The sequence below is a fragment of the Cygnus olor genome, chromosome 18 (assembly GCF_009769625.2).
Source record: "Cygnus olor isolate bCygOlo1 chromosome 18, bCygOlo1.pri.v2, whole genome shotgun sequence".
Lineage (NCBI taxonomy): Eukaryota > Metazoa > Chordata > Aves > Anseriformes > Anatidae > Cygnus > Cygnus olor.
Genome location: NC_049186.1, coordinates 1,091,531 through 1,325,432, shown reverse-complemented (window position 1 = coordinate 1,325,432; position 233,902 = coordinate 1,091,531). Strand labels below are relative to the sequence as shown.

At 47.1% G+C, this 233,902-nt stretch overlaps 2 protein-coding genes across 3 annotated transcripts; both read right to left on the bottom strand.

The window, feature by feature from the left end:
• Positions 1–21,170: 21,170 nt before the first annotated feature.
• On the bottom strand, positions 21,171–217,659 carry DNAH9 (dynein axonemal heavy chain 9). The gene is given in 70 exon segments (XM_040530948.1): positions 21,171–21,990; positions 28,628–29,017; positions 35,841–36,023; positions 38,512–38,682; positions 39,466–39,657; positions 40,150–40,341; positions 43,927–44,154; positions 61,280–61,407; positions 64,612–64,760; positions 70,971–71,164; positions 84,154–84,276; positions 86,146–86,316; positions 90,118–90,258; positions 92,570–92,734; positions 100,486–100,690; positions 102,404–102,526; positions 104,394–104,629; positions 105,928–106,116; positions 114,930–115,049; positions 117,957–118,382; positions 121,729–121,989; positions 128,366–128,599; positions 129,574–129,735; positions 132,425–132,567; positions 134,604–134,727; positions 136,893–137,055; positions 137,770–137,966; positions 138,763–138,924; positions 145,917–146,156; positions 147,508–147,610; positions 148,652–148,817; positions 151,919–152,126; positions 152,890–153,063; positions 157,564–157,738; positions 159,387–159,534; positions 159,950–160,058; positions 160,567–160,694; positions 162,975–163,185; positions 163,660–163,947; positions 165,162–165,300; positions 167,796–167,953; positions 171,036–171,140; positions 172,013–172,169; positions 173,271–173,431; positions 174,491–174,730; positions 175,381–175,506; positions 176,496–176,648; positions 180,079–180,205; positions 181,336–181,466; positions 183,351–184,221; positions 184,570–184,736; positions 186,699–186,921; positions 188,787–189,211; positions 189,293–189,489; positions 190,750–190,885; positions 192,570–192,811; positions 193,867–194,122; positions 196,599–196,725; positions 197,968–198,036; positions 200,030–200,144; positions 201,163–201,313; positions 202,686–202,802; positions 205,145–205,312; positions 207,094–207,327; positions 207,520–207,731; positions 209,812–209,942; positions 211,307–211,465; positions 213,123–213,319; positions 215,968–216,093; positions 216,095–217,659. Coding segments are annotated over 70 exon segments (13,395 nt in total). The 5' UTR covers positions 216,320–217,659; the 3' UTR covers positions 21,171–21,762.
• Positions 217,660–217,893: 234 nt separating this feature from the next.
• On the bottom strand, positions 217,894–233,550 carry ELAC2 (elaC ribonuclease Z 2). Of its 2 annotated transcripts, XM_040530949.1 has the most exons (24): positions 233,297–233,550; positions 233,152–233,202; positions 233,008–233,078; positions 232,373–232,437; positions 231,670–231,727; positions 231,088–231,156; positions 230,413–230,568; positions 229,853–229,911; positions 229,130–229,188; positions 228,969–229,041; positions 226,662–226,774; positions 226,079–226,177; positions 225,738–225,876; positions 225,576–225,661; positions 223,827–223,936; positions 222,939–223,035; positions 222,361–222,499; positions 221,672–221,710; positions 221,400–221,509; positions 220,898–220,997; positions 220,695–220,815; positions 220,405–220,483; positions 219,520–219,664; positions 217,894–218,806 (listed from the first exon to the last, which is right to left on the bottom strand). In XM_040530949.1, the coding sequence occupies exons 1-24, from the start codon at positions 233,548–233,550 to the stop codon at positions 218,564–218,566; spliced, it is 2,535 nt and encodes an 844-aa protein (XP_040386883.1). In that variant the 3' UTR covers positions 217,894–218,563. The 2 variants fall into 2 exon arrangements, with proteins under 2 accessions (XP_040386883.1, XP_040386885.1); XM_040530951.1 differs by lacking the exons at positions 232,373–232,437; positions 233,297–233,550.
• Positions 233,551–233,902: the final 352 nt, after the last annotated feature.

The window sequence follows — 233,902 nt, the reverse complement described above, 5'->3', positions numbered from 1 at the left end:
CAGGATCCCTGTTGGTGGTCAGAGGGGCATCTCCAGGGGCATGGGCAACCTGGCAGCATCCCAGATGAGGTCTCTGCCAGACAGTTCCTGCCACACAGGGTCTGATTTCACATGTGTGACTGGAGGGACTCTGATGGATGGCATGGAGAGTGTCTGGCCTGCCCCAGTGCAGGCCATCGCAGCCTACCCTGTCCCGGGTCACTCAGCAGGGCCCTCCTGGGCTGTGTGGTGGGAGGCAGTGGTCCCTGCCCTCTGCGGGCACACACCCACGTACACAGCCAGGGTGTGGCACAATTCACTCCCACACTCTGTGGATGAAGGTGTGGTGATGAAGGCCCCACCTTGTCTCTCTGGAGATCAGTGCACAGAGGAGAGCTGGCAGGGCAGGGGCGTGCTGAGCAGGTGTCCTCACTGAGGACTGAGGCAGTGGAGAAAAGAAAGAGCAAGACCAGCCATGGGCAGAGAAACCATCAAACAAAAGGCCTTTACCTGGTAGGCCTTGTGGATGGGCATCATGGCATGGTTGTGGGGTTACCTGGGGAACAACAGGGTTGGATTTTGCCAGCAGTCTCTTCTGTGTGGTGGAGATGGCTTAGTCACAGGTCATTTCAACAGCAAGGCTGTGATGCCACCTCCTCGTGTGGCTCTTGGCACAGAGCACAGCCAGGGCTGCAGGGAGTTAAAACACTCAACAACAAAGCAGCAACCTGTCCCTCTGGGGAGGGTAAGATCCAGAGCCAGAACGGACAGGGCTCTGTCCTCTCCTTGAAGGGAAAAATACAGAAATGTTGCTGGGAACCCACAAAGGTGGTGTAGTCTGATGGAGGACAAGAGTCTGGGTGGGAGGAATGGCCAGCCCAATAAGCCTCATCTTCCCAGTAGCTATCCCACCACCCCTGGCTACAGCACAACAGATGTGGATGTTTCCCAAAACCTAAGGATTAGCCCTGCTCTCAGTTGCCTTGTAAAGACATTGAAAACGGATGACAAATTAAAGGACTGCAGGATAATTAACACCTGTCAGCATGGGTCTGAGAAAATAGATCTTGTCAAAGAAACTTGAAATCATTATCTCATATTATTAAAATTTGGTCTGTCAAGGATGCAATATGCTTAGTTTTTCCTACAGTATTGGATCATGTGCTATTTGACAATCTGATTAAGATTTTATCACTGCACATTATTGAGAAAGCTGATGTTAAATGGGTGCAGCAGCAGGGATCTGGCAGATCTCAGATTGGGTTTCAGTGGGTTTTACCCTCTGAAGAGCTGTTGCAAGTGGCATTTGGCAGAGCTTAGCATAAGACCATATACTGTTCAACACTGAGCTCAGCAACCCAGAAATAAAGATAAAATCATTGCTGCTAAAAGTTGCAAGACACACAGAGGGGTTTGGAAGCAAAGATCAACAAAAGAGGAAAGTTCTGATGCAAGGGTATTCTGAGTCCTTTGAACAAAAAGTGCCAGAATACAGTAAAAGAAATCAGCCCTCCAGGAACTGGAGCAGGGCTCCTGGGACGGATACAGATGTCTTAGTGGAGAAGCAGTCCAACTCAAAACTGAACAGGGGAAATGCTCTTCAGTGAGGTTTTTTACAAAGATCAGCATTTTACTTCATAGCAAGAGGCTGAGAGGTGACTTGATCACTAAGTGAAAGCATTTTTAGGGAGTGAAAATTGTAAGATATTAAGGAGCTTTTTAATCCAGCATCAGAAGAATCAGCTGGTGAGACCTGAAGCCAGATGGACTATCACTGGAGCAAATTAACAAGGAAAGTGAAGTTTCTAAGTATGGATGATTTCAAAAACTGAGTTTTTTGTTTTCTGAAAAGCAAGTCTGCTTCAGCAACCCCAAGTTCCTTGGTTGGGTGCTGGGTATAGTTGTTGATTATAAGGCATTGAGACCAGATGGGTGATGTTTCTTGATGTAATAAATGCTATGTGGCTGCTAAGACTTATTGCTTCAGTAATTCTTTGAACAAGATATCACCTTTCTCTCAGCTATTTTCATAGACAAAACCCACAATTTGGTGAGCACTTCTGTGAGTTGAACACTTCAAGCCTGGTTGTGCTTTCTGCCCACGAAGGAGGGATCTGTTTCCACAGGGCATTTCCTCCCAGGCACTAGCGCACTTACAGGCATTTAATAATGAATGGAGGTTTGCAAGAGCCTCCAGGAGCATTATCATTCTCTGCAGAGCAGAGAGGACATCAGAAGGAGAGACCTTCGGAAGTGACTCACCCCAGTCACACAGTGAGTCAGGAGCAGCCTGGGAATACGCCCCAGTGCCCCATCTCCCTCCTTGTCAAAATGCCAGGTAGCAGCTCTTCCCTTCCGCCTCGAGCTTTTGGGAAGCACTTTTTGTTTATTTTAATTTGAACTTCAGGCTGCTGACAGAGTTCTGCATCTGCCAAAAAAGCAGTGCTCTTCAGTTCAGTTCAGTTGCTGTAGGAGAGGGACATCCATCAGGAGACAGAGGACAGGTCTGGATGATTTGCAGCACATGTCCATTTCAATACCCAAGCATGGCCAGGAAGTCCTTTTTGCTCACCTTCTTGGTGTCTCTCTTTGCTTGCCACAAGACTGCATCGGGGTAGAAATCATCTCAGGGATGACTAAATTGTCTTTCAGAACATTTAGTGCCAAACTGCTGCCTCAGAACTCTTTAGGAGCCAGATCTGCTCAGAGATTTTGTAGGGTTTATACGTTGGACTGAGGTGTCTGCTGTGATCAAAACTGCTTGGCTGCAACAAAGCTCAGGAGCTACCTCAGTCTTTTCAGACCAGGATTCATCTAACCCTGATGCAGCAACTGATAGTTAGATGTCCTAGTGCAAGGTAAAAGAGTTGCCTAATACCAGTTGCCCTTTGGGCTGCCCAAAAAGGGATTACTTTGGATTGAAGAATTTATTTTCAGCTTATTTAAGAAGTGAGTGCCTGCTGCATTGCTCAGATTTCCACCAGCAAAGTTCCCCAGACAGCAGACTCTTGCTGAGTGCTTTACCCAGGCCCTCCAGATCCCAAAGAATCCCCCAGCAAGGTGTGGTTTTTCTCCTGCTTCTCATGCCACCTCTGTTCCATCGAACTGCCCTCAAACCACTGGGACTCAGGTTAGCTAACCCTTACCAGTGACTTCACCTATCTTCTGTGTTCGTGGCAGCATTAAGAGACCGAAGGAGCCTGGGAGAAGAGCTGTTGTAGGAACAGCACGGACTTATTTGGCCACCTTCAGTCTTTGCAACACCTGGCACCGCTGGCAGTGATCAAGCACATGGGAGCACTCAGCTCAGCCAGAACTTCGGGATTTTCAGGCTCAACTCTGTGCTGAGAAGTCAGGAGAATCTGTGCTGCCGCAGTATCTGTGCTGCCACAGCTAGCAGAGCTCCAGCTGGGGAGTCCCCCAAGGAGACATGTATTGCACAGAGGTTTCTATTCTGGGCTCTAGTGGGAAATGGAGGAAGAATAACTGGGCTGAGGACTTTGATAAATCAAGTCACTCAAGGAAAAAAAATGCAGATAGCTAGGAGAAGCTGCTTGCAGCACTCCTAAATCATCTTCCATGCCTGTTTTGTTCCTTGCATGCAACTAGAGACTGACTTAGCCCAACAGGGAGCTCACAGTGCAGCATGCAAGCAAGGAAACACACACTGCCGTGTTTATGAAGTGTTTGCTTTAGTGGTCAAGAGAGGAGGGAGAAACCTGTCCGTGCAGGGCAGGGCTGTCACTGGCCAAATACATGTGAGCAGGCACAGGGAGGAGATGCACTGCCAGCTGCTCAGTGTCCACACAGAACCACAGCAAACAGCACCGTGGCAAGATGCTACCTAGTGGAAAGAAATAATCCTTTTTACTCCTGCTCTGCTTTGAAAAAATAGTTGTGAAGACAAATCATGCTCCTTCTCTCTGCCATCAGAACCTGTCAGCACCAAAGAAAACTTTGCTCAAAGACTTTAAAGCTTCTGCTATTGGCCAAAGCCCCTTGTGATCAGCTGAGATTCTGGTGCCTGAACTGTCCCTCTGCCCCATAGCCACTGGTCAGAGATGTCTTCGTACTGGGTTTATGTGGCAAGGTTTTGGTAGCAGGGGCCTGCATGGGTGGCCTCTGTGGAGAAGAGTCCGGAAATTGCCCCATGTCAAATAAGAGGGCATAAATAATAATCGTTCATAGGACATAAATAATGTCCAGTCCAGGTCACAGGACATAAGTAATGTCAAGGTCCTGTGACTCTTTCTTTTACCACCAACCTGAACAGTGCTCTCTGATGGAAGAAATGCCATCCCTTGTTGTCTCCTTGCTCCCCGAGCAGCCTGGCGTTCACAGCAGACGAGACAAATTCCTAGTCCTGGTCCTGAGAGAGGGTGCCTTCTTCACTGCCCATGTTTCACATCCCCTACTCTCATTTCCAAGAGCCTTTTCAGTGGCATTCATCACCAGAATACATCAGGCTGTATAAAGGCAAGTTTATCTCCAGATACCCAGATGAAGGGCAATGTTTTCCTCATTGTACAACGACTTAAGGCTAGGAAAGGTAATAGTAATTGTGTTGGTGCATTCTCAAGGGCCGGGTTTATAAAAGGAACTTGTTTGGGAAGATTTACCATCATAGAGCATCTTTGGGAGATAAAGGAAGAGCCTCAGCTGCATTTATGAATTCCTGCGAATCAGGTACCATCGTGTCTGGAAAATGAGGCCCAAAATCAGTGTTGTCTTTTGTGCATGATTTCCCAGGCAGCACACGGAGACACAGGCACCAAACTTCCAGCCATCGACCTGCAACACTGCCCATGACCCCATCAGCCAGAAGCTCTTCCACACTCCATGCCCAAAACGCCTTCCAAATTTGATGTAGGGCTCTATGGGTAGTAGTGTCCCTTCAGCACCCAGCCCTGGCATGTCCCTGGAGAAGGTCTGTTCTGTGCAGTGCCTGAGATGGAACCACAAGAAAAAAGGAATCTGCAATCTGTAATGGAATGCACAGCTGTTTTTTGTTTGTTTTGTTTTGTTTTGTTTTTGGGGAGGGTGTGTTGGTATTTACTAATTGATTTAGGGTTTGACTTTGCATTTGGTGCTAGGACATCTCATGCAAACTTGTGGAATTGCCTCGGGTTAGATCTTTTTAATAAACAGTAAAATACAATTCCAGCTTCATCTCCCAGGCCTCCTCTATCTTTCTCATGTCATCTTCCAGACAGACACCCACCAACTCCTAGCAGCTTTGCCCAACTCATCCCAGTTCCTCTCCTGTCCCAGTCTGAACACACTTCACTGCTTCCCTGTAAGACATCTTTCAGACACTGCTGAGCAATGTTATTTTTTGTTTGTTTGTTTGTTTTTATGAAGGCATATAAAATCATCTGAATGTGAGTGAATTTTCATAGGAATAGGCACTCTTAAGCACTGGGGCTGTTTGGACAGACCCATTAGTTCCCACCCCACAAAGTTCGCACATCTAAACATTTTCAAATAGCTTTCAGAATTTTGTCCAGGATTTTTTCAGTTTGATGCAGAATCTTTCCTAAAAAAATGTCACCCTGAGTAAAGTTTACCAAAATTATAAACCTCTGGGAAGAGGGTCTCTTCCCCCCTGGGACATGCCGAGCAGCCAGAACCACATGCCGTCCACCAGCCTCGAATGCCATGACAGCATGCACACATTTTCACAGGGAGCGTGGCAGACAAAGCACTTACCAAAAGGAACTGAGGTAGTACCAAAACCTGTGATATCTCTGCCGCAAAATATAATCTAATTAGTAACAAAAAGTCCACATTACTTGCCCAGAAGCTATCCTTCTATCAAGAAGCCATTGCTCTGTTCCAATTACTGTGTTGTCAATTATGATAACTTCTGCAAGAAGCCTTCTTGTTATAACATCCCCCTTTGATATGTGGCTGCTCTGCTCCATCTCCTTTGAAGCTCATTTTTATTAAGATTAATTTAGGATTAATTCTGGCTGTAATTCTCTAAAAGGAAAAATACGAGGCAGGTGGGCTGGTGCTAACCTGTTTTATTGTGCTCATGTCTGATTTCAGGTCAAAGCTGAAGGCAAATTCACTCCTGGCTTTGCACACTATGCAGTACAACCAAGGACTTCAGAAAAAGAGAAGTACAGTTGTCACAAAATTTTAACTGTGCCCTTTTTGAGTGTAGAGAGCAGTAGAAAAATAGTACAAGCAGCAGGCTACCTAGAACAACCACTTTGGCATTATAGCCCCTTGTACAATCTGCAAAGAAGGATGCATGAAAATGTATATCCTGTATTTGTGACAGGAGGTTGGATAGAACTCCAGATGCTTTATTATTCACAAGTCTCTATTTTAATATTTTGAGTAGAATATTATTTTTGTTTAGGCAGACCTGTCCTTTAGATCAGCTGATGATGAGAATAGAAACACCTCTGAAATACACCCAGCATTCATTTCTGAGCATTTTTCTTTTTGCCTGAATGGCTGAAAACCCTGCTCAGCTCATCCCTGTACTCCCTAGGTGCTGCAATCCCCCAGTGCCTGTGGGAGGATTGAGAGGATGCCATACTGGACATGCAGAGAGACCAGTGAAAGCTCCTAAAAGCTCGCTAGCATTTCTTCAGGGACCTCTAGGCCATGGCTCAGCAGGAATTTGCAGCCTGTGTTCTTGGACAGATGGGCCCTGTGAGACCACGAACTGCAGACCTACCCCAGAGATCTGCTCTCAGCTCTGCCTGTTCAACCCGAAGCAGCCACAGCTCTCCCATTTTCTGCAGGCCACCTGCAGCCAGGCCTATTTATGCCTTCATCCCCTTCCCCTGAGGTGGCTACTACGTATGATTCATTGCCAGTATTGCAGGACATCGGGCAAAGAGAAGGAAATGCACCTGACTATGGGCAGAGGTCACCTTGCTTTCCATCTCCATGTCCCATCTCATCCTCAGCCAAAAAGTGAACTCACAGGCAGAATTTATGTCTTTTTGAGCCAAAAGACAAAGATGTCTTGCTGGAGATGTGCCCCATGGCCTCTGATCTAAGTGAGAGGTGTCTGCCCATAGTGCACTTCTGCAGACCCAGGTCTTTCAGTATGTAGGGCTAACACACAAAGGAGGAGAAGATCTCAGGGGCCAGCTCTTAAAATGGACCAGGACAAATTCCTCTGCTCCTACGTATGGATGGCCATTGGTTTCTCTTGCCAAAAACCAATGCCTCTTCACGAAAGCCCCGGACTGGCGGCAGCTCCCCACGCCCTGCTGTCCACCCGTGGGAACCACCAGAAGGTAAGAGCTGCCAGCAGCAGGTACCCCTGCACTCACCCTGCTGAAAAGCGCCCTCCTCCTGCAGCAGGAGATGCAGCAGCCCCCGTGCCTTGTCCTCGGTGTTCGTATGAAGCCATTGACTCACCTCTTCCTATGTGTTTGGTGGCCTTGTCACAGTGTCATTGATGTCACCGGGCGTGTTGCAGGTTGTTGGTGGTTATCCATGTTTTCTGTATGCAACTGGTGAGTCCGGGGTAATTGCTATGACTGATAGCTGGAGAGCATGTTAGTGCTCATTAGAGACAAATTGAGCTGCCTGCTGTGAGCAAAATAAAGAGGCATTTACCCAGGCTTTCTTAGTGACTGTGTTTACACAGAAACATCCCCCTGTCTGTGGGATTGAAGAGATGCTCTTACCTGAGCCTCCAAAGACCGGGTGGGAAAAGGAGGACTGCATGGGGAGGCTGAACATGGGTGGTGTGGTTATCCCTGTTCTGCCTGTGTTGGAGAAGCTCAGCCTGGGGACATGCATAGTGTTAAATATGAAAGAATCAGCCAACCGTGCTGGAAAAGCTTTACCACAAGGGGAATCTGGCAGCCAGCTTGGATTCTGGTTTAATCTCCTCCACTCCTCCCAGGCTGGTGCTTGCTGGAACCAGGTTATGGCAGCTTGGTCATGTCTGCTCACCCTGTCCCTCCAGGCTGGGCTGTTTCTCTGTCCACAAAGGACAGCCAGCTCAGTGCTACCTTTATCTGCAGGTGAGTGGATGGGAAGACATGACACCTTTTCTTCAAATGGAGGGGGAGAGGAACCAAACATCTCAGAACACGGCTGAGTTCAGCAGCTCATCAGGCTGGACGTTTCCCATCTGCTTCCAGGGCAGGCAGTTGCTGCGGACTTTGCAAGGCAGAGGCTGGGCAGAGCCAGGGTCCTGCTTTGCTGCTTTCTGCCCTGCACACCAGCAGAGCTCCCGTCCCTCCGGCATGTGCCTGACTACTTGAAGAACAGGGAGGTTTGGGGAGCTCCTGCAGCCTGCAGCGAGCTGGCTGGGACTTGCCATTGATGGACTACGGTCAGGAGTGGCAACCGCTCATCCCCAAGGCATGCCAGGCTGTGTTGGACCTGCTGCCCTCTTTACTGGCCCAGTTATGAGCACTGAGGGTGCCAAATCATGATTTTCACCCATCTCTGTTAAAGTTTGAAGATATTCTTCCAAGGCAGCTTGCGAGCAGGTAATTAGACAGATCAAAGAGCTCAAGAAATGGATTTAGTCAAATGTTGGATTATGTGATTTAATCCGCCTTCCACGTCACGTCTTATTTCAAAGGTAAATTCAAATTAGCACCTGCTGGACAGCCTATTAGTCAATGTCCTGGCTCTAGTACATTGGAATTCAAAGGATTTCCATTTAAAAGGAGACAATTTCTCATTGTCTCAGGAGCAGGCAGCCACCTCCTTTGCTGTTAATTAACAAACCCACTATACAGCAACAACACGCAGTCATACCTGATTCAGGCTGGGACATCCTTCCTGCTGGGGAAACTTGCTAAAAACTTGATCAGTTTTAGAAAATGTCAGTGCACGTTCATCTCTATGTGCACAAAGCCTACAGGAAAGAAGTGGGGAGGATGTGCTACGTGATCAGCTCCAAGTATCATGAGACATGGTGATGACCAAGGTGGGGAAAAAGCTCTGGGAAAGCCACTGTCTCACCTTCTTCCAGCCTGCACCCCCTCTCTGCTCTCCTTGTGGAATCAGATGCAAATCCCAGCTCAGGAACTGTACGGGTCAGTGGAGCTGGAAAAATGGTCCAGGAAAGGATCACATTCTCCATCCCTTGTCCTTTTCTCCAGCTGCTGCTGCTGCACCATGCCAGCTGGCTGTGGCTTGAGACGAGGAGGCCCTTTGTGCTGACATGCTGGGAGGTGATGGGGCACTGGGGGGGGACCACAGCGAGGGCTGTAGAGGTCTGCACATCCTCCTGCACAAAGGGCACACCACAGCAGGGGCTGGCAGCAGTGGCTGTCCTGCTCCTCTGCAGTCACAGCTGAGTGAGCCGCCAGCTCCTCCACTCTGCAAGACAAGGGCTGACAGCAGGCAGGATCAAACCCAAGCCACTGGTTTTAAAGCTGATCAACACAGCCAAGATACAGCCTCCGTTTCATATATAAACACACATATATATATACTTAAAGGTAAGCTGCCCGGTGTGACTGCAGAGAGCTCTGGCATGGCTTCACAGCTGATGCAGCCATGACCAAAGCTGATCCCAAAAGCCCCAGCACTGACCTGGATTTAGGGTTCAAAGTAGCACCGCAGCTCCACGTGGCTCAGCAGCAAGACAGCTAACACTGCTCTTAGATATAGGAACAGAGGAGAGGGCTGGGGCAGGGAGGTGACTTTGGCTTCTGGGGATGACTATGCTGAGGCCAGCCACACACATTAGAGGAATGATAAAAAGTGAGAGAGTGCAAAAAAAGAGACATAAAATGTTCTGAGGACAGGAGAGGACACTTTGAAGTGAAGGGTTTAAAAGCTTGATCTGTTTAGCTAATTGAAGAGAGACTTGAAAGGCAATGTGCTTGCAACAAATAAGTAACTTAATGAGGAAAATCATCAAGTTCTGAAAGGCTCTGCAATAAACTGGGAAAGACAACAGGACTGATATCTGGGAGCTGAAGCCAGGCATAGACCGACTGGAAATAAAAGGTGCAGATTTTACTGGAGACGATGATACAGGAGCAAGCACTGTCAGAAGTGGTGAACTCTCCCTGCCAGTTTTTTCAAGGTGCCACTTCTGGAAAACACTTCTCCTTGGCCTCGTGTGATTTCACCCACCGTACTGCTGTCCACAGGAGCCCTAGCTACAGCCTGCAGTGACAGCCGGTCCCTGCAGCACTGCAAAGGCATCACCAGTTCTTAAGTGGTCTTTGCAGAGAGACGTGTTTGCTCATCACCTCTTGCTAACTCACCGCCTGCTCTGGGAGTCCATCCACAAATTTTCCTGACTGATCTTTACAAGGAAAGGTTATAAGATGAGTTTATTTTCTGTGGTTCTTCAGTTCTCCAGGTTGAACTAATAAAACAATCTTCCAGGAAGACTGAAAGCGTTTGATTGCTATCTTCTTTGAAGACGAGCATGGGCAATGGTTTTCCTCGGGCTGTTCTCCATTGGGAAGGACTTGGTTGCCTTTTGATTTCCCAGACAACCCTTTTGGCTGCCATGATATCTTAAAAAAAAAAAAAACTGTATCATAAAAATATTTTGTACATATATATTTATGTATAACACAGCAAAAAGAAAGATTTAGCATAGATTTGAGGATGGGGCCATAAGAACTATTTGAAGGAACCCTTACCACTTGACATTACGATCAGCTTATCATAAGCCCATGGATGAGTGGGTGTGGATAGGTGATATGTGGTGGCCAGGGTAATAAGGAAGCTGTTTTCATGCCTCTCATATAACAGCAATCCTGGCTTATTCTTTAGACACAGATTTAACCTTAAACCAGACAATCCTCTGCATGCATGTGGAGACTGAAGGGGAAGAGATGGCTCCTGACAAAGCAATTCTCCACTCTCATCCCCTGTCAGTGTTAATAGAGCTTTTTTATTGTTATCCACCCATCAACCCATGCCAATTATTCTATTCTTCAGCCTACTGGCACTGCTCCCAGATGCAGAGGTCCTCTGAAGTCAAGTATATCCCAGCCAGCAATCAAATGTCTCGTTAATTTGCAGAGATGCCTTTCGTTCCTTCTCCCATGCACCATCACCTGTGCAGGCAGCCTGACACTTTGCCCCAGCAGTTCTCCGACACGTCCCCAGTCCCTGATCCTCGGTCCCACCAACCTGGCTGGGTTGACACCAGATGCTGTTGTTATCATAACCATCCCAGATGTTCCTAAATCAAACAGGCTGGGGACAAATGACTCCTAAGAGCAAACAGATAAGGCAGGTGGCCTGGCTGGTACAGAGAGGGGAGCAGGATCAGGCCTGCAGGCAGGCAAGGCAAGCGCATGGGCTGCTGACCACGAGGTGCTGCTGGCTCCAGTGCAATCTCCCAGCAGAGCCAGAACTGGTTCTTCTAAGGAGTGCTGAAACACCTTCCCTCAGGAGCCAATTCACCCTTAGGGTTAGTGCTAAGGCCACAGAGGACAGAGTGCAGTGTCCATGATCAAGAGAGAGATGGTTTCATCTCTGGAAAAAGCCCTGTGGTGACCTGTCTCCAGGGAAGGTGAGCAGAAAAGAAGACAATCACTTTGATCTCCTTACGCCTGCAGGGACAGGGACATCTCAGCTCTGTGCCTGGGGTTACTGCCGGGCTAGTAACCAAACACGTTGTAATGTAAAAGCATCAGCACTCAGGTATCCCCGTCCAAAACTGAGACACTCCCAGTTAACTGCTATGCTCTGGGCATCTTTTCCAATGCTGACATGTAGGTGTGCTGCAGCACTGACCTGCTCCCCTTCCGCAGTTAGGGCACGCTGGGATTGCAGTTCCTGGTGGAGTCCTTCCTCCCAAAACCCATCCCCTCACTCTGCATTTCCCAAACTGAAATTTTATTAGCATATTATACTTTAGTAAATGAAATGCCTCCTGTGGACTCAGTCTATTATGTCTGTGCAGATACCTTTGTCAGCCCAACCAGTAATTGCATCATTTGTTTGTTTGACAAGACCTATGCCCTATAAAGCCTCAGAGACTCGCAATAATCACATTGCTGGCATTTCATTCAGCATCAGAGGGACTGCATATGGCCTTTCATTCATGCTCCCTTCCTAAGCACCTCATCTAGCTGGGTCATCCCAGGTGGCCATTTCATTATGTTCACATATTGTGGGGCCTTTGGAAATTCCCATGTTTTCGAGGGCAGCTCGAATGTGAACGTTGCTGGGTGGGCGACAGCCCCAGCTCTTCTAGGGATAGCCACAGAAAAGCCAACTGAGTGCATTGATCCCAGAAGATACTAATACCTCTGCTTACTTCCCTTACTGATTTCTCATATCTCACAGTTTGGTTTGTGAAGGTTTGTTTTTCCTCTGTTTCATTGTTTTGCATTCAGATTTATTCGCAGTTGCTAATGCCATCCATTCACCATGATCTTACACCTGCCTTTCTGCTTGTGGATTTTTGCTTCCAAATACCTTTCCTTGAAGAATTTTTAGTTTTCTGACCATTTTCTTTTTCCCTTTACATTTTTCTGTTCATAATTACCCTCAACTTGGGGAACTCAGTCCTTCTGAAGAACAGTTAATTGATTTCCAGGCCTGACCGCTTTCCACACCATAATTAGCTCCATATCCATGTTCCCTCATGCCCCGTGCGATGCCTTTTGTGTTGGAAAGTGAAGGCCAGACCTCGCGGGGATTCCAGCTTGCTGCTCGTGGCCTCCCTCACATCTCCTGGGCAGGAAATGCCATGCAACCCCTCTCCTCTCCCCCTGCTCCGTCAGCATCAAGGAGCCCCGTGCAGGGGGATCTTGTGGGGCAGAGCACGACGCGCAGGTTGGGGCATGAGTGGTAGGAGAGGGGGGCTGCCTCACCCCATTTCAGGAACATACGGAAGGAATCTGCCAACAGCAAGATGGTTTTGTGATGAATATCTGGCAGATCCCATGCTCTCAGCCTGGTGCAGGCATGAGCTGAGCTTCTAATGGAGTGAAAGCAGCCACAGGTCGCTTATCAGAGCTGTTAAAGGGAGGTGCAGAGGGAAGGGCCCTCAGCTCTCCCCAGAAACGCGCCAGGTAAAAGCAGGCTCTGGAGCCTTGGGGACCCCCAGCTCTCCCAGGAGCAGTGCATGGAGAGCATCTTCCTCCTCAGCATCGTGCCCTGCTGTGGCAGGCACTGTCACGGGAAGGAGGACACCACACGCGGGGCAATGTTCTTGACGGGACGGTGTGCTGTGCTGAGCCCTGTGCCATGCACCGAGCTGCTCGGCGTGGGCCCTGAGCTCACACCGAGGGGACCTGGCGTGGCGGTGGGGCCTCTGCAGGTGCTCTCCGCTGTCCCAAGCTACCTCAGCAGCTTTTCATGAAAACTGCAGCTCAGAGCCCAGCAGGAGCAGCTCAAGGGGTGGACCTGTCACATCCATCACCCTGTACCGTCGGCACTGAGGGTGAGAAAGAGGCCATGGGCATCCTGTGTGACCCCATCTTACAGCCACAGGTACCTTTCTCTCATGGTGTGTGTGGGGGGTATCCCATGGGGCCACCCCCCTTCTCTGGTGCTCAGGATGGGATAGACCCCTGGAGAGCAGACTTGGACTGGGCGGGATCCTAGCCTGCATCGGGAGGAGTGCGGAAAGCAGGTGGAGAGAGGTGATCCTCCCCTCTACGCAGCCCTGGTGAGGCCACACCTGGAATACTGCGTGCAGTTCTGGGCTCCCCGGTACCAGAGGGATGTAGAGCTTCTAGAGAGGGTCCAGTGAAGAGCCACAAAGATGATTCAGGGATTGGAGCATCTGTCCTATAAGTGAGCTGGGCCTGTTTAGCCTGGAGGAGATTGAGAGGGGATCTCATCAATCCCTACAAATACCTGAGGGGACAACATAAAGAGGCTGGGGCCAAACTCTTCTCAGTGGTGGCCAGTGATAGGACAAGGGGTAACGGGTATAAATTGAACCACAGGAGGTTTCATCGCCATACGAGGGGGAACTTCTTTATGGTTTGGGTGACAGAGCACTGGGACGGGTTACCCAGAGAGGCTGTGGAGTCTCCTTCTTTGGAGATATTCAAAACCCACCTGGATGCCATCCTGTGTAACATGCTCTGGTGACCCTGCCTGAGCAGGGTGGTTGGACTAGATGGTCTGTGGAGGTCCCTTCCAACCTTACCCATTCCGTGATTCTGTGGATCTGTGTGAGCTGTCCCTGACTTCCCAGCACAGCATGGTAATAAAGCTGTATGAGCTGGCTGCAGAGAGCAGAGATGCTTGCATCATGGAAAATTAATGAGAGCTCAGTTGGCATCTCCTGTCGTTACTTTGGGGTATGCAAGTTAGTCCTGGCCTGAAAGCATCCCCCGGCCACTGCCCTGGGGCATCCCTGGTCCCTCTGGGGCAGGGACATGGGGAGCAGGGGACATGGCTGGAGATGCTTTCCCTGGCACTCCCTACCCCAGACCTTCCCTGGGGAGGGGAGTCCTCAGCTGGGAAGGGTCTGGGGAAAGGTCAGCTTCTGGCTGCACTCCTGCCATCCCAAAGCGTGGCTGCTTCAGGGCAATTAATTAATGCAAGCAGCAAACTCGAGTCTGCTGGCGGCCAGTCCGGACCAGTCCCTGGGCTACTGGGGACCAGCAGTGCAGCAGGCAGAGCTCTCCCCAGTGACACATGCCCTGACAGCCGACAGCCCTGGGGCTTGTGAACCCACCAGTATTTTTGTAGCTGGCGTCTCCGCCACCTTCCAGCCTCGCGTCTGGTGCAGAGGCTGGGAGTGGAGCCCTGCTGCGTCTGCTGCTCATCACGTGAATAGCCCCACTCAGATGCTGGAGGCCTGATCCGTACCAGCCTGGATGCTTCTGTAGGCTCCTTTACTTTCGCCTTATCCTTCCTTTCATTTCTGAGATGCTACAGTGCACACTGGGGAAAATGAGGCACGCGTACTGGTCATCACATTAATACACACTCCCACCTCCTGGCTGTAACAGCATGTGTGACCGAGGGGCAGGACGTCCCCCACAGCAATGTGCTCTGGCTGGGCAAGGATGCCCTGCCCCTACCCTGTCAGGGTGGGCTCTGGGAGGAGGTCAGCCCACCCCACTGCCCTGGGAGAGGAAAAGCCTGTTGTTCCTCCATGGTCCCTCATCCCCTCAAGGTCCCATGTCCCCACATGGTCCCTCATCCCCTCATGCTGTGCGGCCTCCTAGGAGGGGTGGGCGGTGCAGCCAGTCAGGCACCATGGGATGCCACCCCCATGTGGGGCACCGATGGGGACTCCTGACCAGGAGGCCAGCATGAGAGTGTGAACGTCCAGGTCTGCATGAGGAGGGACAAATCCTGTCCATGCTGTTCAAGTCATCCCAGCTTCCCGTGTAAATACTCCTATCAAGAGACTAATGACGTCGACTTGCACCAGGTTCCTTGGGTGGAGGCATCTCCACGTGCTTACCACCAGCATCTTCAGCCAGCCCCAGTCTGAGCAGACCTCCCTTCATCCACAGGCAGCCATCACATCCATCCATGTATCAAATACCTTTCAGAAGGAAGGCAAACTCACTCTGTGTTGTGAGTACCTCTGATACCTCCGATAGCAATTTATTTCTCATTATCTAATCATTTTCCTCCAATCTGTCGCTTCTTCCCAATAATAGCATTACAGTAATTAATTGAAATGCTTGTTAAGTCGACAGAGCACAGGCAACGTGTAGGCAATGTCATAACAATCCAGTTCCATAAATAGCACATGGCTACGGCAGAAGGGAAAGCGGTTTCCAAAAGGGCAGGGTTTCCAAAAGAAAAAGCTGGTTTTGTTCCGATTTATCCTGCCTCTGCTGTGAGAGAGTGAACGGCCACATCCAGCCAGCTAATCTGTCAGGCAGCAACTAACAAAACTTATTTCCCTTCAACAATTACGCATTCACTGTATAATTTGCTAAGGCCCTGTGAACTCTGCCTGTCTCTTACAATCATTTCCCTATTTATCCAGTCCCACATGTACCGTGTGTGTTGATGACTCTCCAGCATGAGGCTGCAGTGGAGATCTCTGCTAAGCACAGCCGACGGCACACCATGCGGCTCGGCTCTGCCTCCAGCAGAGACGTTGGGTGCCGCACTGTGGTCTGGAGCATCCCCCTGCTCGCTCAGCTCAGAGGTAAGCCCACATTTGCTGGCCTGGACCAAACTTCAATCATGGACATTTTTCCTTGTGAACCTTTCATCAAACCTTACACAATACTGCAAAGGTTCTGATTTCTACAAGTCAGCATTTTCAACAGTGAATCTAGGCACCCTGAAACAGCCCTTCCCTGGCACTGGAGGTGTTGCAGACGCCAGAGATACAAAAGCACTCAGTTCCCCCCATCCCAACTCCTGCCACACTCTTGGGAGCATTGAGCCAAGATATTGAATGCAGATTTGGGCTTTCTCCTCATGTTTTTTGACACCAGTCGGAATGAATGATGTAAGTGTCCTAAAGGAAAACTTGGTGAAGTCTGTGCATAGGTAAGCAGGCTGCAAAACTCTAACAAAGTATGTAAAGCCTTAAATAATCCTTCTGCACTAACAGGCACACTAGCACTCAAATTAGAAGGACTGCTCATGACTCCATGAATGTCTTCTGCAGTCTAAAAGCTTTTTAAATGAGATGCACAACCAATAACAAGGTAAATATATTTGTAGATTTGTTTGGGCAATTACAGTCATTTAAGAAACAATGCATAATAATGGACATGAATCTAATAAGCCATTGCTAATTAAATGTATTAACGCCACTTTATAAAATGAATGTGTCTAGCTGATACATTAAAGCTGGTTTTGTTCTGTAAATAATTGAGCAGTAATACGTGCAGAATTTGCATCACTGGGCATTGCCCGTGCCTGTTAATAGTTGCAATAAATTTGCCCCAGTGCAACCAATCTACTGACCACCAGCCAGGTTCTCCTTTCACATGTCGAGCCTACATTTTCCTTTGCTCTGCGTGAAATGGTTGCGGTAGAATTGAGTTGGTTAACCTCAACATTTCAGGCACCATTACAAAGCATTTGTGAAGACTTTACTTTGAAATGTGCTCTGCTGATTATAATTTGCAGCAGGTACAACACTCCCAGGCTATGGAAAAGCCTTTTCGCTGTCCCGGGAGAGCTCATTCAATTTTGGCTGATATGAAGTGTTCAATAGCACAATTTTCCTTCTTTTACTTTCATCCCCTTGGAAAATGTCAGCAGTCTGGAGTTAACTAATTGACCACAGACTCTTTGAGTAGCCAGCACCAAACCAGCCCCACAGGGCTCTGCAAGCTGCCAGCAGCTGCAGAAAGGCTCAGAAGAGGTGAGAGCTTTATAGGGCTGCCCTGGGCATCCAGTGCCACATGAAATCGTGGGATGCAGGATCTGGCTGAAATGGGACAGGGCAAAAGGGTGGGAGTTATGTGTTTGTCCTCAGGTGTAAGAAATCTCAGCATCTCCATCAGACCTGGCGTCTCTTGGGCATTTCAACAGACCTTGATCTCACCATGAGGTTGCAAAGATGGGTCAGACGTCTCACTACATGAGCCACTTTCTTTCTGCTGGCTGCAAAGGATGCCCAGAGACCAGCTCAGACTGAGACACTTACCTTTCAGGTGAGCAGCCCAGCACTCAAGGGGCAACAGTCCACATTGGGTTTGCATTCAGAGCTTCCTGCTGATGTAAAAGGGGTGAAATCTGGGAGAGTGCAAATAAAAGGACTTTTTTTTTTTTTTGTCTTGTTATCCCTTATTAAAAAATGAGGTGTGATTCCTGTGTCAGGAGAAGCCTTAGATGTGCACCAGTCTTATGGACTCCCCTTGATTTTCCCTCTTGCCCTTGTAGCAGCAGGATGAAGAACGGTGCCCACCCCAACGCCAATCCAGACACTGCCAAGGACAGTGTCATTTGTTGTCTCTGTGGATCAGCATGAAACACAAAGAGGTGATGAAAACTGCTTTAACACCAGGCAGGGTTTTAGTGCTGAACAGGAACTAGGACTATTGGACTTTGAGGCCACTAGCCATGGTGACGGGTGAAACTCTGCAGCCCCATGGTGATGGTCCTGCAGCCCCATGACGCTGGGGTGCATAAGTCTGTGTGCACCCAGGCTTTACCTTACACCCCCGATTCAGAGTTCAGAAGTGACCTGCCCTGATGGGGCCCTGTCTTTGGACCTTCTTCAGCAAGGGACAGCCCTGCAGGATGCCATGCTGAAGCCAAAGCAAAATCCTACTGCTCCAGGCTCTGCCCTGCTGCATGTCCCACAGAGACATGCAGCTTCCTCCAGCCAGACAGGTGGCACCATCTGAAATCCCCGCGTCCTGCCATGAGGGGCTGAGCGTTTGCTTCCCATGAGAAGGTGCCACCCCACCACACAGCCACCGGCTGATGACCATGGCTAGCTCACTGCATGGCTTCTGCTGGCACTCGGCAGCTCTGCCAAAGGCCAGGTCGTACCCTCATTTTGCTACGTGGGTGCTCTGGGAGGACATGAGCAGCAGCAGCCACAATCCAGCTGGTGAGGAGTGATGAGAGACATCATCTTGGTCTGAAAGAAAAGCCAGCCTGAAAAAACGCAACCACTTTCTGCATAAGGAGCCCTGACCCTCACTGCCCAGCCTCTTGCTACACCCCAGGCCTTCCAAGCAGCGATTTGCCATTCGGAGGGTGGTATGTGACCACTGCAGAGGCTGCAGGGCTCCTCTGCCTTCAGAAGCAAATCTCTGCACACAAGAGGGGCTGTGCCAGCCCTGGTGACAGGGTCCTTCACAGCTCAGCCCCTTCCACCTGACCACGGGTGGGCAGGAAGGCGCACGCTGGAACCGCCAAGCAGGCAGCTGTCTTGGAAGAGCTCACGGACAGAAAAAGCTCACCTTTGACTAATGCACTACTCCTAATGAATAGCTTGGCCAGCTGTATTTAATTGCCTGTTTTAGGCAGATATGGTTGGAAAATCTCATGCCTGTCAGATTTTTTTCTCCTCCCCTAAAGCACCAAATTATTCACTCTCCTGTTGTAGCATTTTGCAGCCAACTCTTTCCCGTGATGATTTTCAAAGGATGAAGAATGAGCACCCTGGTGACATTTCTAGTATCTATAAATATCTCCCCACTACCCTGCCTGCCCAACTGGTGAATTATGCAGGAAGATATATATAATAAAACAATCGGATCCATTTTGTTGTCAACATCCCATTCTTCTTCAGCTAGCAGGAGAACAGCCCGGCCTGTTGCTCTGGAAAGAGCAAGCAGTGCCTGGGGAATTGGTGAGCTTATCTTTCCCTGAAGGTATGGGGGCAACTGGAGGGCAAGACTGAGCAGAGAGAGGCTCTGGTATGCTGGAAAAAGGAAGGGGGGGGGGTTAAAAGAGAGGGAACATGAAATTTTTGACAGTAACAGACTCCGGAATGGAGGAAATCCTATGGAACAGTGAGAAGCCTGTGGTGGAAGGAGCTGTCAAGAAATATCAAAGAAGGACTAACCAAGCAACGTTATCTGGAGCACAATGCACTGTACGTTCTGCTCCTGCTTTTATGTGTTTAATTCAACAGTGCTCTGTGCATCTATACGTCCTGTATGGTCAAATACATGGAGAATTTAATGCACTCAACTTGCAAAGCTCTTGGTTTTAACTTAAATTAGCAGGAATTTGATTTAATTTAATAGCCCTCTCCCACTAACAGACCTCTTCTAGCAAGACAGTGGACATCTGGAATAGTCTACAGAACTGGCTACGTCATTTACAGGTTAAGAGCACTTTTAAAATAGGAAGCTTTGACAGCTCTCTCCCTTGTATTACATATCTGCAGATGTCTTTTGCTAAGCCGTAACTTGCTGCCTGACAACTAAACAAAGTTCTTGCCAGAAAGTGTCCTCATCTAACCTTGCCCTAGAAGGTCAGTGTTCTCCAGAAATGCAAAGACAAGGATTTTGCATCTCTGCATTCCCTCAGGAAGACATCTGCTACACTGCTCAGCCCAAGACAGTTACTGTGGAGCTCCCACTAAACCAGAGAACCTCACCCTCCTACATTACTTTGGGTAGAAAGCAGATGCCCTGGATAGGCATGGGATGTCCCCAGCAGTGTGAGCTGAGGCCACCTAAAAGATGAGTTTGATATGAGGCTGTGAGGAGCCCAGTGCTGCCCACCGAACATGGAGCCTGTGGCAGCCTCCACACATCCAGCCCTTGGCTGGCTCCACAACCACAGCAAGCCGTTTAGGAGTGGCAAGATGCAAGTAAGGAGGGTTGAAGACTACCAAACGTAGATCAGCTCCTTGGCAGCAAGTTGAATCATCCTTTTCTCCATCTCCCAGCGTAGGGCTCTCCACAAGACCCAGATGAACTGAAAGCTGGATGAGCCCTTGTGAGCATCCCCCTCTCCATAACTGACTGGCACACAGGCTGGCAGAGCTACCAAGGCCACGGGAGCACTTCCCAGCAGGCCAGGGAAGGTTGGCATTGTGTGGCACGTGGTGACAGCACAGGACCATGCAACACACGCCTGCTTCCCTGCACTGCAAAACGTGGTCAGCGGGGAACATCAGCACTGCTGCTTCCTGGCTTTCGGCATTCTGAACATTGGGGATTTCACACTTACCCACCTCTTTAGGATGCTCTGGCCGAGGAAGCTGTCTGATGAAACCTCTGATTTAGAGACCTCTCTGGAGACCTTTCACTGTAGAGTCCTCAGGTGATGCTGGTGAGATCCTGCTCACTGAGATGAAGCATTGGGCTCAGCCCAGGCTTTGGAGGAGCTTTTCACAGGATTCCTGAAATGCTCTTCAGGAAGGCATGATGCCATATGGCAGGTCAGAGTTGTCTCAGTAAGATACAGCAAACAATGCCAGATACCTTCAGCAAGCTCAGAGAGGGCAGTGACCCCACTAATAAAAAACCCATGGTTACAAGCATGGTGAGAGGCAGCAGGATACCACGTACCAGATGAGGAGGAGAAACAGCAAAGAGCAGAGGCAGGGTCCTGTGCCATGCCACAAAGCACTGCAGACTGCAGGGAGAGCACAGCACAGTTCCATGTCCCCAGGCAACCCTAACTCCACATGTCCCAGCTCCTGCAGACCGAAAAGCACCGTGTGCCTGGCTCACTGAGGTAATGTGCAGCCCACCATCCCTCTCTGGAACACATCAGCTCTTACCCACTCCATTCATATTTACAAGTGCAACTATCCAAACAGGTGCATTTGTCCCACCTGTCACTGCACGCACTCTCCACGCAATGAGTAAATGTGTCATACTGGTCTCCAGGCAGCACTAGGCCAGGAACAATGATTTTTATTAGTAATTTTCTATCATTATGAAATAGTCTTCTTAAATAAGCCCTGTGCTGTATTTTTACTGTTGATTACATTAATCACATTAGATATTAGTACTATTTTCAATGGTTCTAAAGTTTACAGGAATATTAGCAAGAACCAGAACACATCCACCACAGCTGCTGGGTTCAACATTGCACTTATGAGAAAGAAACATTCACATACAGAAAAGAACAAGAACTAAAGAATTTCACATGTCACTGAACTACCTATGATTCTGGAGAAACTACTTTTGAATCATGAAAGAGAAATGAACTTTAATTTCAGATTTGAGCTTAACACACTCTGTGTATGGAAAATCTGGGTGTGGGTTTGGATCTTCCAGCGCAGCAGTGCAGGAGCCAAGGGACATTGGTTTACAGCAGCCAAGAATCTGGTCCAAGTGTCTGTACCTCTCTCAACTCCTTGCAGGCTCTATTTAGGCCAAGAGGCCACTATGCAGAGAGATGGAGCTTAGGTTTAGCCTAAGAATATTGTTTTCAAAATTGTCTGAGAAAGAAATCGTTAGGGATTCTAAATGAGGCGTGCTGCTGGTGAGCCTAGATCTGTAGCAGCAACGCCACACCAGCGAGCACCCACTTGGAAGGATTTTCTCTAGTTTTAAGGTTAAAAGTCCACACATAAGTTGGCCCTCTTTGGCGTGTTTTGTAGACAGGACACGGGTACACACTACGGATATCTTGCTTGTCAGCTGGAATGGCTTTGATGAAAATGACAGGCATGGCCGGGGTTAGTTCCTTGAGCCTGGCATCTGTGATTATCCCGGCCTACAAAGGAAAGAAGAGGTCTTAGTTAGATTGCCAAAACCTCCATCTGCTGTACCCCGATACACATGATCACCTGTAATGTTTATACAGACTGGCCTTACAGGGCAAGTGCAAACATCTCCCCTGAGATCAAGGGGGTGGCTAATTCTATCTGAGGTAAGGAGGGCCTGGATCAAACACCTGCCTATTTCATCAGATGCCTCCCTCAAATGTAGCTTATTCCAATGGGACTGGTACAAACTGATACCTGCTGTCCCCAGGTGCCCAAACCCACAAATGCCTGAGCAGAAATTTGTGAGGGAACGATGCTCCTGTCCATGTCTTTGTCCAGCTCCTGATCTCCTGTCTACAGCTACATCTAGCCTAGAAGTCCTGCCTACGTCCAGGGCCATCACACTTGTTCTACACCCAGCTCTTACTCAGGGTTTTGCCAGACCAGAACCACTTCACAGGGAGTGAGGGCCACCTAAAGGGGTCCTACAAGAAAGCTGGAGAGGGACTCTGTGTCAGGGGGTGTAGTGACAGGACAAGGGGTAGTGCCTTTAAACTAAAAGAGGGTGGATTTAGATTAGACATAAGGAAGAAATTCTTTACTATGAGGGTGGTGAGGCCCTGGCGCAGGCTGCCCCAGGATCTGTGGGTGCCCCATCCCTGGCAGTGCCCTAGGCCAGGCTGGATGGGGCTGGGGGCAGCCTGGGCTGGGGGCAGGGGGCCCTGCCCATGGCAGGTGAATTGGAATAGAATGGTCTTTACGGTTCCTTCCGACACAAACCATTCTGTGATTCTGTGAACATTGCTTGTGCTAGAACCAACAGTGGACACCTGAGCAGGGCTCAGGCTGGAGAACAACATTCCCCTAAGAAGAGCCTAAAAGACATCAAGTGAGCGTCCCACCACAGCACCATGCTTTGAGCATGACCTGGAATAGCCTGTCTACTGTGTACTGACTGCAGAAAATGTTTTGCGGGGCCCCAAAAGGTACCATAGGCTTGTTTCCAGTCTCACAGTTGCTGTCATGAGCACAGGGGATTCAGGTGGCTTATGCCTGAGAGAATATAATCTTAAACTAACAAGCCCACATTATCCTCTCCAAAGCAATGCTCTCTCTCAGCAGGCTGCCTGACCTGGGAGAAAGACGGGATGCTTTCAGGGCAAGAAATCAACGGCTTGTTTCGCTAACTCAGGTCTCTCCAGCAACTTGTGTTTCTCTTTCTGACAATAAAATGCACTCCACATCAATCAACTTCCAGGAAAGCCTGCAAAATTGCTTAATGGAGGCTAGAGAGAGCAAATGAAAACAAATATGGAAAAGGAAATAAAACTTCTCAGTGCTAAAGAAATTGCTTCTCTCTGCAACTTAGCTTCACATATCATTATTATTTCAAATGCTCTTAGATCAGAGTTGGGGGATGAGATTCAACCTCTCTAATAGTTTGCTTAGTTCTGCAAATGAGTGAAGAAAAATAATCCCTCTTGCAATACATCTTGGTTTAATTGTACTAATACCATCTGTTACACTAAGCTAACGATAAACCCAACTCTGATTTAGGATTTTCTATTTCCAATGTGCTGAACAAACATTAAATAATTCTTACAATACCTTGCATAGGAGCTATTTATCAAACATTATGATGTTCTCTTTTTAAATCCATACCTTTCATCTCTGAGATCAGATTTTGATCAGATCTCTCTTTTTTTTTTAAACTGATAATAATTCAAATCAAATTTCCAAGATATATTTTACCTATTTCTAGGTTAACAAGATCTGATATCTCCTGGAGGTATATCTATGGGACACATCACTGTGTTATGTCTGGGCTGATTTGCATTTGCATTTTTTATCGCTCTCACAATCAAAATTAATTCCACTCTGAAACGAATTTTTTCTAACCACTTCCACGGCACACCTGGTAAAATGCCACTGTTCTGTGCTCAGAAAGCTCTAGGCCACAGATCCTAAAGGAGTCTTCACTTCTGCTCGTCTTGGCTTCTCAACAGGCACTTTGAAGAGCGGACGTAATACATTGCCACGTACCAAAGGACACAAAGCAGTTGTCACAAGCCAGAGATGATGACAGATGGGCCCAAGCGCACACGCAGTCGCACACGCAGTGAGCCAACATCCCTTTTCACTCAGCTGTATTTTGAGGTGTTACGAGCATGGGTGCATCTTATTTAGGGTCTGTTGGCTTAAGGCCCTTTTTGCGTGGCTTGGTTGCCTTTCAGATAGAGTTGGATCTGTTTGCAGGGCAGGGGGCTGATACTGCCAACTGGGTGTGCTGGGTCTGTCTGGGATGGAGTTAACTTTCCCAAGTAAAATCACCACAGTAAAACCACCACACTGGGGCTGGTGATCCGGCCAGCAGCACAGCCAGAACATCACTCCAAGGTGGTCCGGAGACATCTCCATCTTCAGCTGGAGATGGGGAATGAGAAGAAGAGCTGCCCGTGGTGTATGCAGTGGAGAAACCCTAATGGTGTTCTGTCCAGCAAAGCCAAATGAGAGATGAATTGTTAACTCTGACTAGTTTCAGAATTGAGGTACAGATGGAAAAGTATTTGCCAAATTATGCATTTTTCAAAAACAACTGTAAATGAGAGACTGGCTGCTTACAGCACAATTTGCAGGTGTCCCCTCCGTGGCTGCCTTGTATGTTTATCACTGGAGACCCCAGCTTCAGCCACATCCCACTCTGGCTCTCATAGCTCACAAATGCACGGCATTACTGACAGTTGACATCTGCAGGCAAAGGCTTCATGTGACATTCCATCTCACCCCCCCCACCCCCAGAAGAAATTTCAGTCTCTGATGCATGAGATTTGATGTACTGTAGCCTCAGCAGAAGGCTACGTGGCAAGCTGAGGTGGTCAGGGATCACAACACTGGGCTGTACCAGGGCTGGGCTGCACACTGATGCTGTTTTCATCTATACTAGCTTCTGGGAAGCACCTGAGATAAAAAAGTGAGTGATATGCAACTGTTCCCAAAGATACTGAGCTACCTGAACCACCAAATAAACACGTGCTCTTACTGTTCCTCGCCACACAGATCTGTCCCTTCTAAGCCTCTCCACTGGTTGAAGACTGGTGCTTTGCTTGGTGATTTGCTTTGGTGATTAGCTTTATAAAGCACATCGAAGCTCTAGCTGGTGTGCCATGAAAGATATAGACAGTATTTAGCCACCGCTCAGCACTCCACGCACGCCTTCCAAGGACAAGGCAGTGTGTTGTCTACACACTGCAAAGCTCTGTGTGGCACAAAACCCACCTCTCCCCTTGTCCTACCGTGCTCCAGTGCCCTTGGTGAGTAGCAGGGCACACGCCTGGCATCAAACACTCCAGCCCTGGGAGCAAGAGAGCCAGGAATCAGTCAGCAGTCTCCCAGTCTTGAGACAAAATGTCTCATAGTGTTACCAGTCAAACCGTGTCTTGCTGAGCTCCACTGACTTTAACAGTGCTACAGCAACAGATCATTTGGACCCAAAATAACCTGCTTGGTTTCATTTCATTTAATAGCAGCCTGCAGTTTTGTAATGAATGTTTTATAAATTTAAGACACCCAAGGGCAAACATAAATGTTTAAATAAATAGAAAAATGTGAGTAGGAGAACACAGGAGGAATTCTCTCCCTTTTGGAGGCAAAACCTAAATGTGAAATATTACTTTAAAAGTGGAGGTATTCCCCAGAGGAGTTCTTCTAAACATGACCTGCCATTCTTATCAGAGGTTTAACTGGAAGAAGTATACAACCCAAAATAACTGTGCAGCTGTTTTAATAATTCTTCATCCATTAATGTATACTGGTGCTCACTGGATTACAGGTAAAACGAATAGTTCCACCGGGTAGAAATGATATTTTGGTGTGAGCAGCAACATATGAAAATATTCTTTTTCTTTCTGAAATAAATTGAAGCACGATACCCAGAGATTATGAATGGTTCTATAAATGTAATTGCTCAGTATCTTTCAATCAAAAGGAAAATGTAACCAGAAAAACACATTTACCAAAGTCTAGGTTGTCTCTGAAAAGAAACTGCACTGCTGAATGCAGTCACCCATACAAGATATTGGAGGGAGCAGAGGAGAGAAGCCACATGTACCCCAAAAGATTTCTGTCTTCACACCACCAAAACCTCTCACTCTTTACTTCCATTACCACCTGGGAAAGGGCAAAACTAGGCAGAACTCAGCCATTTGCTAGTAATGGCGGCAATGATGGTAACAGAAAACATAACAGCAATCACTGGAATTTGTTTTTACTGGAACATTTGACACGCAAGACCAGTACTTTTTAAAAACCCTCTCTATTCTGCTGTGCCCAGCTGATTTGTATTAGCTTAAAATGTTCATTCTTGAGGGCAAGTGAAATCCAGGGTTCCCTGTAGCAGGGGTTTGTGACCTCTAAGTGCTGCAAGGGTGTTTTGTTTTTTTTTTTGTACGCAGCCACACCAAAGGCTTAGGAAAGGAACAGGCGGGGAACTGTAGGGGCTTGGTAAATGGATGGGGCTTGTCCTTGTTCTGCTGCAGTGACTTCTGCTGTCAGCAAAGACAAATCCAACATGGGAGGAGATTTGACCTTATAACCATGTGAGACCTTTACAGCAACCTTTTGACAAGGTCCTTGCCAATGTTTCTCACTGGCTGTGGCTCCCCAGACCCAGCATACACGTTGGATCCCAGAGAAGAAATGGCCTGGAGCTTTGCCTTTCCCAAGGGTTGCAATAAAATGTGCAGGTTGCATCAGGCAGTGAGTTCTACGCTTTGCCTAACTTTCTCTCCTTCATGGAAAACTACTGCAGAGAAAGAGATGAAAAATAAATGGAGTATTAGATTTGAATTGCAGGGTCAGGATGGGATATAGTATATAACAGGCATGGTCCCTCTAGTCAGCATCTTACCACCAAGCCCCACGACAGATAAAGGAGGCTCTTCAAGGTCAAGGCTCTGAAGAGCTACCTCTGAAAGAAAAGCCTCCTCCTTTGAGAGGACAAACTTGACACAGGTAAGTAAGTTCTGGGTGACTCACTTTGATCACCCTTCACTCCCTTGCAGATCAGTGGCAGCAGGAGCATTGCACTGGCTGCCCAGAGGAAGAGCTGCATGAATCACTGTCATTTAATTCTCACGTGCAGCACAAATTGGGATTCGTGGTACCAACAGACCAGGCAGCTCACAGGACCAAGCCCAGTGGGGATTTGTCAGACTAATGGCTCTCGCTCTGCAGACTGAACTCCTAACAGCTGACAACTGTCAGAAGGAATGACAGGGACAAGTGTGCTCCTCTGGGATGCTGCAGCACGAGGTGCTCTGTAAGAGGAGTGCTGACAGCTACACGGGCAGGAAATAGCAAGTGAGCAGGCTTCCCTTCATGTGCCTGGTTGGTAAGTGTGGCTCTCACCCTGGCTGCCCCGAGGCTGGCTGCTACGGCTGAAGGGCATTGGGCCACATCCAGAAAGGGGAAGAAGAGCAAGGGCCACCCACCCTTGCTGTCTGTTTGTCCAGGACTTGCCTCCCCCACACCACATTGGGCCATCAGCATAAGTCTGCCTTGGCCATACAGGTTAGACCTCCATGCAAGCTTTATTTGCCATCCTAAGGGGATGACTGAAGGATGTCATTCACTTTTGGTCACAAGCCCTGTCTATCCAGATGACAGCATGCACCACTCAGCTGCGGAGGGACAGTGGTCTGGTGTTGGCACATACCACCCATTTAGCTCTGGGGATATGAAGAGGTAGGATCAGGACCTTACAGTCAGCGTCCTCTCCTTTCTCCTCACTGCTGCTAAGCAGGGGACAGAGTAGTGACACTGTAAAAGTCTGTCATGTAACTTTCGAAGGCAGCAGTAGGGAACTGGGGTTGTTTTGTCTGGAGAAGAGAAGGCTCAGGGGAGACCTTATTGCTCTCTACAAGTACCTGAAAGGAAGGTGTGGGGAGCTGGGGGTCGGCCTCTTCTCGCAGGTAACTAGTGATAGGACTAGAGGGAAAGGCCTCAAGTTGTGCCAGGGGAGGTTTAGGTTGGAGATTAGAAGACATTTCTTCTCAGAAAGAGCAGTCAGGCATTGGAACAGGTTGCCCAGGGAGGTGGTGGCATCACCCTCCCTGGGGGTATTCAAGGAAAGGTTGGACGTGGTGCCTGGGGACATGGTTTAGTGGGTGACATTGGTAATAAGGGGACGGTTGGACCAGATGATCTTGGAGGTCTTTTCCAACCTTAACGATTCTGTGATTCACAACCATGCAAAGGTGCAGGGGCTTTACAATCCTGAGAGGACCCCACATTTTGTGTCTTTCCTAACACCGTGAGTACCAACAGCTGTTTATGTACTCTGTCAATGTCATTGAGGTTGAGATTCACCTTGCAGGAACCAAACATGTCAGTCCAAGTTGGCCAATTTGAAATCCCTTCATAGCCACAAAACAGGCCACTCCTAAGGGGTGATCCATCTGACAATCCTGGATACCTACCCAAGGCTGCAGAGAGACCCGGTTCTTTCCCACCCCTATAGAGGCAGCTCAAACGTCTGCTTTAGATGTGTGACTGTCTGGGCTGGGAAGTTTCCCGAAGCACAGTACCAAGTAATAAGGGCATAAAGTCTGTGATTCCTCTCGTAACACAACAGCCTTGGGAGCTCACCTGTGCATCCCAGCGCGCACCCTCCATGAACAATCCGTGGACATAAGCCCCTTCCCGAGGAGGACTGGCAAAATCTTCCCGGTTCTTCTTCGTCACATCACACTGCAAGGTCATCTTGTCCAAAGGCCACTCATTCTTTCGGGCTGTGGACTGCATGATGGCTGTCAGGAAAGACTGGGGATTGAAGAACCCAGCAAGCCACACAGCAGAGGGTAAGGAAAAGTCTCCCGTCCAGGTCTCCAGCTCCTTGATGCGAGTGAGCAGGTCAGCAAACCACATGCCCAGGCTGGCTGTGGAAGGATAGGCCTTCTTTATCCAGGACTCAGGCACCACGTCCAAGAAGAGGGCATTCTGTAAGTTCTCCATGTCACTTGTCATGGTCAACTCTCCCTGAGTAAGAGAGGGCACAGTTAGCAGCAGCAACTGTTTAACCTGAACAAAGCTGCTTGACAGCAGAGGCTGAGCAAGGAAGCGTAGAAGAGCATGGCACCCTACACTGTCACCAGTGTTCACGTACTGTGAATTTCTTCATGAGTTTTGGGTTTTCATGAATACCACCGACTGCAGCCTAATACTCCTACAGTCTTATCACTCCTACTGTAAAACTATTACTTGGAGGAAAAGCTATGTAGGAGTGACCGTGAGCATGACTGTCCTTCAGCTGCTCCAGTGTTGCTTCTGTTTTCTATCATTGACTGAAGAGCTTTATAGGGCAGATTTTCAGAGGCACAAAGCTGTTCCCACCAATGCTACCAGGGCAGGGCACTGGGGTCTCTGATAACCTACTCCAAATTGTCCAAATGTTTGTTACACCAAGTCCTTTCTGCTTCCTCTCCTCCACTTCCCCTCACTCCCCTCCTCCTTTAATACTCTGCAGTGCAAGTCTTTCTTTTTGATTTCACATGTTACCTGCAAATGTAATCACAGTTTCTTTCACAGCAGGGAAACACACAACAAATTAAGATATGATTCAGCCAAGTGGGATAGAGAGGCTTGGCTTTTCCTCTACCCAGCAGTTAATTATTAAAGCTTTTAGAAGCCTGCATCAGTTTGGCCCAAACAGGAGAAGAGTTGGAACATCAATTCATGGTCAAAAAAGGGGGTTCTGCATAACAGCATCCCCCTTGAACTTCTTGTTCTCTGCAGCAGGCCCCCAGTGTCTGCTAGTTGAAAATTAAGAAAATTCCTGCTGTATCCAGCTGAAATTACCTTATGTCTAAGCAAGAGATGCCTGAACGGCACTGATGCTGGAAGTGCAGCTGACAGAGGCTGATAAGAGATGCAGCAGCCTGTGCATCAGTTTGCACGGAGGGGCACACAGAGAGGGCTCACAAACTGCCGAGGGGGGCATACATTGGTGGTGACAGGCCAAGGAGGACGGTCCTCAGCACAGGAAATTCCACTGAAACACAAGTACAAACTTTTTTTACTGTGAGGGTGCTCAAACACGGGCACAGATTGCCCAGAGAGGTTGTGGAGTCTCCATCCTTGGAGGTACTGGTAACCCAACTGGGCATGGTCCTGGGCAACCTGCTCCAGCTGAGCCTACCTTGAGTGGGGCCAGGGGGGATTGGACTTAATCTCCAGAGCAACTAATCTGTGATTCTGTGACACTCAAACCAACCAGACTGCAAAAACAGAACTTGCAACTGCAGGCTCAGCTGCTACTGGCTCTCAGTGCCCTGCACAATTTAAAACTTTGCATGCCCCGTGCTGAGATGGCAGGGCACAACACACCGCAGCAGTTTGGAGACAATGTTGATCGCTGGTGTCCATTATAAATACCTACTTTTGTCCCCTTATCATTTTGCCAAAATTTATCTGACTTACAATTTCTCTTTCCCTCAGGCTGAGTGTTTTTGGAATGATTAACTGAACTCAGTTGTGCCATTGCTGAGAAGGAGGGCGAGGGAATTGGGTCAGTCTATTCACATTAACAAATTCCAACTGTTCTTTCACAGGACTTCAGTGCCTCCAGCCATGAGGTCAGCAGAGGTGCCCTTTGCAGGGGCAGGGAAATCTGTGAAGCTTCAGCAAAAGTTGAAATCCTTTTAAAGCAACCCCTGACATGTGTTTAGCAAAGTTTGTCAGAGTCCAGCAGTTAGAAAATCTTTGCAGCTTATTCCTACACTGACTGTGCTGCTTCCCCGCCGAGCTCTGATCTGCAGATTGCACTGACAGGCTTCAGCAGTCAAGATCACAGCTAAGACCCAGCCAGACCACAGCAGTGCAGTAACAAGCGTCCTTATTGATGGCCCATGTACCTGGCAGTCACAAATGGAAGCAGGCTTGGTGCTGGGTGATCAAGACTCAGGGCATGCTGGCACTCCCAGGTTAGCAAGCATTTTTTCTTAAAGTACGTATAGCATGAAGAGACCAGAGACACCCAAGCTTGTGACTGAACTTGTCATCCCCTGAGCTAATCACACTGCAAACATAACACACAGAGGTGCTGGATGACAGCTTAAACAAAGGACTGAGCTAACATCTGCACAGGCACTGTGCCTTGTCAATGGGAGGAAGGACGTCAGCTGAATTCAGGCACCAGGAATATCCATTTTGGCTTTTTAAACTAGACTTGGAATACTTATCTTTTGTATTCCCCGATATAAATTTCTAAATTTCAACTATAAAATTATTTTTTTTTTTGCAACGGGCAATAAGCGCTTCAGTTTGGGCACTATCAAAAGCAAGGGCAGTACGTCAGTGGGCCCCAGCACCCACCAACTCAAATCGGAGCTGAGAGTGCTTCTGCACCGCCTCCAGGCCTGGAAGCCACCACGGACCCAGGACCTCCCTTCAGAGTTGCCCCCCACAGATCTGTGGCTTCCCGTGCAGAAATCCCCTCACTGGGAATTGTGCACCTCTCAACAGGCTGGACTGACACAAAGGATTATTAAACCTCTGCTCTAAAGATGACTTGTTAAAAGCAAGCAACTCAACCTGCAGGGTTTCCCCATGGAGAACAGATTTCTAGTGGACAGAGAAAATCATATGTACAGAGGTTTTAAGATAGTCTTTTTTTTAATGCTTTCGAAGCCAGATGTGACAAATGAGGTTAAATGAACGGCTTGGTGGAAGCACGACAGTTTGCTAGTCCTAAACCGAGCGGAACAGCTCTAACTGCCTTTCAAAATGCACACCAGCCTCCCTGGTTTCATAAAGCCACTCAACAGCTTTGTGTGAGCAGGGAGCAGGTAAGTGTCTGCCAGTAACTCACCTCACCATTTCTATTCAATGATTTTATATTTGTAGGGAATCTCAAAATGGCAGGTTACCTGGTAAAAGGTCTTCAAAGCCCTGAGTAATTTCAAGCACAAAGGTTAAACACCCTTGAGAACGATCTCTCATTTTGGTATTTGCTATGCAGCCGCACAGAAATATAAAGGCAGTGCATGCTCCGTGCATTTCCCCTCAGGTACCTGAGTTTTTTCACTTTATAATACATTTGAAGAAAATTTAGTGACCTGCAATTAAAGGTTACACAACAGAAAAGCACGGCCATATCCAATCAGAGGAGCTGGTAGATTGTCAAAATGATTTGACCTCAGCAGGGAACAGTTATCATGGTTTTGTTATTTAACAACTTCTGTTGGCACACAAACGCTGAAGTCACATTTTGGTTCTTTCCTCATTCGTATCACATGGGTCATCATCACACATCTCAGGAGAACATAGTTCCCTATTCAGTAGGCTGGTGTCAGGTTAAAACCATGGCAGGACCACACAGAAATTGTCATCTGATGGGCAAAGTACCGCACTGGTCACAGGAGGACACTGAGAACCATGGGACCTTCTGGCACGGACAGTCAGAAGCATTATTCACTCCTGGAAAGGTTTTGAAGCTGGTAAAAATATTGTAAAATGTGTGCAGTCAGATAGATTGATTTAAAAACATAATCCTCGTGATCATATATCCTGTCTAGTTTTACTTTCAGGAAACAAATGAATTACCAAACGTAATTCTCAGGGAGGCTTGAGAAAAGCAATTTTTAAAGCCTGTGCATTCGAGCATACTTGCTGGAATCTCCTGCGAGGGTTCAAAGCATCTATAGCCCCTCTCTCATATAGTTGCCCAAACACAATTATGCATACATTTGCATTTCAGATGCTGAATACTGAAGTGCATCCAGAATGATTCAAGCTACCTTTTTTTTCCCCCCTCAAACACTGGGTGTAATTTTCGCTAAAGACACAGAAGGAAGTCCTAATCAGTCTGCGGACAATCCCTCAAGATGAGCAGACTATTGTTTTCTCAGTTAAGGTTATTTTCACTTGATACAGTGAAACACTCCCCCCAGTTAGCCTTATGAAATTTGGTCTTACTGTATCTTTTTACAATATTTATTATCCTTATTTTGGAGGCTTATCCTTCACTGAAGTTGCAAAATCTGCTCACAGAAATGATACTGGGTACAACATTAGCATGCAAGTGTTTCAGCCCAGCCACTGGTCTCACTGAAGTCATCCAGAACAAAGGGCTTTGAAATGCAACATGTCAGTTATTTTTGATGGCTACCAGTCTATTGCAATTTCTCTCCCTCTTAATGGGATGTCTCCTATTTTTGGACCAAACAATCGCTTTCCATTACATAAACACAATGAATTATTCAAAAATTCAAATTAGCTATGACATTTCCAAATTGCCTTCTTTTAGCAGTTAGTCAGTTAAAAACAATAGGACTTGCTTCCTCTGTGTTTTATTTATTCTCTTCTGAGATCCACGGCTCCTGTTATGTAAACTCTCCTCCTCTGAGTGCTGTCAGTCAAGATTCCCAATCCAGAAGATTAACGTGCATTAATGGCTCTCGTAGGAGCTGCTCTCAGAAGGAACAATTAAAGAATGATTTCTCTTCCAAACTGAGCATGAAAGCTAGCTGCCGAGCCGGGACAGCACCGCTGCCTACAGGAGGAGCCAGCAGCAGTGACCCTGGCCATTATGAGACACCCAAGGCACGGGAAGGGCACCTTGGGTGACGCTGGGCAGCAGCATGGGCCCTGCACGGCACTTGACTCAGTCTGCAGGGACCCACAGCAACCTCTGTGTACTGGCACAGAAGGATCACCTGCTGGCTGTATCTAAGACCCTTCAGTCTCTTCAGCACACACGAGATTAAGAAATGTTGACACGAATGTGTGTATCTACTCTGAGTAGTCCTGAAGTCCTGGCCTTTTGGTCTCTGAATCCCACTGTAGGCACTGAGGCTGTTGTAGTCATTAGAGGTGCCTTTTCTGATGATGCTATCTCAATTCCTTGCCATGACTTGTGGCAGGGCTTTGCGAAGAAATTTTCCCCTTCTATTATTGCCTGATTTCCATGGTACATATTGCCTGTGGTTTATTTAGGCCCCTGCTTCCACTCATTCTCCCTACCAACATTAAATAGCTTACTCTTCTCCATGTTAAATCTAATCACTACACTTTGTTCAAGTTACAATTATAGCTTGTTTGGGGCTCAAACACTGAAACATTAAATCACTTCTTTCCACCTGTCTCAGGAAACAGAATTTTCACCGCCTCACGCTAGAAAATAAAGGAAGTCTGTTTGTAACAACAGACTACACAAATATTAGCCTGTTTCAAAATGGACTGAACATACTGGGCCATCACAAAGCGGATATGATATGTCTGTCTCTTCAATCAAGACAAGAAGCGTCAGCAGTGAACGCAGTGCAGAAGTGCCTGCGCTAGCACTGGTCTGAGCTGCTGGGTTCTCAGTGCACAGCACAATGGGGCTGGGATTTAGGAGCAGCCTAATCCTCTCCCTGAGCTGCAGCTACCTAAAATCCCAGAGCCAACCCCTAGCACCTCTGTGTGCACACTGCAGATGTACCATTTGAAGATCTCTCTTCAAAGGTGCCCTCAGGAGACTGTTGGGACTGTCATTCAGTCTCAGGACAGGTCCTCCTTGCTCACCTGCCAGCCCTGTCTATGGTGTCAGGACAAAGTAGTTGCAGGTCCTTCAAGCATGGTGACTCCCATGCTATGCAGAGCACTTTTGTGAGCTGAATTTTGGCAGAATGGGAGGACAACCTGTCATTTGGAAAACAATGGAACAGGGAGTGCCCAGGGACTGATGTCCTTAATTGCTGCCTCACACCATGAAACTGCCCAGAGAGTAAGTTTGTGGCAATGACAAGGAGAAGGCATCAGGGTAGCACTGAAGCCACCAGCTTTGTACCATGACCTCCAGGCACGTCCCTTCCTTTCTAAGGGATGTGCAGCAAACGCAGTCACCGTGAAGAGTCTTTTGGGATGACAAAGTGAAGAAGGAAAGTTGCTTCAAGCTGGTAGGGCTGGCCAGGCAGGTCCTCACGCACTGGCAGTGCAGCCTGATCTATGCCCGTTTATTATTGAATATGAAGTCAACAGCCTTTTATATTTTGTGCCAACATCTGCCTGGGAGAGAATTCAGAAGATGACTTCCCCTACCATCAGATACAACCTCAAAGCACAACCCTCTTGTGCATCCTGTTGAACACAGAAGCTTGCATACAACCTGGCATGACCTGCCAGCCCCAGAGCCCTTCACTGTTCTCTGTAAGCAATGGCCAAAGCCACTGCCCAGAAGGACACAGACATCATTTTTCTGGATCAGAGTCTGGTTTCTTATCAGGGTGGAGAAGTAACTGTGCATGGAGCAATCATAGACAGTATCTCCACAGGGGAGGCCAGCTCCTGAATCTCCTCTATTTGCAATTGACTCGTACCCAGCAAGGGGAGTTTTAGCCTTTCCAAAGCTCTTGATTTTTATTTTTATTATTTTTGCCTTTTTGTCTCACAGCTCTGGATATTCTTGCATCCTTACACATGACCAATCTTTCCTTTGATTTCAGCCTTTAATGAGACCTTGCTACAAACTCCCCCCTATTAACTGGATGTTTTGTGAAAAGGTATGATATTTTGGCTAAGTTTTAAATAGGCTGCTTCTCAATTTCTGAGAGAACTATTGTTGCTGTGCTACAGTATCGGGTAGACTGAAGTGCCTGAAACCATCATTATTACATGTATCTTTAACCCCATCCAAAGCCTGTGCTCATGGCTTGGGGACAATGTGCTGTTTGAAATGCATCTGTGAATCTTTCCCCATGGAGTCAAGTTGGTTTTGTAGCTAGTAGTGCTGAATACAGACTGTGACCCCTTTTATTCCCTGAGCACCTTTTCATCATCAAGATTTTATGATGTTGTGGTTGCAGGTATATAGAGCTCCTACCTTCAGCCCCAGGTCCAGTTCCTTGAGAGAGCGCTTTATTTCACTGGTGAGGATGTTCATGCGTTCACATTCCTGGAAGGCAACCACAACATATGGTGTCCTCTCCTCCACTTTTGTCATCAGTTCTGCAATGTTAAACTCATCTATCAGCTTCTCTAGCATCTCATCCAGAAGAGCTTTCACCTGTGTGCCAGAGGGAGAAGAGAGAGGGATGTTAGTGAATGGCCCGTGGGGCTTTCTCAACTGACAGCTGCCTGAACATGGGATGAAAACTCCATCTGCCAGTTGCTGTCTCCAAAAACAATCAGTGTCAGCTGCCCTGGGCATTGCACCTTTCAAAGAGCTTGCCCCATCCTATTAAAATTCAAATGCTTACAAAGTTAATGTCAGATGAGAAGTTTTCAAAATGATGGCTTAAAAATGTCAGTGTGACATGTAACGTTCTCCTTCCTTCTCGAGTCTCAGGTCTGCACTTCTTCTAACGTCAGACTCAGTGCAGGCAGACTGAGGGGGCTATAGTCTCAGCTGAGCTGCGGGACACCCTGAGCTCATAAGCTGTTTTTCTGTGGTATATTGATAGAGAGGTGATTTTATTAAATTGAATTTTAAGCTGAATTTGGCACTCTGAACTAATAGACTATGGAAGAAAGGTGTAATAAAACAAAGTTATTTTGGGTTGGAAACGGTGTCTTATATCTCTAAATAGTAAACAGGGAAAACAATGCAACAAGATGCCTCTAGTACCTAAACACTAAATACAACAGGAAAGTCCTTTCTGGTTAACAGTAAGACATGAAGCCCCTAATCTTCATGGGACCATTGTTTATGTACAATATTTTACATTTTTACTTTTACATTACTCAGATACAAAGGTTCATGTGGACCACTGGACAACTCAGTATGGAAGTCTCTCACACTGTTTACTCAAGGACTTTTCAGGAGCGTGCTACACACAGTTACAGTTCCAACGGTTTTCACGTGCAAAAGCTGGCGTGTGGGTGACAATGACAGCTGCCAGCCAGTGGCAGAGGCAGCCCCTGGGTAATTTCATTGCCATGCCCTCTGGCATTCATATTTTGGACTCTGTACTCCCATTTCCTCCCATTGCTGCTCTCCAAACTCTCCACACATGTCAGACATTATGAAGAATTGGCAATGCGTAGGTTGTTATTGCAACGAGCAAGGTTGCTGAAGCTAAAGCTCAGCTGGAAAAGCTCTTGAGCTGCACCTGAGGTGCAGTATAGAAATACTCTGCAATTTGAAATTTCCCTGCGATTCTCTTTGGCTCTCACTTTTTCACAGCAATAATGGCTCGTTTTCTGTAACGTGGCCTCAGAAACTTGTGGGAGTAACTGGACTTCTCAGAGCTTTGGGAAAAAAAGACAGCTTTCCAGCCGTTTCACTGCAAGATCTCTAAAACTGTCTCAGCCAAACAAGGGGCTGAAAATCCTCAAAAGGATAAGCTAAGACACAACTCCTTCCTCACCCTCTTGGAAGGACTGAGTGAAAGGGGTATGGCCAGTGCCAGCTATACCTCAGGAAATGAGAGAGATCACCTCCAGGAGAACATTAGCTGTGGGAGGATCCCCGGGCACGAGGCAGTGCGGTGGGGCAAGACCCACCTTGCTTCCAGGCAACTTTTCTTCTGTGATCGTGAAGCCCCTGAGGGCAACTTTACTGTCTCAAGGGGACTGCAGCACAGCCATGCCCTGTGATATCCCCCACTCGCTGGATCACCCACTGATAATTCTGCTTCTCTGGCCAAGGACTCAAATTGTAATTAAATAGCAAAAAGGGTTGGGATAGGAGGAAAGGTATTCACATTTGCCATCTTTGAGCATCTCCTTTGACCTCGCTACCTCTGGATTATTCCCCTTACCTCAAACTCCTGCATGGTCTGAAAACTGAACATGCCCACCACTTCTGAGTAGCCCTTAGGCAAGGTCTGTAAGTTCCCCAGCAGCATACCAAGCCAAAGGAAACACGTGAAAACACAAACTTCACAAAAGCTTCCTATTAGCCATTCATTAATTTGCAGAGCTTGATACAGAAGTCTTAAGTCTGCAGAAATCAAAAACTGAGCAAGTGTTGGCTGGTTTCAGATCCTGTTATGAATGCTTGGGCCAGATTTTAATGTGCTGTGACTTTCAAGAGGAAGAGCTGAGATCAGTCTGATACATGGGCACAGTAAATGAGTTCAGCTAGAAATAAGGAATTACAAGGCCCCTGGGAGCTCGGGAGCTGGGTGGGACCTGGTGGCAGCAGTAAGTGGTGGGCTGAGCACTGGGTGGTACATTGCACCCATCAGACAGTGAGCACGGGAGCCCATCGGTATGCCAGTCACAGCCTGGTGCACAGGGACTGGTGGCTCAGAGACAGGGGAGGCCACAGAGGTTTATTTGCAACGTCGTCATGGGATGATAATGAAGGCACTGCAGTTCAGGGGGTAATTAAAAGCCACTGTCCTATTACTGACAATACTCCAATTACATCCCACCATGGTTATGTTCTGCATAATATAAGGCTGGCGGTTTTAGACACTTGGTTTGTCTCTGGTAAAAGCAGAACACGTTATAGTAAGCAGCTCTGAGTTCAGCCTGAGCTAGACAGGGCTGCTTAGGAGTGAGAACAGCTATCAAAATTCAACAGCCCCTTTCTCTACCGCTCTCACCGTTTCTTCCCTGGTCACCACTCCTCCTTCGCCCATGCTGCTGTCACGGGGCTGCATCTCTAACACGATGCGGAAGAGCTTCTCTGAGGTCTGGGTAAGGAAGCCGATCTCAGCATTGGGATGGAGGCCATACAGATAAGGAGACTCCGGTGGCAAGGTGTCATCTATGTACTGTACAGAGAAATGCAGGCTTAGGTTAGATATACAACCTGGGACGCTTTGCCTTCAGAGCTCTGGGTGCTGAAATTTATCACCCACCCAAGAAAGTAAGCCCAGGCTGATACAACACTGTGCACGGTTTGAACACCAGAGCACCGATGGGACAAAGGAGGGTACAACTGCTTACAGAAAAAAAGAACTGCTTTTACTCCTACTATGAGGATTTGGTAATTGCTAAAGTTTGGCTTGGCTACCTATCTCAGGCCTGGACCTTCTCTAGCAATTATCTGCTGTGTGTTTCAGCATCAATACTCCAAAATCCCTTGTGGGAATTTAGCTTCCCATAGTTAAGTTTCATGAACAAAACCAGCCTAATATGCCTGTCCCTGCTGCTGCATTTGTGTACAAAGAACAGATGAGATCAGTAAGTAGATCAACAAGACCCATCAGTGTTTCTCATCAAAACCGATGATAAAGGAGTTTGAAAGGGCCATTTTAGCAAACAGTATGTGGATGTAATTTTCCAGGAGCCCTGCTCAAGTCTCAAGAACCAATACAGTTGTTCTATTCATGCATGAACAGAATGGGCACATGATGAAGTAGCAAATTACCATTAGACTTGGTTCATCCAAGGGAATGCTGAAACATCTACAGAAACAGCACATAATGGGAAATAACAGGAGGTGTGCTGAAACACTGCAGTCCTATTCACTGCCTCCTAAGACAGATTATAGGGCAGTTATAGAAAACGTTACACTTATGTGTATAAATAACGACAGAAAACAAACAGCTTACCTGATGATAGCCATTATAGTCCATGCTCCCCGGGAGGGGGAATCCTGGAGCAAGGAAGAGCTCTCCCTCCAGCATTTCTGGCTTAATAAATTCTTCCAAATAGGTTTTGCAAAGTCGCCTGTCCCAGTCATCTGTAATGTGACCTCCGTACATAATCTCACCAAAGAGGTAGCGTAAATCATCATATGGGACCTGAAGAATAAAGCAGGAGGGCATGACAGAGTTCAGGCAGCCTGAGCTCCACCAGCAGCATCGCTGAGCTACAGGCTGCAGCTCTAAGTACCGATCTGCACAGTGAGTGCTCCCATTGCACTATTTCAGTTTTCTAAGTAAACAAACATTAGGCAGTAGTTAAATCCTGCCCAGGGAAAACTGGATCACAGCATGGACTTCATGCAGTTTCCCACTGAAATGCAAATTTATTCTAAATTCTGTTAAACCAAAGACCACTATGTATTTCCAGTGACTGAAGACTACAGGCACTATTTGATATGATTTATAAGCTGCTGCAGATGCGAGCAGCATTGTTTCCCACCTCACAGGCAAAGATATAGCAGACTGGGATGTTATAAAAACAAAGATATGAGGGAAAAGGCATTCATGGAAAATTCCCAGTAGTTTCAGCACAAGCCAGCCCATCACTGGCCGTAAAAGCCACCAAAGAGCCCCTGCTGATTCACCCACCTTTGAGCTGGCCTCCAGATAATTGTACAGCACGTTAACAGAGATAGTGAGGTCTCCAGTGTTGAAGGGGTAGGAACGGTTCCAGCCTTGGGGGCCAAATTTGCGCCTCTCTGCCACCACGGCATGGAAATAGCAGAGGGCAAACAGGATGCTCTTGAACTCATTCTCCCGGGTGCACATCTCCAGGGTGTCCTGCAATACAGGCAGGGAGGCAGGGCTGTGTCAATCTATGCCACCTCCCAAGTATCAGACTTCGGACAAGGGTGAATTGATTTGCCCCATCAGTTCATTTCTGCTTAACTACACATTCCCTAGCTCTCTGAGACAGTGGGTTTGCATTGCAAATTTATTGGCAAATTCCAATGCATCATTTCCAAATTCATGTTTTCCTTTCCACCTTTGTATGAGGAAGACACCAGACAGGCAGGAGGGGAAGGAAAGGTGCCCTCACTCAGCACCAGCACGTGCCCCACATTCCACGCAGGGAGATGGAGAGAGGCACCACAGATGGGAGCAGCAGCCCAAGGGAAGGCTCCTGCTGAGGAGGACTGCACCTGGAAGAACCAAGCTCCTTCCTGCCCCTTGGGTACAAAAGGTTTCCTCGGGGCAGCATTCCTCTGAGCCGCAAGGCTGAGGCAGCAGGGAACTCTCCCTGGAGGGCTGCACTCGACGCTCTGCACCAAGCTAGCCCGGCTGTACGCTGCGGCAGTGGATTTGCTGACAGCACGACCTCACGCAGCGCACCAAGGCAGGGATGGGAGGAACCACCAAAGATCCAAGCAGGGAGGATCAAATACTTGGGAAAAGAAAATAAACCACCACCACCCACAAAACCCACAAATGCAGCCCTTTAAAGTCAGCACAGCATCTGGTGCTTCCTTGCCCAACTTCCAGGCTACGCTTGAAGTCTGAATACCTACACGCACACAAAGGAGCGGGCACAATCGTGATGGCAGAGGTGGAGGGGAGGAAGCCTGAGTCATTTCATCAATGAAAATGCACAAAGGGAACCAGAGCTCTGAAGGGCGCTGGATAGTGGCGAGTGATGGTCCCAGCAGGCACTGATGGGGAGCCTGGGCAGCTGTGCCTCTCCCTAGTGCATGAGCATCACTGCCTTGGACAGCAGAGCAAAGGAATGAAGATCTGGAGGCGCACGCACAGCGTGAGGCTGAAGCTCTGCTCTCACAGATAGATCTACAAGCCCTTTCTGTGGCTGAAGCCTGGTGGAGGCTTGCACAGCTCCTGGCACTGGCAGGAGAAGCAGATCCCCTGCCCCACAGCAGGAGGGTGACGGGACATCCCACAGCCAGCAGCACAGATCTCCCCAGAACTGGGCGATGAATGTATTAGGAAGGACTTGCCTACACCTCCACCATGTTACTGCAAGCCCTCCCCAGGACCAGCGTGTCCAGGATGCGGTGGCCCTGACCTGCATGGCTGAGCCTGGGGCTGAGCAAGGAGGGAGCAGCTGCACCAGCCCCTCCATCCTTCCTGCCAGGGACAGCCCCTGTAGCTCCACTCATTTACATGACAAGGACCACAAAGGACACCTGTGTGACTTCTCTTCATTACCTTCACCTAAAAAAATCCGTGACATTAGACCTTTAACCAGCTGTTAGAGACCCTTGTTCAGGGTCTCTGCTGAACAGGGGGAAACAGTTGCTGCAAAACACGCAGGACGTTGGCTAACTGCATAAAAGGACCAAGAACAGCCCAAGCACTATTTTCCCCTTGAAGCTCCCGTAATTATTACCAACCCAATGAAGAACGGGTTCAAATATGCGCTGAGTGCCTCTCCCATTACGGAAAACACCTCTGGACTTCAAGGAGAGCTTGCTTGAATGAAAACCGAATATGAACCCATCTCAGGCTCATTTGGTCTCTATTTCGTTGTGCATTTTTATTTCAGCTACAAAGCAGAACAATATTCCCCACACACAATAATGGGCCTTCTTTGCGGCTTTCAGCTAAAAGTTAAATTTGAACATCTATTCTGTACAAAGCAGAGAAATGAGGTGTAAAGGGGCCCCACCTACTCACTCCAGGATTTGTGATAAAAGACATTTTATAATACTCCAGCAATTTAGAAAATGCTAATTACTATCTGATTGAAACGAGCAGAGGCAGGATGAAAACGTTACTTTGGGTGAAGGTTCTCCCCTCCCTTACTCTTCAGGATGTTTTGTGAAGTTCAGGATGATGAATTACAGTAGATAAAAATGGAATAATCTTCTCTGACTGTGGGCATCAATCCTTGTGCTGTGGCTTCCAGCCTCACCTCCTCAGAGAGGGCAGCTCCCGAACTCGAGATCCCCCTGTACCCATGTGCAAAAAAAGGTTGTCCCCATTTCCCTGCCCCATGGACCAGTGCCTGGGGTACAGCACAGGCTGTGGCTGCTTCAGCCTGGTCCCAAATAACATGGAGAGAAAGAATCATTCTGCAAGATGCGCCCTGCGTGCTTCTGGAGCAGCCATCTGCGGAATGGAGAGGTTGCAGTAAGTGCAGTGCTAGTGCCACAAAGAGGCAGTGTGAGGGGTGAGAATGCCTTCAGGCCCTTCTGGCAGCTGTGGGTTTAACAGACAGGGTCTTGCTGTGAGAACTCAGCGTGCCAACGCAGTGGTGATGTGCGAATGAGGGTAATGGGCAGTCAGGGCAGCTGAGTGCAATGGTCTGTGTCTTTAGTAAAGGTATCACCATAAAAGTGAGCAGTTAGCCCTTAGCCCTTTGGCTCATGCAGAAAATGGGGTGGGCAGAAGTGCAGCAGTGATGCATGACAGCTCCAGCACCGCCTGGCAGCCTGGGCTGCTCCTGGGGACGTACCACGCTGCACGTGCCTGGCTACTCCTGGGAGCGTTCCTGTGCCATCGTTATATACATTGATCCCTGCCCCTGCAGTCACCAAGAGAAGAATATTCACCCATCACTTTCACAAGCTTCATTTCTGTGTCCCCTGCACAGGAGACTGCTGCAGTCCAGCAGCAAAGAGCAGGGATGGTGGCTACTGCAATGGGAACGTGGGTATGTGATAACCGTGGGCTGCATGTGATAAAAGCAACAACCTACCATCGGCTACTCTCCTTGTGGGACACCAATACTCAAGACAGCCTACTTCATCCTCATCTGGAAAAGCAAGCCCTCCCTGCAGAGAGACTGCAGCACTAAATCACAATACTTGTGATGTCAGCGAGGTTTTGAGCTGAACGGGCCTTGAGACACACAAGGCAAAGTCCCCCTGAACTGCTCAGAAGAGTGACCTGGGATGCATCGCATCAGCGGTGCCGAATCTCTAACCCCAGTTAACCAGCAGGGCAAAATGCAAGGTTTAAGCTGCTCTCCTCTCCATGTCGCTGGGTGATAAACGATAGATGTAATACATCACTCAGCAGCCCAAAATGGAGTGACACAAATACAGAAGTCAAGTCAAATCATAACAAAAGTCTCTCTCAAATGCTGCATTCAGAAGTTTGCTTCTGTAAAAAAAAAAACACCCTTTTTAAGAATCATACATTGATGATAAAACGAGTGAATTGGACAGAAATCTGGCTGTGAACATCTGCGAGAATGTGACCATTCAGGATTACCTAAGTCCTCCCTTGGAAAATGAGTGCTGGGAAAGAGATCTGGAGAACAGAGAAGGGCTTGATGGACCTGGAGACTACTCGACGTGAAGGGACTCGCGCACTCGCAGCCTGGGACTGGCGAAGTCCCCACGCGTCATAGCTCCAGCAGCTCCAAGCTGACCCACCACCGATGGGACATCCCCGCTGCCCTCCTACCTGGGTGAAGTTGTCGAGGGCTTTGTGCAGGTTCGCGTGCATCCCGGTCGGGGGCTCATTGGTGATTTTGATTGAGTTCTCCAGGATGCCCTGGGGAATGATGTGGCTGTCCGGGGAGGGTGCTGGCTCCGCGCTAATGAAGACACGGAAATCTTGGTGGCTGCCCTCACTGTGCTGCTCCAGCTTCTTCTCCAGAGAACTCAGCCACTTGGCCACCAGGTGGATGTTCTGGCAGGGACAAAGGGGACACGGCTTCATCAGTCCCCCCTGCTGACACTCACATTAATCGGGCACCAAATCCGTCACACAAATGAATGGCACCCACCAGGCCTAAGCACTGCAAGTTGATACTTGCCCCAAGAATTACACCTGTGTGTAATTCACAGCCCCAAATATCCTGGCACACCACTTTTAAATTCACAATAGTCAATATAAATAACCAGCAATTAAGCAAGCCATTCATGGGTTGTTTGTGTTCTCGGGGCTGACAATCTCCTGTTCATTACAGTTACATACAGCTGATAAAGTAATGTTATTTCCCCAGACGTTTGTTCATTTTTAACAGAGTAACAGTAAGGACCATCAATACCAGTAAGTGCAAGTTAGTGGGAAAAAGTCAAGTTGGTGGTTTTGTAAAGAACTTTAACATAAAATATTTAATTATTCATGCAACTAGTTACACATATCTGTCAGAAAATTAAGCAGTATTATGCAGAGGTCATAAAATGAATGCAGACTTGCCTCACTTTTCCAGCTACAGTCCTATATCATTTTCTAAAATTCCAGGCAAGAAAACAGCTTTTCTTACATTAGGAACAGGGCAGATCACCCACAGCAGGGGTTCTTGGTCTAAAACCACCATAATTTTAAAGTTAGGTGTGTAATCCAAGCTGGCTCTGCTAACAGGCACTGTGGAAGGTGATTTATCCCATCCAAAGACAGGACAAGGAACTTCCTAAACTTAAATTAAAAGCAGATGCCAAAAAGATAAACTGCTTGCAGGTGGCAAGGAAATTACATTAAGGAACCATATTAGAGACTTAGAATAAATATATATCACCTATAACAAGGATCAGAAAGGAGCTCTCATGGTTAAATAGCAGAGTAATGGAGACTATTAAGAGTAAAATGACATTCTTCAGAAAAAGGAAATCATGTCCAAATGAGAAAAACAGAAAACAGCACAAAATCCAGTCATGGTAAGGCTGAAAATGATTTTAAAAAGCAATCTTCTGAAAACCATAAAAACCTATAATAAAACCTTCTCCAGGCGCAAGAAACTTACCACAGAGCCTATAAAACTAAAAGATGATCAAGGTGTATAGGGAGTGCCCAAGAAAGGCAAGGCCACCACAAAACAGCTCATATTAGGAGGAATATTCACTGCAGACCCCGGGGAGGGTCTCCTCCTGTTTTACAGCCTGTTTTACAGGGGCAGAATCACTCACATGCTGAGGCTGGAGGGCACCCATCCAACCCTCCTGCTCCGAGCAGGGTCAGACAGAGCTGGTTGCCCAGAACTGTGTACAGATAGGTCTTTGAATAACTCCAAGGACTGAGCCTCCACAACCTCTCTGGGCAACTTTTCAACCACCCTAACAGTAAAAATAAATATAAATTATTATATTTAAGGAAAATTTCCTCTCTTTCAATTTGTGCCCATTGCCTCTTGCTCTTTCATTGGGCACCACTATGAACAGCCTGGCTCCATCTTCTGTACTCCCCCTGGCACAAGGTATTTAAACCAACTGATAAACCCCTCTGAGCCACTTCTTTTTGAGGCTAAATAATCCCAGCTCTCTCAGACTTTCCTCATATGAAAGATGCTCCAGTCCCTTAATCACCAGAAAGACTCTTAAATTGAAGCAGCAGATGAAGAGTTTTTAGGACATATTAATAAACTAATAATAACAATTTACTAGGACCAGATGGTAGCCACCCTAAAGAAACTCAGATGTGGAAGTGGTCCATTACTGCTCGGTAGGCACTAGGCAAACTGGTAGGAGCCTTAATAAGCAGTGAATCAACACACAAGTGGTGTGAATTAGAGAAAACGAGAAACCTAAGATTTCCAACCCATTTTAGGTAGCTAACAGGGGGATGCCCAAATCTGAGTGTGTCACCATAAATAAACTCCCATTGCGGTTGCTGGAAAGGCAGAGGTATCTCCAGAAGGTCACCACACCAGCTTCAGGAATCACCCAGGAAGGTGGAAGAATTGCCTCCATGGGGCCAGTGTCTCTCCATGTTTGGACCTTAATCCAAATAGAATATTTATCTTTCACTTAACAATGCTATTGCAGCTGAGGGAGAAGGTCTCAGAGACAAGCAACCAATTAAGGCATAGGAAACAGGCTGGGAAGCTACTCACAGGGTTTGAACTGCTCACCATATTCAAAAACCACCTGAAAGAGTGAATGATTAGTGAGCTGACAAAATTAGTCATAAGACAAACTAATTCCAGGTAGTAAAAACCAAACCTGATGGCAAAGAAGTGCAAAAGTACGCCATCATTCTAAACAACTGGCTATGATATGGCAGACGAAATTCAGTGTTGATAGATGCAGTAATGCACGCAGAAAATCAACCCTAGCTATATATATGTGTAAACAATGATGGGTTCAGAATTAGCTATTACCACTCAGAGATCTCAGAGTCCTTATGGTTATTCTCTGCAAATAACAATTCAATGCTTAGCAGTGCGACAGCAATCAAACGTCAGCAAAGGAACAGCAAATAAACTGGAAACATTATTATGCCACTCCATAAATCCATGGCAGGTCTTCATCTTGGATGCAATACCCAGTTATTTCTCTGTCCCTGGAAAGATATAGCTTCCATTCAACAAGCCACAAAATTGACATGGACTTGCCAACTTGGAGAGAGAGATCAAGGCGGAGGTGATGAATGAAGGATAATAACATAGGCATGAACAGAGCAGTACATTCTTATACGATGCATAACTAAATTGAGAATTCATTGTATCAGGGTTTTGTGGAGGTTGAGCGAATCCGGAATGAACCTGAGCTTTGATTCACAGAGAGACACATCACTGCGTGCTTACCCTATTCATACATCCTTTCCCTCAGCATCTGGGCCTGCCTTCTGACAGGCAGGGAGTTGGGCTGTCTGCCCCAGCATGGTGCTTTTATGGACTGATGGCACAAAAGAGCACTGAGGGAGCTCCCTCGTGAAAACACAAAAACTTTTGTGCTGGAGGTTTCGGTTGCCTCTCACAGGCTGCTTCTGGAGAGGTTCCAGCCAGGACTGAGGAGGAGGACAAGCAGCTGCAGAGAAGGAAAGGCTGAGGTGCTTTGGGCATGGGTTGGGATGGGAGTGGTGGCCATGGTCACAGGCTGTTAGCAGGGATGGGTCAGCACTCAGAGCTGTTCTATGAGACACGAAGGACCAGATGGCGATGCATCTCTCCAGAGGAGCTGTGGGTGCCTCAGGAGAGAAGAAATCTGGCTAAAAACTCAGTCACATCTGGAATCGGCACCCCTTGCACATCAGTGACTGTCCTTGCATGTTCACCACGTCCTTGCCAAGTCTTGGGTGCAAAATCCAGTGTCACTTTTGCAGAGGCATCTTGTTAAGATTGATATATTTCCATTTGGTATCTCAACCATACTTTTTTTTCCCCCTATATATACATATATATATATATATATACATATGCAGTTATGGTGAAGGCCGACTTCTTGACCCCTAATAGTGACTACAGTGCACGTGGATGCTCATCCTGGCTGTGCACGCACCACAACAGTGCAGCCAGCGGGCTCCCCTACCTTCTGCACAGAGCAACTCCCCTCTCAGCTATCACAAAGCAAGAGCTCTGGTCTGTTCTTGGTGACACAGGCACATCTTCAGTACAAGCTGCTGCTTCACAGTGGCTTTCTGCTTCTGGATCTGTACCAATTTTCAAGGGTACTGGAAATGGACACGTCTGAGCACAGATGTCTGGAGCTGAACTAATCATCCCACTAGGGCATCATGGAGAAGGTGGGTCATCTTATCGTAACCCAGATGCAAGCACTAAATCATAAAGTAACAGAGCAAGTGTGGTTTCAAAACCACAATGTCTTCTAAAAATGTGCACTTAACTATTTCCATTTTCTTCCTCTCTATGGGGCTGGGTACAAAGTCCACCAAGATCTCAGGGAAAACTTATGCTGTCTCCTTGCCCAAGTCCTCCACGTTTTAGATGTTATAACCAACTCCCTGCCACTTGATAACTTCAGTTTTGTCCTTTTTGCACAAGATTTTATGAGGTTGTTTTGATACCTTATGTTAAATAAATTGCTATACAACTCCTGCCACAAGTCAGCCTCAGGCTCTGACGAGGCGACTGCTTCACACATGGACACCTTGCACACCCAGTCCTGCTGCCCCAAAGCTGATTCACGTGACTGGGAGCAACATTTCTTCTTTAGAACTGCACAAATTCAGTCTCCTTCCCTGAAACGATTTAGGGTTGTGCTGATGTTATATGGGTTAAATGGAGTCTGAGGCATGGGAGCAAATGAGGAGAAGATGCCTGAACAAAGAACCCTGTTCTGGGGAAGAGACACTCCACTGTAAACACCAACCATATGAAGAGCAGCAGACAAAATGCTATTATATCTGACTGTTAACACACCAGTGCTTGTCTGAGGTATTTAGGATTTCAAGAGATGAGGTAATTCCTAGGGTCCAGGCAACCAACTCAGTCTAGAAGTTCAAGAATAAAGCAGGAATGGACCAAAACACATAACCAAAGTGTTTTAAACAGCTACAGAGATTTAGTAATTTAAGGGAACAGCTCAACAGAAAAGCATACGAAAAACTGTTCATTAAGTATCAGTTTAATCACAGACTATATACCTGACCCTGCCTTCATCTTTAATTGGCGGTTTCTTCCTACATCTGCTTTTGTGGTATTAGATGGCTGAAAAATAATTGCTTTAGCTTGTGTTGACATGACACCAATGACCATTATTCGTCAGCATCACTGCCTTCAGTATCACAGACAACTTAAGAAACACTTCTAAAAATAATCAAAGCATTTATGTATTATCCTTTTGTGATAGAATGGATGGAAAATAATATATGCAGCAAAACATGAGTTGATACTAAGAATTCATGATTTGATCAAATGAATACTTATACAAGAAGTAGACATAAATAAACATACAGCTCAAAATTTTTTCTACTAAAAGGACAGAGATGCTGTGGAGGAGATTCACAGGTTTGAAGGAAACCTTGCAAATTAATTCTCAGCAGTCAGATAACACAACTTGACAGAACATGACTAACGACAACATATGCGGTCATAATAATTGAATGTTATGTCAATTATCAATAACGACACAACACAGACAATGCTTCCTTAATACCAATCACAGTTGAGCTACTGAAGAACCACCTCCCCTTGCTTGCTTTGAAACCTGCCTCCTGATGGTTTCATAGACTGCCTCTAGCTCTTCCTTGGGAGAAAGAGGAAATAATTAAGCCCTGTCCACTTTTCTATGGCTCAGGGCTTCATACACTGCCAATATTATCTCCCTAAAGCACACTGTGTAGTTTACACTGCAACAGTTTTTGTGTACTCCTGATTCTAGAAGACCTCCAGAAGACACATTTATGCAGGACAACACAAGTTAATTCATTGCTTTATTGATTTTTTTTCTTTTATTTTTTTTTCTTTTCTGTGTTTTGAGGTCTGTGAAAAGAGCTGTTGTGTAAAAGACAACTCTCCAGCATCTCCACTTTGTCACAGCTCGTGGCTCAGTCTTGGCTGCAGGTAAAACTGGGTTACAATGTCAAATTCATGGGCACATTACCTTTCTTTATGAATAGAGAGATAAAGGAGCAGGTGGGAGCCAAATCCTGCCAAAAGCAAACAGCTGATAAGAGGGTAAAAAAAGGAACCTGAAATATCTTCCTGTGCACATCGACCATTACCACTCTATCTCGCCCTCTGTTATTTCCCTACTTTGCATCACGGAGTATGAGACAGAGAGCAAGTACCAGAGAAAGAGGGTCCACAGGCAGGGCTGGGGGGTATGTGCAGGAAGACAGGAACACCAGAGGCTTTTCTTTGGGAATGCACTTCCAAGCACCTCTGTGTGCTTGTACTTCACAAGGCAGAACGTATATCACAGGACGCAAGTGTTGCTGTGGTAACCATCAGAAATAGCAGCACATTCATACAAACCACAGACACTCCACAGCACACTCCCTTTGCTGACAGTTGCTGGAGACCCTGCACGTTCCTGAGAGGGACTCTCTCCTTCACGCCTTATCTCCAATCACCTCCCTGGGCAGCGGGAATTAGTTGTGTTTACAATGCCTCACTCCCTTATGAGATGCTCTCAGAAAATTGTCACCGATTTAACAGTAAATCTGAAAGCTAGGCTTGGCAGTTCAGGGACAGCCCCAACACTTCCATCTCCCTGCTCATGGTGGGCTGTAAAACAGGACGGGGAGGGGGCACTGCAGGGCTGCTCCCCTAGACATGCTCACTCCCAGTGGTAGTGTGGGGTTCCACCACATGACAAGGTGCAGGAACAGCTCCATCCTTCTTCAGCCAGCCCTACGATCCTGTGAGTGCTGCTACAAGACTCAGAGACCAAAATGGATGAGCATGCACCCTCCATTTCTGAACCACCACCACCATCTGCTCACAGGTCTCTGAGGCTGAGCTATTTCTGAGCAACAAGCTGGGCTGTAGTTTGACAGAGAGGCCACCCCAGAGCTCCAGAAGAAGCTTCTCTCACCAGAAGAGTTTTGCTCTGTCTCTGGTATGTGTTTTATCAGCTGAGAAATTACGGCAGAGTTCCTGCCTATGCAAAGTGCTTGGATTTCAGCAGCAGCCACCTGAGGCTTCTCAAGACCTCACTCCACAGGTAATGCTCACCAGTGAAGAACACATTTGATCCCTGCAGAGCCAGCACTCTTAGCTCTCCCTGAAGTCTTCAACCTTTATTGATCCCCTCTACACACAGCTCCAAGGTGGACTGCAGCCCGTAACAGCAAGTCCAATTACTTTGCTGCCGTTTAGCCCCACCTCTGAGCATGCTGTCCATGGTGTCACTGTGGGCCCTACGATGATCCTCATCATTTTACTCGGGCTGGGCAAACTAAGTAGCTTGATATCATCTACAAAGAGTGACTTCTTGATCCTTGTGGGTCCCTTCCAACTCAGGCTATTCTATGATTCAATGGTTTCAGCGTTTTGGTCCCTATGATCCTCTGCTCACCATCTTAGCCACTAAGCAATGATGAGCATGATGGCACCACTCAGACTTGTGCTGCACTGGAAAATATAAAGCTATTCCCACCTTTTGTTTATGGATGCATCTTCTCTACAATTTGTGGTGTGATTTCACCAGTACAGACACAAAAGCGATACTGGCCTAGCTATAAAGGGACTGGCAATGTTGAGTCAAGCCAGTCCAGGTATCAGAGGGGTCTTTACAACTCTGCTAACACTCAGGATCTTGGTTGGGCCAACACTGGCCATACTAAAGCTGTGTTGCAGTAACCTTACTGCTCTCATATTTGTGTAAGCCTCACCTGCTGTGGCAGCAGCTCCAAATGAGAACCTGGCCCTTTTCTGCTAGAAGTTGAGTAAAAATACGCTGATCTGTGACCCTTCCACTAAACACGGTACAGAGAAGGCAAATGCAAGTGGGAAAAAGGAACAGAAGGAAAAAAAAAAAAAAAAAAAAAAAAGAGGGACTGGCCTGAAAATTTAGAGCACTTCCAGGATACCTGCAAGCACCTGAGTGTTGTTAGACCAGTTTTGGAATGAAGCATAATGCATTCTGCAGGTTCTTTTAGCACAGACATGCCTGAATGTTGAAGATAGTAAATGAAATGTGCATAGGACCATTCCTGGGCCTAATGTCAACACAACTGCCCCTTTCTACACTATTGACCCATTTTACACTCCAAAACAGGCTGGGTTATATCTGAGATGTCTACTGGGAATGATCCCTGGCCTATCCTTACTCCTGAACTGTCAGGGAGAGACCCAGCCATTTTCATCCACAACCAGGAGCAGAACCTGTGCTGACAATGAGACAGGAGAGACAGCTGAGGTCCAGCCCGGCAAACGTCTCCTGGCACTGCTGAACTGACAAGTACAGACATCACCTAGGGGTGACGGCAGATAGGACTGAAAAATTCATGTACAAAGGCAAATACAAGAAGGGAGTAAATGGTGACTGAATGAGTGAACGGAGCATAACAGGGGATCTAAAGAGAGGATGGTAGGACCCAGGAGAGACACAGGGCCATCTGGACTCAGCAGTCCATGGTCAGACCAGAGAGCTTGTTCAAGGGAGAGATGATGGCAGGGCACTACACTTCTGAAGAGCTGCATTGAAACCATTTCTGCAATGGCAGCTGCCAGCTTGGGTCTTTTCTGGCCCCTGTTCAGAATGTTTCTTTTTTTTGATCAGCAGCAGAAAAATAGGGATAACATGGATCCACTTGTATTTTGAAAGAATGTGGCACAATTTAAGGCTTGAGAAGGCATTTGAGTTTGTCCTCACCTCTCTTCCAACCACTCCAATGCTTCAGTCTTTGTTTGAACCCCACAGTCCAGAACTCAGGTCTGGACCTCAACCCAAATACAGGCATTAGTGGCAGGAGAGACTTCTGGGATTTGCCAAGCCTGGGAGCAAATGAGCATGAACTACAGAAAATCTGGACTGATCTCCATTCCCCAAAGTTTTAAAGACAGTGCTGGAGGTTATGTCACCAAAATTCATTTGATAAGATAAAAGATTTAAAGATAGGTAGTGATGAGCAGGTGGAATGCACAGCAAAGAAAAATGGGTATTTCTCCTTTCATGTACACCTAGGAATGAAAAGATACTGTGGCTGGAAGGAAAAGTAGTCTTTTTCTTTACTGAAGCAGAGGCTTAGTGCCAAATGCTTTCGTGAGCCTAGAATGGACAATATGTCTCTTATAGGACAGTATATCTCTCTTGCTTGCAGCTAAGTTTGGTGGTGAAGTGCACAGAAAAAGGTTCCATTGTGTTTATGATGCAGTAAGGAGTGCTCTGCCAACGTCTGGATCTCATACGATTTTGCCCTAGGAGCTCACTATTATTCAATTTAGTACATGAAGCTGACTCAGTGAAGCAACAACCTATGAAAATGGAAAGATGCTCAAGAATTAAATTAACATGATTGCAAAGAGACGGAAATGACATTTTGGCTAACGGATGAAGACTACAATTAAATTGGGAATATCTAATGTCTGAATTCTTCCCTGCATCATTTCATTCAGATCTACAGCTGTAAACATGTAAACAAATTTACTGGTTCTTTGCCATTAGGCTGAAAAACATCATTTGGTGATTTTGGTGGTCACTGCCCTAGCAAAAAGCTTCAGAATAGGGCTAGAGATGGAAACCCAGCAGACACAGCTCATGCCAGCACATACTTAGTGCTCCTTGATGTGCAAAGCTCTTTTCTCCCTACACAAATGAGACTGCACGCACCAGAGACCTGACCTTCACAACCCCAAACACTTTTCCTTGTCTGTGACCATCAGGTCCAACAGAGAACCTCCCTTCAACAGCACCTCAGTCACCTCCGTGAGGATATTTTCACCAAAGCCCTCCATAATCCTCCTGGTTTGCCTGTGCCTGCTGTGTGGCCCCTCCAGCAGTTATTAGGGTGGCTGAAACCCCCCATGAGGAGCATCTCAGCTTCCTAAAGTGTTCTCTTCCACCCTAGAGAGAAGAACAGAAGATACTTCCTACCTAGGACTGGCGTGGAAGGCAGGTTAGAATAATCGCTCCTCAGGTGCCCACAACTATTGACAGGAACTCTGCTTACAACAGGCTCATCATATAGAAACAGGCTTATTATGCCCCCACCTGCAGGAGTGTGGCCATGGGGGTCGACAAGCCCCATGGTTGGTGATAACATCAGACTCTTAACGATGAGGCCATCAGGAATGTAAAGAGTTTAGAGGGAACAAAGAAGGGTGATTCAGGAAACGCCATCTCGGGTTGCTTGTTCTCCAGCCTTTAAGGCATGGAAGTTGCTGAGTGTTTGCGGCTGCCGGGCAAAGTTGTTGACCAATGAACAGTTAGTGGGAAAGGACTGCTGTGGGGCGAATGGTATAAGAAGGGAGCCTGTCCTCAAGATGGGGATGCAACAAGGAAGAATGAAGATATGCCCTCAATATGAGGGATGAAGTTAGGCCTCAGTAAGAGAGAGCTGATGTTATGTCATCAGTAAAGAAGTAGCAGTTACTGACCCTGAAAGAACCCTGGTGTCCGAGTGGTCATTATGCCACACCCACCTAGTGGGGGCATAATAAATTCATGACCTGCCATGAATTCCCTCCCTGGTATCGCCTACCTTCATCAGTCACTAGGATGAGCAGTGACACTACGATGTTAAGGGCCTACCACATCAGGACAGCAGGGAAGACAGGAAATCAGACATACAACATCCATGCCAAGACCCCACCAGTAAACTTACTAAACACCCTCTTGAGAACAGTTAAGGCTTTGCTACCACACCTGTGGGGAGACTGCAGGGGCCTTCACTGCTCAGACAGCAGCAGAAGTTTCCACTTCCAGTTCCTACCTGCTGTTTTCACGGCAGGGATTTCTCCTACCTGAAGCAGCTCTTTTTCCCTTTGCTATTAGTCCTGAGCACACAACTTTGCTCTGTTCTGCTAAATTTCACCCTATTTGGACTACTCCAGGCCTGTAGTCTGTCCCAGTTGTCCTGTATCACATTTCAATCTTTATTTGTATTGACAATACTTCTCTTAATAATATACCAGTGCAAAGCCATTAACACATATTCTTTGTTTTTTTTTTGAGCCAAGGCAATGTCTTAAGTGAGACTAGTCCCTTGACTATTCTTTAGGAGTTCTGCTGGCAATATTTAACTTCTACAGCTTCACTGACACACTCCTGTGTGGCACCTGCAGCCTTACTACAGCTCTCATTAATTAGAGCTGCTGCATTTCAGAGAATCACAGAACAAGGTTGGAAGGGACCTCTGGAGGTAATCTGGTCCAACCTTCCTGGCTCAAGGAGGGCCAGCACGTTTATTTCCTCTAAAACGTCGGTAACCTTTGCAGTGCAAACTATCTGATAGGCCTGACCTATCTTCAGCAAATTCCTAATAAAATTGCTACTGTTACTTACATTTCTTACTTATTTTGCCCTTCAAAGTTTGTTCTGAAATTTTGCATATTACTGAGTTAAGACCAGTCTGCTCCAATAATTTCTCCCTGTTTTAGAAATATATACTAAATAATCCGTTGTTTTCTAGTCAGATGGCAGCCTCTGATTTGACAGATTCATTACAAAAGCTTGCAATGGATTCATAGTTTCTTCCACCACTGTTTAAATATTCTGGGATACAGATTATCCAGCCCTCTGAGTTGAACACATTATTCTCTTTGATCTGATTTTCCTCCTACTTTTAATAAATCTTGTTTTCAAGAAAAGTACGTTTGCGTGGGTGTTTTGAACAGCCAGCCCTCAAGGACACAAAGTCTTTTAACCCTGGAAGAGAGCTGTCACCGAGACTCCCTCCAAGCAGGGACCAGAGAGTCACAACAAGCGACTTGGGAAGACGCCGTTAGAGGAATGGCATGGATCTGCATGCTGGGCCTGCTGGCAGCAGGGCTCATCTTCCACACAGCTGCACCATGGGAGATAGGAGACTGTTCAGCTGTGTATGGGGTTTTCCACAAGGTGGAAAGATGTCAGCTGCAGAGGGCAGAGCCCTGCTGGACCTTGGTCTATCTCCTAGCAGTGGTACCTGGCTGCTGCCTACCTCCAAGGTCACAGAACTTACCATAAGGAACAAACTGACAATTAGCTCTATCTCCCCTTTAAAACTGAATGCTACCCCTCTTCCAATGCATGGAAGGCTTTGGAGAGGAAGGTGGTACCTGGTGTATGTGTAAAACTGTGCATGTAACACCAAACTGCTACAGGCCTGTGCTCCCCCACCATCCTTTCCAAGGATAATGCCCTACTGTGGGCCGCTTTCCCATCAGTCCAGCCCTAAAGACATAGCTGGGAAGGTAGGAAACATGAAGGAACCAAGGGATTGATGCACATGAAGAATGCCCAAGAGGTGACAACCCGCTGCCCAGAAGACCAGGTCTCTGCACAATCTGCAAGAGATGTTCTGTGTAAGCACATCCACCTCTCAGAAAAGTCCTGTGTGAACCTGCAGGCGGGGAGGTGCTTTTCTCTGGCCGAGCTGGCTATTCCCTTCCAAATGACACACCACAAGCCTTTGTGAAATGAGCTGGTTTCCATCACCTGAACGTTTGCATGCAACTCCATCTCACATCTTAAAAAGTAAGAAAAAAAGAGAGTTTCTTTTTCCTCAGGGCAAAAGAAATATATAGCATTTGGTAACTCTTGAAAAGAAAACCTGTTTTCTCAGTAAATGACATGCAAGAGTATCCCACAGCTTGTAACATGACAGAACCTGCATTTCTCACAACCTTATTAATAAGAATCCAAACACTATTTACATTTTATTTCAACCCAAGAGAAACATTAAGGTGGTGGTGGAGGGGTAAGATACTAATATGCGCATTTATTCACATTTACCTGTTTTTTTCCTGATATTCTTTATGGATTTTCAGCATGCCAAAGCAGTGGGATTTCATGCTTGACAAAATCTGCTTTAAAAGCTTTTTGTTTTGTTGTTTGTTTGGTCTGTTTCTTATGCATGGAGATGAAGACCATTTGAACTGCTGTTAACAGACTTTAGCGACCTAACAAGAGACCAAACCTTTGCTGGCTACTGCCTGCTGGGCACTACCAGAGAGCTATGGCCCAAGTAGAGCACAATAAAGCTGGCCAGGACGCTTCTGGTAGATTTTTCTTAGAAGATGATGTCAATTTGTCAAAACTGAAACTTAGAGGCCAAGGGCTAGCTTTGGTTTCTTTACTTTTTTTTTTTTTTTTTTTAAGATGTTCTGGAATGGTCACTAAGTCTGCACTGGGGATATTTAGTGCACGTGATTTCCACTAATGGGAATTAAACACCTTCAGGAGTGGGGTGAGTCAACAGATGTGCACCCTCCTCAGGTTCCCTTCTGCACCTCAGCTCTCCCACCCATACAGCCACAACTCTTGCCACACAGTCTGAATACAGACTTAAAAACTGCTCTTGCTGCTTCGGGATCAACTTCTGCTGCTGCCTCTACCTTGTAACGATCAAGCAACACGTTAACCAGGTATGGTGTAGCTGCTTGACAGCCCCAGAGATCAGTTCTGTAGTGAAACTTGCTGCAGAAGGTCACCAGATGAAAAAGCCCCCATTTTACATGCTCTGTAAGCTCTGTTACAGCCACCACCAGGCGTTCAGAAAGCTTCTCAGCTAAGACACTTTTTCCTTAAATCTTCTACTACAGACTGACACAGTGTGGTTACAAAAAGGGCTTGCCTAAAAGGCAGGTCCAAAATTCTTATGGCAACAAAAAGTCTTGAGAAAAATGTGATTTTGTGCAAAAATCTAAATGAATAAGAAAAATCTAAGACTTTCTTCAGTTTTTCAGGTGTAGTTTCATTGTTGTCCCACCTCCACAGCAAACTGCTTTCCACCAATTTTTATGAACACTTCAAATTGTATTTGACAGACAACATTGGAAGCTCAATGCCACGCTATGGTTAGATGGTGTACCTGCCTAAGGTGAAAGTCCCAGATCAAAATCCTGTGTTCTTATTATGGCCAGAAAAATATGTTTTAAACCCCTACAAATCTATGAACTGTTTCTAAGGAGACCCAGATGCTAAACCTGATATTAAATGGATTTCAGAGGAGCTCAAAGATCTTCCTTGATTCTTCCATGCCAACAAACAACTCAGAAAAGAGTAGCTGCTGGGCTTGTGCTGGGGTTCTTCTCTGTGCCCCTCAGGTAACATGTCCTATGTCCTCCTGCAGCAGCTGCACTTTTGCCGTAGATAGTCTCCTATTCTGCAGTTGGACCATCTGTGTTTTTAGCAAACAGTTTTATCCATGGACTTGATTCTCTCATCATCTGTGCCACCCAATAATACTGGTGTAGGCACCGTGACAACAAGGGGCTGCAGCTCAGGGGGGGCAGGGGCAGTGCTGGTACTAGAGAATCAGGAAGCCCCACTGGTCAGGCCCTGCAGCAGGAGAACACTCTTCTTTCCATGAGAATGAATGACTGGTGCTTTCTGATGTTCTGCCTTGTCAAATGACTCATTCCTGGAAACCTCCATTTTTAGGGTGAGCTGAAAAAGTTTCAGGTTCCCAGGAGAAACACAGATGCTGCTTTCCTTAATTTGCCTCCTACGATGCTGGTTTCCTTTCAGCGGGTAACACTGGCCAGTCATTACAATTCAGAAAGAATCAGTCCCACATCAGCAGCCCTTCCTGATGTAAGAACAGTGATCCTGCTGCTGCAAAACAGTAAGGCCTTCCCAACTGTTTCAATGTCCCTTAACAACTGATTCCCACAAACATAATTCCCCGACTCTTTATTACTCATAGTACTTGACTATCATTATTTCTGGTTCCAGTCAAAGACCGGTAATGAACTACATGCGTAAAAGCCATTTAGGTGACCATATCAAGCATTTGTCTTGGAAAGCGTGTGTATGGGTTTATATGAGTCAGCAAGTTCAGTGGTTATCAGGGGAGCTTTACTCCATGTTACCTGAAGAGTTGATCAGTGGACAATAAAATGCAGAAGTGAACCTAACAGCTGTTTTTTGTCTGCTCAACAGCAAATGGGAAGCCTGCATGTAGCTGTCCCATGGGTGGCATACAGCCTCCAAACAATGAGTTTGATTAACATGGGTAGAATTACCCTGACTGCCTCTTGAAATCTGCTCTGTTCCACTCTCCTATTATTATTGTGATGATTTATAAATTCTGGGGCATTTTTGCATATTGAGTTGTCTGTGTCGTTCCAGGTCCTGTGTAACTGATCTACAAACACTCCTGAAGCTGTCTGTAAGGTATCTGTCATCAAAAGCCTTGAAGGAAAGACCTCGTCAAATAAACTGCCATATGGCAAATATTTGCCATGATCCACCTATGACTGAAATGACAGGAGACTCCTTTGTGGGATTCTCATTCATTCCTGCTGTGATGAGTTTGGATACTGATTTATCAATATCTGGAGTGGTGAGCATTTCAGCCTCAAAAAAACATTTGTTCAACCTTGCAAAAAAGTTTGCCCAGAGGGCCATCTGATTTCAGATGGATTTCTGCTGACCACAAAAGAGTTGAGACCAACTCGCCCAATTTAGGGGATACCTACTTAGCACCTCAGGCTGCTCTCCCTTCCCTTTTCCTCATTTTACATAAAGATCAAAGCCTTGGAAAGAAATGGGGACATGAAGTAAAATACAGTGGCACAGTCTGGAGTGGAGCAGTTTGGCCCTTCTGTGTGACAGGTAAGATCCATTGCCCTGTTGTCACTCCACATGCCTAACCAACACATCAAAGGCAGAAACTGGAGAGGAATGGCACTGCCTGCCTCAAACACCCACTTGATGTTCCCAAGTCTGTCCTGAGAGTGAACCAACGCATGACACCCACCTCCCCGTGGGGCCCTGCCTGGATTGCTCAGAAGGTTGGTGACTATGAGAACACGAAGAAAGAGCTCTGATCTCTGTTTTGAATCAGTCTTGTCTACATTACTTTCTGCTAAACCAACCAAACATTGTACTAGGATGTCTATGTGTATGAAGTTTTATCAGTTTTGTGACCACAGCAGAGAAAATCCCAGGTGACTGACTGACCCCAGCGAGACCCAGCGCTGGCATCCAGCAGCCTGTCCTCGCCACCACTGCCATGCCCCCTGAGTTTGCCTCATGCAGTTTGCTTCAAAACCTGCCAGCAGCCAGCTGCATTAAACTCTTCTGTCAGCTCCCAGGGGAGCCTGTCTGCTCTGTGCCACTGGAGATAGTCACACTTGGCAGGTGTTGCTGGAAAGCCAGTTAGCTTGACCATCAAAATCCTTCTTTCATACAAATCTCATTTCTGCAGCTCTTCTGATTGAACATTCAGTGTCCACTGAGACCTTTTACTGATTGCTCTGCCTGCCAGAGATGTGAATGGGTGAAACAAAAACACTGAGGCCCACACTACTCATCTACTAGCACTGAATCAACAGACATGGTCACTGACTTTAAAAGAGATCCTATACAGCAACTACTCCCCATTAGAGGGGGAAAGGGAAAGGGAAAGGGAAAGGGAAAGGGAAAGGGAAAGGGAAAGGGAAAGGGAAAGGGAAAGGGAAAGGGAAAGGGAAAGGGAAAGGGAAAGGGAAAGGGAAAGGGAAAGGGAAAGGGAAAGGGAAAGGGAAAGGGAAAGGGAAAGGGAAAGGGAAAGGGAAAGGGAAAGGGAAAGGGAAAGGGAAAGGGAAAGGGAAAGGGAAAGGGAAAGGGAAAGGGTTCACTTTGCAGTACTGAATGGAAGACATTTTATAAAGCTGCTTAGTTTCACCACCATCTCAAAGGCGGAAGCTAGCATTGCAGCTGTCTATGTTAAGAGCTCTGGAGAAGCTCAGAGTTGTCTACCTTGGAGGAAGCTTGCAGCAAGAGCATGAAGAAAGATCAAAATATCAGTGACATTAATTTAAACCCAAAATCAGGCCCGTAGGCTCAGATCAGGACTCCAAGCATTGTCTTAACCTAAACCTTATACAAACAATTCAGTGATAATAAATGTTTATAAAATCCACATCAAGGAAATCAAAGGGATTCCCAAGACCTGCAAAGAAAGCTGGCATCACTGACTGCATATTAGCAAACCAAAGCACTCACAGAATAAGTGACTTCAGAGAGCACGTGGTGAAGACAGAACTCCCCTTGCACCCTAAAAGACTTGGCAACATTTTGCTGAGTTCTGAAGACAGCTTTAAGCATCTACCTGTTTTGGGATGCATAAAGGCAACAGCTCCACTGCAGACAGCCTCTGCCTTTCCTGCGGCAGAGCACACATTCTTTTTGCTCATTTAAATACATTGCAGGTTTTGAGTGGTCAAAAGAGAACTCATCTAACAGCTCTCAGGAACAGCTCTTAATGTATTAGTGGAGCAAATAAAACCACAGTCAGGTGTAGCACAACCTTCTCTCAGAGGACTCCCTGCAACTACACGCTCCATAGAGGGCTCAAGAGCAAGAGAACCAAGATGACAAAGTCTGATAAAAACAATAGATAACAGCAAGAAATAGGTGGAAACTGGCAGTTTTGAACATGCAGATAACGCCTTGTCCCATCTCCCACCAGACTGGCATGATAGCCAGCCCTTGTTAATGCGGTCAGTGCCAGGGAACCCGGGAGGATGGCAGAGCTGTTTTCAAAGACACCGTACCTGAAGGATGACCCAGTGACCCTCCTTTGCAGCCAGATCTAGAGTTTGTTCAGCAACTACCTCTTGACCTTGTCCAAGGGAGACATTGTGGAAATTCCTGTTGTTAAATGTATAACCAAGCTTTTTCCCTAAAAAAAAAAAAAAAAAAAAGCAATGTTCAGCACTTTTTAACTGGAATGGCATGCAGCACAGCCGAGCTCAGGCAGCAGCAGCCTGGCTGAGTTCAGCCTTATCAAAAACCCTCACAGAAGAGCTATCACACTTCTTACAAGAGTTATCTTGTCTCTCACACACTCCTTGCCAAAGCACTGAAAACAGCAGTGGCTTCTTCCAAACTACTTTTAATTGCAGAGCAGCATCAACACAAAGGTACATTATTACAAAGTGCCTCTTGTTTAAAGAACACTATTCCCCTGCAACCTTGTATAAAAACATATTTTACAGTGGTAGAAATTAAAATCATTTCCTGCTGATTAAATAGTCTTTGAGCAAGATATCGTTCAGTGGGGAAATGTGCCACGTGAATGCATGCTCAAACCAGCAGCGAGGTTAGGAACCCTTTTGGTTTTGAGCAGGCAGCAGAAACAAAATCTGTGTGAGAGTCTTGTGACCTAGACCAAGGCTCCCAGGTTTCTCAGATTTAGGAATCAGCCACCCTTCTGTTTTCATCTTGGATTTTGGCTGTGTGGAGATGCCACCAGTTGTACCACTATGCTTGTAGGAAGGCCCATGGCTGGCAGGCTGCAGCAGAGCCCATCAGAAAGGGTGCTCCAGGACCTGCAGGACCACTGCAGACCACCTCATGCACCGGGGCCCACACAGTGCATGGTGGTAACCCCAAAGACCATATATTTTAATATGCTGCTCTTCTGTAGGAAGGATTGCAGCTATTTAGTGTTTCTTCATTTTGTCCCTGATGCTCCTCTGGGCTCCTCCTTTGGAGGATGAGCACTGCGTTGTGCTCCTGCAGGGAAGCAACCCCACAAACATCCACGCTGGCACCACGCAGTGCGGCAGGATGCATTCAGCACAGCCAGGGAGACCCCATGTGCTGATCTCTTGGCGTTGCCTACACGTTGCCTACAGGCAGACAGCATACGCACCCTTAATTCCTGCTGAAAGCAGATAAGCTTTATAGTAAAACAAGGAAAAGATTTGTCTAACAAGACTGAGGATGCAGCTCTTGGTATAAGATTGGAAACAGATGGTGATATATAAACATCCAAACCCTTCCAGTTGCTCAGGTTTTCTGCTTAGCCTTACTACAGAAAAAACCCTAGGACACAGCATTACCCATATTTGAGAACTTCCACTTTTCTTTCTCACCATCTGTGGTTGCTACCAACTTTGAGAGCTGCTGATCCACTCCTCACAGAGTAACTCTGCCCTCAGGACTCATCCTCTCAAGAAGGGATGGGGCAAATTTACAGAAGGTAGGTACTGCCCTAAACCAGGTGGTTAATAATGTAAATAAAACACAGTTGTTATTTCCCCATCATGGATGGGAACGGACTGCAGAGGGACACACAGTGAGCCTTCACTGTCTGCCTCACGAAAGATGATGCCAGACTTCCTCCTTGCTGGTGGGGAGAGGAGAGGGCACAGTGCAGGTAGGCTGTCCTCAGCAGGGACATGGGAAGCTTTCCAAGACCAACAGTGTTTGCTTCAGGGTCCTCCCCATATTGCAAAGGAAAGGCCCCATGAGAGGGCAGCATCTGGAAGAAGTCATCCTCCATTCAAAAGGCTTATCAAGCCAGACATGCACTTCAATAAAACTTAATGAAGGGCAGAGAAAATACTGAATAATGAATCTGGACCAAACCCCAGCGAGGCAGACTTGAAGGCTAGTGGAGCTGCACTTAAGCAATTGTTTCAGTTTGTCTATTTTTTTCACTTACACTAGCTGTAACTTTTCTAGCTGACTAACCCCAGGTACTCAACTACACATATCTTTACAATTCCGATTAAACCACTTGTGGATGGATTTTAGTGCTCGATCTCCCATACAAGAAAATATCACAGGAGAGACCGGATCACCAATGTGGTTCCCACGGGAAGCCAGGCACAAGACAACACCTTCCTCATGGGGTCCCCTTCAATTCACAGTAATGAGACCTGATACCAGGGCAGAAAGAGACCAAAACACAGTGCAAAGCCCAGGAGCTGCCCATGACCAAATATCACCATCTAGCCTGGGACTGACTTGGACATTATTTGGGAGGACCCAGAATGTGCATCACGGAGAGGAAAATGAACTCACAGCTCAGGAAGGAAGTGGTCAGCCACCTCTCACCTGAATGATGGTTTAGTTCTGCATTACTGGTGACTCTGCTGGGGCTGCCAGCCCTGCTGAGGTTTAGTCTAGAGACCTGCCTGCTAAAAACTGGCCAACAGCTCTACTGATCATCTGATATGTAATTCATACAGTTTAGATGTACGTTAGCACTGGGGCTTGACCAGGAGCAATGGTCTTAGAGATGTGAGTATTGCATGACTGGTAAAGGAGAAAGGGAGAAAAGACATCTGATGAGCACAGTGGCAACCCAGAGCAGCCCTAAAGAAATACCCAAGGGTATCTGGCCCTCTGCTCCAGAAGGATGGAGCTCCTCTGCTGCAACAGTCTCAAAAGAAGTGACTGCAGTGACCTCAATTTGGCAGTGGTCCAGTGAGAAGCTGACCCCATTTCCTGATGTACTGTAATTGACATGTTCAGGCTGAAAACCGTAATGCATCCACAGTGGAGCTGAGACCTGAAGCAAAATTCTGTATGTTGGTAGCTTCAGAGCACAGGCACTGACTACAGCACTTGGTGTTCCACAGCAATCACTGGCTTCTCAAACAAGGCAACTCAGAGATGCCACTTAGGCTATGAAGCCAGCTGACAGCACTACATCATAACGTCCACACCAAAAACCACTCAGGAAGGATGGGATTAAAAACTGGAAACTCTGCCTCTAACCAGCACAATGTTACAGGGAGCTGTTGCTTATTTTTAGCTATCTGACAGCGTATTAGATATCTCTGATGTAAATTATAGGTTGTGTACAAGACCAACTCAGAGATCGTTGCTGTGTGAACCACACTGGGAACCTCAGCATTGCAGGAAAGAGACACGTTTAAATTAAACTTTAGATGAAAATCCAAAAGTCTTTATTTAAAAAAAAAAAAAAGAAAAAACAAAATCACATTGTCTCACAATTATCTGTTTTTACCAGATTACTCCATTATCTACAAACAGATGAGAAAAAAAAATAATAAAATGTCATGCCAAGATAATTATGGAGAAGATAGAACACAATTCTGTGGTATGCTTACAGACATGATTTATTTACCTTGTTTCTCCACATCCTTCAGTGGGTCAACTCCTGGAGACAGGATAAAAAACATTGGGGTTGCAGGTCCTGATTCCTCAAAGGATGTTGCAAAATCCAGGGATCTCCCTACCACATATTTACTGCCAAGCTTTTCTTCTACAAAATCTCTGCCGGAAAGAAAAAGAAATTTTGCTAGTCTACTATTGTTCAGGAAAGAAAGATTCCCCTGCAAATAATTAATTCATTTTAATTTTGCTGATTCAAACAAATTAGAAAATTCATGAAAAAATGGGTATAAAATCATTTTAGAGAGGGTCTGCAGAGTGGGCTGTGGGACCTCTCACTATCAACATTTGGTACTTTTAACAGGTGTAAAATGACACATGACACACAAGTATCTGACAAACGACAAAATTATAAGGACAAACAGTGGGACCTACCCACCCAGCACTGTATGCAGAAGTTCAATACAGTTCAGTACTGGCTTGGTTCTGACATAGATATCACAGGGGAGAAGAAATAGTTTGGTTAATGTATAGAAAACTGCAGCATACTTTGTAATCCACACAGCATTTGAGAGGCAACAGCATTACTTCGGATGTATCACCAAAAGCCACAAAAAGTCCGGGTGATTTAGAAAATTACTTTGTTCTGGAAGGATAAAAGGGAAGAGCTCTAAGAATATCCAGCGCATGCAGCTTAGCCTCTGCGCGAGAGTCGCAAGGAAAAATACAACTGAGCAAACAGGAGCTGCCTGAACAGTAGGCAGCGTATCGAGAACGTTCAGGGTGAATTTCCCTGGGGTGAGCTTACCAAAAATCACTGCTTTATAAAAAGATGACACAGTGAACATTGATTCAAAGGGAGAGGCATTATATTCAAACCCCAGGAAGGAGCAGTTGCTTTTATAGCAAAGGTGCATGACTAAGGCCTTTTGAAAACCTCGGTACGAGGGGAACAAAAACTTCGACCAGTTTTCAACTGGGGGATGATACCAGAATAAGGCAGCCAAATTCTTTCTAAGAGACCTGAGAGATTCCTTCAAGGACTAGTGAAAGGCAGTTGGAATAGAAATGCCAAAGGGATTGCAAAGAAAGAAATTCCAATTTGTTTGGTACCTCTTAAAAGTAGATTTCTCTGGTTTGGGCACAGATTTGCTAAAGAGCTGCTGGAGAGCATCAGTGCACAAAAATCTAATGAAGTCCATGAGATACAAAGTCACAACATTCTTGTTCTACATCAGGCCTTGGCTCCATGAAAGCCTTGATGTCTTTCAGATAATGTATTCATAGGGGTGGTCCACAGTATAAGCAGTAGGACTTGTGAAATGGTACCAGAAGAAAAGAAAAAGCATCCTGTTTAGACATATGAGTGGCTTGCAGCTTCTCTGCATTATATGAAGCCATGGCTGACAGAGATCCTTTAGCTGAGGAGTCCAGTTAAGTCCATAACCGTGGCAGCAGGTGCCAGTTGCCAGAGTCCATAGTCATACAACATTGTTTCAAAGGTCCATCCCTCAGGGCAGGACTTGAAGAGAGCTAACTTTGACCTCTTCAGGGACCTAATTGGAGGAATCCCCTGGGCCAGGGCCCTAGAGGGAAAGGGGGTCCAGGAGAGTTGGCTAGCATTCAAGCACCACTTCCTCCAAGCTCAGGATCAGTGCATTCCTACAAGAAAGAAGTCAAGCCAGGGGTGCAGGAGACCTGCATGGATGGGCAAGGAGCTCTTCGGAAAACTTAAACAGAAGAAAAAAGTGTACATGATGTGGAAGAAGAGACAGACTCCTTGGATGGAATATAGAAACATTGTCAGAGAACACAGGGATGCAATGAGGAAGGCCAAGGCCCAGTTACAATTAAATTTAGCAAGAGACATCAAGGATAACAAGAAGGGCTTCTTCAAATACATCAGCAGCAAAAGGAAGACTAAGAAAAATATGGGTGCACTGCTAAATGAGGCGGGTGTCTCAGTGATGGCAGATACAGAGAAGGCGGAGTCACTGAATGCCTTCTTTGCTTCAGTCTTCACTGCTAAGGCTAGCCCCCATGTACTACCAAGCCTGGAAACGAGAGAAAACCTGGAGAGAGGAAGACTTTCCCCTGGTTGAAGAGGATTGGGTTAGAGGTTATTTAGGCAAGCTAGACACCCACAGATCTATGGGCCCCAATGGGATGCACCTGAGGGTGCTGAGGGAACTGGTGAGCCTCTCTCTATCATCTTTAAAAGGTCTTGGAGAACAGAAGAGGCGCCTGAGGACTAGAAAAAAGCCAACATTAATCCAGTCTTCAAGAAGGAAGACCCAGGCAACTACAGGCCAGTCAGCCTTACCTCTGTCCCTGGAAAGGTAATGGAGCAGCTCATCCTTGAGGCCAACTCTAAGCATGTGGAGGAAAAGAAGGTGATCAGGTGCAGTCAACACGGATTCATCAAGGGGAAGTCAATATTTAACCAACCTGATAGCCTTCTGCAATGAGATGATTCGCTGGATGGATGAGGGGAGAACAGCTGATGTTGTCTACCTTGACTTCAGCAAGGCTTTCAACACTGTCTCCCATGACATCCTCCTGGGCAAGCTCCAGAAGTCTGGGATCCATGAGTGGACAGTGGGCTGGATTGAGAACTGGATGGGTGGCAGAGCTCAGAGGGTTGTGCTCACAGTGCCAAATCTAGTTGGAGGCCAGTGGCTATTGGTGCCCCCCAGGGGTCAGTACCGGGTCCAGTGTTGTTGAACTTATTCATCAACGACCTGGATGAAGGGACAGAGTGCACTCTCCACAAGTTTGCAGATGACACAAAGCTGGGAGGAGTGGCTGAGACACCAGAGGCCTGTGTGGCTGTTCAGAGGGACCTGGACAGGCTGGAGATTTGGGCAGAGAGGAACCTCATGAGGTTCAACATGGACAAGTACAGGGTCCTGCACCTTGGGGGGAACAACCCCAAACACCAGTACAGGCTGGGGGCTGACCTGCTGGAGAGCAGCTCTGAGGAGAGGGACCTGGGGGTAGTAGTGGACAGCAAGTTAACCATGAGCCAGCAGTGTGCCCTTGTGGCCAAGAAGGCCAATGGGATCCTAGCCTGCATTAGGAGGAGTGCGGAAAGCAGGTGGAGAGAGGTGATCCTCCCCTCTACGCAGCCCTGGTGAGGCCACACCTAGAATACTGCGTGCAGTTCTGGGCTCCCCGGTACCAGAGGGATGTAGAACATCTAGAGAGAGTACAGCGAAGAGCCACAAAGATGATTCAGGGATTGTAGCATCTGTCCTATAAGTGAGCTGGGCCTGTTTAGCCTGGAGAAGAGGAGATTGAGAGGGGAATCTCATCAATCCCTACAAATACCTGAGGGGACAACATAAAGAGGCTGGGGCCAAACTCTTCTCAGTGGTGGCCAGTGATAGGCCAAGGGGTAACGGGTATAAATTGAACCACAGGAGGTTTCATCACCATATGAGGGAGAACTTCTTTATGGTTTGGGTGACATAGCACTGGAACAGGCTGCCCAGAGAGGCTGTGGAATCTCCTTCTTTGGAGATATTCAAAACCCGCCTGGATGCCATCCTGCTCAATGTGCTCTAGGTGATCCTGCTTGAGCAGGGTGGTTGGACTAGGTGATCTCTGGAGGTCCCTTCCAACCTTACCCATTCCGTGATTCTGTGAAATTACACCCTGCCAGCTTCTGGACTGATCTAACCTCATCGTGCATGTGGAAGCACGGTAGCACAAGGTGTTGCAACAAGCCCCTTGCTGATGTTCTTCAGTAAGACTGAAGTGTGAAATAGGTCTTTACACTTGGAATTCCTTCTTGAGAAAGTTAAGGTTCTTGGTGATGGACAGTAGAGCATTGACCTCACCTACGCTCTGCAGAGTGAGTCAGGATAAAAGTGGTTTCTCCTGTTGGCTCCTTAAACCTAGAGAATAAAACACCCTATGCTAATATCCCCAAGGACCTACTAAGCAGAGTGACTGAAAAATCTAACTTTCAAGGCAGGTAAATGCAAGGTGTAGGGAGGATGGTAACCATCTCATTTTAGATACCAAAGAGCTTTCTAGACCATCTGCATGATGCTGGTACGTATGACATGAGACACAAAAGGTCTTACACCTTTCTGAACAGCAGTTGGAGATGAAGTAGGAATATTCTAGGGTATCTAAAATGACCCTAATCACCTATGTTTAGGCTACTGAATTCTTCCTTCACTCCTTAACAGCATTTAAGCTCTTGTCAAGCACCTAACTCAGAGAGATAGGAAGGTTACAACTATACTTGTAGTGAAGTTCATTGATCATCAGTAAGGAATTTAATGCAAATAGATTTACAGATATCCTAACTGATACATAGAAGGAAAAGATCTGCAAGTTGCGAACTGCAAAGCAACTAGTGGTATCCAACGACACTGCAGAAGAAACTCTCAAAAACTCAATGAATTTGTTAAGACACATGATGTTTAAGTGCTACTGGCTAAACCAGGAATGTTGAGGCTGAAGTCCTCGGGGTGAGAGTATGCAGCTCCCCAGGACATTGCTTGAAGGGTTCCCCATTCTTTGAAGAGTCACAGACTCAATACAGTTTTGAAGATGAATAGGAAAAAGGGATGCCAGATGACTATTAGCCTTCTGTGTGGTACCTATCAGGGATGCTGACTATTAAATTCAATCCGAAGACCTCTTTTCTTTCCTACATCAGACTACGAGCTGTTACTGACTGACATGAAAAGGACAGATGAATAGACGTGTGTTTTTTAGAGAGTTGAATCTCTTAGGAGCACCATATTTCCTCACTAATGGAACAATATCTGCTTTAGCCAGACTGCTGGCTGAAGAGAGGTTTGCGGAGTATGACACTTTTAAGAAGAAGTCAGGAAGTCAAAGGCATTTTGACTGTCATTATTACCACTAATAATTTTGCATTTGCTTTGGGGATACGAGGTTTGCTTGCCTAAACAAAAGCTCTTCCTAGGCCATTAGGGACTACTTTCTGACCATGTTGTATTTCAAGAAGAATTTTAGTCACAAACATCTACAAAGTCTTGGGGAAGGCACTGTAAACTGTTACTATTTGAAAGTGTTTATGTTCTACCCTACTTCTATGTAAGAAACAAACAAAAAACCCACCCCATATTTAAAAGTTCTTGTGCAAACAGAAAAGCTTGACATAACTCTAAAAATATCCAGCCAAGGTTTAGAATGTGGATTCTCTTACCTTTTCACAAAAGAGAAGTATGAAAGAAATTGAAACTTTATGTTCCAGTTATTTTTGAGCTATAAGAGTACCACTATTTTGACTGAAAGAAACGAATTAAGCTTGCTGAAACAAAATATGCACTTAAAAGCTCAGAAAGACAAAAGCTTATTCTACTCAAGATAAATAACAAAAGGAAAAGCAATGTTTTCAGCTGAGAGAACACATGGAGAGTCCAGCCCCAGAAGAGTAACTAATGAAAAAGAAGATGGTTTAGAATGGTATAATTATGATAAATTATAGCATTTGATTGAATAAAATATAATAAATTGACCATAATGAGACTTCACTCGAAGTCTTGACTGCATTTTTCTGTGCATTTTAAAGCACAAACAGAAATGTAGCTCATGCAGTGAGTAATACAATCTGCTACATGCACCTGTATATGCACACATGCCAGATGGTGGAGCAATATAAACTATTTGAGAGGCAGTGGCGTAAGAGGCTTTGTAGAAATGTCAGATCATAGACTACCAGGACAGAGAAGGAGAGAACAAGTCCTAATGGAGTGAAAGACCTTTAGTTTCTCCTGGAACAAGCATATTGCTTTTGCATATGTTCACAAAGTTTAGACTCGCCTAGTTACCTTTAATACATAATTTACACCTACAACTTTCAGAACTAGCATCACATAAATTTTGAATTTTATAGAAAAAAAAACAACAAAACACCTCTATGAGATTTCCCTTTACTTCTGCACTTTATTCTTGCACCTAAGGAACAAGAGCCATAAACAATCTAGTAACTAATATTGACCTTAACGAATTCTAGAAGTTGCACTGATTATGAAAAGACTCTAGTGCATGTGTAATGCCTGTATGATGATGCTCATTGCTGGCTTGGCATTTCTGCTCTTCACTCAGTGCTAGGTATACTGCTTCCCTCACCACTGGCAATATCACGGTTAGATCTCCTGAAGCAGGAAATTTCGATTAAATAAAGTGTTGGCTCTGACTCTTGCAGAGTTCAGAGACAACTCATTCAACGAAGACCCATTTATAGCAAACCATTTTGCAGAACTCATATTCCATAATAAATAAATCCAAACATATTCCTGAATTACTCCTGTTCCCTAGAAAACACTGACCCAATGTTGCCTGATAAGCAAGAGCATTACAGAGCCAGTGAAGAAGCGCCCCTACCTGACTGCGTAGGTCATGCGGTCGGGTCGGATGGCTCTCATTACGCACAGGCGCTGCAGAGCTGACTTGTTCTTCCATTCCTGGGGAAACTTCTCCTTTTCAGGACACTCAGATTCAACAAACTTCTTCCACCGTTTTGCAGAACCCTCAATATCCCGATCCAGGTTTCTGAATTCTTCCATAGATGAGAGAGCCTGGAAAATTCAAGGAAGGTCTTCAGAAAAACAATTCTACATGTCCTTGAACTTGAACTGTTTTTCTAACACTACTGGCTGCTCATGCTTTGCTCCATCAGAAAGCCCAAAGCTGGAGCCTGGGAACCACAACCAGAACCCCACCAAGATCAGATTTTGTCCGTTCTCCTTTTCCCAGCTCTATGGTCAGCACATTGTCACAACAACAGCTATCAACATGGGTGATTTGCAAGGCCACAGCAAGGGGGGACTAGGGACAGTTTCATACTTGTGGAAGGTACATGCTCTGAAGGTTTTTTTGCCACCTGCATCTTCTGAACTGAAACATGTCTCAAGGTCGCCCACAGAGCGTCAGCTCTAAAATCATGCTGCACCTAACACAGCTTCCCTGAGGCTCCCACCCACATCACTGCGAGGACCTTCCCCTGCCAATGAAGCCACAACTGCATCCAGGTCTTCTCCCCCGCAGCACAGGCACCGTGACACGGGAGTTTGGAAGGGACAACACAGGAAAATCTGGCATCATCCACAATGCAGCTTTCCATAACCCAAAGTGAGAGGAAATCTGCTCTCCTTGTTTCAAAACCAGAACTCAACAACCTCAGGTATAGCCAGCATGTGGTACTATGAGTTATCCCAGAAATGAGTGATTTGAATGTGGGCTGGAAACTGTGAGCCCACCTCTGACAGGAGAGCACACCACTGGCATTCCCATGAGCTGCAAGTCTGCAAACAGTCTCCCTGCTGCTTCAACAGAGGGGATTGCGCAGCAAAATCACAACTGATGGTAAAACCTGCCTTTGGGTCTGGGGTGCTGTCTGCATAGCTTGGTGCACGCACTGTGAGAAACCACAAAGCTGGGACTTCGCCATGCAGCTGAGGTGACCGTGGAGCCACAAATCTCATTAAATGCAAACTGTAAATCCAAGAATTATAGAATGTTTAGGTTGGAAAAGACCTCCAAGATATAGTCCAACCTTTAAATGGGCAGGTGATTCCTTTGTATAGACGTGCTTTGTATAAACACATGTAAGCTACTGTGCCAGTGTAAGATCACTGAGTTTTTTACGTGCTAAATACAAAGACTAGGTTCTTGGTGCTACAGGCCTGTAGCAGAAACAGGTAGCTGAGGTGATGTACAGCTGAGCAATGAAGTGCCTAAATGATAATTACAATGAAAATGTAGCTAGACTTTTTTTTTTTAAATGTTCCTGCCACTGTAAAGAAGTGGTGTCTATAAATATTACGCAGAAAAGTAAAGAATCCAAATTATCTTTCATACAAGTGGTATCAAAACATATTGCACTACTTCTAAGGTTCTTTTGGATTTCAAGCAAAATTCTCGCTGAAACAAACATCTTCAGCACATTTTGCATAATCTGAAGCTGCAAGCAGTTGAACATGAAAAGGAAAAGACAAGTGGTGTATAAAAGTGAATGAGCTATTTGCTATAGAAACAGAAGGACATGCTCAGAGCAAAGCAGAAGCTTCTTGATGGGCAGAGGTGTTCTGCACCATTAATGCTTCGGCTCACATCCCATACAGCTCTGCTACAGAAAGCAGCCGAGAAAGCGCCTTGAAAAATGCTGGTGTCATACCTTGTTCAGATCAACTGAAAAAATACACACTTGCCAAAGGGCTTTGAAAGTCATGCAAATGCCCTGACAGAACTGCTGAGAGATTGCCTTGGATATGATGCTGTTGCAAATAAGGCAGGAGACACTGCAGGCCACTCTGCTGGAATGGAAGGAAAGCCACACTGTCCCTCTGGAAAGGCTTCCCAATGAGAGTAGGAGAGCAGGGTAAAACTTTGATCTTTCTAACCGACTGAGTTTATTTAGAACCATACTTCAACCTGGAGAGTGAACCAGGGGAAAAAGCACGTCAAAGGGGCTCCTTATAACGAATGAGTTCGTGCTTTCAGCAGTGAGAACACCAGTAGATGATGGAGAGAAAGAGGTCACAAGGCTGATCCCCGTGGGTGCCATTGACACGGGACATTTGCTGAATATTACACTCATAGCATAGCAGATGCAATGGTTGGAAAAATCCTCAGAAGGTTTCCAGTCTAACTTCGTGCTGGGACTAGGTCAGCCATGGTACCAAAATGCTGAACTCTAAAATGGAGCCTCCTCAGCCCCTCTTGGTGCTCTGTTGTAGAGCTGCACTACCCTATTGGCAAAGATTACGTCAGATCTGAACCACCCTAGCTGCAATCTGTGACAGTTGAAACTTTTATTACATTCACTGCAACTAACAAGGAGAGCTTGGCTCAGTCATCCCACAGCTGTCCTACCAGGAGCTGTAGGCTGCTATGATGCTGCTGCGTGGTTGTCTCTTCTTCAGACTATACAAGACAAATCCCTCTACCTTTCTTCACAAGTCAAGTGCTCTAGGACCAGAGTCAGAGCTGTAGGCACAGATTTACTTGTAGATATTTCTATACATGCTTCTGGAACAAATCAAGCCTTGCCCAAAGTCACAATTTCATCAATAACTCCGCAAAAAAAGATCAGAGTAGGGCACATGCAATACCACTCAATAGCTGCAGAATGGACTGACTTCATCTCCATGCCAAACTGCCAGGGACACTGAGAACTGTGTGAAGAAGGGTGTGAGCAAAGTAGTGACTCAACAGATGTTGCTTCCAAGTGTGGATTATCTCTGATGTGGAGAAATTTCAGCAGCAGAAGCCATTGCTCTAAAATCAGAGCCACATCTTGCTTTCTGTGGAAAACTGGAAAGCAGTGTACAGAACATGAGAAACTGAAATTCACCAGAGCAACACCACACATTCTGATCTGCCAAGTGTCTTGTCCTTGCAGTGATAAATATAATTGATGCACCTCTCCTACCTGCACACAGAACAGTAGCAAATGCTGAATTCAGTGGATTCATCAGTGCAAGTGCTTATATAAAACATTTTAACATTGTTGACTTCTGAAGTGAGTTACTTAAAATATCACTTCAGAACTTTGGCTGCTGCTGCTGCTTCGAGAATTCTCTTAGTGATGTTAACAAGGGAGACTGAAAAACTGCTTTCTTCTTACAAAATGACAGACATGTAATCGAGATGATAGTCTCTCTCTCTCCCTGAACAACATGTTGCAGAATTAAGAAAGCTCTAATTGCAAGTATAAAGTCTCTATTATATAAATTAACACTAAAATTTTCATTAGTCAACAATTTTAATTGCATTTATTAGGACTGATGGTATTAATAAGATATGCTACTATTTAAAAGCTGCAGCAGTGAAAGCTATCTCAATCAGTAATCTTTCTGTGAATATTAATTGCTTTTCAATACCTGCTGAGATATTTTCCAAGAACCTTAGACCAACAATAATATATCACTGTTTCCAAGCAGCAGGAGGAAAAGCAGGAACATAGATAGGGACAGATCAACCTGTGTAGTAAGGCTATTTTTGTCAACATAATGAAGAATAAATTTGTCAATTAAAGTTGTCATGGAAATGGAGAGAGACAAAAAACACTGACCAAAATAAAATATGAGCAAAAGGACTGGAGGGCTCTAGTTCCTGTCTATGCAACCCACATTATAATCATCTCTGATGGCTGGAAACAGGAGGCTCTTGGGTTTATATCACAAAATAAGACTTTGCCAGCAAAACAGGGCTTCTCACACTATGTCAAAGCACGGATCGTTGTTTTCTCTGAGTGATTTTTCATTCACTGAATCACAGACAATTTGCTTTATCACTTCAGTTTGCTTTGACAGTTTCTCCTCTAAGTCAGTACCAACTTCAAATCGGAGCAGTGAAATGTCAGCAGTTCCATGAAGTTCACAAACTCATAAATGCAAAGCCCTCTCTTCCCCCCCATGCTTGTAGGGAATACAGTGAGTATCAGCCATCGTCTTGGAGAAGGAAACCCTAGTTGCCACAGCACAAGACCTGCTGATGTGCTTACACACACTCCTTGAGAGAGTCAGACAGAGGCCAAAAGGAAAAGGGAAAGAGCCTGAAGACAAGGACATGACAATGTCTCGGAGGGACAGGGAGAGGTCCCAGGCAGATGGGCACAATGAGGAGATGAGGTACTCATCTCCCCCTCACTGCTTGCTGCCTCCAGAGGATGGGATGAATCTCCAGTGGAAAGAACACCTTCAAAGGCCTGGTGTCATTGCTGCCACATGCAATTTATCTTCTATTGCCAGATACACAGCAACAAGCTTTTGTAAATCTATTAGAGAAAGCACATATACTCTTATCACAAAAAGACAGTTATTCTAAGGACACTACACAGCCAAAACTGGTCCCAAGTTTAGACATTGCTTCATAACATTTTATATAATCTAAATCAAAAAGAGATTATCTCTCTGTTTTCTTCCCACTGGCACTAAAAGAAAACATTTTTTAAGACTTTATATATATATATATTTCCATAATTTAAAATATCCTACCCCAGCATCATCTAGCTCTGTTCCTAACAGCTCTGGGGCAAGCCAAGCCAAAGCAGCTCCTCATTACCATGCTCTGCTCCACCATAACTAACATGGAAAGTAATACAGTGCAAGTAAAACCAGTGCTGCCAGAGGGAGCACCTAACACTTATTTACAAGTTCCCCAGCAATCATGAGACTGGTTTCTAAAAAAGACATAATAAAGTCATAATTAAAAAATTGAAGCTATTTTTTAAAAGCTATCCTTACTTTTTGAGTCTTCATGTTATAACTGATTCATACTTCAAGTCTGACCTCCTTATCTATCTTGCTTTCAGAAAAGAACCTCTACTTAAAAAGGGCTATAAGGAACACATCAAGCATCATGTGGCTCTCTATAAAAATCACACAGTTTGAGAACACTGGAAAGAAATATTTAATATTCTCACAATATTAATAATCTGTGAGATGATTAAATCATAGAATCGTAGAATCATTACGGTTGGAAAAGACCTCCAAGATCATCTGGTCCAACCATCCCCCTACCACCAATGTCACCCACTAAACCATGTCCCTAAGCACCACGTCCAACCTTTCCTTAAACATCCCCAGGGAGGGCGACTCCACCACCTCCCTGGGCAACCCGTTCCAATGCCTGACTACTGAGCAGGCTCCACAAAATGTCCACGGTGCTCAGCAGATGTGCAACCGACCCAGCAACTACTGCTTCTGGAAAGGCAATATCCTGACAATGGCATTTGCAGAAGCTCAAGGGCTGCCATATGCTGCAGTGGCCCCCAGCCCGGGCAATGATGTGCACATAGTGCAGGAAAGACAGGCTTTTAGGCTGGTGGTTAATAATGGTTGAAGGGGAATCTTTTCCGGATGCTAGGTTAGGTTTGCTATCCAGGTTAGGAGTGCTTCCAAAATGAGAACTAGGATTAGATTCAAAGCCTATTAACGCTGCAGTAATTTAAAGCATTCTAGCTGGGCAGCTGTCCCCACGGCTTGGCTGCGCATGTTGGAGCTGTGTTCCAGCAACCTGCCTGGGAGACACAGTGCTCCCAGGGAGGAACAGGGAAATCCCATCACAACTCAGCATCCTAGGCTATCTGTCTGTACATGGGATTGTATAGTTTGGAGAAGTTTGTGTGTGAAATTTGCAATGGGGTTAAAGCAGAGTGGCTGCATGAATGTCTGATACTTGGAAACAACCTCATGTGTTTTCAAAACATCCTCTGAAGGTCTTGCGTTGTCCACCCACACTCTAAGTTATGCTTATATAAGTAAATATTCATAATTTCCTTCCTTCATTTCCTGTGGGTGGCTCACATCTCCTTAGGAATACCAGCATCCTCACAGCTGGAGAAAGAGAGCTCCTGGAAGAATGGCAAAGTCAAACCTGCATCTGGCTCAAACTGATAGATTGGATCATTCAGGAAGGAGACATATAGGCAGATGAATTACTCCATCTGAATACTACTGTTAACTAGGAGAATTAATGTATATGATGATGGATTATTTCCATCTTTCCAAGACTAGGTTTTTGGTTGTATTATTCATTCACCGAAGGTGTTGTTCTCTGTTTAGCTGCACTACCTGCATTATTCAACTCATGACGAAATCTCTCCTGAAGGTAAAAATAAAGACATGATGGTTTTGTCAAACTTCAATCACAAGCTATCTATGCCAGTCTTTCACTGTCCTCTGTCACAGATTTTCCAAATGTCCAGCGTGAATCTTTTGTGCAGTACTTTGAGATGTCTCTTGCTCTATCTTTGACTGATTTATAAAACTGATTGCTCCCTTCCCTTCAGAGAAGCCTTTTTGAAGATTGTACCCTCAGTTTTCAGGCCAAAAGACATAACTCCTCCTTTTCTCCTCCTCAATCTCTCCTCACGGTCATGTTCTCATGACACTTCTCACTGCTCTCCTCTGTTTCCAGAATCTACACATCCTTCGGGAAATGCAATATGCAAAGATCAAACCAGACTTCGGCAGAGGCCTGGACAACTCTGAGTGAAGTGGTGAGTGTGTCCCCACGACTCTGTCAGACTATATTCATTGCACAAGGGCGTTCCTATTCAGGTACTGGTGATAGTGAGGTGCACTGTGGTGCGCACAGTGGAGATGGTTCTCAGATCATCAGTACCTCCACAGAAGGCCATCTTATGTTCTTCTTGGTGTTACTAGCAGGGTTCCAGAGATGGCTCTAGAGATGTCAGAGGTCAGTTGAACTATGCCTCAGACACTAAGTGCCTCAACACTGCCACGCAAAGGAAACAGTTATGAGCTCTACCATGTTACAGAAATAAGGAGCTCAAACAGGTCCTTTACAGAAGATGTAGATTTAAAGAGATGAACTTATAAAGACGAGCCAAATCCCAGCCATCTGCCTTCATTGCCCCTCTAAACACATCTTACATATCTAGGCACAATATATTGGGTCCAAAGTGGGATGACTGCTTGCACCCCCTTCATTGCTAGCAGAGCTCTGCTCTCTGCAGTCACTCTTGGGACCACAGCTTACTCGAATCTTTTCAGGAGCGCACTGCAACTGATTATATTTTTTTTCCTATCTTTCAAGCAAAGCAATATGACATTAAAAGATACATAATGTCTAAAAAAAAAAAGATATTTGATATCTAAAAGATATCTCTTCCATTCCATTTAGAGGGAGCAAGGACTTTAACATTCAAAATGACCAACTAATGGCAGGCTCCAAGTCATGGCAGGGTGCACTGCAAGTGAAGGACACGGCCATAGAGACATCCAGAAAAACTCAATTTCCACTCTGCAATCAAACCAACAAAGTACGTCTTTAAATATTTGATGAGATCAAAATCTCTGCTGTATCTCAGATAAATATCAGATCATTAGCCAGCAGGTTAAAAAAGAAAAGGAAACAAAAGACAGAAGGATCTCAAGTAGTATTCTGAGATGCTGTGAATATCTCTCCGAGACTTGAGTGCTGGTGAGGACAGATGAATGTCCTTAGGAAACTTATAGATGAGAGCAGATAAATGCACATTGGAGTGTCATAATCGATGTTTTCTATCAAAGATGCACTAAAAGGCTGTACATCTAAAGAACTGAGTTAACTGAGTTAATGGAAGAGATTTAATTAAGACTATGATTCTCTGGCATAATAATAATTTTGAACGTACATAGGAAGCCGTGAGCTGCAAGTCTTTCATATTTGACCAGCCTGATCAAAGGACCTTGCTTATGCGAAAAGAACACAATATATGCAGCAGATTGTATCACAATGAATCTTTGACGAGAATGAAAAATTTCAGTGCCTGAAAACTATATAAAGTGAAAGTTGGAAGAGTTTTCTGTTCTTTTGTCAGGAAAATCCAGTTTTCTTAAATGTAAAATATATGAGATGGTATTTTTTCTCATAAGCCACACACAAAATCTTATCAACCACATTCTGCAAAATTATAAATATGGAGTTAATACACTACTTTGTCTACTGCTGTTCTCCTCCTCGAAAGCTGAATTCAGTATTTAGAGCTCATTATTCAACATCACATTATTAAACAATGCCCTTTCAGTAGCGTTTTCATATCTACATAATGAAAATTCTTCCTCTTCAGAAAAAGATGAGGGAAATGATTGGGATGAAGTAGTAATCCAAGCTGCCCAGGTGTATTCTTGCTGTATATTAACTAGCTTCACTTATCCTATGGGACACATCTGCATTCAGCAATGAGGATGCGCTGCAGAAAATATCACAAAGAAAATCAGACTCGGGAAATGTTCATTTGCGTAAAGGAGATCCAGTGCTGCCTCTATCCAGCCTGAGGGAACAGGCTGCCGAGGCAGGAGCCAGATGCACACACAGTTAATCACAGGCAATGGTTCTGCAGGAGGCACAAGGCCATGGGGTCAATGCGGACATGGCTCCACAGGAAAGGAACTGCACAAAGGGAGCTGGAGCATGGGAGAAGTTTGCAGCGCAGAGCATCAGGGGACACAGAGAAATCCATTCACCAACACTGAGCTAGTCTCAGTGGCCTGAGACCCACCCCAATCTACTAAAAAGGGCTAGTTGCAGCCAAGGCAACCACAAAAGCAAGGGCCATGTGGACACACACAACCTGATGATGCCATTTCTGTATCCATGCTCAGAGCAGAACCATGGCATGAGCTGACTGCCCTCTGGACAAATAAAGAGCAGCTCTACATGCTGCTCTGGGTGGAAGGGACCCCAGTGCATCATTTCAGACAATCCTCATCTCCCATACAGGTAACAATACCTTCAGCTTCAGGTTGTACATAGAGGAAGTTGAGTTTCCCTCCTTGGAGATCTTCAAAAGCCACCTGGACATGGTTCTGGGCAGCCTGCTCTAGGTGGCTCTGCCTGTGCAGGGAGTTGGACCAGACGGCTTCCGGAAGTCCCTTCCATCCTCAATCATTCTGTGATTCCATGATCTTTTGGCACTGGAGATTTTCCAACAAAGGAAGGGAGAAAAAATGGGGAAAAACCTACAAAGGACCACCTCTACACTGATTCTAAGTTCAATCTTAAAAAAAAAAAAAAAAAAAAAAAAGTGGTCCCTTGCACACATTTCTGGCCTGATGTTCTATGCAGTTCAAGCAGTAGCAGCATTGTATTTTTGTGGTCTAATGTGTGGCCATGCATTTATGTGTAAAGGTGACCAACAGTCAGAAGAAACAGACAAGCTTGCATGCAGAGCAGAAAACTTCTTCAGAAGTACTAACAGAAACCACAACTTCCAAGCTAAGAACACGGAACACAGCAGGTGAAGCAATTATAATGTGTTGTAATAAAGGAAATTGAAAAAAGAGAGAAAACCTCAGTAAAAGAATACTTCTGACTTCTCAAGGGATCACTATTAAATACCTGCAATAGTGGTAACCGAAACGACCAACACTATGGAACACATAAGTCAGGGACTCAGCAAAGGTACTAGTTTCACTCAGTGGCGTAGTAGTCCCTATCCTGCTCTTAACTAACCCTTCCACAAGCCAGAGGCAGTATTTGCACCAAGGCTGACAACTGTGTCCTCTGCTAACCTCTCCCCTTGCTCCAGAGCTAACAAATGTGCCTCCACAAGGGCTCCACAGGAATTATCTTCTCCCATAAAGGCTGACTGAGGAACTGAATTGAGTTAAGCTCAGAGCAGCTTTTTCTCAACCTGTACTTAGTTTGAATTCAGTTCCTGTGCCAGGCTTAAGGAAGCACTAAAAAGCTTGCAACTTACCTATTTTTCCAAGTATATCAGCAGATCTAATAAAAGATATTACCTTTCCCTGAAAACTGAGCCCTTCTAGACAGGTACGTGGATTTCTTCGTTCAGTTGTAAATATTGAGCTTCCCTGGCACAAATGTTACAGCACAAAGCTCTGGGAAACTTTTTGCTGAACTTAAAAGAAGCTGGAAGATGAAACCGTAAATGTGTGTCAACTGAGCAAGTATTAACTGAAAACAGCTGCACAACTGCAGAGCACTATTAGCCTGTATATATTATTAATCAAACAACAATAAGAAATAATCAGCCAAGTTACACAAGGCTGTTTGTATGCCCAGAGTCCTCAACATTTAATGAGGTTTTCTTTGAGGTTAATGTGCCCAAAATTGGAGGCACAGAATGGGCCACAAATATCAATATTGATTTGTTTTGGCACAGCTATCTTGGCCTGATACCTCTGGCAAATGCAGTGTTTTGTGCAGGAGCATTTTCAATGTTCCTCTGAAAAAATTATACAGAATGCTAAATTCCACTTCAAATTTGAAATATGAATCTGAAATGTACTTTGCTCAAGCTTTGTTGAAGAAACAATTTATTACAGCACTTAATCTTTCTGATAAAAGAAAAGGAGATTCTAGCCTGCTAATAAGCTGTATAGAAGCCATGACTAATTAACCTAATTATAGCAGTCTGTGACAAAATGTGATTGTACTAAAACTATGCCTCAAGTAGCTGGAGTTGCCAAAAACTCAAAGGCTAATAAACCAACACACATTAATAGAACATAAACACTAATAAAGTTGACACCAGCTGTATTATTTATAGTAGAATCAATATTGCAAACAATCATCACAAAAGACAATCTGAAGAGTATTCAGTAGCCAATAATGAAGAATTCATTATCCAGAAATCCTGAAATACGTTAAATTAGGGCAGATCATTGACCAGTGGCTGCAGCTCCTCGAGATGTGCAGTTCATGGGGACAGCAGATGCACAGTGAGGCTGAAGACATCTCATTCTTGGAGCCCTCTTGGACGCATTCACATCCTGCCATCTCACAGCTCAGCAAAAGGGTGTGCAGAGCAGCTTCTTCTTGGTATCGCACAGTTTCTATCTCAACCACAAACCCCAAGAGACTCAAAAGGAGAGAGGAAGCTGAGTGGGAAGGGCTCACCTCAAAGAAAACCAGTTACTGCAATGCAGCTTCAGGCGGCAGTCCACTTTTATGCTCCCTCTCAATTTCTGCCTGTCTCAGGATAATTCTCCAGCAACCCCCCACACGCAGTGACTGAGTGATAGCTACCCAACACCACATCGGTTTTGGATGGATGGGTGAAAGATAGTGGAGTGCAGGCTGCTGCTGGCAACAAAGCTGGGGCATGCAGCTGATGGAAAAGAAGACGACCTTGTGCAGTGATGCACTGACACTGTTTGAGCTCTGATGAGTATGAGCTCCTTACCACTGGTCTCATGGCCAGCTCAGACACAGTATGCTATGCACTTTAACACTCTTTCTCCTGGATATGTCAAATACACAAGAATGGCAAGAATAAAGTCTGAAGAATGAATGATAGGGAGTTGATGTTCCTTCTGGTGTTTATAAGCCTGAGCTGACTGTACCAACGTCATCACAGTAGTGAGGCAGTTGCAGCAATCACGATGGAGCACAGGGGTACATGAAAGGCCATTCTACCCACGTGTGGAATGGAGCTGGCTGGCACAGAAAGGATCATCTCACAAAGCAGAAAACTCACTGCAAATAGAGGTGTCTGCCTGGAGAGTGTATCGCCTTCAGGCAGGGCTGGTAAAGGCATCCTTGTGCACTACAAGAGTATAATGTTTTCTACGATGCACAAAAGCATCTCCAAAAGGAGAATCAGAGCCTGAAACCCGTGCAATATATAGTGGAAGTAAGTTCACCTTCCAGAAGAAGCTTATAAGACTGAAGTAGAAAGAAGCTTTGCAGTGCAGAACCCTTTCAGCCAAGTAAAGAATTCCAACTCAGAAGGACTCGAGGAACTGGAATACAGACTTCATGCTTTATATCCCCATGCTGAACATGAGCAGGACAGAGCAGAGTTGAGAAAGCCTGACATTTCAAACAATAACATGTATGTGCAGGTACGATCTATAAACATCACACAGTCCAAAGAAAAAATACACTATTGCAAAGCATGGGCTTGGTGGCTGAGCTTCCCTAATTATGTGTGTTGACCCTAAGTGTTCATTTAATTTGTCTTCAAAGGGGTAACAAAAAGAAAGCTGCTGCAGTCTGAACAGCAAAACACCAATAGTAAACAAAAAGATGATTAAAGAAAGGGTGTAGATTTTTTTTTAAATTCTCCATTATTATGGAAGTACATCTTTGAGAGGATGAATAGGGCTGGTTTAGCAAGAAGTTACAAGTTTATTTTATGGCTGAAAATGTGATTGTGACATTTTCAAGATGAGCTAGGTTGCTTCTGTTTGCAGAATGAGGCAGAGGCTCCATCTTCACTGCTGGTGAAGAGGCAGAGACGGTAATTCCTGGTCAGAGCAGACATGTTTGGCATGAATATTTCCTCACCACCATTTGAGATCTCTGTGGGTGACCTGGACTAGCAACATCAGCTCCATTTGATTTCTGAACTGTTGCCTGAACTTAGAGCTCTGTCTCTGGGTCAGAGAATGATCAGATGTCACAATAAAACAAAGGTACAATCTCAGACAAGGTGTGAACAAACACACGTAACTTGAAGAATATTCCTATCCCTTCCATGAAACAAATCATACCCTGCTGAATCAGGTCCAAATCCAGCACAATTCACATTTGTTGAAAAATGGGTGCAAAGTTGGGATAACGCACATCTCTCTAGGATGCTCTTCCTCAGCTCTTCACATGGCAGTTGTTAGACTGCCTCACTGCCACGATAGCATTTTTTGTAGAGGGTCTATCACCTGGCACTGCTCTGTCCCAGGACATCTCTGCAGATGGTCATATATGCCTTTAAGTCTCACCTCCTCCCACATACAATGAAGATGTCAATGTCCTTTATAATCTGTAACCACAACACCCAGAGGACATTCTCATTCCTGTCTTACAGAGAGAAAAGCCTAAATCTCAATGGGAAAAATCACCTTCTCGGGGACACACATCAGGAGTAGGGTCACAAAGAGCCCACAAAATTGATCTTTTACCTAAAAGTATCTTTTACCTAACTGTAGGTACCTACAGAACTCTCCATTTCTGTGGCATTTTTGTGCTGCTTCTTATGTATGGTCAGAACTTTGCTCACCCGATGCTATAAGGTCTGATCTGATGGCTGCTGAAAGGCCCTCAGAAGAGGCAAGGGATGCTGATTTCACACAGCTCAGATGAAAGATACCTTGATTCCTCCCCAGGAGTAATTAGACAGGAACTCCACAGGGCTTGTGACTCTGGTCTGTGCTGGGTATCTTAGTAGGAAATCCAGTTCTACTGCGTTGATTTCTTTACTCATCAGTAGTATCTGTAATTTCAAACAAACAAGATATCCTTGAGCAGTCAGGATACAAAGCAGTGATGTACTCTATCAGATTAATAATTCAACTCATGGAGCTGTCAAATGCGCAGCTAAAAAGTACACAGTGCCCAATGTTGGAGGGGTGTGATGAAACAAACCCTACAGATGCTTTGGGTTTCCCCAAAAGAGAACCCAGAATAATCATAAAGACAGGCAACATAAGAAGGTCAATATATAGGAAAACTATGTGGCAAAGGCTGTAGTTTAGGTTCACACTGCTGGCAGAGACACAGGTTGGAGGATGTGCTGCAGTCCCTGTACTTGATATCTGCAGCTAAAGAACAGATAACTCCTGCAAGGAACCACAGCATGCATCCCTAGGGTATGATACCAAGGTCTTGCCCATCTCTCACCATCTTGTTCAATTTTGAAATTAACTGGAGACATACTCCAGTATGAGAGAGTGCTAACAAAAGCCTCACACTACGTGCACCAAGAGAATAAGCAGGTCCCTGAGGTCTCAGACAACAGAGAGCTGGAGAGCATCCGGCCATTCAGCTACTCCCAGTGTTTTTAGCACCAATGGTGTCTCTGGGGACCACGTGGAGTAAGACTGCCAGAAAAATGCCCAAGGTAATTCCGGAGAGCCCTGTGGGTTCACGATCCCAGCTGCAACCGCCATTCCAAGTGTACTGCCAGCCTGCCAAAATGTCAGAGACAAAGTCCAAAAATCCTTAACGCAATTTCTGGGAGTAAAAAGAGCAGTGCTGGTATGGTGAGTTTCTCATTTCCTTGTCACAAATGCTAGACTGTACCTCATTATTGCCTACAGGGCAACGGCTTCAGATGCATGCCTGGCATCTCCTCCACCAACGACGGTAATGAGCTACTCAGTTCAATAGCCAACTACTTTTTTATATGGGAGAATCCTGGGTCTCATCATCCAACTTCCTCCATGCACTGTAACTGTGAATGTTGGTTTTCCTGACATGCTGAAGTGATGTCTATTTTCAAAGCTATTTTCAAAGCATGATGTAGTGATGTGTGCTACTTATATAATATATATATAACACTTATTATATAAGTATTATATATATACACTTATACTTATTAATAAATTATTTAAATTTATTCAGAAAAATATATTTGAAAATGTAGGTGTCTTCTGGTTCAGAATTAAGCCCGACTGTAAAAAATAAGTTGACTTTTTACACACAGACAATTTATTAACTAAATATATTGTTAGATCCATTCATATATATATTTACTTTTCCTTTTACACACAGTATTTTGCTATGTAGAATTAAAAAAAAGATCATGGCAATCACTGGCAGACCTGTACAGTATTTGTGCAGCTCAAATTTGGTTCACGTCTGCATTCTACATGTCAGGGCATTTAAGTAGTCATTCACTGCACAAACTTAGTAACAACTTCATAACATAATGCCAAGAGCTGTTTACTGTCTGGAATTTGATTTCAGCATAGAGGTATACAAATGTCTCCTTGCTCAAATTGTAGACTAAAAATTATAGTATCACACTAGACAAAAAAAAAAATAGCAGCTACGTAGCATGCATTTATTTTGGAAAAAACAATCAGACTCGAAGACCAGCTTCCTTTTCTGTTCTTCAGGCTCTGCAAGCAGGTATGTCTCTCTCAAACAACCGTTTGTCAGTGTAATGCAAATCAAACACAGCATCTGTGACTGTTATCAGCAAGACAGGCAGAGAAGGAAATCAGTTCCACAACCCTTGTATTTGCTGCTCTGATGCTGAAGGCCATGGCTGTGACAGCGGGGGCCTTCTCCACATGCTGCTATCTTTGCCAGTAAAATAAATCATTGCATACGAATGGCATGCAACGTTGGCTTTTACCTGGAAGGTGACTTGAGCAGTGTAGGTCAATTTATCACACTCAAACAGCCCCCGGGTCGTGTACTGGAACACGGAGAAGGTAATGCTGTCAATGAGGTTCAGCACTCGCACTTTGAGGTTCTCATCTGGAGATGCCCTCTCCATGGCTTTCTGGAACACGATCCTGAATGCCTAGGTGAGGAGACAGAAAGACTGCGATGGCTTCCAGACGCTCTTTGTGTGGATCACCTGAAGTGCTGCAATAAGTGAAGCCACCTCAGACACTCAATCTCTGCAGCCACAACCAAAGCAATCCCACCTGCCCAGCAGTGTGGCCCACAGCCTCAGGAGGCAGGTGAAACATCCACAGACCAGTCTCTGTGTCTGCTTGTAGGTGCTTTTTCGTGAACAGACAGACATCGATGACAAACCCCATGACACTGTGATCACTTGGGCTTAATAAAGTAGTGTGGAGACAGGCAGACTGAAATAAGACACAATGAGTATAGAAAACATTTCTCAGACCAAGTATGTTCTCTCAGAGGGATTACACACCCCACTTGCTCTACAAACATTGAGCCAAAGATTCTGGTGTTCCCAGAGGAAAGCATACCTCTCGTTTCACAAACGTTGTTGGAACTTAGAAAAAGCAATTCCCATACATACAAAAATGTCCAAGGAGTATTTTACTGCCTGGATTCAACTAAGGACTGGGTGAGAAGGGCAGGCAGAGCTTCACCATATGGAAGTGGGATTAATCAACCAGTAAATTTCCCTTGGGAGTGGGTGCATGCATCAAGAAGGATGCTATTATATAAGATACTAAGGATTCTTGCAAAAACATTCTGATCTAAATTTATTTTTAAAAAATAACAAAATAAATAAACAATTAAAAAAAAGACTTAAAAACTTCCAGAACAGACTGAAGAAAACCCATTTGCAAATTATCAGGTGAAACTGGAAAAAAAAAAGCCTATGTCCTGATTAGCAATGCAAAGACTTGATACAATGGGACAAAGTTAATAGGAAATAACCAGGCCAATACAAATTAATAACACCAACCAGACGAGCCATGGCTATGTTGACAGCATTATGTTTAAGGCTCTACAAAGGGAGAATGATGCCTCAACAAATTAAAGTAACATTGATACCTACTGCATTATTAAGTAACTGCAGAATGGATTTTCCTGCTTACATTTCTTTAAATAGCGTTAAAACATGCTGTGGAGTCGCATATAAATCTTGTGTTCGCTATTTATAATGGGCTTTTAGCTGTGTTGTAAGTACTTTAAAATCATCTCTGTGTATCTTTACACAATGTTTTATGATCGGTCATCAAAATTTATTAGATGAAAACATTTCACCAAATAATTATCTATGTATTTATACACATTACTAATGTTAACTGGAAAACATAAAACAAACAAAATACAGATGAGGTAGATTAAAGGTGAAACTTCAGACATTCCTGTATCTACCATGTATATATAGGGAATTAATCTTTCAAATCTTGCATGAAAGATATCTGTACATTTTCCTGGTAAAATTATCTACGACTCATATGCTGAAATAACGAGAAGAAAAAGCTTCTTTGTGGATGTGGCTCAAAATATTGTATTCTCCTCTCAACTACTTTTTCCAGGTCATTTGGCAATGTAAGAAACCATTTAGAAGAAGTACTAGATTACAATGCCATCTCATTTAACCCTCCATTCCCCAAAACACCTTTCTCCTGTAACAAAAAATGTTTTCCATGCATTTAAACATTAAAAATGGAACTCTTCAATAAATAACCAGAGGCTCTGCTGGCCAGAACCATTTTTACTGCAGCAGGTCCTTAGAAGCTGTGCAGGGGCCAAGACAGCCCCACTGTCTTGGGCAGCACAAACAGGACACAGAAAGAGGGGTTCTGCCTAAGGAGCTTCCAGGATAAAGGAGATGGTTTGAGAGAAGCCCCCCTTCCCACCAGCCAAGGAGCAGAAAACAACTGATCACATGAAGCTCAAACATGAGCCAAAGACAGGAGCTATGAATTCACCACTGGGCATATATTTCACTCTAATGATCTCGCTCCTCCGTTGCGGCAAGTGGAGTCTCAGCCCACTCATACTTGCCATAAAGGGGAAAGCCAATATCTCAAAGCTAGCCAAGGAACTTGGAAACACGACCATTCCCACAAAAGCTGCTGTCTTCCTGCTGGGCTCTGCTGCCACGTGGCAGGTAGGACGTTCAGCCCCTTCACTAGGACCAGTGATAATTACATTGCCATCAACTTGTCATGTTGGAAATGTTCTCCAGGTGTTCTAGTAGAAGCAGCTCCAGGTTGGAATGTTCTCCAAAGGAGGGACACCATTTCCAGCTCTGTACGTAATGCGTCCATACACTACAGAGTGACACTTTGCTGAGCAGAGGATATTCTAGGTTGATAAGACAAAAAAAAAAAAACAAACAGCAAGGCCTTTGGAGCACAGCTCCTTTGGCTATGTCTGTTCTGCATTTATTTTAGGAGCACAGGGCAAGAAGTGGGCTCTTTCCCAACGTCATCCCCATTGGGCGCCCATACTGCCACCATGAGCATGCCTGCAGTTGAGCCTGCCAGCTGGTAAGATGCCCACAAATCCCATCTGGATTTCTAGTCTAAGACCCTTGTAGGAAAGGTTGGAGTCCCCCTGTTTTGTCTGATGACTGGATGACATTGTGAGAAGAGCAAGAACACAGCCCATGTGAGGGCTCCTCCAAACTGTAGCTAAGTGTGCGTGTGGGCTCACACTGACAGGCGGTGAGCATTCAGGTCACGTACATATTATCTATACCAACCATATGCAGATACCAAGTCTGGGGTCACACCATGCTGTTGACTATCTTAAAGGTTTTGGCAACTGTACTGTAGGAAGCATCTAGGCTCCTTAGCCCCAGCTGTTTGAGCTCTTCTTGTCTCAGACAGATCGAAGTGGGCATGATTTGCCTTTTGTACAAAAGGTGGCAATAAATCCCTGGTGTCGTGGTTGCAGCGGGACAGGACTGTGTTTAGAGAGCGATTTAATGTTTTAACACTGTGTAATTTGGGAAGTCAGGACTGTTTCAAGATCAAGATCTTGAATAATTGCTAAGGGTTGCAGCAATTCTCATTAACTTATGAAATACCTGCACAGACATTATGACCCTGATGACATCACAGATACAGAATTAAATGCAAATATAAAGCAAAGATTAACTGAGGGAGAAAGTGACTCCAAATGCTGTGCAAAATCTCTGTGCATAAATATATAAAATACACAGAAAAAAAGTACTTTATTGGCTCTTTCCCAAGATGATCTTTTTCAAATCCATTGCTCATCTTGATCTGCCAGGACAAAAAGGCTGTGCATATGGAGGAGATAACAAATGGCTTGTAGAGTTCTGCTTTGCAAAAAACTTCTTGAATTTTTAGTACTAAAGGCTGTTAATGCACCTCTAAGTCAGTGACTTTTCACTGTGACTGTGACTTCAGTTCACTTGCTTAGAAAGAAACCAAGGAAAAGAAAGAAAAGCTAATTAAGGCTGATCTAACCTGATCTCATTCTAACCACCTGAGGTGGAGATGACCAGCAAATGCAGAATCAAATACAGATGCCAGCCCACACACAATATGCAGCACAGATGGACCTTTTCCTTCAACATTCATGCTGCTCATCACTGGGTCTTGCGGGCTCACTGATAAAACACCATTCCTACCACCATGGGCAGAGATAAACGCGCTCTGCTCATCATTTGCAAGAAGTATCAGACAAATGTTTCCCAGTAATCACTAAACACTCTCACAACTCGTATTAATAATAATATAGGTAAAGTAGACAGAATTCTTTTTCATAAAGCCAAAGCAGCAGAAGGAATTGGATTAGATCACCTTCTTATTCAAATACCCTCAAATACCCTCTAGAGAAAACTTTTATGCTTGGTAAGAGAAGGAAGGAGCTCAGCTGCCTCCTGCTGCCATGGGAGCAGGGACAGTACCTTCAGAGAAAACTGGTACATGGGATGGATGGCATGGAGGTCATTCATGGTGAAGTACAACAGAGAGGCCCGCGCAGCTGCAGGCCTGTAGTGCTCCCTTGCCTCGTTAATCTTGGCTTCAGTCACCTTTGACTCCTGGACCTGGAAGGAAAACACAGAGCAAAACTAAGGTGAAAACATCCTTGCAAATTGAGTGAATCTGCAGCTCAGGGGAAGGTTGTTATCTGCCACAAAGACGCTAGGTCAAGAAGTGGGCAACTGGCATGTGGTCTCTGCTCTCCAGACCATGGTGCACCAGGCTCGAGCCATTTGCTCCTAGCAACCGCCTTCCTCTGGTATATTCTCCATTTAACTGCATTTATCCTCACGTTGTCCAGTCCTCTGCTTCCCCAAGCCCCCCCTCCTGAGTTCTCACTACAGTTCCTGCTCTTCACTAACTGGAATTATTTTCATCATCAGTGAGCTTCTCCTGCTAATTGCCCCCTCCTGTGCAAATCATTAATAACACGGGGCTGAACAGACAGTGCTTCTTTTGAGACAGCTTCCCCCAAGGCTGAGAACTGCTACTATTTAATGGCTATTTGCTGCCTTTCTTCTCCAGCATCTAATGCACCCCTGCCTGGATGGTCAGGTGTCAGCACAGTTGCTGTGATGGATATGGTGAAAATCCTTTTGGCAGATACATCACTCTAACTTCTCAGTCCTGTTCATTCTTTAATTCCACTTCAGCATCATAAAGTGACATCCTTGATTCTCTTGGGGATTATTTTAGGCTCAGACTACATACAGTCATAAGTGTCTTTCAGCGCTGATCCAACTAGCTCAGCGAACCATTCAGTGGGGACGTGGCAGAAAGGGGCTCAAGCATGTGTGGTACAAACCTGCAGAGCACAACACAGCCCCCAGCAAAATGCACACTGCTGGGCCTCTCTCTGCCATGACCTGAGCTGATGTGAGCACACCAAACCTTCCCAATGAAGCTTCAACTGAGCCTTAATCTGTTGTGTGCAACCAACACATGTTGGGATCCATGGGATTAGTCTGTTTGCACGTTCCTGAAAGCAATGATGGGCTGTAGAATCTCAAAAAAAAAAAAAAAAAAAAAGCATCTGCAAAGTTTCTTGCAGAAACAAACACCTGCATGGGCCATGAACAGACCTAATGCACCCATCCATGTCAGATGAGCTTTCCTCATCCCCATGCCCTCTCTGGTAGCACCTACATCTCTTCACTGACTACACAGGGAGGCCAGGGTCTAGCTTAGACTTAGACAACTTTCAGTTGTGCTACCCACAAAATGCTTACTAAATCTAATAGCATAAAAGCCAGAGGTGGGGAAGACAGTTGCTCTTTGTAAACATAGTGGGGAGAATTGGTATAGGAAAGAAAATACTGGCTGAACACTATTTTGTATAGACAAACCAAGAACAGAGTAGGGATTGACTTGAGAAGCAGAGTTCTAACATTGTCCTGAGATGCTTTCCATGTGGGTACCAAAATCATAAAAAACAAATCCAAAGTCCAACATTCATCCCCATTGCCACAGAGTTGGCAGTGACCAGCATTCCAGCCTCATCTTGTTCAGAAGCTGAAGCATCTCAAGAACACTTACTTCAATAGGGAGATGCCAACCTTGCCATGTCAAAACATCCCTTCAACATGCCCTTTGAGCTTACCATCCTTAGGAAGCTGGATGCATATGATGTCCCATAAAGAGCCAGCAGAAATCATTCAATTTTTTTCATGTGGAGGCAGTTCCAGCCTGACCTGAGCACATGGGTAACCTATCCAGGCAGCATGGACCCACGGGCTGGAGGACAAGTGCAGGCTGTGAAGATGAAAGGACTGGGGAGGGGAGCAGCTGAGGATGGTCTGACAGAGGTTCTATTGCAATCCTGTCATGACAACATTTCTCAAGTTCCCTTAGCATCAGGGCAAAACCACCATGCATTTAACTATCCCCATGTGGCCAGCTAGGTGACCCAGGTAAGCGACAATACTGACAGTGCACAGCCATTGCAACAGCTGATTTACACCTTAAGGAACGGATGGGTATGAAATACCCAAGTTCTTGCAGATTTACTTGAGATCACAAACTCTAGAGTCCCCTGTCAGTACTAAAACGCAACCTAATTGAAGAAGTGTGATGTATTCAGAATTATGCTGGAGCAGTTTAAAGCTGCCTTGCTACAGTGTGTAAATTTTATCATCTTTACATCAGGCACTGCCATTTTCTCTTGGTCTTAAATAGACCATTTAACATACAAAAGCTCCAAAGAATTAAATAGCTTGAAGCTGGCCAGAATGGAGAGCACTTCAATTTATACCACTTTCTATTTGCTACTCAGCAAAAGTCATAGAGACCAGCATAGCAAAGAAGCTATGTTTCACCCACAAACCCTTAAGGATAACATCATACACATTTTTCTCTGGGCTATCACTGTCTTTTTACCTTTTCTTCAATTTCTGCTGCTGTCTGTTTAGTGATCTCCAAGTTTTCCACCAATGCTGTGTCTCCCAGGAAGTTCCCAGATGCTGATGACAGTCGAGAGAGCAAGTTGTCCTCTAATGTTTTCAAGGTGATTTTGAATCCATTCTGTTGCTTCGTGAGATCTGACTGCAAATAACCAATGCAGAAAGTTTTAGCCACAAAACATGCAGTAAAGCAAGGATTAACCACCTTCACATAGGGATGGGCTTCTAAGTAACCATTGCCACAGCCCAATATTGATTATTACTGTTCTCTATGATTCTTGGATATGGGCAGAGCTCTGAGGATCACTCCACACCTAACATATTATTGATTCAGAGAAATCCTGAGCAGCACAGAAAGCATCAGGAGAACTGAGCCCTTCCACTAGAAAAGTATTAAACTGCTGGAAATGGAACAAGAGGAAAAGACATTCAGCCTCCATCTCAAACACACATCCTGCATCTCTTTCTTAAAAGGAGCTATTTGTTAGGCATAATTCAGCTTGGATAGTCCCTATGAAGCAAGCCTACATACTAACACAGCTGCTACTCACTCCCCTGTGAAGCTCTGCATAACCCACTTCAGGTCAACACCAGTCCCACCGGCAATGAGAGCTGAGGGGCTGAAAGCAGATGGTGAAACAAGGGCAGGATCACTAGGGCAGAGATGAGCACAACTCATCTCAGGCTCAGAACTGAGAGCAAAGTCACAGTCTCGCTCAGTGCTGCTCCCAGTTGGACCCTGGCCTCAAGACCTCACAGCCCATCAGCTAGCTGTGCAAGAAGCTGTACATGCCAGGAGAGGCCCCACAAAAAAGGGTTTGCAAAGTTAATGCGAAGATAGCCAGGCAGAAACAGACAATCAGCGATCATCTTGCCTCAAGGGCAGACCTTTTGAATTCTACCAAAAATTCCTCTTATTTCTGTGAAATAGTTCTCCCTTGGCTCTCCCCAGCCACTTGTTCCATTTCCCTCTTCTGCAGAAACACCAGCGATTAACACTGTTCATGGTGGAAATAAAAACTCATCTGGCTTCTTTTTGAAATGGTCCTCCAGAACAGAGTCTCTTCTACGAAACGTCACTGCACTATTCTACATGTTTGCTCAGGGAAACAGCATCTTTCCTGACCTTCAGGTGCATTATATTATTTCACTATGGGGTCCTATTGCAAACGCCTGTTTTTAGTGGCATGACAGAAAACATCTCATAGCAAAGCCATGCATCTGGTTTGGATGCTGCTAAGTTATAAGCCTGGTGACTATTCTCTACAAAAATAAAGTCAATCACTTACACGCTGTTATGTAAAACTCTGTCAAAGAGTAGTGTTTAAGTCCAGACACTGTATTTAAGTGACACAACCAAGTGATTCAAACAACTTGCAAAATTATGTTTTAAAGGCCTTCAGAAATCAGCCAGCTCCATGAAGTAGCAGAGATGGTGCATGTTCAGTGCATATGAAATGGGTCCTGGGCCACACCAACTGTCCCATGGCAGATTCAGTGGCACGAACCAAGAGATTTAATCCTCCAAAGACTCTTTCTGGAAAACCTACCCAACCTTCCAACCACTCACAGGGACTGAAAGATCCCCAGAAATGGGAGATGTATCCCCGTGCCTCTTCCAATCCCACAAAAGGGAGCCACTAGTATTTGCTCTGTTGTCAGAGGCTTTCAAAGAGATTAACTAACTCTTTCATTAATAAGTAATCTTTCAATATTTGGGCTGAAATTTCATATACTTGTTGCACACACTCATTCTATGTTAATGTCAAGCCAACTATTCAGCAGACTGTGCACTGAAGCATGCTGTTTATTGGTATTTCAGCTATAAATGGCTGTTCTTAAAGGCCTGTTCCGTAGGCATTACACACAGGAGTTTGAACATGGTGGTAAATATTTCACAAGTCTTGAAACAGAAAACTAACATGGCTAATTTTGTAAGTTCTGTCACTCAAGCATAGCATGCCTTGAAAAATGACATTTTGCAAGCTATTATTCCAGACCACAGACTGTAAGCCCTGCAGTTCTTAATGAGGACGTGTGTGACTTTTGCTCCAATAGCTTGTAATCACCATGCAATTTCTGAAAAGCACCCTTAGAAGGGTGCACAATGCTGTATTTCCCACAACAGCCTGCATCTGTTGCAGCTTTATCTTGCTATTGTTTTCAGCAGTAGCAAGGTCATCATTTCTTATTTCTGCAGTGGAGCTCATTATCTGTTATTTCACAGTTGATACATAACAGTGCTAGTTCAGGGAAACGGGTTATTCTAAAACCCTTTAAAATATTGCTTCATGAAAAATAACAAAAAAAGGCCCCCAGAGCTACTGGGCAGTTTGGCAGGACTCATTACCAGCACCATCCCAGGTCAGATATCAGACTGCAGTGAGCCTCAGCAGCCACCTGTCCTATCTGCTGGGTTTACTCTATTATCTTAACATCACAAACCAGAGAAAAACCAAACCATTCAACCAAAACCAAGCAAACAAAACCCCTGTATTTTCATTCCACTTGTAAAGAGCTCTTTTTCTTCCTGAATTTCCCAGCAAGCCATGTGACCAGGATGGTGGACTGCTGCAGTCCACCTGCGGACCTGACAGGGAAGGTCTCAGGACGTGGCATCGCTTGCCTTGGCCTGAACTGGTTTCAGTTCCTTTGAGCTGTGGTTGTCTCAAAGCCAGCTCTCTACTGCCTTAACCTCTTTTAGCCTGGCTTTAATTCAGAGTCACAGCATGCAGTTATTCTGCACAGCCTGAACCGCCTCTAGAACAAAAACATGGCAGAGTACAAATGTGGCACGGTATCTGAGGCTTCAGACTCTGCACACCCATCGTAGCAGGCGTGCAATGCTGTGGATGAGATAAAGCCAGTTCAAAGGTAAGAAGGAACAAAAAGACTAAATAATGAAGAAAGAGATTCCAAAAGCAGACTCTGTTGAGAAAACATGTATAAAGTGTTGGTGTTACTGTAATTGGACTAATAATAACCTTGGACGCGCTTTTGAGGGATCGGGCATGCTGACGCCGGATGGGGCACAGCTGTCCAGAAGGGGCAAGGGAGTTCTGGGCAGTAAGGTGGCTGGGCTTATCAGGAGGGCTTTAAACTAGATGTGGTGGGGGAAGGGGATGCAGCTCTGAGTGAAGAAAGCATACGTGAGAACACTATCACTCTAAGTAACGGCAGGGAAATACTTGTGAACTGTCCCAATGCAATCAGGGAGGGCTCTAGAAACGCAATACCACTGATTGCCCAGCTGAAATGCCTCTACACCAATGCACGCGGCATGGGAAACAAGCGAGAGGGATTGGAAACCATGGTGCAATTAGACAAATATGACCTGATTGCTATCACCAAAACATGGTGGGATGGATCACATAATTGGAACATTTGAATAGAGGGCTACAAACTCTTCAGAAGGGATAGACAGGGAAGGAAGGGAGGGGGTGTTGCCCTCTACACTAGGGAAGGAATTGATTGGGAAGAGTTGCCTTTGAGAAACAGCCACGGACAGGTTGAGAGCTTATGGGTGAGAGTTAAGGACCACACCAATAAAGGACAGCTTGTGGTTGGGGTCTACCACAGGCCGCCTGATCAACGGGAGCCTGTGGACGAGGCATTCTTGCTTCAACTACAAGAAGCATCACACTCGCATGCTCTCATCCTGATGGGGGACTTCAACCACCTGGATGTCTGCTGGGAAAACTACACAGCAGGCTGTGAGCAATCCAGAAGATTCCTGGAGTGCATTGAGGATAACTTCCAGGTCCAGGTACTAGACAAACCAACCAGAGGAGAAGCGTTACTTTACCTGGTGCTCACCAACATGGAAGAGCTCATTAAAGAGGTCAAGATTGGAGGCAGTCTGGGCCGCAGTGACCATGCCCTGGTTGAGTTTGCGATCTCGAGGAATACAGGCCTGGCAAAGAGCAAAGTCAGGGCCCTGAACTTCCGAAGAGCAAACTTCAAGCTATTTAAAGACCTAGTAGCTGAGATCCCCTGGAACACTGTCCTTAGGGACAAAGGAGCTGAGCAGAGCTGGAGACTCTTTAAGGATGTTTTCCTTAGAGCACAAGAATTCTCCATCCCCCTGCGTAAAAAAGCAGGCAGGGAGGGCAGACAACCAGGATGGCTGAGCAAGGACCTGCTGGTCAAACTGAGGTGCAAGAAGGAAATGCACAGGCAGTGGAAGCAGGGACACGTGGCCTGGGAAGAGAACAGGGATGTGGTCCGGATGTGCAGGGATGGGATCAGGAAAGCCAAGGCACAGATGGAACAGAGCTTGGCAAGGGATGCAGAGAATAACAGGAAGGGATTCTATAGGTACATTGCTCAGAAAAGAAAGGCCAAGGAGAGTGTACCCCCTCTGATGGATGAGAAGAGTGAACTGGTAATGACAGACATGGAGAAGGCTGAGGTACTCAACAACTTCTTTGTCTCAGTCTTCACTGTCAGTCAGGCTTCCCATGTCGTTCATTTTCCTGAACCCGTAGATGGAGGCTGGGGGAGCAGCGTCCCACCCACTGTAAGTGAAGAGCAGGTTGGAGACCACCTGATGAAAATTAACACGTGCAAGTCTATGGGGCCCGATGATATGCATTTCAGGGTCCTGAAGGAATTGGCTGATGTAGTTGCCAAGCCTCTCTCCAACCTATTTGAAAAGTCCTGGCAGTCAGATGAAGTCCCTGGTGACTGGAAAAAGAGAAACATCACTCTCTTTTTTAATAAGGGTAGAAAGGAGGACCTGAGGAACTACAGACCGGTGAGGTTCACCTCTGCCTGGAAAGATCATGGAAAAATTTCTCCTGGAAGCAGTGTTGAGGCATATGTAAGACAAAGAGGTGGTCTGAGACAGCCAGCATGGCTTCACCAAGGGTAAATATGCCTGACCAATCTGGTGGCTTTCTACGATGGAGTGACTGCATCAGTTGAGAAAGGAAGACCGATCAATGTGATCTACCTGGACTTCTGCAAGGCCTTTCACATGGTCTCTCATGACATCCTGGTCTCCAAAGTGCAGAGATGGATTTGAAGGGTGGACAATTCAGTGGATAAGGAGTTTGCTTGAAGGTCGCATCCAGAGAGTGCTGGTCAATGGCTCTATGTCCAGGTGGAGGCCAGTGATGAGTGGTGTCCTTCAGGGGTCTGTCCTGGGACCGGTACTGTTTAATATCTTCATCAATGACATAGACAGTGGGATCAAGTGCACCCTCAGCAAGTTTGCAGATGACACCAAGCTGAGTGGTGCAGTCGATACAGCAGAAGGAAGGAATGCCATCCAAAGGGACGTGGACAAGCTTGAGAAGTGGGCCCACATGAAACTAACGAGGTTCAGCAAGTCCAAGTGCAGGGTGCTGCACCTGGGCTGGGGCAATCCCAGGCATGAGCACAGACTGGGAGAAGAACTCACTGAGAGCGGCCCTGCAGAGAAGCACTTGGGGGTTCTGGTGGATGAAAGGCTTGACACGAGCTGGCAGTGCACGCTTGCAGCCCAGAAGGCCAACTGCATCCCGGGCTGCATCAACAGAGGGGTGGGCAGCAGGAGAGGGAATTGTCCCCCTCTGCTCTGCCCTGGTGAGGCCCCATCCGGAGTCCTGCATCCAGGTCTGGGGCTTCCAGCACAAGAAGGATGTGGGGCTGTTAGAGCGGGTCCAGAGTAGGCCATGAGGATGACTCGAGGGCTGGAGCACCTCTCTGTGAGGAAAGGCTGAGAGAGCTGGGGCTGTTCAGCCTGGAGAAGAGAAGGCTCCAGGGAGACCTTATTGCAGCTTTTCAATACTTAGAGGGGGCTTATAAAAAAGATGGAGAGTGACTCTTTGCTCGAGCAGACAGTGACAGGACAAGGGGGAATGGTTTTAAACTAAAAGAATGGAGATTTAGAATAGAGGTTAGAGGAAACTCTTTGGAACTAGGTGATCTTTAATGCCCTTTCCAACCCAAGCCATTCTATGATTCTATGATGATTCTATTAAGTTGTTCATTTTATTAACAATAAATTCTGGGCTCCATGTGTAAGGTTGCTCCATAAGGAGATTTTGAGAACAGCACCTACTGCACAGGTCTGTAAGAGCCACCTCCATCTGCCCATGTGCCAGAGCCTTCAACCTTCCCCAGCTGCCAAATCCATCCCTGTTGTCCCAGGGAATAAGGAACTGCTCAGAGCACACCTTGAGAAGTGGCCTCTACTTTAGGGAATCCAGCAATACAAACACATATTTTCAAGGAGCTCCCCACAGCTATCAGACAACAGCCCCAGTGGTTTTGTCCATGTTAGCAAATGAAATAGAGGCAGAAGAAGAGAATCAGAGGGGGTAAAAAAAAAAGTCTTAAATATTCCTACAGAAAAAGAAAATTGCATCCCACACTAATCTACATCTACTGTTCATGAAGCCCCAAATCCCCTGAAGCTGGAGGCATGGCTGACACCCAGGGATAGGTTTCCATGCTCTTGTGTCCAACCTTCCTCTTCCACAGCACACACGTCCTGAAGAAGCAAGGACTCCAAAAGATATGATCCCTATTTCACATCATTTTCACTGCTCCCTAACACACAGTTCTTTTATAGCATGGGAGGAAGTGCTGCAGATTACAAATTTTCAGAGCCTAATAGTGGATTTGATGACTGCACACGATATTGAATTTGTCTTTCTTATTGTGACAACAGCCATTAACAGCAGTGCTACTGAGGCTAAGAGGAATGGTCCTAAACGCACCAGCAGTTAATGACACCGCTGTGATCCCCGTGGTCAGCCCACACAACCCCCTTCTGTGCAAATCAGCAAAAGCAAGTGCCCGCACGCAGCCTGTGCATGCCGGCGATGAACGAGTGCCGGGGTGCCTGATGGAGATGCTCGGGGTCCCTCATGGTCCCAGCAAGATGACCACGGATTACACATTAAATCAGTTCATTACGTACTTTTTATGCCATCTTTTGGCTCGTTAGCACACGAGCCTGTTTAAAACGAAATGCATCATTAAGACTGCACAGCTAACGTGTTTTAGAATCTCATTAAATGAAAAGATTATTACAAAACTGGCCTGGCCTGGCTGAACGTGTGCAGTAAATTTATTCCCACTCTCAGTAAATATTTAGTATTATACATATCCATTACATTGCTAAATGTGCTGTTAGCAAAAAAGCTTTTCTTCAAAAAATTATATTGAAACTGAAGCCATACTTATTAAGGAAAGGAAAGGAAAGGAAAGGAAAGGAAAGGAAAGGAAAGGAAAGGAGAGGAGAGGAGAGGAGAGGAGAGGAGAGGAGAGGAGAGGAGAGGAGAGGAGAGGAGAGGAGAGGAGAGGAGAGGAGAGGAGAGGAGAGGAGAGGAGAGGAGAGGAGAGGAGAGGAGAGGAGAGGAGAGGAGAGGAGAGGAGAGGAGAGGAGAGGAGAGGAGAGGAGAGGAGAGGAGAGGAGAGGAGGAGAGGAAAAAGGGAAAGATAGAGAATATTTTGGCCAATTACAAGATAGTGGGAAGAAGAACCAGAACAGAAAAAAATAGTTACCAGCCTCACAATATTTACAGTGGGAATCTGATACCATAAAAGCATAAAATTAAGTGAGATTAATTCCAGAGATATTATTTTGGAAGTAAAGTCTAGAGAAAAATGACATAATGAGAATCTCAGTTTCCACTTACAAGAGGAATAGGACGAGAAATTTTTTACCCAAATTTTTGGAGGAAAAAAAAAAGACTTGAAATTCCAGTTTAAGTGTTCCCAAAATGCCAAGAAAACAAAAAGTTGAAGAAAAAAATCCTCATCTGAGGGAAATCTCCTGATTTTACAGAGAGCTCTGTGATCTCTACACCTTTGCACATGAAATGCTATTTGTTTTAAAATAGCTGTATTACTTAAAAAAAATATTTTACTGCCTCCTAGTGCAAACTCCCAGCTACTGACCTTGAGCTCCTCCAAGTCTGGCCTCTCCATGCTGACCACCGCTGCAAGCAGCTGGTCCTCCAAGCCATCCTGTGTGACGGTGAAGTTGATGAGGGTGCACTGTGCCTGCAGCTCGGGTTGGAAATGTGGGTTTGCCAGCTTTGTGTGGAGGATGAGACGGAAAGCAGGGTTGTATTCACATTCTTTGTCCCCGATCTTAATGTACCTGAAATTACAGCAGGAGAACGAGAGCACATCTCTTCCAGGATGTTTCACGCAAACACAAATGGTGGTATCAGCCAATGGAATCTACCAGCAATGGGACTTTGCACACAGCAATCACTTTTAAAGCAGAAAGTATTTGAAACTGGACACACTTGAAACACTCCTGATTTAGGATAAAAACCCCAGAGTCCTGCCCCTGAATTTTGGACTCTCTTTGAGAAGACTCACAGTTTCCAGCATTGGGGTGGTCAGTATGAGCCAGGAACCTTCCTTGCTTTGTATGGAGACTGTATTCTGCCTAAGGCTGGCGTTACATGGAAGAAAAGCCTCCCAGCATTGAAATTCTAACTGGCTACAGCTAAAATTGTCTGGTCTGTGGGCTTGAGCCAGGTTGGCTGATTGCACTGAGCTTGAGCAGCAAAGCTGGGTTCAGAGAGCAGCTTGGTGCCATTCCTGGGAGGTAACATCGCTTGGGAAAGCTCAGCTTTCTCTTGTTCCACCTAGTCTAAAACTCGGAGAGCGGGGAGGCTAAACCCCAGGAACTGAGGTGTTCTGAACCCAGGTTTGGCAACACACATGGGAAACAGAGGAAAAGGGAAACTGGACATGTATGAGGGCAACAGTGATGCTTTCAGAGATGCAGCTGGGCTGCAATGGAAACAGTGGTTCCATTTCCAACAGAATACACTTTCCTGTCAAACGTCAGCTGACGAGGTCTCTTCTTGACCACCTCTATTGCTTTTACAGCTGGGAAAATGAGGCGGAGAGAGATCACACAGCACAAGCAGTTCATGGCAGTGTCCAGGAGTGCCCTGATTCTAAGAAGCCTTCCTGTGCCAGGACTACCAGAGGCCATCTGTGAGTTCTACCACAAACTACTGGGACTTGAACTGGTCCTGTAAAACTTTAAACCCACAGTTAAGTAAGGAAATGATCCTTAAGGAACTTAAGGAATGGGAGATCCAGCACTTAGCCAGGATTTTGTTCTTTACTTCTGAAAGCCAGAAGCAGGGCTGCAGTTGGGGTACTGCAGGAGGCACGGACTTGGAGAAGCACAAGCAACGTGCATCCTTCTAAAGGCAGGCGACTCTGCTCTGCAAAAACTGGAGAAACAGCATCAAAAGAGTCCCAGATCCAACTTTAGCGCTGAGGACAAAGTTTTATTGGTTGCCTTTGAGCACATTCTAAAAATGTGCTCATTTTGCACAAAAATGTCAACCCCTTGCTGCCCCTCTCTCTGAACTCCTCCAGGCTGGAGGATGACCAGTGGCTGCCATGAAGAACTTGCCCTCATTAAGAAACACTTATATATTCCTAATGCTTACATCTGTAGCTGTAAACCTAAATGATTTAGTGTTTGCTAAAATCCAAGGTTAGTTTTTCTTCACAACAGCAATAGCTATTTTGGTAATAGTTCAGCACCAAGATAGCCCATTACAGACACCAAGGTAGTTATACAAAAGGTCTCACTTTTGCATGAGGTTTGAATGGCACTGTCCAGCTAAATGAAAAAGCCACGTTTACTTCAAAGCCATCCTTTGACTGAATTGCCTGTGACTGCCTGATTTAAAATACTCTCACTTCCGAAGGGAGGATGTTAGTGCTGCCATAGACGAGCACACAATTTGAGGTCAGAAAAGGAGAGCACAACAGCACAAAGATCCCAAACACCACGATGGAAGCACACATGCCATTAAGCCTTCCAGGAGCTCACCTTCCTTTCTTGATCGTTTCTCTCCCCAGTAATGGCCCCAGAACCGGATCCACAGATTCCTCCAGGTTTTCAATCAAAACCAGTTCTCCCGCAGCCAGGGCTCGTTCCATCGTGTCCAGATACCTGTGGGAGACAGTGGCGGCACCCGTCATGGCGAGGCTGGATGCGATGCTTCGCAACAAGGAGGCCGTGAAGGGGACAGAGGGGGGCTCTGCACTGCGAAGGCAGCTATGTGCACGTGCCAGAACTTGCTAGAGAGGAAGAGGGGCAGGATGGTGTCGACACGCAGTGTGGAAAGGGGCAAAGTCTTGGCTGTCCAACAGAGAGAATGGGATCTTAGATCTCCCAGGGATAAGCAGTAACAACTGCATCTTCTTTCTCAAGGAAAGAGCACGGGCAGCAGAGAACAGAAAAGGCTCAGACTGTTTGCTTTGTTTTTAATCAAACACTTTGTTTTCCCACAGAATCCACCGGTGCAGTTAACCTTGCATAACAGCTAGGAAGAAGAGCAGGTTGCAGCTCCGTTGTGCACAGGGTTTAAGGTCATGTTTAGGACAGTGTGACTATCATTTAATTCTTCCTTCCTCACAAGGAAATTGGACTCCTCTGCACAGCGCCTAACTGCTGGTCAGGGACACTGTGCACTGGGAAGGGCAGGGTCACACACTTGTGCTCGCTCCTTTGGGGTTGCTCTGCACTTCACGCAACTTACTTCTCTGCAAAGAGGAGAGCTGGACCCTGGGCAGGCGGGGAGGGTGCTCACCGACTGCTGCTACCCCATCAGAGGAACCACTCAGCTAATTCCACTGGCTAAAACATCAGTACCTCACACAAAACTCCCCTCTCAGAGTACCCTCTAGCTGGTATGCGGTCAGGAGGGGAAAAAGATGTTCTATGTTTGTACTGATGCCTGCAATGGCAGCATATGAATGTTACGGGGTCTATTTCTCCTGTTCCAACCTGGAGGTTTGTAGCTAGGTGTCTCCTCTGGCATCCTTACTTTTCCCCAAGCTCCTTTGAATAACTGCAAGGCATGGTGACCTGGTTGGCCAGGAAACAGAAATTTGCTTCTATGAAAAAATATAGAAGTTTCTAAATGTATTGTCAGCCCACATGAGAGCAAAGCTAATAACTTCTTGTTATTTTCTATGAGGAAAGCAGAGTAGGCACAGTGGAGCAACCTGGGCAACCCCAAGACATGGTGAGACACCAGATCAGACCCATGCTCCAATGCAAGCAGAGCCAAACATCCCCGAATCTGCATGAACCTGCAAGCACTGAGCTCTCAAGCCACTCTCACCTATTGCCAATGCTTTGTTCTGTATATAAATATATATGTAAAGTCTCAGGGCTCATGTCCAAGCAGGAATCTAACTGTGGGTCTGCTCCTTCCAGCTGGGAGTCCTTACTAGTGGGTAGAAATCAGTGTGACTTGATATAGCAGAAAACAGTGCTCTGACCAGAAATAAGAGCCAGGAGTGGAAAAGCCTTCCCACAAAAGATTTGGCCAGAACAAGGCAGAGGTGCCATGAAGAAAACCTCCTAGCTGCTGCCAACGTGGGAGCAGAGTTATCCCATCTGGGTCTCAGGGAACAGATAGCCTCAAGCCAGTTTCACCCTCTCCCTTCTTCCAACCTGTAGGAAGCTCCACTCATCTGCCTGGGTAAAAGAGTAAGGACACAACGCAGCACGAAGCTGCGGGAGGACGGCATAGTCTTACATGGAGCTCAGCCTCCAGCACGTCGCTCTTTTCATTCTCCGTTTCAGAGGAGTTTCTATGGTAACTTGGCCGAGCACTAAACAGCCCCTCTATTTAATGAGGAATCTCTATCATTTTGGTAATGAATAAGCAGCTCATGCACAAATACGTTTGAGGGTTTTCCTCAATGTAATTGGCTCTGATGGCTGCAGTTAAACATACTCTCTTCATCAAACACGACAGGCAGATAGCCATTAAAAGATACTGTGATGAGATAAAACTGATGTTTACCCCTTCTGCCCAATTCGGGTCACTCGGAGGTCTTCACCATACTTGTTTTTGATCCATTTGATACCCTGCAACTGGGGATCCACCATGAGGGGCCAGCGTTCGCAGCTGGTGAGGATGGTGGCATTTTCAGTGGACATGCGGTCAGCCGGCAACCCCTCGTTCTGCCAAGCCGCTACGTCAGCATCATCTGTCAACATGGTCAGAGGATCTAGGGATGGAGTTACAGGGATGGGCACCTGGCAGGAAAGGAGAAACGTGTCAGTACAAGGCGGTGAGTACAGCTTGCAACATACTCCAGAGATGAGCAAGCAAAACAATTCAAGCAAAGTTAGCCTAATTAAGAACTGAGAAGTCTTATTTATCAGTGGCTTGCCATTCTACAGGGTAGTTTTGATCTAGTATTAAGTGTTTTCCACTCCTGTTGTGAATGAACATAAATTATGCATGGATCCCAAAGATTTTGCCTGCGGAGTACTGAGAGCCCCAAACGGCTGCAGCCGCACCGAGCAAGATCAGACCACGCTCTGCTGTGTACAAGCTCTCTGAGATGACAGCTTGGAAGAATATAATTAACACCCTCGTCAGCCTGCTGTCGTGTTGCAAAATGGCATCAGCAGTTCCAGAAACACTTCTCTGACATGGGAGGCCACTTTTGGGTGTGACAACCAGAAAGTTATCTGTGCCAGTCATCTAAACAGAAAGGGTCTTTAATTTTCACATGGAAATACAGGCAACTTCTGTGAAATTTCTAAGCACCAAGAGAGGCCATTTTGGAACAACACTTCTTTTCGTAACCAAGCTTTTTTTTTTTTTTTTTTTTGTATTAAGAAAGCAGGATGATTTTTTTTTTCTCTCACATCCTGACTTGCTGATTTTCTCGGCTTTTTGATTTGGGCATCACTGCCAGTTGTGACCTTATTTAAAAGCCTGTTGGCATTTCACCAGGATTTATAACATCCAGTTAGGTAATGATGTACAAAAGCTCAATCCTGCAGGAGACAGAGCACTTGCATTTACTTATGTATGAAGTACCTGGTAGAAATTAGTGAAATATTAAGCAAACCTGAAGCATGATGGTTTCCATCTGGTCAAAACAGCAAGACATGTTTGAAACCAGCTGAGAGGCATGACCAGCATGAACAGAGCTCATGTCCTACACGAAGTACCATCTGGAGCCTTTCCAAGCCTACCAAAGAGCTGGCAGTGAGCTCTGCCTGCTCCAAGCAGTCTCTTTTCCATACTATGTCTCTCTTTCTGGGCTATCCCTGACTCCTGCACAAATTGGCAACTGGGCTCCATGTTTGAGATGCTGCACTGGGACTTCTCCTCTGTCCATGGGAGAATGGGGTCACTTACATGGATCAAGGAGACCACAATGTCTTTCCCAGAGAGGAGTGAATTAAGCATGGCTATGACTTGCTCCTCAGTGCAGCTTGGTGGGACCTCACTTAGGAGACCCCCTATGGACAACAGACTCCCCTTATGGCCATGTTATGCACAGTAACAACTGCTTTTCAGAGAAAGCAGGGCTTACTTTTAACTGGTGCAAATACGGCTTCCAGATTCGATCCAGGAGGTCTTGCCGGTATTTCTTGGTGAAGTATCCCAGGTAGGAGACAAAGGCCGTAATCAGTAAGACATCTCCACACAAGGTGTTCTGTTGCTGTTTGAAGTCCTTCACAACTTCAGCCCATCTCACGTTCTCAGAGGCAAGTCCTCCAACCTACAATTTGCCAGGTAAAATTGATCATTACAGTTGTTCTGTAAGCAATACCTAAGGATCTGGCCACAACCATACCTTGTCCCTGACTTCAAACATCATTTCCTAAAGTTTAAAACCTGGATGGGAAATACCCAACAATTATTTTGCTAAAACCCTCCTGTTCTGTGAAAGGCTGGTCCTGCTTGTGAGTCTCAGCTGCCTGCTCCAGACCTCCTCTAAAGTCATCGAGGGAAGATCCATTACTTCCTCAGAAGAAATTAATACAACAGTTTTTGTGGGAGCCCCTCAACTGTTAATTGCCTCAGCATTACACCCTCTCTCACTCAGAGGCTCCCCTCCAACAGCCACAACAGCTATTTCACACCGTTTATTATGACCCCTGCTAGGTGACATTTTGCCTTTACAATCACAAACCCCTTAGGTCTACATTTTCTTTTCCCTTAAGACCCCATACAGAAAACACTTGCTCATGGACACTTTTCATGAGCGTCCAATGGACAAGCCATCCAACTGGGGGCTTACCAGTATTGAGGAAGGTATGGTATCTCCCTGCAAAATGAGGCATCTCTACATGCACAGCCAATTTCTTTGGCCACTGGTACTTTTTGGGTCCCTTGTTCATCAAATCATGTGATTAGAAGAGATCCTGACCCTATTTTATATTTATTTTTTTAAAGAAGACTTCAGCTCTAGCAATTAAGAAACACAGCCTGAAAAAATGAATGTAATGCATCCTTCAGGTTCGCAAGCCATAAGAACCCAACAGAGTTTTAAGCTGGCATTATGGATTTTGAGATCAAGAATGCTGAAGCTTACGGCCAAACTCACAATCACCCTCTTGATGTCAGGATGATCTGGAAATACCCATCTAATTTAAATATTCCACCCTAATCACATGTCTCTGCCACCAGCCAGAGCCAGCCAGCATTTTCTATTTTTCTTCTTTGGTCTGTAGTCCACACAAGCTTAGGATTCTTTTTATTTCTTGTTTTTCTTAAAAACTCCTCTAGATCTTTGTCTTTGCAAACCACCCCATGTAAAGGGGTGGTTCTCTCCTCCTACCTCATTAATAAGACATTAAATAGGGCCAGCTCTAACACAAATCCCTATGATGTGTGTTATCACTTTGAATAATCTATTCCCCTAAATTGGATTGTTTCTGATATGCAGAACACAAGTCCCCAGGAGGGCTGACACCGCCATCATCTTTGCCTTAATAGCCACTGATGAGTTATTCCTTCATGACCTAGTCTAAGGTGCCATGGACGCCAACCAACCTTCAGGTACCTTCAGCATCTTGCAGCCAGGAGAACCACAGTTTAACTATGCTTTCTGTAAAAAAGTGCATCCTTTTATGCGCTGTCTGACCTTTTCAATTGCTAAAATCTGTTCTCACAGTGGAAAAACACTGAACAATCACGCCTGCTTCACCTTCTTCGTACCACTCATGATTTCAAGACCTTGATATCCCCTCTGCTGTCTCCTTTTGAGGTTGAAGAGCTTTAAGTCTATTCAATAATTCCTCATACAGAAGCCTTTTGATTGTCCTTGCAAAGATTGCAAGGATCTTTACTGAAAAGATCTTTACTGAATGATGTAATCTTTATCCTCCAGTTTCTTTTTATCGTTACCTTCTCCGCACCATTTCCAATTCTACTACATCCTTTGAGGTATGGCAGAGGGGGTGGAGGTACAGCTGCATGTTCAAGATTTATTTGGAATGGATTTATATAGCAAGATTGTGACTTTTTTTTTCCTGTTTTGTTCTCTTCTTTTCCTAATAAATGCTAACTTTCAATTTCAGCTTTGGTTTGGGGTTTGTTAATTTCTTCTTCCTCTGGGAGCACAGAGCTCACACACTCACAGAACTCTTAACTCCATCGTTTCATTCCTGAATGATAATAACTAGCTCAGCATCACTTACAGGGCATGCAAAGTAAAAACTAATTTTTCCAACATGCATTACTTTACATTTGTGTACTCTGCATTTCATACCTCCATCATGGGTATCATTTTTACAATTCTTCATAGTCTTCATCTCTACTGTATTCATATTATTGAGAAACTGTGCAACCTGCTTAGACACCACCTCTTCCAGATTGTTTAATCATAAACGATCTGATGAACAACAAGATCTAACAGAAACCTGCAAAAATGCCCCTGGTGGCCTTCCTGCCTTGACAAATCCATCCATCTCTGAGAACCCAGTGAAAACCGCCTTCTAAGCAGTCTTCTACCCTTTGAGGAGCAGAAGGAGAGGCTGCCAATTTTCTTTGTCCCATTATACTTCAGAGCCATCCCTATGCCTGCTCCAGCTGAGTTCCTCTTTCATCATCGTGAATTACCATCCCGCTCACAAAGACGAGGTTTCCCCAGTGCCTTTCACTATCTCAGTGCGTGCTGGTATCCCCTTAGACTTGACTAGTAAGCCTAGTCTTAATACATTTCCTAAATGTATTAAGACCATATTAGTTTTCCTTGGGGCTACTTGCAGGCCAAAGCCTGAACAAATAGATTCACTTGGTCCTTGTGGTTGCTGGCCAATGATCTTTTGGTTTAGAGACAAACGTGTTATAATTCCATAATTACAAATCTGTGTCATGTATTACTTGATTTCATCCTATTCCTACAGTTCCCATACCAAGGCCATCCAATTATTTCAACTATAATCATGCTTCTTCATCTGTGGGATTTTCCATTTCTATTTTCTCAGTCTTACTGTCTTACCACACGCAGCCATGTTCATTGAAGTGGGGCATACAAAAGCTGGAAAATACCAGGCATCAGGCAGCGTGGGATATGCCTGCCCTGCTCCTCCTCTGTGCTGGACATATGCTGGAATCCAGCTGAAGCTGAACAGACCTCAGTCTCAGCCCACTTAACATTTCTTATGTAATCCTACTTGTTGAAAAAGAAACAAAGCAGTACTTTTAAGGTAGAATCATAGCTAGATTATCCTTAATCTTAACTCCAGTTAAAAGTGCATAGAAGTCTACTTTCTCCGTCTTTCTTTTGCAGTTTTTTAAGGTGAAGTAACTCTAGATCCTTTCTCCAGTCTCCTTGAGGTAAATTCTCATACTCCCGTTGCTCTCCATTGCTAAGAAGACTAAGTCATTATTATTTGATCTTCTAACACTTGTAGACTCTCTATATACTCCTAATTATTTTCTTGAGGTGATTTTTTACCTGTTCATATCCTGGCCATCTTCATTAAGTCTCGGTCCTTGCTTAGATTACACCCTACTGCCAGTTTTAATCTCTTTAAGAAATCCCAGGTGTCTTCTATATCAGATCCTAGAAGTTATTTGAATTCTCTTTATCTCATTTGATGACCTTTAGCTCTTTAGTAATGAGGGATAGTGAACAATCATTCCCTATTCCACTTCCCCATACTGTTCATGATTTTATTGGCTTCTGTCACATCCATCACTACATGGTCTCTTTTCCAAACTGAAGAGTCCTAATCTATTTCCTCTCTTTGAATATGGAAGCAGCTACATACATCTCTGTACCATCTCTAGGTCACCTACTGTGTTCTGATGGGTTAACCTAATTGTGTTCAGCATGCCAGATGGAGGCACACCACAGATTTGGACTGATACAATAATTATTTAACTTTTACTTCCCAATTTTTCCTACCAATTTCTAACACTCAATCTGCCTTGCTGCCTCCAGACATGTACTGCACTGCTGTTTCTGAGAACTCTGCAAGAACTCCAAGAGCTCTTATGTGAGTGATAATAGTGCAATTAAGACCTATCAATGTAAATGCATGATTAGGGTTCATTTTCCCTGCATGCAATACTTTGCATTTATCACTAAATTTCATCTGCCACATTAGCATGTATCCAATTACAAACACCACCAGCAGCCATCCTCCCTTTTCTTATCCACAGGTCCCTAGACATTCCCTCGTCCCCGTCCCTTGGATCCTGGAGCATCTTCCCTAGATCATCTACAGTTCACAAAATGCAAAACTCAAATTAAGGCACTTTGAAAGTTCAGCTTGTCTTCATCTGCTTGGTTCATTTTTCAGTCCAAAGCAAATACTACCTGTGTTTAGTTAGGTGTATTCTTCATGCAGACTCAAATATGTTTGTTTCAAAGTCTGGGAGCTTAATTCCTGCCCAGTTACATAGTGATAAATCTAGGATGTCAAATAAATGGCACATCAGTAAGGGCTGTTGGGATCTATTCCAAGATCAGAGCCAGAGACGAGACAGTAGAAGGTATGCATTGCACGACAGTAAGCTGGGATGCAAGTTCCTTACATACACTGCAAAACTGATCCATTTTTGACAGCTGGAGTAGCAAGCTGTGCTTTCTAACCAGGTCTTTAAAAACAGTTAGTGGCATTGGCACCGACTTAACTTGTTCATCTGCACTTAGAGCTGTGTTCTGTGCTCCCTGGCTGCAACCCCTGCTAGCAGCTCCTCACAGAGCAGCTCCGTCCTGTAACCAGCAAAGGTGCCCGGCGCTTCAAGGAGCCCCAGGGAGTCTCTGCGGGAAGCACTGGCCTGGTGGCTCCTGCACCAACAAGAGGGCCATAAAGTCTTTCCATCTTTTCCAGCTTTTTTCTGGCTCAGTTGTGTTGGGTAAAGAGGGCTGGGAAGGAGGGGGCACAGAGAGATCATTTATGGGCCTTAGCTGCAGCATTAGGAGAGCATCACTCACACCTCTTTCCAAATCTTTGCATTTGGAGACATTGCAGCAGCACACACTGAACAGGACAAATGTCTGGTTTTGTTTTTTTTTTGCCATTGTTTGTTGTTGCATTCATTTTTAGGCAGTGCCTTCATCGGAGCAACAGGAGACTCTTCATGGTGGGGTATGTGCATGTGTGTGTGTGTGTGTGTCTGTATTCATCTTCTGGCATGCCATAAGCAAAACCATAATGCAAACAATCCAATCCCAGCCCATCTTTCTGTGCTTTATAAAAGCCCGGGGTTGACAGTGGCTTCTCCAGATTCTCAGTCTCTTATCGACGTTTGTGACTGTCAGAGTGAAAAAATTACCCAGCACTGCGAGGCTGATGTTTGCCACCTAGAGACCAACAGTAACCACGCTGTTTTCTCCAGCAGAACCGTGGGCATTGCCCAGCACTCATCTTCCTCAGCACTACAAAGACTGCCACTCACGTGATGCTCCGGTTTTATATGATCCTAGAGGCAGGAATAGAGATTTGCTTCCACCTGGCTCTGCTTTTTTGCTAATGATGAAAGGAAAAGGGAGTTTCAACCTGATGCTGGGGGAGGGAGAGCACGCCCTGGCACCGGCTGGGTGTGGAAGACAATGACATTAGCAAACTATGGAGAAAATGAAGTTTAGCTCATCGCAGCTATGCATGCAGCTTGACAAAGGTCTCCATGTTTCCAAATGCAGAGCAAAACCACTTTCCAAGTCCATTTCCCCAAGCATCACCTCTGTGAGCACAGGAGGACGTGACAAATTGTGGTCCCCGCAACAGCAATGTACTGCACTTGAGCAGAAGCCCAAATTCAATCTAAATGAAAATGGCTTAAAAACGTCAGCAGGGACTAGAAGGGCTGAAAAATAACAATCACATTTAAAAGTAGAAAGCCTAAATTCCAGCAATGTTCTCTATCTACCCCCAAATCAAAATATCCTCATCTACCCTGATGCACAGATCAAGCCCCACACTAATGAATCCTCATTTTTCCTTTCACTATTTTGTTTGCTTCTCTGGGAGTATCCTCAATGAAAGACCTGAAACCCAATCACCTAAACAGTCTTGTTTGGTAAATAAGAGACTGAAAGAACCACGGGAACGCTCAGTGTCACTTCCTGGTGACCAGATCGGGCCATGTGGTGGTTTTACCCATTCACACAACAACAAAGAGGAATGGGATGGGAAAAGAAGTTTGTGCTTAACTGTTTCCCAATTGATTTAACAATTTCAAGATCTTGAAGTTTGCAATTGCACGTTTCCCAAAGCCTTGACAGCAAAAGGATTCCTCCCAAAACCGGCCACCAGAGCAACCAGAGTCTTCCAAGGGGAAAGAAACAGGGAGGATTTGATGACACATTATTAAACTGTTATGTGAAATAAATCATCAAACCTGTACCTGAAGAACGACAGCCATGCTCCGTTATTTACCAATGAAGGACAGAGTCCAGCACCAGCAAAGCACTTGTACAAGCTCTGCTTTTATGCAGGTGCTGACCCTGAGCCTGTGAGCAGTCCCAGTTAATTAGTGAGGTAACGAACACACTCAAAGGCAAATACATTCCTACAGCTGTGGCTTCACTGAGACTATACTATCCATGCTACAAACCCCATGCTATCAGACCAGGGACAGACACGTACATCATAGCAAAAACCTTAACTGCAGCCACAGAAAGGTTGTCTAAAATTTGTTCCAATGTCTTATCTTGATTTCAGATCAAAAGCTTTCTTTTAAAGGAAATTATGAAACCTTACAAATCATAGAGCAACATACAGCACAAGTGACAATCTATCGTGTTAAAATATTTGCTCGTTTTGATTTTCAAGGACAATTTTACTAATATAGCTAAAGCCTCAAAAAGAAACACGCAGTTTTTCCTCATCAAAATATCACAGTTGCACCTCAATGAAGACTTGCATTTTAAGCCAAAAATTCACATGCTAAGCATGCACCTTTATGAAATCAGGCTCTGTTTGTTACAGTGGTACTAATCGAGGTGAAATTAAGCTGTATTCAGTGTAAAACATACACACATATGCATATATATTTATGTGAAAAGAACTGAAACCACTATTTCTGTTTCTTTTTCACAAAACATTTTCTTCTTGTACTTTGTGTTTAGCAACCCCCTACATGACTCAGAGCCACAATCTACCTCTGCATCACATTAAACAGGATTTTGTTAGGCTGTGGAAAGACACAGGGAAATACTCATCCTGCAAAATGCCCCCAGAAATATAAGCGTCTTTTTCAAATGGAAAAGCTACTTTCCTGTTTTAATTAAAGGTTCTGGAAGCATTCAGGGCGATTTAACCTGAAGAACATGAAAGCATAAAACTCCTTCTATGGTTGCATAAAAGAGATCTAAATCAGTGTAGGAAGGGACTTATCTGCTGTTTGTCTTTGACCCTTTATATCTGAGTACATCTCAGTCCTGACTATTTGTCTGCAAAGCAGCCAGCTGTGCTACAGCAGTGCTGCAATCCCACTTCCCAACGAGGCACATGCAGATTAAAGACAAAAGTTTTTTTTCTTATTTTGTTATTTTGTTTTTTAAAGTTTCCCAGTATCAGACCATGCAGGGAGGTGAGTTGTGCAGTTTCCTGGGAGCACTTGATGCCCCTAAATGCCCTAAATGCAGTATTTTTCACGTCCCCACAAAAAACCACTCAAAATCTAAACAGCTCTGAAAATCCAGGCTAAAGCAATTTGCTGAAGGTCACTTAAGAAGGTCTGAGAGCAGGAAATGGAGGACTGAGCACAGCTCTCCACGTCCAAGGCAAAAAGCTTAAACCATTTGGCTATCTTTTCTTCTTATCGCTGCATGCTGTGTCAGGACAGATGACTACAAGTTACAGCCTAGCACAGCCACGATCTGGTAAAACAAGCAGAGAAATCTGCATCCAGCAACACTTCTAGAAATACCTTTGTCTTCCAAGCTGCCACCAGCCCCACCAGCAGAGGCACCTTCTACAAGAGAGATTGAGAGCAACTTCCACCTTCCATCCCTGACCACGTGCTGATCAGGCAGGATGCTCTCCTGAAGGTGCAGGTGTAGTCTCTTGCAAGAGTGGTTTCAACGTAACATCTGCCCTGCTCCTGGGAGAAAGGACAAGCCCAGCATCTGCTCTTTCACCGCAGCTACAAGGGCCAGGCGGCACGGCCACCAGGACGGGGCCATGCACGGCAGGGACTCTGCCCGCACCCCAGGCACCGAGATGCATGGCAGCCGTGCGCACGCCACACACCGCGCCAGGCAGGCGCCTCACGTGCCAACGGCCGCAGCAGGGAGGAACTGCACCGAGTGAGGCTGTACTCACAGCAGTGCCTGCCTACCTGCAGCTTCCCTGCAGATCAGGTGAGTCAGATGCTTTAAAAGCATAAAAAGCACGGGGCCCTGCACTGAGATAATGTCAGTGGTGCCTTTGCGTGCCAGTTCTGGGCTTGAGTTGGCAGAGCCAGCTGCTCAAAGCAGCTCCAGCCCCTCTGCCCCCGGGAGTTTCCCACCACCCCATTTCATTGCACGTGGGAGAGTTGGCTTGCTCCAAACGGCTGCTGGGGAAGCCAAAATACAAAGCGCTATGGGCAGTTGCAGCAGGCATTATCTCTTATCTGTGAAACAGTGACAAGGGCATTGCCCCAGCAGAGGACCAGGAGGCTGCGTGTTCTGAAGATACAACAGACTGTGATGCACCCCGATAGACTGATAATGGAGACATGCATTTTTTTCAGAGCTTTTCACTATTTTCTTTTTGTCACTTTAAAACCTGCAAAGCTACTTGTATAGTAGCTTTAGATAAAGACAGCTTTGTCTTTATGATACGATCTTCCGGTCGTACAGTTTTGGTCCCATCAGTACTTGATCATGCAATTAAATAACAGAAAGGAGACGAGAGCTGTGAAGAGAGCATAGCCAGCCCCTTTAAACATATGCAGTGCCTACCCCTATGTATGAAAACAGCCAAAGCAAAATCATTTTCATTACTAAAAACTTGCTGCTCTGCAGGAAATGTAATGTATTCCATAAAAATTAGAGGATGTAACGTACTGTGCACATGGCTGGCATCTCAGCAGCACCTGACACCTCCCATTCATGCCATTACCATTCCATCTGCTGACACTCACCAGCCGATTTGCAAGAGCGATGGTACATGCTGTAGCTTCAGCTTCTTGCTGACATTTGAGTTTGTCTGAAGTGGCCTTCTCAAACTTGGCTGTGAGCTTTCCCAGGTTCTCATTGAGGCGCTGCATAGGAGGGAAAGGAGAAAACAACAGCACAGTTTTAAGGAAACCCCTTCTCAAGACCCGATTCACCCTGAAGGCAAGCTGAGCCAAGCTCCACCACGCTGCACGCTATATGGCACCTGGGATGAAGCTCTGAGCAGCGACATGCTGAGCAATTTCACGTGCTTGTAGCCCACCTCATCTGCAGGGGGCAGAGGCAAAGAACACAAAAAGGCGGTTTACTTGGGGCTCTGTCCTGGTGTGAATTTGAACTGGGAAAGATAGTCTGAGTGGTCCTGATGACCAAGTACTGATGGCCAACACTACAGATGAGAAACAAGTAGGGCAGCTAAGAAAACAGTTCTGTTTCCTGATGTTTCAGCCACCTTGGTCTCAGTCCAGGGCTCTGCTGATTCCTCAAGCTGTTGCTTAAAACCCCAAGGGGCTCCTTCAATAGCTGGCGATATGCTGGAGCCACCTCCAAGCTGCGCTTCCTGCACACTGTTTTGCTCTGACAGAGGAGCCCAAGCTGGGTCACAGCATTAGGTGGGACCTTCACACATGCAGGTGGGCTGCAAAGTGCTTCAGGGCTGGGATGGGGCAGAAAGAGCCCAAACCACTTGGAGTCCCTCCATGCTAGCAAAAGAGAGACTGTTGCTTGGACAGACCTGCTCACACTTTGGTCTTAAACAAGTCAACAGCTCCCGCAAGTACTTGGAGCATTCCACTTCTGATAAGAGAAGTAGAAGTAATAATTGATCTTATCTATAGCCAGTGCAAACTGTTTAAGGCTAACTGTCTGTAAATCACTTTAACACTGTCTGAGCTACGCACTAGAAACAAACTTGAAAATGAAAAGGATTATATTAGGGATATCTGCAGCTCTCCTGTATCTTGAAAAACACAAAGCAGCCTCTTCTCGAACTACCTTGGAATTCATAACACAAAACGTTTGTATCTTGACATTCATATGAATATATGTGCATACTTTTATATAGATACATTCAAATATATATATATATATATATATATATATATATATAGAGAAAACCCCATTACAGATGTATGATTTGATAAAGGAATACCTATGAGCCACAAAGACCAGAACCCACCTGCAGTACCCCACCCCAGTACACACTGATATATCAGTGATATATCTGATGTATCTCACACCACAGCTGCCAGCATACATCTTGCTCCTGCAACACCCCCCCCCCCACCCCGATTCATACCAACCTCATTTCCCAAGCAAACAAAGGAGAGAGGAAGGTACTTAGTGTTTTGGATGATCAGAACAGTTTCATTTAATACTAAAGGTGGGTATATTGGCATCTCCGTGTCTGTTTCTAAGCAGGTATGAATCAGCATCACGTCAGTGAAGCTACCCAAGATATCCCAGCTTGATATTCAAGCATATACCTCCATGTCCACCCCCACGCAATGAGCAGATTCTGCCCATTTGCAAACGGGAGAACTCACCTAAAAGATTCAGCTTTGCAAGTATGTGCCAGTGGAGTACCACTAAATCCCCTTAGATTGCCATTTTCTTTACCAAAATCCTACTTCTTTAAAGAAAAAAAAAAACAACTAGGCATTAAAAGCTTTGGAAACAAACAACATAATGGGATGTCATCAGTTCCCCAGCAGCATATTTCACATCTGAAATGGGAAAATGAGAGTCTAAAGACCTCTAAATCCATCCCTGCTCAGGTACTGCACATGCCCTTCTTTATCTGCAGCATGAAGGGACAACCAGAGAGCTCTGTAGATTTTAAAAAAATATTTTTAATTAAAAGGACAGTAAACATTTAAAGAATAAGTAGCCCTAGAAGGTATCAAGAAAGTCAGCTATGTTCTAACATGAAGATGTGCTGGGAGAAGAGGTGCATACTCAGTGAGCTCCAAGGGACCGTGCTGCCCCCGCCAGGTGGACATCGCAAGGTCACGTAACTTATTGTAAGACACAAATTTGGCAGCCGTGCCACGTCAGACAGCTGCTAACAAACCTTTGTTTCAAAAGGGGATTCTGCATGACCTGTGGTGCCAGTGTGAAAGCACAGCCCCAGAGGATCCATCAATCACCAAGAGCGATCCCAGACCCACGGCAACCTAAGAAGCCACGTTCTGGAGCACAAGTGAGGGCTGCTCGTGGCGGGAGGGAGATGGAGAGCAGCGAGTGATGGATGGATGCTGCTCCGCTGCTCAAGGGACGGGCTAGCAGGATGCCCTCGTGCTGGCTTCCACCCTTTGCTATTGGTAGGTATTGACCAAGAATGGGGGGGGGAAAAGGAGTATGTTTTTGAACATTTTATGAGGGAAGGGACGGAGGCTATTCTCCACAGAAATTCACTTTTAATCATGCAGTAATTTAATCTATTCAATGATTCCTTTTTTTTTTTTGTCCTTAAGTAGTAAAAATCTAAGTAAGAATAATACAAAGATATGCTGACAGAGAGCCATGCCGTGACAAATTATTAGACTCTACTGGAGCAGTCGTCATCCTGCAGAACGTGCCCGCCACCAGGGACTGTGCTGCCATGGGAGCCAGCCTCCAGTTCCTGTTTTCTGCCCCTGTGCAGCACACGGGGAACACATACTGGTTTGAGATAACTAGTTTTCTGAGGCCTCACAATTAGAGGCAAATTACATTTTAAAAATTAGGTAGGAATAATAAGAAGTAATAACTAGCCTTTCTGTTAAGGTACAAGCATGATTGGAGCAGAACAGATGAAACACAGAAAGCAGCAATAAAAGGGAGGTAAAAGACCTAAAATCTACCAAATCTTTGGATCCACCCTTTTAAAAATACATGAGTGTGGAGAAGCAGCTTTCTCCAGAGCAAAGGATTTCTCCCCAGAGCAGTGACTTGCATGGGTCCCACAAAGGGGTGAGCCTATGCCACAGCTTGCCTTGCTTTTCCAAACTTACGGCAATTTTGGCCTTGATGCTGGCCAGCTTGTCCTGGGCAGCCGCCAGCTCGGCGTTGGCTTTGCTCAGAGCCTGCCGCTTCGGCTCCACGTCGCAGTACACCTCGTGGAAGCGTACGATGTTCACCACCCAAGAGCAGAGGCCAGCTGCAGCGTAGGACTTGGTGGTCACAAATTCGGGTTTAAACTTGGGATCTTGTAAATAGGGCTGGATGGCTTTGAGGCAGTTCTCGTGGATGTTCTCCTTGTCAAACTTGATCAAAGAGTCCAGGAACCCATCCACCCTGGCCATGGCGGCTTTTGCTGCCTTCCAGCTCCTGTCCTTGGGAATCTTCCCTCCCGGGGCCATCAGCACCATCACAGCAGCAGTGACATTGCTGACAGCCGGAGGTGGTGACCCGAAGGACCTCAGCTCTGTCAGATTCTTCTGAAAAGGGAAAACAAGTTTGTTAGACAAAAACGAATGGGATTTCTTTTTTGTTTTGCTGCTAATAGAGTCAGGCTCCCAAGCTATCGATCTGATAGATTGGGTTTTGCTCGGCCTGAACGCCACTGTCTCTAAATCACCACCGTGCATGTTTATAGCACGTGCTCGTCTCCCACATCTAGCTCTTAGTATCTCACCCAAGACAAGCACAGCACAGTTTTCCTCCACAAAATCCCAACCTTTCCCTGGGTCCTGCCCCTCTGCCCAGAGCAGCTCAGCTAGGGCTCTAGAGAAAGGAGTTTTGTGCACTCTCAGTAGAGTGGGATCAGGAAAAGGAAAACCTTTCCAAATAACCTCTATATAACAGCCTCCAGCCCCTCTAAAACTGCCTCACAAAGCTTCCCCTCAGGCTCAGCTACTCCCCATGCCAGAGACACCCATGCAATGCAGTTTGCGTGCACCCATCATCATATGCATTACGTTTGCATGGATCCACTGGATCTATCATCCAGCCCGAATTTAGGCCCTTTAACCAAGCACCTTCACCAGGACAGCAGTCAGTGCCATGAACAGGCAGTGCCCCCAAAGAGAGAGCTGTTTGGCTCTCAAATGGGATCGGTTGATCCCTGGGGACACACTTGTGCAAGGGGGAGCTGCCACCTTCCCTGCTGCCAACACAGGCGGTTTTACCAAGTCCCTAATGTCAAGCAGGGCAGATCTTAACTTAAGCATAAAACTTGTCTGACACTTAAAATCCTCTCTGTGCATACACAAGTTAAATTTTCTGTAGGAAAAAGCAGTGCAGGTAAATCAGCTGCTCTCAGATGCCATGCTATATTGAAACAAGGATAAGGGCTGTGTCAACACCAGTTTAGGAAATATCTATCCATGAACTTCTGTAGTCCCTGTTTCTACCACTTCTCAATAGCTTTTGCTCAGTATTCTCTGTTCTGTATTTTCTGAAGTTCATCAGCTTCACTCTGAAGCAAGTTTGGTTTCTCTGAGCATCCATTTTTGGGATAAAGGTGTCTGCTAGGAAGCTGTTACCAAATGTGGTCTTTGCTTGCTGTTAGCTTTTGTTAATAATCAAGCTGATAGAGACAGACCCCTGGGAGCCATGTACATTTGCAGTATAAAATGTCCGTAATTAATGTGCTTAATGACACGGAGCTGACTGCGAGCACAGAGGAGCACATCTAAAAGCCCTTCTCCATCCCATCCCCTGCCCAGTTTGGCCAGGACCAGGGCCACAATGGGTTGTGCTGCTTGGGGTACCTGGGAGGGCTCTGACATCAGCCCTTGGTTCAACTACCTGTAGCTCACTGGAAGTGGGATGCTGTACTGGTATCGCTGCTTTTTCACTAAGAAGTGAGTGCTCTGTCACAGGACAATTCAATAAATTGCTCTGAATTCTTCTTCCACACATTGGAGCATCTCTGGGATAGGAACCAGACCTAGACTGTGAGGATGCTTGCACTGAGTGCTGCCTGCCTCAGAAACACCAACAGCTGTGGCATCCCTGAATGCCTCTGGATCATCTCAGGGAATATTCCTTGAAGGCAACCATGCAGGAGGGTCATTGCTTTAGATACCGTCACTGTCTTTGGCTCATTGTCTCCTGTGCAGTAACCGTACAGTGCTGGCCAAGCAGCATGGGCTGCCCACCTGCCTCTGCAGGACAGCTACTGCCTCCTCTTGGAGAATTGCTCCATGCCAAACACTGACCCACAGCAGGGGAAGGCAGTCCCCAGGTTGGTGTGCTGCGATCTCCTCCCCAAAAAGGAGAGTGAGATGCCAAAATGCCAGATCTGCGAAGTTCCATGTCCTGCGTTCCAGGGCCCAGGGGATGTGGATACTGAGAAAGAGCCCAGGCACCCTCATGGGGGGAGCAAACAGCACTCTGAGAAATAAAAGGGCATTTTTGTCTCTAAAACCTGTTTTCCCAAGCTTTCTAACGTAGTATATCTGGGTTTGCATTTTTGATTTTTTGATTACTGTCCAAATAAGATGGTTTAGATAATTGGGGAGAAACTATATATACACACATAAATATTGCTGATTATTCACGTCAGCAAGCAGGTCAAGCTCTCTGATGCATCTCAGATCAGCAGGTAAAGGAGTTCATGTCTTCCAGAGCCCTGCTAACACTGCTTTACAGGTCTCTAGAAAAATCCCAGCATCTCCCTAACCTGTGCCTAATGAGATATTCTACAGCTCCAACATGAAACCAAGACTAACGAGGAGGCAAACATTTTCCCTTTGTACAGTCCTTTCCCTTCCAGGAACAAGAGCCAAAACAACACATCTCCGCTGCAAAGCCACGTCTTTTTTGAAAGGTAATCACTTTGAAAACACACTCCTAATGACTTGCTTTCTTCTCCTCCAAAAAGGCTATGACTGAGCCATGATTTGAGGCGTGATTGAGCCATTATGATCTGATTTTTACATGGTGCATGGCCACTGCTCTGCCCTGTGTGCAGTGGGAGTTTGCTGCTCCAGATGCTGCACGCACCACAGACAGACGACAAATGGCAAGGACGTGTCTCAGGAGCACATCTCAGCATAGGGCTACAAACAGGCACTCCTGGAGCACTCTTGAAGTAAAAAACCTTCCAAGGTACCAAAAGCCTTCCTTACGTCACTGGCTTTGGGACCGCTCTGACTGCAGGGGACTACCTCCTGGTTAGTGATATCCCCAAGGGCTTCTTCCCTTGGAGTGGTTTAAGAAGCATTTGGACTGTGCACTTAGACACATGCTCTGAATTTTGGGTAGACCTGTGTGGTGCCAGGAGCTGGACTCGATGATCCTTGTGGGCCCCTTCCAATTCGGGACATTCTATGATTCTGTGGTCTTGCCTGCAGCAATGTCTGGCTCTACCGAGAGATCACCTGCCCAAGACAGTGTGCTGCCCTGCCCAAAGGCACTGCTGAACACCACAACATGTCTCTGCACCTCGGTGCTGGACATACCCGAACAGGGAATGAATGAAACTTCACTGCCAGCACTTCTTGTATCAAGCGAGATCAGCACTGTGGTTGTCAGCTCCCGCTGGGCTGGCTGTGCACTTGCACAGAAACACCCAGAGCGAACAGTGCCGATGCTCTCTCTCGCACCGAAACAAAACATCACAGACAACAACACCAGGCCTGCTCACACGCCAGCAGACAGACATGTTAGGTATGTGCAGGCCGTCCTGGCGATGCAGGGATGTGCAGGCTTCAGCACTGCTGGTCCTGACACCTCCGCCCTGACCAATGCGATGCCCCAAAACTTGGGCCAGAGGATGGCAGCCCCCACTGCAGAGGGGAGGGAGGTACTGGCTTTCCATGCGAGCCCTTGCCCTACCTTGTTGAGGGTGTTCAGAGCAGCCTGGGCAGCCTCCAGGGCAGGCTCAGCTTTGGCCAGGTCCTCTTCACAGTCCTTCTGTTTCTGCTCAACCTCTTGGGTGATGAGCGCCACTTTCTGCTCCTCCTCATCAGCGACTGCCTTCTCCCTGCTCACTTTCTCCGTCTCCATGCCCACCACATGGATCAGCTTGTCAGCATCATCGTTCTTCTGCTTCAGCTCTGCTTCTTGGGCTGCCAACTTGGCCTTCAGGTCATCCACCTGGAGAAAAGACGTGTACACAAATGCTCAGAATCTTGCTCCCCACTCTGCTCAGCAGCATGGGCTCACTCGAGTGGTGCTGAGCAATAGCCAACAGCACTGAGGGCCCACGTATAAAGCGAGCAATGCCCTGGGCACACAGAAAAGCAGTATTTCTAGCCATCAGCAGGATATTGCAGCTCTCCGTTGCTCCAGGTTGCTCAGGTAAGGGGCAGTGAGAAGCGTGCATGGTGCACACACTGCAGCAGCCTGCAAGCAGCGAGGAACCCAGTAAGGAAGAAAGCAGCACCGGCAGGATGAGCTGCTAAGGATGCTGACTGAGACTAGCTCATTGCCTCTGCTTGGGAACAGGACAGAGGTACATGGGCAAAGCAAACACTGCTTTTAGCAGGATCCCGAGGCAAGTGGAAGCCTTCAGGTTAGGTGTGCCTGGAATCATTTTTGCACAACGCAGGAGCTCCACCAGATACTTGCAGCAAGCTGTTCTCATTATCAAGCCAAACACACACAGTTTTCACCCATCTTTCAACACAAGATCTGATGTTACGTTGCATACCCCATAGAGGAGGCATTCCTTTGCAATGTTTTGCAATGAGATAACACATGCTACGATCCATCCACGTTTTCTTTTCTCAACCTCGACACCAGCGAACAGAGCAAGCAGTGTTTGCTGCGTGCTGGATTTGAGGAGCCGTGCACCAGGAGCCAGCGCTCCCCAAGCTCCCTGCTCACCCCACGGGCACCCTGCCCTGCACTCACCGAGTGGCTGCTCGCACCCTGCAGGGCAGCTGCCCCCTCCAGAGATGGCTGAAGTGCCTGCACAACGGGGATGCTCGCACTGGCTCTCATTTAAGGACAGAAGCTTTCTCTCTAAAACCAACTGTTTTCTCTCCAAAAGCAACTGTTTCAATGATTTTACAAAGCCTCTGTGCAGGCTGCGGAGTCTTTCACTGTCCTGCGGTTGAGCTCATAAAGGATTGTTTATAGCTCTTGGGTATGTCTTTACTATGTAAAAGCACTACAAGGAAAGTCAGACGCTTGCTTTTGTTGATAATTCCGTTTTTATGTAAGACGAGAGAGAACAATTCAACAGCCACATAAACTGAGGCTATTGACGTCCATCATCAGCTTCAAGTGGAGAGCGGTTTCTCAGGAATCTCATTGTGCTCCTGCACTGCACACTGCATTTCCATCTCCTGCTGCCCAGTGCTACAACGCTGTTTTAACCAGCACAAAGATGCGCCTGTAAATCCAAATGGCTCCAGGCTCCCAGGAGCACGTAATCCCTTCAGTCAGCAAACAGAGAGCAACCCCTTGTGCAGCTCTAAGTCTTCTGAGATGGCAGGAAATTGAAGCAGGAGGCTTTGCTGATTGTAGATCTGGCTTGTGACCTTCTGCCCCAAATCAGTCATCACATGCGGAATGCACATACGAACGGCAGCTCTATGGGTTTACACGACCAGGACAAGACAAACAAGGGATTAAAACCCACTAGCTCCCAACAGCTCTACAAAAGGAACAGATGTAAACTCAGCCCCCAGTGCAGCCTGTGAGAACAGGCTGACAAAACCTGCTTTCAGCCAAGCACGTATGTTGGGATTAAAAAAGAGCAGGAAATTCAGTTATGGCTCCGCCTGAAAGAAATCCTAATGTCTGGATGCACAGAAGTGTGTGCTACAGAGAAGGCACCTGCCCAGCTGGTTTGGGTTACATGTTAAATTCCCAGCAGAACAGTGCTGGTTGGAGCTGTGACATGGACGTGGGGCTCTGCTGAACCATTAGAGCTCACCACATCTAGGGGATGTTTGGTGACCTGAAGCCTTCCTTACCTACAGCAGGATTTGGGAATGTGTTAATTTTTTTTTAAATTTTTTTTTTTTTTTTTACCAGTGAGGCTAAAGCTCAAATGCAGTTGAGCAGGGACAATTTGAATGTTTGTGCAGTGGATAGAAAAACATCAGCAATACCTAAATAATCAAACTCACTGTCTTCAGTAGGTTCCTGGGGGGTAGTGCCAGGAACGCAAACTGATGACCTTACTCCTCCAGTTTCACCCCGTCAGCACAGCAGACAAGTTTCACTTCAAACTATACTTAAGCAAACACAGTCTGTCACATCCGTTTTTCCCTTTCTGCACATCCTACTGCCCACAAGTGGGCACTCTGCTGGGAGACCTCCTGCCGTTGCCTTTGGGAAGGCACAGGCACAGCAGAAGCCATAAATGCGCTCCTGTCGCTGGCACGTGGAGCCATCCCCAGCAGTGCTCTGTTAGGAACAGAGGCGTGAAAAGTTCTCCTCTGTCTACAGAGCTCCCAGTAACAGAAGGTACCAAACTTCCCACCTCTCACACCAAGAAGGACCTTCCATCCAAAAAGCTCTTGTACATAGAGCTAGTTTTTTTTTTTTTTTTTTTTTTTGGGGGGGGGGGTTGTTTGTTTGCGACAGAAAACCCAGAAGCCTGTCATATTTCCAGCTATTAAACTAGGTTTCCAAAACCCAGAGGTGGCCAAGCCTGACCATCACTAACATCAACTATCTAGGGATGTGCAGAAAACCTTCCCAGCATAGCTCCCATCTTCTGCCCTCTCACAGCCCAGAACTTCACCAGCAGTCACACAGCCTCGCTTCTTGCACTGACAACCCCATACCCCTAGTCCACTCCCCCCCAAAAATACAGAAATGTTATAAACCATTCAGATTTGGAGCAGGTCAGCCACAATCCTTTGAGCATATTTCTAGGTTGTTCTTCTCTGGTCATGCTGGAGTCAGCTCCGTGGTGCTCCTGCTTGGGGCTACCAGGAAAGCCCAGAAGGGAACAACGTGATGCACAAAACAGCACAATACAAACGGAGAACAGCATGGAAAATATTATCACGTCACTCAGTACCTCTTCTTTGGAACTGGTGCTCAGATGGAGAGGATGAAGACTGATGGAGACAAACAAGAGGTTTGTCACCAGGATAAAAGAGCCATTCTGGAGACTGAAGCCAAGAATCCCTATTCATCTGGTCTCAGCGCAAAGGAAACAGTAAATACTCAATGGGATGGGAAGGCTGAAAATCAGAAACCCATCAGTCTGTGAGACAGAGCCCAGGAAGGCACTAAAAGGCACAGGGGCAAGGGGGCACATGGCCAGGGCATCTGACATGTGGCCATAGGCATGTACAATGGGGCCTCTGGGGCCACAGGGAGAGAAGCAGCTCCACACAGAGGGGCAGGAAGAGACTATTTTATGTCCTGAACAGGAGCACAGGGCTGGGCATTCACACCTCTTCAAAGGCACAGGCCCTTACATCTAACAGTGGAGCAACCATACTTTATGAATAAAAACTCAGACACGTTGCAGAAGATTCATTGCCACATCCAGGGGAGGTGAGACAAACACCACTGACTTTTCCAGTGTCTACCACCCCTGGTGAAAGCAGAAGATTCCTTTTGAGTAACACATGGCTGGTAAGCAGGAGAAAGCAAGAATTACAAGAGAGTAACAGTACAAAGGGAGATGAAGGTGGCATGGAAAATCACATCAGACGATCATCCCAAAGCAAGGAGAGACCACTAGTACCCTCCTTCCCATAGGCAGCATCAGGATAATAACCAGATCAAGGTGTGAGCAGACAGATCCAGCATGTGCCTTAGCACACAGACAACCATCACTGGCCAGAAAAGGTCAGTATTCAGCCTCAAACTGTGGTAAGAAATGTGAAAAACCTGCGAGCAGCTTCCTGAGTCCTGGACAGTTGCAGATAAGCAATTAGTAATGTGAGGTAGAAAGGGGAAGAACAAAGCAAACGAGATATTCAAGGGTAATGTACTGTGACTCCAACAGGGAAGGAAGAAGTACTTGCCTACCACCAGGACAGAATAAGAGGAATTATTAAAGAACAGAAAACCTGGAGGGCAGACTCCCAGGAGATTCATTTTATCTGATTGTCCCTGCCTTGTTTCAAGAACACAAAATACATCACAGAGGTCAGCAATTAATTGATAGAGCAAGCAAGACTTGAATCTGGAATCCAGATTTGCAATATTAACTGAAGTCATTCTCAAAATTACTCAGCAATGGGCTCTGAGCAGAGCATTGACCTCTTCAGAGTGAACACCACTGAAAAACAAATGACTCATCACGTAAACCTTCCCAAGTCTATTATGTCCTAATAACTGGAAGCCATCTTCTGCTTTTCTGCGTACTGAGAAGGACAGCCACTATCTTCAGGGAAAGATGGTTAGGCTAACAAGCTAATGAAAAACATTTCCTTTGAAGAAAAGTTAGTCAAAAGAAGACGACCAAATGTCAAAAGGAAAAAAATGGAACTGGGGGGAAAAGAGTAAAAGGAAGAGGAGAGGTTATTCTGAAACTAGAATGGCTAAGTCAAAAAGTGTCCTGCAGCTATTTGCACGTGTCCCCATGCCGAGGCCACACTGAACAGTCTATAAAAATACAAACAACTCATAACTAGCTCCTCACTGGCACCCAAGCACCGGGAGCCTGGGGAACGCTGACAAGGGGACTGCTAGTCCTCCGGCCTGAGGCACAACCAGGTCACACCCAGATATCAAAACCCTCCTTCACTGCTTGGAAAACACAAACCCACAGCTTACCGCTTCCAAGCACCACCAGCACACCTGAGCACCAAGCCCAACCATGTCCATGTTTGAATGCTAAAATTCAGACACTTAAATCCACATTCAAGACCAAACTTTCTGGTAAGATTTCCAATAACATTAAATATCCACACTCTGGTTTCAAATCAACAGCAGTTTTGACTGTCACGCAGATCTGATAATTTAGGTGTTTAATTTTAGGCCCCCAGTGCTAATTTTAGATACAAATTTGACATATTTGTCCTGACTGCTCTGCATCTTAATCAACTTCACAAGCTGCCTTTCTCCTACCAGACACGAACTTTATGTTCTTTTACCATTTTTGCAACAGCAAAACCTCCAAGAGAGAGAAGCCCCACAGGTGCTGTGGCTTCCCGTCTCACCCCCCATCCACCACTGCTCATCGCCTGTGTTGTGACTTGTCAGGAAACCCTTGCCAATGCAACGTCCCCATGAAGGTAAGCCTGAAGAACACAGGAAGGTCCCCATATTCAGCCAACACTGCTGGGCCTTGTTCCCTCTCAAAAGGCCAGGATCCTATCAGGTGCTCTCAACAGAGAACAGACAGAACCCATCTTGCCCACCACTGCGCTATCATCAAAAACAGCAGCACCACACACGGCAGTGCAATTATTTGCCTCCAAGGGTAAGGTAGATGAAAGGTCTGCTTTGCAGGGAGGGCACGTGCTTTCAGCTCGGGCTGGCTTCACTAGATACAATGGGAGGTCTCCACTAATTAATAGAATGTTCAACCTCAGCTGCATTCTTTCAAAGGAGGTACTAAAACCTGCAAAGGGGACATGAAACATGCCTGCTGCCCTCCTGTGTCCTCAAAGACATGCCCTGCACCATGAAGAAAGCAACTGTTTGATGTGAGATATGGGCTATGGGAGTTGAGAGGTACTAATAAAGCCCCTACATCGATCTCCAGTAAGGCACCTATCCTGTTAAGCGTGACAGACTTGATTTATGCCACCAGAGCACATATGAAAGAAGTCAAACCTGCTAGTCCTTCATTCACACCAACCTCTGCATTTCTTTGAAGCAGCTTCAGGAGAGGCCCATTTGCCACAGTAGGAGCTTGTAAGTGAACATTTATAAGAGTTAATAGAATATGAAATGAAGAGAAAATGGGAGTTTAGCAACAGATGTAGACAGCAAAGCTCTGAAAGGCTGTTTGAGTCACTGAAGAGAGGTTGTGAAATACTCAGAACAACATCTAGTCGTTACCACAGAAGCGTGCCAGTGATGCTTTCAGCAGGGGATTTCAGGATGGCTAATCTACATTTCAGACATGCACTGGCTTTCCTTCAAGACAGATGACATAACACAAGGGAAAATGAATATTAGCTTTATTTTAAAAGGACGCTTTATTTAATATAAAATACAGGAATCTTACCAAAGTTATTTAGATTTCTTGGATGGAACTCCAAAATAAATGATCTTCCTGTATTTTACAAGCTATTTTGTCACTGCAGCTGAAACACAACCATTTAAAGAAGATGTATGCATCCAGCTGTATCCCTACCTCGTTTTATTTTCTGTGATCTTTTATTTAAGATTAGCACCACCCAAGTAGCAGATATGACACATACATCTCTTCCCTTCTTTCCCGTACAGGACAGAACTTCTCCTCCAGGAATCCAGTTCAAGCCAGTCGAGATCCAGATCTAGCACAAATTTTACATGCTGTACAGCTTCAGCCTGTAAAGCTCTCCTTTGAACCAAACAAGGAAAACCAGCAGTGTTTAACCCCAAAGGGTTTTCTCACCTGGGCAGATGTGCTGTTGAGCTTCTCCAGGCCATTCTCCAGTCGCTCCATTTTTGCTGTTAAATCCCTGCCCTTTTTCAGTAGCAAATTCTGATAGAGCTTGATTTGCTCAAGGAATGACTTGGGAGTGGTGTAGTTATATCGCCGTTCATTGCTCAGATATAATCGGGATATCTCATTGACAGTCGTGTGGACATAGGCCATGAATTTGCTTATTGAATCTTTCACTGAAGCCTGAAAGTAAGATGAGAAGACAAGGAGAAAATATTTTACACAGAACAACTGTACATAGTGCAGACCTGTGCCGTATATAAAGGAATTTATTAGCATTTTATACTGCTGCAGAAAAATCCAGGGCATAACAGATCTGAGTTGATCCCTTTTCATTTGTTATCTCTAAAATAACTTCAGCTACTCATTTACTTTATACCTCTTTTTGTATCTTTTTATCTCTTACTTTATCTTATACCAAGCAATTTTTCTAGCATTCAACTCTATAAAATAACATCCTTTTAAGTAGAAATTTGGGCTTTTCTTCTGTATAAATGGGTAAAGTGCACATATAAAAAGAAACACTGTAGACTTTATTCTTCCAAAGTTCTGTCCCAAAAAGCTAAACAAACAGAATTGCATCTCCATTAGTCCAGTAGCAGGTTCTCATCAATAAGAACTTGACATCTTTTTGCCCTTGAGAATTACAGACTCTCGGATACACATGTGGAGAGAAAAGCGTTTGTTCCCTGGAATAATCAGAAGCATTGGGTTATTTTCTGCACTGATTTGTAAGCTGCCTTTCTTGCTAGCAAGGCAATCATTTCACTGACAATACCATCAGTGTACAAATACACGTGAGCTTGGTGGATGTGGCCCTGCTTCTGCTAAGGTCCATGCTACTCTCTGAAACACCTGGCCCATATTTCACAAACTTTGTTCAATTAAATTTAACATAGTATGATGCTGCCAGCAATTCCTCTACAAAGTCATCCAGATGTCCTGGATAAGAGCCTGTGGGCAAGGAAGGCAAGCAGAGCATCCTTTGCAATACTCTCCTCATCTTACAGTGCACCGCCTGCACTGAACGGAGGGATGCGGCCACACCTGGCAGCCACCAGCACTGCACAGCCACGCCAACGCTTGCACCCTGCAGAGGAGCTCAAAGCCAGGCATGGCACGGGCACCTCTGGTTGAGGGCCAGGCGAGATGCTCACCTCCACAGCCTCTGTCTCGCGCAGGAAGCGGAGGCTGACAGACTCGAGGGCCTCCTGCGGCCACTCCTGGAACCAGTCTATCGCCGTGCAGCTCACGATGGCGGGGAACCTCCTGCTGCGCACTCGCAGCTTGCTGCCGACGGGCGAAAAACACAGTGCGACCTGAGGAGCCCGGAGAAGGGAGAAGCGAGAAGCTGAGAAGGCACGGCCGGGAGCAGAGGCCCAGCTCCAGGCACACAGCCCAGCCCAGGCTCCTCCAACCACTTCCAAAGGGAGACCTCACGCCAACACCTAAGGGTACAGTAACCTCGATCCTTGAGCCCTTGCACTTTATGCCAGTGAGCCTGGCCTGGAAAAGGCATAGCCTAGCAGTAAACACATTTTTTGTTCTCTGCAATAAAAACAAGCAGTGGCATTAAGCGCTGCTATGGTCAAAAGCAGCAGCCTGGCACACTTCCAAGGCTGCAGCCAGGGTTTCGTATAACCACTCTTCACCACCACAGCAGTGACACAAAGCTTCGCCCAGCAGGGAACAAGCATCCAGATTGAATTGGTGCAACAAGGAATTAAAGTGAATGGATCTAAATTCTCCTGGCAGGACCACGGTTTTGAGGCAGGTCTGCATGGATCATTTCCCCCACAGCCAGCTCTGAAAAGGGCTAATGTGGCTCAAACTCAAAGTCTGTTTTTATCAGGTTTATTTCTTTATTTATTTACCTTTTACTTTTTTTTTTTTTTTTTTAATAGGGAAAACTCAAAGTGGAATGGAAGTAAAACCATTTGGGAATGTGTTTTCCCTGCTCATTGCATTTCCACGCAGCAGGCCTTTTGTTTTCCAGCCTTTTTTTTTCAGCCCAAAGGCTGCTAAAAGTTTCTGTGTTGAAGTAAACTGCAGAGCCTTGGGGTCTCTGCAAAATGTCTTTTTCATTACTCTGGGGCCTGGCCAAGGGCCTGTTCCCTCCTCTACTCAGCACCCACCCAGCCCTGCGCTTTTTTCGGTCCTCTCAGTGTTCTGCATCCTTCCCTCTTCCACCTGCCTCTCCCTGCAGACTGGTCCTTCCTTCCCCTGCTGCCTTGATCCCAGGAAGGCACCACCTCTCCCTTTTCCAGAGGCAGCATCCTCATCTAGGGTGTGAAGTTAGGACAAGGCAACTTGCCTTTCCTCTCTGCTGCCCACCACCAGCTTTAACAGCAAAATAAGTCACAAGGACCAAAATCTGCCGCCACCATCCATCACGAGCCTTTTCCTGTAAGCCCCCTTTTGCTGGATTTATGAGCTCTGCTAAATAGGCACAAATAAGAACATGGGCAGGTTTACACCACACAGTGAAGTAGCAATATCTGAGCAAAAGCCAGTGTAGGAAGCAACATAACTCACTCAGTGAATCACCCCGCTCCAGCTCGTCAGCCCTGGCTGGTACCTGCACAGCCTCATGAGTGCCATGGGGCAGGCTGCCATCGACTTGGACATCTCTATAAGGTAGCACCACCTTCAACATGAGCCAAAACTACTTTTTAAGAAGCTATGAAAGCCAGCCTGTAACACGACCACTTTCACTTCCATCTCAGAAGGTGCAGCTGGACTCAGAAGTGCTGCTCCTCTGACAGAGTCACTGCGTGCTCCCACACAGGGGACACTCATGTAGAAAACCTTCCTACACCTTCAAGCATAAGCCTCAGGCACCTCTGTGTGGCTCTCTGAGGGCCAGGCAAGCTTCAGGAAGATACCCATGCACAAAAGCCCTCTTCTGCACCTGCACTGCTCTCCCAAGACACTGAGGCAGAAGGTTTACTGGTGCTAATGCTCCATCAGGCCAAGTCCCACTGCTGTGCTGCTCCCTGAGGATCAGCACACCCTGGGCCAGCAACGGTTCGATCAGCTTTCTGCACAGTGCATGATGCCATCATGAAATGCTGGAGACAATAAACAGCACTTCCCATCCATCTGCTCTAAATGCCATTAAGGAGAAGGGCAGACAAGGAAAACAGATCAGCCTAAAGGAAATCACATCCGCACTGTCCTTCCAGTGTACCAGCTGCAGGAAAGCTGAGGAAGGACTCTGTGTCAGGGGGTGTAGTGATAGGGTAAGGGGAAATGTCTTTAAACTAAAAGAGAGTAGGTTTAGATTAGACATAACGGAAACAATCTTTACTGTGAGGGTGGTGAGGCCCTGTCCCAGGCTACCCAGAGAAGCTGTGGGTGCCCCATCCCTGGAGGTGTTCAAGGCCAGGCTGGATGGGGCCTGGAGCAACCTGGTCTGGCAGGAGGTGGGTTTGGAACTAGATGATCCTTAAGGTCCGTTCTATGAACCATTCTCTGATTCTGAGAAAAGTCTCAAAACTGTCTTAGGATATTTGGACATATATATAAGGCCTTTATAAGGCTGGGAATATGGGCTGCAATCGAAGAAATCCTGCATGCATGTCATGCCCACTCAGTTCCCAGAGCCCCGGTTTTAAGATAATGTTTTTTAAATTATTCTGGCTATGGATTGTCAACAACTTGAAGATGGATCCCCTGTGCAACTTATCCAAGCAGCAAGACTCAGTGCTGATGCACCCCAGCTGAATCCCCAGTGCATTGCTTTGAAAACGGAAAGGCTGGTTCTGCTCAGCTCTTGAAAGAGAAAACTTGCAACTCCCATAGCGCTGTCTAAAGCCCAAAAAATGATGACTATAGACAGCGATTTTTATGCTTCAGTACTTGCTGAGAGAATCACAACACAAACAGGCAGAAAAGCCTTTAGGCTGCAGGCTGATGTCCCTACAACGTAGCCCAAAGGATTGCCAGCCCGTGCCCCTGCACTGAGGTCGATGGCAAGGATCCAAAGTCCCCCAGCCACTGTCTCACCTTCAGCTGTCGTCGAACACGCTCTATAAAGAACTTCCAGCAAGTGTCCCTGGAGTCCACCAGGCCCTGGCCTTTGACTTCATTCCTCACACTATTGATGATGTTTTCAACTTCATCGTCTGGGAAGAGGTCGGGGATTTCACCTAGGAGAAGAGGGCACGGTTTGGTTTGCTGGCCTGGATTTTGCTGCAGTCTTAGGGCAAAGTGGAACGGGTGCCTCACTTCCCACAGAAAAGCCATCGCAACAGGCACCCATGAGCCCCAGCAGCAGGAAGGTGGCACAGAAGGTCATTCTGCTAAAAAATAAATGTTTGTGAGAGCCAACTTTCTTATAAAAGCCCAGGGTAAGCAAACATAGAATAGAGTCAAACTATAGAAAGCTTTCTTTTTTTTTTTCTGATTTACAGTGCTAATTTGATTACAGAAAAATCAAATACCTAATATGCTTTACGTGATAATGAAATCATTTTAGTTTTGCAAATGCATTTGATACGTGTACAGTTTCTGCAGCTGTTCAATGCCATTTCCATAGCTTTCAAATAAGTCCCAGGGCAGTAAAACTTTCTAAAAGATGAACTTGTAGAAGTTTTTGAAAGATTTCTAAAAGTTAACTGTTATACAACTGATTGCCAAAAACATGCCCAACCAAGTTTTTTATTTTTTTATTTATTTTATTTTATTTTTCCCCTCAGGGTTCCTTAGTTTATCACCTATTTGCTTCCTTTCTGGCATCTGATTTGATTGTAATCATCATTATTGAATGAGGTACCATCAATATGAGCACAAATCAGCTAGGAAAATATACTAATAGAAATCTGCTGATTTATAATAAAAAAAAATATGTATTTTCTTCTGGTTTCTTAAAGGATGATAAGTGAAACAAGAAAGAAAAAACAAGCATGCAGATAAAGGAGAGCAGCAAGAAGCCAGCTCAGTCAGCGCACACTGTGTGGCTCCAGTTCATATCATCAAGAGGCAGGGTCCCTGCACGGCCACCTCCTCAGTCTGGCTCCAAGTCTGCACTGCTGCCTTGGACCCTGAACCTTCCAGCCTGTCCCCATTTCCCCACAAAGCAACCACAGAAAAACCATAATGCCTTTCAAAGGAGCTGTAAGATGACCTTGACATCCCAACGCAAGGCTGTCCTGCCCCTTGGCTGCAGAACACTGCAGAGCTTTACCTTGAGTCATGAGATGCTCGTGTCACCTACAGTAGGCAATGAAGACGGTGGGAGCTACTTGCCACCCTCCGCAGCATCCCATCGTTACACCTGGTTATGAATTCATCACAGTCAGGACTTGTTTGCTGCTCAAACCATCTGGCCAATTTATAGCCACATATGTCAACTCTGGAGTTACAAACTAACACTCTCCTGTGCTGTCGACTCTCCACCCTGTACCATCCATGGGGGTCACCTGAACCAGCTGGTATCTTCCCACTCCAGCTCATAAATAAGGCAACAAGTGGCACACAGTTATGGCAGTGATTTACCAGGGAATCTGGGGAATAATCCCTCTCTGGGTTACCTTGCACAATCACAGTGACACCTCTGCATGCTCCCCCGTGCATGGGGACTTCCCACATGCGCACACTCGTGCCATATTCTGCATGGAAACAAGGCGTTTGCATGGAGACAGACTGTTCTGCAATTGTTTGGGCAAGCAGCAACTGAAAAACTTAAATGCATCCAGAAAAAAATGAAGAGGAAAAGGACTGGAACGGGATAAGCAGCCATATGACACCCACAGACATGGTTATCTGGTGGCTCTGCATCATCCACTGACTCACAGATGCTCCAGTCAAATGTTCTAGCCAGAAGCAATCTTATTTTATCAGACAACTAGCGTGTGGATGCACAGTCAAACTTCTCTTCTGTTGATATGTTCCTTTGGCTCTGTCCTCAGTTGCCATATCACAATAGACATCACTTAACATCCACAGGCAGCATATCATAGAAGTACGGGAAAAACTAGGTATAAGACTACAGAGAAAGAAAAAAAATCAACCAGATAGAGCGCATCCTCACTAAGGAGACCCAAGCACTAATTCTACTCTAGAACTTGACTCAAAACTTGCTTCATATATTGCCCTTCAGCATATTCCAGAGCGCTAGATACTACCATGAGCAAATCCACATTGAAAAAGGGGAGAGGAGAAATAAAAGCAGCACAAGACATACCTGATGCCAAAAAGTCATTTACCAGCACCAAGAACTGCTCGTCAGCCACTTGCATGTCGGTCATTAGGAACACAGTGCCTATGTTCTTCACACCGGCTTTCAGGTACAGGCCCGCCAGGTCTGCCTGGAGGTTGAAAAGCAAGCGGACTTCGGGTTGCACCTACCTCCCGCAAAGCGTGGGCTAGGCACCACACCCTCAACAGGTCGGTTCAGAATCTTCCCATTACCCGCAAACAAAACAATTGCAATTAATTGTCATGAAAATGCATTTTGGACACCCTCTATCTTCAGGGCTGAGCCTTCCCAGGGACATGAGGGTGTCTATTGCTATCATCCCTGCAAGGCTCATTACCAAGTAAGGCTGGACACCGAGGCTAAAGCACCACAGGAACTGGAAGAGACAGCAGTGCTTGGAAATGTTGATCTTTGGTATCCCCATGCTGTAGATCTCTCTGGTTTCACAAGTACACTAATAAATTGACTTACATTTTTGCTGAAGTGTTGTAACATGTTTTTGTTCATTTGTGAGGAAGAGATGAAGGTTCCTTGTACAAGCAAGGATTTTTCCAGTTGTGAATTTCTCCCACTCAAGATACAGAGATGTTGGCACAGCCTGCTCACCTGTAAAAGCTGTTACATTTCTAAGGGGATAGTGCCCTGCTAATGAAGGACACTGAGTTTTTGAAATCCAGGTTGTTCGTGAAATTGCAAAAACCACCATCATTCAGCTCAAAGTCCATCCTTTCCTTCCTGCATCTCTAAGCAGGACACAAGACACACAGGGGTGCCTGAAATTGCACACCAACCACTGCCCCAGAAACTTTTAGAAATTCAGCACACAAGTATGCTTCTTCTAAAAGAGTCATTTGTTAACTTTCATCACTAAGAAATTTGGATTAGGTTAATTATAGCAGCAGGAGGGGCCAACAGCAGGGTGATCTGTCACCATCTTGCTTTGCTCTTCCATAGCTGAGGAAAAAAAAAACACACTCCATCTTTCATAAATTCTTTGAAAATGAATACAGAGAGACAGGAACACCAAATTACCTTCCACCTCCACTGACAGAGCGGCATTGAGGTGCTTTGAAAACATGTTTATTACTGTTGGGATTTATCTATATTTCTAGGTGGGAGTGCAGGTTTCCTAAATAAATAGGCAGGTAGGAGCTAAGAAATCCCATGAGTGGGCCTGAAAACACAGAAGAGAGCTGAGAATACCCAACAGATGGTGGGACAGGCTTGCGCAACATAAACAACTTGTGCACAACCACAGGTCATCAAAACAAAGATGATGACACTACAGACCCAGCCCTGCAATTGCTGTAGTATAAATACTGACTTTCCAACTGCTGCAGCTCATACCGAAGTCCCAGATTTAGAGTTAGTGATGTTTCAAAAACCTAATGCTGCTGACCATCAAACCAAGAGCTGGAAGCATGCAAGTAGAGGTGAGAGCCCCAGTCTGACAGCAGAAAAGGCCAGAACTGATCAGTTCCTATTTGCAGAACTGGGAAAAATGGTAAGCAACTGGGAAAGCCTGGGTTAGGACAGGAAGACACCAGCTGTGCTCCAGGCTTTGCCAATAGCACTCGCTACAATGAGACCTCCCTTCCTGGCTGTGATGGGGATGGAACCCAAGATCCTGTCTCCCAGACAGGATGGACTGGAGTTACTGTGATTTTAATTTTTACGTTTTTAAGGAGAGTTCTTTTGCCAGTAGACAATGTATTTCTAAACCATTTCAGTGATACTTTTAAATGTTGATTTATAACTCTTAAGCTCATTAGTCTGTGCATAAATATAAGCACATCACATATTCTCTATAGTGAACCACCCACTGCCTACTCAGTCCTTCCCTTACCTAAAATGCCAGATGAAGAACTGAGTATGATTTGTGATCTCTACCTCTCTCCTGCTCCTTTTTCACCTCCAAATCACTCCACAACAGACACGTATCAGCTAATTACTATGACTTGTTTTAATTATAATCAATAATCTGAACTTTTCTGCTGGGTTCTTAATATGGCCCACTGCCCACATGAAACCTTGGGCTGAAGCACTGTCAGTCCTGGTCAGCTCAGAGGAACGGCTGAGGACTTCAGGTCAGCCCGTGTGGACACATTTCAGTGAGATATTTTGCAAGGATCACTCCTCTCTGCAGTGCAATATCATGGCTGGAGTTTTTGCATCTTCACACCAGTGTTACTCAGTATTAAGCAGGACAAAGTTTTCAGGACAAATTCTGCTTTTTAATTCCTTTCCCCTACCTCAGCCTTAAAAGCCACCTACCTTTAGTTCAGGGATCCCGTAGCCTTTCCTCAAAGTGATCTGGAAAACCTCCAGAGAGCTGATGAAGGCTGCCAGCCTGGTCAGGCTCTGCTTGCCACTTCCACCCACACCAACCAAGAGCGCGTTTCCTCTGGGGGACTCCAGGATACGGTTGATGCGGCAACTAAATTGCAGCACACAAAATCTCTCATTAATATCAGTATATTTCTTTTTTCTCTGCCCAGTGCCTTTCTATACATATTTTATTCACTAAGAAATTGTATTCTGAATGGGATGAAAAATGTCACTCTAAGAGATATGTCAGCAATCAATCCTGATCTCCGCTGAGACCTATATAAAGGACACGGCTGATGAAAAAATAGTTTGGTGGCAATTTGGACTGTGTCCAATTCTTATTCCACCTGCCAAGTCCTACTGGACAGAAATCATTTAAGATGAAGGCCTGGCCATCTTTGCAATAAGGAAAGGAAAGGAGAAGGAAATAGTACATTACACAGATGTGCAAATGACCGAGAACAAAATTCAAGGATCTGATGCAACTCTCCACAGGTTTCTTTTCACAAAATGTTTGGGGTCCACGTTCAGATGAGGGGGGTCCTGCTATGCAATAAAACCTATTCGTATATGTCTAAAATAACCACCAGCATGCAATACCTGCATCTCACAGCCCCAGTCACCCTCACGGTTTCAGAAGTGCCCTCCAAACACCAGCTAGAGAAGTAGTGCAGTATTTGTGCAGGACATGTGACGTGGGGAGCTGAAGCTTCTGCACACCTCCAGCTCCATCAGCTATAACTACAAGTGCCTACAACTCTATGGAAGCAATCTATGCATATAAATGCTATGATGAGATTATAAAGCCAGAAAATCCCCTTACACATGGCACATGGCATCCTCAAATAGCACCAGGTTCATGGCAGCATTGACTTCATTGTAGTTGTCCATGGCTTCCACAAGGATCTGGTTCAGCTTTTCCCAGGTTGGAACAGGCCTATAGCTGGGTTCGCCAATGCCTTTAGCAAAATGGCAATAAACATTCATTTGCTTTGTCTGCTCTAAAGTCTCCTCAATGTCCTGTCAAAGAAACATATATATGCATATATAAATAAGCACCAGAAAAAACTCTGTAGCTCTTTGCCATCTTTCCAAGTAAAGTATCGGTGCTCCAGAAAATACCTTTATAGTTGTACCTGCACGTTGGAAGAGGTGGAAGAGAAGCAAGAGGGAAATGGGAGGAAAGAAAAAAGCCCTGATATTGACATCCTTTGCTCACAACCTTTTGTGAGGCATAAAAATGCAACCCATTGCCATAAGAGAATGTGGCCGCATGAAAATGCCTGCAGCAATAGCCATAGCATTAGGCTGTGCGTGGACGATGATAACATCTGGAGGAAAAAGAACTGTCTGCACTACTTATCACTTCAGTGATACCTGTGTAATTCCCATAGCAGCACTGCTGCACCAGTCTGAAGTAAAGTAGGTCTAGAGCTTTCATTTGAAAGGTTATTTTGGAGAGACGAAAAGCACGGAGGCCTGCATACCCATTTTGCTCCTGTTGAGAGAAAGGGAATCTGACCCTTCTCCTGCTTTTGCCATGAGAGACTCAAAGCACTTAAATAAAGCAATTAAATTAATTCACAGAGCCCAAATGTTCTCTTCCCAACACCCTTATGGAATGCATCATTTACTTATATCACAACATCAGCAGTCCAGCATATGGTGCAGAAAGTTTGCTCCTGGGCTCCCATCAAGAGCATTGCCCTCCAGGCAAGTGAGACCTGGGCAGGCCTCGAGTCAAGCTCTGTTCTCCCAAGGACCTTGACTGTGAGCGTGTTATGTTATTATCAGAGTCATGAACCTCAACACTTACATCATAGAATTTCTTCACCACCTCCAGCTGGATTTTATCAAAGGTACCGTAATCCTTTTCTTCAACCATCTTATCCCGGTACACCCGGTTTGACTCATGCAGGTAGAGCTTCACTAGGTCTTGGGGTTGCTTCAGACATTCAGGGGTAGAGAACAGAAGGCCCTGTGGGGAGCAGAAATAGTCAAAGAAACAACACAAAACAAATGGAACCCCCCCAAAACCTAAGGGACCAACCCCAGCATCCAGGCTACCACAGTAGAACGGGGTTGCAGAACTACAAACGCAGAGCTATTACAGCAAACTGCCATCGAACTTCTGAATAAGCCCCTACTTAACAGCCCCTAGAGAATGTGCACTTTATTACCCGAAATTTCCCAAAGCGGTTTATATTGGTTATATTCATTTTAATAATCCAGAACAGGATGCTCAGTGCAGCCTGGCTGTGTTGGTGATCCTGATCTCAGCATCAGCAAGGATGGAGAGCCAGCTGCCAGCCCAGACGTGGGTCCCTCTGCACCCCCACACCATGCTATGGGTGCTTTTTCAAGAGGAAAAATTCATTCAGAAATGTTAGTGGTGATGATTTTTTAAAAATCAATTAATTTTAATTAGGTGCATTCTGCCTACAGGAAATATTAGTTGCTGTCTGCTTATCACAGTATGTTTACCATGAACTCTATTAAAATGCATAAAAGAATTATATTTCAAAGAGGTGTCTCCTATAACTAAGCCTATTAACAGCACACAAGGCTTTCAACGGCATGATTTAAATAGACAGCTTTTATTTCTAACATCTAATTATTTATACATAAAATATAAAATGCATTAGAAGCAATGTAAAGCATTCTCTCTCATTCCCACTGGCCCATGTCTCAAATCATTTGGGTTTCATATTTGTCATTACAGCTGCCAAATTGTTATTTTATTTATTTCAGAAACAAAATGAGCGATAGAACAGCTGACAACTCGACAAGAGAAAGGGCTAAGGTGTAACCTCTCAGGTCCTAAACTGATTAAAATTAAGATTAAAACCACTCAGTCTCTCTAAAGACACTTCAAGCCACAAAAGATGTTGTGGTCTTTATGCTAGCACACATAAGGCTACTTAAGAGGAGAGAAAACCCACAGTTCACTAATCTTTAATGAATTTATTAACTTAATAGCCAAACATCTCCCCTTTCCTCACTTTGGAAACCAGTGCTGCCAGTCTCTTCCAGCAGCACGACCAGCTGCAACCCCAAACCGCGATGGGGATGCTCTGCGCACAAGGCTGAGCTTCCCCCAGGTGCCACAGAGCCTACAGCCGGGCCACGGCGGATGCGTGGTAGTGGGTCACTGTTTGTGTTGGATGTGGTGCCAACATGGCGTAAGAAAGGATAACTGCTCTTTGCCATGCCAATGTAAATTTTACCCATCTGACCGCTGAGTCCTCAGTCAAACCTTTCAGCTCCCGCTCCTGAACAGAACGGCCAGAAAGCGGTTAGGAAGTTCCTTCTGCCACGTGGAGATTTCTCTAGGCAACCATACCAAATATCCCAACATCTGAAACAAGACAGCAAAACAGCAGAACAGGCCTTTGCTCAGAGGACCAACTGTGCCATCATGGTCTAAGGGCTCGCCCAGCACCTTGCAGAGGAGCGCAGGGACAGGCTGCAGGGTAAGAGCCACCCTCCAGCCGAGACCAATCCCATCAGGATTTATTATGTGGTAATCCAGAATGACAGGCTCCTCACAAGCTTAATAATCACCCTGGGAGATGATGCGCATTTGGCACGGAAACAGGAAATATGCTAATGATCCCAGCACGACTCATCTGCCATGTTTCTGTCAGGCGTCACCGTGCCCACCGCAGCTGAGGAGACAGGCTGGCACGGCTCTGCAGGGCAGGGCCTGACCCCCACCGGTGACTCGTCTCCTTCCACAATCTCCACGAAAAGAAGAGCAAACATCATCCGTGATCCCGTCAGCCTGTCAGGGAACATGTCCTGTCCCTGGTGTGCTCTGCACCCATTGTGGCTGCGTTGAGAGAAGCGTTGAGGTATTTCTGCTACCCACGAGAGCTCTGCGAGCAGTGACAAGCATCGGTCAGCTCACGCTTCACAACATCAGCTCTTCTGGGCAGTTGGCCACCCAGGGCTGGGGCAGGACAATACCCACTGCAGCTCCACTAATGAGTGCAAGCATACATGCTCATCTCAAACCCAGTGTTATCACCACCTTCCATCCAGGAATGGTCTCCAGATACCATCTAGGACATTCACCCTCCAGCCACCCCTCGAGCTGTAACCCCCCACAAGCATGAGTTTACCCAAAACTTCAGAAGCCTTCCTTGCTCTCAGAGGTATGCATGTTTCATCTTTACATGGAAATAGATTGCACTTAGACAACCTAAACAGAAGCAAAAGAGGGCTCTGCACGTACAGGACAACCTTGGGTAAGTCAAAGCATTTGTTTGCATATTCCTATTTAGGACACAATAAAACCCACATGCATAGGGAATCTGAATGTTTGATTTAAAAAATAAAAATAAAAATATCAGCACCAGAGACATTTGAGCCATTCTTGCAAAACCCAGAAGACTACAACAGCTGTCCAGAAATCAGGGTGCTAATAAATGTAACATGAAGTCTGGACACTGGGCTTGCCAAGAAGTTAATTCTTTGCACTTCTTCAACTTTGCATCCTGTAATGCTCCTTGCCAGCATGGTGAATTGCTGCTAATGGAGCAACCCGCAACCAAGAGAGGGGAGAGAAGCACCGGGAAGTGCAGCTCAGCCTCTGCCCGCTGGGCTTGGAGCTGGAGGCAGGGAAAGCACAGAGGTGAGTGTGAAGAGAGAGCTAACACACTCCATGGATCAGAAGGTGACAAAGCACAAGTTCTCTCAGGTATGAAAAGGTAAAATAAATAAATAAATAAAAATTAAATTACTTTTTCCCTTTGCAACCTCAATACCATTTAAAATACCAACAACTTGTGCAGCACAGTTACCCCTTTCCAGCCATCCTGCCCTGTTGGGCTAAGCACCCTGCCCGCCTCCCTTCCTGCCGTTACTCTTGGGGCTCCTGGGGCAGCCTCAGCACTGTTGTGTCACAACTCTGACACGAAAACAGTGACGAACACGGCATTAAAGAGGATGTTAGCCAGCAATCCAGAGTCCTATTTAAAGGTACCAAACCAATTTCTAAGCATGTTAACCAGGGAGGACTGACAAACTCTAACCACCCCATTTGCACCTCATACTGTGATGCTGCATTTGATGGAGCAACCCATAAGCAGCCACTTGAGTCTGGATCTCTCCTAAGAATAGAAATGACAGAGGGCAAGACAGAAGCGGAGGGAAGCTCTGAAACCCGACCAGCTCAGAGCACACCAATAGACAAATGAGCATCTCAGATAGGTCAGCAAAGCAAAATTTTCAGCATCGCAAATGTGGGCCCAGATGACCAGATCCTGACCAAGCCCAAAGCTAAGTCAGGCCCACAGCTGTGCCAGCCTGAGGAACAACATGAAGGTGCCACCACCAACCCTGCGCTGGTCTCGCAGCGTCTGCTGTCTCCTCTCTCTGGCTACCACAGCATGCACCAGCAGACCATGTGTAAGGTGCCTTTTGGTGCTCGTGAGCCTGAAGCTTCAGCAAATTCAGCTATGGGTACGTATGAAGATCCCTCCCTCGTGCCGAGGAGAGCAAAGTCTGCCAGCCGCTAGGGCCCACGCAGAGGAGCAAGGCACGCTGAAGCCACCACTGTCATTGTGCTGCCAGGTTGGGAGATGCCATCTCTTCTCAACTGCCGTGAATCTTAACATGACATGCTCCTGGAAATCTTGTTATAAATGGGAATAAAAAGCAAAATACAACCCTGCTGAGTCTATGATTATTTAACAGAGATGACAGATATAATTTAGAGCACAATACCATGGTAACCCTTTCAGACGTAAAGAAAGACAGCAACAAGGCTTCCTTTGGTGTGAGCCAGCAGGGAATATATTTTTAAAAAGCATAATCCACCACTCTGTCACTGCATAGACCTGTCTTCTTTAATCAAGGGTAAATTGCCTCAAGCGTACCAATCAATTTAACTCTGCAGTGCAAGGTGGGACCCAGAGGCAAGAAAAGGCACCACAGAAAAGCAAGGCAAAGCTTCAACCACAGCCGGGACCTGCTACAGAGGGAAAGCAACAGATAATGATGATGAACCCAAAGACTCATCAGGTTAGAAAGGACTGAAAGGCAACTTTGCCCCTTCAACAATAACATCAGCAACAGCACGAGATATAGTCCAAGGACAAGGAGCCAGGGCTGCCATTCCTGCTGACTGCACCTAATCCCACTCTAGCCTCTATGCCCTTCACCCTGTACAGCGGTTTCCAGTCTCTCCTCACCCTGAACAGTTCGGGCAAGACATCCACATGGGCTTGGCAGATACAACACAGGAAGACACCCCAGAACCCAGATGGGATGCCCTGACATTTCAGAAAGCACCAGATACCCACACTGGGGCAATCAAGTGAAACCACACCTGTGCCCCTGGCTGGGGGAACTGGGCTGCATTCCCCAGCCTGGGATGAACTTAGTTATCCTCACAGCTCTGAAGCTGAGTGTCTCAATCTGGAGCCAGTTCCCTCCTTAGATCTGCACAGTGTCTATGTCTGACAGCAGGACAGTCACCTCAGACTCCTTTCACCACTGATGAAGAGGGTACTTCAGAAACAGAGTTCCTCTGAGCCCTTCCGTTCGTTTCTCCCAGGATGAGTCGAGTTTGAACACCACACAGAAATGCCCATTTCCCTCTGCTGACTAGCCAGGCAAAAAGGAATTCCACCTCAGAAATGGTCATTTCAGCTTAGTCAGGACAAACGTGAACTTTGCTTGGTGAAGTCAACCCACCACTCCCAGCCAAGCCTTCAACCCCTGGGTTTATAGGCAGCTCTTTTCCCTTTGGTTTCACCGAATTTTATTTGCCTAGCCAGACCCCTGTGATATTCTGCTGTCATTTGGAGTGAACACCTTCTAGAGACACCTACAGCTGAACCCTTGTACTGAGGAAAGCAGACATCGGCCTGATCAGAGCAGGCCAGATGGTGGTGGGTGAAAAAGGGCAAACATGAAAGCAACAAGTTCCTGTATCTGTCTGTCAGAAGGAATTACTGCTGACTGTTGCTTTTGGGTAGTCTTCCTTTTTTTTTGTGTAGCACTGAAATGCATACAAGGTTCAAACTCATTCATTCTTCATTAGCTGCAACAATTAAGGTACAGGTTCTTTAAGCATTTTGTAATGAGACAATTAGCACAGGACTCCTTGTCATAAGAGCTGTCAGGCAGTTTTGACAAAGGGAATCAAGCTGGGCTTGCAAGGCCCTACTTAAATGTTTAGGTACTGTATTAATATCTAATATGGTATGATAATGACAGAGCCATTGGATAGACTGTAAATGGAGCTGTTGCTAACGACCTGTGCAGAACCTTCAATAACACAGCATAGAGGCAGCACGTTCCAAGGGTTGACTCCTCCAGAGCTGCAATTTGCATATGTTTTGTGCCTTTAACAGTTATCATCGGCTGTGTGTATAATTACAGCATAGCTGGTATAACAGCAATCCCCGAACGCCTTTTATATATGCAACTATTACACATTCTGTGTTTGATTGTTTGTCTGGGATTAAAAGGAATTTGAAAAAGGCATTACACACTGACCTACAAACTTTACATTCACTGATTCTCTCTCTTCCCAAAGGGTAAGGAAACTCAGATGACCCTGTTTTTCTTTATTGGTGGTGAGTTTTTATTCTGTTTTCAGATGTCATCACATCAAGGATCCTATGAGAACACAGACCAGATGGGTAGACAGCAAGGCGGGTGGAGAACTGGCTCAAAGGTCAATGTTGTTAAGTCTAACTGGAGGCCAACTACCAGCAGTGTTCCTCAGGGGTTGGTATTGGGGCCAGAGTCCAGAGCTTCTTTCACACTCAGTTTCAGGAATAAAACCGTGTTCCAGCAGAGCTAAGCAGGAAATCAGTAGTTCTCAAAAACCTTAAAATACTTAAGGTAAGAAAATATCAAGAGCAAATACCATAATGAAGGACTTCAAGAAAAACAGAACTACCATCTAAATAAATATTACAAAACCAAGAAGCCAGATTCCCCTCCTCCAGCAGCTATGTGAGAAACTAAAAGCCACCTAAGCTTCTATCACTGCCCCTACCCCAGAGTCCTGGCATCTAGACATGACAGGACGTTTTCAAATATCCCACAACTTTAACACCTTTCAAACAGACCACAGTTAAAATTAAATTTTCCCATCTAAATGCTTCTTTTCTCTCTCTCTCTGCTTCTCAAAGCATAGGTTAACTAGAAGCCAGGATTTAAAATGACCCACACCAAAAGCCATAGGCTGGTGATGTTTAGCTGAGCAAGAGTGACAGGTCTGATTCCTCCTTCATACAATAGGGTTATTAACTTTTTCAAGTTCCTGTTCTTAGATTTCCTTTGCTTGTCATTGCTGCAACTCCTGCCTAACAGACCAGACCAGAAGGCACTGAGCCTTCATTACCCACTTTGTAAAACAAACATTAACAAGGACGGAACAAATTACAAACTGGGGTTGTACAACAGGTTGGGATGATTCGAACCTCTTAGTTTTGCTGCTGACAACTTTCTCCAACTTTATTAATCAACCTTAAGCTCCAAAAGGCTCTTTGAGCTTTCACACTGCTTCATAGTATGAGATTTCAGAGAAAAAAAATAATCTATCACTGTTAGAAGAAAACATTTCTGAAGCCAAACAACTGAGATTGGAAGCTTCTTGGTGGAGAACTGGCGCTGGTGGTAATTCAGTTTCAGTAACTGAGAGTTGACTTTCAACTGAGTTATTTATCATCTCTTTAAATGTCATCCATCATGCATGTGCTGAGTACCTGAACATTGAGAAAACGTAAGGATGTGCCAGTATAGACTCACATACGGTACCAGCCCCAGCCAGGGCAGCTGAGATAGTTACTGTTCCCCCGTCTGCATAGTCAGTAGCCCACTAAATATCCTCCACCTGCTTCAGTGCAATAAAAACACTTTCTGTAGCGGGGCAGGGCCATTAATGCCCCCACAAGTAGAACTGAGGCTTACAAAGGCAAGCCCAACTCCAGTGACAACTGCACTTACTTGGAAGATATTGGAGAAGTCTCTCAGGTTGAAAATGTAGTGGAACTTGATAGCCGTTGGCAGAAAAGTAGCAGCTACTCTCTGGTGCAGGCCCAGGGCCAGAGAGATCAGCTGCTGAGCTGACTTTTGCACAGCCCCTGAGAAATTCCCGCTCATCAGGTGCTGCATTAAGATGGTGCTGTAGATCCTGGACAAGGCATCCTGCCCGGGGATGGAGAGGGCGAAGACACAGAAGTGACGCTGAGGAAAAGAAAGGAAGAGATGGAAAAGTCAGAGAGCTGGGCAACCATCTCTTCATCAAAAGGCAGTCAGGGACTTCCTGTCCACCCAGAACAAGGCCATTTCCAATTTTCCAGCAGATGAAAACTGGCAAGTGACTTCTTTCTTGCCCTCTGAATGAGAGATTTTCAACTGCATTTCACGGCCAGTAGGTGAGAAGTTCAGTCCATCTGATGGTCTCACCATCTGCCAGTGGAGCCTAGTCACTTCTCAAACACTGTGTTTCAGTGCTTCAAATTCAATAGACTTAACCTGAACTTGTGTTACAGCCCTACAAACCTAGCAGTAAAAGTGGTTATATTTAGCAGCCCATTTGGATTCACCTCCTCACTCTGAGCCTGCTTCCATGAGCCTTGACTTTCCTGGCTTCATCTGATCTACCAAACACAGCCCCTGGCCTCTTCCCTGGCACTAAGGCTGCGGTCGCACTTGGCATCCCAGAAAACCTCTCCCCTCCCAAAACAGGCTGGCACAGCCATGCTGGCTGTTGGAAGGTGCCATCTCCCAGAATACCCCTTATTGATGTGGAACTCATTCTCCAGAGGAGGTGCCCATTTCCAGCCATGGGATGCTTCCTATTAACACCACAGAGCAGCTAAAAAGAACAATGGCTTGGGCTGACTCTGGTCATGAAGTTTCTCCAAGAAACTGTGATGCTGCTGGAAAGGACACTGTCCCTCTGCTTGCTGTTTGTGCCCCACAGAGGTCCACAGGAACCACTCAGTGTTTCATCTGCAGGCACAGGGCACAGTCAGGCTGCCTCCATCGGGCTCTGCCCCCTGCCACAGGCTGCCACTGACGCCTCCTGCCTCAGAGAGAGGGTTAAATAACTTCAGCACTGAATATTATCAATAAGGTCAAGTCTCTCAGCTCCCAAAAGTCAATACGCTTGGTCGTGTAACTTTTTTTCCATTTTTTTCTTTTCTTTTTAATGAGAATATACTGCCAGCTCCATCAGAAATTTTAGAAACCAAAAGGATTTAATGAGCTATGCTCCAGAGGTAAATACTAGCTAATGAAGGCAAAATCTGTATGAACCAGAACACTGTCCCGAAAGTAGGTGCTAAGCTGGCAGGCAACCTGTGACTGCTTCCTCTGGTGGAGCAGCAGAACGTGAGGAAAAACAAACAAGACAAAAAGGGAGCAAGTCTGCTCTCTTACCACTATGATTTATGGTCTCCCCACTGAAACATGCAATTTCTACTGATAAAACAAAAGCAGCACCTGCCACTGGTTTTCCTCTGGCTTCACGCTTAAATAACCCACTCTGAAATAAAATCAGCAACGTGCCTGACCCTGAACAGGGCTTTACCTGCAGACGTGGGTTGATAGTGAAGCTGCCAGCAGTCGGGTTCATGCACGATACATACTGCACATTTGTGATCTCCTTCAGCGACAGCTTGGTCCTGTCGTACCTTTGGGCAAAACAAAAGCAGCAACTGGGTGACCGCTGAAGTCTGGATTGGCTTCAGTGCCGCAATGAAGCTGGAGGTCCAACCCTGCACCTTGCCAAGGCAGTGTCCAGGCTTGTCCTGGGGCACACAGGAGTCCTGCTCTCTTGCTGGAAATCTTTCAGCTTCAACAACCTGTAGCTAATATTTATTAGCGGATAAGAAGCTCTGAGCAAAGCCCGCAAGTGTGTGACGCCCTATGGGCGCTGCTAAGAGCGTGGGCTGAAAACCCCGACATGCCCAGGAGGGGCCACACTGCATCCTGAGTGCCACCAGCACTCTGACCTGTGCAACCAGCAGAAATGTCTCTCTGCCCCACTCCTGCTTCACCCACACCCACAGCCCCAAACTTCTGCCTGTCTCTATACCCAGGAAGTCCTGCATTTCTGCCTGTCTTCATACCACGGAAGCTTTTGGCCAAGCTCAGGTGCACGCATGTCTAAGAAGCTGGATGCTGCTGCACCTCCCTGCCTGGTATTCCCCATGTAGGGAGATGAGAATATTCCTGTCCCTCACAGCGCTACCAGCTACCATGTAAAATGCACCCATCTCCTTCCCAAGCACCATTACTTCTTTTTCTTCAAATTACTTCTGCCTAGAAAACACTTGTTTGCTGCTGTCTGCCTGGAAACATCAGGCGTGCACAGCAGGGGCTCAGCAGGGAGGCTGCATCCCAGCAGAGGCCAGATCCACCGCCTTCCCCTGATCTCAGCGTTGCAGGGCACCGAAGCACAGCATCGCACTCCTCTTGCAGGCTCTGCATCAAGACCACAGCCCCAGAGCATGCCAGGAGCAGAGCAAAGCACCTCTCAACCAGGCTGGGAGCAAGTGAGTTGCTTTGCTGGGGAAGAGGAAATGCCCTGAGTGCGTGCCCATCAGCCTCCAACCCCAGAAAGATGCAATGGCAAAAGCAGGCCAGGAAGGGAGAACTGCACTTCAACTTCATCCTGAAGACTGGAACTGAACAAAAAGGTCTTGCATGATGCCGCCCAAGCAGCCTCCTACCAGTGACCATAGTCCAGGTGCTGCCTGATGAGTGTATGGGGCTGCACCGTCCCGTAAGCATCCACTTCTGGCATGTTCATGTCATCGATGAAATAGATGAGCTTCTTTGTACCCGGAGGGCCATAATTTCTGCCAGCCTTTTTATCCAGAGGCTTCTCAAGCACACCTGTATGGAGGCAGAGATGCAAAGTTAAACCAACAGGGGGTTCATGTCAGCACAACAAAAAAAAGGCTTCCCACCCCAGCTCCACATTGTGCTGCGTGCAGCTGTACCAGCCCCGAGGAGCCGAGCGGTGCACAGGACGGGCAGGACTGCTCTCACAGCACAGGGGAAAGCGCCAGGCCCCCTGCAGCTGGCACAAGGAGAGCTGGTTGCTGCTTTTTTGGGAGGAACAGTTGGTCTTGGCACAGGACGCTGTTCACCAGCAGGACAGTGGCTGCCCCCGAGCTGCATCTGGAGAGTGGCTGGGAGCCCTGCACAGGGCTGGCAGAGACCTTTGGGCAGCTTTTTGGTCCAAATTGACCCAAACCAGAAAGTTATATTCCTTATTTCAAACTAAATATGGCAAGCTAATAGCCTGCTGCAAAAGGGATCTACTTCAGACCACACAAACCCCCCCACACACACCCCGAAACACCCAAATCTCCAGATAATTTGACAAGACTAATTTCCAACATGAGCTGCCAAAATACCACCCAGTTGTCAGTAGGGTCATGCACGAGCAAGGAAAAGGATGCAAAGAAAAGTTTCTTGTTTTAAAGTTTTGGAAGATATTACTTTGTTTTAGCAGGAGGCTGAGGTTATATGTTGTAGATTATAAAACATAATGAATATTTACAACACCAGGCTGATATTTAATAAAAATCAACCGGTATTCCTGCACATAATGTTTCATAGCTATTGATTCCAGCCTGAGCAACCTTTACTGACTGAGTAAGCGGAAAAAACAAACAGAAGAAGTTATCTTCTGCTCAGATGGGATGGATTTTCTCCCATGAGCTGACTTCAAGAGCATCTTCAGTCTTGGGAGCTCACTGCTCTTCCAAAGATGGAGGCAGAATTTGTTTCATTTACACAGGGCTGGGTTGTCAACAGACACAGCAGCACGGTAAGTAGCATTTTTGGTAATTAGACAAGACGTGCAAATGTAAATGGGACTGGGAACTTTTATAAAACTCTCCTTGTTAAAGCTGTGTATTTAATCATGTGCAGAAGTTATTAAGGGAGATTTATATTCTGTTTTTTCAGACCATGAATTATATATATTTTAAATCACCACTTATTTTTTTTACTGCTTCAGTGCGTTTCAGAGAGCTTTTCTTTCCCACTACTCAAAATTCAGCTGATTTCTTGTCACAGACAGTTGCTGCACAAAGGAATGAATTGTGCTAAGAAAAATGATGAATCTTGCCTCAGTGGAGTATCTCTCCCCCTTCAATAAAACCATAATATTTGAGATTTCTGGTAGCAAGTTAAATTAAGTGTTTCAAATAAGCATTTAATTTAAATTTAATTAGTCCTTAATTAACATATAAAATCAGCCCTTTTTGAGGTTAAACAAGTATGCAGGAGATTCATCACACTGAAATGTAATTACTGTGGATCAAGTGACATGTTCGTGAAAGTTGCATTTTAATTCGAAGCCATATCTCACAATAATAACAAAGGGTCCATGTCTCTTCCTCGGAGATCCTGACATACTCAAATTATCACCTGAAAGAAACAGTCACTACAAACGGGGCTTTGCAAGTGTAATTCCTCCTGCCTGCTGCCTGTTAACTGGGTGGGGACGTTTCTTGCAATTTTCTCCAGGCAGATCTGGAGCGGAAAGTATCGGAATCCCAGAAGCAAGGGAGGAAGGGTGTATGGAAGACGGGGCTGCATCTCCAGGGGGAGCGGAGGTCCAAGAGCGCACAAAGCAGATGGAGGAGTAGACCAAGTCCAGGTAAAAGAGCTGAGAGTAGCAAACTTCAGGAGAACAACAAATGCAACAGAGTGGCTTTTGGTCAAAACACACCAAAAAATCCCCCACGCTGGCCCCAGACCATGGCAGAGGGGATGTCTGGCTCCATTTGTCCCTATGGACACGGCTGTTTTGTGAGCCACGGGGCCCATAAGGATGGTTTGAAGCATGTACCTGTGCTGTCCCTAAAAGACCCACACTCTGCTACATATAAATCTCTGCACCGACAGGCACCTTGTCTAAGAAATTGTTGTCTTTAAGGTTTACCTTTTTTAAAGAGGAGAAAAAAAAAACAACAAAACTGCTTTGTATCCATGTTTTTACAAATTTAAAGAGGTGCCTGCTGGGGGAAAAAAAAAAAAAAAAAGCAGCCAACTGCAAAAAAAGAACAAATTAACTCTAAAAAATGAGCAGTAGGGAAGCACGCCGAGCAGCATAAATCATGCTTCCCAATGCTAATCTCATAGCCACGTCTTCATCCCCAAGCAAGATGACTTGCTCCTCTCTACAGAGGACGAAAGTGCCCGTCTCAGACCATAGCTCATGGCCACAGTAAATAGGGACGCACTGCCAGGTCTGTCTGTATAAATCTCAGCACCTGCACAGGCTCGCACCATCCGTACAGCAATAAATGAGCACACATTCCCCCACAAAGGCAGTCAGGTGGACAGATAGACAGCACAACCCATTTACCTACTCAAGGGCATTTCATGGAGACCCCAGATCGGGAGAAAAGAAAAGAGGGGACCAGATAGGAGAAAAGGGAGGCTACTGCCATGTCCCTGCTCAGGGCTATGAGACTGGCTAAAAGGTGAGACAGCACCAGAAGCCAGCAGCCCCGGCTTACAGCCTTGCGCGTCTCCATTAGCACCATCCTCTCTGCTAATTGGGATGCAATTCCTGTCATCGCACCCTGAGGATAGTTTGGATCCTAGCCAAGAATCTCACCCTATTCTGCATGGGCTTAAATTCAAGCATCTTAAAGACACACCTCAAGTCAAGTATGAGCTGTGTTTTGCGAAATAGCAGCAGATTTAAGCACACACTTTGGCACAACCCTGAACCAGTCATTGGTGTTCAGAATTCAAATCCGCATGTTCAAAAGCATCATCTCCCACAAAACCAGGGGCCAGTGAGCTCAGGGTTTCACACCGTCAGCAGAGAGCACACAAACCACACAGGCAGCACACCTACGGGTTCCTCTTCAAGCGCCACAGTGAGTGCCCCACTTCAAACCCCACTAGAATCCCGGGAATTGGGTGCCCTGCCAGGCAGAAATCCCGTGTCCCAGCCGTTGCCTCACCTTGCAGCATGGCAGAGGTGGTGTAGTAGTTGAACGGGACCTTCTTTACCATGTACGCATCCGTGTCCAGAGAGGAGAGCTTGTCCCCCACCAGCACAGACTTCCCCGTGCCCGCGTTGCCCACCAGCATCACGGGGCGCTGGCGCTCCAGGAGCCTGTCCATGAAGTACCGCAGCCGGACCGTCTCAGTAGTGGGCACCAGGCAAGCCTGAGAGGGGAATAACAAGAAAGTGAGTGATTCCCTTCACTGCCACAATCCCACAGCCATGTTCTGGGGAGAAGAAAAATTGGGAAAGCCAGGAATGGGTGAGGAGACCCCTGTTTCTAGATCGCACTGGGAAGGGGAATGATAAGCTGCTGCCAGCCGTTACAATTAAACTGTCTGCAGAGATGAAACCTTGACAGCTGGATGCTGGCAGCAGCATCTGGATCTCCCCACAAACAGACATTTTGCTAAAATGGTAACAATTTTTTTCACGTCATCTGTTCCCATTGGCACTTCTAAAAGGAAGGAAAAGCGTAGCTGGCAAACACAATTCTCTACCTGCAGAAACTCTCTTTTTTCGGCCAAACCATAAAAAACATCCCTATTTTCAGGTTGGCACAGAATGACAACATGGTGTCTTGGGGGCTTTGTCACTACATTGTGTCACATCCCACTTCTTTCTGCGGGCCACACTCCTTGGCCAAGTCCACCCCTCTGCCTGCACCCTGGCACCCGCTCCTGGGTCATTGGGGTGGATCTGAGCCTGCCCCTGATGTACACTGGTCATAACTGAAAGGCCAGTGGAACACTACTCTTCACAGCCAAAGCACAGCAAAGAAAACTGGATAATTTAGTTGTACCTCATGCAGAAAGCCATCCTTATTAAGAAATGCTTGACCTTTCATCACACTTCATCAGAACGCCCGCTTACAATCACTAAAATGCATTAATTCCTCCCTGACAAAGCCACACACGGCTCACAAACCTGTAACGGCATTTCTGGATCAAATTCAAACTGGGGAATCAGTTTAGACCAAGGCTCAAACTTCTTCGTTTCGGGATCAACGTAAAAGTCGAAGACTGTTCCCTGAGAGGGAAACTTAATAGTCTTGAATTCTGCCACCCACCACTTGCTGAACTCCACTCTGTAGTCCACAAGCTGCAAAACAAGAGGGAAAGAAAATATGTTAATCTCAAGAAATTCATCAGTGATGGAGAATGTTATCTTGTCCGAGTCTACCAAAGGGGGACTGGTCCTTAAAATATATTCCACAGTATAACGATCTTACTCTTTTTCCTATTCTTAAGCCTAATTTTTCATTTTCTCCACTTCTTCTCATCACTCCTTTTTACTCACCCAAATAATTCATCCTCTGTGTTGATCACTCTTGGTATGTCTGAGATTAAATGGATGGATCAATTTGAAAAAGAGAAATACGTGCCTGTGACTAAACAGACCACTTGATTGATTCTTGGTGCCTGCTTCTTCCAACAGACAAGGACACAACATCCGTCTACATCTGTGGTCATGGTTAGTCAAAGCATGCATACTAAAGCCTTTCCTCATAAATCATGTCAGTCTGTTAATACTTAGTTGTTGTCTTCTGGCCTCTTTTCAAGCTATAGCGTTCTGGAGAAGCAGAATTGTACCACTATACAAAAACACCAGAGAGGGACCAGGCCCCTTCAGCCCTGCTGCATTTCTGCCACACTGCCCTGGAAACATCTGCTGTCTCGGCTTTCCCCACTACGTCTTTCTACACACGGAGATCTTGGAGCATCTGAAATTTTGCAAGAATTAGGATGATGCTTTTGCTTTTGACACTGGTTCAGGATTTGCAAGATGTGCTTAGCTTCCCCTTCTGTTACTGATCTCCTGTATGATACTGGGCAAGTCCCCACGCAAACAGTGGGTATTTCAGCATTCTGCCCTGGGGAGAAGCAGGCAGGGGAAGGAATGGAAAGTTACTGTTAAAACGATGTCTGTGAAATAAATGGATGTTTAATGGATGCAAAATTTAGTCAGTTTTAACAGTCGTCCTGGGGCATCTATGGGACTCTCCTCCCCACAGCCATGCGATGTGCTTTTCCAGGACAGAAACCCAGCTGGGACTGCCAACACGCTGCCTGTAGACTGATAAGCCTCCATCAGGAAACACAGGTTTGAAATGAGCTGAACATCCACTGTAAAGTCCCCTGAGCTACCATCCACCAAAAAAACCCAGAGGATTTTAAAAACAGGTTATTAGTATCCCCGATTTTGCAGCCTCGTGCTATTCAGAGAGGTAGAATAACTGTAATTCTCCCTTCTCCTGTTGTTCTAACTCCTCAGTGCCAGTTGCAGAGCAGCCTTCAGCAGAGGGATGTGCCTCAGTGCTAAAAGCCTTCTCACGAGGGAGCCCTTGCCCCTGCACATCCAAACTGCCTGCAGCTGCACTGAGCTGTGCTGCCTGCCTTCCCTCACCGAGCAGCTTGGTGGAGATGCTCCAGTCCCAGCTCCTTTGCCAGAACAGTCTTCAGATCAAACTGCTTCCTTAATAAAAACCCTATATGGATTTCCACTAATTCCAGAGCCTTGAAATGGCAAATCTATCATCTGTTTTTACACGGAGGCTCCGCTACCCACCAACAAGCGCGGAGTAGCGGGAAGCCTTCCAGACTCTTTATCCTGACATTTCAGCAGCAAAAGGTCAACACGAAGGGCACCTTCAATGGAGAGCAATAAACAGATTTTATATTGGATCATTTTTCATCAGGCTTCCCTTCATTCGGACTGCTGCAGCCTTACACTCTTAGCTCTGACATTTACAGAGCATCAAAAGCAGCGCTGCATAGCCCAACCTCCAAGCCAAATCTCCCAGAGGGATGCAGTGCCTGTGCACAGCTCCTCCTGCAACCCGCACAAAGGATGCAAGAACGTGCTGCTTGATGGCCCACCAGGCCCTGGCAGTGCAGAAACATCTGCAAACCATGCTGGGCCACACAGAGCGATGCCAGAGACCGACCCTGGGATGCAAAAGAGCTAGGCTGTGGGGAACATGGCACCCATCTGCCACACAACTGCGCTCCCACCAGCTTGCTGAAGGAACCTTAAGCTCCTATGATTAGGCAGCAGTTGCACTCTGCTGGAGCAAGCAAAAGCAGTGCTTCCAGGCTTTGCTGTTTTCTTTTTAATCACTCTGCACTGACAACACTGAGGCTGATTATTTCCCAGCCGGCACATGGGAAATGGAGGGGTCAAGTCCTCCACAAGGACTGGGAAAGCTGGGCTCTCACAGCCATCAAGAGAACTTGAAGGGTCCAGGTAGGCACCGAGTCTAGCTCGGGCTGTGCTGCTTTTCATTTTTGGAAGCGTCTGTTCCTTGCTATGAAACAAATGTGAGCAGTCCAGCATGTGTTTCTGGCCACTGGTGAGGCACGTGGAAAAAATACAAAGAGACCCTGTGAGAGCACTTGAGCAACATCTGCAAATGGCAAGGCCTCTGCCCAAGCTGGCGTACAAGCTTTGGTGTCAGGTCCTTCCAGGGACCTCCTGCATAGTCCAGGCAAAACAGGGGCCCGCTGAAGACCAGAACTGGACCTCTGAGCCCTCAGTAGCAGTCCCCCAGCACTGGGCAGACCCCCACATCAGGATAACGTGCTTTAGACGTGGGGATGAGGTGTTCTTTGATAAGGAGATGCAATCACTAGACAGATTCCCAGCAGGGACTGGACAGACCCACAGTGAGCAGCTCGAGCAGATGCCCAATATACCTCTAGACACAGGCTTTGCAACTGCTCACATTGACCCCTGTGCCACTTGCTGACAACCTGGCACTCAAAGTCCAGGACTTCAGGTACCATGTGCGCTCTTAGACCCTTCTTTAAGTGCCTCAGGTTTCTCCTGCCTGCCTCTGAACCAGTGACTTTCAAATTCTCCATCTTACAAAGCCATCCACCTGGAGGCAGCAAGGCCAGCAGGGGATGCAAAACCATCATTGAAGCATGGGCACAACACCGTGGAACAGAGCCAAAGGTGGCCCCAACACCAGCAGTGTCACAGTGGTGCTCGGACATGCAGCCCACCGTCATCTTGTCCATTATTACTGGTAACAGTGGGAAGCTGTAAAAAAACAGCAGCTTTTCCAATTCCTTGGAAATCAAGAGACAGCCAGGCTGCACCAAGCTGAGCCACGCAGCTGGGAAATGGGGCAGAACAGGGAGCCAGGGTGAAAATAAATCCCCCTTCATCCTTCCCTGCTTCCCCAGGGCAAGTCTACAGAGGATCTCATGGTGTTCCCATACGAAAGCCTCCACCAAAGCAGCTGTGCTCCAGGTCAGCAGGAAATGTCTGTGCTTGTCCCACTTTTTGAGCAACAGTGTCTGACGAGGGGCTGAAAATGTGCAATATTAAACACTGACCTTGAGAAAACTCAGTCTTATAACAATACCACCACTGAAGGGATCACACCCACCCCGTCTAAAGCAAGCTGATGGATTTGGAGGCTGACAGCTGTGATTAATCCATAGGATAGATGTACTGCGGGAAGCAGCATGGAGAGCAGTGCCCTGTCTTCCTCCGCCTCTCAGACACCAGTGTACTTTGAATGTCAAAGACTGGTGATCCATGACCTGATTAACCCTCCTGCCCCAGGGAGATCTTGGCCTCTAGGTTGTGTCCTCAAGCACTGTAATCCTGGGTGTGGACATCAGTCCCTCAGTAGCTTGACTGAGCCCAGCAGCTCACACCAGAACACACCAAACAGCCGGCTGCCCTGAGGGAGCTCACGGTGAGTGCCTGCCAACATCAACCCCAACCTCCACGAACTGGCTGTGCAGCTACTTTTCTGCATTAAAGTGGGACAAGGGAGACAAGAGGTCCTGACAAAGGTCAGAAGAGCCTTGGCCAGACCCTGAGGAACTCACACCCTCTAAAGAGGGACCCTTTTTCACTTTTCATGTATGATTTTCACAGATGCTCAACAGCCATGTAACACTTCTGGCCAGATTGAAGACTTCAGCACCCAAAGGGCACCAAACTTTTGAGCTTCTCTGACAGCCCTACAGGCTCTCCAGGATGCTCCAAGCAAAGAGTACCTCAAAGAGCAGAGCTACTGTCTACTTCCACTTAAATGGACACCTATAATCCCCATCCTGCCCCACTGACCACATCTCTTTCTTACATGCTTTTATCACAAATTGAGGACAACTGATTCCTGATGTAAACCTATTTTTAATAAAAGCCAGTGGTGGCAAAGCACCATCTGGTTTGTGTTGCACAATGAAATGCCTATCTGCACAATCTGATGATCAAGACTGCCCCACTGATATATTCATCTGATAAATCAGCCTTAATTTGATCACATTATACATATCCACATGCCTCTATAAATTAACTTCATGTTTCTCCCCAGTGAAACATGTCTGCATAAGCAAACAACGCTCCGCCTTTATCGCTTGACCCCTTGGCCTTTCTGCTCTGGTGCTACACCTCAGATAATGAGGTCTTTTGCAAACTGAACTGTTGCATTCAGGTTTCTAGTTGATTATCATCTACATGCAAGCCCCAGGAAACCAGCATTACTGATAAAGCACATTTTGGAAAGTACTAAAAAGAAAGAACGAAAAAAAAAAAAGAAGCCTGTTTAGAAGATTGCTGAAGCAGCAGCTTCCTTCTTACCTGGTCTTGAAACATTGATCCACCAAAGGCCCAGACAGCAGCAAAGACAAAGTAAAGTTCATACAGCTCCTTGGGACAGTCAGGAGGTGTGTTCTCCTCCGTCAGAAGACATTCAAGGAGGTAGCACAACATCTGAACCATGCTCTGCTCAGGAATGGGAATAATCTTCTTAAACCTAAAGGAAGGAAATTGAAAGCACAGGAAATGTAATTGGGTCCAGATATACAGTCACTTACAACACAGGAAGTCAAGTCTAGAAAATCTTTTTTGGAATATTAGCATTTTACTTTTCTTCAGTGTGTGTCTTATTCAGGGGTACAGAAATAAAGAGAACACCCATTCTCTTCCTTGGACCTGCTGGCACTGGCACATATACAAGTAATAACAGTAATCAGAAGTTTTAAGCATTTTAAAACTTTGATCCTCTTGAAAGAAGTAAAATGGAAGACTTGCTAAAGGCAATGATTTCCTGTGAACCCAACGAGTTCAAAAGCGGTCAAATAGAGGAGTAATAAAATAAACCCTTTCATCTTGCCATTTTACATTCATTTAAGCTACACTTACAGAATTCCAAACTAATATTGCAGCAGCACTGAAGTCTTCCATAAAGTAATTATAGCTATTTGAAAGGTTAGTTCTACAATTTCTGAATTAAGCAAGGTACCAAAATACTCGGCTCAGGGCTGTCTGCAGCTAATCCTACGGATTTCATGCTCTGACACAATGTTCAGCAACAGAGTGGGAAATGTCCAGTGGACTTGCTGCCAACAGCTACAACTAGCTTGGTCTCACAGGGAGCAGTTCCCTATTAAGATGCCCAATTCCTATTTCCAAGGCCACTGCTTTCACTACATCAGACCCTTCTGAAACGTCCTCATTGTGGTTGATAGCACCCATGTTCAACTGTATGCTGATTTTTTCTTTTTTTTTTTTTTTTTGGTGGTGGTGGCTTTTGGTTGTTGTTGTTTGTTTTTTTTTTTTAAACGAAGGTGGAAATTTAGGAAGCAGAGTATGGGAGAAGCTTCCTTACTCAGGTTTGTTGGGACTCTACTTTGGCCAGTCCTCATCACGTTATGATTAAGAGAGCTGTCTCCCACGATAACCAAGAACTGCATGACTTCTCTGTTGGCATCACCTTGAAGCTAACTTAAGCCAAGGAGCATTAGGGCCTTTCCAAAATTCCAAGCTCTTCATATGCATTGCACTGGTATCCGACAGGCTGGATGTCTGCAAATACTGACTTCCTTTTTTTCAAATGCATCAGGAAAAGAAACTCCAGAGACAACTGCTTCAAGAGCAATCCTACCCTCTCTCACAAACACCCATTTCTTTCTTATCACTGAAGGATGGGGAAAAAAAGTGGGAAGAAGGAAAAAGGAGACCTGCTCTCTCTCACCTTCCAAACAGCAGGCTGAAAACTTTACTTCAGCAATGGTCTAAAATCTCTTCTACTGAACAGTGACTTGTGGAGTGGACTTGGGTCCAGCCTGACACATCAGGAGACCAAGACAACTTCTCTTTAGGATCTCCTGGATTTACTTTCCAAGAGATGCAGCACTGACACAAGAAGTACAGGACCAATCAAAATCAGATGAAAACCAGACCCAGACGACAAAGGAAGGACAGAAGCGTTGGCACCCAGACCTCGCTTCACAGTTTCTCTGCAGTTAAGCCAGTGATGCTCAAGGCTCTCAGGGGCAATGAGGAAACTCTGCCACCAACGCCATGTGCCCCTCAGCCCCAGCACAGCACAGCTGGTCTGGAAGGCAACAGGTGTCCCCCTGCTTTTGCTGGTGGAGATACAATCACTCTGCAGAAGTTACCTTGTTCTGAGGGTGTCCAGACAAGGTGGCAGGTACTTATCAAACAAAATGGTCAGGTTGGCTCTTTCTGACTGGATCTCTCGCCTGTCAATCCAGCTGCTCACTGGAGGATTCCAGCCCAGATCTCCCGGGTTGATGTACAGGATCCCTTTCGGCCCAGGGTAAGAGAAAAAAATATCATGAGGACACAGCAGAGACCATTCCTTTCCTCCAGCAGAATTGCTCAGCAACTTTCGCACAACCAGCTACACCCCACCCTGTCCACACAGGGCCCTGCACAACAGGAGCACCCTCTCGGCACTGCTGAAGCTGTCCTCACCCATCAACAGTCAGAGAGCTCAGACTAAATCTCCAAGATGATCACAGCTCCATGTATGTATGAGAACAGGATCCTCAGTTTGTCCATGTGCTTCCGGGACATGCTCTGCCCACCAAAGGCAGGCGTGATCCCAGGTTGGGAACTTTCAACAGGGACCAAGTTGCCCAACAGAAGACTGCTTAATGGCACCAGACCCTGCTTTCTCCATGCAGCATCCCCGACTGAAGCTCAGCCCAGGACTCACCTGCTCTGGACACGGTTGCTGGCGTGGCTGTGCGCAGATGGCTGATCTCAAAGACCAGCCGCATCGTCGGGTTCAGAGGGATTCTCTCATTGCTTGCCAGGGTCAGCACCTGCACGTGGCAGACAGACTATCAGCTTAATCCTGAGATTAATGCATCCCGCGGGAAGAGGAATGAAAAGTGCTCAGTACTTTGCACTAAAGTTTGGTTGCTGTCAGCTCAGCTCCTCCAAGCAAAGCAACTAATTTCTAACAGGTAGTAGAATGATCCCTCTCTCTTCCACAGACCAGAATGAACAGCAGCGCTCCCTTAGGGTGGGAGAAAAGGTGCAGAATTATGACCCTATTTGCCATTTTTAAAGGGCCTGAACTTATGACCAGGACATCTGTGGTTACTCAAGATACCAGTTCTCCAGGAAAGGGAAATTCCCATAAAAGTATGCTTTGGGCTATTTTCCTCACGCACCATTTTCTTTATGCAATATTGCTTTGTATATCTGAAGAAACATCACCATAATTGCATTATTCTAGGAGGTGTAATTTTGGCATAGGCATTTCTCCTAGGCTGAACCGCACCATGCAGTCAAGGAACGTCCACTTCTTTAACTTATACTAATTACCTTATTATCATCCATCACTGTATTAAGAGACTCAATCCACATCGGATCAATATCCCCATCTAGTACCATCCACTTGGGACCATCATGTGTGATGTTGGCCAGCTCTCGCATGATTGATGAAAACAGTCCTGGGAAGATGACAAGAATATCATGATGAACAAATCTGCCACCTGCTCTAACATTTTTCTCTAGCATCCTACTAAAAACTATCATAATGAATGCTTTCCTCTTAAGCATTCAAAACTCTATGCACCTGTACATGTTTTAAGCAAGAAGTTTTTCTATATCATGATATGAGTCTAGTTTGCTTTGAAGAAATCGTTATGAAAATGACTGAAGACCTATACATGAGCTTCATTCCCGCCGAGAATAAGGGATATGAAAAGTGAAGAGTAGATACTCAGAGGCAAAAGAAGGTACGAATTACACAACACAGGGAAAGCCATCTGAATATGCCTTGGAATTTCTTCTAAGTGTTTTTTTGTGGCTCGAAGTATTTCAGGGAAATCAAGATGCATTAAATGCCGGGTCATGGCTTCAGTGAGACTGAGGGGAGAACAAGCATAGAATGACATTGAATGACAGAACAAAATGTCAGTAAAATCAAGGAGACAGAGAGGATACAGTGTCTCGAGGGGAGTAAATAATGAATGTTAAGAAGAGCAAGGATGCTGGGAATAGAACAGCAGTACTGCAGAGAAAATGAAAACTCCACAAAACTATCGCTCTCCTCTGCACATGAAAATACCTGGGGAGACGCTGGTCTTCATGAAAAAACATCAGGCAAACAAAAAAAAGAAAAAAAAGCACCTCTCTCCTGGTGAATTGTAACAAGCCCACTTCTTTTCTTCAGGACAAGCTATTTTTTTGTGATCCAGACCAGGAATGGCTAGTGGCATTATACGACCAAAGATAAAGCTTGCATAGAGCAAATGCAGAACAGCTCACCCGAAACAGGTATATGATTCTGAGATCAAGTCAAAAAAAAAAACCAAACATTTCACTGTCTCTGCCTCCACTCAGCTCCTCACATGTTGAGCACGTGCCTTGGAAACTGCCTCTGAATCTGCCCCAAGATCATTAGTATCAGAAACATCTACTGTCTCAGAGCATCAATGCTCCCCTCATATGCACCATGACAGCAGCCGAGAGAAAAGTGCCTCTCTTCTAACCTTGTGCATCCACACCACAAAGCTGTCTTGGGGCTTAAAAGAGGAGCTTGGTTCTACAAAGAACACTTTTAGGATTCCCTTGTGGGACCTTTTACCATCTAAGACGTACAGCTTTTTCAGCTTCCATTAATGAACAGAGTGATGGGATGACAGCATCATCTCTTGTTGGACTGTGGGAAAAATCTCCTTGCTGCTATTTGACAGAAAGAAACAAAATTTTAAGGACTAGTTAACACAAAAGATATTTGCCTTGAAACCTCAGGACAGAGCCATCTACACTCTGCTGCAGGCTAGAAAAGACTGGAAACCTGCCTTTAAAAGGTCCCTCCTGCTGTTCAGTACCTGCAGTCCTTGATCTGCTGCTGCAGCCACTCTGCATAGTTCAGGCTGTCCCCCACGCTCCCCTCTGTCATTTTTGATTTAGGGTCCCTAATTACAATTAAAATGAAATTAACCCTGACATTAGAACAAATCAGGGGGGTCAGGTCAGGTCCGCAGTGGGGGCCAGGAGAGGTGGGCGGCAGTTCATCTCCTGGTGAGATTCTGTCCAAGAATGATTTACGGCAATGTCTTCCCTCACCTCCCCCACACCTCCGAAACCTGCTGCCAACGTAAATCAAAGCTGCCTTTCCATATTAGACAGAACCAGAAGTTTCACTCTAGATCTCCGTGACCTTTCAGAAAGTTTTAAATGTGCAGCTTGTTTTCCTCAGGAGTGATCAGGATCAACAGATTGGCAAACGATGATGTACTGCAGAGACGGGAAAGCAATATTTGGTGGAAAATACTGTGGTGGAAAAGCGTCTTTTTAAAAGCTGGTTGTGTTTGCTACCAGTGACAGCGATGGCACACACTGGGGGACCCCAGCGTACACCCCAGGGCAGAGGGGAACCTAGCACCTACCTCTCTTCTGTCACTAGTCCAGCCCACTCCAAAAGACTGTCTGCCCCATTTAGGAGCTAGTAACTGTTGGTCTTAATGGACATGACATTTATCCTTAGGGCAATAGGATAAAGCAGGTTTATGCTACACTTCCCATTTGAAGATCAAATAGCTAAAACACCCTATAAATCCTTTCAACCACAAACTCTCACGTGGGTGTGAGCAGCAGAGAAGCACCCAGGCTTTGAGACCTGCATACAAAGAACCAGTCATCCGGCTGCTGCTCAGACAGTTCATTAAAAAAAAAATAATTCCTTCTTTTCCCTACAGATTCAGGGATGAAAATACACTCACCATCTTTCCATTCTCTTGTTGCTGGGTTAATGATCCCAAAAAGCTCATCGTTGGTGACCGCTTTAGGGTTGAGGTCTGTCCAGACAGGCCGTCGCTTCATTATCTGGTAAGTCCTGTGCAGAGATCTCATCACCTGGGACTTGCCCGTGCCTGCGTTACCCACCACAAAGACAGAGTGCCGAACTGTCAGCAGCTCCTCCAGCTGCACCACCTGAGAAAAACATGGCCAAATTTCATACAAAGATGCCATATTACAGATCAGCTCTACAAAGCAGATTCCATTGGGCTTTTTGTTTAGAAAGATGTGACCAAGATGCACAAATCAATTTGGTCTTTAGTTTGGTATAGCCACTCTGATCACAATGGGTGAAAACTTCAGTCTGCAGTCAAACCTCCACCAGTATTTTCATCTGTCAGCCATCAGCTGACAAGGCTCTGCTCTCCAGAGGCCATGCTGTCATGAAGCTACAAGGGTTAGCCTCTTTGTAAACTCAGGGAGTGAGTCAGTGCTGTCTTTTGGCAGGCATGACTGCATCAAAACCATCATAGTACACTGTGTCCTCCATCAAGGTCAGTCTGCAAGGAGAATATTGCACAGAGCCCTCTCTGTAGAAGCAAAGATGATTGAGAAAACCCATATGACCTGATGGAGATGTAGGTACGGCAGAAGATCGCTTGGTCTTACTTTGAGCACAAAGTTGTCCTCAGCCTGCAGTCGGAGGTCCAACACAGCCTGCCTCACAAAAGACTCAAAATTCAGGTCACGTTTCCGAGGCACATCCAACGCAGGGAAAAGATCCCCAATCAGCCCCATAAACACCGGTACATCATCAGTCACAATCTTAGGGATGTTGAAGTCACGAAGAGAGCGCATCAGAACTTGGTCTTCAGGTCGCTCTGGGTCATCTCGCTTGAGGGAGCCAGCGACAACTAGCACTGACTTGATAGCCCGCAAGCCCCAGTCATAGTGATCCTACACAGGAGAAAAAGGAGGGATGAATTTATGCTTAGACAGCACACCGCCATGCGGGGGCAAGACCCAGCAGCTCCAAATGGCCAGACAAGCTGGCAAGTGAAATACATCCAAATCTGTTATTTGCACTGCAGCCAGAGACCTCCTCCAGCCTGAGTAACCCGATTTCCATTTCAGTAGCTGAGATTCCTGTCAGGGGCAGTATTAAAGAATCAGACAGCTCAGCTGTTCCTACCACCACGTGGGCTCAGAGCTAGCAGTAAAAACAGCAGTAGGACACGCACTAAGCAAGAACTAAGCAATTTGTTTCACCTAAATGACAAGGCAGCTAAAGCAAGGCCAGCCAGACCCATGGTAGCCCAAGCTGGATCTGCACAAGCTACCCAGGTGAAAGGCTTGTTAGTGAATTATGAGGTCCCAGATACCCAGGTTTCTCCACAAGATTACCACGTTTGTCACATTAGGCTCCAGACGCAGCCCACTGAGTGGGGCCAGTGAGGGCACTGCTGAAAAAGGACCACAGAGAGGCATTAGAGGAGATCTCATGCCACCAAGCATCTCTTTATATCCCTGCTTTGTTAACACCCTTCAGAGCACAACGCGACACCTGACTGTTCCGAGTGACAGACCACGGCTTCCACCAAGGCCTCTGAGACACAGCACAAAGTTTCTGTGACCAGGCACGTCCCCGAGCCTCGTGCTGGCACAGCCATGGTCAGGTTTTCCACCTGGAGTCCTGATTCAGTTCTTCTCTGGACCCAGCTTCGATTTATACAAATGATGACAAAGAGCAATCTAATTAGAGCTTTGCACTGAAAGCAACCCTACTTGGTCAACATCTGACAAGACAGGGAACCATGAGGCTGAACTCAGAGAGGGAGAGACATCGTAAAACTCTTGCAGGACAGAGAATCAATAGGAACTAACAGATTGGAAAGCAAAGGGTCAATGAACCTACCCCAAACATGGTATCATTTGAACCCCCAGAAAAATCTCTCACAGTAACACAGCTGGTCAAGTACGTATGTCCCTGCAGATCTCCTAGTAAAACAATTTCATCACAAACCTTCTCCCAGCTGCCAGCACAACCGCAGCCATTAAAGAAAAACTGGGAAGCTTGAGCCACAGAGCTGAAATGGCAAAGCACCTTGTTCCTGGTGACTTTGGAGATCCAGATGCTTCATTGCACTGTCCAGACATGGAAGCGGGCTCACCTGCTTGGACAGGAGCTCTTTGCAGAGCTGGTACAGAGTAATGAACTTCCTGGCTAATGCGCGGGCCTCAATGAATCCCTCAGCCACCAACATAATTTCACAGATCAGCTCAAAGTCTGGCACAACCATCGCACACGGCCTGAAGAGACAGGAGAGAAAACAGTGCAGAACAAGTATTTCTTGACCGCAGGTCTTCTAAGGAACAGGAACGATCAGCTGCCAATATTAGCGAGGACTTGTGTGGGCTTGAATTCAGAGGATATACGCAAAATATAAAGCCTACACTACAGGGTGTCCCTGCCCATAGCAGGGGGATTGGAACTAGATGACATTAGTGTTCCTTCCAACCCAAACCACCCTATGATTCTCTAATTCTATACCGCTGCTTATGCCAATCCCTATGGCACAGGAGCGGCCTGTCCAGCTCTTGCTGCGTTTCTCTGAGCTCTGTTCTGAGCTGAAACATGAGCTTGCCTTTAAGTTCACCTGAAAACACCTATGCCTGCACGAATGAAGGAAAAACACAGCACTCAGAAGAAAATACAGTTGTTGAAGCCTCCTTCCCACAATGATTCAAGATTGCCTTTCCAGGCAATAGTCTTATCCTGCTGGATAGAATACCAAATGCTGGCAGCGCTGCCTGAATCAGCAACAGTGAATTATATGTGTGATACCTGGGAAAGGACAAAAACGGTGGCCTGGCCAAGGAATTTGTATACAGACTGACACAGACTGGGGCCTCTCCCCCACCTTACGCAAAGTCTTAGCACTGCTCCTAAAACAGGATGGGTCTCTCCCAGTACAGGTAGTGCTGGTGTGGGAGCTGGAGGGGAAGGGAGGTGGGGGTGAGAGCCCTGTGCATGCCCACCAACCACAAGTCCGAGAAACGTGCTGGTGGGGAAATGGTTGTGCAAGCTCACGGAGAGACTTGTGGTAACGAAGCGAGTGGGATAACGAATCCCAGAGCAAAGTACACAGAGGATGTGGCCATCTGGGAGTGCTGTTCCACAGTTAAGTGCAAGGGAAGCAGACAAACAATCATGCTCTGTCCAGATGAAGGACCAGGGCTGTGCTTTCACCATATTCAGGTACCGAGAAATGGGCCAAAAGGCAGCAACAGCCTTTGTTTACAGCAAACGAGGAGCTGGTTTGCAGACATAAGAGGGCAGTGAATGTACAGCGTTATCTTCCAGGACTACTCCTGTAAACCAGGTCATGCACTGACTTTACCATTGCAAGGGACACAGCTCAATTTCCCTGCCTCTGTATTCACAGACCCTGGCTTCTTGTGCAAGGCAGAAATCTGTGAATCCCCAATGCATTTCCCCACGGAAAAAAACTCAAGCCTGGATATTGCCCACGGAAACAAACTCAAGCCTACAGTATTGGTGGACAGGAAAAGAGCAACTGACATCATCTTCCTGGACTTGTGCAAAGCATTTGACACTGTCGCCCATGATATGCTTGTCTTTAAATTGGAGAGACATGAATGTGATGGATGGAGCACTTGGTGGGTAAGGAATTGGCTGGATGGTCTCACTCAAAGAGTTGCGGTCAACAGCTCAGTGTGTAGGTGGAGATCAGTAACGAGTGGTGTTCCTCAGGGGTCAGCACTGGGACCGGCACTGTTTAACATCTTTGTCACGGACGTGGACAGGGGAACTGAGCGCAGCCACAGCAAGTCTGCCGACGGCACCGAGCTGTGTGGTGCGGTCAATGTGCTGGAGGGAAGGGCTGCTGTCCTGAGGGGCCTGGGCAGGCTGAGAGGTGGGCCTGTGCAGCCCTCGTGAGGTTCAGCAAGGCCAAGGGCAAGGCCCTGGATCTGGGTCAGGGCAATCCCAAGCACAAACACAGGCTGGGTGGAGAATGGATTGAGAGCAGCCCTGAGGAGAGGGACCTGGGGGTGTTGGTGGATGAGAAGCTCCACATGAGCCGGCAATGTGCTCATGCAGCCCAGAAAGCCAACTGCACCCTGGGCTGCAACAAAAGCAGCACAGCCAGCATGGCAAAGGAAGGGATTGTCCTCCTCTGCTCTGCTCTCATCACACCCCACCTGGAGCCCTGCATTCAGCTCTGGGGCCCCCAGTATAAGAAGGACATGGAAGTATTAGAACAAGTCCAGAGGAGGCCCACAAAGATGATCAAGGGGCTGGAGCACCTTTCCTATGAAGACAGGCTGAGGGAATTGGGGTTGTTCAGCCTGAGAAAAGGCTTCTCTTTATGAGAAGAAAAGCCTCCGGGAAGACCTTATAGTGGCCTTCCAGTACCTAAAGGGTGCCTACAGGAAAGACGGAGAGGGACTTCTTGTCAGGAAGTGTGGTGATAGGACAAGGAGTAATGGCTTTAAACTAAAAGAGGGCAGGTTTAAATTAGATGTAAGGAAGAAACTTTTTACTCTGAGGCACTGGAACAGGTAGCCAAGAGAAGCTGTGGATGCCCCATCTCTGGAGGTGTTCAAGGCCAGGCTGGATGGGGCCTGGAGCAACCTGATCTAGTGGAAGGGGTCCCTGTCCATGGCAGGGGGTTGGAATTAGATGATCTTTAAGGTCCCTTCCATCCCAAACCATTCTATGACTCTACATCCCAAACACCAATTTTTGCCAGTCTTATACAGGTCATGAAACCCAGACTCACCTAAATAGAGCTTTTAAATTCTCAGGTAGCTCAGTTCGCCCTGCATAACCAGGGTTCATGGTGATGAAAATACCTACTGAAGGTACTAAGTTAATGTCTTCTCCAAGAAAATTGAAGGATTTCTTCTTCTCCCTTATTGCATCCTGCACACTCTTTACCTAGGAACCAAGGCAAAATTTTAGTATTGATTTTCAGGTATGAAAAAACACATCAGAAGACAGTACTGCTTTCCTGACACTTGGCCCCATAACAGACAGGGCTTATCGCTGTTCCCCATATCCCTTCCTCCCCCCCCCCCCTTTTTTTTTTTAACCAACTCTATAAATCTGGAGTAAATCTGTGTACCAGTATCAATCTCCCATCACAGTCAAAGCAGAGGAGAGAACTGAAGAGTCTGGGCAAAGTGCAAAGGAGCTGCAAGAATCTGCACCATTGCTCCAAAAGGCACTGGGGGACACGGGTCCACGTGAGGAGCCCAGGAGCATGAAATGCCCCCAAAGCCACCTGCACCTCACCCAGGCTTTTGACATCAGCCACGGGAGACTTCTCAGCACATCTCACAGCAAAAACCCTGCTAACAGCCAAGTCACGTCTTTCAACTTCCTCGCCTAGCAGGAGGCCAGACACCAAGAAAAGACGCGGGGCTGCCCGCACCTCCACAACACAGCCAACACCCCAGCGCAGTCCCAAGAGTCTGACACAACACGGGCTGGACTCCCTTCACCCTATTCCTCTCACCCCACACTCAGTTGTCTTCAGGACATCCCAAAACCCTCCTGTGCCTGTCCTGCCCCTTGACTAAAATACTAGGCCCAGAAAAGGAGCAGCATTTCCCAATGAACCTGGCCTCTTTATATCAAGCTTTATATCACTTGTTAAGATTTTGAAACATCAGATGCTTAATTTAAACCAAAACCACAAGGCAGAAGGCTTCCCCTGCCACCTTCGCCCACTAATATTACAGTCTTTTACATTTGCCTGATTGCAGTTTTGTTCTCATTCCTCACCTTCCAAAGAGATTGAGTTTATTAAAGCTAGATCATCTTTTTGCAAATAGAACTTTAGCAAGGGAGAAATCTATTTTCACCACTCTAACCTTACTAATGTTTGCTATCTTAAAGTTAAGCAATTAATAGATTTTTTTTTCTGTAAGGAACCATATCGACAGTAGCTGCATGACTAAGACAGCCAATTAAACATCGCCATGGTTACACTCCTAATAGCAGCCAGGAGACACGATGATGGAATGACAGCCGCGCTGCTTTCTTCAGATGTGGTGCTCCAGCCAGGAGCGAGAGAATCATTAGCAGTTGAGTCATATCTGGACTTCTTTTGTTCAGCTTCCCCTTTTATTTTAAGATCCTCAAAGACTTTCTTTCAATGACAACCTTAAACTAGAATCTGACGGAAGAGAAATTGAGGGAAAGACACACAAACTCCTGTACCCGCCTGGGGCTTCTTGGGCATGTCACATAAGGTACTAATTATGACTGAGAGGAAGATGAGAAGAGTGAAGAGTCCATAGAGGGGTTCAGAACGTCTCTGGCTGAAACACCTACAAGAGTATAGAAACTTCTGGGTTCTAGATCTTTCTTTCTGCAAAATTGAGTCCAAAAGGGGGTCTAGGAAGAATTCTGCACCCCAGTCAAACACTGGGATCCTAAAAACACTGCACTCAACTGACACTTGGGTCCAGAACTTAAATCTTTCATTATCCCAATTTTTCACAATGAAGTTCCCCGAGGTTCAAAATTTTCAGTGCTGCCCATATCAGAACTGTCTCATTCTGGACAGTGCAACCGAGCACCCACTCTCCTCCCAAACTCTTGTTGGAGTTTGGAAGCTACAGGTTATCCAGACAGCATTTCTGCATGCACATCCCTGGTGTTTTCAGAGGACATCAATGTGATTTAGGATCTGGACAACATCCAGACAGCTCTCACCTTCAAAGCAAGTGCCAGGAGAAGCAGCAGGGCCTGCTCTCACCCTGATGCCCAGTGGTTTCTGCCAGGCTGTCCCAGATTTCAGCCCCCTGCCAGAGGGGATTCACACCTGCTTCCCCTCGATGCTCCTTCACCACTCACCAGGCACAAATGAGCAGCGTGCAGAGAGCCTCTCCTCATGCCATCCTTCCCTCCGCATAAAATAATTCCAGATTTCCTCATTGGCCAGTAAGGGGAGGAGGAGGAGGCGGCAAAGTGCCAGAATACATATAAGCACAAGAGAACAGAACTCCCCAGCATGATGGGGAGGGCAGTCTCCTTTTCAGTTCCTCTCTCAGGGCTGCTGATGTGCTTTATATAGGACTCACCAATTAAATGAACTTAACAGTTAAACTAAGAAGGAGACAAGAAACCATACTTTAGGGAAAACACCTCTGTATAACCATGCATAGCTCAAGTAGCCCTCTCTGAATTTTAACTCCATGCTCTATGTGTATCTGAGGCAAGCACATCAAGCAAGGCTGCAGATCTGTCGGGGGTTCCAGTTCCTGAGTATCATCTGTCCCACATCAGCATGGGCATGCACCAAGCTGCACCCATGGGGCTGCATGCTTTCCTTCTAGGAACTGTGCCACTCAGCTGGGAATGCCCTCTGTAGGCATTTCATCATGACAGATACTGAAATGAAACCTACATCCACATGAAAAAGAAGGAAAACAGACTGCTGAGTCTTGGTGACAGGTAAGCATGAATTTTGTTATCTTGGACATATTCCTATTTGTTACATATGATTCACAAGTTGTGCCTGACTGAAGGCCATAAGTAACCCCCAGGAAGTCCAGAAGATCATGGATTAGTCCCAAACATCCCCCTCTCCTCCATGAAAATTATTCCCTGCACGGCAGACTGAGTAGCCATAACACAGTTCTCCCCCCTGAAATGATGTGCTACAACTATATCACAGCACGTTAATGATACAAGTGTCTTCCTCAGGAAGACTATGTACAGAGCCACAGTGCATACTGATCTGGAAGAAGGTGCTATAAAGAATTGCCTCAACACAAATGCTGTAACTGCAGGAAGGAGAAGAAGCAACAAAAATGTTTTCAGCATATTACTGCTACATTTTGTCAGTGCTGTAATATTCATGTGATTAATCTTGGGATATAATCCCTCACCTGCCTACACACCGAACTGTGAAACCAGCAAAATGCACTTTCCATATTTACTCTCACTGTGAAGAGTACAACGTGGCTCTGTCTTGTTCGTGTTTTTTTATGAGCATTTCTCCACTCACCTGTACAGCCACCACAGAAAGGACCTCAACTGAGATCCTGTTAAACTCATCAAAGCAGCCCCAGGCTCCCGTCTGGGAAAGGCCTTTGTAAATATTCCCACAAGACTGGAAAATAAAAATAAAATAAATACAAACTTACAAGAATGAAATTACAAATGGAAGCAACTCCGGTGGGGGGGCAGAGGGGGAGATTTTATTTCCCAGCCTGTTTAGGGGGGGAGATCTTATTTCCCAGCCTGTTTATTTATAGCAATTTACAGTCTATTGTGAGTATTTAGAAAAGTGCATGGAAACAGCAGGGACAACTCAATTATAATATTTATAGCTCTGCACAGTTTGCCACTTGATTTGCTAATTGCACTTTCTCGATATATCTGTGCACTAGTTTCATTTAAAGGTCACCTGTGCTGAATTACTTATGGCCCTACTTCCTGGGAGAGCCCATAAACTGAATAAAATATGATCTGAGGCTACCAAAATTACTGTACCATGCCAGACCAGCAGAGAGCAAAACTCAACCTGATGATCCAACCTTCTGCAGTGACTGAAGTTTCAGCAGGTTTTGCCTTTATTCTGGCAGAGGATCCTGAAAAAGCCAGGCCAGGTTCCTTCTGATGCCAGGAGCATGATGGGGAGAAATGACCAGGGCCAGAGTAGCAGCACAGCCTCAGTCTCAACTGAACAGGCCAAAATTTTTTAAGCATTTCACATGAAAATCGAACTCCAAAAGGGAAGCGAAAGGTGTAATGAGGCAGAGATCACAGTTCAGGCTTCTGCCTCCCAAAGAACTGCATGCAAGTCTTAGAAAAGAAACGGAAAAAGAAGAAGGAGTTCAGCAGAAAGGAACATAGCAGAGATCTGAGGAGAGGTGGTGGACCAGAGTGATCTCAGTTGGATTACTCTGTCCTTCGGTTTCGTCAGGCCCCAAACTTCCCCAGCCCAATGTCACAGCACTGTGGCCAAGGGGGGAGCAGTACCTTGTAGTCCATCTGCTCGGAGCAGTTAAACACGTACACCATGATGCCTAGGGCTCGCCCCAAATCTTTAGTAGTCTCTGTCTTGCCAGTGCCTGCAGGGCCTGCAGGTGCTCCGCTCATGGTCAGGTGCAGTGACTGCGTCAGGGTGATGTAACATCTTTCACAGCAAAAGGTGAAGGGAGAAAAGAACAAGACTGAGACTTGGTCCTACAGGTCACTGTTGGGGTGCAGAGCAATGGGACTGAGGCAGTGCACCCAGGAGATCGTTTGTTCTGCAAAGCAATACATGAGCAGAGTGCATGTGCAAGCTAAAGCTCCTCCTCTACCACCCCTGCCTGGTTCTGTTTTCTCTAAGAGATACTCACCATCTTCCACCAGTCTGCTGATGGGTCTTCATGTCCAGACTTGAGCTTTCTTTGAAACCCCATAATGATCATTGATATTGGGCATATCCCACACAGCATGGGAAAAGGTTGGTTCTTCTGAAAGCCCTTCCTCTTGCCATCCAGTGCTATCCACCCCAGAGCATCCCATTCCCCATGACTTGCAGAAACCTGCTCAGACAGCCTAGGAATGATCCCACCCAATGCTGCAGCAAGCCCCAAAGCTCCTCTGTCATGCTGATGGCAGACACCAGGGAGGTGCCCACACACACAGTATCTGTACTCCCTGTATAAGCCACAGAGCTGCAGTCAATATGGTCAAAACCTGATAGTACACAGGGGCTTGGCTCAGCTGGCTAATATGGCTGGCCTGAGCCACCTGAGGTGCTCCCTCCTCCCTCCATCCGGCCACCGAGATGTCACATAGGGTGGGAAGATGTGACACAGGGTCCACAGAACACTTGAATGTTTCTGGATTGACAGCCAGAAGCCAGCTGGAACATTGCAGAGCATCTCAAGTCACTCTAGGTGCCCCCATTGTGACAACTGAACCAAGCAGTAGGTGTCTACTTCAAGATGGGAAAAAAAGTTTTCTAGAACCACCAACTAAATAGCGTGGACATCCCATGGAAAGGCAAACACCCACAGGTGAGCATCTTAATCTGTGAGATAATCCCACCCCGGTAACTGAGGCACAGATACCCCAGCAGGTACTACCATCAAATCACAGATCAGGTGAGAGTTAAAGCTCTGCCACCAGATTACTGGGACGTGGAGAAAGAACAAGAGGGACGCGGGTGTCAAAACTAAACCCATCCATGTTTGGCAACTGCATCTGACTGCATGGCGAAGCCCAGCTGTGCCTGGGGACCTACCTGTCGGTCAGCGGAGTGATCACAAGCCGAGGGGTATTGCCAAGGTATTCGTAGGAGTAGAGGAACTGGGCGTCACAGATGTTGGCAAAGCAGTGACGCTCCTCATCCGACCATCTGTGCCGGAGCTGTGACAGCCAAACAAACGCCTGCGCGTTGTCCACCTGCAACACAACCACAAGCACCATCACAGGAAGACCAGGGATGCTGGGCATACGTGACATGGGTGCGAAAACAGTGACTGCAGTGAAGTTTTAATCGAGGACAGATTGGTCTTCACTGTGAAGCCAGGTGCAGTAAGAAACATCACCTCCCTATCTCCTACCAGAACAGGGGAAGAAACAAATCAGTGACCACATTGGTAGGAGAAGAAAAGAATATCCAAGTGAAAGAGCAGCACAGAAAGACTTCTGAAGAGGAGACTTAAGAAGCAGCAAGATGTGAAGAGGATTTTATAAAGCAAACAGATTAAGAGAAGGAGCAGAGGCTGTCTTGACAAGAAAGGGGCCGCAGACAGCACCAGGGAAACAGGCTGGGGACAGGAGACAAGGGCACCCATGGCCAGTGCTCTCTGCACAACTGGCAGTCAGGCCACCAGGAGACGGACAGTTTTACTGCAAACTGGGCCAAGGCACCACCAAGCCAAGCTGAGCCCCTGGAGCCAGAAGCTCTGTGAGCAGGCTGGCTTCCTCCGAGAGGACACATGGAGGCTGGGAGTGGAGCCAAAACCCAGTGCATGCAGGACCCCTTCCCATCCAGCTACAGGGCTAGACATTTGGCACAAAAGGTGTGCAGGACAAAGGGAGACCTGAAGAAGTCCCTGTGGCCCCACACCAGATCAAGGAGGCTACAAAACAGAAAGCCCGAATGCTTTTTCTGACCTTTTAAATCCGTAACTGAGACCACATCCAGCAGCTTCCCAGCATGATGCCATTGCCTGCCAACATGTGCCTGGGCACAAGGGCCTAGGGCCACTCTCTCACTCCTGGCGTGAGTCTGTGGCAGTTACAAGCAGCCCCTCTGTGTTGCAGGGTCCTGATGCAGAGCAGCACTGCATGGCTGACAAGGGCTTTCTGCCTCCTCACCATAAACGCTGCCCAAGTAAAATCAGCCCTGTGTCTCCCACTGAGGCAGTGAGCTGAACGGCTTGTGGTTAGTCCATCTCCCCCTTAACCCCCACTCTAATACTCAGACCAGGACCACGCTGAGCTGCAAACACAAACCTTCTGCGCTATCATCTTTGCCACCACATCCCGAGCGTGGACATCGATGGTGCATATGGTCATGATTTTCTGCCTGTCACCCTTGGAGAGCTGCCCAATCAGCATGGTTACAAGGGTGTTCAGCTGGGTCACTTGCTTCTTGTGATATTCCTTCATTGCATTCTCGTAGCCTTCCTCCACCCTGGCAAAGGCAATCCCAACCTCAGTTGTCCACCAAATCTGGGTGCAGGAAAGAGCCACCTAGGGAAAGAGGCTGACTCAGTATCAGGGAAAACAGCAGAACTTCCTTACATTTGAGTGTCTGATCCATGGGGAGATCAAAGAAGTATCCATGACGTGAAATTAAATATTTTTGATACAGTATTCACAACAGACAGGACAACAGGGACCTGCCCTATGACATTCATTTAAAGCATATCAATGATACAGACATATTTAGCAGCTACTTATTTGTAAATGAGCACCTTTTGCATGCCAGACACAGCAGAGGAGGAAGAGCTGGAGACCACAAGGCTGCCAGAGGTGCAAGTGAGTGGCTCTTTCCTCTCATTAGACCTCACGATTCATTTTCCTGCTGCACCTTTTTCCTTCGCTGGGCATCTAAACTTCTCTTTGACTCACAGGGTGAAGTAGGCACTGCCCAAGCCCATGAGATATGTAACCCGACCAAGTGTGTATTTTCCCTGCATGGGGATCAGCCTGGAAAATCCATCAGGAGACTGACAGGATAAAGGACAACATCCCTCCTGGACAGCACAGTGGAGACCAGGAACACCCCCACTCACAGCTAGAGGCCATTTCTATAAGATGGGAAGGGCAGGACTGAAGGGGAAGCCAAGAGCTGCCTTTCCCATGCACCAGCCCGAGAAGAGGTGAACAGCAACAGATACCTGGGCAGGGTAGTCAAAGAGCCACTGTTCCCTTGGCTTCTCCTCATAAGCTGATACAGCTTCTGTCATCTCATCTCTAACTGTAGCCTTCATGCTGTCCAGTACATGATTCAGCCAGACCTCAACCTGGAAAGGAGATTAAATGACAGTAACACATCTGCTCTTAAGCACTTTTGGCAATTAGTGAAGATACAGAATGGCACAAGCATCTCAACTCTTGAGTTAACCATGCCTCAGCCTCATTCAGACTCAGTTGATTTAAATGACTCTGGTACTACACGATTAGCATGTGTAGACTCTAACAATGACAGGCAGATTTTACTTGAACTCCAGCTATAGAAGAAATCAAAATGAACTCCACCGATGAGTGGAACAGCATGTTCCACCTCCAGGCCGTGAAAAGAATCACACCTAGGACGTGGGCACAATCTCCCAGCAGCAGAAAAAGCTGCTGATGAACTTGGGAACAAGATTCCGACTGAAATTAGTATTTCAAAGGCTAAGTCCTCCCAGAGAAGATAGTATAAATGCAGCAAGCTCCATCACTGTGGAGTTCAGTGACTGATACACACTCCAGCTTCCTATAACAGTCCATGCAGAAAGGTGCAACTACAGGAACAGATTAGCTGAGCAATAATGGGATTCTTAAATTTCATACTTTAACTTATCCTATAAAGGAATGAAGATGAGGAAATAAGAAAAAAGCCTACTCTTTCAAAAGATGCCCATGCAGAGGTACTTTGGAATAGCTTAATCTATTTTCAATATGCAGCCACTCCCTTATTGAGTAAATTTGTAATAAGTTGTAAGAATAGCATTCAAAGTGTCTTACAAATTTTAAAATAAATAAATAAATACTATCTGGACAAAGGCCCCAGCTCGTGCTACCACTGTGGACTGCAATGCCTATGCCTCACTTCAGTGAGGACCTAACCACAGTGAGACCAAGGGCTGTGGAGTAAGAAGGAGTTAAGTTACACAACCACCTCTTCCAGCCTTTCTCTCATAAAGGAAGAGTAGTGAAGCTCTACCCCATCTTGGCGACCGAAGTCCAAACAAGGGGTGGGAGAGCAGACCCCACCAGACAGTTCTGATGCACAAGGTTTCCTTCTGACCTGCCCGCTGCAGTCACAGTGTTCGCTGAAGCTGACATATTCCTCCTCTCTGCTGTACATTCCCAGGCCAATCTTGGTTGGCTTTTGCTCAGAGTCCAGCTGGAACTTCATCTTGGCCAGGTTGTCAAAGAGTTTGGAAAGATGACGTTGTACCTGCAAAAGGAATTGTATAAATAAAGTGATCAAGACAGGACAAGCAGAATGGCCATCACCATACACACTTCACAAGCAGAGTCATACTCAAAAAGCATGCTCTTGGATGTCTCGGTAGGACCACAACTTTTCATGTATGGCCAGGGTCGCAAGCCTCTTGTCCCTCCTAACACATCTATTTCTACTTGATTTAGTAAGCAGACATGCCTTAATAAAACACATTTCTCCATTGAGAAATATCCCATTCAGGGTAACAGCACAGAAGGAAAACATTCAAAACACTACATGACCTCCTAGCACCAATTTCCCTACAATGTAATGATGAGAGGTCCACAGTCATTGCTCTACCTCATCTCAGTCTCAGCATATTGGGGAGTTTTCTTTGCTGTGAAGCTCCCTATTTTCTCACTACTAGAAATCAATATTATGCTAATGAAAAGCCTTGAGTTTTTCTCAATGGAAACAAAAAAGACCTTTACTTCTGGAGAAGACCCATGATAAACAGCTCAACAGCCCACACCTTCCACGAAACCCCCATCGTGACCAAAAGAGCTCTTCCAGAAGGAAAAGAATAATTGAACCCTGTTCTGTTCACACCTGGTTAAGTTTGAAAAGTCAGCGGGGAGGGACCAGAATTGCTGCTGTAGGCTTACAGCATCAGCACTTGCCTTCTGGGAGCTGAGCAGATCACCAGCGCTTCTTCCAGATCACTAGCCAAGCAAATTGCTGCGTGTCACACACCACTGCCAACAAAGGCAGGCTTCTCCCAGGGCTGTTGTTCTCCCAGCAAGGGTCAGCCCACAAAGCAGTCCCAGAGAGGAGATGCCTCTCTCAAGGACAGCCAGGGATGGGGAGATGGAGCCCAGGCAAACTCCCACAGGTGGGATGAGATGAGAACAGCCTGAGATACCTGGTGTGCTGAAGCCTAATGTGCTGATGCTTTCAAAGAAAGATGGGTGGACTTACCCATTTAATTCTGACTCCCTGAGTCACAAAAAATTACAGCACTCCCTCTCACAAGCTGCAGGCTGACATATCTCAGTATTCTTCTTATGCATTTTCAAGCAGGGACAAATCCTGAGTGCTGAGTACTTCCAAGAAGAAACTGCCACTCAGTATCTCCCAAGATAAACATCTCTCCTTTCAAATCTTAAATAAACCACAGAAAACTTTTCTTACATCTAGAAGTTTCTGCTCATACATCCCCACTACGCACTCCCATACCCTGGCCAGCCTGCACAGCTTCGGACATACTCCAGCACTTGGTATAATCCTGCCACAGGAGCCCTGAATACACCTGAATCCACACAAGTTCAATACCCAGTTCAAGAGAATAATAGCATTATGTATTTAATCCTCCTTTAGGAATGATCAGACTTTGAAACTACAGTGGAAAGGCTGAGAGTGTATCCATGTATGATCCTACTTGACATTTACTTTGATTTTATTGCAAATAGATTCAAATAACAGAGAAAACACCAGGAATTTCTTCTTACCCCACGGAGCATTTTGACATAGTATCTTTTGTTTCCTGCATTTTTTTTTCCTCTCCATTTTAAGCATCAATCAACTATTTATTTGTGATGCTCTGAGGGCTGAAATTACCCAGCAGCAGAGGCAGATAATAAGCAGTGGTAAAGGTGAGTGATAAATAACATTTCCAAATGCATGTACAGACCCCTGCTCTGTGCATACATTCACATTCCTAATTAGATGGAGAGCTTAGAGAAGGTGAGATTATCCACTACTGAAGGATGGAGTAAAGTATTTATTTCCTATCCAACACTCTTCATTTGCTGCAAACATTTTGATCAGTTTGATAAACCGAACAAAAAAATATTTGGGACAAATAATGCATCCCAAGCGAGGCCAGACAGAACACAGCACTACCAGACAAAGTAGCTGAAGCTTCCTGACAGCAGCTCCCATAGCACTAATAATTAACCCTAACATCACTATGCTCTGTATGGAGAAACTTCTGCAGAACTTCTCGGGACTGAATCCTCTGAACTATGCCCACTGTGGGAGAGGAGGAGTCTGTGCTTATCTGGGGAAGGCTGGGAAGAACACAGGCAGGTCATTTCCTAAGGTTACTACAAGTTCTTCCACAGGCTGATCCAGAAACCAGCCAAAGTTTGACAGGAGGAATGGTGCATTGCAAGTGACTTCCCCATACCTGGCATTCAGGCAGCATCCCCAAGAACCCAGACTGGAGGAGATAAGTTGCCTCGGTCAGAAAGACCAGAACTCCAGCACAGGAGGTCAGACACCACGCCTGCACCCTGAGGCGTGCAGGGAGGGACAGCAACCCAGGAGTTCTATTTGCTGGCCTTGGCCATGGCCGCTCACTGTTCAGCCACCAGCTGTCTTGCCTCTTTGGCTTCATGCTCCTCCCTTCACCTCTAATGAGGACACCCCAAAAGGCCTTTGCACCAGGGAAAGGAAGAAGTGGCTGAATAGCGAATGCCTTCTCAGCCTGAAAAAGGGACCTCTCCAGGATGGCAGTAGCTGTCAACATTTCCACATCTGAATGCCCAGACTGCAGCTCTTTCAACAGCAGTTGAAGGGTGGCATCCCAGGTTCAAAGTCCAAGGTCAGCAACAAGTTTTGGCTGAGATCTTCAGGGACAAGGGTTTCTTCTAAGCTCACCATATCCCAGCACAAACAAAAACAATGGTTTTGCACCATCAGAAACATCGACAAGCTCTGCTGTGTGCAGTGCTTTCAGAACAACCCACAAGTATCACCAGGGCTACATCAGACAACACAGTGTGCATTGACTTTCAGACAATCACAGAATATCCTGAGTTGGGAGGGACACACAAGCATTGACTCCAACTCCTGGTTCCACACAGCACCACCCAGCAACCAACCCCTATGTCTGAGAGTGTTGTCCAAACACTTCCTGAACTCCTGCAGGCTCGGTGCTGTGACCTCTACCCTGGGGAGCCTGTCCCAGTGCCCGACCAGCTCTGGGTGCAGAACCTTTCCCTAACCCCCAGCCTGACCCTCCCCTGTCCCAGCTCCATGCCATTCCCTCAGGTCCTGTCACTGTCCCCAGAGAGCAGAGCTCAGCACCTGCCCCTCCACTCCCTGTGAGGGAGCTGCAGGCCGCCATGAGGCCTCCCCTCGGCCTGCTCTGCTCTGGGCTGAACAAACCCAGGGACCTCAGCCGCTCCTCATACATCCTCCCCTCTAGACCCCTCGTCATCTTCATAGCCTTCCTTTGGACACTCTCATACAGTTTTATGCCTTTCTTATATGACAGATGACAGCTAGCTGTGAAATAATTATTATTTAAACAAGTGAGCCGGGGTTAGGAAAAGCACTCAAAGAAAGGATAAGCTACAGGAGAGTTCCAGGACAGTGTCTTCCACTGTAACACTACTGGCAGTTGGAAAATGCAAAGGTGACACAGACCAAGGCTTACCAGCTGTGGGTTGGTGCCATTGGAAAGAATATCCAATAAATCTGCAGAAGAAATGAAGTAAAATCTGGGAAAGGCCAACCTCTTCATGTCCAAATATTCAGCCAAAGCCTTCTCACATAGAGACAGCCTGAAGAAACAAAGCAGATAAACAAAGCCCAGGACAGGCAGATAAATATCCCTTCGCGTTTCACACTGCAGTTTAGGTTATCAAGCAGATTCTGCCCTCCCATGGCGAAGTGCAGACATGAGCTGAACCTGTGGCCTGGTCCTCTAAAGCATTTCCTGAACAGGACATCATAGCACATGGAAACTCACAGACCTCTCTCTGCTCCCAACGGTCAAACAGCCTAGGAGCCAGAGGAGCCTCATAAAAAAGCAAAAAACAGAAGTGGAAGAAGCTGGAAAGGGTTTGCAGTCTGACTCGCTGTTTTAGACAAGCTCCTAATTTCCACAGGTGATTTCACACTGGGATGAAAGTTTCTATAACTGCTTTTATTCTAACAAGCTGTATTTTAAAGTCTTATTCAAACCTAGTCAGCTTTTTGTGTTCATGAAGCCTGAAAGAAAATTTGTTTGCTCCAACCTAAAATAAATCTTTCAGTGTTTACATGCTAAACTGCTGCTGAGCTTACAAACTTCATAAATAACATGCAGCTAGTCCTCTGTGAGGAGCACTGGCTTTATCTGATTAAAAAAGAAAAAGCTTTGTTTTAAGAGGGTAGTTATTACCGACAAAATAGCTATCATATTAAGCTTTCAGTGTGTTCCGGGCAGACTAGCTCATATGTTAAGTGAGAAGCGTATCCATCTCAGGACAGAAAGGTCTTTCTCAGGGAGTCTAGCTATACCATGTGCCAAGGGTATACATGCAGAGATAATTTTGTAAATTAAAGAACACGGGCTCAGCTCTGCTACAGATATTCCTGCCTGGACTGCTAAGTAGATATTTAAGACATTGTTTTTGGGGTGGCAGTAAGGCCATGTGTTATTCAAACCTGCTGTATGCCTACCTTTGTATGTGTGCAAATCAATACGCTGGATGAGAATTTGCATGTACACAAAGCCAGACTCCACTATGGGGGCTTCAACGTGATGGATCACAAATAAAAGGACTCAAGAAAGATCAGAAGTGCTGCGACTTGTGAATGCAAACGATGCTGCACAGTCTAAGAAGAAAGCCTCAGAGCACAGGTTAAACTAACTTATTAGAGCTGATCCCAGTCTCTGACAAAAACCTGGGACCGAAGTTCTACCTACCTACTCTGAACGTCCTCCAGTTGTTGGGACAGATCTGGTTTGTTGGTGGCCTCAACTACATTTGGGGTTTTCTGAGCTTCACAGGCCAATTCTTTAAAATCAATATCAATACCTTCAAAGCGTTTGGAGTCCTAAAAAGCAACACAGAAGGACATACTCATGGTAAAACACAAGTTTTGTGTTAGAAGATCCCATCCTCTAGGTACTGTCTTTGCGCTGAAGGGAGATTCTCCCAGAGGCCCTCCTGCCCAGTGCAGAAAGGGTCCCCTCCACCATTTCAGAAGGGCTCTTCCACTCACGTACCCAAAACAAGCCTCCGATCAGACACTCGCCTTCTTGTCGCTATATCCCCAAGGAGTCGTGGATAAAGTGATTGTGCAGAAGTCAGTGCTTAGGATCAACCATTTTCATGGGGTTGAATTCCCCTTTGAATGTCTGCTCACAACAATTCTTCTCATATGTTCAGATAATATATCAAGCTTCCCTGGCCATAGCAGCAGGAGACCCTGCCACAAGGGAAAGGCTACTGACTTCATGGATGTTTACTCTTCCCCTCCTGGCACAGTGTAGGAGCCCCACTGCCCACCCCTGAAATGGAGATGGTGACTCTTGCAGAGCAGAGCCCTTCCTTGCCTTGAGCAGGGCCATGGAAACCCCATGCTGGCAGCAGAGAAACACACTGACAAATATGCTCCATGCCTAGTGGGGACCCTGAATTTTTGGAGTTCAACAGTGAGGAATAAGTGAAGCTATGTTCAAAATGTTTCTGCTCTTCCCTTTCTCCCAAATCAGGCCACAAAAGAACTCCAAGCTTTCTTGGTAGCACTTCCGTGCTAACCTGTGTTCAGCCCTGGTAGCAAAGCCCTGGCTGGAGGGTTGAGCCCTCCACACAAGCCACACAGGAGGCTCCAGACACGCATCCCATGCCCCGCTGGCACATTGTCCCCAAGCCCCGGCTGCATCCTGAGGGTGTTCAGCCTCCAGAGACACTGAGTTTCACCCTCTCTTCTAGCAAAGGGAAGAGGCTGCTGACCTGTGCCACCTGCCAGGTGGGTATTGAGTTGCAGACAGCTGCCCAGTAGGATGCAGATTTAAATCGTGAAGCAATTTCATACATATCATCAGATAGCTGTTGGATATTAACAGCTTGCTGACACATGGTACAGCCTTCACGGCTCTGATTTTTAGGACCTGTCTATACCACCCAGTAAGCACAGTGCACCCAAAGCAGTGAGAGGGACATTCCATGCAGACCAGGGCAAAGGGATGGAAACAAGGGATGGAGACCCATTATCAGGGTGTCACTGGGCTGTGCACACCCTGTCTTAGGCTGCAGTCCCCGGGCTCCACCCAAGACCTGACAGTGCACACGGATGGAGACAGTGGGAACATGGTCACCTGCAGCTCACTCAAAGGCAGATCCCTCAGCATGGATGCAAGTGGTCCTGCAGGGCCAAAAAACAGCTTGGAGGATTTTCTCAAAGGAACCTGGTGTAAGGCTAGAAGATGGACTCCTAAAGACACCTCCAAGGAGGTGACCGGCTGCTGAAGCAGGACAGGGAGAGAGAACTGCTGCTGCCCCCTGCGCAAGCGCTAAGGGCATGGAAGGGGACGCTGCCAGAGCTGCTTGGCTCAGCTCTGTTTTGAGGACTCGCAACATTTGCATCATTACCCCAGTCCCCTCCCCTCCAAGCAAACAGGGAACCTGCCCGCAGCACTGAACAAAGCCAGCAGCCTTGCACTCAGTCTCCAGTAACTCCGTATTTGCTACACAGCAGTGGAGAGAAGAAAATCAGCTTCTCCGTGTGGCTTAGGCACAACACACAATAAAAAAACATCCCCGTGCAGCACTAGGGAAACTACTGCAGCACTACAGGAGTCTCTGGAAACAGGGAGGCAGCAGGTGAAAAGTCCCACTTTGGGTAACACAGCATTATAGATAACCCCATTTCACGCAGTGGAGGATCTCCTTCAACCCCTTACAAAGGGAAGAAATGGGACTTGGGCTTTCTTACCTCAGGAAGCTGCGTCCGTATATCTTCTGAGCCTATGAATATGCTCTCCAAGTGACACCACGTACGCTGCACTTCAAACCAGAGAGAAATGACAGAGTCCGCAGTAGACAGCTTCCTCTGCCATGCAGACACTTCCTCCAAGAAAAAAGCAATATATTTGGATGTCATTAAATTCTGCAGCTGCACCTGGTTGTCTTCTAAAGTTTCAATGAGTTCCTCGTCCGACTTCAGCAATGGAATGTTTGTCCGTGCGTGAGGCTCATACTGAAACTCCATGGTGCTCCATGTCATTTTTAGCTCCTTCAGGACCTTCTCCATACTCATTTCTCTCACTGCTTTGTCCACAATTCCACGAACCTCATCCTCAAAGTTATGCAGATTGAGTTTCAGGAGATCAGCCAGCATGGTGTCTGAGTCCATCACGAACTTCACGCCTGTCACCTGCATCAGTTGATTCCAGTGTCTCTCTCTAATAGCAGGATTTTGAAGTTCTGCCACAGCTTTTAGGGCCGTCAGCATGTTCTTCACCCTGCTGTCCAGCCCGGTGAAAGCATCCCATGCCCTCATTTCCTTATCCAAATTCCGAATCTCTCTTGCAAACTTTCTGCACTCAAGATCCATGTTTTCCACATTAATATCCACCCATTTGGTGGTCTGCCAGTCATCAAGGCTAGTATTCACAACGGAGATCACATCCCAGAGCTCTTTGAGAAGACGCATCTCCTTTCTGCACTGCTTCAGTTGTTTATAATCTGGCACCATGACTTCAAACAGACCAGCTGATTCATATATCGAGGTCATGGCTGACTCCATTTGTTTAATCTCAATGTTCTTTGCATCCAGCAGTTGATAAGGCTTTTCGGTGTCAAACCTAAAAAAGAAATGTTATTGTAACGACTTCTAAAGAAAACATAAAACAAACGGTGCCTCCAAGAGACAAAGCAGAGATGAAACGTCTGTAGTACATGCTGATGGTGCTTCCACATGACGGTACTGATGCCACCTTAAAGCAGTATTGCACACTCAGCATCTAAATCCAATCTTTTGCTAACTCTGGACAGTGTTCCCAGCAACACAAAACCCCAGGTATAACAGATACAACACTGTGAGAAGGTAGGAAGTGTATGCAAAGGCTACGACACGTGTCCTCAGGACACTCAGAGATGACCCATCAAGCTTTTTTCCTTGGGGCTTCTGTGATGCTATAATTTCCCTGTACCTGAATGGTGCTTCTTTCCGAAATCGCTCTCTGAATCTGTGCTGCTCAACATCAAACGCTGCACAGCTCTTGCGCAGAGCTGTCATCTCGTTTGCCTGCAAAGGAGCCACATGCTGCTTCACAGCTATTGCCAGCTTCTTTATATTGTTCCATTTTTCTGGCAGCTCCTGCAAGCAAAATTTAAATGCTGGTAGGATGTATTTGAAACCTGATAGAAGACATATCTGATCTGTTTATGGATAATCACAGAACAGGAAAAGCAACAGATTCTGCATCTTACATTGTAAGGAAGTTTTCCCAAGATATGAAAGCTAAACACACAACTGGGGATAACACCACATATTCACAATCTTGAAGAATAATGAAGACTGACACCTTAAAGCCAACTGCTTGGATTATAAAACTATTTTCAGTAATTTCAAATTAAAAAAAGGGCTCCCACAGTAAATTCTGTGCTCCCACAATGGTTCAACACTTGAGAAAGCAGTGATGCTAACACTGATGCTATCGCTGAGTCCAGCAGGATCTGGAGACTGTTGTGAGTGACTAAAGGCAGGAGGATGGGCTGTGTATGCCAGCTCATCAAATCAGCCACATTTTCAGAGCTAATTAAGGAGCAGAACTCTGGGGCAAATCCCTCCAACTTGTGCGTATAAAACCAGTACTAAATAGGACTGGTTTCTTTCCCGGGTCTGCAGCCAAGCTGCAGGCATACACCACTGCTGACAAACCACCTGCTGTACCTGGGATTTCTTTCTAGAGGGGATTTACTTCTCCTCACTAGGCTTTTGGGCCATATCCTCAGCCCTGACACTGGCTAAAGGCTCTGCTGTCTCTAAATGCCAATGCTTTGCTTTTGGAGACCCCACTTCCCCACATGGTTTACCAGCCTACAGCAAAGACTTTGGGTTTCTTTTCGTTCTAGACCACAGCTGAGAAGATTAACAGAGACCCACCAACACTATGGAAAGAAGTAAAATAACCTGGAAGCAGCTCTGAGGCAGCAGAGATGGCCACGGAGTGGCCAGTCCCTCCTAAGGGGTCTCCTTCTGGCACTCTGCATTCCAGCCTCAACAGAAATCACTACGGGTGAGCCACGTGAACAAGGCAGAGCACACATGGAGCTGCTTCCTTGTCCTTCTCATCCAGACTACCAGCTCCAGCTCATCCATGTCCCTGGCCATGGAGGGAGCGGTACTGAGAAGAACTTCCCTCTGTTTGTCCCACCCCATATGGAAGCAAATCAGGCACTCAGCTACATGTTGCTGGAACTTGACAGAAAAAAAATAAAATTATTTTATCACCTGCATCTGAAGGGAAAAGCAGAAAACCAGGGAATTGCTAAACCCCCCAGCTGCCATCCAAGCCTGCAGCAGAGAACAGGAGCCTTTGCTGCACAGGTGCACAAGGCAGCAACATCTCCCAGAAAGGCCCTGCTTTCATTCTTGGATCCTGCCCAGACCCCTCTGCCCACAGCACTCAGTGACTACAGGGTATCCATCAGCACGTACCCGTGCACTTCTCCACTGTAACATTGTCTTGGGTGTTTCCCAGCACTTGTCCCCCATCTCATGGTCCCCTTCACTGACGCAAAAGGAATTCCCAAAAGAAAACTGATTCATCAGAGCCAGATCTGGAAACGTGTCAAAATACTTCCAGAACCTGTTCCTGGTTATGTCCTCTGAGTCAAGAAGATTTGGTGCTGCAGATCCAGTGGAGGACTGAAGTCCTCTGAGAACACAACTCCTCTGCCAACATTATCCTCCCCATCTCCACAGTTGCCAAGAACTGGCTTATTTAAAAATAATTATAATTCAACCTAATTAACAGATGTATTTGAAAATGCATTAATTTTTTCAAAAGTAATCGCTGGGAGTTGGAGCAGGCAATTCTATGTTTTTCATACATAACAAAAGGCTTAATCTCTGCTTTAAAAGAAAATCTCAATATAACTCCAAAATGTAGAGCTATTAAGGCACATCCCACAATAGCAAAACACTATCCACTGAGGCCCTCTAATGACTGGGAGTGGGGTCTTAAATATTCCTGCAATATTCCTCTTAGACTCACAAGGTCTTTGACATCTGCTCCTTGGCAAATCTGCGTGTCCACCACAAGTTTTTACCCACCTCTAGTTGCTTATAGACTTCCTCTGGCAGCTGTTGCTCGTAAGTCTTCAGCAGTTCGATGGTTTGCTTCAGGGGCTCAAACATGGCATCAGTGACACTGTGCCTTTCTTTAACAGCCATGAGATGACCCATAATCTCCACCAAGCCATCATAATCTCCTTTCTCAACCTTTTTGCTCAACCCTTTATCAGCAATTTTTATGAACTCTTCAAGGTCATTCAAGCTATGTAATACAAAGCAGGAAAACACACAATGAAGGGGAGCTCGGGAAAGTTTCCGTACCAGTTTCACCCGGTTCTTAATCTCATCCACTAATGGGCATAGTCAGCAGAGGCATGATGGGCTCCTGGATCGTTGGTCTTTCCTAGCACAGCCACTCTTCTGTTCTCTCAACATTTTTAAGTGCCTGCTTAAATTCTGTGGATGTTGCTGGGTGAATATGTATCCTTAAATTCTTCACCTAATAAAGACTAAACTGCTGAGTCAGGGATTCTTAGCAAGAACCCCTAATTGCTTATTTTTAAAGTTACATAAATGCTCTTTGCATAGAAATTACCTATCAGAATCATGGTCCTGAAAGAACATTTTTACTGGGCTTACATGGCAAGGGTTTGATAGCAGGGAGACTGCAGGGGGGGCCTCTGTCAGCAGAGCCCAGCAGCTGCCCCATGTCAGATCAGAGCCAGCTCCAGCTGGCTCCAAAAGGGACCTGCCACTGGCCAGAGCTGAGCCATGAGCCAAGCTGAGCCAAGTTCCACCCCCCTCGGCCTGTGGAGAGGCCCCTGGTGGAGCAGGCTGTCCCCCTGCAGCCCATGGGTCCCACACGGAGCAGATCTCCATGCTGCAGCCCGTGGAGGAGCCCCCGGTGGAGCAGGTGGATGTGGCGTGGAGGAGGCTGCGGCCCATGGAGAGCCCCCGCAGGAGCAGGCCCCGGGCCGGAGCTGCAGCCCGTGGAGAGGAGCCCACGCAGGAGCAGGGGATCTGGGAGGAGCTGCCGCCCATGGGGGACCCGTGCTGGAGCAGTTTGCTCCTGGGGCATGGACCCCGTGGTACAGAGCTGTGTTGGAGCAGTTCTTCAGGTGCTGCTGCCTGTGGGCAGCTGCCACAGGCTCAGTTCGGGAAGGACGGCATCCCGTGGGAGGGACCCCGCGTGGAGCAGGGGCAGAGGGAGGATGAAGGAGCAGCACAGGCAAAGTGTCATGGACTGACCACAGCCCCCATTCCCCGTTCATCTGCACTGCCCAGGTGGAGGATCTAGAAGAGGGTGGATGGGGGGAAGGTGTTCATAGTTTGCTTGTAGTTTCGCACTACTCTAGCTTGTTAGTAACTAGGTAATAAATTTCATTAATCTGCCTATGTTGAGTCTGTTTTGCCCATGACGGTAATTGGTGAGCAAACTCCCTGTCCTTATTTCAACCCCTGAGCCCTTTTCCATTGTAATTTTTCCTCCCTCTTCCTTTAAGGAGGGAGAGAGCGCTTGTGGTGGTGTTTAGCTATCCTTCAGGATGAAACCGCCACAACAGAAGAGGTCATACCATCCACCAAATGCAACAGTCTTTACTACTGCACGTCTGTAAATACTTCTTTGTAAGCAATGCAAGACCTATGGTATCCTTCAGTTGCAACTACTCAAATATATCACCTGATGCATCATCTGGCACAAAGCTGGTAACAGAGCAGCTATTCAGAGCAGGGAAACCATTACTTTAAAACTTGTTTCCAAAACTCCCCCTTTTTGTGATTTTCAAACTATCTCCCCATGACTACTAGATTAGATAGGTTAGATCAGGAGAAATGGATAAACAGACATACTACCTAAAACCACACAGTACGTCCCAGGAGAGTCCGCTTGTGGGATGTTAATGGTACCAAGTCCACATAACTCTTTCACTTTTACCCACTCAGTTCCCAGCAGAGACCAGGGGACAGAAGATGCAGGGGATGTGATGGAGTTTGTATGCAGTATGGGCCCCCTACCCTTGCTCCTGTATTTGTTATCAGTGTGAAATGATAAAGCCCAGTCAAGACAAGAGACACGCGGTTCAATCAGCGCAGGTCCTGGGGAGGGGAGGCAGGAACGGCTTTTACCTGTGTGTGACGTGGTCAATGAGATGCTGCTTAAATACCAAACTCCACCTTTTTATTACATTCAGCAAGGACGCCTTGATAGGTCGAGCATCGACTTTTAACCAGCTCTGGAAGACGCTGATGGGCTCGATGCGATTCACCTCCTCATAAATCTTCTCATAGGAGTCAATCTGCTCTTTGAACTGCTGAAGCGTGGGAGGTGTCTCAGGGACCCCATCCTCTGCATGAGCCTCAATTTCTACAGCAGTGAGGATGTGTCCGTAGAGAAGGAACTGGCGGAAGAACTCCTTTCGGTCATCACCATAGAGGTAAGAGTAGTGGTCGAAGGCATTACGGTAATCACAGCAGGCTGCCATCACGGCTTGCACGCGTCCCATCAGGTCATGGCGCATGTCAGCCAGATCAGCCATGTCCTCCATGTCAGCCTAGGAGAGAAGAGGAGAGCTCAGTGACAGCGGTGCCTCCGTGCTGTCACGAGGTACGAGGGAGCTCCACAGCCACCAGACCTGGTAGTGGGGGAAGCCACTGTGCTTGGCAAGCCTGGGCACCAGCGATGAGATCCGGTAGATGTCATTGAGAAGACCTTCCACCGTGTCATAGAAGCCATCATTTGTGCCAGGGTCCAGGGACGGACGAAAAATCACATCTGGGATCACTAAATCCAGCTGCACCTCAAACACAGGAGCAAGACCTGCCTTGGGATCTGGTAAGGAAGACCAGAGACATCAGCATCTTTTTCAAGCAGAGAAAAATGATCTTGAGCCACCACTAACATCCACCACAAAGCACACGGTGTGCCCCATAAGGACACAGGCAGATGTGATCGCAGACACCTGCTCACTGGGTCCTGTGACATTACGCCTGCAAACAGCCCAGAGGAGATGCTGGCAAACTAGCTGATGTTCTAGTACCTACAGAAGATCAGACTGGAGAACAGATGAGACAAAAATGATTTATGAACTGGAAAAAATGTTGTGGAGTGAAGCCTTAAAGAGACCAGGCTCTTTAGCTAATCAAAAGGGAGTTTGAGAGCTGAACAATTACAGTGCATAAGTACTTGCATAGGAGAAGAACATCAGAAACCCAAGAGGCACTTTAGTTTATTGGAAAAAGACATGGAAAAAAAACACAGGAACAGGAAACTGAAGCCAAATTCAAATGTGAAATTATGTGCATGCTGGTGACGAACTTGATTCAATTCTCCAACTCAGTGTGTCTTCACATCTAAGAGGGAAACATTTCTGGGATGTGCTTTAGCCAAACACAAGCTGCTCACAGCAGAGTTAGCGTACCTCCACAGTGGCCTTAGGCAGGAGATCTGATGCAGGTGACTCCTGAACCCATCTGATCTCTTCACTGGACTGATGCTGGAAGACTGAGTTTTTCTTCCACGCCTTTCATTAGCAGAACCAGTTCATAAGACTGACCACAAATGGAAGATGGTAAAACCCTGATGCTTTGTGCATGGGAAGGCAGGAGATGGGTGATGTCCAAGCTGTAGTACAGACTTGGGATGACTCCTCGATTTTGCCTGTCCAATCCCTGCAAATGGTGCATTGTCCTCTCCATCCCTCCCCCCTGTGACCAGGAGATCCACCCTGCCTGGAGGCTGCCCCAGAGCTTGCTATTGACAGTACAAGAGGCACAGTAAAAACTCAGGAAGAAAAGAGCAACTCCGAGACACAAGGGAGAGCGCAGAACAGAAACAAGTAACAGAGACCTGACTTCTGCAATGCTTCTTCCTCCAGCTCCATTCAGTGCATCCCACCTTTGCTGTGCACAAGGGATTCAAAATGCTGCAATCCCCAACAGAGACAGAGAAAAGCTATCACTTCCCTTCCCCTCCAGCACAACCCACTGACCCCAGGCACAGACTGCATTGCTCCCATTGCAAAGAAAAGCGGGAACCCTCCCTTAGGCAAGACCAAAGCACCACGACCAGAGGAGAGGGACCATCAGTTACCTGTGTTTTCCAGGAGGTACTTGAGTGAGCACTCAATGGCAGTAAAGAATCCGTCCAGGACTATCTCATCCACATAATCCACATAGGCCTTCCAGACATCAGATGCTGGGTCTGCAGTTAAGAGGCTCTGATTTTCCTGGAAGAAAACGAAGACACCTTCAAACACAGTAGGGCTGAGTCTGTCCTACAAGAGAGCTGCTCACAGCTAAGGACAAGAGCCAGTAAGCATGTGGGTACTGGCCTCATGGAGGGACTGGAAACCAGACAGCTGTTACTACTGACATCCAACTAGACAGATGACTACTTACTTCTGCCACAGACTGTTTTGTGACCTGAAATGAATTAAAATAACTGAAGGTAAAAACAAACTCAGTGCAGAAGAGGCTTAGCAGCTCTGCAACATATTTTCCTCCTCCTTTGAAGTCCCAGAGGTCAAGGCTGCTTTGCACATCTGAAGCAGAGAGTGCTCAAGGGTCTGAAAGGCTCATTTCAGTGCATGAAAATCCAGCTCTGGGCATCTTTGTGTTACCCTGAGTGGACCAGGCCTCCACGGCAGACTGTTTACACCTCTACCCTACAAACAGGCATCTCGAGAAGACCACAGAGGTTTTAAGTCCAAGAAAGGGTTTTTAAAGAAACCTCAAAAACATGGAAAGGTTGGGAGCAGAAGACAAAGGGTTTGCCAACAACCTCCCTCCTCAGCCCACTGTGCTCCCTTCCTCCAGTTGAGCCAGGAAACTCAGGGTTTTCTGGGTCACAGCGGAGACCCATTCCCCCAGGGTTTCCTCCTTATATCCCCACGGGGCCAGGCTGTGTACCAACTTCCCTACCCATCTCAGCAGCCTCCCAGGTTCCGCTGTGATCAGGTCCCCTGCCCTGCCACGTCCTCACTGCTGCTTCTCCTGCCCCTGCAAACAGTACTGGTGGTGCCACCATGCGAGTGATGCCATGACCACAAGAGCCCATGCCCTCCTTGCCCCCCCCCAGGAGGTGTCCTCATCTTTTGGGCGGTAGGTGGAGGGGGCTTCGCCTGTTACAGCAGTGGCAGCAGAACAAAATCCTTGCCCCACTGACTGCACAGATAAGGGGGTGAGAGGCCCAGGACTGACTGCAGACAGCGGGGCACAGTGAGCAGCAAGGGCTTGGTGTCCCAGGGAGGGTCAGCCAGCTCTCTCCAGAGTCCAAGGCCAGATGGTGACCCTCAGGAGAGGGCCTCCCAGCCAAGGTGCTGTGCCCAACTTGCAAAGCACATCATGCCAGGCAGGTGAGAAGCAGAGCTTTGGGGTTTCTCCTGCACTCCAAAGAAGACTCAGCAATGGCAGTGTCGCAGGAAAACCCCACGCTTTTGGATAGCAGCTTTTCTCCTGTCACTTAGCTTTTCCCTGGATTGTCAGCATCACCTCCTGCTCCCTCAGTGGGACAACAATTCTGAAACTGAAAGGTCAGCTGCAGCCAGCTGCCTTTGTATTTTCAGGTATATATTTTGGAGGGAGATTTGTCCTCTGACTGGGATCCCAAAGCCTGATGCATGACTCCCCTCTAGTGGCTCCACAAGAGCTAGGGCTTGTTCACTGGGCTGCAGCTGCTCTTGTTCCTGCCCTGAACTGGGTCTCCAGCAGTGCCCAGTCAGCACTACCACACCATCCAGCCACACCAGCTCACTCATCAATACTGTTGTTAATTAACACTGGGTAAAATTTGCAAAGGAGTTGAGAGTTAATTTTAAGTTGAAATAGATCTGGGCAATTTCAACAGAGCAGAGAGAGACACAGAGACTGTAACGAGACAACAAACCCCTGGGGATCACCCCCACCCCTCACCTTCAGCAGTGAATGAATCCTTAGCCCTGACTCTCGGACCAGGCTGTAGCGCTTTTCCAGCCGATCCTTACAGTCCTCCAGGCTCAGCAGTGACTCCTTTTTACCATCTTTCCTCTCAAATATGGGTGACCCCCATGATCGCACGATGGTCTGGATTTCCTCAACATTGTTTTTGGCTTTCTGTGTCCGCCGCTCAAGGTCATGGACAGCATCCATCACCACGGAGATGTGATCCCAGACACCTGGCCAGAAATGAAACGACCGATTGCGTTTTTCAGAGCTGCTGGTACAACTTCTCATACACCCTTAGACTTTTTGGCCTATGGTCTCATATATTTCTCACCCATCATTAATGCAGGACTTACCATCTCAACTGACAGAGCAACTCCCTGCTCCGAGCTGCTGCCAGCTCTGTCCTACCTCAATAAGCCACAGCACAGTCGCCAGGCTGTGCAACCCTGTCACCATCACTAGAGCAGGGACCTTGCACCCACAGCATGGTCCCAGGCACCAGTGAGAGTTGCATTTAGATGCAGGGAACTTAGGGCAGGAAAATCCCTCTATCTGTACTGTGCAATAGAGCTCTCTGGTTAAGGTTCTTCAGCATAAGGACTTCTGCTTTGCATGTTCCCAAGGGAGGACACTTGTTCTTGTTCGTACCACAAGCCTGATGACAGAAATATATATTCCACCAGTGAGCAGTTTGCTTTCACCAAGAGGAAACAAATTGTCTTCCTCTGCCCTGCTTTGCAGTTAAAACTGATCAAGCAAGAACACTGGTTAAATCATGCCAAAGTCATGCAAAACCCACGTGCAGCTGCAGTATTTCATCCTTCAGGAGAAGTTATCTAGGTGGCCCTGCCCCTTACTGGGACAAGCCAACCCCAGTGCCAAATGGCTGGACCATTGGTTCCACTCCCTGCATGACTGGGAGAAAGCAGCACCTTGGGTACACAGGCACGCAGCCACACAAGGGCTGCCTGGGCTGGCACCGGGTGGCCAGCACAAGCAGGGAGCAGAGGTTTCAATCTCAGCCTTGCAAGCTCTTACAAACCCAAATTTGGCCCTCTCTAGACTGAACCTGAAGGGAGCAGAATCCCACCCACAACCCCAACAGAGCAAGGGGACAGGAAAAACAGCAGGTAAGCCGGGTGCTGCCCTTCATCTCCCCAGCACCGGTTCCGCTGCCATGCTGGGAGCTGCAGCTGGGAACCAGGTGACAGATGTTGGGCACGTGGGAGAATGTGATGAGACCCAAGGGTAGGTACTCGTGTTCCCTAACGCACAGCTAGCTCACCCTCCGTCTTCCAGTTCAGTGTTTCCTCTGCCTCTTTCAGCCTCAGGTCAATATCCTGCAGCTCCCCCTGTATTAAAGGGTACTCAACCTCCAGGACTGTCTTCAGGATCTTGTTGTATCTGTTCACCATCAGCTCCAAGTTGGCCACCATCTGTCGGTACGATTCCTTGGAGGAATAGATTGCTGCAGCTGTTGGTGGGATGTCTCCCATCTGGCTGCCGGACAGGTAGCTCACCTCCCTCAGCACTGAAACCAACTGGAAAACAAGACAGAGCTGAACACAAGACAATCCCCCCCATTTAACTGGCAGACGCTCTTCAATCATTTCTGAATGTTTTAGGATTTTTCTGCTGTTTTGTTCACAAATCTGCATGCTCTGAAAAGCACCCAGACACCTCATAGTCTGTACTGTCTGTCTTCCTTTGATCTCTGCCTCTGGTTTTCTTTCCTGCCAAAGACAGACGGCTTTGCTAACAACCACGCAAGTAAACTACATGCAGCCTCTAAAAGCCACGATGAACTCTGAATCTCTCAGCCATGCTCATCAATAGTCTGTCAGGGATATTTTGTCTGCGAGCAGAGCTTAGCAAACAGTTACCTAAGAAAAAGATAAGATGGACCAGATTCTGGTTCTGTTGTTTGCTGGGGCTGAGTGGCATTAAAATATAAACAAATACCGTGGCCCAAACCCAGCGACTCCTGTTTCAGTGTGTCCACCTTCCAACAAAGCCTTCTGCTGCCGACCTCTCCTAACCCAACCAAAAGCACTCAGCGCCACTGCGTGTCTGAATAGCGATGGGCTACACTAAGAGGGTTTATTAAATTATAAACCCGGTATAAACGTATGCTTGCAACAAAAGGAACAGTGAGGTCTTCCAGCATGATATATCACTTTTAAGACTAAAAATCTTCATTCAGTTTATTGGTAAAGTGCTTCTGGAACTGCACATGTTGAGAGGGTGACAAAAATTTGGCATGTTGTACAGGCAGCAGCCAGGGTGAGGACCGCTCCTGACTGTGGCTGAGCTTGGGGTGCAGCTCCCTAAAAATCACTCTCCTTTTAGGTTGGCAGATTGTGTCATCCCTTCCTTTGAAGGCATGGGGAAGAAATCACCCTCTGATCCCATTCCAGTAGTGCCCTTTAGTCCCAATTCCCTGCCCCAGTTTCAGACAGGAAAACTGGGAAGCTGCAGATATAAACAGAAGCAGGTGAAGCCATAAATCCATGGACTGAACAGCCAGGAGTCACTGCCCTGGGTGACCCCAGGGGCAGGAAAGGGTTCCTGAAATCTCCCCAGCACCATCTTACATTAGCCAAAATCCGACACCCAGCAGAACTGGCCAAGACACATGGAAAGCACACTTCCTGGGAAGGGAATTCATAATATACTCACAGCATCTTCAATACCAAAGTGACAACGAACGCAATGAGAAGAAGAAGGAAAGCAGGGATGAAGAAGGGTGCAGAGGGTACTCTGGAAAGGGGGCTGAACGAGAATGGAGTGGGAGGAAAGGGAAACACATGGGGCTGAGGGAACAAGATGGCAAGAGAGATGCAGCCAAGTTCTCCTCCTTTCTTCTTTGTACTGGAAGGTCTAGGACATCCCCACCACAGGGCTGGAGTTGTCTTCTCCTCGCTCTCCTTCCTCCATTGAAGGCAAGTTCTGGAAGACTCTTCCATGCTGAAGGGCTGAAAATACATCCTTCTAGGCAAAATGAGGTGCTCACATCTATTCTGAAGGGGATGAAGGGGCAGCTAAACAGACATCTGGGGCACTGGACAGTCCTCAGTGTGAAAAGCTGAGAAGAGCAGTGCAGAAACACTCAAAGACTGCCACAAGAGCTGAGAGCAGGCATACTCAGCACATCACAGGCTCCAAATCCTCTCACCAGGGTGGAAAATATCCCCTGAGGCCATTTGGCTCCCACCTTAGCACGGAGCTTCCAAGAAAAAAGACAAATCCTTTGGCTAAGGGCCAAGCTTGAATGAGCTGTAAAACCTAAACATTTGAACTGCAGCATACCCCAGGAAACTGGGAAGTTTTTGATGCCAACATGTCCCTGGCTCCTAAGATTCAGCCTCTCCCCATTAAATGGCATTTTTACATTTCACAGATCCTGGCTCCCACCAGACCCCAGATGCTCTCAGTCCACTGCTGGCATCTGCCCTGGAAAAGGTGGATGGTCCATCCTACCTGTGCTTGAGAGGGTTTTGAGAAACTCTAGGGGACAGAGAAAAGATCTTAAATCTATTCTAAGCCTCATGCACTGCAAAAAAGGAAAACCAACAGGCATGATACTGCAGTAACAAAATAAACCCTTCATGGGGTATTTTATACCCTTCCAGGAAGCCCAGAGTTCACATACATATAACATGAACCCACCTCTGTAGATGATGCTCCAACAGTCTCCAAACCAGTAGCAAGTCTCATCTGAAGACGCTAACACCAGTTAAATATTGGGTACTCTGGGACTTTCTGTGACTGGTTGTCACCAGAATTTGCTCTGCTTAAATCTCAATCCTGATAATTTATCAGGAGATAGAGCCCACAAAGAGGATGGTAAAGTCATGTTACTCATCACAGAAGAGGCTCCACAAATGTCAGCAGAACAGATCCGATACCAGTCCCACCAGATCTCGCTTACATGATGGGGTACACTGAGAAAAAAACTGCACAGCAGGGAGACATGCCCACAGACAGGCAGGAATGGTAGCTGGCAGCAGTTTTTACCTGGGGATCAAAATTGACTGTGATCAGTTTGGTTTCTGGATCTCGTCGGATGAGTGGTTGAGTGAGGTTGTACTGTGATTTTTCAGAGACCGTCTGGGACCAGTCTACATACAGCTTTTCCTGATACCTGTAGGGAAAAACAAAAAAACATCCACCGTGCCATGTAGCTACTGAGCCCACAGGATGTGCGTATAATCAAATGAAAGTCCACTTCTGAGGGTTGAAGAACATGCAGGATGGGAAAACCCATCCACACCATTTCCACAATTAACTTGACTCCAAAGACAAACACCCCCAAAACCAGTGACAGAGTCAGGTCAGGAGGATAAACACTCAAGTACCACTTTTAGCAGATTTGGAGACAGACTTGCAAAGCATTTCGCCTGAAGACAGATATTTTGCCTAATAGATAAACAACTACTGGGCATTTACCAAGTGTCTACGCAGGACAGGTGCCTAAAACCATACAAATCCTGGGGGGTGGATGCAGTTGCTCTCAGTTCTCTTAGAGAAGGAGACCATCAGCCTCATGGAAATGCAGCACTTTGAGAACTCAGTGACACTTCTGGGGACTGAAACTGGGTCCTGTTACCTCACATGACTTGTACAGTACCAACCACCCAAGCAACGAAGTCCCTTCCGAATCACATTGTCACCTGAGCGCTCTGGGAAATGTCACCCAGAAAGCACCTCTGTTGAAGTCACCCAGGATTCTCCCATTGGTCTGCCCCCTTCTGAAATGCTGCACCACATCTATCAGCTTTTTTTTTTTTTTTGCTTTTTTTTTTTTTTTTTCTTATTTTGATCATTAGGAACAGGGCTGCTTCCACCTGCCCAGTGTTCCCCAGGGGTCAGGGTCAGGTGTCCCAGCTCCCTTCACTGCTGACAGACAGCAGGCCCTGCAGGGATGTGTCCTCGCTGGGGAGGTGACCTCGTCCCAAGGGAAAGCTCAAAGCGATCAGTTCAGATTTAATGTCAAACTTAGTATCTTTAAGTGAGGGACAATAAATCTACTTCAAATTGTGGAAAATACGCGTTACAGCCCGTGTGGATACATGCTGGGAATGGGCACAAGCAGCTTGGACTTCCAGTCAACTCCGGTTTTCTACCACAGCAGCTTCTACACCCAGCAGAAGCTTGGACCAATGCTAGGCTGCATGGAACCCATTCCTCCCAAGAAAGCTTCACATTGCAAGACATCACAGAAAGACTGTGGCATACAGCAAAAGGATTCCTCCTCCTCTCTCATCAGAGGACCCCCTCTGACTTAGAAAGGGACATCTCAGGCCTTGGACTGGCAAACATGCTGGGAGGTGGGTTAGAGAACGTTGTTTCATACAGCTACAGCCTGGCCTGCACCACCCCTTACCTGTCAAGCAGCTGGAGCATTTCTTCGTACTTTTCTATCACCCTTCTTCCTTCAGCAGAGTCCAGGCAGCTGGTAGCACAACAGAAAGTTCAGCATTACTTTGCCCATGGAAATGTGCGTTTAGCTCTGTAAGACTGCAGTCGGTATCCACCCCCTTCCCAAGATCACCCTCCAGTTTGTAGGGCAGACTGTTACCGACTGGGGACATTGCATTTCACCCCACCATATCACCAAAAATCAACTTGCTGCACAAAGAGTGCAGTGGGGCTTGGGCAGCCTCTCTCATGTGTTTGCATGGCAATCTGCAAAATGGGAACCACATACAGGGAGGAAGAAGAGATCAATGCTACTGGAGGAACACTGGCCTCTTTAACATATCCAATGCTCCCAGCTTCACATACTGGGCTTACACAGAGTATGGCGACCCCTGTTTACCAACCAGCACTTTCTGAGTTTAAGGAGGCTCAAAAGGAAGCAGCACGTGGGTCCTGATGAATGCAGATCTTTGCAGTGCCAGATTTGTGTCCCATAAACCACAGGAGCAAGGAAGAGCAAAGACATCCCACAGCGCAGGAGGCAGAACACCAGCCACACTGCCTGGGCTGTACAGATGCCTCCAAACCCAGGGAGGCAACCAGCCAAAGTAATTCTTTAAGAATTCTTCTACAGGTTCACCCACAATTTCCAACATTTCCTGAAAATAGTTGCTGATTTTGGAGGATATTTTGACAAAAACTGGATTAGCTTAAAACCTAGCAAACTCCCAGCGAGCTCAAAGGACACTTTGTGTCTACTGCAAGTTCAGCTGAAAGCACAGGGAGAGCTCAAGAGGTCACCACTGGACAAGCACTGATCAAGCCCCGGCAAAAACATCATCTTTCTTCCTTTTTAATCCTTCTCCCTTTTCAAGTTGTATTGCAGGAAACAGAATCATGTTGCTCCTGCTGCAGGCATGTTAGTAACTGCTCTAAACAGAGGGAAGAAAATCAATGAAAAATGCAGGTCTGGGTCCTTCTTCATGGTTTGTGAAATTTGCTATTCAGACTCAAACAGGATGTGATAACCTGGGCTCTGTGCTGGGGATGGTCCAAGGGCCTGTCTCATTGCACTGATGTCTGTATTGTTGCAGAATAACAGTGCACTTAAAGACACTTACATAATGGCAATACACAGTGAGAGAAGGCTGCAAATATTGGACACTGATGGACAGGGCTTATTTGGGTCAAGCAGATAAAAAAAGTGGATCCATTTACTCAGAATCACCTCTAGTACAAGTAAAGCTATTGCTGTGAGCCACAAGGTACAGTCCCTGGGGTGTCTTCAGTTTTCCTAGGTCCGACACTGTTTTGCTTATGGCACTTTTATATGCTGTCTCATCAATGTTGAAGTCTACAGGTGGTGTCATCAGGTGTGGTAGCTGGGAGCTGCAAGCGTGGGGTTACATTTCTCCAAGACGACCCACAAGAACAAACATTTGGGTGAAAAATATCCCAGCACTAGCTTCTTTCCTAGGTCTTGGGAGATTTCTCCCTTGTTTAACACTGAGCAAGCTGTCTTCTGCCAGTGCCCAGGCCATGTCCTCATGTGTTCACCAACCTGAAACTCAGCTCTTTCAGCCTATCTTAAAAGAGTCCAGCCCAGCACCTGTCGAGCACCCAAGCAAAGGCGCTTCACAGCTTGGGCAATCCCAGAATAAGAGCTGGAAGCCCAGGACTGGATTGTTCCCAAGGAGGTGCTGGAACACACATGGAGTGGGGTTGCTGAGGAAAAGGTTCCAATACGTCTTTCAATTGCAACCTAGAACTGTGCCTGAAAGCTGAAAAGCCCATGTAGTATCCCACTGTGCCTCTTAACCACTTCCAAACAAATCCAGTTAATGAGTTCCTTAAAAAAAGATTGTAGGGAAGTTGAAAAGCGCCAGCACTATCACTTCACACCTCTTTGACCAAGAAATATTTCAGCTATAACCATTGAATAACATTCAACACAGAACGAAAATCAGATTGATTAGAGAAAAGATATCAAGATGGTCATAAAAAACTTAGCTGGAACAGACACGCACGGATGTGTGATGTGCCTGAAGCAACCAAACTGTGCCTGGATTCGTGCTCTCAGCTCCCGAGCCCAGCCCAGCGCTCCAGCTACCACCGGCATGTTCTTGTGCACAGGAGGGGATCCTGGGGGGGGCAGATTGAAATGGTATTTGACTGAACGCTGCATTTGTAACCTCAAAGATGAATGAAAAGCAACTCATCTGTGTAAAACTGTGCTGATTTCCCAGCTTGCTCCCTTAAATCCAAGCACCTGATCCACTGATGCAGGTCTGTGACCAGGAGAGGACTCCTAGTGCCTCTGGACCTTGAATAAGGACCTGAGAATGTCTCCAATCAACTGAGAAGCCCAGTAAACATTAGGAATGGAGCTGATACAGAGGCATCCTTTGCCTGGGATGCATTCCCTGCTCCCCACAACCACTGGTTTAGGGATTTCTGACCAGGAGCTAGTTCTGACCATCTTGTCTCACACCCACTTAACACCCCTTAAATACATGGCAAATGATGGGCCCTTCCCTCCATTAATCTCCCCGTTCCTTTTGTTAACCTGTACTAATTCCACCAATGTTGCCTCTTCTGGACCTTGTCTGCTTCCCGTACAAGCTTTCTGAGTTGAGTGAATGGTTTGTTACTCAAAAATCCATGCATAATCTAATAGGACCCTACCCATTCACTCCTGTTACAGCACACATGGGAAATACTAAACCTGGAGAAGGTTGATTAAACCCTTGGTTACAAAGTCCCAACTTGCATACTTTGCATTTACAGTATTACAAGGGAAACACTGTAAATTCACATCGTGGAGCACATGAGTGGGTTTGCAAGCCCCACGGAGTGTTAGAGGCAGCACATAAATGTGGAGAGAAAACTCCCGTCACACCCTTGCTAGGGGAAAAACACAGCAGGTATCTTCACTCTGAGCTACATACCATGTATACACATACAAAAAGATATTCCTGCCCCCCGACAGATTATTTGCTTTAATACTAAGAACAGAGATTTTGCAGGGATTTCCATTTCCACCAGGAGATGTAGCAGCTGAAAATTTTTGCAGTGGTTTTCTGGTTTCCCTAGAACATACAAATTATTTTCCCCAAAAAAATCATCTAAATCCATTCTCTATAAAATCAAATTTACTCACCGAGCTCCAGCTCTGCCTGGATGTGCCTGGAGTAGATCAAACTAGCATCATTCAAAGCACTGTTGAACACGCTGATGAGGACAGAGTATTTGTCAGCAGTATCCGCAGCGATTACTGGCCGCTCCAAAAGGCTCCCATACATGTACAGCAACTGTAGAAGGAAAAGAAAGCAGAGGGAAAGCAATCACAACCCTGATTTCTGCAGAGAAATCCACTGGGACTTCCTCACTAACCCAAGTGCTTCAGTAATGTGCAACAAGGGGCATGTGGAAAGGGGAATTTCCTTTCTTTACTTATTCTCTCTTTTCTTTACTCTATTCTTTCCAGATAGCTCTCCCTTTATTACAGAGTTCACATTTTCTCTGCAGGTGAACCATATCCCAATTGTCATTTTTTCAAACACTTCAAAATTTGTTATTTTCTCAAAAATAACCTGAGGATAAATACTATCATTTTCTACGATTGTTTCAACAAACACTTATGTTAAGGTTTTTCAGAAAATACCCATTTAGTTTTTCTGCAAGATTGATTCATTGGTAAACAAAATAGCCTTATTTCTAGAAAACCTGAGCTTCCAGAACTGAACTATACCTGTGTACTACTGCATCCAGCTCTGGGGCCCCCAGTGTAAGAAGGACATGGACCTGTTAGAGTGAGTCCAGAGGAGGCCACAAGGATGTTCAGAGGCTGGAGTACCTCTCCTGTGGAGCCAGGCTGAGTGAGCTGGGGTTGTTCAGCCTGGGGAAGGCTCCAGGGAGACCTCACAGCGGCCTGCCAGTGCCTAAAGGGGACTGCAGGAAAGCTGGGGGGGGACTCTGTGTCAGGGGGTGTGGTGATAGAACAAGGAGTAATGGCTTTAAACTAAAAGAGGGCAGGTTTAAATTACATATTAGGAAGAAATTCTTCTTGGTGAGGGCAGTGAGGCCCTGGCCCAGGCTGCCCAGAGAAGCTGTGGATGCCCCAGCCCTGGAGGTGTTCAAGGCCAGGCTGGAGGGGGCTTGGAGCAACCCGGTCTGGTGGGAGGTGTCCCTGCCCATGGCAGGGGAGTTGGAACTAGACGATTTTTAAGGTCCCTTTCAACCCAAACCATTCTATGATTCTATGATATTAACAGTAATACCCAATTCATAGCAGCATTTTTTTTTACCAGGAAATCCTAGAAAAAGCATAATTCCTCCGACTCATGGACAGAAAAATAAAACTGGCAACTGAAAGCATGATTTGAACAATTTCTTAAACATTGAACAAAGCTCCATTTTGTCCGTCTTTATGGGAAGAGCACAAATACTCCCAAATCTTTCAGCAAACACCCTGCTAGCAGCTCTCTGGTTTCACAGTTTGTGAGGGACCTGTAAGCCTGAGTGTCACTGAGACAAGCCCCAAAGCTACAAGCCTCATTGTCCCACTGTCAGCAAACACCAGCCCCGTGTACCTGTAGACACAGCACCACCTGCCCTCCTCTCATACAGCCTACCCGTAGGTTCCCTGATTTCCCTTCTACAAAATGGATGTGACATAAAAACCTTAAAGGCGTGCTCCAAGTCCGAAGCATCATCAAAAGCCTGGATGAAAATAGTTGCCAGCCGCCGGTCGATGTCTTCTACTTTTTGCATGAAATCAAAGGCATCTTGCTCAAAATCCTGTAGGAAGGCAGAACAGCAAGCCATGAAATGGTTGTGGAACGACACCATGAAGGTACCCAGAGATGCTGTGGAGTCTCCACCCTTGGGGATATTCATTCTTGGAGATACTAAACCCAATTGGACACACCCTTGCTCTAGCTGACCCTGCTTTGAGCAGGGTGTTGGACTAGGTGGTCTCCAGAGGTCCTTCCAACTTCAACAGTTCTGCTTCTGTAACTTCCATCATCTTCTGGCACTAATTTCCTTGCCCAGATTGTAAAAAATCCTTTGAAGCTGAAGAGCAAAAGCTTGTTTGTTTGTTTTTTCCTACAGGAAAAGAGCCCAAATCAAAGACTGGGCTTGACAAACTATGAGACTTCAGCATTTCTAATTTGGACAAAGTGGCTAAAAATTAGGCCATATGTCTCTTATCTGGAAGGACAAAGTGCAAGGCAACAGCTTTTACTATTACCATCACTGAGCTTCAGCAAGACCAGATACCATGTTTTAGCTGAAAAAAAGAGGTAACAGAAGGTGGAAAACTCAGGCACTGAAAGAATGAGCATGACACAGAAGGCCAAGGGGTCACCAAAATCAAGCCAGCCCCTGCAGAGCCATGGTCACCGCTCCTTCCATGCCCTCCACCCTGAAAGAGAAGCGATGTGGAGCAAGCAGCTTCCCAGCAAGACCCAGCCAGCCAGCACTAGGGTTGTGCCTCCCACTGCAGAGATGTTACTGGGAACTACAGGGAGTGAAGTGTAAGCTGCCCATCACTGCGCCAGACAGGCCCTATCACCGTAGGTGCAAGGCACTGGCCTTGCATCCCGCTACCAGCACACTCACCCTTCATCCCAGTACAAACCTGAGCAAGTCAGAAGCCTGCTGGATTTTGCTCCAGGATTACCTTCCATTTGGACACCTGCTGTGAAGGGCTGCCCCATGAGCAGTGTGGGACGGGAGCTCCTCACCACCAAGCTGCCCTTGGCCATTTGTTTTAGCACTCCCTCCTCTGGCTGCATGTATAGCCCTAACCCTGTCCTGCCAGCTAGATTTAACAAACTGACCCCAGGGCAAATGGGACAAGCAGCAGAAGAAATCGGAGATCCTCTGAGATCACAGGACACAGACTCCTTCAGTAATGCCATTCCCATCCTTCCTTCATAGCCTACCCAGGCTATGCTGCTTGGTGTCAAGGCCAAGAGTAGGACCATAAGGGGGACAGCAGCTTACTTGCTGTGCCCTGCTTGTATGATGTGTACTAGTGTGAGCATCTGGGATCTGCATGGCCACTGAGCCATGACTTTGAGGACTGGGAATATTCCTTTAATTAAAGCACTACTGATATTTAAATATGGGGTTCTCGAATGCTGAGAGCACCAGATGTCATGTGTGCAACTAGACAAAAGCAAACAGATCCCCAGAGGTTACCCGAGCTGGCCTTCATCAGGCAAGCTAGGCACTGAGAGCTGGAAAGCAAAACAGTGTGGATGTTGGTACAGTTCACACACCCAGCAAGCACAACCTACAGGAAAAGTTTGTGCAAAAGGCGTGAAAATGCAGGCTTCCCAACTGGAATGGTCTAAGGTCCTGAACTGGCAAGATACGGTCCTGAACCACCTCTGCACTGGTGCGGCCTCGCCTCGAGTACTGTGTGCAGTTCTGGGCACCACAGTACAAAAAGGACGTGAAACTGTTGGAGAGCGTCCAGAGGAGGGGTACAAAGATGGTGAAGGGCCTAGAGGGGAAGACGTATGAGGAGCAGCTGAGGTCACTGGACCTGTTCAGCCTGGAAAAGAGGAGGCTGAGGGGAGACCTCATTGCGGCCTACAGCTTCCTCACGAGGGGGAGTGGAGGGGCAGGCACCGATCTATTCTCTTTAGTCACCAGCGATAGGACCCAAGGGAATGGTGTCAAGCTGAGGCAGGGGAGGTTTAGGCTACACATCAGGAAGAGGTTTTTAACCAAGAGGGTTGTCAGGCACTGGAACAGGCTCCCCGGGGAAGTAGTCACGGCACCAAGCCTCTCAGGGTTTAAGAAGCGTTTGGACTGTGCACTTAGTCACATGGTCTAAAATTTTGGGTAGACCTGTGTGGTGCCGGGAGTTGGACTTGATGATCCTTGTGGGTCCCTTCCAACTCGGGATATTCTATGACTCTATGAACCTGCAAGAGCTCCCATATCTCTGCAGAAAAGGCCAGTGTCTCCCAGCGACAGTTTTCTCTGCAGTGACAGATCAGATCATACCAAAAGGAACAAAAAGGTGGGAAGAAGACAGCAGGACTGCACATGCACCAGGGCTTCATCGCTGCTCTGGAAACACATACATGGCGTTGGTGTTCCCAGAGGCTGGTCCCACCTACCGTGTTGGTCAGGTCGAGGCAGTCATAGGTTCGCTCTGCAAACACCTTGTATGCTTCCTGGAATTCCTCATACACATCCAGGACCTGCTGACTCAGGGCTTTCCCTTTAATCCCGCTGAACTCGATCTTTTCCAGCTTCATCAGGTCCAAGGCATTTGTCAGGAGATCCTTCAAAGCCAGCGGACACACACAGGTTAAGATGATGACAAAGACAATGAGAACAGTTGTCACAACAGGGAGCTGCACTCGCTGCCGTGCTGTGGGACCTCCCCAGGCACACCACTGAGCAGCACACGCAGGAAGGGGGGAGCTGGATCCTGCCCACCACGGGCACCACTGGCTGCGCACAGCACTTCCTGTTCTGGTGGGACCTGCAGCTGCCACTGGAAATACTGTGCCAACTGTGAAATTGCTTTTAAGGGTAGTTAGGGGACACGTTCAAAACAACATGAGGCCCATCTCTACTGAGGTGGGTAGGTGGCTCTTTTCCTTCCCATCCTCTGCAGCCTGGCTGGGCCTGACCCCCCGGTGCCACCTCCCAGGACCCAGCCATGGCAGCAGCGCTGCCAGCACCGAGTCCAGCTCTTCCAGTAGGACTCCTGGTGTGGGGGGAGCGAGGGCTGGTTGGTTGGTCTGCAGCCTCAGAGGACCAGCAGGAACGTGCTGATGTCAAGCACAGGGATGGACCTGCAGCCATCTGGAGCTCCAGGGACAGCCCCGAGCACAGAACTCAGCACCCCAAACAGGCGGCATTCGGCCAGTGCCAATGCCTTTGGGATGGGGCTGCCAAATGGGACGCAGCCTCCCACGCTACGCCAAGGCACCACCAGGCTTCGGTGCCACCCCCCAGGCAGGAGCCTTCCTCATTAACAGGAGGTGCGCGTAATGCTTTTTATTATTATTTTACAGCTCACATCTCAGCCCCCTGCAGATCCTCCACCTGGCTGCACACACGCTGCAGCCTTTCACTGTCCCTGGAGGTATGGGACACCACGCCCCGCCCTCTGCCACCATGGCAGTGCACGTGCAGCTCAGACGCTCCGTAATGACTTTCTTCTGTAGCCCATTTTCGTAGTAACCAAGCAATGAGCAATCGGTGCCCCAGAGCCTTTGCAGAGTTACAGAGCATAATTAGTGTCACTCATATTGTTCTCATGATGACCTGCAGTTACTCCTATGCCTATTTATATTCATCTCGACACTGGCAAGCATAATTTGGTTTACTGCACAGCCAACCTTACTGGAAACCACTGTTATGAATAGTTTTAAAACAGTCATCAGTCATGGTGATTTTCAACACAGGTAATCCAATAATGCATAAAAATATACAGCTTACTTCGGCCAGTAAAACCCTCTGTTCCACTACAGAGAACAAGAGAAGCAGAAGAGCAGCCCAGATCTGCCTTTAAATAGGTAAACGGGAGCTGCAGCACCCCAGGTTGACAGACCATCGGGCTCTGAAGGGATGACCTGGCGAGCACCGTGTCCCTGCTCCTCCCCAGGGCCCACACGGCACAGCCAAGTGGTGCCCAGCCTTGAGGGGCACGCATGGCCTCTCCCAGCCAGGCAGGACCCTGCTCTGGGGTGTCGCGGGGGACAGGGCCCAGAGACAGCACTGCTTGATCCACAGCCCTCAGTAATCCCCATTCCCTTGCCCCAACGGGCAAGGGAAGTCCAATGGGGTTCTCCCCCCATTGGCAAGGAGTCCGACGGGGTTTCTCCAGAAGAACAAACACACCTACCAACACGAACAGAAGGACACAGCTGTGTAGCTCGCTCATTCACAGAGCAGGGCAAGGTAAGGCAAGGTCCCAGACTTGCTGCAACAGGAGACCTATGAGCAGCGAGCAGCCTCCTCCCCTGGCACCCAGTGAAGGTGTTAACAAGTGAATTCATGGCTACAGAGCTCTTCTGAAGGCCTGAAATATCTTTCAGGACCAGATCCTCACCTCCACCATCCCCAGTCTCTTCAGGAAACTGTCCAGCCTTGCAAACACCATCGTGGCGTGGAAGTCCCACTCCTTCACTTCTTGGCCCGGTTCATAATATGTGTGAAGTTTTTCCCTTCTGTCCTCAAATGCCCATTTGAATGCATTCAGGATGCTGAGCACCGTTTGCACCTTGCCCAGGCTCTCTTCCATCTCCCCTTTTAGAAGGTCTTCTGGAGACAGGTACACCAGGGCCTGGAACAACAAAATCACACCCAAGAGATCACTTCTGCCATCCCATCAAACAGCCACTTCTTGAGCTGAACACGTTTCAAGTTAAACGTGGCTTAAAAAAATCACTTTGCCACAGATGGGTTGGGGAGAGGAAGAGAGAGGAGACATTATTTTAAAAACTGCCCTCTGGAAACAGCAGTGCTGGCCACGCACCTGCTGGATGAGAAGATTGCAGATTTCCTGGAGCAGCACTACCACCCGCGCGGGTACGCTGTAGTGCTGGGAGGTGACCCAGGCCAAACACACCACGTGGAGCAGGGGGAGCAGGAGAGGCTTCACCTCGCTGAACTCAGCCCTCTCTATGGCCTCCAAATGGCGTCTGAGGGGCAGCAGGTGCAGGTGAATGTCCCGGGCTTCAGTCAAAGCTGTGAAGAAGCAGAACTGGTGAAGCCCACCCAGCTGTGGTGTGCCAGGTTATGGGCCAGAAAGCAAACCATCCCAGCAAGCACCACACATACTCAGATACCCATGCACTGAAAAATTTCTTGACCAGTGCTCTTCTGAGGCAATAATCAGGAAAGGAGACAAACTGACAGCACGGCAAGGGACAAGGCAACAAAGCCAGGTCTGCAGCACCCGTCTGGGGCCAGGCCACTTGAAGCAAGAGAACCACTGGGAGAAGCCGACCCAGCACTGTAAAACAAAGCTGTCCAACAGCAAGCTAAAACTTTCAGCTACTCAGACTGATTTGATTTGTACATCTGTGTGACTTTACCCTAAAGAACTATGCTATAGAGCAAACACGTGAATAAAACCAGGTGATCATTATGTAACTAAATCCATAGACAAACAAGAAGTGACAGAAGTACCTGAATGCATATAAAGATAACCCCAAAATCCAAGATGAAGAAGAAACCCCAACTGGTAACACTGCCCTCCCAGCACGGATGCAGGGACACAGACATCAGCCATACCACCACACCAGCAGGGAGAGCACGGCACCAGGGAAAGGGACGGAGACTAAAAAGCTGATGCAAACAAATCTGAACTGTGCTGTAATGGGAATTCACACTTACAGCCCAAATTATCCAGTTAGTATTGCTGTAGCTGTACTAAAACCTAATATTGGTTGTATTTTGATTAGACTCTTAAAGAATTAATTAACAATGAACTCTTGGTACAGGGGGTGCTTCTCTAGCCCAAATAACTTGTACAATGTACAGTGTGACAAACATCCTTAATAGATTACGTGTTTCCATGTGGAGAAGTGAAGAACAGCGTTAGCTGCCAGCATGAACACAGCTAGCAAAGCCTGAGCAGCTGGGATGAAGATGGACGCAGAGGGTCATTCATGGAGAGGTACAGGGCATGGAGCAGCAGGACGACGTTGCTTCTCACTGTTAGAGGGGAATTTGTAGTATTTCCTTTGGATGAACTTAACTTCCCTAAGCAAAGCACACTGGAATAAAGATTGTGCTACTTTCATGTAACTTCATGTTTAAGGCAGAAGTCTGCTTGATTAACGAGGAAAAATATGCTTCCTTCCTTACCAGACTTCTTATTAACAAAACAAAAAAAAAGCCTTTAATTCCCTACACTAGAAAATGCAATTATTTCATTCTTTTCCTCAAAGCTCTCCTGTCTCACTGAATTGTGCCAGAATGGCAAAATAAAGAAGAGAAGATGGATCTGCTGGTGCACACCACCACCTACAGGCCACCCACACCACTCAGCTGCCTGAAAGAATCTGAAAAGGCGGCGAGGAGAGCTGCGGGCTGGCCAGACCTTGCGCTCTGGGAGGACATTCTGGATGGGGACATGGGCAGACAGCTCACTGCATAAAGATCCTCTGCGCAGCTTCGCAGGGGAATTTAAGTAATTTTCGGACAGGGCACAAAACCAATGGCTCAGACATTCACTGCATCACGGTTATAGAGGTTTTGGACACAGCTCAATCCCACCAAATGTTACTGGGGTGCCTTGAGCCATGCACCAGGCTTCTCGGGGCAGAATAAGCAGAGCTGAGCAATCCTGCACAGCACAGCCTGCAGGGTCAGGGTGGGAGGCCATGCTCAGCCCCGACACCTCCCCTGCAGACTGACACCACAAGACCTGGCGAAATCAGGTCTCAAGGTACACCGTGTTTCAGATCAGTCGAGGCTAGCCCTGCTGCATTACTGTGAATGCTTTATTACGACAGACTGAATTCCCAGATCTGCTCACCCTGACCTTTGGGAAAAGTCTAGCCCAACAGACCAGCGATCAACCTTGTCCCAGTACGGAAAAAAAAAAAGCATTAGAACAAGCACAAGCAGACCAGTTTTACACCACAAAACAGCAACAGGGCTAGCAATGTGGTTGCAGTCCCCATGGTCACAGTGACCTCCTAATGGCCAGCACCATTACAAACACATTGAGCTTGAAACCAGTTAAACCAGGATATAAACAAAGGCCAGAAGTCAGCACATTGCATCCAGACAGGCTGAAGCTGCCCTAGTACCTCACCTGCTTCAACATCCATGAGCATAGACTTGAAGGCTGGGAAGTAGCTGCTCTCGATTCTCTCTAGCACCTCCATCATGTTCCTGACCTTCCTTGTCGTCAGCTGGTTGTAAATGCATTCCAGGTCATCACACCTACGACACCCAAGACATGTTACAAGTCCGTATTGGGTCAGCATCAGCTGTTCACACAAACCATCCATTTCCCTGGCCCTAATTCTGGATCCCCTCCAGCGTGAGTCTCAATGCTGAATGAAAACAGTAAGAAGCTTCTGAAGGAGGCACGGACAAGGCCTGCAGGACAGACAGCTGGCACTGAGGCTCACCATGCCGGCAGCTCCGCTACTGCTGAGAGAAGCCACCAGTTATTTCTGCAGGCGTTAGTGAGAGCTCTCCTGTGGGCTGGACTTTGTCCTAAGTCAGCCCATACCAACATGCCACAGAGGTTTTCAAGGGCAGGAGGGAATTCCCTGCCCTGTCTCCTGAGCATCTGAAGCCCACTTTGACAGGAGAACAACAGCCAGCTAAGCTGCACCATTTCCAGAAGGCCCTTCACAAAGCCGTCAAGTCAGCCCTTCTGACAGAGGGCTCTACCATCAGCAAAGTCTGCAACCATGGGTGGGTGCTCACACCTCACCCCTGCCAAGCACAGCTCAGCTGTGGGATCGAAACTCATCCACGCTGCTGTGGCACTGAAAAGTTCTGTAGACTTTGCTGTAGGGGTCAGGGTCTCCTTGCGGCCATGGAGAGACAGCAATGTCCCAAACCCCCTCTCATCCGCGAGCACCAGCTGCTCCTTTAGCCCCAGACCTACTGCATGCCTGTGGATAACAAACATGCTCCCAGACTGGCTGAGAGGACTAGCATATTCCAGCCAGGAGAGGCTGAGCTCAGAAATCAGCTCTGCATTTAAAAAAAAAAAAAAAAAACATTGACAGGGCCTGTTAAAATCAGTAGATTCTTTAAAAATAAAAGATAGCTTCTGAGAAGGCTGCGTTAGTCTTCACTACGCACACTGGCAGTAGTAGCTGCATTACTCTGCCAGTACCACAGGGCACAGCAACGAGCTCTTCTGAGGCACAGAACCAGATTTCTGTTTCTTAGGAAGTAAAGTATCTTCTAGGCCTCAAAATAAGTTTCTTGGGCAGAAAAAAGAAGATAGATCCAGGGAGGTGTCCATCAGCTCTTACTGCTGCAGCTGGTTCCTAGCGAACTGTGATGGTAAGAGCACTTCCAGAACTGTTCCCTCAAGACGTGAGGGGGCCGGCGCTAGGGCTACGTTAAAATACAGCCAGCTGCCCCCGGACTCTGAGACACTTTGCAGATTGCGATTATTTTATGCGCGGGAGCAATTTGCCTCGGCTGAAGTCTTTCCACGAACCCGAGGCAGCCTGCTCTTTTCAACTGGCAGAGCAGCTCTGTCTGCCACCGGCACGCCCTCCTTCCGCCCGCAGCCAGCACCAGAGCCCACCACGCTCCAGCCGGGCTGCCCGGGGTACCTGTGCTTCCAGAACTCCAGCTCCACCTTCGGGCTGGGGTTGCTGCCTTGCAGGAGAGGCTCTGAGGACTCTCTCTTCAGTGCTCTCTGGATCTGGTAGCTCCAGTCTATGATAGCTGACTCAGTGGCATGCACAAGGGATTTATCTATCAGCTCCAGGCTGCAAAATAACAGACCACCCAGTTAACTTTGCTTTCCACTTGTTTATATTTATTACTCAGCTTTATCTGCTTCGAATGACCACGTGGGCAGCTGGATTTTACAGATTATGGTCTAGTTTCACATTTCAAAACCACAAAACCATCAAAAAATGTAAGATTTTGCCATTGCTTTAATACAGGAATTACACCCTAGAGAAAATGAATGAAGCTCAACAGCAACCACAGCAATGTGGGCAGCAACACACTTGGATGAACGTGGTTTCATAAAAGGAATGGTGGAAATGAAGAGCCAGCCGCCACCTCTCAGCACAGCCAGCCCCTGAAGCATCAGGTCCGTCCAGGCTCCAGGTCCAACCTGCAGAGCCACCCCCCCAGCAAAATGCTCTCTTCCTGCTGTTCTTGCTCAACCCACTCTCCCGCACCGCCACGAACTCACTCTAGACGGGCTGGCACACTGCGGACAGGTCCCCTCACTGCCTTGGAAGCAGTAATGGCTCCTGCAACCCCACCTGCCCCACGTCCTGTCCTGAAGTGATCAATCCCACTGCACTAACACAACTCCTGAGGCCCCACAGGGTGCAAACGTGTAGCCCAGGCACGGCGATGACACAATGTGCCAAGGGATCTGCCTCTGCCTGCAGTCCAGGTTTTGTTACCTTGCCCTGGGCCAGGCTTACAGCACTGCATTGTTCAAAGCCCTTCCACCTCTGGCTTTGGGCACCAAGCTGGCTGCTCAGGGGGCCAGGGTGGAAGTTCCCCCCAGCTGCAATGTGAGCACCCTGCCTGACATATCAGCTAGCAAAGGATGGTGATTCCACAGCTGTTAGAGATACTGCAAGACAAAGACCAGCTGCACACAGGGCCCAGCCTTCCCAAGCTGTCCTGCCCAGCCAGAAACACTGGGGTGGTTTTCCTGGGGACTGTCCCTCAAGGACTGGAAGTGAACTTCAGAATCCAGGGAGGTTTAACCATGAACAGAGACAACTGAAATTACCGAAGTGGCTCATCTACATCTTGAAGAGAAACACAAGGAAATGCCGTGGGTGTCTGCAAAACCGCTCTGCTTCTACAAGAGGATACAAGCAACAGTTTCCATATCGCTGTATGGGACCATGAACAGTTTAGAAACTTGCAGGAAGTTGTAGATGTTTTTTCACGTACCTTTGAATAATAAATCTAGTTTTAAAGGGAGCCAGAATAGTTCTGACCAAGCAGGCAGCATGAATCATGAACAAGTGAGTCACGTAACTTCTAGCAGTGCATTTGTGGGGCATGCTCTGGCAGACAGAAACCAGAGGGAATTTTAGCCAGGAGAGCACTAGCTTACTGTTCAGTGGCAACAGCAAAGCAGCAGAGGTTTTGCCCACAGGGTTTGTTTTATCCCATCGACCCAAACAGTTTGTTGCTTTACTGTGTACCCTTTGCTTTTGCACTTGCTGAGCTTCACTCACCTGCCTGTAGTGTTGCATGGTCCCCAGAGACAGAGTCCATGAACTAGAGAGCAGGTAGAGCAAAATACACCCATCCAGGCAGCCTGGATGAGCAGCAGATGATGGTGAGCAAGAAGAGCCACCACGGTCGGTGAGGTGTCCCCAGAAGACATAGCATACGCATCAGCAGGAGATAACCCAGAGGAAAGCACAGGGCAATACTCACAATTTCTCATGTTCCAGATCAATGTTCTCGATTCCCTCTGAGCCTGCTGGGAGAGGCAGCACGGTCCTGCCTTTTACTTGGCCAACCACCACGGAGACAGCACTTTTTAGGCTGTGGACATGATGTATAATGTCCTGCGACACCACTTGTGGCCAGCCCTGGTGGTTCTTACGGTTCGTCAGGATGGGCACAATCACCTGTAGCAGGAGTCATGAAAAAGCAATGGATAAAAAAGAGCTGCAGGAGACTGAAATGTCCCCAGGCCCTGAGGTCCCTGCTCAGCCAAGCTCGGAGTCCCACATTCCTTGCTGTCCCAAGCAGCTTGCTGCCTGTGAGAATCAAGGGCAGGTCAGAACAAAGGGACCTCTCCGCAGGCCCGCTTCGCTGCCAATCTAAACCGTTGTCCAGATGAAACCCACCCATGAAGCTTGCTGCCCTGGCTCCGACCGGGGGGTGTGAGAGCTTCCAGCTCCAGCAACCTCATGCCTCTTGTGCATCATTGAGGATCACAAGGTTCAGCACCCTTACAGGTACTAATAAGAAAAAGCTGGTGTCCAGCGCTCTTTGCGCTCCTTTACCAACCACATTCACCTCCGTCAACTGTCCCGGGGCTTCCCCTGCCCCTGGAGGGCACAGGACAATCAGGCTGCCAGGATGGTATTTCAGAGCATCCGCCCGGCTGTTTTGCTGGGCGTGCAAGGTGAGGCCTGGGACAGCTCTGGGACAGCTCTGCGCTGTTCTCACACAAGGCCAGCGGCACGTGCTGACGTACCCGCATACTGCTACACCTCCCCGACAGCAGCAGGGCTGAGCCCCAGCGTGCTGAAGGGGGAGCTCTCCTGGTACCCCCTGGGACCTTCTTCTTGGTGAGGGACGCCTAGGTCCCCTTCCAAACCGCACCGCAGGTCTTCAGCACAGGCTGCTTTTTACGTTATTTTCCCAAGCTGTGGCCCAATTAACGTGACTTTTGCCACCTCCAGGCTTTGTACCGGCAGCACGAGGTCTCGGGGTGACCTGGGCTCGCTTGGGCTGGTTTTGGCTCATTCCCACTGTGGAAGCAATGCAGGGGCTGTCACCTACCCTGGGCTGGCCCCGCTCTGCGAACAGCCTGTGGCAACAGCCCACCAAAGCCGGGCTGCCCCCGGTGCCAAACACCAGCCCCTGTGTTACCACGGGGAGGCTGCAGGGAGCAGCTGTAGCCGGGGCTGATGAGAGGGGAGCAGGCTGCGGTAAGAAAAGGTATTAAAATAGCTGCAACTGGACCCAAAATTGAGAAGGAACACCCCAGCACCACCATAGTACTGTGCTGGGGCAGCCAGGATGCTGACAGCTCTTCGTACTCACCACTGGCACTGCCAGCCCGGGGAAGGCTGGCATCAGCCACCCCACAGCCAGAGGGACGCAGGAAGCAGGAGCCCAGCCCCAGGAACGTGGGCAGAGAGTGTGGAGCTCACATTCAGCAGCTTTAACTACATTATTAGCAAGATTTTTCCCTATGACTTAAATCATGTGGACTGCTAGTAATGGTATTATTGTAACGGGCCTACTAATACCTGTTTTCTTTTCTTATTAGATTGTTAAAACACTAAGGGGACTCGGAACGAGTCCCCAGCTCCACAGAGTGGCGGTGTGCTCCCTTCAGCCATGCCAAGGGTTTGTGTGTGACAGGTAGAAAAGGTCACCCCAGCTGCGATCCACAGCTCAGCTCCCTGCTGAATAAAGACACAGTTTTGGTGTGCTGATGCCCTAAGTAACCCATGGGAAGTTCGGCACAGACTATTCCTTTAACCAAAGCCTTCTAAGACTGACCTAAAACCCCCAGTAAAAGGCCCCTTGCAAGCAGCGCTCTGTGCAGCCTCAGGAAATTCAAGACCCTTTTCACCTTCCCACAGACCCCCCGTTCTGCTGACAACCATTCTGTTTTCCTTTAAGTTTGAGCAGAAACTGGGACCAAACCCAGGCACGATCTGCTATGGGAACACGGCATCCATCTGGAACAGCTGGGGGGAGAAAAGCCTGCAAACATGCCATCCAGGTGCACAATCCCAGCTATTGAAGGCAGCCAGAAAAATGGGATCTAACAGCATCTATTGAAGCGTTCCTACCCCAAAATCTCTCTGTAACAGATGGAGTTTACAACATGTATCACACGCTACCTGCCACCATCTATAAGCAAAACCATGATACAAAAAAGTTTGTGTGGACTTCCCAAGACCACAGAACTCATCAAATGCCTCAGAACAAAGGCTCCCTGTGCAAATAACGCGTTATCCCACAAAATCAAAGCCAGCCAGCCAGGCAGCCTGCTCTTGGGAACCCAATCAGTCAGCCAGCATCTTACTACACCAACGGCGTCACCAGAATTGCTCAGCGCAAGCAGCTCCTTTACTCTTCCATTGCAGCATCGCTGCGGAGACCCCTCCAGGTCAGGAGTTTGGTCCAGGCAACGTCACGTAGCTGAGGGGCTCTCGGTGGGCACAGGGAGCGCCCACACCTCCTGAAGATCCCCTAGGAAAACCACGAGCCCTTCGGCAGGCGCTGAACCGCAGGAGGCTCCGTCTGAACGCCTGGCAGCGCTTTTGGACCACGGGGGTGAGGGAGCAGGGGCTGCCCAGCGAGGTGGCGGAGCCTCCACCGTCAGAGACCTCCAGAAGCCCGCTGCTGGTGTCCCCGCTGCCCGGAGCGGGGCTGGGACCCGAGGGCGCCTCCAGCGCTGCGCCCGCACGGCGGTCGGGTCACCGCCACTCCGCGGGCCCACCGGGGCCGAGGGCCGGGGCCGGGAGGCTCCAACGAGCTCCAGCCCCCCCCCGGGGGCCCGCGAGGGCAGCCGCGGGGCCGCCCTCACCTCGCGCAGCAGGGCGGCCAGGTGCTGCAGGACGTCGGCGGGCAGGTCCCCGCCCAGCAGCGCGCCGGGCCCGGGGCGCCGCAGGAAGAAGAGCGCCTTGGGGCGGCCGGCGGCGGCGGCCGGCGCCGGGGGGGGGCCCCAGCAGCAGCTGCCCCCCCGGGCCGGGCCAGGCCAGCAGCGCCGGCCCCGCCGCCCCGGCCAGGAAGGCCCGCAGCTCGGCACGGCCCGCCCCGCGCTCCCAGCGCTCCGCCGGCCCCCGCAGGCCCCGCGCGGCGCAGCGCAGCAGCCACCGGGCGCGGGGGTCCGGGGCCTCCTCCTCGGCTCCCTCCGGGCCCTCCTCGGCGCCCTCCATGCGGCGGCGCCGGGCGCTGTTTGCGGGGAGGAGCCGCCGTTGCCCGGGGACGCGGCCGGGCCCCTCCCGCCGCCCAGCCGGGCCCCTGGCGGCCGGGCCCGCTCTCGGCGAAAGCCTCGCGGCCCCCCCCCGGGGAAGGAGCCCTCCTTGCCCGACTCCTGGCACGTAACAAAAGTAACGAACGATTCGTAGACCTCAAAGCGAATGAGCTATCAAGTAGGCACGTGGTTTATTTCGGCGCCGGGCACATGCGGGGTAGCTCCCAAAGGCGCGGCACCTTGCCTTGGCTGTACGCAGCAAAGAGCGACACGTGCGTGAAGTTTCCCAGTACGCCTACGCATATCCATAACCTGTCCCCGCTTTGTAGTAAAATCAGCTCCAAGGAGGCGTTTCCATAAACTGCTCCCGTCTGCGCAGTGCCTTCTGGTGGCGGTCGTCAGGGGCTGTGAGGATGAAGGCCGGTAACTCCTCTTCATCACCACTAGCTGACCCCCTGCCTTTGTACAGACTCAGCTGCTCCTCGGCTCTTGCCCAAACCACAAGGTCGGTCGCAGCTGGTTTTTGAGACAGGTTCCCCATTTTGTCAGGAACCATCCTCTGCGAGGGGCCCCGAGAGCCAGTTAACTTGCACAGCAGTAAGCAAAGACACTCAGCAACATCTATTTTTAATGCAATTAAGCAAGCCCCATTCTTCCATTCCTGGCTTTAATCATAACGATTGTTTTATTTAGAAATCATTAATGCGATTAAGCAAGCCCTGACTCTTCTATCCCTAGCTCCACAAAAGGCCCCACACTACCTCTGCGCAAAGCACAGGATCCAGCGCCGCCCTCCCCTGGCAACCGCCCGCGATCCTATTTACAGCCGTGCAGTAACGAGGGGGTTGCTTGGTCCTTGCTCGTGGCTGATCCCAGCTCCCTGCTGTTCTTCACAGCCAAGCAGGAACTTTTTGTAGTACCCAGCTGCATCAATTACCAAGTTTCCTCCTTAGACAAGCATAATGTTAAAGCACAGCTAATCTGCAGTAGATACGTTGCTGTCTATTTCCTACTGCCTTCAAATGAAGTCGTAAGTCTTTTTTGTGTGCTGTTATCATTTGCTGAGCACTTGAGGGCCTGAAGCCTTCAAGTTACTTCTGCAAATTCACTCGTTGAAAAAGCTGTGTGCTGCTCCCCCACCTGCACCAAGGCATGTAATTACAGCAGCAGGAGGAAGTCTGACCCAGAGAAAGCCTCAAAAGTACCCCCCCCCTCTTAACCACAGACCTGTCCTACATCAGCTTCCTTTGCCAACTTTCTTGGCCCCTGCATCCAGTACTGGACTCAAAAGCTGCCCCCAAGCGCTACCCCCTTGAACTGTGAGGAACGAAGCTCTTCAAAGGAGGGTAACAGAGGCAGGCATGATTTTTCTAACACAAAAACACAACCACAACTGGCACGAGGCTCAGCAGGGTGATATCTGTCTTTACACTTAAGCTGTAATGCAGAAACACCAAAACAAGGTCATCCTCTGCCACAAGTCAGGTAGTTCATAGCTCTCACCAAATCCTCATGAATCCAGGCAAAACACACATGTATGATGTCGAATGGTTTATTCAGACTGTAAATAAAGGTTTTAGAAAACCTTTCTGATGGGGGGGGGGGGGGGGGGGGGCGGGAGGGAATCAACCAAGAAAACCAAACTAAAATGGGAACTCAGCAGCATTCAGATCCTTAAATCAACCTACATCTCTAAAAGCAATTAATCGGGTCCCACGTTACTGTGAAATTTCCTCCTACAGACTAGGTCCTGATGCCTAGTTGCATTACTCATATACCCAGAGACCTGCCCACCTTATTCTGGAGAACCCACAGCCCTTTGAGGGCTTCTCAGACCTGACCTCCTGCAACTCTCAAGATTGTAACTGCTGCTGCTACATTACCAATAGCTTCTAGTATAAAACCAAAAAATAAAATAGTTTGGAGAAAATTCTTGGCTGAAAGAAAAATGGTGTGGACTGCTGAGACCCAGGAACAGGAGCAGCACGGATAGATAGATACTGTTGCCACAAGGACTCCCAGCTGCTTACAGCATGCTTGGTAGCTTCGGCCCACGGAGATCCACTGACCACCGAGCACACCCAGACGCTGAGGCCCGACCCTTTTCCCGTTGTACCTGCGGGCAGCCCCCGGCACCGCAAACTTCAGAGGCCTGCAGAAGACAGAGCGCCCCTTACAGAGCAGAGAATTCTCGACCTCTTTTCTTTCAGTTTACTGTTTTAAGCTTCTTGTTTGATACTTCCTGAGGGCTCTTGGCTTGTTTCCGTTTCTGGCATGGCGTTTCCTCGTTCTCACCACCAGCCAGTTTGTCCAAGACTATCGCAGCCTCCTTCAGAAGGCGCTGCTCCCGTTTTTCCTTCCGCTCCTCCATTTCTACTATGTCATCTGCAAACAAAGCCTTCAGAGGTGGGATCAGCTTTGGGATAGTCGGAAAGTCACCAAAACGTACCTGAAATAAATTGGGCACAGGAGCAACTGCTTGAGAATTGCTTTTTGTTTTCCTCCCCCCTCCCCTTAGTGTTTTGCCTGTTCAGCTAGCAGGACTATGCCCCTTCCTCTGTACAGCACCCAGCTCTTGAAGGTCTTCAGTTGCACGTACACTAGGCAGGCGATCATTTTCAACCCTGCAACAGCCAGGCTACCAACCCCACATACCAAGTTACGTTTTCCTCACAGGAAAGGATGTGCACACACATAGCTTTAACTGGCTAGTGAGCTATTCTCACCGTACTGAATGCAGTTGTACAAACAGCAGCTCTACAAGGTTTAGGCTCCCAGATGTCTTTTGCAGAAAGCCATTAAGACAGCACATGAACTATGAAGGGAGCAGGACTGGAAGTGAAAATATCTTTTCAGCTGGCAGTAGCGCACAGAATAAAGGCGACATGAGGGAAGTATCCAGAATGTTAAGAACGGACTTCCTGTCTCAAGAGCCCTTAGCACCTGTCTTGAAGTGAAACTGCTCACTGCGTGCCACCCATTCTCCCCTACGTCAATGACACCTCCTGACAGCTGTAAAAGGAGCTGTTTCACAGGAAACTGCTCTCAAAAGGATATAGTGTATTAATACAACAGTAGAAATGGAGAATTTAATTCATGAGCAGCCATCTCCAAGTAGCACTGAAACCTTTCCCACAGCATGGATCAAAGCTGTCAACTTACCCTCATATGATCAAATGCAATTCCAACCTTCTCACTGAAGTCTTCACTGAACAGTGGGATCTTGGCATACCTCTGGCTGAAGTGATTGAGCATGATGAACTCTGCATTCATCTTCATCCCAATCTGAATTGCCTGGGAGGTTGTGCTGCGAAAGGAACAGGAACGTGGCACCGTGCACATTTGTGACACACAGGCTGGCTAATGCTGCCTCTCCAACAGGCCACAGCAGGCTGTGTCTTGCATCTAAGGTCCCATCACACCAACAGCAAGCACTAGATACAACACCTGCTGGGCACAAGGTGTCCTGCTCTTGCACACAAGCCCAGGCACCTTTTCCTCTGACAACTTGCACAGGTAGCAAGTCTCCCACTTCCAAATGACCCAAGAGTGCAGGAAAGACACTAATTAACTTGAAGCTTAATTGTTAAGTGATTCACAAACTGGGGACAAACTCTCATCACGGGGGTGGCAGCAAGTTCAGCTTACGCACAAGCAGCTGCTCTCAAGGCTCCCCACTTCTGCTAGGGGCAGCACCCGCAGCACCACTGGCTGAAGAGCTGTTTGAATTGTGCAGCTAGTTGACAGGGGTAGACGACCTTTCGGCCTCCTGAGCTTAGTCCTCAAATGCAATCAAGCAGAGGGCCTTTCCTTTGGGCCAGTGTATTTCTAGAGTTATTACTGTCCACTTAAAAGCTTTCCTGATTTCTCTTTGGGAATGTTCAGGAGAGCTGTGAGAGTACAGCTACTACAGCGAGCAACGTGCCAGTCTTAGTGCTGAAGAGCTCTGTGCACACCACAGCCTTGGGCCCTTCACCATCAGATCCCAGGTCTGTGCCTAAACACCTTTACTTTCCTACAACTCTAAGACAGCGGAACACACCCCACCTGTGTGTTTTCTCTATAGCTTCTTTTTCCATGCCATCTTCCAGCGTTGCTTCATGGATCAGCAGAGTAGCATTTTTCCCTGTGTACATAATTGTACATTCAATCTTCGGCTGAACACAAACTAGTTCCATCGCCTAAATAAGCATGTGAAGTCTCACCTTCCACCCCCACCCCCTTTAGCCCTTCACTGGGTTGCAGGCATAGCACTAAGGGCTGGGGGTGCCCTCTGTGGTTACTAACAGTTCAAGGCCTTAATCAAAGAAATTCTTCAGAGGGTTTTTGTCACCTACCCATTTTTACTAAGGCCATGCAGGGCATTGTGTCACCAGAATAGACTACCTTCCAGCCAGATTTGTGGATCATCGAACATGCAAAAGCATTTTTACAGTGCTGGACTTCACAAGTCTGAAACTGAACAAGAAACAAGCATTAGGCCTCAGGTCCCCTCTCGCCCCTTGTCGTAGCACCTGGCCTTGTCAGGTCACGAGCTTACCTCAGCCAAGTCATAGATCTCTAACAAAGAGCTGACAAACCCTTTGACTTTAGGTTTGATGTTCTCACAGCCTTTCACAAGAGACTGGGAAGTAACCATTCTGTGAGGGAGGGGAGAAAAGAGAACTAAGGACAGGTACAAAGTAAAACCTGATCTCATCTTTGAGCAGCCTATTTCTCACAGAAGTTGTTTTCAGTGCCTACAAACAAAATATTTCAGTTCACTTGTGTGTTCTTGCCCTTGCTTTCACTATCCAGTGCCCCAGCAACTCGTCCAATCGCTTCTTCCCCACTGCCAAATTCCCTCCCTTTGAGGAATCCTTTTACACTTGTCCAACTCCCTTTTCCTAATCTGCATGCAAGTCTCTTAAGTAGCACAACAGAGTAACAAACCCTACCCTCTCCTTTGCAAGTCACACATCACAATCCTACACAGCGGAAGGAGTCAGAGCAGCCTTCAGTGAAGCGATGACATCTCCCCGCACACCACACAGAACACTCACTTGATGTCTCCGAGAATTTCTTCACAGTGGTTGTGGTACTCATATAGCCAAGGCATGATCTGTTCAGGCGCTACCAGAAACAGAGGGCGAAAAGCCTGACCAAGGGAGGCCTGGAAAAGCAGAGGCAGAAGGAAAATCAGTACTAGGTATACACCAAATCATGGAGAAGAAACGCCTAGGGAAAAGATGGTGCTTTTCCACCAATAAGGGGAAGTTCCCTTCCCCTCACTCCAAGGCAAGTTTAGGAGCAGTGAGACAACAGTACAACTTACAAAAGCTCTCCGCCTCTCCATCAGGATGTTCATCAAGCCCTGCAAAGGCAAGGAAACAACAGAAAGCTGTAAGTGGCCGGTGCGTAAGTAGTAACAGTGCCGCAGCAACTCATCCAGGTGCAGTTTTTGGAAAATATACAGTCAGAAATACCCGATTACCGCTTTTCCAGTACCTACACCTAACTCAACTGGAACACTGTTACCACCTACGCCACAAGCTGATGACCAGCAGTCCACACACAACACGTGCCTCTCAGCCCTTCTCAGTGCTATGTCTGCTCCCAAAAGAAAGGTGGAGGGCAGAAAGCCTCCAGCCAGCATCTCAGTCCCAGACTGGTTTCCAGACTCAAGACAGCAGACCAACAAACAGCTTGCCTTCACCAGGCCCAATCTCAAACAGACCAGCTGGTCCTTCTGTGAGTTTATTGCAAAGCACGGAAGGAAGCTGGTGTGGATACTGATTAAAAAAATATGCCTGGATGATCCTGGCAAGTCTACAGGGACCACTAACAAGAAGCAAAAGGGGATTAGAAACGGACACGCAGCAGCGGCTGGGGAGCACAGAGGGGACCTGCGGCCCTTAGGAGCCGGGCAGCCTACAACGCCAACTGCAGCTACACACATCCAAACCCCAAACAGCAGAGCAGACCAGCACACAGCCCGTTCTCCTTCCAAGGCATTAAACCTACCGAATGATGATCGGTATGCATGTGAGACACAAACACAGCTGCTATGTTACACAGCATTTGGTCAACTTGCTCTCCATAGTGGCGACAGAGCTGTCCAAACGTTCCTTCCCCACAGTCCAAGAGCAGGGATTGGGTAGAGCTGGCAAGACAAGCAACAAAGACATTTGGCAGCCACCGGGTGAGTTCTGACCAGGGCCTATTCAAGGTGGGGGAATCTTTTGGGTTGGAGGGCAGAGAGTTCTCAGTGCTCTACCTCTATTGCTACTCCAGTCCTACTAGCCGAGGCTCTAGGAAGACTGTTCTGTCTGCATAACTCATTCTGGTGTTGTGTTGATGCTGAACACACTCTTAGGCCAGGCAGCAAAATGAATGAAGGCATTAAGTGCTTGTCTTTACAGGCAGCTCTCAGGTCTTCCCCACCTACAGAGAGACAGGTGCCTGGAACAGAAGTCCTACAGACTCCACCATAGGGGCACTCGCCTTGTGTGTCATCAACACTGTTGTCAAAACAGCCCTTGGGCAATACCCTTGTGATACTGAGCCTCCCTGAGCAAAACACATGTGAAATCAGGATTTACCTAATATTTACCAGCGTGGAACTGACGTTTCGGATTTTCATCGGAATTGCTGATCCTGTTCCCAAGAATACAATTTCGGGATAAGCATCCATTTTTTTCTGCAGAAAATGTACAGTAAGAATTTGTTAGCAGGTGTTACCCACATACTGCCTAGCCAGACATGGTTCAGTTCAACAGCACAGCATCTCTGGAGTCTATACGCCCAGTACATTCCTTTTTGCCTGGCTCAGCCTCTGGCTTTCTCAATGTATCAGAATTTACAAGGAAAGACGGGAGACAGGGCAGGTACCATCAAGAAAGCACAGCAGAACACGCAGCTGCATATACCAAGGCAGGCAAAGGAAGACTCTGCTCGCTGGACAACACAGATCTGCTAATTCAAGAGGGGCCTAGCTGCCGTTCCACAGTGCCCTAACTTTCTGGATGAGGATTCAGAGTGAGTCAGTGGTGCTGGACCATACCATAAAGCCTAACTACCCCCAGGGCAACTGAAATTCAGAGAATGCCTTACAAGGAGCTGGTTCTAGAGGAGGACATCTCCCAAACATATGGGCTTGCACTTTGCTATGACAGCATTCAATGCAAGCGGAGCTCTGGTCACCACAAATAACAGACGGGTGCTACAACTCTAATTGTCCCCAACAGTACTTGATCCCCAAACCCAGCAGCTTTGGAACAACAGAAACAGAAGACTGCATAACTCAACAGAAACAATCTAACTGAGTTTGGGCTCAGCCTGAAATCTGCACAGCTCCATGAAGACTTAAGAGCACCTCTCGGGCAGCGGGAAGACTGAACATCCACAGCTCTGCTGGGCTCTAAAGCACTGGTTCATCAGGACCTCCTACTTGCCATGACACTTAGCCAGGACAAATTGCTGATCCTTACCTGGTACAGCAGGCAGGCTCTCTTTGCACTCCTTCACACGAGCCTGGAAGTCAGGGAGTTCCAGGGCTTCAGCAACAAATGCATCGTGATCACAGACAGTCACAGCATCTCTGAAAGGACAGGCCAGGTATCAGGATGGAGCATGGAATGGAACAACAACAAAAAAGCACCTTGCTCTGGAAGTAACTGTGCCAAAACAGCCTTACAACAACGGGTCAAACGCTCCTTCCAGGTTTCATTTTGAGCAGTGGCTCAAAATTCATGAGTATGGCGTGGCCCAGGAAGGCTTGGTTAGGCTGAGCCACCCCAGCAACATCATCCCACCAAACTGAAGATGCTCACGTAAAAGCACTATGTTCCCAGAGAGCTGTCAGACACTAGAGGGCTCTGCAAAGCCCTGCGTGGGAAGCAGGGAGACTCCTGAAGAGCAATCCACAAAAATCACACACAGCATGGTTGAGGCTGGAAGGGACCTCGAGATCAACTAGCCCAACACCCTTGCTCAAAAGCAGGGTCACCTAGAGTGTGTTGCACAGCATCACAGCCAGGCAGCTTTTGAACATCTCCAGAGCAGGAGACTCCACTGCCTCTCTGGGCAACCTCTTCCAGTGCTCTGTCACCCCCACAGTAAAGATGTTTTTCCCCCCCTCATATTCAGACGGCACTTCCTGTGTTTCAGTTTGTGCCTGCTGCTTCTCATCCTATGACTGGGCACCACTGAGAAGACTCTGGCTCCACTGTCTTGACACCATCCCTTAAGATATTTATGCACACTGATAAAATCCCCTCTCGGCCTTCTCTTCTCCAGGCTAAACAGGCCCATCTCTCTCAGCCTTTCCTCATAAAATACATACATTCCATTTTCCTAACCGTCTGCACTGGACGAGCTCCAGTACCTCCATGTCCCTCTCATACTGGGGAGCCCTGAACTGGATGCTGTACTCCAGGTGAGGCCTCAACAGGGCTGAGTAGAGAGGAAGGATCACTTCCCTCAGCCTGCTGGCAACATTTTTGCCGATGTACCCAAGGCTAACAGTAGCCTTCTTGGCCACAAGGGCACAGTGCTGGCTCACGGAAAGGGCTCCGGGCACCAATCAGAAGCTGGGGGGCTCCTGTGTCCTCAGCCTGCATTATAGCGTGTGCAGTACAGCAGGCCTTCAGGTACCTTAAAAACAGGAACTTAAGCTCTTCTTAGTATCTGGGAACTCTTATTCTGCCCGAGAGAGCCAGAAATTTGAGTCTAGACAGCTGGTGTTCTCTTACATCACGTCCCTCTGCCCTCAAAAGCCTCATTCAACAGCTTCTCCTATTCACCCACAAAGCAAGCACCAGCATAGGAATCTGCATCTGTTTGACCACCTGCAGCTTTCAGCTGATACCAGGCTTTCTGGGTGTTCAAAATGGTAAATTTTTCACCAGGTTTCCTGAACAATCTCTCCCTGCCACCACCTGCTCTGCCAGAGCCACAGCTGGGTGCGCAGCACATGAGATCAAAGCAGAGGACAGAGGCAGGCACATGAGGCTACCAGAGCAAGGGATGAAAACAGTCCTCCAGAACCACTGGCCAGGTGATGTTTTCAGCAGTTCACTCATCCCCGTGCTCGTATACCTTTTCTTAGGCTTTCAGGGACTGGGACAAGAATCTGCAAAGGATACCTACGCACTGTCCTCCTTCAGCACAGAGTAACATTGAAAACATGCCTCAAGCCGCCACTCCAAAACTGGGAACCCACAAAGATTCCCACTGACCTCTGCCACTCCTGCTGGGGTCTGAACTGGTATTTCAAAAGGCACTCTCCTCGCACAATGGGCACACTGCATCCAGCCTCTTCTTCCTACAGAGAGGAGAGCGACATTAAACACATGCTTCACTCAGGGGAGAGGTATGCAGGCAAGCAGGGCCTTGCCTACCTTGCTCTGGTAGGTGGTGAGCAGAGGGAAGATCTCTGGGTGGATGAGGTTCAGCTGGGTTTGGATCTTGTAGCTACGTGGGTTGTGCACCGCAGAGCACTTTTCATTGAGCACCAAGTGCTGAGTTCCAGGTCCAAATCTGTAAGACAACGATAAAACATACAAAGTTTCAGCCCTGCGTTGGGGAATCCCCACACCTGAGCCACTTGCTTTAAAAAAAAAAAAAAAACCTCACTCGTGAGCCAGCAGAGTCCTGCTGATACCCAGCATCTAACCCTACTCTGGGAAGAACACACTGCTGCCCAACAACAACAAAGCCAAGTAGTCAGAAGAGCACGCACCTTTCCAGCCACTGCTGGTAGCGGCTGTCCCGAAGCACTGATTCTGGAGTCATGTGAATAACCATGGCCACCTGGTTCTCGGGAAGCCCTTCCTGGTACCTGTAGCACATTCAAACACAGAAAGGACGGCTGAGCACTGGTCCCTCATCACCTTGCTATCCCCCCACCCCCCCAGCCTTGGTTCGCCCCCCAGAACGCAGACAGATCTCAAGAGCACAGCCCAGGAGCTCGAGGCTCCCCGTCAGTGGGCCCAAGGCTCCCTTCTGAGGGCTCAAGCCAGTTGTTCGCAGACACCTCCCCTCTTCCATGCAGGGCCTCTGCCCTCTTCCAGGAGCAAGACCATCTGCAGAGCCTTTCAGAAGCCTAACGTGCCTCTGCACAAGCCCCACGGAGATATTCCGTGTAGTCTAAGCATCCAGGCTCACCGCACAGGAAAGCGACGTCTGCTCTGCTCCACAGCACCACACCAGTGCACTTTTCCTCCTCTGAAGGGCCTGGTAAGACCCCGCACAGACCTGCCTTTTCTAGAAGGCTCGGCACGGACATCTTCCCCCAAACCCCTAAGGCCACCCAGCTCCGCTACCTTCGGAAGGTCTCGTTTTCACAGACAGCATCCACGAAGCCCTCGTGAGGACATTCCAGCACAATGAACGCTGGGCCGGGATCAGGAGGGGTGCACAGTTCTTCAGGCGAGAGCTGCAGGCGGATACACAAAGACCACGCCACGGTCACGCTGTACCAGCAACCACTCACACACAGCCACACCAGGCTCAGCAGCCGGTCTCCCAGCAAGCCCCAGCAGGTTGCCAGGACTCGCAGAATCAGCTCTAAGCAGCCTCACTCCACGTTTGGCAAACGAGCCAACGCAGTTCTTGTTCCCATTCTGCCCTCTCATTACACAGGGCTGCATTTTGCTGTGTCCCAGAAAATCTTAGTTCTGGTCTTAGAACAGGCAATAAACCAATGTCAAGAATGGAATTTTAGCAGCTTCTAGGTTCCCGCTGCAGATTCAGATGCTATTAACAGCTTGCTCAAGAATCACAGAATTTGAGGTCCCTTCCAGGCCCTACAGAGATCATCGGGTCCAACCCCCTGCCAGAACAGGTTCCCTAGAGCAGGCTGCCCAGGTAGGCATCCAGACAGGCCTTGAGTATCTCCAGGGAAGGAGACTCCACAACCTCCCTGGGCAGCCCGTTCCAGTGCTCCGTCACCCTCACCATGAAGAAGTTCTTTCGCATGTTGGTGCGGAACTTCCTGTGATCCATTTTGTGGCCATTGCCCCTTGTCCTGTCCCCACAAACCACTGAAAGAGGTTGGCCACATCCCTCTGTCTCCCACACCTCAGGTATTTATACACATTGATGAGATCCCCTCTCAGTCTTCTTTTCTCCAGGCTGAACAGACCCAGGTCTCTCAACCATACCTCACAGGGAAGATGCTCCAGGCCCCATATCATCTTTGTGGCTCTCTGCTGGACTCTTTCCAGGAGATCCCTGTCTTTTTTGTACCAGGGAGCCCAGAACTGGACACAGTACTCCAGGTGAGGCCTGACCAGGGCAGAGTAGAGGGGGAGGATCACCTCCCTTGACCTGCTGGCCACGCTCCTTTTAATACGCGCCAGGACCCCATTGGCCCTCTTGGCCGCCAGGGCACACTGCTGGCTCATGGCCAACCTGTTGTCTACCAGGACCCCCAGGTCCTTCTCCTCAGAGCTCCTCTCCAGCAGGTCATCCCCCAGCCTGTACTGATACATGTGGCTGTTCCTTCCCAGGTGCAGGACTCTCCATTTGCTTTTGTTAAACCTCATTTGGTTTCTTCCTACCCAGCTCTCCAGCCTGTCCAGGTCTCACTGAACGGCAGCACAGCCTTCTGGTGTGCCGGCCACTCCTCCCAGCTTCGTGTTATCGGCGTACTTGCTGAGGGCGGACACTATTCCCTCATCAAGGTTGTCGATGAAGATGTTGAACAAGACCGGACCCAGCACCGACCCCTGGGGAACGCCGCCAGTCACAGATCTCCAGCCGGACTCTGCGTCGCCAATCACCACCCTCTGAGCTCGGCCAGTCAGCCAGTTCTCAACCCACCTTACTGTCCACTCCTCTATCCCACACTTTCTCAGCTTTGTTATCAGGATGTCGTGGGAGACAGTATCAAAAAGAGTATCAAAAAGAAAAGAGGCTCTGCAAAATTCTAATGACAAAGATACGTCAGTCCTAGCCCCTAGGTTAGGATCTTTGCTTACAGATCACCCAGGACCTGGACAGGGCAAACTCTGCCTCTCACTTCAAACTAACATCTGAGTAAGACCCTGCACATGGGAACCGCTTAAAAACCGTGGTCTAAGAGGTGCAAAAAGAGTAAGGAGGCAACAACGGCTACACAAGCACTCAAACACCAAATTTAAAACATGCAGGGATCAGCTCTACTCGTTCAGATTTAGGAGTGAGTCAGCTTTGAGGACTTGCGAAGGGGAGGCTCAGAAGCCCTAACAAATTGCAGGCATACATCCACAGCCGCAAATGAACTCGTGTCAGAGCATACTTCTCCAATCACACCCCTGCAACAGCCCCAGCGTCACAGGAGCCACTTTCAGCAACAGCCTGGGGCTGAAAACAAGGGCCAGTCACCAAAAGTAGCCACTCAGAGCTCAGAAACAGCAAGAGAGCAACACATGAGCAGGGATGAGAGGGAATAAGCAGAAAACCATCACCCATCCTTGCCTCAAGAACAAGGATTAAAAACCAGACAAACAAAACCCACCCACAACTGGAATTGTCCCAATGTCCGCTCATAACCAGTCTTTTTCTGCAGTATGCTGTGCCATCCTCCCGCCTCCACAGGACCCCCAGGGTGACACTAAGCCACAGCAGAAAACACACATTCGTCTTACCTCCCTGCCTTCGAAAGTGATGCTCTCTCCATTTTTAAGAGCTGTAATTATGGGCAGAATGGCTGGAGTTCCCCTGAAAACAAGGCCAGCGAAACTTTTAGCTTGGCATCACCAATATGCCCGGGCTTGCCCCATCCCACACGCTGGGCTCCTGTACTTACACCGGCAGCCCCATCTCCTGCGCTTTAACTGCTAGAAATTTTCCCTTCCTTGGGCGAATCTGAAAAAGTTAGAACAACCACAGGAATTATCAGCCACATAAAGAACGTTAAACCATGCCGGGAAATAAGCTCCATGTTCTTCCAGTTTAGCTGTTTCCCCAGAAGCCAAGGGATTTTTTTTTTTTCATTTTTTTCCCCCTTTTCCCTTCAATCCCAGATCTCGAGAAACAAAGCCTTCCCCACTGCTCCAGTTAAGACATGGCAAATCCAGTGCTCCATTTGTACACCATTCTGGAGACATGAAACAGCAAGTTTTTAACAAACCATCTCCTAGACAAGGAGGCGGAGTAGTTTTATATGATCGGTTCCACAGCCAGCAGTCTGACTTAGCCCCCAGAAGCTATCACCAGACCTTTTGGTTCTCCAGGATCATGTTACTGCTTTTCCCTTCCTATTTTAGTGATGCAAGTGGGACAGACCTCCCTAACGTAAGCATCAAGCAAGGACGGAACTTGTATACTCTTGGTTGGCTGCTTTGTAAAAAGAGTGCCACTGGAAAAAAAACACAGTTTTTACCGGTTCCTACTCATACTACAGCTCCTCTGACCTTTGGAGAGTAGAACCACCAAATAACTTTTAGAGCCCTGCATGAAAATACTATTTCTAAGTAAATCTATTTAGCAAGATAAATATTGATCAAGAGATCTCTATGGTCAAGCATACTTTACAAAGGAAAGCCATCACCAGATCAGGATGCCTGCTGGCACGTTTCTGTTCATCACCTGCAAAAGAAAGCAAAACTACTGAGTATCTTCAATGACTACCACTTCCCTTACAGCTAAGATGAATTTTTTGCTATGGCAATAACAGAAGCAACATCATCCAGCCAACTTGCAGCCTCTCAGCAAAGTGTTCCAAGCACCTAAGGCCAGAGAGCCCACAGCTTCAGGTACAAAACTAAAATAAATAAAACACAGGTTTGAAAATTTATCAATCCCAATATCCACTCATAATTACATCGCAAAGGCTGGAGCACCCACTCCAGCCAGGAGTAAATCACTACGCGGCCTAAGCACGCCCCAGGTAGGAATCATGCCCCATTTCTAGGCCTTAATAGTTCTACATCAAGTTCCAAAGTACCAGAACTCAATTTGCTCATTGTAATTCTGCAGCCGAGCTCCTCTACAGACCTCACTGCCACAAGACAAACAGCTCGGAGGACATACGAACACTCTTAATTTGCTTTTATTTCAAGAAAGGTAAGAGTTCCCCATTGTTTTCACCTGTTTTCTTTGGGCTTTCTTCTCCTTTGCCCTCATCCAAGCTTGGACGTGCAGCTTTTGGAGATCCAGGTTCTGTGTCACCTTTTGGGCTATTTTCACCTTGTGCTGATAATGCTGGACTCTGAGGAAACATACTTTCAGCATCTAGTGGTTTTCCTGTCCCAAATTGAAGAAAACCGGACAAATCACTCAAACAAAAGAGACAAATAGGAAGAGCATGAGCAACATTTCCTCTCCCATGACGTTCATGTTCAAACTGTACCAGAAGACAGTTTGACCGTCTCCCGCCAGTTTGACTTGCTCTTGCATGTACCAGCCTCTTACATGTCTGACGGCACCTGAAGTCCTTCAGATTCTCTCAAAACAGCTAGACTGTCAAAGTTATGTCTGTGCCCGAAGTATTGCAGCTTTCAGTAGTAAGATGACTCCGCTGGCTAGTAAAGCCAGATTCAGTCATGTTTCACATGCCATTCTTTACCCACAACAAAAGGAATGAACAAAGACTGACTCAGCACGTCTGCTTTCTTTGAAAGAGATCCTTCTGCTGAGAAGGACATGTAAATTCATAAGCCTCTCCTTACTCCGGCTTGCAAATAGAAGCTGCTATTTTAATCCCCTTAAGTACAACTACTGAACAAGTGCTTTTCCCGTCTGCCTACAGCATCACATGCTCACCTATAAGAGGTATCTGGTGGACTGTCATCGTCTCATCCTTATATTCTGGCTCTGTGTGCAACTGCACAGCTGGAAAGAGATCAGAAACAGTCACTGAGGAGTTCAAAAGAACAGATTCATGCTCTACAAGAATAGCAGAAAAGCATATTTTCCTCTCTTAAACTAAACCTGCTGGATGTCCCCCTTTCCTTTCTCTGCCCCACTGCAAAGATCAAAGAATAATGAAAGCTCTTACCAGCCCACCGGCCACAGAACAGTCCTTACCACCATGGTAAACAAGCTCACTGGCAGCTGCTGGAAGCAAAATGCCTTAACAGCGCTTTAAACCTGAGCTCCATGAGCTAGTCTGGCAGACTGGCAGCTGCCTGCCAGAACCAGACTTGGAAACACTGTTTTTCTTCCAAGCAGTTCTTGGGATGGCTTTGGACACTGTATCAGATCAAAACAGCTATTTAAAACCACCTTTGAAGGGATGTAACTACAGCCTTTATTCTGAAGTTGTTAACATTCAATACAACTTCAGCTACAGCTGAAACAAAAAGTTCCAAGCTGATGTTAGCTGCGCTCCCCTGATGTACCTACCTAAATCCATTCTTTTTAGGGGTCCAGGAAAGAGCCGAATTGCTTTCAAGTAGTTTTGCTGGAAAAGAGACAGCGAGTCAGGAGGCCACCCCTCAGCAGTGCAAACTACGAGTACCACTGTCAGCAGTTAAACCTTACTTTCATGAAGCCACGGGATCAACGCCCCTCAGGAGAAAACGGGCAGCATGCAGCCGGCCAGAAAGCACCGGGCAGGTGTCCCGCCTCCAGTGGGCATCACCAGTTCGGAGAAAGGAAAACGAGGAACCATTCCTCCCATCCCTTGAATCACCATTACCTCCCGCTAAATATTGCGAGGAAATTAAATAAGGATAAAGACTGGAAAATTTCTGCTCAAGGCAATCATCACCAGCTTAATACCACGCCTTGGCTGGAGATCAGATACCAACTTCCTATCAAAAGGAAACGTGGGGAGGAAGAGTAGTCAGAAGAACAAAGGATGCTCTTTTTTTCCTGAAGTCATTTTCCAGAACACTAGCTGACAAGACAGCTTTTAGGAGAAGCCTGACGCTGTCTTGCGTGTAACTGAAGAGATTTGCTTTTTAAACCTTTCCAGCAGAGCCTTCAGACCGGCACCTTATACCTCTGAGATGACTCACTGCCTTAATACCAGCTCTCCCAGTTGCAAGGTAAGCATCAATATGTGAAGGTTTTTCTCCCCTTTCTGCAAGCTTCCACTACTTACCAGCTTTGGTGGCCCTAGGAAAACACATCTTTGAAGCCCCATAGCCTTTAATGTGAGAATCATACCTAAAACACAGCAAAGAAACAGCCTTACCACAGGCCCACTGACAGGTCGTACCAGAAAGCTCCCTCTTGCTGCCAAGGAGTGCCGGGCATCTTGTGAAGCCCAGGCCTGAACTTGGATGCAAACTCAATTCTGCCACAGCCTTGTGGAGGTTTCAGTGAGTCACGTATCTCCGCAGATACAGCCAATAGCAACAAATCTTGAAAATACCCATGGATCTTGACAGCCATAACGTGGAACAAGCTACCTGGGGAGACCGTTAACCTTCTACTTTTTGGGGAGATCCCCAGCCTTGTAACGAACAAAATCCTTGATAATCTGCTCTAACCTCAGCCTACTCTGAGGACAGGCACGGAGCAGCCCCTTTCCACCACAAACCAGCCCGGCTCACGAATGTCTCCGTGCTGGCAGCGCGGGGCTGGCAGCACCTTCTCTCTGCGGGACCTCAGGGCCGAGGCAGCCACGTGCACGGGGCGGGCAGCGCCTCTCGCACCCCGCTGCAGGTGAAGGCGCTGCAGAGCCCCAGCCGTGACCCCACAACCACCCCCCCAGAAGGCCCCCCCACCGCTCACCCGGCAGCCCGCCGACGTTGGCCCACGCCAGCCTGCTGAGGAAGACGCAGTCCAGGTGCGAGATCTTCAGCCTGCCGACACACCGGGGCGCTCAGCGGGGCCCGGAGCCGCCCGGCCCGGCCCCGCACCCTGCCCGCCACTCACCTGTGCTCCTGCATGGCCCGCTGCGCGCCCTCGCCGCAGTTGAACAGGTACCTGGAGGTGTGGGGGGGGGGGGGGGGGGAGGCCGCCGTCAGCGCCGGCCGCCCCCAGCCCCCCCCAAGCCCCGCGCCCCCCGCCCCGCGCTCACCGGTTGAACTCGGAGAAGACGAAGACGGAGGCGCCCGCGTCGCGGCCGCCCGCCGCCACCACCTGCGCGTACACCGTGCTGGGCCCCCCCAGCGCCGCCCCCGCGTCGCGCCGCCGCTCGCGGGCCCAAACGTGCCGCGGGACGCCCCGGGGCCGCCGCGAGGCGCCCCTCGGCCCCGGCCCCTCGGCCATGGCCCTGCCCGCGCCCCCCCGCCCCGCCAGGCCCGGCCGCAGCGCCCGCGCCAGCCTCCACATGCGGCCCGCCCCGCCCCGCCCCGCCGTCGCCGCGTGACGAGGGACGGCCAACGGCAAGGCGACGGCGGCCCCGTGGGACTCGGCGGAGAGCGGCCGCTGTCACGTGACGGGGGTCCGCCAATGGGAATCGCCCCGCCTGGGGTGGCGCTGAGGGGCGGGCTCAGCGGATGCTCGCGGGCGCCTAGCAACAGGGCGCCTAGCAACGCGCCCCCTAGCAACGCGCCCCCAAGCAACGCGCCCCCGCGCAACGCGCCCCCGAGCCACGCGCCCCCCCCCTCCCCCGCCGCTTGAGCCGGGCCGGGCCCCGCGGGCGGGGGCGTCCCAATGGTGGCGGGCCGGGCCCTGTCCCTGT

Excerpts from the sequence above, each read along its gene's own strand:
- ELAC2 (XM_040530949.1), bottom strand. The coding sequence starts at position 233,550 with ATGTGGAGGCTGGCGCGGGCGCTGCGGCCGGGCCTGGCGGGGCGGGGG. Across the intron at positions 220,998-221,399 it reads GAAATTCTCGGAGACATCAA|AATGGTTACTTCCCAGTCTC; the intron begins GTGAGTGTTCTG and ends CCTCCCTCACAG. Across the intron at positions 220,484-220,694 it reads CATGGCCTTAGTAAAAATGG|GGAAAAATGCTACTCTGCTG; the intron begins GTAGGTGACAAA and ends TTATGTACACAG.